Genomic DNA, 239,973 nt, shown 5'->3' with positions numbered 1-239,973 from the left:
CAACTCTACTACGCTATATTATGTTGGTGACAATGTGATTGAGCAGTTCTGTCAATGTAGAAACAATTTGAGAGGTCGTGGTACTTGTAAGGGGCCCTGCATCATTGGCCATCCATCAATCTGCTTTGTAAACCGTGATATTTTGTACTGAATATTTATATGACACAATTAAATATCTTTAAAATCAACCACTCGTTTCTCTTTATGAGGTTTTCTTCCAGAATATTTCACAGATTTGTGTGTCTCAAGGTGCAACGTGAGGCATTTTTTTAACCCGAGGCAGCTACTGTAGATGGTGATGCTGATGTCCTCTTTCTCCCGATAGCGAAGGCAGGAACAACTGTAATACACTCAAGTAAGAAAAAAGCTAGAGCGATTACACTAATGCTACAGATACACGCGATCTTGTTGCCTTTAACAAGGTCACTTCACTTGTCAGTAAGCTGTTCTCCTCAAAGCAACTTTGGTGTATGGGGAAATCGATAAAACACCAATGAGACGAAAGTCAGTCTGCTATCAGTTTGCGATTAAATGGGTTCAAGTCATTAATTACATGCAATCTGCTTGTGACAATACAGAGATTAACTCAGACAAATCAGTGAAAATCACAAATCTTTTCCTATTTGTTGCAAATCTGTTGTTGTCTACATACAAACTGACATTAATTGCTTTCAGAGTCTAACCAGACGACTCATGAGTCTGAACAAGAAACTCCTCCACAAATAGTGCTGAAGTTACTACAGGATGGTGATTTAACTGCAAAATGAGAGAGACTTGGGAAACTTCTGAAAACTTGCCCTCTTGTGAGATTTGAAGATTCACCTATGGTACCGATTTTAAATCGTGCAATCGTCTTCATAATGTTGGGGGTCAACGCTGACTGCCCGGCGGGGTGAATACAATATCCCATCAGCCTTTTACCATTGAGGTGTAAAAAATTAACATTCACTTTAATGTGGCTGTAGGCAGCAGAGTGATGTATAATATGTACTGTGCAATCATCATCAACACCGAAGACACCTGACATCTAAACACATTTTAAAGTATACACGATAAACATTTTTTAAATTACGTTACTCGACGCTATTACAATAATTTGATTTCTGTCATTTAAAACTTATTTGCCTTGTGTCTTAGATACAGCAGACGTTATTAATCCCACACTGGGGAAATTCACCTGTTACAGCAGAACAAGGGTCAGAAAGAAAAAGCGTATTGGAGAGTTTTAATAAACAATAAAAATATCATTTGTATTATTTGCACCTATTTGTTCCTTTTATCAATAAAACCTCAGTTGCCTTTGAGTTGTGAAGTACGGTGCTCCCGGTCTGACTTAAAATAGATTTGTAGTTGTTGGTCGTTAATGTGTAGCCATGACAACCGGCCTCATTCACAAATTGTGCATATGAACAAATTCAGAACAGCCTTAACCTTTAAGAATGAGAAAATGATTAATTTTTAGTTGTGTTTTCCATGAGCCAAAAATGCTCAGTAAGATAAATTATTGGCAGAAGTTCTTACTATTTACATAAAACATTCAAATCTCTCTAAAATCAGCTGCTGTGAGGTTTTCTCTTTCAGAATAACATTGTTTGACAGACAGCTGTGTGGCAGCTCTAGTGGACCACTTTCACTTTCTTCCCTCTAGTTATGAAGAAAAATGTAACTTTTATCTGAAATGTGACAGCAGCCACAGGCTAGTAAGCTAGACAGCTACCATCCTCACAGGTACATATTTATTATCTACAATAAATCTCAGTATAAAAGACCCGATTCTAGACGTCAGATAGTTATTAATATGACGGCTTTTGCTAAATAGCTGGATCCAGAGGCTACTGAGCTGAGGAAATTGTTAATTAGACAATCTATAATTAAGATCTGTTAGACAGCCAATCGGATTTAGAGAGAGGTTAAAAAGAGAGTAGAAGGGGGGGGGGGGGGGGGGAATCACATTTCGATTATTAGAGGATGAGTGGCAGATGTGAGACAGATGGTGACACTGTAGTGAGGGAGTATTAGAGGTTTAGAGATCAGAGTAGGAGGGATTACGATTAATACAAAAAAAATAAATAAGAAAATCTCACTTTTTGGACCAGAATCAGAAACTTTATTTACAATAGATGCTCTGATGGTTTATTTAACAGTTCTTACTCCATTTTAAAAAATGGGGGTTTTTTGCCATGTGCCAGTAACACGGTGAGGTCCTGCTGTGGCTTTGTTTTTAAAAAGGTTCCACTCTATATTTAACACACACACATAAGACAACATAAAGCCACCTTCGACAGAGCCGGAGTGATAAACAGCATAAAACATGAACGCATGAGGCTTCATTTCTAATTCCCTTTGCCCTACTTTTACTTTGAAAATACTGGCCACAAAGCTAGTTTCCCCCCAAATATTTGTGCTAACGGTCACTTTGACCCAGTTGATCCCTACCTAAAACCCATCTATCTTCCTTACTACATCTTCATGATCAACTAGTGGCACCTCCGTTTTGCTAGCTCTTGCCTGAACAGCTGCAACATCTGCAGAGAAGGCTCCCTAATGTGGACCCGGGTCCTGATTGGCTGTCCCAAAGAAGGCGCTGTCACTTCCTGTACTCTTCCGAGTCTTCGGTTTCCTTCTCCTGCCGCTCCCGCTCTCGTCTCATCTCCTTCAGCTCCTGCCTGTATTTCCGCTCGATGAAGCGCTTCTGATGAGCCATCTGTGGGAAGTTATCTGGTACAGGGAGAGGCAGAGCGGGAAACACAGGAGTCGACCAAGGAGAACAGATAAAGAGAGAGAAACACAGAAGCAGAGGTGTGAGGAGACAAGGTCAGTTTCCAACTGGGTGAGGACAGCAATTTAGTTCCCAAATTGCACTGACTATGGTTTTCATAGCATGTGTCATGCTGTCACTTAGGTCAAATGAGCGAAAATGTTGCAGGCTGTATTGAAATTAAATTGCCCTCATGTTGTTATTTCATTAATAATGATGAAGTAACAAGGAATTAGACAGGCCTTGTTTGGTTTCAGCACAATGACTGTGAGATCTGATAACATAATTACAAGCGAACATTTCGAAAATGAGATCTGTAATAAGATGGCATAGTGTGACAGCAGGAAGAAAAATATCAAACAAAAACAGATACAAGCTTAAAGGTATATAAGCAGCAGACAAAAGAAACTGTTAACGTTTTGAAATTGTGTCTATTTGAAACTTTCATATTAAACTGCTCGTTTAGAAACCTCTTTTAAAGCTGCTACTATTTGGCGTTCAACCAGCAAACTGCAGCTTTGGCTACATCAGCCATTAGTTTCTAAAGAGAAGTTCTGAGGCCTCGATTTGAGTTTTCTGCTCGCTGCCAACTTGGCTCGAGTCGTCTCCAAATGTGGTGAAACACACAGGGAGCCCAGGCTCAGGAAGTGGGAACCACAACAACTGAAGTGCTCAGGACTCGTGTCAATCAGAGACACACTCTGAACCGCTTTCTGTGAAAGTCTCCACCAAGACGCAAATTGGTTTCTGTTTCAAGATTTCCACATTTCTGTGTCACATATTTTCATTAAGAGCTGTGAAATGTGGGGGCGGCGTACTCGGGAGAATGTGCTTAAAAGGCTAACGGCAGCAAATACGGGATTACGGATATATCTGGCCCGAGTGACGGATACACAAAGGAATATTTTATTAAGTATTCTGCTGCATCAATTTTGCAATGACTAAGTGTTTACACCTTTTTTTAATTTAAACTTTTTAACCTTTAAGGGAAAGAAACACCTTTGAGATTAAAAATATCATTTGCAAGAGGTTCAACTTAGATTCAGGCTCGGAAGTTTTTAGACAAAGACGCTTTTTTTCTTTTTTGCCTTTATGCACCACCACAGTGGATTATAAAGGAAACAATTGAGCTGTCATTCAAGCGCAGACTCTCAGCTTTAACTCAAGGGCTCAAGGCTCTAAAGTAACTGAGAAGCACTTTTGTGGCCAGGTGAGGCCTGTTCCCTTGTTATTTCATGACAAACAAAGTAGATTAGAGATCTGGAGTTAATTCTAAGTGATGAACTTCAATGAACTCTCAATATGAGGTCCAAAGAGCTGCCAGTACAACTCAATGAAGCAACTCAAGGTGGCTGCAGTAAAGGCCTCATAGAACAGCGGTCCCCAACCCCCAGGCCACGGACTGGAGTCCTTTGGTACTGGGCCGCGAGAGTTGCGCCTCGGGTGTGAAATTTATGGTTTTCAGGGGTTTTAACAGTTTTTATTGTTATTTTTTTTTATTATTTTTATCGTTAACTCTGTTTCCCTGGGTCTTTTCACATGTTTTATGAATAAATCTTCTTTTTTGGTACTGGTTTTATTTTGGTGTATTTATCCGCGACACCTTAAAGGCCAGGCCGTGAAAATATTGGGATATCAGTGGGAGACTGTGGCACCCACGGTGTGGGACGGAGAGATTTCGCAGGTCTTTCCTCCCCACTGCTGTCAGACTCCATAATAAAGACTTTAACTGATCAAGCACACACATCCATACATATGCAATAATACTAAGTGCAATAATCCTTTCTGTCATCGTTGTATTTTTACTCAGTTGTATATAGTATTTGTATTTGTATTCTATTTTTATCTTATTGTATATTTATTTTATTTTATTCTACTGTATATAGTATTTTATTTTATTCTATTCTGTACAGTTGTGTACTGTATTTATTCTTATTGTATTCTAATTTTTGCCTCATAACTTTTGCACTGTCCACTTCCTGCTGTGACAAAACAAATTTCCCACGTGTGGGACTAATAAAGGTTATCTTATCTTATCTTATTGTCGGACACAACCGGTCCGTGGTGCAAAAAAGGTTGGGGACCGCTGTCATAGAGCATTTCAAGGAATGGACCTTCTGTCTAAAGAGAACATGGCAGCATGAACAAACCACAAGACTTCTGCAACAATCTTTGGACAGATGAGACCAAAGTTGAGGTATTTGGCTGTACTTTGGAGAAACCCAAACACAACATGTCAGCACAAACACGTAATACCAACTGTCAAGCACGGTGGTGGAGGGGTGAAGATTTGGGCTTGTTTTGCAGATCACACAACTAGGGATGGGTATCGAAAACCGGTTCTTGTTGAGAACCGGTTCCCACTGTTTCAATTCCTTGGAATCGTTTGCCATTTTTGCAAACGATTCCCTTATCGATTCCAGTCGCCCCGAATGACGTCACCACGTTGCGGAGCGTCATTTACCTGGCAGGAAACATGGCGCCTAAGCGGCTCAAACGCTCAAAAGTTTGATTATACTTTATGAGAACCGATGACAACAGGGCAACTTGCAAAGTAGATATTTCATTTAAGGGAGGAAACACTACGAATATGCAAAAGCATTTGCTCACAAAACACGCGATGACACGCGTTTTTAATTCCGCTCCGGACTCGTGACTCTCAACCCAGCAGCAGCGCTAACGTTTGCACGTCCTCTCCCGTTAATGCGGCAGGTAAATAATCAACTAACAGTGCATATTATGTTAGCGCAATCTGCCTTATTACAAGACCTGCCATTACTGTACATGTAGGTGACCATGATGAGAGAGACAGACAGAGTCTGGCTGGCGCTCGCTGGCAGTTCTCGCTGCAGTCTACCGGTAGCGTCTCCTTTCAGGCAGGATAGACTAATGTCACCCAGCAGTGTCTAAGTTTGTGGTCAAAGGCTTGCACCCATTTGCCACAGCAGATGCCCCCGATTTTTGGTAAGTGAATGTGTTTAATTGTGGGCAGGGACATTACTGGATATTCTTGTGTAATTGCCACAGAACAATTTATGTTATACTTTGTTATTGCTACAGAAGAATGTTGCAGCTTTAAGGCAGGGATGACTCCTGGAGTTGCTTTCTCACTGCATAAGCTTTATTTCACAATCAGATCGATTCGATAACAAAAACATACAGCAGCTCCTCTCCTACTCCTAGCCCTTCGCTGCGGTGGAAAAAAGAACGACTTCAATCCCCTTCAAGGAACATATGTACAAAATAGTTTTCCTGATACACCAATGGGGCGTTCAATGCCATCTTGTAAATATGAGTACTCTGGCAGAGTAACAGTTCAAATGAAAAATACACCAGAACAAACAAGCAAACAAAAAAAGAAGTGTGGGGTACCTTTGAACCAATGAACAAAGTATAACAATTTATACTTTTTAACATAACCCGACCCCGTCAATATGTGATATGTCTCACAAGAATATTTATTTTATTATTTTACATTTACAATTTTTTTTCCTGGGGACCCTGTGACACCCCATTGAAGAGCCATAGGCTGGATCTCTCAAGATCTCACTGTTGGGTTTGTAATGCCATGTTACTCCTAAATTTCTATCTTGTTCAAAGAGAAGATATAAAACAAAGCTCTGAGCTAATCGACCTTAGTGTTCTCCTTTAAAAAAAAAAAAAAAAAAGAATCGATAAGAGAATCGATAAAGAATCGAATCGTTAAACAGAATCGAAAATGGAATCGGAATCGTTAAAATCTTATCAATACCCATCCCTACACACAACCCAAGAATACAGCAGGCAATGGTGGATAGGAACTTTGTAGCAAAGGTTGTGTAAGTACTACGAAGATAACTGTATAAATAATGTTACAGAAATCACACAAGTAGAAGCAACTAGTTTTGCATGCCTCAGATACCCAGTTCATTTTTTTTCCACCCAGTGCTGAAAATGACACGAAAGACAGTCAAAATCGATTAAAATTCCTTCGGATTTGCAATCTTGGAGCTTTGGATGGTTGTGAAAGATGAAAAAGTTGTGGGAAAAACAACTGAAACATCAGTTACTTTAAAAAAAAAAAAAAGAATCAAAAACATGTCTTCGTGTTGGTTGGAATTTCACAAGAGCTGTAGGAACAATTCAAAATAAGAATCAAAGAATCAAGATGAGAATAAAGTAATTTAAAAGAAGAGAGGCCAATGTCAAGCTAGTGAGGCTAGCATCAAAATGTTAACTGCTAATGAACAAAAGTGATGCATTCCTTTTTTAAAGCTACTTACGTGAGCTTTTTCTCTTCATGTTTCAGACATTTGAGTAGATTTTTCAAAGGTGACAAAAAATGCCTGTTACAATTTCAGAAAGTGGCAGCTGACAGTTTATTTTGTCTGCTCAAGAAAGGTAATTAACTTCTTCTCAGAGTACTAACAAAAACTCACATTGGACAAACTGGAATGAGATCATATTGGCATACTTAGGAGAGATTATTTTACTTATTGTTAATACATTTTCCCTTCAGTTAAAATGATTTAAGCACATAACAGAGCAGTGACTCGTTTAAAAATATTGAAAACACCTTATTTGGTGCACCAGTGTCGTCTTGAAAGAAGCAACTTTCCTCAGTTTTCATGCCAAGCAGCACCGTTTGTAATTTTAATATTCACTGCTCAGGTAATTTCCCATTAAGTGTTTACATTACTGTGCCTGCCCACTGCAAACTTCAATTTAAAACAGCATGCATGACAGCTGCCCGGTGGTTTGTGTCTACTCGCTGAGACACACATTTGACTGTGCAGTTTTTCCAGTCACTGATCATGACCATGCAAACTCAGGAAAATTGGGCTTCCAATACCTTTTCCCTCAAACGTTTTAAAGATAGCCTGTGAGGGAAAACAGAGGAGCCACAATGGCCTGTACTTACAGGACATTAAAATAAGGTCCTCTGTGTGTTTTGTACAATTCTGCGAACTTTGCAAGTATCAGGTTATCATTTTTCATAAATTTGGATTCATACAAATGGATGACAAACTGCAGAGTTTTTTTTCCTTTAATGTAGCACTGATTTTACAAATCTTGAAGCTAGGCTAGGTTTGGGCTTGTCACCAATCACAGCTTAGCACCATCCCTCCAATCTCCTAATGTGGAATTTGCAGGTCTTGGAAATGGAGCCATTACCACTTGATGCCAGAGGACACCTTGTGCATAACAGGAAGACTTTGGTAGAATCTGTCATAACTAGGTATATTATGCCTCGGGATGAAAAGAAACAACAGTCCAAACTCACCCATAAGTGTTAAACTGGACAGAATGGATGTGTGACTTATGAAGGTCGCAGCATTTGATTTAGATCACTTTCACAATCCTCGAACCATTCAGTGAACCTTTATTCCCAACCACCAATCTCTAGGACTGAAGCCAACATGAAGTAACAAAAACAAAGCAGTCAGACTGGCTACAAAACCAAGTTAGTCTAACAGGCAGAATAAATGAACATAATTACCAGTAACCAGTAACCTCAGGCTCTGCATTTTTAAGCTTTAATTAAGGGTTTTGGCAGCTAAAACCATTTTGCTGGCTCCAAACCCCCCCAAAAATATGTTGGCCAGAAGCGAGAACTTACCTGTAATGAATGAACAAGCTAGCTCCCAAACCCCAAAACAACACGCTGTTTCAGAATGCAGAGTCTATAAGCAGTGGGAGATATTATGGAAGCTGTGTCCAACTTCTATTTATTTTTTTCTGCCAGTACCTCATGAATAAAAGGCATCCCATCCCAGGATATACGTGCTTTGTCATCTGGAGAGCACTCAGGATAACTTAGTATTGAGCTGTATTGATCTTGTCTCTAAAGGGGACAAGTGGACCCAAACCACGACCTTCCACAGCAACTAGATCCGCTCAATGTAAGAGTCAAGGGTTATGGTTTTCCTTTCATGTAAGACCGTACTTTCTTTATTCCATTTTTCAATCTACAAGTGAAAGACTTTCTACATTTCAAGGCCCAGGTGTATGAAGTTTTAATGAACCTCTTTTTTGCTAGTGTGTTGAGTTTAATCATACCTGGTCTACCAGGTCATCTAGGCCAGATTATGCCAACTGTTAGGACAACCACTGCGCCAAGTAAAATAGCCTCTGAACAAACAGAACAGAAAGAGGTCACAGGTTCATTTTAAGGCCAAACTGAATAGCCTGTTTAATAACTAACAGCCTCTCCAATGTAAAACCTGAATTGTTGATAGAAGCATTGGATTACTAATGCAATGAGGAGACGAAGAGTTTGAAGATGAAATATGTTTAAGGGGAAAAAAGGGAAGCAAAAACCCATTAATTTAATGCATTTCACTCTTTCCATTTCCAGAGACCACATTGCACAACATCATTTCTAAATGCTTTCTATAGTCTTTTCAGAACTCGTGAATAGGACTTGGTATTTATGCTGAGACACATTTAAGTCATGATAAACTTGAGCTGAAGGTTAAAGGAGATACAGTAAAAGGTTTAGATTATTCTTTTATTCATCAACCTGCATGTTGGAAATATGAGTTAATATAGAAACACTTTTAGCTATAAATATGACACTGGAAAGAACTGCAGGTATCTGGTGAAAATCTACTGTAGTTCTTAAGGTCTTTCTTGATGTCTGAGTAGTCTTATGGCGCATCAGAACAAATGTGAAGTGAAGTTTCATCTCATGGGTTTCTGGACCATTTTGAAATCCGCTATTATTAGCCCCTAACAGCCAATGGAAGAATTACTTCCTTCCAAAGTACAATCAATACTTGGAATTGGTTCACGGGAGGATATTTCCAGAACTTCTAAGGAAATCTTACAGTTTCCCTTACTTTTCTTCAAGTCCTCTATTTTGTTTTTCTCAAAGTTGAATATACACCTTCAGCTTCCTTTAAAGGGCGACAATAAGCTTGCAGATAGTGGGTGGTCTCAGTAAAATCCACAATCTACAGGAGAATCTCATCTGATATGCTATCACAACACTAAAGGTGAAATATATTGAACTTGCACTGATGCATATTCGGCTCCTTTTGCCCCAAGTCGATTTGTGCCTTTGAATAGAAAACTTTACTATGCTGCAGGTCTAAACACACCATTAACAAAACGACAGTTTTTCAAATTCTCACTGCTGGGTCTTCAAAAAACAAGAACTTCATATAAAATAATATTCTCCTAGCCTGTTTGCCCAAGATGGACACAAGAATCATCAACATCAAGCTACAATTCAGCCCTTTTACATGGTTCCTACTGCTTAAGATAATGCAAAAGACCTTTTAAAATTATGATAGTATGAAATCTCAAGACCAGCTTTAGAATAACAAACATGGAAGCAGAAACACATCAATTTCTTGATGGTTTATTTGATAGTTTGATAGGTCTCATCGCCTTGCGTCAGGCTCTTGTTAAACATTAAAACAACACGTCCCAAATGGTACAAGCTTGCTGATAAGGTTTACTTTGCTAGAGCTGCATGCAAACAACATACCTTTTACATTTTAATAGGTATTGGTTTCTGCCACTGATGCAAAATCTGGATTTAATAGCTAATTTTCATTGAATTTGCATGCTTGCTAGCAGAGACTGCATTTGCTCTGAAGGTCCCGACCACAAAACAAAATGAGCGTTTTGATTCTGCTGTTAGGATTTGCGTAATAAAGATGGAAGAGGTATTCATTGATTGGCTCGTGCTTTTTTAACTTAAGCAATTCAGCGATGTAATATCTTTGAAGGCTTTCTAAGCATCTGTAGGATTCTTGTCTTACCTCAGACCATGTTATTTAAAAATCCAGTGTGCTTCAGTACAGAGCCAAACAACAGAAAATACGGCAGTGTCTTAAATACTTAGGAGCTGTATCATGAGTAGATAATGTACATTATCCCCCAATAAATGTGAAAATTTAATTATTTCTATTGTCCAGACAGTGAACTCACAGCTGATAACATGGCGCCTTAGGGTTTTAGACAACTACTCGACTATCTGCTGTGGATTTGTGTTTTCTGCAAAGAGCTGCCGTCCTACTGCTGCAGACCCATGACCACGGCTGCAAAGATAAACCACAGGAGCACAAGTGAAAATGTTTCTCACATGTTGCTGGGACACATTAACCATCTGTGTTGCTTTTAACCTCTACTTTGGCGCTGATAAGCAGTAATTCGAAAACCATGAAAGGGTTTCACGTTGAAGAATGTCCCCTCTAATGTTGAAAAAAGAGAAGAGAAAAGGTGTTGTGCATTCAGATGTTTTGAAAGGATTTCCAGCCTCCTACATGTGAGGCTTAGGTTGCCTTTCAATTTAATTTAAATTCTTTGGAGAGTTGTTTAGGCATATGAAATATTTTAAAGATGTCACCTTGAGCTCTCTAGAAAAAAGTAGTTTTCTTTTTTCCTGTCAGTTTATGGAATAAAGCATAATTGGCCTTAGCCAGGGCTTCAGAACATCAAATTCTATAACTGATTGCCAGGAGGAATTAGCCATGAGCGAGTAAAGGCCATGCAGTGCTTTGGTCGTCCTCAACCAGTTCTTGTAATCAAAATTCAAGAACCTACTATGGCAGATGAGCCACTGCCAACCCCCCCCTGCAATTTCCATATAATATGTGTCCGGCTTGTGAATGGAAAAGGATAATGTATTCTTCCCCTTGCAACACTATAATTTGTCATTATGGCAACAGAGAGGAAAGCGTGTGATAACAGCAATATCCTATTAAAAAAAGAGAAGGAAAAAAATCCTGAAGAAAGAACACTGAGCAAAAAAAAAAAAAAAGCATGCTGAAAGAAACACACACATGCATGAACACACAGAAACACACAGTCTATTTCAATATGCTTTCGGTGAGTAAGCAACACTTGGTGAGCCTCGGAGAGAAAACTACATATTGCAGTTAAAATATGGAAATCAGCGGCATTTTTCCCTAGGAGATGACTTGAGAATAACCCACTCGAGAGGAAAAAAATAAATAAAAATTTGGCCATTTACATTGTTTAACATGCAGCACAAGAGCAATCGTCAAAGAATATGGTTGCTAAGGATACACAAGCCTTTTCATTTCGGCCTGTGTTGGGCATCACAAAAGCATATTGTGAATTCTCAGCCGTCCGGCGTTCTGAAGAAAAGCACCTTTGAGAAACGGTGCTCTTTGCATGCTGATCAGCTTTGGTTAAAGTGTTATTACATTCGCTCCGCACAGCTTTTTTGTTAATTGACAACATAGTAATTTCTCTCAAGGATGGAGGTTTGCAGTCTTGAGATTCAGGTGCAGAACTGGCAGTTGGGGGGCCTGCACAACAACGCGCTCTGTTGTGCCCACCAGCAGCAGTGCTGAGACGAGCAGCTGGATGTGGAATCTGTGATGAGAGATCAGCTCCCTCTTTTGTCCTTTCACTTCAGCATTCACTATTCAGCCAAAGTTTAAGGCTGTGAGACGACTTCACAATTGACAGAGCCGACTGAGCCCATCACCTGTACCGTTATCCTTGGCTTTAACTTTTACAGTTGAACACCATTAGACACCCAATATACTTACACAAAAATTATGATTCCATTAATGTTCATTGCATTGAACCCAACACATCACTAGATACGAGATCAGAAAAATGAGGAAAAATGAAAACCGTTTGGAATGAATCTACACATGTACTTTCGTTTTACTTAAATTGCATTGGAAAACACTATCTAACATCATTAAAATGCTGGTTAAGGTTAGCAATAAGGTTAGGGTTAGGGCTGGAATACATGGCTGGAACGTGCATTATAACGGGACCGTCATTCTACTGGATTTAATCCATAACCCGGTGCATAGTTATAAGAACCCAGCGTTCCTCAGGAATGCTGCGGGACTTGACAAATCGTCATTATATTATGCCTTGGGGAGTGAGAACGGGCTGCCTCAGAAAGCATCTGATGTAGTTCTGTTGGATTCATCGACCTTCAGCCTGCACTGGTTTGCAGCAGAGTGCAAACCAGTCAAGATAACAGTCAGCACCTGCGACTCTCGGTGCCTCCTCCGGACTGGTGGAGATAGGATTCCCCATGTGAGATAGTTTAAGGATCTTGGGATCTTTTAATGAGTGATGGGAAGGTAAAACAGTGAACTGCTCATGGTAAAAAGAGCTGGCCAAAAGGTGGAGCTTTCATATTAGCCATATATCTATATTCCAACTTCAACCAGATCTCTTGACCATAGGAGAATGACTGCAAGAGAAAGGTCATGAATATAAGCTGGCAAATGAGTTTGCTCTCAAGAAGCTGGGCTCATCCTTAGAGAACAGGTGAGGATGTTGGAGTAGAGCTGTTGCTCAAGGTGGCATCTGATTAGGAAGTCAACTGGGCGCCTCCTTTCGGAGGATCCCCGGTGTATAAGGACACCCTCGGGGTAGCCCCAGAACCTGATCGGGAGATAATATATCTTGTCTACCCCCGGAACATCTTGGAATCCCTCAGGAGGAAATGGAGTGTGTTGCTGGGTAGAAGGATGTCTGGAGGACCCTGTCATGGAATGATGGACGGATGCCTGTTTGCAACAGCACTTATCTACCCAGGATTTCTAAGGGAAATGCTGCAGAAAGAAGTCAACCGAGCTTCCTTTTGGGAAATTAACCCAGACTGTGTTCCTTCCTTTCTAGTAAAATGTGATTTCACTGGCCGAATATCAAAATTGAGAAAATTGAAACTCAAATGCGCTGACGCCCTATGATTCAATAAGACAGAAAACTACTGACTGAGACCATGTTTACTGACACCACAGACTAAGGGTGTCGAGGCAGTTTCTCCCTCTGCTGGTCATTAGAGAAAAATGCAGCTTTAAAGCACTTCTGCACTGGCTTCCTTTTTTAAATATAAACAGCTGGAGGTAGAATCTGTGATGAGAGATCAGCTCCCGTCTAAGAGCTCAAGAACATACACTGGTCTATCACCATTCAGCTCAGGCACAATAGACCGAGTCCATCACCTACAGCTCACACGCACAACATCAGTCAACAAGCCAATAGTGTGCCTGTATAGCGGTGCTGATGAAGGGATTTTCCCATCGTGCCAAAGGCCAAACAAAAGATTCAAGCCAGTGAATGGAGATCCTGCATACTGTACTTTACTTTGCCTCTTTCCATCCAGTGCTTTTATCAAGAGATTAAGGGTTTTAGAGAGAGCTAAAGAAAGAATGCAGCTCCCCTTCCAGCTACTAGGCAGATTGAGGCTCCTACTCTTATTTAACAGATACCGTATTGTTTGAGAAACAAGCAGCTGTGAGGAAGCTGGGAAAAAAAGCGAATGGGAGGGGCTGAGCCATAGAGAGATGGGAGACTTTAAACAGACACTGTACTATCTGTAAGGATGAATGATAAATGCTTAAGCCGTTTCCATGTATATTTGATGTCGCCTAAGACCTAACGGTGCATGGTGCATGGAGCCCCAGGGCCTCAGAAACACTGCACCACCGGCTCCTTCTTTCTCTCCTTCCTCACGTCGATTTCGTTCGCCTACCTGGCTGCTCTCAGCTCGATTTGTTTGCACTCATGTTTCTTCCAGTCTGGGCCTTGGTTAACATTTAATTCTACCTTGACAGACACAGGCAGGAGACTGTCAAAACGCGGGCCATCAAATAATGAAATGTGAATCAGCTGAGCCACCAGCGGATCAGCTACAGACAGCACACACACCAAATATTGGGGCCCGGTCTCTTTAATGAGCTCTGAGCTGTCTGACTGAACACAGCCATGTCTCTCACCTCTCTGACACCGCTGGAGCCGCGGATTCTGTCAGGCAGGAAAAGCTCTGCAGCAGAAACAAAAAGTTCAATCCTGCTCAAAGTGCTGCTGATACTCGAGGAGGCTTTAAATAAAACATGGAAATGAATCCTGACACGTTGCGTCGAGTTGTTTTCGATCCGAGAGTAACACAAGGTAGGACTGTTGTACACGAGGAGTAATGGTGTAAGCTAGTACTGCACTGAGGGCCAATAAGACAATCAATGACGAATTACATGACACCGGGGCTAATGTCCTTGATTAGTCTTGCTATGCGAACAAATGAAGCGAGGCTCTTGACAATCACATGAGAGACAATGCGGCTCCAATAGGAGTTGATGCGTCAGGCGGTTCTGCAGCAGATGAGCTCCAGTCTCATTATACAAGCTCATGGTCAGGAGACACACAAATCCTTCAAAGTGTGTTTGAACTAGGGCTGCTCGATTATGGCAAAAATGATAATCACGATTATTTTCACTGAAATTGAGATCACGATTATTTGACGATATTTATTTAACCCTTTAAGACCTACTATAGAACCAAGTCCACCAGAGCTTATATTATTTTTTTACATGCTGTAGTGCCATTTGTGGGAGCATTTCAAGTTGCTATACATCAATACAACTGTTATAGCCCATATTTTAATAATATGTATGCATTAAGTCCATAGTAATTACATAAATTGCAAAAAAGTGCAATAAACTACAAAAAAAATTGAAAATCGCTTTTGTTTTGTTTACATATATTTCTACTTGGAGAAATTTAAGAGGCTTATCCCTCAAAACTTTAAATACAATAAAGTTGCAAAAAATAGTTTACAACAACAGGAAATTTATTTTGAGTGTCTTCATAGTTTTATTTTGGAGATACAGCAATTTTTATATACTGCAGGAAAAACAAAAAACAATCCTATGATGCAAATTTGCAAAGAAAACAGCAGGTGCATCATTTCACTGTGGGAAGTGTTACGAACAGCTGATAGGAACGGCAAAGCGTGTTTCTGGAATATTATGTTTTTGTTCCTGCAAGCGCTTTTTATGCAATTTTTGCAAAGCTATATGTGGAACGAAACCGTGACCGAGGACAAGCTGATGGCATCAGATGTAAGTACAACTCCTCCGGTTTCATATGCAAAACAAATTATTGTGCTAGCTTAGCGGTTCAGGTTCTACAGGGATTTAAAAATAGTTACGCAAAACGGAGCGTGCTGCTCTGACCGGCTTTAAAGGGTTAACAATGACTTTAAAAAAATAATATAAAATAGTGTGCAACACCACTGAAGTTTTTTTTTTTTTAACTCTCTTTTCAACCAACGGCAGTCACTCTCTCCTCTCCAAATAACTTCTGCTTAGCTTTCCGAGCTTCCCTCGGGTCCTCTTAATCAGCGGTCTCCAACCTTTTTTGCGCCACGGACGGTTTATGCCCGACAATATTTTCACGGACCGGCCTTTAAGGTGTCGCGGATAAATTAGGGAGGGGCTAATAATCGGCTCAGTCATTTTTAATGATCGTTGAAAGCCCAGATCGTAATCGTGATTAAAATTCGATTAATTGAGCAGCCCTAGTTTGAACCCTGCTGACTGACCTTGCATATTTAGCTTAACAAAAAGATGTTCAACAATGGAATTAATGAATTTTCTCTATGATTTCCAATACCAAAGTGATTCCTTTAAGCCTGAACACTAAGTTATGAATAATAAGGAATGATCAGCACACTGTATTTCATTTGAAATAAATATGACCTTTAATTAATGAGGCTTATCTGTGAAAGATGGAAGCGATTGGACTAAAAACAGGCAACAGTTCACTGAAGTTTTTACAGGCAGGTTTAACTGCAAGGATTTTCATTATTCATGGTCTTTTAAAACCATTTCATCAACATTAGTTCTCACAACTCGTGTCTTAAACGACTACAATTAATTAAGAATACCTCCCTGTAACGCAGCTATTATCGACAGTGCTGTGCAAAAGTCTCGAGCCTGAGCTTCTTCTGCTTTGAGCAACAGTTCTTCAGGGTTTCTTTAGACATTGGCAGCTTTTTCACTTATTTTCAGTCCAGGCCTTGTACCTGACCACTTTCACAGGAATGTTTTTTGTGTACGCATAACAGCGAACTTAGCAAAGAACCCATTTTAAATTTTATCTTTAGGCACTTTGTTACTACCAGCCTGTCACAAAAACACAATTTGTTCCCATTTCTTTAGCTGAATCTCTGAAAAATACCAAAGATAACACAGTTTGACAGGCATAAAATAGTATTTTTGTACCAACAAGGTGATTCCTGAAGAGCTATTAGCTAAAAACTTGGCATATCGCAGCATCGTGTGCAGAGCGTCCCCCCAAAAAATTTGTAGAAACTTGACAAGTGGAGGACAAAAGAAGAAGCGGCAGGCATAAAAAAAACCCATCTACTGCAGATGAGCAGTAGCTGAAAGTCATGTCCTTAAGAAATGAGAAACGATTCAGAATGTACATCAGAATGTCACAAAGTCATTCTTAAGGAAAGGAAGCAGAGAGAAAAGACTGAGGTATGCCAAATTACACAAGAGCTGGAGTGAAAATCAGTGGAAACAGGTCTGATGGAGTGATGGTCTAATAACTAATAACTTTATTAGCAGCGCCCTCCTGAAATGCACCAACAACATTGAGAGTAACATCCTCCTCTCCGCCCCTTAATGCTCTCTGGTTACTATGGTAACGCGTAAATATTTCTTTCAAAATAAGACACGCAACTACAACACGGGAAAAGACCCAGGGAAACCGAGTTAGCGCTAAAAACCCTGAAAACCATAAATTTCACACCTGAGCCTCAACTCTTGCGCCCTGGTACCAAACGACTCACGGACCGGTACCGGGCCGTGGCCTGGGGGTCGGGGACCGCTTGGTTTGGGCCTGCGTTTCAGCCAGTGGTGTTGGGCTTTTGTCAAAACTAATGAAATTATGAGCACGACAAAGAACAATCAGATTTTGATCCACCGTTCAATAGCATATGGAAAGCATTTGATTGGCAACAGCTTTGTGTTTCGGCATGAAAAAGATCCCAAACACACTGATGATGCTGTAAAATCATGCTCAAACAGGAAAACACACAAATATTCCATGCCATTTTGCAAACAAAATATAAAGAGAGGTGGCTCAAGATCTCTGCAGAGTTCTGTAAATGTTCTTAAAAACTGCTCAGAGTAACATAACAGACAGGTCGGGTGTGAGCAGAGAGTACATCAAGCTGACGGCTGACTTGTAAATTAGTGGGTTTAAATGAAGTGACGGCGCAAAGTCAAACAAAGCTCTAGAACTGGAAGCTTTTTTTTGCGCCAAAGGAAGGAAGACTTGGAGAGATGATTTTAAATTACCTGACCTTTTAAAAGGCATTGCTAATCTAGTCACATGAAACAGCAATTTATGAGGGGGGAAATGTTCATTTACTAGGAATGAGCATCTATCAATCATGGTGACAGAGGTGTACACTGGGGAGAGGAAACGGGTGGAATTAAGGGAGGGAGGATGACACAGGAGAGATAAGGAGGGAGGGAGGCGAGGGAAAAAGGGAGCCAAAAGCAGAGGGAGAGAGGGAGGCTGAGAGAGCGGCTTTAAATAATAACACACTAATTCTAATGTTTCATAAAAAGCTAAAGCATGGGTGCGCAAACAGTATCAATCACAAGTGGCTGGAGGCCTCATTTAGAAGCCAAATGAAATCAAAGTTTGACCTTTCTGCCCTCTGCAAGTTCCACAGGCCTGTTCCAACAAAGCCATTTGTGTTCACCTCCAGCTAATTAGTTGAGTAAAGAACAAATTGTACATTTGATTAATGTGGTCACACAGATAGCAACTGAACCTGGTCCAAACATTACAACCAAACTCTTTCCACTCTCAGTTTAATGGAGGTTATTATGCCCACGTACGTATGCAGAGTATAGGAAGCAAATTGGAGGTGTTGGAAGAGGCTCGTGGATGTGTTTCTGAGAGCCGTGTAATTGTATTTTTTACTTAGCAGCGAATGAGACGTTACCTATTTTCCTTAAGTGGCGTTTGATGAAAAGACAATGACAAGATGGAAAACAGCCAAGGAGTGAAGCAGCACGTAGGGGGACGCGTCAGCTGCACTCCTTCAAATCTGAAGAGGAGCGCTGAGCATAAGAGAGCGGAGCAGAGTGTGCAGCCTCGCTCTCGTGGTCTCTAAAAAGCGCTTGAAAACAACATTTTTTTAAAAATGCAAACTTTGCGTGGCTCTCGAAACAAACTTGCCGCTGTCCCCCGGGGATGATCGACGTGGTCGAGGATGCTTAGCTTCCCCCGTCTTTGTTTTATTGCTTCTCCATCTCTGGCTAGGCCCCATGCCTGTGCTCTGGGCTAGCACTTCAAACAACCTAATGTCCTATATGTTGCAGCCAACCGGCTGGTCAGGCCACAGCTCTCTGCCAGCCATCTTGCATACTGTACAGCCAAAGCTAATATTCAACACTGAGGCAAAGCATGTGAAGGGCTTAAAGTGTGAAAACGTTTATGTGTGTGTGGCGAGGAGAGGTCTTTGTTGCCGAACAACTCACATTTTTCGAGCGCATCCATCGCAGCTCCCATTTCTGCCTGTTGGATGCTAGATTAGAAATTTTTTTTTTAAAGAAAAGGAGACAGAGAAAGAGAGAGAAAAAGGTCTTTAGCATATTTAAAATGTCCTTTTTTTTGAATTCCTGTCAAAAAAGAAGAAGAGAAAAATACCCCACAACCAATATTGAGAGGATTATCAAAAGTGCATTATATTTGTTTTCCAAGGAGCCCTTCTTCGCTAACAATCTCAGGTAACACGGTGCACGCATTTCCAAAAGGTAAGCCTATCGGCGGCTCTACGCTGGGCACTGTTTACTCCTGCAATTCACCATCCCCTCCTTATATATTATGTGGTGTGTGATCATAGCCCAGCAGTGGAGGTGGCTGGGAGCTTAAGTCATGTAAATACAAAAACAGTAAGCTGCCAAAGATTCTGTGGAAGGGACAAACTTATCGCCAGCTTAGTGCAAGAGAGAGCGGTTTCAAGTAGGGGGTCGTGGAGGGGATTTTCACATGTGTGTGTGTGTGGGGGGGAGGGCGAAAGATGTTTGATGGATTTAGGTTTCATTTCTCGCAGGCTCAGCTGCAGCTTTATCGTCAACCCCTCCAACCCTGAAAAGGCCTCGGCGCAGAGATTCACTTTCTTTACTTTACAAAAGCATGAATATGCGAACACACACAAAAGGTGTGGAACTCAACACTGAAGGGGGGGTTATAATAAAAATAAATAGATATGTGTGAACACAATAGCTCAGGTAGACCTAAACACAGCCCCAGCAGCAGCGCCGCCTCGTCAAGCTCTCCTCGGCAAAAAGTGATATTTCCATAACAGAATTTACATCGGATCAATAACGGATCGATTCAACTTTCATGCTGCATAATGTCTCTCGCAATAAAATACGCCAGCCAGAGCTTAATTGCTATAATAAACACCATCAATAAAGTGCAGCCATTATTCTGGAGCCCATTAGCGGTGCATTGAGAAGGAGAACGCCTTGTCTTGTTTGTGTCTTATTATATTGTACCATCTTACTCACCTTGGGCCTTTGCCACAGCCGATTCGCTCTCCTTTGAAATACACGGCGACGGTGTAAATGCGCGCGTGCGACGGCCCCACCGTCTGCAAGGTCCTGCAAAATTCAACAGAGGAAGGAGGGCAGAGTTTAGGAATAATAAGAAAAAGAGAAGCACAAGGACACTCGGGGACACAGTCCTTCAGAGAAATACAAAAAAAATTTTTTTGAATTGGAACAAATGTAATTCGACTAAAGAGCGCTCTTTGAGAAGACGCACAATCCATCTGAGGGACACATAAACAATTTTTAAAGCCTCCCAAAGTCCCCGCACTCATCTTCTGACACCTAGATCTGAAGAGGAGTGTGGGGAAATAAATAAATAAATAAGTGACACGTTGAGAGAGGAACTGAAATAAAAGAGTAACAACAGTCTTTGAGAGACCTGCGAGTCTTTGGCGCGCTAGAAGGGTAAACAATGAAAACGCTAAAGAGGGAGCGATGACAAGAGACTATCACTGAAGTAATTTACAGATGTACCTCATTTAAAAAAGAAGAAGAAGAAGAAGAAGAAGGAGCCAGATGTTGACTTTGTTTTATTTCTGCAGGGACATGTGTACAAGACAGTTGTTTGAAATGTTAACATTAGCATAAACATCTCAGACCCAAGCTGTGAGTCACCTAAATTATTCACAGACAATTTACTTATTTCAGGAGAGCAAATCCATTTTTAATGCAACGTGGTCACTTATGACACTTTATCAATAATTCAGCCCCCTTTCTCGCTTACAAATGAAGAAGCGCATAGCATGTGCCGAGCAAATAAGACTCCTGCGTGCGCTGCTTTAGCCAAATCTCGACGGGGAGAGCGTGTCACTTGGAATTATCGCGGCGCTAAAATAACACAAAAGGAGACGGAATAAAAGGGAAATCTACGGGGCCGTCGGGAAGTCGTTGGCGCTGCGTTCATGCTAAAAGCTACTTCCAGACTGGGGCCACTTTCTGTACAGTGCGAGATGGGTGTATATGTGCGCTCCCTGGTGTGTCGAGATGTACAGGAAAGTGATAGAGCGCGGGGTTGAGGTGTCGATCTGTCATCAGCCAGGCACATTCACCAGGGAACCTTTAGCAGGGGGCTCGGTACATTAACTCCTTTCCTTCTCCTTTTTTTCCCTGTCCTTTCCTGCCTCTTTTGGTAATTTAGTCTCTTTCTTTCCAACTCACACCCTAGTCTCACTCTGTGTTTCTCTACCCTTGACGCTTGTAAACAAATCCCGCAGACTTCGAAGACCGACAGCAAGACAGATTCGACGCCGAACAACTGCTCTATGAAATGCTATGAAAGTTGTATGAGTCTGGCTTATCGACCAACAGGGGTCAGGTCATCTCACGAGGTGGTCAAAGGAATGCTCAATATTACCGGCTGCTACTGTGTATACATCAAACATGGGGAAAGAAAGAAGTAATTACGCTCAAGGATGGAGGGGAAGCCTTCCATTCATCAGAGGCTGGGTTTTATGTAAGCTTGTGTCTCCTGTACATGTGGGGCTGTGTGAATTTTTGAAATTCAGGTCACCCAGGAGCTCTATTTGTTTCTCCTTCACGTTCTTGTGGGCAGTGGACTTGGGGAGGGAAGTGTTGATTGCGGTGTCAGAGCTGTGCTGTGTCAAAAAAAAAATTAAAAAAATCGCCATCCGCTGGGCAGATAGACGGAATAATAAACACGGGGGACTGGAAAGACGATTAAATAAATACAAGGGAAGAGAGACGGGGAGGAAAAGGGGACAGATTAGATGCTGAATTGTGGAGTTCATTGTACGCCGAACCGCTCCGTCTCCAACCACCCGTGAGCCTCGAGACGACCCCCCCTCTTTTTTTTTTTTTCTGAGAAAACTGTGTTTGCCAGCTTCCAGTGGTGACACAAACACTGCATCGTGGCAGCTCTCAAAAGCTTTCTGTCAAATGACACTTGCTCCTTGGCTTTTTTGTCAAATAAGAGATCGTTTTAGTTATCTTTTCTTTTCTCATCACAACAACAAAGACCTTTACACAGTTGTTCAAAATGTTTAGAGTCTGATGACGAGTAGTCTTGTAAATTATGTTTGTGCCAGTTCATTTCCCTGAATTTGTGCTGCAGCCCACGTGATGCCTGACCCTTCTGGACTGCAGAGTTGGGCTCACACTAAAGAGACTGATCAAGTGTACGGTGCAACCATGTGTATACACACTTAAATTAGATCTTTAATCTCAAAAATTGAATTTCTTACCATTGCTAATAAGATGTCATGTTCAAATTCAATATGTATTTTATGCTTAAAATGTTTAAGTGGCAGCACTTGAATGTATCTTAAGACTGCTTAAAAAAAAAAAAACTTGCAAAAATATAAATGGCTACTACATTAATCGAAATATGCAGCTATATAAAAAGTTAAAGGATTCATCACTGTATATAAGCCATAGAAGATTTGAAACTGCTCTGAAAAAATGAATGACCAAATAGCTTAAATAGCGTGAAGTAGTGTTTAATCAGTTAGAGCGGAGTTAAAGATGAAGATAAAAATCCTTGACCATGTGTGCCTACAATTCTAAGCATAAAGAAGCAATGACCAAAACAGTATTTACAAAAGAAAAGCACAAAAAAGGGAGAAAGGGTACCGTTGCTGCACTGCTTTCTGCTAGTCCTGCAGAAAGCTATGTTTAGACATAAATGTAAATTCGGCAAGTTAGCCACCCAGAATCCGCTCAGTAGTCTGCAAACAATTAAATTCGTTAGCAGGCAAGCTACGGTTAGCAAGCTGTGTGACTCTGTTGTGTTTTATAACATTTGCTGATAAAGACATTTTACAATGAATGGCTATTTAATGAGCACTTTGGTTGAATTAGCTGATATTATACTTTGCTAAGTTAGGTAGCTGCCTTTTTTCAGTATCCTGGTAGGTAATGTTAGCTTGCCTGTGAACCAGGCTGGATGCTAACAACCTAGCTTAACCAGATGTTAAGTTGAATGAATTCAAAGCTATTTTTAGCTGCTCCCTTATTCACAAGGAGTCCTCCACAGCAGGTAGCTCGGTACTGTTTGATTTGTGTCTCCCAGAATCACACTGAGGGACTTTTACTTGTTAGACAAATGTGCAAACCATGTTGAGTAGCTAGTTGGGCTAACTCCCAGGGGTTGGTTAGGTAATAAATCACTATTAGATAATTACTTCATTAGCTAAAGTTACAAAATAGCCAATATGAAATTCAAAACCATGTTTTAGGTATCTGAATTAGCTTTAGCTTGTTTTCTCAAGAGTTTTATTGTTTGTTTTTGTGCCCATGTGAAGTTTTTGATAAAGTTTTTGAAGTTCTAGGAGCTGTTTGATTCTTGACATTAGTAGAATTCTTAACTTTATTGATTCCGTACTGAATTGCCACTATGATGAAGCCTCGAGTTGAACAGTTGTCTCTGTTGTATGGTTTATGTCAATGAAGAGTGTGGCTTTCAGGTAAGAAACTTGCCTGATGGGGCCAAGAAATTACAACTGTTTAGTTTGTATTTAAATATAAACTAAGCACAAAAGACTAACCTCTAATCACACACTGGTACTTCTAGATAATGCCGAAAGAAATTTATGCAAGCCTCGGTAATATGGTGGCCTTACTTGTAGAGTGGGATATCAGGCTCCTTGCCCTCTGTTCTCAGGGTCAAACAACACTGCTGCAGCTGAGACTTGGGGTCGTTCCAGTCCTGGTTCAGAATGAACTCCTGCAACACACAAACAACACACACTTGAGACCAAACTATCTCTCTTCACCCACTCATTTCAAAGAATCAGAAACAATGAAAATGAACTGCAGTTACAACCGTTCTCCTTCACTCCTTCATGCTTTTATTTCATTCCTGCCATCTCCAAGCTTTTACCCCCTTTTGGACTTATTTGCGCTCTCTCTGACTGGCTCTCCATCTATGACTTGGCGGTGAGCACAAATCACAGGCTACTTAAGACAAAAGCCAATCCCCGGCCAGAAATAAAGAGCGTCTGGGAGTCTCCCAGGTGTGCGGCTCTGATACATTTCTCTTATCCAAGGGGGACTTCTAAAAGCCCTTCCATTAACAGGGAAGCAGCCTTGTCATAAAAAGGCAGACTTTGAATCCAGAACTGTCTGCTCCTATTAATTTTCTACAAAGAGTGCTTCTGCTTCTCTCTCGCTTTGCAGCTCCCTCGCAGCCCCTCCATCTCTACTGTTCTTGCTTTCGTGCTTTGCTTCCCCTTCTTCCTCCTTTCCGGTTTTCCTCTCTCCGGGGGGCATCCACACTCCTTTCGCTGAAGGCTGAGAAATTTGGCTGCAGCTTATAGCCTACCTCTTGTACATTTCGAGTGCGGTGATGCATTCACTCTCATGCAAACACCTTAACATGCATAATGGAGGGAAGAAGAAAAAAAACTGCGAACATAAGGAAAGGATTTATGTTCCCGGTTTTGCTTCTCTATTTCCATCTAAATTGGATGAAGCAGCACAGTTTGCAACACTGTGGTTTCCAGAGGGCTATGTAAGGAGACATGCTGGCTGTTTCACAACTTTTCTCTTGGAAGTGGAAATGAGGTGCTCTCTTGCAGCGACCATGACGCAAAGCTCAGCTCCTCTAGAGCTGGGGATTCTCCCTGGAGAGGCACACCAAGACAGCAATTAGCATGGCATATCAGACCGCTGCAGCAGCTTCACAAGGAGAGGTCCGCGCTGTGTGGGAAACTCGTACACGAGCACGCGTGTGTGTACGGACACCCGGTTTCAGTTTGTCTTTTCACTGCAGCAGCGGTAATAAAGGGAAAAACGGAGGTCTTCTATCTAAACTTAGACTTGAGCACTTAAGGATATAATGCCCGTCCCTTCCTAACGCGCATCTTGCCATTGAAGTTTTGACTGAAGCCTACTTATTCAGCTCTCGCAACACTCCAGAAGTGGATACCGTCAGCAACTTCAAGCACTTCTCGGATCAATAGAAAAACACAGACGACTAACATTAACAAGCCAATGCATGCATCCCAACGCCGTTGAGATTCCCATTAAAGATGACTAAAATAGCCACCCAAGCCGCCATTGTGAGAGGCATTCAAAAGCCAAGCACCACTTCAGGCCTCACGTCGATGTGCCATTAGGGCCCTGCCATTAGCTCCCCTCCTCATCATCTCCCCCCGGTTCGCTCGTTCCCCGTCTCTCTCTTAGGTGCTCGGCTCAGCAGCTCATTGATCAGGTGCGAGCGGTGAACAGCTATCAATAGGGACTCACCTTCAGTCGAGGGAAAAAGCAGACGTTCATGAATGTGTGCACGTACTCCAGGTCTTTATCAATGTAGAGAGCTGCGATGAAAGCTGCGAAAACAAAAGAGACAGAACGCCTTTTTAAACGAGAAAAAAAAAAAAGGAGGTGGGTGCTTTGCTTTGTTTAACAATCAGCTCCATTTCTGCTTCTGTAGTAAATAAAACATTAACAAAGACCAGAAGAGAGACCCGAGCAGCGGCCTCCCTCGGCGAGGGACGTGATGTTAACAATTGGAAAAGATGGCTCTGTAGCCGACTGTCCTTTTCTATCACACAGGAAATTGGAACTACAAGGGCCACACAGAGTTCAGAGAAACATGTCATATATAAGATAAAATTGTATGTCAAGCTGAATAAATAACTGGCGGCCTAACTGCTCTGAGAACAAAAAAAACCAAAAAACCGAAATGTAAGCAGAAGGTGCTGGGTGTCATCTTCATCTCATGGCTGTCCCTTTGTTTTCCCCTTCCATTAGATGCCACTGCATTCACTCATCCCTGTGACTAAGACAGTGGGACATGAGAGAGAAATAATAGGTAATATATTTCAGGAGGCCAGTGAGGGCCCGCTGTAGCTGCAGGGCACAACTGTTCATATACAGAAGAGCTGCACTCATCTCCAGCGCTGCCCCGCGTCCTCTTCCCGTGTCATCAACTCTGCTCCGCTGCAAACTTTTGAGGGATGATTTGAAAGGCAAATGATATGAAGCCCTGTGTTGTTTTGTGATTCATGCATTATGGTCTGTCTATTGAACGCTGGCCTGAAAAACATTAATGCTTTTTAGTCTTTTTTTCCTCATTTAATCTACCAAACTGGAATGGCTCATTTGCTATTCCCTTTGTATCACAGTTCCTGTCCCTGCCTGCTCCCCCTGTTGGCCTAATGTGGACCGCAAAAGGTCTCCTCCAATTCTCCGTTTCCATTCTCCTCTGCATGCAAATCCCTGCGCTCATGTTCAGCTTACACCTTCCTATAGTTCACCATGAACTTCCTTTAATTGCAGGATTGAAATCAAGTGAATGTTATCTCTAGCTTAATTTATCGGATTTGATGTACACCTAGGTGCTTGAGGGTTGAGGGACATTTATATGTGATAGGTAGGCAATGAAAAAAAACTCGAGATCTGCCAGAACAACCTGTTACAGCCCAATCAATACTGGAATTTATTAAGGGCCAAACCCTCGCAGATAAGCTGATCTGAACACCAGCTCACGTCAGCTTATAAAGTGTTTTATTTAAGCTCCTCAGGCCTGTCTGTGCAAGCCGCTCAGCAACCCCCCTTGAGTAGGGCTGTATCGGGTATCAACCATAATCAAATTTAGTGATCAATTTAATTAAAAATACAGTGAATCTGCCTCACTGTCGTTTTATTTGGCATCTTCATTTATAACTTGTATGACAGACATGTATATTTCTGACTGCTGGCTTGATTTTTAAACGAGAGCTTAATGTTAGTGCACTTGAAGAGGCCTTTGTTTATTTCATCTTCTTATCTCCGCCCCCCACTGGGCGCTATTGTGGGTGGAAAATTCTGCTGTGTGTGCGGAGATCATGACGCAAAGCGGAGAAGACAGGAATGAACTATTTAAAACACAGAAAACAGACTGGATGAGTTAGGAGAACTATAGGTCTGAAGTAAAGAAGTAAAGAGCCGTGCAGATGTTATATATCTGTTTGGACTGACATCCGTCCACTTATGTTAATTACTTACAATAAAGCCAAATCATTTATCGTACAGTATGTCAACATGTAAGTGTCTCATCATGCTGGAAGTGAGAAATAAACTCTTTTCCCTGCGTGTTGTGGAGTTTTTCCTGTGTTTGGGTCACACATTGTACATTACGGTGGGTGGATAATGGGTACATGTTAACCTCCTCTGCCTCCCACACAGGTGGTGCTATCGGTCATCAGCGATCGTCCAGAGGGACAATAGGATGATCAGACTGTGGAGCACAATGCCCAACTCACCCTCCACCCCAGGTTCTCTATTTGAAGAACCACATCTACTGTCATGAATGCTCTGCTAGGGCTGCTCAATTAATCGAATTTTAATCACGATTACGATCTGGGCTTTCAACGATCATTAAAAATGACTGAGCCGATTATTAGCCCCTCCCTCATTTATCCGCGACACCTTAAAGGCCGTCTGTGAAAATATTGTCGGGCATAAACCAGTCCGTGGCGCAAAAAAGGTTGGAGACCGCTGATTAAGAGGACCCGAGGGAAGCTCGGAAAGCTAAGCAGAAGTTATTTGGAGAGGAGAGTGACTGCCGTTGGTTGAAAAGAGAGTTAAAAAAAAAAAAAAAAAAAACTTCAGTGGTGTTGCACACTATTTTATATTATTTTTTTAAAGTTATTGTTAACCCTTTAAAGCCGGTCAGAGCAGCACGCTCCGTTTTGCGTAACTATTTTTAAATCCCTGTAGAACCTGAACCGTGTAAGCTAGCGCAATAATTTGTTTTGCATATGAAACCGGAGGAGTTGTACTTACATCTGATGCCATCAGCTTGTCCTCGGTCACGGTTTCGTTCCACATATAGCTTTGCAAAAATTGCATAAAAAGCGCTTGCATGAACAAAAACATAATATTCCAGAAACACGCTTTGCCGTTCCTATCAGCTGTTCGTAACACTTCCCACAGTGAAATGATGCACCTGCTGTTTTCTTTGCAAATTTGCATCATAGGATTGTTTTTTGTTTTTCCTGCAGTATATAAAAATTGCTGTATCTCCAAAATAAAACTATGAAGACACTCAAAATAAATTTCCTGTGGTGGGAAACTATTTTTTTGCAACTTTATTGTATTTAAAGTTTTGAGGGATAAGCCTCTTAAATTTCTCCAAGTAGAAATATATGTAAACAAAACAAAAGCGATTTTCAATTTTTTTGTAGTTTATTGCACTTTTTTGCAATTTATGTAATTACTATGGACTTAATGCATACATATTATTAAAATATGGGCTATAACAGTTGTATTGATGTATAGCAACTTGAAATGCTCCCACAAATGGCACTACAACATGTAAAAAAAAATATATATATAAGCTCTGGTGGACTTGGTTCTATGGTAGGTCTTAAAGGGTTAAATAAATATCGTCAAATAATCGTGATCTCAATTTCAGTGAAAATAATCGTGATTATCATTTTTGCCATAATCGAGCAGCCCTATGCTCTGCTCCTGTTTTCCATGGATGTCTGTGGAGGTCCCGTCCCCCAAAACAGCGCCGCACCACCAAATTTAAGTTGCTGCAGGTAGAATAACAATCCTCTTACTGTTTAATGATATGCACTTGTGCTACTATATCATACGAGTTTAGTATGTATATGTAGAAAATTACATTTTACATGTGAAAAAATAAATCTGTCAGCGTAATGCAGTGGGAGGAAAGTATCGAGCACCACAGAGAGACAGCTTCTTAATGGCCTCCAGCATATATTTCCCATACAGTAATGGCATGTCTCCAATAAGTTACTATGGGCTGATTTATTTGCCTAGTTGCTTGTTGGCTGTTTCCTGGTTGTGATGGAGAGCGGCCTAGAAAAGGGCCATGGATTTCTAATTCGCTTGTCAGAAAAGAGTCTCAAAAGCACCGGTGACACGGGCTGATCCCTGACAGGCTTCCCACCCACAAACTCTACCAGATGAGTTTGACAGAACAACAGAAGTACCACCCTGATGGACTGAACTCTCCTCACTGTGGCAGCACCCCTGTTTACACCTTAAAGAGCAGGTAAAATTAACATAGGTCCTTATCACCAGAGCCACAGTAACAAGACTAAAATGCACAAATATGACCAAAATCATGAAAAACAGGTGGTCCAACACTAATTATATTGTACTCGTACTCATTATAATTTATACATACTAAAATAGATTTGAATGACAGTGGCAGGTGCTGCCTATTCACTGCCAGCGCCCTGGGGCACATTATTTTTCACTTCTTTGTTATTTCTATTTTTCTGTTTAGCTAATCATTAAAAACAAACTCACTCTCTTTGTGTAAACAGCAAAGAGACAAAAGCACAAACCCACCACTTTTGAAGCACATATATTGGCTGTATTTTCAGCATTTTAATCTTTAGTTATGAGACACGCTGTCATGTGTGGTGTCAGTATCCATTTCCTGGTCATTTCCACATAGAATCCAGTTGCACATCGTGGGGATTAACTGCCCACTGCCACTGATAATAACCAGAAATACCAAAATGTCCATTAAAGCAGGAGCAGAAAAATCCAACTAGACAATTCACCGATTGTTTTATGCTTAGCTGTGGCCCCATAAACATTGCAGCGAACACAAAAATAGCTGCCATGGTAAGAAAACTATTATCTATAATACTGCAAGTAATATGGCTTGTTATGGATATGTATGAATGAAGTAGTGGGCCATATCTAAGAGACAGAAAGCCATCTCTCTAACAGACTGAAGAGCACAGTGATATTACAAACTCCATGTCTGGAAAAGACTTTATATTGGTGGTGCTATTTAAGCTGCTTTGCATCCCACCTATACCCCAGCAGCAGGCCAAGTGGGGTAATCCAGACATTCAGCAACAGTTTCCAGACTTTCCCAAGCCAGATGAAATATATCATATTTCCAGCGGGTTTGGGTCCTCCCAGAAATCCTCCAAAGCAGCAGTTCCCAACCTTTTTTGCACCACGGACCGGTTTATGTCTGACAATAGTCTCACGGACCGGACTTTAAGGTATCGCAAATAAATACAACAAAATAAAACCGGTACCCCCAAAAAAGAAGATTTATTCCTAACACATGGGAAAAGACCTAGGCAAACCGAGTTAACGATAAAAACAATAAAAACCATAAAAAATAATTTCCCCCAGGGATCAATAAAGTATTCTGATTCTGATTCTGAAATTTCACACCCGAGCTTCAACTCTCGGGGCCTGGTACCAGTCCATGGGTTGGGGACCGCTGCTCCAAAGGGAAGTGCACAGGAAGCATCCTAAGCAGAAGCTTGAGTCGCCTCAACTGACTCTTTTCAACAGAAAAGAGAAGTGCGTCTACTGTGACCTGCTATGGCAATGGTGTCCAATCCCAGGCCTCAAGGGCTGGTGTCCTACAGGCTTTAGATGTGTCCTTGATCCATCACAGCTGATTTAAATGGCTAAATTACCTCCTCAACATGTCTTGAAGTTCTCCAGACGTCTGGTAATGAACTAATCATTTGATTCAGGTGTGTGGACCCAGGGTGAGATCTAAAACCTGCAGGACACCGGCCCTCGAGGCCTGGAGTTGGCCAAGCCTGTTTGCTAAGCCTATTCCACCATTTTTCAGCAGAGAGTCATGCCCTCAGATTGCAGGTATACTGACTCTTATCATGGCTGCAAAAGATTCCAGTGCATTTAAAGGTTGAAGGCCAAGCTCTGATGAAGATAATGAAAAACAAAACGAAACAGGATTGGTTTTTTTTAGGTTCTCGAGATAGATGGACAGGATCAGCCCCCTCCTACCTAGGGCTGATCCTGTCTATGAATATCACAAACAGGATAGGATATAAGGGGGAGTCCTAGAGGAGTCTGACACTCACTGTAAATATGCTTGACTTTATGCCAGAAAGAGCTCTAACTTTGGTTATACAAGAACCTGATGGGCTATAAAAATGTAATTTTGGGAGTGCGGTCATAAACCTCGTCATGTAGACCTGGTGGTCAAGCTCCCATGACCCATCCAGACTGCAGTTCTGATGAATCCAGTGATATTGCATACATTTATTGTACTGCAAGTCACATACTGGTAAAAAACAAAAGTCTTATTAAGCCTGCAGAACCACAAGCCAATTAATAGCTCATTAATTATGAGAAAATCTAGCAGCTGCAGCAGGAAGATTAAAAAAAGCCCAAAATAAAAACTACAGCGGCACACAGGGAGCATTTTCCAGCCTCTTAAGCAGAGAAGTGACTTTGTTTGACATCCACCACAGAGCGAACAAAGAAATCAATAATGTTACACCATGCTGCCATCTTAAACTGCACATTCTGGAGAGACATACAAGAAAAGGAGTCGGGTCTATAAAAGTCTATAACGACGGTCTTTCTAGTCATTTTAGATTTGCAGAGATGAATCAAAGAGCTGGGAACCTACACTCCAACAAGTCGGCCAGAGTCTTGGTCCGCAGCGCGACTGGACGTTTGGTTTTGTCGTTGGTGATGGCGAACTCCTGCATTCCCAGCTCCTCGGCCACTTTGGCCTGCGTGCGGTTGTTTACCAGGGAGCTACGGAGGAGCTGCGGGCGAACAAACAGAGGATCGCATTTTAAAGTCCGCCTGTCAGAACACTGGAAACACCAGAGTAAGATCCACACTGCAGAAGTACACAGGAACATCAAAATGGAAGGGAAACATGAAATAATTCATCAAAGACAGACATGGTTACGCTGAATAAATGTTTCAGGGTGATTGCACGTTAGTCTGTTAAATATTGCATTGTGACTTGGAGCTGAGCGCCTTTACAACATGTTAGATTGGTTGAAGTACATTTAAGTCCCTAAAAGGAAAAACAAAAACACTTTAAATATAGCTACAAGATGTGGAAAAGAGCAAATGGAATGCAATATGACTGAATGTGTCTTGCTGTGATATGCCCTCCTTAACAGTACACACGCAATCACAATTGGAGCCACAGAAACACGCACTAGTTGAATGGGCACTTTTTCTTCCTCCCGATTTGAAATCCATTTCAGATGTACCCCGTCTTGACTCTTGGGCATTGCTGGAGCTTTCAGTCTCTAAACCAAAGCTCGCTGGATGCTTTTACAAAAATTACGTCATGAAATATCCATAAAAAATAAAATAAAAAAATAACTGCAGAGGTTCTTATTCAGTTTTTAGACCAGCTCGATCCTTGCAGCCTCCAGCAGTGGGGTCCTCTGAAGAGAAGTGCTGATGCTCGACTAAAAAGACGGCGCCGCAATGCTGTTTGACGCCATCGGAAAATGGACTTGCGTGTTCAAAGTGTGATCATTTGCTTTGTACCTGTGGTACAAGCCGTGCAGGTTCGCGCACACGCGACTTTATTTTTCAGACACTTGACAGCTTTTGCAAAAATGTGCCAACAAAGATGTGTTGCTGAAAACCACTGAACAGTTCCGTCTCATGACGATACCCATCACGAGGAGTACAGTAAACATACAGGCACAGCATGAGGGGGGGTGAGTGGAAGAGAGCTGTGGAAGCAAAAAGGTAAAAAAAAAAGAAAAAGAGGAAGATCACAGATTTATGAGAAGGGAAGAAGGTGGGGAAAGAAATATCACCCCTCAAATGATGTAAAAGGGAGGAGACGGTGGAATAAAGACCAAACACGGGTGTAAAAGAGGAAGATGTGAGAAGTACATGGCTGCAGGTGGAAAAAAAGCCTTAGGGGAGTGTTTTAAGTGATTTGATCTTACTGTTAAATGTCCTTCATGGTGGTCAGGAAAGTGGATGAAGAGATATTCTGTGGCTACCAGCTGCATGATGGAGTCTCCCAGGAACTCCATCCTCTGGTTGTGGCCCCTGGATAAGAAAAATAAAGGAACAGCGAGTGGGGTAAACAGAGGCGAGGCATGGAGAGAAAACACAAGGTTACCGAAGGATAATGTGGGGAATGAAACGATATGTGGGATGGGAGGAGGGTTAAAAAAAGGGGGAACAGGGAGCGTTTCACATGAGGTCATTCATGTACACATCAATGGGGCATGAAAGGCATCGCGCTCTCTCGACAAATCTACCGAGCTTTTAGTCTTTTAACAGAAACGGCAAAGTCGGCTGATGTACATTTCATGGGTGGCCTCTGGGAACAGCTGCACTGACAGGGTGTGTGACAAGTCGGAAGCAGCCTGAAGTAGCAGGCCCTTATGAAGAAATCCTTCAGCTTTGATTGCAATTCAAATTTAAAGGTACGAAGAAGAAAAAAGAAAGAAAAAAAAAATTCTGGTGCACCTGCAGGAGAGCCTGTCAAAATCCTAAGCCTACAAAAGGCAGCAACTGTGCGCGCAGCTTTAGAGAACATCTTTTAACCCTCCAACAATTCCTGGAAAAAGCTCATGGCAGCACTGTGATACTGTACATCAGCTCCCTGCCTTTCTCCACTACCAGTGAAAAGCAGGGAGGATACTGTAACTCCCCGCACAGTGTTAGACAGGGTAGGACGAGAGGGGTGTGAGGGGGGTACGCAACTGCTGTTGCTGCTGTAATGGTCATTAATTAAACAGAATTATAGATTAGCATTGCAGATGTGGGCTGGTGCCATGCCAGGCAGGCAGGAAGCGTCGGGTAGGGTGGGCGTGAGCTAGCGCCATGCAAGCAGGGAGGTATATTCAGCAGCAGAGCGCATATCCATCTATAGCTAAGAGCTCCACGCAGGAGGGGAAGTCTGAAGATGAGAGAGGAAGATACAGAGGGAGAAGATGAGGAGGTGGTTGACATCAAAGAGAGAAAAAGGCCAAAGTTTATTGTCCAATTTTTAGCGCTTCTGCCTTTTATGAGCTGCCGCCAAAGAGATCTGAGGTTAAAACAGAGCGAAACTGCAGTTAAAGCATATTAAGCAGAAATGTGTCCGTCTAGATTTTTGATTAAAGTCTTCATTTGTTTTTTCTTTGTTCTTTTGACCAATTGTTTATCTCGGGGCGGCTGTGGTTCAGCAGGCAGAGCTGGCCGCCTGCCAATCGGAAGGTCGGTGGCTCAATCCTCGGCTCCTCCAGAACATATATCAAAGTGTTCCTGGGCAAGATACCGAGTCTGTGTGTCTTTGTGTGTGCGCAAGATAGTTAGAAAGCACTCAAAGGCATGGAATAAAGTGCTGCGCGAAATCGGCTTTGAGTGCTCAGGTAGAGTAAAAGTGCACTATATAAGTACCGGCCCGTTTACCATTTACAATGAAAAATATACACTAGAACTGTTGAACTGGACCGACAGTTCTAAAACTCAATGCATCAGAAAAGTATTATCAAGTGTCATCCTTTTAAAAACGATCGTACAGTGTTGAAGTTTTCGCTAAGCCTTTACACCTGTGTAGTTGGCTTTGGGTGTAATTATAAAGTTATGTCCACAAAATAAGTGATGACTGTTGTGATATTTTGATACCACGGTAGCATTTACAGGATATTGCTTTGTAGTGAAAACTGTTACTCAATAAGGCCCATTTACTAGTTGTTTTTCTCTTTCTCTCTGACCCAAGAATTGATGTGTAAGACTCACAGGCTGGTACCCCAAGGTCGAAAATACCACAGAGACGAGACCACTTCCTTACTCCCATCCTCCCTTCTTTATCTCTTAGAAAAAGGCTCGTTAAAGGCCAGGTGGTTCGTTTCAGAATTCACTAATGAAAGAACTCTGTATTCTATGTCTAGGAGTGTATTTTGCTGGAATGATCATAAATTGTAGCTGAACTGATAAACTACACAAAGGATACTTCTTTGCTCACAAGGCAGGAAGACGTTTCCTTATTTGGTCTGTACCGGTTTGAACTGAGAACTTTCTGACACACGAACCTTTTTTTCCTCTATATAAGCTGTTTTGTACTGAATAAACCTTTGAGTTGATTTGGGAAGGCAACCTGAAGCAGTCTGTGTTTCCTTGTTCTCCCAAGCTACTCCCGGCGCTGTAACTAACCCAGCTGAACGGCATACTTGAGTGTTACTTTGAATAATTAGGAATCTAATAAAGAAAGGACAGAACTCTGCTTATCGGTGCTCGTGCCTTGGAGGGAAACCGGGACGGAGATTTTCTCTTCAATTTGGTGTCAAGAAGTGGGATTGGCTGACAGAAGGTAAATATGCGTTTTTCATATTTATATAAAGACCGTATTATACCTCTCTCAGTGATCGATCCATAAAAAAAACGGGATATGCTGACGAAGTTTCACTTAGTGATCCAGAGAGATACACTGACGACTTCCTCAGTCCCCGAATAAAGTAAATTAACCCTTGTGTGGTGTTGGTGGACCCGCTAGAGTTGTGGCTTTCCAAATTAACACTATCAAACAATTTTATGTTAAATTACTATGAATTAATGTGCTTCTCGTTTTTCTTTTATATAAAATGTTATGAATAAATCAGTTATAATCAAGTGGAAAGACACAACACATTTACACGTGAAAGAATAATTAATTGTTTAATTTTTCTTTAAAAAAAAAAAAAAAAAACGAAAGAAAAGAAAACTGAACACGGGTCTCACAGACCCGATTACCATACAAGGGTTAAAAGCAGTAAATTAAAAGCAGAAAGACACAGGAAGTTGCCTGTTGTTTTGCGAGAAGTTGCTCGTTAAGCGAGAAGTTGCTCGTTAAGCGAGAAGTTGCTCGTTAAGCGAGAAGTTGCTCGTTAAGCGAGAGTTGCTCACCCAAACAAAAATTGCTAGCAATAAATTTAAAGTAACCTCAGCTGTGCCGCAGCGAAATACTAACATAAATCCTTCAAGCGTGTAAACCCCTCTGGAAATCACTGAACATGGGTCAGAATAATTCAAAGACCACAGACAGGTCCGATAAAAAATCGAAATTAACTGTAAAACAAAATAATAAAATAAACTATAAAATCACAAATAACGGCTCAGTGCGCCTCCCACTTCCGGTTACGCGTAACCCACGTCCGCGAATCGGTGAAGACGTCCATGATCACGTATCCAGAACATGCGGAAGTGCTTATGTGACTGACTTTGTTTACAACTTACGGACTGTAAGTTCAATGCATTCTAATTTATTTCCGGAGCCCTATCCCGAACTTTTATCGCCAGAAACCAGGTCAGTAGAAATGTTGAATACCATTTGCGATAAGAAAAGTAGTCTGCTTAAAAAGTCCTGTAGAAAATACATGATAGAATGCCGCGACGTGATACATCAAATGTTACCACTATGGAAAAAGGGACCGGAACCAGGTGTAGATGCTTTAACATCAAATAAAACTAGTGCAGGCTCTAGCAAAGAACATAAACCTACCGCAGGAAAAGCTAGTCTTGCATGTTCAGCCGTTCAGCCTACAGCCCCACACCCTTACGATGAGACCGAATTAATAGTCGCTGTAGCAGCTGCACGCAAACAATGTCAGCATTCTGATCCAACCAGCTCAAAAGAAAGCGACGAAAAACCTGAATCATATGCAACGGATCTTAGCCATCTCTTTAAACAGGATCAGGAAAAACAATATATACGCCGCAAGGAAGAATTAGCAGAACATAGAAAAAGAGAAAAACTTTTGAAAGAAGAATGTGAGGAACTTATGAAAAACAATTTAGACGACTATGAAGAAAAACTTTTGCATCAGGCAGTGTCCACGATAGACACCCACATGAAACGCCACGATATCGTAGCTAGAGGTTTAGAGGTAGCTAAAGAAATACCTGTTACCCGAACTTTAATAAAGACTTATCTAAAAGGAAAAAAGGAAAAACAAAGCCGGAATGACAAAGGTCCTCACGCCAACACTCGCGGTAGTAAACAAACAGAACCAAAATCTAGTGACGTCAATGACACTTACCCCTTTATGATAATAGGAGATCAGTGTTGTATTCAGCCCCCTAAAATCTCAGAATTAGTGACAACTATTAAAGAGCTTCCCGATCCTCTTAAAAATCCTACAGCCTTTGTCTCTGCACTACAGAGAAGTACCAGATATCACCATTTGGGTGGTCCGGATTACAGGTACATATTGTGTCAATGCATTCCTGGAGTAACCGAGTCACAACTCATAAGAGAGATAGGTGAATTAGACCCAAAGCATGATAAAGCATCCACAACTGCAGAGTTTTTGTGGGTAAATAATGACAAAATCACCGATTTCTTTAAGAATCTAAAGAAATTCCTGCTAACAATGTCCAGAGACAAAATTGACTTAAATGCAGTAACTATGTGTAAACAGAAGCCTGATGAATCTATCCTAGTATTCATAAAACGCTTTATGCACTGTTGGACAAGCTAGAGGTGCAAATTTAGTTTTCCAGCAGCCGCAGACACCCAGAGCAAAAATGAATTTGTGTATTTCATTTAACATAAAGGGTGAAATGTTTGCTGACACTGATAACAGCTTATGTTTTCTCTGCCTTATGTACCATGGAGAAGGAACAGCCTCTGTGTCAGCTGGACCCTCAGCAGAGAATGAACTCAACATCCTTTTTGTCCGGTACTCTATGTCACACACTGTGCCAAAAAAACGTGTTCAGACGCCACTACCAGGTAATCCCATGACTGGGAGCCACACTTTTGTTTCTCTCACACTTTTCAACAACATGATAACTGCTCACACAAGTGAAGGTCAAACAGTGATTTTGTCACATAACTCAGACATAGGTTACGATAACTAAACCATGTCGACACATAGATCTACCTTATACCTTATATTGGCTTTATACCTAATCACGCACAGCTCATGAAAAACAACAAGCCAGTATATGTCAAGCAATGTCCCATTTCTGCCGAAAAAGCCGCAGCCCTAGATGTCATGATAGGAGATTTATTGACTACAGGAGTAATAAAGCCCACACTCCTGTCAATCCTGTGCCAAAGCCTAACAAACCTGGCGTATGGCGTTTCATACAAGACTTAAGGCAAATTAATGCAGTCAACATTCCTCTGCCACCTCTCGTTTCAGATGTTCACAGCATATTGACATGCATTGCATACACATTTTACCGTGGTGGATTTATGCTCCGCTCCTTTTTCTCAGTACCTGTGCATGAAGACACACAGCCGTTATTTGCATTCACACATAGAAATAAGCAGTACACTTGGACTCGTTTGCCCCAAGGCATGGTAGACAGCCCTGCTGCTTTCTCAATGGTGGTCCGTGCTACCCTGGACAGCTTCACTCCTCCAGGGCTGTACTGGATGACCTCCTCCTCTGTGCTGAAAGTGAAAAACTATGTCAAACTGCTACACACATGCTTCTCCAGCACCTCCAAAAGACTGGCCACAAAGCATCAGCAAAGAAAATGCAGTACTGTCAGACTTCTGTTCAATATTTGGGATTCACACTGTCTCACGGAAAACGTTCCATGACTGCAGACAGGGTCAAAGCTGTGACCTCTGTCCCTCGGCCCACTACACAGAAGGAAATGTTGTCCTTCCTGGGCATGGTGAACTATTGCAGACAGTGGATACCAGACTGTTCTTTTCATGACCACATTCTGCGTGACTGTTGTAAAAAAGACAAGCCTCCTCGAATACTGTGGTCCACAGAAATGACTGCCTCTTTCAATGCATTAAAGGGAGTGCTGACCTCCGCCACTCAAAGGTGCTGCCTGAATTGTTCAGGGAATGCCGGCCTGCCTGAGGGCAGTAGCAGCTTGCTCTATCATGATAAGGGACTGCGAGAAGCTCACACTCTCACATGACACTATTCTACACACCAATCACCAGGTCACGACCATTCTAGCAAACATAACTACACAACACATGACCGCACAACGTCGCTCAGGTTATGAAGCTACACTGACCTCCACAGCAAACCTCACCATAAAAGCGAGCAGCACACCCAATTCGCCAGCACATTTATTGATCCTATGCTGTGTTCTTCTGACCGACAGGATGGCTTTGACGATCATGACTGCATGACACGTATACAGGAATCCACAGCATCACGTCCAGATTTAGAGCAAACACCTATCCCAGACTCAGCCACGGTTTATGTGGACGGGTCCTGTTCAAGGCCGAATGACAACTCATTTCTTTGTGGCTATTCAGTGGTGACATTGCCTGACATCATACTAGAGGCTCACTCATTACCATTTCACTCAGCACAAAAAGCAGAGCTCATGGCTTTAATACGCGCCTGTGAGCTACATTTGGATAAGCGTGTGACAATTTACACAGACGGCCGCTATGCGTTTGGCGTTGTGCATGACTTTGGCACATTGTGGAGACAAAGAGGATTTAGATCTGCTGATGGAAAACCGATTGCTAATTCTGATCTTGTGCAAAGACTTTTGCAGGCTATACAGCTGCCATCGGCCGTTGCAGTTGTGAAAACGAAAGGACACAGTACAGCTGACACAGACGAAGCAACAGGTAATGCCTTAGCAGACGTGACAGCCAAGGCTGCAGCTGCATCACAGCTCCCACCTCCGCAGGAAGTATTATCTGTGCCCGTACAGCTGCCACTTGTTACACTCCCAGACTATTTAGACACAAATGTTGATTTAAAATTCATACAAGAGCAAGCCTCTGCATAGAATAATGACTGTACCTTAGATGACAGGGATGGCCTATACAAAATCTTGAGGGTTTGATTGCCCTCCCATCTTCCCTGCTGCCAGTCCTTGTCCGACATTTTCACGGTGTGGGTCATGTCGGACAAAGAGGGGTAATAGGGGCAATAAAATCAAGATTTGTAATTGAGAAAACATTGCATGCAGTAAAAAGCATATTAGCAACTTGTTTAACATGTGCACGAACTAATGTAGGAAAATCAAAAGCAAAACATCAGCATTTACCACAACCAGATTTTCCATTTCATACATTACAAATTGATTTTACACATATGCCAGCGCAAGGAAGCATCAAGTACTTACTGGTAATAGTGGATCAATTTAGTAAATGGGTAGAAGCTTATCCAACCTCAAAAGAAAATTGCAGAAGTAGTCTATCAAAAGTTGAGCAATGAAATAATACCCAGATTTGGAATACCTCACCAAATTAACAGTGATAGAGGACCTTCATTTACATCAGAAGTAATTCAAAAGTGTGCCAAAACCCTAGGAATAGACTGGAAATATCATGTGCCATACCACCCTCAGAGTTCAGGAGTTGTAGAAAGAATGAATAGGACCATAAAAAATCGCCTGACTAAAGCAATGATAGAAACAGGAATGACCTGGGTCAAATTACTTCCTCAAATCCTCTGCGAGATTAGAATGACTCCATCCGCAGCAACCAAATTATCTCCATTTGAAATAATCATGGGAAGACCGTTTCCAACACCATGGTCAGCCTCCAGAGGGGCACCGCTATTAGAAGGTGATGTAGATATTGCATTGTCCGACTATGTCTACAATCTGGTAGAAACACTGAATAATAACTATCAGAAAGTTTGTCTCTCTCAGCCTCTCCCCTCCACAGTTCCACCAGTGGAGACAAGGAGATGCGTGTTGGTGAAGCCGCTAAAACCAAGGACACTCTGGGAGGCCGCGCGTGTTCCAGCCCCCAGACTGTACTGGCAGTGACGAAGAACCAGCATCCTCACAGACGGACAACCTCAGTGGATTCATGCCAGCAGGGTTAAGACCAGCCCAATCGGACCATCTCAGGCGTCGGATCAAGCAGATGACATCTCCGGCGAGCCAACGCCCGGAACCAGAGCAAATAAACACACGGGTAGACGACATCTCCGGCGAGCCAGCGCCAGGATCCAATGTACATACACACACACAATCACTGATTAACACACAACGCCTGAAAGAACAACAACAAGGTACTCAAACATCCAGCAGGAACAGAAAGCCGGAAGTACCACATGATGTCTAACCTGATAAAGCTAGACTCATTCCATCCTGATCATGGAGAAAATGAAATGCCCATTGTCATCATACAGCGCTTATTCAATGTCTCTCGAACCTGGGACCAGGCCAGGAGACAACTGAAGAACTGTTTTTCTTATATATTTTCTTATATATTTAGGTTATCTATCATATCTATCGCATTAACCTTAGGATTTTTCTTTGCTATTTTGTATTGAAAACTGCAACCATGTTCACATTTCTGCAGGTTATATTTTGCTGACGATACCTCATGCTCTATTTTGCAAGACACCTACTTAATGCACTCCTCACGCTCCCTAAAATCAGTAAATGACAACATAGACGCCACTAATAAACCCTTTTATGCGCCTTCTAGAGCAGGAGTCAACTCCTGGTACGAAAATGCCAGAACAGCCACTCGTGATTTAGGAAACAGTAACTGTTATGTCTGTTCAAAGGCTAATCCAGAACAGGTAATAGTAGGATACCCCATATCCGGTTTCCCCCTCACTGAGGGACTAGAGGAAATCGGCGGAGATAATGCTCTCCTTAAAGACGCTTTACAGTTGACTCTGAGCCCTCTCGACTGCCTACTTAGACACGCACACACACCAACTAACCCTGAGACTCCATTAGGCGAATTATTGAAGTTATCTAATGACACCGCAGGGACCTGCGCCCAATGAAACGCCCCAAGAATAGGTTAAAGCCCTCACTGCCCTTAGGACAGATCCCTCTCCATTTTAATACTAGTATGATATGTCTGCGCAGACTAAAGTTAACTGGCCCAGACACACACATAGATTATACAAAGGATAACTATACATTTTTCTCTGACTCCCCAGGTGCACGCTGTAATGAGACATGGCTAGCTGTCTCTGTGGCTGAAGTTGTATCATATCTGGAGGAACACACACACAGTTCAAGTTCGAGCGCAGAATCGATCATTGTTCCCCCAGAGGGTGTCTTAAATGATACTGACTGGGGGGAGTTAGTTAAATCACACATGGTCACGCGCCTAACTAGAGCAATCCCACATGCTTATTGGATGTGCAATAATACTCTTAGATTAGCTCTACCTGTTAATTGGACCGGTACCTGTGGTCTAGTAACCGTTGATGTTTGTTGTACTTTCATTCCCAATAACACCGCCCCTAACGGTTCATTCACACAAGCTATGAATAAACTTGAAGCATTGCAGATAGAACTAATTGCCAATACAGGCCACGGTCAGTGGCTAGACAAGTGGCTACAGGACACGTTTGGAAAATGGAAGAAACTAATTGTAGCCTTTGTAACCGTTGCAGCATGTATTATTTGTTTTTGATGATTATTGTCTGTTGTGTGATACCATGTATACGCTCTCAGAATTTTTGATATTAAGCTTGCTCGAAGGACCAGTTACAGTTATGATTTGTCTTTATATTATGTTATTACATTCTGTCTTTATACTATGTTATCATTTCATGATAAAAGGAGGGAACTGTTGTGATATTTTGATACCACGGTAGCATTTACAGGATATTGCTTTGTAGTGAAAACTGTTACTCAATAAGGCCCATTTACTAGTTGTTTTTCTCTTTCTCTCTGACCCAAGAATTGATGTGTAAGACTCACAGGCTGGTACCCCAAGGTCGAAAATACCACAGAGACGAGACCACTTCCTTACTCCCATCCTCCCTTCTTTATCTCTTAGAAAAAGGCTCGTTAAAGGCCAGGTGGTTCGTTTCAGAATTCACTAATGAAAGAACTCTGTATTCTATGTCTAGGAGTGTATTTTGCTGGAATGATCATAAATTGTAGCTGAACTGATAAACTACACAAAGGATACTTCTTTGCTCACAAGGCAGGAAGACGTTTCCTTATTTGGTCTGTACCGGTTTGAACTGAGAACTTGCTGACACACGAACCTTTTTTTCCTCTATATAAGCTGTTTTGTACTGAATAAACCTTTGAGTTGATTTGGGAAGGCAACCTGAAGCAGTCTGTGTTTCCTTGTTCTCCCAAGCTACTCCCGGCGCTGTAACTAACCCAGCTGAACGGCATACTTGAGTGTTACTTTGAATAATTAGGAATCTAATAAAGAAAGGACAGAACTCTGCTTATCGGTGCTCGTGCCTTGGAGGGAAACCGGGACGGAGATTTTCTCTTCAACGACCACACGTGATTTCAATTTCTCCCCTTCAAGGTAGCCTTCCAGCATGGCTGTTAATTTCCAATCACACCCTGGAAGTTGTTTTGTCACCACATGCACTTGTGACTCAATATGTCTGGGATCTTATCCAGTGCGCCCAAACAATTTTAATTTCAGTTTGTGGATGTAAAAAAACAAAACAAAAAACCCTTTCAGTGCACTTGGTGCCAACAGTTCAGGTTTGTGGTTTTCTGGATGTTAAAGTAGAATTTTGGAACGATTCGGTCACGACTTCACGGTGCACAACCCCGTGAATGTCAAACAAAATGGTGAGCATGCTCTTGGTTGCACTCCAGACTTAATGCATTTCCTTTGAGCTTGAACACTGAAGGCTGCTGTTTGGTTATTGAGTTGTAGCCAGAAACCCAGATCTCAGCATCGCTGATGATCCTTGACATGAAAGTTTGGTCAGTTTAACAGAAAAGGCTCTCGGAGGCCTGTGGTGAATTTCAAGTAGTAAACAAACTACTTTCAGGAAGAGAGTTAATATTAGCAGCCATGCTGGAAGCACTCTACAGGTGCACAAGGAGAGAAACTCATCCAAACTTAAATCCACCCAAGTGGGTCTCTCCTAATGGCCCACCTAAGAATGAACGGCGACTGGGCCCGGACCTGCCTCGTAGAAACCCGTCTTGACAGATGACAAGTTCTAAAAACTGCTTTTGTGTCCACTGTGAAAGTTTTGTTGCTGCTCTTTTGTTTTAGCTGTTATGTGTATTGTTATTTCTTTTATTATTTGACTTGATGATGGCAGAAGCATAAGAAGTAGGAGTGCTAACTTCAAACTACAACACCAGCATAATGTTGCCGTCTTCACGTTTAATCGATTTTCCTCGTAACTCTTTATATTAATTTTACTTGTCACTCAAACTCCTCTTAAATATTTAGATGTTTAATACAAGAAAGAAGAAACCGATTTGAATTGTTGCGCACTCAAAGATCACAGAACAGTTGATACACCAAGAACTTTTTGATATCACTGTGTATTCGAGGCCCAGGACAGAGCTTCATTAGGAGTGAAGGGACACTGCCTAATGCAGACTCCACATTAAAAATAATCACAGAGCGTCTTAATGAAAAGGCTCTGCTTCATGAGAGCGTGGAGAACTGAGGTTGGGAAAAGCAGGGGGACAAGGGGAGGGGAACAAAGACCAGAGATCAGTCAGTTTTCATCCTGCACCTCAGCACTGTACATGTGCACACGTGTGGTAAAAGGCTCAAAATCTATCACGTATACCGTTTGAGAGCTGAGTAAAACCGGGGATGCCAGAAAGAATGTGGTGGATAGGAGACGATTGAAAAGGTGTAGTGTGAGCTAATTTCACATCCAATAGGAGGCAGAGCGGGAAGGCAAAGAGGGGAGTGACAGTGAGAGATGAAACGAAAAAAAGGCAAGAGATGGGGGGGAAAAAGAAGAGATAGAGTAGGTCAAAGAGGAATGCGTCGCCGTGTGAAGCGGCACAAAGAGCCATCCCTTATTCACTTCAACAGCAGAGGCACAATGCTCCAGTAAGGTGGGGGAAATTGAAGTAAAGTGTGGAGCCAAGGTCTTTATTCGCCTTTGACTTTGATCTAAAATACCTTTAACAGGCCCTCTGAAGAGGCGGCGACAGGCTGCCCGCTCCAAAAAGGGGCAAGTGCACCATTTTTAAAGCCTATTTTTCTCTTTTTAGGGAAATAATGTTCTTGTTTCATATGTGCATGCTTGTGTAAGCTTCAGATGTGTAATCGCCAACTACTTTTGACAAAGTTTTGCTTTAGTTGGGGGAAACTGGAGCGGTCACTTTGGACTCCGAACGTAAGGAAACAGTGATTTTAGGCAACCGGGGGAAAAAAAGGGGGGGAAACCATTTGCACCGCATGAAAAGAGCAGTTTTAATTTAAAATGACTCTCTGACAGAAAGAAATCTCAGGGTCTCCTCTAGCAAAGCTGCACTGAACAGAAAATGAAGCTGGAATTAGATTTATATAAAAGCTTAATTTACAAACTATTTAATAAACTATGTAATGTAACAGGCTGAAAGCTTGCATTATTTGAGCTCATCTTATTCAATCTCACGGTCAGGAAATTCTTTATAGGAGATCATGCAAGTGGAATTCTATTTGCTTAAAGAGTGGTCACTGCTCAATGTTATTTTCTAATTTCTATTTTCAAACTAAAGTAAACTGCAAATTCCTATTACGCGTTGGCTTACATCCATCACATACATACACAGTGAATGCTTAAACATAAACACTTCTCAAAGTATCTAAAGCCGAGAGGTTTTGTAAAACCCACATCAACATATACATAGGCTACGTTCACACTGCAGGTCTTAATGCTCAATTCCGATTTTTTGATCAAATCCGATTTTTTTGTCTGCTCGTTCACACTACAAATAAAATGCGACAGCAAACACGCTCTAGTGTGAACGCTCAAAGCAGCCCGCATGCGCAAAAGAAGACGTCACACACAACGCGCTCTGTTTAGACCCAGAGCAAACAGTATTGTTTGACTGATGGCCCTTAATATAAAGACTTCAGACTTCAATTTTTGATTTAAGTTATTTTGTTATTTACATAATAATGTAAATAACCTAACAATGATCCTTATTACTGTTTAAGAGAGGAGCGGTGCTTCAAAGGATAGCTGCAGATTTCTGTCAGAATCTGCAGATTATACAGTACAAATAAAATGTTCACATTTCTCCAACGATGTCTTCCCAACAGTTTCACTAACATCTACACTGGATGGCCAGGAAGCATTCGCGATGTCTTCTCGGGCGCTGATAATTGGCGTCTGTCTTGTGTCAGTGACGTAAAAGACTGATTTAATGCAACATGACCGTTCAAACAGCAGTCGCTTTCTAAAACATCGGATATGTATTGGATTCAGTACCACATACGAAAGTGACCCAGGTCGGATTTGAAAATATCGGATTTGTGCCGTTTGCACTGTCATACCATGATCGGATATGGGTCGCATAGGGTCAAAAAAAAATAAATCGGATTTGATGCGCTTTCGCCTCCAGTGTGAGCGTAGCCTTAGGTCCATAGTTTTTGGGTAAAGGCACAATTTGGGTGAAGTTGCCTCGGTGCACACCACCATTTTAACCCAGGCAATCAAGATGTGATTGAAGTGCCTCTTTAATGCAAGGAGCTCAAGGAAAGTATTGCAGAAATTACAGCCAATTTTAGACACACTCCCCATTTTTCTTAAGGCTGAAAAGCACCTGGACACTTCACTGACGACCACTTTTATGGTCATGCAAGGCCTTTTCAACTTTTTCCATTAAAAATCAAGCAGATTAAAGATTTGCAGTTCGTTTGGTAGTTTCTAACTGGAAATCTAAAATATGATGTCTAAAGAGACGAGGCCTTAATTAGACTGAAAAAACAAAGTAAACTTATGAGAGAGGCGGCAAAAACAACAGGAGCGGTTAAATCAGCAATCTGATGAAGGGCTGAAGAGAACGAAGGTACTGGCCAGCTCAGCAACACCAGTGCCTTTGACTTAAACCGGCACTGGTCGAAGAAAAAAGTAGAAATATTTAAGTATGAGAGAGATGAGGACTTATTTCAGTTAATTCAATCATTTTTTTTTAAAACGCCAAAGAGCTCACAGCATTGTTTTGGGAGGGGAAAACCCCTCATAGACGTGTTGTTAGCCACTGGATGAGGCAAGTGACGTCAAACGTCACGCTACAAACCTTAACACAAGTCCTGAAAGAATATTCGACAAAGTTCGGAGACCTTTTAGAGCTCATGGACTCATGACTCATGGATAACATTCAGTGTTTGGCTGGTTATTCTGAGAGTTTCTTCTCTGTTTTCTTTTTGTGTTTTCTTTCTAGTTTACTGCTGATATTAATGCTTTTAAGATGATAACAAAGCTTTTGTTGAACAAGGTGTTCTGGATTCAGACTGCTCTAAACAGTCAGCTTTGTTTACTCCTGGGTCCGTGTGCCCTCGATGAGATCCATGAAATGGTCATCTCTGGCGCACAGCTCCGGCTGTGAGCACAGCAACCCGAATCTTTTGTTTATAAAGGGCAGCCAATCAAAACTAAGCTAGTCTAACGGGCGGGCAGACAGGAGCTGCACCAGCTTGCTTCAGAGAGTTGATGAATCGAGTTCTTGAATCAAGGCCCAGCATAAGATGAAGGATTATTTTTAATAAAATATTGTAAATTGCATTTGTGAATCATGCAAAGCTGTCCAAGTCCAACAATAAAACTGTGAAACTGGAAATGAGCATAACAGGCCCCCTTTATTAGATAATCTGCAGTGATTAGAGGTCCGAGAATAAAGCGGCAAAGAAGCTTCTCTGTACTTTATACATTTCTCTGCTTTTCACAGCAGCCTGAATCACAAATATTTCATTCACTAATTTCCTTTAACTTTCAATTTTAACCTAAAACTACCGTATAAAATATAAATGCACATATAAATGTTTCAAATGCCTTCTTTTCAAAGCTGTATAGTGAAACGTGCTCTCATTGAACAAACACTGAACATGAAGAAAAAGCCAGACCCCGTTTCATCCTTTTTCCCTAACAGTGAGATTCTTGCAACACACCCAGCTCTTCCGCTGTGAGAGGAGACAGGAAGCTCATCGCCTGGGGGCCGCAGCTCTCCATTACTGCTGTCTGATGCTAGCCTCCGGTCTCCGCCGCATCAAGACACCATCAGCTCCCACCCCTGCATCTTGCACTGTCTTCTCCTTCTAGGTCAGCTTGTCCTGGGTCACTCCCGTCTCCTCATCTTCGGCCTACCTTTTCGCGTGACCCTCCTTTCCATTTTCTGACCTTATTCTTGTCTCTATCACGACAGCCTGACCCACTTTGGTATAACCTTTGGTCCTTATAGGCAGCCATTGCTCAGTTCCAGCTTTCAAGTCAGTCGGCTCTATTTAGGTCAACATGCCTTTGGCTACTAATGAGCTACTGAACATAAATTACCCTGAAAATATATTAATTTGCTCGTTTTTGCTCCAGGAAAAGCAACAATACAATTCAGTGAAATAAAAAATACATTTGTTTAAAATTGCCACCCCTGCATTTTTTATTTATTTATTTGTTTTTAAACGTGAGGTCACCAAATTGGAAAATATAATTGGGATCAACCTTGAGTTGGAAAGTCCTTAAAGTGAAGCTCAGTAGGAGACAAACCTCTGGACCTCTAATCAACTTTGACCCTGACTGGAGAGATATTTGACATTTAAGTGATGGATTAGAACATGCACAGCAGTGTGTGTGTGTGCGTGGATGTAATCCACACATGCACACTCACAAACGCACACAGAGCAATGTCCTAGTCCAAATCTAAGCAAGCAATTACAGAGTGCAGCCTGCCAATAAGATATCAGAGGTGTGCTGCCAAGGCTAATTTGCTTTAGCTGTCAAACTCACTAGTGTGTTGTTTGGTGGAGCTCAGAAGTGAGTTAAGCTTCAGTTGCAAATAACCCTCTCATAGTCTGAATCAGAAACACCTCAAATTGGAGTGAACGGTCTCATTAGCGGAAACATTTTGCTATGAAAATTGCAATCTTTTCAGCCTTTCATGTGACGAGTAAACGAGCGCAGCTACACAATAACGACGAGTTTGTTTCGGGCAGACCCGGCCGCTCTCTTCCCGATCAATTTTTAAGTCGTCCTTGTAGAAGTTTGTAACTTTACTGACTATTGAACAGATGTCAAAACAGAAGCGGAAAAAAATTCCAGTGTTCCAATGTCAGTGATAAATCACAGCAGCACTGCAGAGAAACACTGTAATTAATAGAAAAAGGGGAAAAAAGCAAACTTACACCTTAGAGTTAGTATATGTTTTATTGTATGTAGTTTAATGCTCATGTTTAGATCAATATGTTGTGTTTGAAACCTGCAACATTCATAGAGTTAAATAATCTTTACCGTTTAAGCCATTTTAACCTCTTTTTTTTTTTTTTTTTAAATGCAACTTTCTTCTGATTGGCTGCCACTAAGCTTGAACAGCAGGTAGGTGGGACTGTTGTGTTTAAAGTCAGGTCTGTGTGCCTGAAACATGGAGCATGGGCAAATAGTTCAAAAATGACACTAAGTTCTCACATATCTCAAAGGAAACTGTCACGAGGTTACGGAAAGGAAGGAAGGAGAATTTTTGACAACTCAGGAAAAGAGAAACTCAGTTATCAGAGAATCCAACTGTTCTCACATTAATCCCCTTACCAGTGTGTCCAGCAGACAGCCTACAAAGTAATCTGTTCTTATTCTTTCTAGCTCGAGAGATGATCCAACATAACTCCTTTCCTTTAAGATTCCCATGACCAAAGTCAAATTCCCTCCATCCATAACTTATCCAGGAGAATTCACCCAGCTTTTACGACTGCCACGCAGACACTTCCGGATCACTTCACCCAGTTAGGAACCTTCCAAAGCGAAATTGACTATTAGACTGCAAAGCCAATTCAGAAGTGTGCCTTAAGCCTGCATTCTCTGAACCTAATCTCCACCTGCAGAAGATTCTGTTAACTAGTCCACAGTGGAGAGCAGGAGCAGGACGACTGACACCAGCTGCAGTGCTGGAGTTGAAGTGCATCCAACCATGGGACGAGATCCTCTCTAAGGAAGCAGCTGAATGATCTAGAAGACTGCTACAGTAACAACCTGGCAAAAGAACCAGGCGACAGGGCACTGGATCTCAAACTGTGGGGCGGTGCAGCCACTCTCAAAAAATCATAATCATGATTATTTTGGTTAAATGTCCTATTATACAACTTTTTTTCCCCCAACTGAATACTTCAGTTAAAAAAATCTAATTAAATGAAATAAAAAAGGTAGAGGTGGTGGAGCGTGGAAAGTTAGGGTTTAATCAGGGAGTGTGTTTGACTTTAAAGCCTCATATAAAGTCTCATAAAAGCAACCTCAAGTCCCAACCGGCCTGCCTCCATCACGAGATGTCGGTTTAATGCAAACGGGCGGCAACAGCAGCCTCGGTTTAAGCGACATAAAACCCAGGCTGAGTAACGCTGTCACATGTTACTGAAAGCCTGAGAGACGCTGAGCGATCCAGAGACACAAACAGCTTCGGTCAATTTTTTCAGTGTTTTCACAGAATCAGGAAATCCAGAGTCTGAGGAAAAACGCATCGCTGTACAGGAAACCCAAGGGAAAAAAAAAAAACAACTTTTTCCAGATTATTTTGTTTTCATTTATACTGGAAGCGAAATTGAAATTAGAATCTATTTGCCCAGCTGGAGAAGGAGCAAAGGACAAGGTGTCCCTTAGTTTCTCAGATTCAGCCCTCAATTGTGTGGAGTAAACATATTACTTTCTGAAAAAGGGTCTTTTGTGTAACAGTGTTATACATATATAAATATATATGACAAAGTAAATACGGACAAGCAAAAAGCTTTAAATGAGAATCCAGGAGTTCACAGGGTGGACAGTGAAATAAGACATGAATCAAATCTCCTTTTTCCCATGTGACAGCAGGGTTATGGCCTCACAGGTACCACAGACTACAAACACGAGGACTTCACAGTCCCCTGGGCCTCACTCTTGGCTGTGAAACCCTCGGATTAGGCTTTGTGCCAACAAACAAACCAAAAAAAAGAGCCATCTTTCACTAAGGTACTTTGAACATGACATTCAAGACATCATTTGTTACAGAAGCAGCTTTACCGACGGCGAGAACATGTATAAGCTGCAGGGGGTAAACATAATGATGATGTGGGAGGAGGCGGCTGCCGCATTCACAACAGATACAACAATTTAAAATGCTCAACATATAAAACTCCCAGCATTTCAGATTATATTATACATTATAATGCATCATGCCTCATCACCTCTGAAGGGAGCGGCAGATAAAAGTCTGGCTATTTCTGCAGCATCCCTGCAAATTGCATCTGGCCTGCTAGCGCCACACTTTGCATTTTAATTGGCCGTAACTCTATTATCCACAAACAAACAGCGGAGGTACTTACAGGGTGAGGTGGTTAAAGCCCACGGTCCTTAAGGTGAAGGCTCTGGCCAGCAGCCGCACATGTGTGAACAAAACTCCGATAGACTCCTCGAATTGGGTCAGTTTTTGGAGGACCGGCGACGTCTCAATCAGCTGCCTGTCTGTCTGCGGCTCCTGTACCTGGAAAAGGACAAAGATCGCAACAAAGGAGGTTTGCTGACGAGATATGGGGCCCTGAAAGAGCTCTGGTCATTATAGATATAACGAAAACAGACAGAATGCCAGCACTCGCTGAAATCTGTTGTTCCTGTTTAGGATGATGGCTGTGGCAACAATAAACAAGACGTCTATTTATCAGTGAGTTCCAGCACTTGGTCTGTTTTGACCCTTCCAAGGCTACGTACGTGTGCCAGATCACTTTTCAATATTTGTACCCGACACACTCCTACTCATCTTTTATAGATCTGAGACTAGCCAGAGCCAACATTTAGTGAGTAGCAATTTTTCAGTGTTTACTTTTTGGCGAGTCCTTAGACCAGGTAAAGAGAGAGCTTAGTGCTAGAGCGCACGGTGATTATGCTAAATTACAGACTGCTTCCAGGGTGCTAACAGTTTGGGAAAGACCCTCCTTTGCTTCTACATAATAACATATCCTCAAACACAAAACCAGTCTGTGTGTTTTTGTTGTTTTTCTTTCAGTGTTTTGATTGAAGAGGAAGAACCTGAATCCCCTGCACACACCCCTGACCTAAACTCTGTCAGTGCTGCACCTCACTGTTGCTCTAGCAAACGGGAAATTCTCTCGCACTGACATCACTCAGAGTTAGGGTGACTGTGTTTAATGTGAACGTCCACCACTGTAACAGGATATACACTCAGCAGCCAACCAGGTTCAACTCCTGTCTTCTAACGCCGCTAACGTGGTCTGATATGATTATCGTCGTCGAGAGGGTAGGGTTGGGGTTTTGCCCGCAGTGCACCCTGCTTCATAAGATCACGAAGCTGAAATCATCTCAAACTGGTTTCTTGAACACAACGATGTATTCAAATGCCCTCCACAGTCACCGGAGCTTAATCCAGGAGTGCACCACCTGTGGGATGTGGTGGAGCAGGCGTATGACATCATGGATGGAAATGACTCTGGTTAAATCTAATATCAGGCAAAAAACCTGATATTAGGAAGGTGTCCCTAACAAAGTGGCCAGTGAGTGTATTTGACAGAAAAAACAAGCGGTAAAGCTCTATTGGCAGTTTTGTATTCAACTTGTTTTTAAGTAGAAATAATGTTCAGTATTTTTAGTGTTATTACATTTTTTGAGTAATGTTTTGTGTTTTGTTGTACTTTATTTATATTTTTGCTTATTTTTATCCAGCACTTTCTTACCTTTTCAGTTACTTATGTATTATATTTATCTTTTTTTACAAGGTATTTTATTACCACTGTTGACCTGTTTTAATTTTTGATACTTCATTTACTCCATTTAAATCCTAATTTTGACGCACTGTATTCATTTTATTGAGCTGTTCTTTATTTAACTCAATTCATTTTGGGTTATTTTTAACGTTTTGGCTAATGTACTGCAGGAATTTCCCAACTTCTGGGCATAAATACGTAAAGAAATAAATATGAAATTTTCTGAATAAAATTTGATACGTAGTTATGAATAATGTGCTCGCGTTTGATGCGCCTAATCGCTTTTCGCTGTTAAATCTACTCTTTTGCCCTTGCATATACGTTTTGTAATTCATTTTAAAAATGTGCTCTTTGCTTTGGGATATCTCACAGCCCTGAATATGTATCTAGTAACAGCCAGCAAGACCACTTCAAGGATGCTTGAATAACACACCAAAGAGAAACTTGCTCAATGAAGTCGTTCTGCATAAGAGTGTCAGATAAATTCAGTAAATGAGATGAACCTCTGCAGTATGCGCTGCTTTAGGGCCTGTTTAGAGTGTGTGTTTTTCCTCCGACTCAAAACAAACTCAGATGATCTGGAGCAGATGGAATCTCTTAGTCATTAAGTTTTAAGTCAAACAGCTCCCTTTCCCCACCACTCTCTGTAAATCTGATGATTCCCACAGTCAATTAATATCTCTGGTGACTCAGTGGTACTGTAAATGCGCTGGCTTGTTATGTGAGCCTACTTGTGACTGTGATGAGACTTGAAAGAGCGGTTTTCAGTTGTGTAAATCGCTATAGATTATGCTTTTAACATTAGCTCCAGGGCTTGGTGAGTTCAGAGGTAGATGGGTCCACGGCTCTCTTTAGCTACAGCATTTCCTCTCGTCTGTGCTCATTACAAAGAACATATGAAGAAAGAAGAGGAAGAAATGATATGCAAAGAAAATGTGTACACGCATGTTTGTTAAATCAACAGATATCCTTATGGGTGCATTAATTAGGCTGCTAGAATGAACTAATTGGTCTCTGCGTGGTGCAACTGTTAGCTTGACCAAGACATCTTTTCCACAGAAAACAGAAACATTGAGACGTGGACACTCAAAGGGAACGCATGCACATTCACTTGACCTTGTTAGTTTGCTCTATTTTACACTACGAAGTACCCTGAAAATAAGAATAAAGAATACACGCAAGGCTCTCAGAGGCAAGATAGCCACTTTCTTCATTTTCCAGCACTTTCTTTTGTCTGCGTTTTCGTGATGGAATGACAAGTAAACAGCGCTCTCAAAGTCTCCCATGTCGAGCCGCTGCACAGAGCAGAGATGTATTTTTAAACTCAGTATTTTAATTGGAGTGCTGCCGGTAATGTCATGGTTCCATCTTCCAGTGTGTCCTAAGAAACATTTCACTCCTGCCTTTTTTGCTCGTTCTGTTAATTAACGAAAGGCGTGTAAATGTCATGCATCGCAACTAACGACATCTGACGAGTTCAGCACTCATAGGCGCGAGCTTATCCTTCAGGGGAAATGGCCAGCAGCAAGGCTTCAAACGAAGTGAAGAGGAGATAGAAAAAAAGAAGAATCAACAGCAGTTTTGAAAAAAGATGGGGGAAAAAAAAACATGTTTGAAATGGCTTCAAAGCATCACTTTCAGCTCAGTCCAGACAGAAAGCAGAATCAGAGCCCAGGTCTTCTGAGGCCAAAAAAAATAAATAAAATAAAATAAAAATCCAGACTCTCATGTATCTCCTCAATAAACTAAAGGAGGAATTTGGCAATCCAAACTCAGTGTAAATGATGTTCTGGTAAATTATTCTGGAGAGCTGGAGGTGATGATGTGCTGGTGTGAATCAAGGAAAAAGGAAGGAGCGCAGAGTGATCTGCAGTATTCTGTAGGGTGAGGCTGCTGCAGGGTAGTGTATGCGTCTATGACAAAGATCTGTGTACGCACAATTACACACACCACCTCCAGCTGCCATCACCGTCGCCTCAAACCTCATTAAGGTAGCTTCTCTCATCTCTGCCCTGTCATCCCTCTCTTGGTCGGGGGGGAGGCTGGCACACCTTGTTACCTTTCAACAGCAGATTTAGGCAATAGAGGCTCAGTTAGAAGCAGAGAGCACGAACATGTCTGTGTAGATACTCAGTCACTCAGGTCATGACGGTCGTGTGCTTCGGTCAAAGGCGACAGGACTTCTTTTAGGTTCTTGAAGACATTTTAACTTTCATCCAAGAGGCTTCATCAGTGCTGATGAGAAGTTAATTTAACCCCTAGTGGGGCTGTCACCTCAGAGGTGGCACCAACACGCCTGGACTGGCCTACGACACCAAAATAGATTTAAATCTCAAGGGACGTCCTGGTTAAATAAAGGTTTAATTAAACCTTTATTTAAAGACCCAAAAATATATTTAAAAAATCCAAATAAAAGTCATTAAACTCGTATTTCTTGGCAGCATTTTTTAAGCAATGGCCGTGAATTTCTCATCCATGCTTCCTTCCTTTTCTCATGGCCTGCTTTCAAATATTGGTCTTCTGTTAGGCTCAAAATTAGCTTGTTTTCTCCCCTTCTTCTTTCACTCGAGCCATAGTCCATGTCTCAGGGTAAAAAACATTTATCAACTCCATTATCGCAGCCCAAGCATTTATTTATTTAAATCAATGTTTTTCCAAAGAAAATGCTTTGGAAATGAGGCCTCACAGCAGGAGCGTTCTCCAGATAGGTTAATGCTATCTATGTCAGCACAGGTCACTCTTGCAAAGATGTGCCTTTTCTTCGGCTTCTGATTCTGACACTTCTTTTCCAGTTTCTTCTGATGGAAATTCTCCTACTTTCTGCCTTTAGGAGTGCATACCTTTCTCTTAGAATATCCCTCGTTTCTCCATGATCCACTTCAAGGTCTACAGACCAATCGGCAACCTCCAATCGCTAGGGAACAATGAGTATTTCCCAACAGCTTGGCTGGAGGTTCCTGGCCATGTCTAGGTGAGATTGCTGCGGTCACATGTTGTTTGTATTGAACTGCGTAACTGGAGCTTGAGCGGCTGCTTCACAGTTCCTGCCAGCAACCTGCAACAACCGCTCGTCAACATTTGTCCCTGGGGAGCACTCTTTGATGGGGGTTGTCAACAGGTCTCTCGGCATGGGCGATTGTAGCTTTAAATGCACGCGGTGATATAAACTTTTCCTCAGGGTGAGAACTTTCCGCACATATTTGAGAATGAGGCCTAATCTTCCAATTCCAAGATTATATGCTTAAATACATAAACAATTAAAGGGTAAATACAGCTTAGATCACATCACGGTTCAGGGTGCTTTCAAGCTACCGAGAGGCTGACACAATTTAGTCAGGTCTTATCCCACTGGCAGAGGACCACCCAGAGGAAACCTCTGCAATGCACAGTGTGTGGTAATGAGGCTGTATGACTACTCAAGCACACTGTGGAGGAACCAACCGAACCACAGAGCCATAGCAGGACTGACCCAAGAGCTCCACCCTGCCCACATTAACTGCTGCCACCGCCTGTGCAGCTCACCAGGAAAACAGGCTGCTGGGTACACAGTGGGTTTAGTCTGAGCACTGAACAAGATCAACAAAAAACATCCAGGCTCTCTGTGGATCTTGGGGATAACAAATACAGGGTTGAGGAGGCTAAGATATATAAAAAAAAAAACCCAAACATATGTTGTAGGTAAACAAAAAAGCACAATGTTATTTTTTGGGGGGGCAAAAGCAGGATGTGTAAAAATGTACATACGCAGCAAGATGAAGAGAATAAAGCGCTTAAAGACGACTCGGCATACACACAAAGAAACACTTTCTCCTCGCAAACACATCAGAGATGTGATTCGGGACTGTAATCCTGTTATGGCATCTTTGATCTCTTCTTCCAAATCCTAATTTCAAACAAACACTGTTGACATGTTTAATGTTTCTGGGCAGATCATGCAAAGCAAAGAGCAGCAGAACGGAGAGAGACTGAAGAGACGGATGATGGAGAAAGGATGAGGAGGGGGGGAAACGGGGGGGATGATGTGGCAAAGAGAAAAGGCAAGAGAGACTGAGTAAGTGAAAAAGCGGATTAGGGTCTCGACCAAAATGGAGAGCATCGAGACAAGGGAACAGAACAATAGAAACTAGTGGAAGGCTACCGGGAGCCTTGTGACAGCCATAAAGAGCTCAGTCAGCCTCAGGCAAAATACCCAACAGCTTGCCCACCTCTGTTACCGACACACACGAGAAGAAGAAGAAAAATAACACGCACATTTAGACGAGAAAACTTCAAAGATTCGCGAAGGCTTTTGTGTCTTGGGGGTGAGGTGAGTTTTAATGAGAGGTACCCAGACAAAATAAACATCAATAATAAAACATATCTCTCCTAACCTGCAGGGGGTGTGGTGGGTAGTTGAGCCAGACCTCCCGCAGATCCTGTGAAGACAAACAGAGAAGGGAACAGAGATGAAGAGTCAGGGGGAAGAAATTAGCGCATTTCCCCTTGGCATGAGGGTCATCCTGTTAATGAATATAATTCATTAACACTACAAATAAACACAGCGAATCATTAAAAGTAGCAAAAGAACCCAAAATGAATATTCAAAAATAGCGCATTTTTTATAGATGAAGGGTTATTTCGGCTTCAGATTGGTTGGTTTTGAACATTACAAAAGCTTCCCGGGCACAATATACTACCTCTCACACTGCTTTCCTTCACTGTGAATAGGAACCCAACCTTCAAACGATTTTTCTGCAACTACTTCTTTTGTTGCATTTTACCATGCATTTTCTGTAGCACTTGAACTTGAATATTTTTAAGCCTATGTGCACACGTGTATGTGTGGACTCTGTTAAGAGAAACAGAGTGTTGTAAACCACCTGATTTGGACAGATGTACAGAAAATGAGTCAGAGAGTGAGTTGTGTGCCTAACGAGGAAGAGACTCCCTCTGAAACGTGACGCTGACAAATCAGTTCACACGTAGGAACTATTAGCGCTATTAGCATTATTAAGAGTAACCTCCAATGAAGTCAACGCAAAGTGGCAAAAACAGACAGTTCCTCTAGTGGCCACTAGAGGCTCTCTCCAAATGTGAGTCAACACACACATTAAAAAGACACATTTACAACCTGCTACAAAATACAGTTTAAAGGTTCAATAACCCACCTTGTAAGAGCTCTGGGGATAATTATTTTTATTACTCATTTTTAGTCATTAAACTGGAGTGCTTCACTGTGTGTGTTTTGTGTGCGTTGTTGGAGCCTTTTGGAGTGTTTTAATGGACTACGTGAGTAATATTATCGCCTTCTATCTGGTGCAGATCAACCTAGAAGTTCTTGCTTCAGTTTTGGTGAAATTCTAGAGCTTTATTAGTGTTCTCCTTCAGCGGACTCAAACTTTTTTTGCGCCACGGACCGGTTTAATGTCAGACAATATTTTCATGGACCGGCCTTCAAGGTGTCGCGGATAAATACAACAAAATAAAGTGATAGGAGCAAGACAAAAACTGTGGTATTTGGTAAATATAATAATAATAAATGTGAATTCACTGTGTAATTCTGTAACTTTATTAGCAGCGTCCTCCGGAAATGCACCAACAACATTGAGAGTAACATCCTCCTCTCTGCCCCTTAACGCTCTCTGGTCGCTATGGTAACGTGGAAACATTTCTTTCAAAATAAGACACACAACTATAACAAGGGGAAAAGACCCAGGGAAACAGAGTTAACGATAAAAACCATGAAAACCTCAAGATTTCACACCTGAGCCTCAACTCTCACGGCCCGGCTGGTACCAAACGGTCCGTGGCCCGGGGGTTGGGACCGCTGTTCTACTTAATTAGTAATTAGCCTATATGTGTGACTGTGTGATCCACCCTTGCAATTTATGAAAGGCAGCTAATGTCCACTGATAAATTAGCACTTTAGTCTTTCATCCATATAAAGCAACATCTGACTCTAAAACAATTAAAAATCACCAAATGCTAACACTGAAGCTTCAAAATGTGGAGCCCAAAACCAATGGGTGTTGTCACAGAGGCTAATGGCACTAAAAAGATATTCATATGCGTTACTGGAACGTAATTATTGATGCGTCTTTGTCACCGATTATTAATTATGTATGTCACTTTAATAATGCAACAGGAGACGAGTTTAATTACCTAAACACTGGTGGGTAGTTTTATCTCAATAACACACCATAGCAGACTACGAAAGTTTAATTTTAAACTTAACTGTAAAACAATAAGCAAGTAAAGCTTAAAAATAATGCATTGAGCAGCTTACGTCTCAACTTTTGTGCATATTTTGAGATGACAAGATAATGTGTACTAAGCATAGAAATGACAGGTCCTGTGAAAATGTACCATTTGACTTTCTCTTTTAGCCTTGACAGCTCACTCCGCTGACATCCAAAGATTGTGTTGTAGTTTCTCAACATTAAAATTAAATGTAACGCTCGACGATGATGCGTTGATAAGGCGGTGACTCTAGTAGCGCACCACACAAGGCTCTATGTAGGAAACTCCTTGTCCAAGTGCTTTCAGGTGCCATCAGTGAGCGATGGTGAAAGAAAATAGATAATTTTCAGGCCCAGAAGTCTGCATATCGACCTTACACAGTCAAGTAAGGTGGTGCTTGTAAAAAGGTGGGTTGTGATGTGGATTTGAGCAGAAGGTGAGGGGTGTTTGCGGGTGGAGTATTGGTGGGATTTAGCTTTTAGAGGAGCGTTTCCTCTGGAGACGCACACTAGCAGCGCTGGACTTTTGCCCGCCCTGCCTGTGGAGAGAAATATGTGCAAGATCAACATGTTTCCTCAACCCTACTCTGAGGTAACCACACAAGATCGAATAGTAGAGAGACCAAGGCTGAAATATACACAGTACAAAGAGAGAGAGAGAGAGAATAAGTCGTGGCTCTCAAGTTGTTGCCAAGGACAACGCCAGCCGGAGGCAGTTTTAGGCCTAGAGTCTAATGTTGGGTGAGTCATAGTGGTGATAGAGATGTGGAGAGGGCCTCTAAAGTACAGTATCACTCAGGTGTTTAAAAGGTTCAAGGAGATAAACCTTTAAAATGCGGTGATGGCCCACGGGGGATGGGGGGGTGGGGTTGTGTGTGGTCAGCAGCATCGAATGGGCGCCTCATCTTCTCAACGCACCCAGCTGGCAACCCATCGCCTTGAGCAGCCGATGAAAAATTCATGAAAAGTGGTCAATACGTTTGAGTAAATGCTTCCTTTTGGTTGCTTGTCCTTTTTTTCTTAGCCTGCAAGCTGGGTGGAGGAGCACTAAGTACACAGCGCCTATCAAGTCGACACTGAGCTTGCTTCCGGATGCACGCGTCGTCGGTTGTTAAAAGAACGTCGATAGCGCCGGCTAATGGATTGATTGCTTTCACACTTCTTTTGCAGGTGCACAATTTGCTTTAAAACACATAAAAGTGATTCACCTAGGCCGACGCATTTAAAGCGGCATAGGGGAAATGAGAATGAAAAGGACAAGAAGGGAGAACATGACACTTGAAATAAATAAATACATACATAAAAACAAAGGGAGAAGTGAAGTACACGAGTCGGTTCGGCTTAAGATCGAGGCTTATGATTAAAATCCATCCACAAGGCGCTCGCGATCCGCCCACATGCTGTATATAGACCCGAACAGCTAATGTTTCAATTACAGCCATTCCAAAGACAAGTCAGACAATGATTAAGCCAGCATCGAGTGGGGATTTAAGAATAACAACAACATTTTCCCCCCCCTACACACAAACACACTCTCTCTCCCAGTGTAAGGAAGGTATAATTACTAGGGGCACAAATCATCATGTACAGCAGCTGAATCACAACCATTTGGAGGATATAACTGCTGCTACAAACAGAAGGGGGAAAACACATGCAAACATGTTTATTCGAATGTCACTGACCCACCTGTAATGACATTTGAAAATAGAAGCAAAATAAAGGGCAATTTGGAAAAAATGCCTCTGATCTTCCTTTTGTTGGACTCAGCTTTAACCCAGTTTTCCCCAACCACGGTAACCCGCCTCTGCATCACCACCTGGATTCAACTAAGCAAACAGGCAAGCTCCATCATACGGTGATTATGTTTTAGCTAGTAGCAGGTTATTTACCACAAGAGGTCTCCCAGCGGGAGGCAACTTGTCTCCAAAGATTCGTGGTCTGACTGATGGCAATTGCATTGTGGTTAAAATCTCTTATAAAAGCAAGTCATTTTGTCATTTTGATTTAAAAATTGTGAAATTTTTGCATTTCTGGTCGGACTTTGAATGTAAGTACTTACATTTCTCTTTGATGTGAATTTCTGTATATGTAGACAGAAACAGACAGCAAACAAACAATATATCACTAACCAGCTTGACCCCAAAATCAATTTGAAGGGAGCAACTGATTAGCAGTTGCAAACCCGGTCCCTGCCTTAGAAGCAACGATTTCCTGGGCTATGAAACTGCAACTTCATTGCACATAGTTGAAGTAATTTTGGCCACGCCACGGTCTCCAACCACTATTTTCCCCAATGTGACTGTAGCATAACTGATAAATGGTATGCCGAATGTAATTGCTATAGAGTAAACGGCAAGCTGAGAGTAGGTCAGATCCTGTCTAAAATGAGTTCAACTGAATGCCATGAGAGGCGGTCTGATGAAGCAGCTTTTGAAACCATCTCTCAGGGATTTGGGGGTATGTCAAATGAAATTGGGAACCAATGCTTTAACCCACAGGGGAGTCGAGGCACAACCTCATTCTTGCACATACTCCGGCCTCACAAGCCAACCGTGAAGACTCAGCGTCACATCCCCCTTTACCCACACACACTCAAGCACACACAACCCCTGGGATTGTTGGCTGTCCATGATTGGGACATAATGGTGCTCTTCTCTGACAAGGTCCAGTGCTCGCTGACAAATTGGTCTCTAGCTACAGGCTGCCAATCAATCCATCAAAAGTAGTAGTGCAGCGGAGAGATCAATAAGAGATAGCGCCGTTGATCAATACTGATATAAAAGCAGCCCAAAGTCCAGAACAAAGGCTTCTGTCAGTGAGTGGTCAAGGTGATCTTCTAAATATGTGAACTAACGTCGATTCTTTTGGTGAAGTGTACCACGCAATTTATATTTGAGGTTAAGAGCACACCTTTTACAGTTCCTCTGAGTGTAGGCAGAACAGTGTATGTGAATAGAAAATGGCCCGTGAATGAGTGAATGCATTCATTCTCCAGGCTATTAGCAAAGCAAGGACACAGTAGAAGCATACACATTCTCATTCAAACACTGGCAATATTATGCTTAACTGGACAAACGGTTCAAATTGCACAACGAATGGAGAGGGACACTAGGGTGTCAAACAGGTAAAGAGAGCCAGAGTGAAAAGATAAATGAAGCGCACGCTTGTGGTTCATATAACCTTTGTGTTTCTTCTTTTACAAAGAAACAAACAACAAAATAGCTTGAATTTAAATTATAGGTACAAAGGAACTGTTGCTGTAAGACACTGAGGTGGCCTTAACATGGAGCGAGTTGGTCACCTGTATGATCATATAAACCCAGCACACTCTACTGGTACACAAAGAGATAGAAAAGCACCCACAGGGGAAAAAAACCACTCAGAATGAGTCACATTTAAAAATCCACTAATAAACCTAATTTACTTTTTGCAAAAACACTCATTTTGGAATACATGCCAACAAAGCGGGGGAAAGGCTTGAAAAACTCAAACTGTTTTCCATCACTGCTTGAGTGTGTTGAAGTTGAGCTTCCCTAAAACCCTTTTTGGCACTGCACCCAGAAATGAGTAAAGTAAGAAGACTGTGGCAATGCCATGTCACCACAAGTTATTAATCTCTGCGCCACAGCGGCTGTCTTTGTTGTCACAGCAACCTTTTCTCAAATTTGGCTTTTGAGTGTGTGGTGGCTTCTGTGGTGGTGTTACTAAAAACCCAACAGATTAGCTGATGGGCCACTAGTGAGATAATTTTGGTGATTTTTGTTCCTTAAAAATAGTTTGTTGAAGCAGCTAGTTATAAATATCTAAAGAAAAGTTTCATTAGTTAGTACCAGACTGGACCTCTTTTGCATTCAGAACTGCCCTAGTTCATGATGGCACAGATTCAGCAAGGTCGTAGAAACATTCCTCAGAGATTTAGCTTCATTAGCATGGCAGTGTGACAAAGTGGCTAGGACAGAATTCATTTGCCATTTGTCACTTGCGTATATTGTTATTCTGTCTTCTGTTATTTTACAGTCAGCCATAATGCTTTAATTTAGACAGTGCTGGTGTAACTTCTCTTAACACACAATATCCCGGGTTTTGTTTGTGGTAGCAGTAGTTACATTCTTTACATCCATGCATGTGTTTTAAAGCAAACACTACTAACCATCAGATCATCTGAATTTTCTTCTGTTTACAGGCACATGTCTAGTAAATTATGTTTCTTTATGTTGCTTTGGTTATACTTACCATGGTGTCCATGTTGTGCATTCAGGTCCTGTATGTGAGACGGGTGTATGGGAAGGGCCGCCCACTACTTCCTGTTTATATAGGGTCATGAGGTCAATGATTGGATCACTGGGTGTAACCAAATGGAGGGTTTTCATTTTGTATAGTATTGTTTGTTTTCTTTAAAGTAGCCTTTTGAGTTATATTGTATGCAGTGTTTTACTTTACAAACCATTTAGTTGAGTAAATGAGTTTGTCAGTTTCATGCATGACTTTATTCCTGTTCTTTGTTTAGAATTGTATTATTTGGTTTGACCTATTTTGTTCAATGGTAGGGACTAACGAGGTCAGGTGTGGGCAAAGTCTTGTATAAAGCCAGTGGGATTTTTGCATGCCTGATTGATTGTTTTATGGTAAAAGGGAGATGCTAGCAATAAAGTATGCTTAAAAAGAACTTCAATTGTCTGCTAATGCTATTTACTTATCACCTTCCTTGCTGCTTAAGTTATGCTACATCACAGGCAGCATAAAAAAAATGTATCAGCTGTAAATCCATAATGACATCCCGTTCCATTGTTCAAGAAACCAGCTTGGAATGATTGGGAGCTTTGTGACGTGGTGAGTCATCCAACAGAAGATGGGTACACTCGGGTTATAAAGGGATGGTTATACTCAGCAGCAATACCAAGGAAGGCTGTGGTTGTTTAAATTACATTCAGATGGTACTAAGGCAGTGGTCCCCAATCCCCGGGCCACGGAGTCGTGAGTTGTTTGGTACCGGGCCACGAGAGTCGATGATTGAGTGTGAAATTTATGGTTTTCAGGGTTTTTATCACTATTTTTTAAAATCCTTTTTATCGTTAACTCGGTTTCCCTGGGTTTGTTCCCGTGTGTTATGAATAAATCTTTTTTTTTTTTTGGTACCGCTACTCATTTTATTTTGTTGTATTTATCCGCGACACCTTACAGGCCGGTCCGTGAAAATATTGTTGGACATAAACCGGTTCGTGGCACAAAACAAAAAGGTTGGGGACCGCTGTACTAAGGGATCTAAGGTGTGCCAAGACAATAAACACCATACCATTACACTACCACCAGGCCCTTTACTGCTGTGGCTCATCTGCTCAAGGTTCAAAGATTCTGCATTACTTGGATGCAACCGGTAGTCACTTGAGTCACTATACCAGGGGTCTGCAACCTTTCACACCCAAAGAGCCATTTGGACCCGGTTTCCACGCAAATGAAAACCCTGGGAGCCGCAAATACTTTTTGACATCTAAAATGAAGATAACACTGTATATATTGTTTTTTACCTTTATGCTTTGTGTGAACAACTAAAGTGTGTTGCTTATGAAATCCATGAAGTGCTACAGAGAAAATTACATTTTATTTATGTAATTAACACATTTTGAACTCTTAAATATAACAAAAGGAACGACACCCAGCTGAAGTAAAATGATCCATGTAGCAAACAAATACTGTTGTGAGCCGCCACCCTTATATCGCCTTTGGGCTTTTGGAGCCTTGACCTGACTTTTAAAAGATAATTGGAAAAAAGCACTATGCTGCTAAAAAATAAAAAAAGTAGATATTTGCAATATTCTGCCTAAGTATGTATTTTACCTGGTTAATGTGTGTGGCGGGGCGTGGTCTGCAGCGCCGCTGCAGGGGAGGCGGACGCACCTGAGCGGCACCCGCAACCTCACCGCCTTAACGTCTGTGCTATCTATGCTGTTTTGTTGGTGTGTGTCGGGCTGTGAGCTGAAAAGCTACAGCCGGCTGTATGCGTACAGCAACCGTGTGTGAAAAGTGGTCAATAAAGGGATGCTGAAAAGCGTGTTCATGGAAACATCGTCGGGTCTGCCGTGGTATGTTTACAATGGGACTTCTGCTCCTGAACCTCTGTGCACAGCGTCTGCAACTCGGGGCTGTACGAAGTCACTTTCAACTTTACACAGGACTGTAAGCTGTCATCTGTGAGGCGTGAGCGGTGTTTGTTTTTAACATAGTTTATGGTGGAGAATAGCTGCTGACATAATGTGGATCCGAAGGTCCATAATTGGCCTACCTGGGGTTGAAAGTCTCGGTAAATGCACGCCGTTTTGGCGGGTATACCGGCTTCCGCGAGTGTGACGTTTATTTTGAGCGATGAAAAAAATGATAAAATATAATTATATTTTTATATTTCAATATCACAATAATCTAACAATTTAGAACTACAAGTTTAAAAAGAACTAACATAAATAAAATACACTTCAGCTAAATACTTCTAATTTATTTTCCCAAACCACGCGGAGCCCACTATACGGACTAAAGAGCCGCAGGTTGCCGACCCCTGGCCTTTCCATCAGGATGACACAGCTGACACAATCAAGACTGATGACTGATGTTCGGAATGTAATTGCTAAACAGTTAATGCAGTAGTCCAGATCCAGTCTAAAAGGAGTTTAAATGAACACTTTGAACATGGCTGTTGGTAGTGATGATGGGCATTCTGAGCCCATCTCAGAGGTTTAGGGATAATGTCAGAATAGGCAACATTTGTGGGGGGGGAGAGACAGTAAATAAACCTGATTCTGTGTTATTTTTCCTCTATTGATATCAAAGTGTGGTGAAGAGTTGAAAAATTCAGATGGTTTTCATTCTCTGCCTGAGTGTGTTGAAATCAAGCTGCTCTAAAACCCTTTTTGGCACTGCACCCAGAAATGAGAAAAGAAAGGTGGTGGCTAAGCCATATCACCAAAAGTTATTATCTCCGCGCCACAGTGGCTCACTTTGTTGTCACAGCAACCTTTTCTTAAATTTGGCCTTTGAGTGTATGTGTGCATGCTTGTGTGGTGGTATTAATAAAATCCAACAGATTAGCCGATGGGCAACTAGTGAGATCATTATGGTGATTGCTCCTCAAAAGAGGTACTTCCCTCAGGACATGGCATCAACATCTTTTCCCAGCAATATTGCACTGCTGTTGAGTCCAGGTTGGGAGCAATCGAGCAGCTCCCCCTGAAGAAGATGCTTCCTGCCTCTCTGCTGATGCTTTAATAACCTCCACAGTAATGTCATTAGCAAATTAGCATCTATTGTTTCCTCCGGGCTTCTGTGTGCAATGAAGCTAGATTCCATCCTCGGCAAGAGCTCCGCTGTTTGGGAACCAGAGCCAGCAAAGGTGACGTGTTGAGAGAAAAACAAGGAGACGGAAATAACTGTTGCGCTCCAGCCATGAATGCCATACCAATTAGGGAATAACAGAGAGGGTGAAAAAAAACTGAGGATACGGTTTGTCTGACTAGGTCTTGAGGTGGAAATTACATGCATGCTTTGTTTTAGGTAGTCGGCTCTGAATTTTACCTCCGGAGTTGTGGAGCTTTTGTTTTGACTTGTCATAAGAGCGCGGGGAAACATCTGTGGGGGTAATGACATCCTGGGGTGTGAGTGGGGGGAAAGAATGGAAAGGAAAGAGAGAAAATAAAAGGGAGCGAGAGAGAGTCACCAGGCAGCATCCTTTTGTTACACAAGGAGTGCATGTGACTGATCACCCATGTGTGAATGGAATACAACACCAGCAAAAAGGGTGCGATAGAAAAAAAAAAAAAAGTAGAGTCCTTCCGTTTTGCACTGCATCCCTTAGTTTAGTAATATAATGTGTGAAGACCCATTTTGACGTGTTAAGCTAGAAATACAGAAGGATTCGAGTGGTTCTGCAGACTCTCCTGCCTGTCCATCTCGCCGGTCTGCCCCTCCAATTCCCCGCCCGCATACCCATCATACCACCCGGCTGGTGTTTGGCTTTCTGGTCTGTGTCCATCTGTCTCCTCTCAGCTTTGTATAACAGAGCTGCCATCAGGAGGATTCATTCAGCAGGGGGTGGGGATGGGAGTGGGGGTTGTCAAGCCATACTATTTCAATCCTCAGTCTGCATGTCTGAAAACTTTCAAACTAAAGTCGAACTTCCCTCAACTTTTACTGGGAATTTTAGTTGCATGCAAACTAATCAATATGTTTATGTTGTTGTTTTTCATGGATACAAATTGCTACGCTTTTTTTGCGCCATAAACCTTTAAGTATAGTATTTCCACAGGAAGTATGTTTTGTGCCTGCACTGTGTATTTTGTCCAAATAAAGAGAGAACATGTCACCATAGAAACCAAGAAAACAGAGCATTAAAAGAAGTGGTGGCAACGGTTGTATTTGAACCCAAAAGCATCTTGTTTTTATTTTCTTCTCTAACCGTGAGTTGGCAGATTAGAGGTTGTAACCATTTCAACTGGCATGGCAGAAAAATGGGTTTCATCTTACTGTAGAGATGAACTTATTGATCGCATTTAATTGCAAATATATTACTAGCGCCAATATTATGTAAAGCATTTCACAAACCATGATCACATCCAACACTAAACCCCATGGGGAATATGTTTATCAACAGACGCCTGGTACTTTTACCTGTCAGTATAGCACAAATTGTAGGGTTGTGTGTACTCTACTCTATCTTCTAGTGGCAAGAAGTTGTATTTCTAAAGCTAATTTTTGCTCTTTCAAACACCAGAATTATACTCACTTGTTGACCTACGTGTGGATAGCTGCAGACACTGGTCGATACAAGTAGATTTTACATTTTTCAAATGGATATATAAATAGCTAGTCCATTGCAATAAATGTCTTGCAGATGAGTCTAAAGCAGCTGTATAAAGTTGGCAGGAAGATGCCCATTTACATGTATCTAAGGAGGGTTTCCCAAATCTCCTGGTGGATACTGACGTGGTACCAGGCCAGATTAGATATATCGCTAGCATGGCCTATGTCCACCCTACAGACGGGCGGGGCTGAGATAGATTTTGGTCGCCCGACTGGAGATATCGCTAGCTCCGGGACGTCGGACTAGCGATTTTGCGAGTCCTGAATGTGATTAATACATAAGTAAAAGAAATTCCTATACACTCTTCACACAATGGTCTGCTACAACACCTACATTACTGATGCACCAAAGATCCTGAAATACTGGAACACCTTCACTTGGGGTAATAACCTCTCCCTAATCCAGATAAAACAGGCCACATCTTTTTCTGGCCGACAACCACATGTTTGGACCTGAAGGTGGTGGATTCAGACTCTGATAACAACATTTAGGAGAGCCTTGCATACTCGGGATACTCAAAATGATAACACTGGAGAGAGTTTAGTGTTGTCAGTGCAATGACATAAGAATTCAACTTGGTAACAACTTTTTAGAAGTTGTAAAGTTCACTTGCTAAAAACAGCCACAATATGGTGCTTTCTTCCTTGTACTGACTGTGTACAGCTCTCCAGACAGTAATGGAGCTTATTATGATGTATAACCAGCAGAAAGACCTGACAGTGTAAAGCTGTTCAGTGCTGTACAGGCACCAATGTGGAAGAGCCGATTCCTCTGTCCGAGAAGAACCAACAAACTATCCACAGAGCCCATGCTAGGTAAGCTAGCTGCATGTTGGTAGTTCTTCTGTTCTGTTCTACTGACATTACCATATACCACTCATTACTGTTTGAGAACCCTCCTTCATCTTAATGCTTCATTTATGTCTCCAACCTTGCTTATTACCCAGTCTAAAGCAAAAATAATCCTAGCTTGCTGATCTTGTCAACAACCATACTAAAACCCAGTCACAAAACTTCCCAGATGTGTAACGATCAAAAAGAAAGATGAGTACAAAGATGTATGAGGTCCAAGCAGCTGGTAAGACCACACGGAAAGATAATGTGCAATTTACATTGTACCTGAACATCATTTAAGGGTCATAGTGTTTATCTGAAAATGACAGATTTTTTTATATTCCCACTGAACTTTCAAGGTTATGCACGCAGCGTAGGAAAATCATCTTTGTGCATTTTATACTAGAAGAAAGTGACTTATAACTTTATTATTCTTATACTGACCACGCTAACTCACTTTTTGCTCATCTCCAGGAGAATCAAACATCTGAAGGGAAACTTTTAAAAAGACCAAAGAATATAGAACACACATCCCAATTTGGCCACCGTTATAGCCTCCTGTTAGAGTTTAGAATGGATTTTAAGATCTTGCTCATTAGTGAAGTGTTGAATGGTTTAGCTTCTGTGTAGTCCTTTCAGCCTCTCTGAGCTTGAATGTCCTTATTCCTCCATTAATCTTAGATCCTCTGATACAGTTCTTTGTAGTTCTTATCTTTATTAGCAAGATCAAATAGAGAATATAGATAGAGCACAATTTAAGCTATAACTATTCTGCACCTCACGTTATAATCACTGTCCACTTTGTTTGCCTTTGTTGCACAAATAGAAGGATGATCACACTGATAATTCTTTCACAAGCACAGTCAATGTTCCTCTCCCTGTGTGATACAACAAATACCAAACATAGTGTCCAAGGCCATCACTATATATGGACCAGCAGTTTTTCTCTGTAGCCCTATTTATACATCTGCATTTGGCCTCAGTCAGAAACCCTTGTGTGAATGCTTGGGTCGCTAGCAGATTGCCCCGCTTACTTGTAGTTGGCATGGGAGAAACCAAATTGTTTGCAACCCTACGTCAATTACTGCCAAGAAGCAATGAAACTTGAAAAAGTACAATGCAAACCAGAAATGGACGATGCTCACCTTCAAAATAAAAGTAGCAACTTAACATCATAACTACCATCTTTCAGAACATGCACTTTACACTATCACTCGGCAAGCAGTTGGCAAGTGTTTGCCAACGTTTCCATCTTCCACGCAAGCTACATGTGACGGCAGCAACGTGTTGGGGCCAAGGTTTTCACAGGAGGTTTTCAGTAAAGTTTATATTTCTTTACTGACTGATTAGAAACTTCCAACATTTCCCATCTGGCTGGGGATTACACATTTTTCCTAATCGACAGATGGTTGCCAGGGGGTTGGTGTCTGGTCTCTAGGCCTATGCGATTGGGGCTTTTGTACACATGTTTGTGTTTTTAAATCAGCCTTTATATCTAATGTACCCTATCCTCAGTCTGTTCCAACAAACATTCGACTGCTATTCATAAAAAGGATGTAAGAATACTTGCGTTATAGTGGTTTTTTATCCACATCCACGGACTCAAAAATATGTTTTTAAAGGGGAATGTCTTGTTCTAACAAATAAAAACCTCTGCATGAAGACAGATGAAAAGCTTGATAACTCCTGTTGATTTTCATGGCTGCAGGATGACAGCAAAACAGAACCAAGGACATTTTCAGCTTTGCAGGCAGACACAAATACTCAATAGGCAGCCTTACAGTGGAAGAAACTCACTGTAAAATTCGGCCAACTGAAGGGGGGAAGAAAAAAGAATCAAGGCCAGCTGTTCAATCAATTAAAGTGAAAAAAAAAAACTTAGTAAAAAGGTAGAGTTTGGCACAGAACACTGAATAATTGATCTCGAACCCTTAAGACAATTATGATATGTATTCACTTGATGATCATCTTCTCTGGTAACTTTTGTGGTGTGAGGTTTTAAAAGATTCAGCCCTGAAGTCTCTGATCTGGTTTCTCAAAGACTACAGGACTTGTTTGATAGAGTTCTTTGTGTCATACAGTGTGTGGGAGTCACCGACTGATTCTCAGCAAACAACCTCAATAGCCAATTAGAAGCAAGCCTGCTGCTACTTACTAGACTAGCTGCAAGTTATTTGATTGATTCAGAACATCTCTAGCCAAGATAAATGCAAAATACTGATTCATTTATTAATTATGCATGCCTGCTGAGCTCATCCACACGTACACACTTACAAACAATAGCAGGTGTCCTGCTCAGGAGTGGCGATCTGCAATATTCAACATCCTCAAGTTAATTTTTCAAACTACATGAGCTGTTTTTCCTGCTATGGATTAATCCACATCTCATTTTTTCCTCAGTTATATTGTTTCATCTTTGTGCATATCAGCGTACACACAAAAAGCAGCTAGTCAAAAGTACAACAGGATAAAGCGAGATTTTGTGAGATCTCAGGTTCTGGTGCTGGCAAGGCCTCAATAATATGCAATGTGTGGTATGTTGCCAAAACATGCTGTGTGTGGGTTTGAGAGAATAAAAGAGACGTCTTACACAGATCGAAATAAGAAAATCTTGTCTGCCGCTCAGCTCTGTGATTCAAAGAGAGATGCGCATACCCTTGCAAATACGCTTCCTGTGCAGCAAACCACAGTGTGGCAAAGGGCAGACACCAAATCAGAGTCAGTTACCTCAGAGTTGAAAAGCAGCCTCCCAAAGAGCTGCCGGGCCTCGTCCAAGCCTCCTTCCAAATACACGGCCCCTGAAATGAAAAACAGGAAATAAGAAACTTACTTTATTTAGAGGTGTGTGCAAACAATGTAGCTGTGCTGCAATTTGTGAACCTTACTTTGTACAACATGTGAAATGTTATTTAACATTAGTGTGAAAAAGCACGTCCTTCCACCAGTGCGGTGTAAAAAACTTCTACCAAATCTGAGGCAATATCAGAGTTCTTTGCTAATGGAAAACTTAAAATTAATTGAACTCCGCAATGAGTTATAATTGCTTTTTTAAAAGTAGGAGTGCATTTTTATTGCTTTTTCATGGTGAAATGACCTCAGGGTTCCAGTGCACATCCACCTCCCCCTTGTCAGAGAGCAGGATGAGAAGGACGAGGAGGAGGGAGGCAGAGATGGTTGCATCACCACTCCGAGATGTAACCAGCTAAGGTCAAAGAAACCTTGAATTTCTGTCATGCTGGGCCTGCCTCACATGCTTAGGCATGAACACGGACAGCATTTATAAAATGGTCTTAGCCAAGGTGACTAATTTGTTTGTGGATCCGAATTGAGAATTCTTTGCTTTTGTGAAACAGGACATGAAAAGCAAGAAATCTACCAAACTGTCAAACACGAGGACATGGCTTACACTAAACCCTGATCTTTTCTTAGCACTCAAAGCGCTTTACACAACTTGTGCATTCACCCATTCACACAAACACATTTTCAAAGTGCTTTCCAACTAACATTCACACACACTCATACTCCGATGGATGCATAGGAGAGCCAAGTATCTCCTAGTAGTATCTTGCCCTAGGATATTTGGCATGCAGACCAGGAATCGAACCACCAACCTTCCGATCAGTGCTCTACCGCCTGAGCTACAGCCAACCCCAACTACTGGTGGGTAGGGAAAATGTACATTCCCCAACTGGTTGGCGAGTGATTGCTGGAAGTTTGTAGGTAAAACTGTTTTAAAGAGATATTTGGTCTTGCACCAGAAACCTCCAGATTTCAACTGGTGCAGTTGCTTGCAGTTTCCATGGAAGATGCTGATTTGTCTTCAACATTCGGCAACTGCTGATCAAGCTGGAGTGAAAATGAAAAATGTGGCACAAACCAGAAACAGAGATTGTCCGCCTTCAAAAGAAAACATATCTTTTGAAACACGCTGGTCGCACCAGTAACGGACCACCTTTATTCTGAAAGTGAAATGTCACTATTTCGAGATTGTATTGCACTACCGTTCAGCAACCAGTTGGAAAGGTGCAAACTTTGCCAACTACAGGCGACTATTTTAGCAACAGCCAGCAACCTCTGCAACCACCCACCAACCGATTAGAAGATGCACATTTTTCCCAACAACTGGTGATTGTCAGGCAGTTACTGAGTCCACTTTTTCCCATGAACTTGCAGCAACCAGAGGTCTCACCCCCTACTGGCCATTGTGAAGAATGCAGCTTTAAAAGAGACAGGTCACCCCAAAATAAAAAGAACTTTTTTTCCTTCTGGTCTGTGTTTAGACTGTTTCGTGAGTTGCCACTTTTTAGACATTTTGGCTTTCAAATGACTTGCCTTCTCTTCAATATAGTGGAGCAGCATAGCACTTGTCTTTTGTTATTCGAAGAGCTTTGAAAAACCTAGCAAGAATGTCTCACTTCAGAAATAAGTGACTTCGTCAACGCTCACAAACCTTGTTTGAGCAATTTCAAGTAATCACAGTGCAAAAAGTATGCATCGGTTTGTGACTGAAGGCCCACAGTTGTGACACAAAAGAAAAATGAATGATCCAAATTAATGGCTAAAAGTTTACACTGCTTGGCAGCTGTCATCTACTAATAGTAAGTTTGGCAGATTGATCCCCAGCAAAGTGTCCTTGGGCAAGACAATGAATCCCGAATTCCTTTCCATCCGTTCATACATGATCCATCCATCATTCACGTAGAAATGCAGAAGTGCTTTGAGTGCTCAGTAAGAGCAGGAAAGGGTTATCTATTTGCCTCTTACTTCAGCAGACTTCAGAAAGCAACATAAAATTGCTCAATGAAGTTTTTGTGGGTTTTTTTTTCTTTTCTTAGAGTGACTGAGTCATTATTCCTGAAAGTGGACATTCCTGCTGAGTTTTTCAAATGCATTTTTGGTCTTTTAAGCACCCCAAGGTGGGTGTCATTTAGTTCCATTATATGTAATATAAGGCAGACAGACGATATCTTCAAAACTGGGCAACTCACACCAAAACAATTCTGATGAATAAACAGCACTTCATGCCACAAGAGAAATATGTTCATTTGATTTTGGAGTGAGCACTCTTTTTAAAGCAGTGCTGTGTACTTCTTGGGCTGTGAATAGACCCGACAAACACATACAGACATATGTACTTCATCTTCGAACCCCCCCACGGACAACGTGGACAAAAGTATAATATCTTTTTGTCACTCGCCCACAATCTTGGACATGAGTGTTGGTGCAGATGTCCGCTGAATCAAACCTGAATTGCGAGGGGGGGATAAAAACATAATATTCTGCACAACATGTGCATACGCCAACACACAAAAGGAACAGGACAAAGGAAGAAATTTGGTTGAAGATTGGTCCCAAAATGAGGAGATCTGCTGCCACAGCAAGCAAAGAACAAGACAAGTATTCCAAATTTCTCCCTCTATGGGAATGATACGCCACTTCTTCGGCTCATTCTGCTGCAGCAGTCAGCTTCTTTTCACAAGTCAACTCCCCTTTGTTGTTTTGCTCCTCTACTGTTTCTACTAAAATCAGTGGAACTATCATGGTGCCTTTAAGCTGCATACAACTTCAAACCATCACACTTAGGGTGGCTCATTCAATTTAGAAAGCAATAACCACCTGGCAAATTGGGTATACAATCGTGCAGCGGTTTTTATTATGTGCATAAATGAGCCAGTGGAAATGGGGCGCGGTGCGGTCGCAAGACTAAATGCGCAAACTGCTTTCATGGACGACATCAAAAACATATGAGGGATTCATCATCTGGGGAGGGGAAACTGCTTTCAGATGGCTAACAGGCCATTTACACACATACACACACAAACAGTGAAGATGCTGCCTACATAACCAAACCATAAAGAAATACAAACAAACCACCTAGCACACAAACAATCACAAATGGACTCCCACTCTATGTGCTTTTCATGCTCTTTACTTCTAAACAGAATGGGAAATTACTACCAGCCATTGCCCAAATGTTCGTAAAATTTGATTAAGCCTGCCAACTTTGTCTCACCCAGCAGCCACTTTGGCAAGTAAAACACTCAATCATTTAGACACCCTTTACTAATACAAAAATCTAGTTGAGTGCTAAACTAATGAAAGGAGCTTGTGAATTCTGGAAGACAGCAGCCACAGTGGCTATTAGACAAAAACTCGTTTCTCGCCATGCTTTGGACCGTCCTAGATGTGAAACAGAATATGCCTATAAATCAGTATCTGTAAATCTATAGCCTCTTTAAAGTCAGCACAGCAAGACATTAAAGCCCTTGCAGATGTGTATCACTGGGAAAGCCCTCTGTAATCTTGGCACGACGAAGGCGAGCGTCTCACTGAGGCCGACCGCGACAGGCTCTAGAGACAGGAGTGGTTCGCCTACAGGATGTTTTCCACTAAGCAGCAGCGCTGAGATTTGTGGTTTTACCATAATGCAGACCTCAGTTCTAGATGCTGCTACAAAGCAGATGTTACCTCTGGAAACCAGCTGTGAGAGTGCAAGAACTCCCTCTCAAGTCCAACTTCTCAATGTCTTTCAACTACTACTCATAACGCATTCATGTGTGCGAGCACCGATGCTACGGGGAGAGTGGGTGTGGCCGGGAGGCAGCTTTCTTCATGTTCTGATGACACTGCAGATTTGGAAAGTTCCCCAAATGGAGGCTTTAAAGTTGTTGAAATTCAAAGTTTTTTGCTTCTTATAAGATTTTCAAAACTTTTTCCAAGTGGAAGGAGAATGTAGGGGTAAGCGGTTAGAAACCAGGAGAGCCTCAAGGGATTTAAAAAGGTATTAAAAATCTCAAAGCAACACCTTTGGTGTCAATCAAAGGGCCCAGTGGATGAAGAAACCAAGATATGCAGTTAAGTCTAGCGAGAACACACTTGACAAGGAGGCTGTCCATGCAAAGAGTGTGCCCCAAAGCAATCCAATCAAACACGCAACTTGCCGCAATCATTAAACGGAGATGTGTGCTTCTCAGGCCACCCCGTCAGCCTGCAAACTTGAAGCTGACGCCCTGAAGACACACGGCCCACAAAAACACCCGAACAGCTCGACTGGTAATTAAATGCTAGCATCTCTCTACAGCTCATCTTGCAGTAACATCATGCCCTGGCCAAATCACTCTGCAGTCTCCGGGCTCCAGTGCATTCAACACTCAGTTGTCAGTTCTGCCTGAGAATCCAGTGCGAAATGCAGGAGGTCTACAACTATTAAACATCTCACAATAGCCATGAAAGTCATAGCAAGCGTGCCCAAAGGACATTATGATTCACTTAGCTTCACAATAATAATAACACAGACGTAAGACCGAAGTTCAGCAGCATTTTACATGAATCTGAATAGAATATGAAAGTGCTATTTTCCTCCAAATCCCTTGTTAAATGTATCGAGTTTAAGCCTTTATGTTCAGATAACCAACCTGAGAAATGACTCACTATTTAAGACCTCAAAGTTCAGTTCACTAAAACGTCTTTTTCCCCAACCTGGATCACCTGTTTGCTATGTTGATAAATGACTACATAACTTATTTATTGCTCTTTATAGCCTTTGTCTTGATTTGTTAGCCTGGTTTAATTAAGAAATGTGCTTTCAAAATAAAAGTGAACAAAAGATGTAATAAAACGATGTAATAAAAGCTGAATCGTATATAAAACAGACAAATACATTCAGATCTATTCTTCTATGAGACTCCAACTGCAAGCTCTACCAGTAGGACAAGGCGTTTACAAGCCAGCCAACATGCATTACCTCTCCAGTCCTGGATATGCCCCAGAGTGTTTTCCTGGTTGAACATGCCTGAAACACCCCACCTTCGAGGGGTCCAGGAAGCATCCAAGTCATGCGCCATTTAAACTCACTCTTTTCCAGAGGAGTGGTACCTCTACTCAGAAGCCCTCATGAATGACCAACCTCTTTATCCCATCTGAGGAAAAGCTACAGACACCTTTGGGAGGAAGCTCATTTCCGCTGCTTGAATCTGTGATCTCATTCTTTCGGTTACTAGCCACAGCTTATGGCCATAGGTGAGGCTAGGAAAGTAGATCGACCAGTAAATCAACAGTTTCACCTTCACGCTCAGCTTCCTTTTTAACACTACAGACCGCTACGGCGTCTGCAGCACCAATCCCCCTGGCATTCTCCCACTCCAGTCTTTCCCCACTCATGAACCTTGATACGGGATACTTGAACTCCTCCACTTGGACCAGTAACTCCTCCCCAGCCCAGAGAAGGCAATCAAATCTTTTCTGGGTGAGAACCATGACCTCACCCAGTGTGAATTCTCATCCCAGTAGCTTTGCACTCAGCTGTAAATTGCCTCAGTGCGAGCTGGAGGTCGCCTCTCAATGCAGCAATAACGACTACATCATCAGTAAAAAGCACAGGCATGATCCCCAAGACCACCAAACAGGAAACCTTTCACCCCTTGGCTCTGCCAAGAAATACTGTCCATAAAAGTCAAGTCAAGTCAACTCAAAGTCTCCTGTAGCACATTTTAAACAACATCAGCTGGCCAAAGTCCTGTATAGGACATACAAAATATAAACTAAGTGTTGTCACTAAATCAATATTAAATATACACTAAAAACTGCCAAATAAACAAAGTAAATAAAAACAGAATTGGCGGCAAAGGCCTAAATCCTATTCCCATCAGGAACAAGCCCCCATAGCACTGAGAGACTACTAAAGACTGAAAGGCCAAACTCCTACGCACCCCAAAGTATATCTGAGAGAATAAAAAACACTCCAGTCTTCAACAACCAGGATGAAGAGGACTCTGAGCCTCCTGAATTTGAGGCATTCCCTTCACCAGCATCCTGGCATAGAGTATAATCCCTCTGAAATTGAAGCACACCTTCCAGTCTTGCGTCTGAAAATGGGGGGATCAGCACCCATTTTGCCAGTCCAGAGGCACCATCCTCAAACTCCATGCAGAGGAATGCCAAACAGGACGGTGCCACGACATGCAGGGCCACGATGAACTTAGGCCAAGTCTGCTGGAGGTTCACTAAGGGCTTTTTTATAACCATCTCTGTCCTGATACCTGATATACCGACTATGATACTTTAAATTAAAAAAAGTCATATTTTATAATGATTGTCCTTTTTTTTTTTTTATTAAAAAGGACCAAAAATGCTTTTTTTTCTTGCCCTTTACTTCATGTACCAAGTTTGAATCCAGTGCTGTGCAGAGGATATCAGTCATGGCCAGAGAAGGCCAGCGTCTAATGAATCTCCACATTGTCACAAGTCTAATTCAGACAGCCGTGCTGACTGTACACCGTTATGTTTAGGAATGGGATTGCAATGTCTGTGGGCTTTCAGTGACCAATAAAAACCCAGAGTCAGGGGCATATGAAACACCAGTGGCTGACAGACACATTAATAACCTAGAATGAATTATTCAAAAACGCTCAGGCTCTAATCCATCAAATAATATATTAAGCTCCCTCTCAGCTCAATGGGGGATGAAGCAGCAGACGGACAGGGAAAGCAACACATTAAAGGCAAAAAAATAAACAAAAGCAAATCATAAAAATAGAATTTTTCAGCGCGGCGGTGACAAAGGCAGTCGAAGTGCATTATAACATCAGTTTCAAAAATGAGGCTCGAGCGAGGGGTGAGATGGAGAGACAAAAGAGGGCGCGCATGAAACCAACTCCACCGCTGCTACCATCGCGATTAACAAAAGGAGCAGTTCTCACTCAATGAATACACCGGGCGCATTGTGTATGAATCTGATATTCAGCAAGTGAGAGATAATCCTTTCTCTGCGTTCTTTTAATAGGAAGAGCTTAGAGAGGGGGCCTCACAAAGGTTCACCATCTGTATCCCCCATGGCTGCTGGCAGCGTATAATCCACAGATCAACTGTACAAGGAAATTAGGGCCATAAAACAGAGTGGGGCCTCTTTTCTTCTTCTCGCAATTCTTTTCAAACAGTTTGGTAGGAAGGAAGCGGCGAGGCTTATCAGCGAAGAGGACCTGAGAGGGAAACGGGAGGGCAACAGGCGTGCAGAGTTTCTATGAATAAGCAGTGGGAGAAAGTGGTTTCTAAAGACGAAGAGGTAAAGTGGGCAAGAGCAAAAGTACTGAAGGAGAGGGTGAGAGCGAATGGTTGGGGGCGGTGGTGGGGGGGGCGTTGTACAGAATGGGAGGTGCGCAGGCCAAAAGAGCCCAAATGAGAATGGCCCACTCCGGCAGAAGTTAATGACGAGGGATCAGAAAAGCAAGATTTCCATTCAACACTTTGAATTATTCAGGGTTGCAGGGCAGCTATTTGCATTGCAGATGCCTTTGCTTTCCATTCCTCCACTGCTCTCCCTCCATTCGTCCTCTCTCCAGCTCTCTCCCTTCCCTTTCTCTCTCTGTCTCGAGCAAGAGAATGGCCCTGCCTCAGGGTTAGGAGATAGACACATTCTCAGCTCCGCGGAGAGAAAGCTTTGCCCATGCAAAGCAGGAGATTATCTGCCATTTCCAACACAGCCCAGGTTCAATGGTCACTGTGGCAGAGAAACAAATAAAACAAAGGTCAGAAAACATGCATAGTAAGCCGTTAAAGCTATCTGCCAGGGCCCTGGAAATATTATGAGCATGTCATATTCCATCAGAGCTTTCAAAAGGAGCGTGCGTGGAAAGAGGCCCATTTGAATTCGACGCATGAGCGCGCCGACGGGGAAAGAAAAAAAAAATGTTAAAAAGGGAGGGAAAAAATAAAAATAAAAAAAAAACATTATGGCAACTTCAGACAACGAGGCAGCGACACATCTGCAAGTGCACGTCTGTTGATGTGGCGCCTGCTGCTTTTGAGAAAGTGGTGGTTTGACGTCTCTGTCAGAGGGAGCGGCGTGCGCAAGGATGAAATGACAGTGCTCGCGTGCCCCTCGTACCATCCTACGGCACGTGCGAGCGATCAGAGTTTGTCTTGTAAGGAGAAAGAAGTGCTCTGTTCAGTGAGGGAGAGAGAGTGCTGTGGGGCTGCAGGGTGAGGATGGAAGAGGAGGAGGAAGAGGAGGAGAGGGGGAGATGACAGAGTGACAGCATGACTCATCATCTTCGTGGCACATCTTTCACCTAATAACACCCAAACTCTAGATCGTAGAGGGAGGGGGGCAGAGAAAGATGGAGAAACGCAAAAGGATATAAAGACTAAGTCAGAGACGGGGGAGGGTGGAGACAGATCGACGGCTCGACAACAAGGTCTTAAAGGAGGCGTTTGAGTAAGAAGAAAAAAAAAAAAAAAAACCTGAAATGAAGATGACAAAAGCCTCGGTGAAAGAAGAGGAGCAACATCAGACGGCATTCTCGATGCAAACGACTTTGAAAGCCTCGTTTTTTGTGGTTTTTTTGCGTACGTGTGCATGTTGCGCCCCTCAGCGAGTGTGTCTGCGGTGAGCGGGAAGACGAGAGAGGGGTGGGCGATATTTTTGAGTTAGCAACCCAAAAACCCATCACCACAGGGTGCTCTCTGACAGCAAGTTTTCTCACCGGTTCCTTTACAGCACGAACCCTGTTTATTCATCACTTTTCTAAAGATGAAACTGGAGGACAGAAGGTGGGGGGAGAGGCTGAGAGAGACGGGAGGCATCCGGTGTCGCGGCCCTGCTGCCTTGCTCGGATGTGCGCGGCGATGAGGCGGCGACAGCCACGGGACAGAATAGATTATGACTTTGTCTCTGCCGATAATGAAGCTGTTACAAGCACGGAGCCGCGGGCCCAGCGAAGAGGCCGCGGCGCTAGTCAGCACTTTCCCCCCGTCGCTCTCCTGTTTTCCGTGAGAGGGAGGGAAGCGAAGAAGATCTCTTTAAAGTCACCCACTTTCTGTATCTATCATCAGGGGAGCGCAGAGATGGCTGAACTGGTTCAATCAAGATGGTGATAAGATGGGGAAAGCTGCCGACTCTGCAGCTCTCCAGGAGTGAGGCTTAGCTTAGCGCTGCCCATGGGGTAGGATGAAGAGAGAGAGAGGGAGACGGGTCCCCACCAAGAGATTTTTTATTATATGTGTGTGGTTTCCAGCACAGGGTCCTAATCACTGCACAAACCCTATAAACGGAGCAGCTGGAGAGACGAATGGCGAGCTTGTGTATGTGTTTGGTGCGGGCAAAGGAGAGCAGCTCTCTGGGGATAGCATGTCCAGCCAGAGGTCAAACCGCATCTCCAGAGATCAATAAAAGCTGCGTAATGTTTCCAGAGCCTAATGGGAGATCCACTGCAGCTATTTATACCGTTTAACACGCACAAAAAACAAAAGAGGAAATACATTATTATGAAAAGGTTCAGTTTCATTCAAAGCATTTGAATTAAACACATTTATGCATTAAAGCGTTTTCAGTATGCACTGATGCAAAGTCCACTAAAACTCGACTATTAAATCCCCCTACTAATGCGTGTGTTGTGTTTACACAGGCGGAGAGAAAGTATTTGTTTTCCGTATATGGAAATCTACCCTTTTAGGAATAGATTTACATATTTAGTTGACTCGAAATGCATTCCTCTGTTTTGTTCTCCTGCCCGACCATCATCCCCCCTTCTCTCTTGATCTCAGGGGAATCTCACCCATCAGAGCCTCAAAGCAGTTGGCCATGGCGTGCCGCAAGTCCGACTCCCTGCACAGATCCGGTCCGTGAGCGTAGAGCATGAAGCGATCCAGCTCCAGTTTCTGCAAATGAACAAATGCATTCACGTTAGCTCGCTGTCAACAGCACCTCACTAATAACCACGTAAAAAATGATGACCTGTTTCGTTTCTTTTTTTCTTTTTTTTTTTGCATTCCGCACTTTCACAGGCTTTTATGTAAGAGTCCAAAAACTCAGGGGAAATGAAAAAGATTGCATGCCCTTGCTGGAAAAGGTTCTACTTCATGGCACTGACAGATGTGCTCATGTGCTGTCCAGCTGTGGCATGAAGCACTAAGCCGGCACAGGAGGAGAATGTTCACACGTGTGCATACAGGCAGACGCACGCTCACACGCACGCTAGATAATCCCAAGATAAAACGTGAAATCGCACTGTGGTGACCTTCATTCACTCTGAAAAGTAGTTCTTTTAGTAGGCGCTACTTTCTTTACAAAAGCATACATCGTTTCTGAGTCAGGGCGTAGATTCACTGCAGAAGTCTAAATAAGCTCAATGTATAAAGTGCAAAAACAAAGTGATATGTTTTCTGGTCTCTGGTTGGCTGTACTGCTTAAACTAATGAAAATGTACTCGCACGTACCGAGTCTGCTGGACGGTTACAGTGTGAATGGAGTTTTTACTACCAAACTTCAGCTATCACAGTAGCGTTTCCTGGGAGTCATGGATGGACAGACTGAGGCCTCACATTGGCATAAGTGGTTCTTTGGCTTAATCATCTTAGAACATCAAGATCATCTTAAAGCTACACTTATCAAAAGACATGAGCATGGCTACACTTAAGCCAATGTGGAACTGCCAAAAACCTTACTTTGGAGCCATTTGCGGCTCCACAAACTCCACAGACCCCCGACATGTTCAAGATATGAGCTTCTCAAGCCAATTAATGTCCAGTTTTTACCCACAATAACCAAGAAGTATCAGTAAAATGTCAAGTTTTTTAGTGTTGTATAATTAACACATAATCAAAACAATTTAAAAATGTATATTTTCATCAAATGTGGAAGTGCAAAACAATACAGTTCCTCTAATGTCCTCTTGAGGCTTCAAAAGCGATCAATCCCCATAGACGCCATGTTAAAAGGTCTAACTTTATATATGCTTTTTACAAAGCATGCTTACATTCTAGTATACCTTATAGTTTTGGTCTCAAATGGCTTTTTTAAACAAGTGCATGCAGGATGAATTTTCTTTTATAACTCATCCATTTGGATGAGTTATAAAAGTTTAAAATTACAGCAGTGGTCACTTTCCTTGACATGCAGATGCTACCACAGGTAAGGCTTAACCTTAGTTAATTTAAGTCACTGGTCTGAGCCACTGGATCACTGTTTGGTATTAATGGCCTTTAAAGCGGTTATCAAACAGAGAGCGATGGTTGAAGTGCTGTTAATTATCTTCCAGGAATTCTGTGCTCCAATTTTAGTTGGCAATTTATCGGTATTTCCCCTGGTACTAATTAGCAGATATCTCCGTGTATGTGACAAACCCGGGACAGTCTGTTTGCAGCTTGATAACAAAGTTTGCTAGCATTGACCTGATGATATCCGCACTTCTGTTGTGTTTTCTTAACCCTCTGGGCTTGTTCAAAATCACTACCCCTTTCAACTTGTTCGTGGCCAAAAGTGGCCACCAAAAGATTAGGTCTATGTAATTTTTATTATTTTTATGTTTTTTTGCCATTTTTTCTGCATAAAACTTTTAACTAACTTCAATTCTTTTCATAAATATAAAATAGTTATTACTTTTTAAATTTTTAACCCTTTAAACACCAGTTTGTTTGTCCACTTTTAAAACACGTCTTAAAACTCATTTTTACTCTTTGGCTTATGACACAGTCTGACCCTGATTTTATTGTTTTAATCTAATGTGCTGATTTTATTGTTTTAAATGTTTTTTTTTTTTTATATATATATATATATATATATATATATATATATATATATATATATATATATATATATATATATATATATATATATATATATATATTACTTATCTTATATTATTATTACTATTTTTGGTATGTTAGTGGCCAGAAAGGCCATTTAATGACCAAATAACCACTGAAATGACCAATGAAATGATCAAAATGTATATTCCAGTGTGTGCTTCTGTGTGCATCCTCATTAGCAGCAAGATGTGCTAACCACAGTAGAGTGGTTTTTGTAGGCACACTTTCTACACCTGGTGCGAGGGGCTGCTGTTCCAATCCTGGAGGTGCTCCTTTTGCACCTGTATCTCATTTTGTTGGTGGGGTGTGGGTTCAGAGTACTGTATCTTGAGATCAATGGCAGAAGTGGCTGAGAATTAAGGAGAAGGGTGTCTTGCAGTTGTTGAGGTCACCAGCATGTGTCCCAGCTCTCCCAGGATCACTCTTCATTTGTAGATTGTAGAGGACTCCCCCACTTCAGTGAAGTTGTTTCTGGCGGGACAAAGGCATCATCATCACCTCTGCCAAGGTGCCCGAAGGAAAGACGTTGTCCTCAGAGCTCCTCCGTCAGTTGGAGTCTGAACCCCATGCCTTTTTTTACTTCCTGATAACTTCCAGTGTTGTCATCCAACATGCTATGTATTGCTTTATTCTGGTGTAGGCTTTATCTCCACTTCATCTACAATCCTCCAATCCTCACACCTTTGCCTCCCGTGCAGGTTTGTAAGGGTGCACAGCAGCTAAAAGATCTCCTTTGTTATAACAAAGTCAAAAGTAGATCTCAGGCTGCTAATGCAGGAAACTGCATACAGGGTGAGCCCTGGTTTGACACCAGTGGGTACTGGATTGTAGAGCAGTCTCTCTTCAGTGGTGGGACCCACATGGTTTTCCTTTCATGAGGGATCCACTCAGTCACCGGCTCCTCGGTCTCAGAAAATGCTCCTATGTTCTTTTCCATCAGCTGCTCGGCCTCCATGCCCCCCAACCCCAATCCTCCCCCAAAGAAGAGGATTCAGGCACTGGCTAGTACTCATCATCAGTGGTGATGCAGTCAGCCTCTTTGGAGATTGTCCCCTCATCTTCTGGAGAGGAGGTTTCTTCATCTTGGGCAGATGTCTTTTCTTCAAGGACAGATGACTGCTGCCGTCCTTGCTCTCTGACCAGATCATACAGACAGTGCTTGAAGCAGTGATGACCTTCTTGCCATATAGCCAGAATAAATGATCTGGAAGCTGTTAGGCTTACTTACAGCAGTAGCTCTGTCTGCACCTGCATAAACTCCAGGACACGTTTACAAACAGTGTTTGTTGTTGTTTGAGCTCCAGCTGCAGGTTTGAACTCTGCAAAATGTCCTGTGATTGGGTTTTTTTTTTGTTTTTGTTTCTAGAGTTTATATTTTTGGTATGGTATCTTTTTATGAAAAATACAAGAGTAAAAGTGCTTTTAACATGTGCTTCAAAGCGAAGTTTGACTGGGAACCTCAAAGCTCAATAGCCTGCATCCACAGAAATGCACTGCAGCCTATATAATGTTTGATGCGTCATTATTTATTCCAGTCTATCTTGCAAATACATGTTTGTGCTGCAATGTCATGCACAAACATAAACTATTAGATCCTTAAGATCAAACCTATGTCAAAATTGTTTCATTATTTTGGTCCATTGGAGTGTGGTAGGCCATCGAAAGCCGCTACTAGAAACTAGGAATATTACATGAAATCGCTTGCTTGGCCAAAAATGGGTAAATGATAAAAAAACACTAAAAACTATAACTTTCATGTGTTGACTTTAGAATGAAAGCAATTTTACCTAAATCGCATGATATAGTACTGTCAGTAACAAGGAATCAACAAAGGTGGTTATAATGGGTTTCAATTGGCCAAAAATGGCCACGATAGAGTCAAGAGGAACAATTTGGTGTATAGTGAATATTATTGATATTATTAAGGAGCTGATGTTGAAAATGAAAAAATCTGACAAAAATACACACCTTTGTGAAGTTTCATTCCATTTGCATTAACAGAACAAAAATGAAGTAGCCACAAATGGCCAGGATAGAACCCAGAGGGTTAATTAAATGTTCACATCTGTTTTCTTTTGGTTGGTAGTAAAAAATAAGCAAAAACTCAGAACTTCACTAACAGGTGACTGCATGCAGTAATTTCTAACTAAATGCAGTTACTGTTAAAATCTGTTAAAAAGGGTTTGGTTGATTAAAGCGATCCATGCTTACATCACTGATGCAGGCCCGTAAAGTTGTAAAATTTCAAATGTGTACTAATAAACATCAAACAGAGTTTTTCGGTCTAACAACAAAGCACATCGCAGATAATAATCTGCATAGGTTGCAATTCAGTGCTGTGATGTGTGAGACTGTGGGTCAGGCAAACTTTCTGCAAACTATTTCTATGAACCAAGTCGAAAGTAGCCCAACTTGACTCTTCTGGCAGCGCACTACAGACAACAAAAAACAGTCAGGGTGCTATTTAATTACGGCTGATAACTGTTGGTGGTATCCCACCCCCGGTGATTGCACACACAAATTAAATCACAATTCATAAATACTCCAACTCAGAGGGAACCCGCTCTGACTTTTAAGCCTTCCAAGTGAAGTGGCGGATTGTGCGTTGCTCGCTCAAGATATTTTTTGAAAGATAATTGCGAGTGTTCTTGAGCAGACGGCTTTAGAGGAGCCTGGTAAACAATTTGGCAACGTTGAACACTGTATCACACTCACTTTACCGCGAGCGGCAAATTGAAACAAGCCAAACTGCTACACAGCACTAATGCAGATTCGGGCGGCTGCATCTTTGTATTCAGCAGGGAGCAACATGAAAGATTGAAGTTTTTAATTGCTTTCTCCACATCACGGGACGATTATTGTTGTGTTCTTTACAAACGTGCCAGTGAGTACAGCTTGGCTCTACGACGCTGCCAGCAAGAGAGCGAAGGAGGGAAGCAAGGGGGCCTAGCGATAACAGGAACTGGAGAGTGTTTCAGGGAGACCTCTAGGGGCCCATAGGGACCCCAGCCGCACTCGTCTAGTCCTCCAAAACAGCAACCTTTTAACTCCAATTACAAACCTGAGGGGGCAAAAATGGGGTAGTAATGGCATCGAGACAAAATTACTCTTTTCCCCAGTGCCTGCTTAGAAAGGAGCAAAGTCATAACAGCAAGACAGAAAACAATAAGACTGTCTCCAACATGTTCTCCTGCCAGATCTGACACCTTACACCACTTTGACCTGCAGAGGAAGGTAATGAGTTGGAGGAGGTGGGGGAGGTTTACCTTGGCTAGCATGGCCAAATGCTGGTTCTGTACGATGGCCGTTCTGTAGGTGGCCAGGCCACCCTCCTCTAAACTGGGAAAAAGGTAGTACAGGTGAACACTGTGGAAAGAGAAATCAAACACAAAATAGTTCAAGTTAGCCTTTTTATGATTTTTCAAATCAGAATTTCTCATCCGAACATGTTAAAGGATAGAAAAATATGACCAAGTATAATCGAATAAAAGTTATTGCTCAGCCCAACAGACACGAGAATCAGTGATGAAGAAAAATAAGCCAATAACTGTCCAAAATAAGGATGACAAACATACAATCTACACGCCAAAAGCAGCCCACCAAAGATGGCTTTGCAAATGTGAAAACTGGGCATCGTTTTGGACTCTAGCTTGAGTTGCGAGTTGCTAAAAATACCAGAAAACCGTGTTAACGTGGTGTCTTTTAAGGATTCACTGTTACATGGGCCAAGTACGGGTGTTCGCTGGCTCTATTATTCAGTCCAGTCTCATAGCAAAATGTGAAATAGTCACAAAAGAGCAATCTATTTTTCCCCACTGACAACAATTGCCAATTTTTTCTGTGTCAGCGAGAGCACAAGTTTGTAATATTTGTGATATGCTTAGGTAGGAATTATTTTTTATTTCTTTTATTTATAACGATAAAGAAAAGAAAAAGCTTTAAAAGACTAAACTGCGATCTTTTCCTGAACCTAACTCAGAGGTTTCTAACGCCTAAACCTCACCAAGTCATTGTTAATGCCCGAGCTCAACCGAGCGCCATATGTTGAATGAATATTTAAAAATTATACAAATGATGTGTGAAAATCTGCGTATGACTCAAACTGGTGTGAGCAGTGAAATGACTCCACCATCAACCCCTCCTGTCTCAAAGTGGAAAATTTTCATTTATGAACATGGACGAGAATCGGTACATAGAAGGGTGGACACAGAAATAACTGCCTGTTGGCGAATGACATGACATTTACAGCTGGTAGTGGCTAGTGTTTGTCAGTTATTTCATTAGGTCTACATTAGAAAGAAGGTTTGGTGAGGAAAAGCGGAATAAACAATGACATAATGACAAAATACAACAACCTATATTTTCAACTGGCCAAACTGGTATAGTCTGGTATGTCTAATTCCCTTTAAATGTCACGTTTTTGGATTTTCTTCCCTTTCTTTCTTGCCGATTCTTTTCTGAGCCAAATGTCTGAATCATCATGAGTTTTGCATATTTGTTACTGACAAAGAAATATGCATGGCTTGACACACCACCCCGAAGTGAAGCGGTTAAGTGAAGGAGCTGTGCCAACACATTTCTTTGACTGATGACAGCAGGCTGACTGAATTGCCTTTTTCCCCCCCATAAAATATCTCAGGAAGTTCATCCATTATTTTGTAAATGAAGGATTTGATAAATGTGACATTTTCTGGATGTACTTTTTCAGACTAAAGTAGTGTATTTTTTTTAGCTTGTTATATAGGACTTGAGATCAAATTGGGCTGTTCTTGGCCCATGAACTAAAGAGAGTTTGACAGCCCTGGTCTGTCCAAAAAGTTTAATGCCATTTCACGCTGCCTCATCCTGCATTTTCAAAACTCTTCAAGACCGACTAATTAATTTTCCCGACATATCCAGCCTTTCCAGGTCTGCGCTGGAACCCAGAAAATGGCGGCGGACGCTTGAGTGGTTCCACAGCTGGGTTCCGCGCTAGCAGGTTCCATTTTCATTACGGTCCGGCGTCTCCCTAACTGCGGCGTGTCATTTGATTTCATTTGAATTAAAACAGGCAATTTAATTCAGTCATTTCTAATCAATGCAAAGAGAGGAAAGCAGGTGGCGTTCTGTTTTTCCAAATTCACGAGAGGTCCATTTGTCAGGGTATTGTGATCTTAGTGTGGAAACAAAACACTTAGAATTAATAAAACCCACTTAGTGTAATGGAAAATAATGAGACCAGAGACTCTTGGTTTGCTAGCCAAAGTGTCAGTCACACAACCCGACTGAGTGGACTCCACAGCAATTTTCAGGTAGGAAAACACGCTGTATTTATATCTCTGCTTATTAATAGCCTCCACCAACTGTGGCACTTTCCAGACACCAACTGTGAAGCTCATCTGCAGTCTGTTCCTCGTGTGCTTTTCTTTACGTGTGCTGCTGTACTTTCTGGCCCAAAAATAAAGAAACCAAATCAATGCGCCCAGCCGTGCCTCGGTGTTTCTTAACACAACTACAAACATGACTTCACAAGCATTTATCTTTAATAATTTTTACTCATTTAAACACCTGGACTTAAAAAAGTCCTTCTGATGAAATATTTACTTACAAATATTGCACGTGGCCTTATTTTCTTTACATCAGCTGCTGACCCTTGTAAAAAAAATAATCTCGCTGCTCCCCTCTACTCAACACTAACTCCCACCCAGCGTTTGGAGCTATTCAAATGTGCAAAATATTCTGTTGGCTGAACAGCAGAGACGCAGATAGCCTCCAAGGGCAGTGCATGCTGGAGGTGCACGAGGCAGTTGGCCGGATCTGCTGTAGCCATTTAACTGGACAAGAGGCTGATAAATAATTCAGAGGGCCAGAGCGTAGGCCAAGCATGTCTCGTCAGACGCTAACAATCAAAGAAGAAGGCAGAAGAAGAGGAGGGGGGTGAGAAGGAGAGAAAGTGGCAAAACATGCCCGGAGATACCAAGAGAAACAGAGGCTAACCACCTTCTTTGTAACACAGTTCCTGGTGCATAAGGAGCTGAAGCGGTATCCTTTGTAACCCAGTGTCAGCTCCTATTAAGGTTTAATCCTGTTCCTGGATGTTATGGAAGTGTTAGCATTGAGGCTTACAAATGAAATTCTGGTAGGAGAAGTTATGCTGGTGGGCAAATGGAAATCTGATAAAAATCTATTCTCCCTTTTCTATGTGCATGTATGCGTGTGAAGGGTACACCTCGCGGAAAGAGAAAAGCCCTTTTCTTATATGTTACAGCATTTATGCTCGGAGACGGGGGAGGAGGATGTGGTGGAACAGTGGGAAAGTACAGTTAGTGGCACACTAACGGACTTCACCGCGATGGATTTCAAGTCAAATGATTGAAATGTGATTGAAGTGAAGACTTTCGGCCTGTCATTCAAGGGTTTTTACAAAAGTACCTCATTAACTGTTTATTAATTAGTGTATTTTCTGCACTATAAGGCAAACTACGAAGCCGCACCACCTGATGGATTGTCGGAGCATTAGGGCTGCCGTAGTCAGGAGCCTCACCGAGTAATCGGGGTCCCAAATTTCATCCTCTTCATGTCCCAAAGTCAAATGAACACTGCAGCATCACTGAAGAGTTAAAAACTGTCTAAATTCTTTCATCCTTAATAAAATGATCAGCGTTGCTCCTTTACCAGGAGTAAAAATTAAGTTTAACATCCAGGCATCCTTTAAAACAGAATTTATTAAACTTAACAGAGTTAGAAGTTAGCAGGAAGTTAGCTCGCCAGTTTCGCTAGTTACCTAAACATGATATAGCATGTTCTGACTGAGAGACTTCTGAAAAAAATAAAACGTACAGCTCTGCCATCACTTCCAACATAAATGAAGACAAGAAACTAAACAGCAGTGGCTTTTGTAGGGTTACTGAAGTTGGACTAGCTGGTATATAATGATGTGCTACGTGATCGCTAGTGACACAGCTATGTTAGCATAACATAAACAGTGAAGCTGCAGGATGAACGCTAACTTTTTTACACTCAAAAGTTAGCATGAGGGTTCCTGATGGTTATGGACTTCAGTCAGGAGCACAACTGAGATAATCCATCCACAATACGAGGTTAGTCATTAATATACTGCAACAACATGGGAATAGAGCAGCTGCGAGAGAATTCAACATTAATGAATAAATGGTACGGAAGTGGAGGAAGCAAGAAGAATGAGTTGAGTAAAGTTTGACTTATCTGACTGTTTTGCGCCTTATGGTCCGAAAAATACGGTATAGCCTTTTTTTATACATAGTTCCCAATTTTCAGAGATTCAATAGTAATTAGGCAAGTTGACATAATTTATACTATCATTAATATAAGGATAAGTACACTCTGGGTCATCATTTATCCCACTAGCACTAGTTCCACTCGCACCACATGCCCATGCCATAAAACTGTGATCGGCCTCGGATTATCCTCCTCACACCGGTACAAGTTAATTTTAGTCTCCTCTGTCCAAACAGCTTTTTTCAGAACAGTTTCTTGAGGGTAGCCAGTGGTTCATGCCATGCTGTAAACCCTTTCTATTTCTATGCATGGAGGCATCTCTTGATTGTAGACCTTGACACGAATACACCTGCCTCCTTGTGTTTCATTCCACATTTCAGACCGCATTGTTGATTTGGTCGCTCCTCAAGTTTTTATTACCTCTCCAACAGCCCGCCCACCCACCATAACGATGTCCTCCCTCCCTCGCTCTGACGTCCGTTTGGACCACACCTGGAATCAACCCGAGAACTTTTATCTGTTTAATCTGTCGTGAAATAATAAAGAGATGTTTTTCAATTATGTCCAATAACTTCTGAGCCTCTGAAAGCAGAGAACTATATATAAAAATGGGTGTACTTCCTAAACTGTTAATGAACCCCTTGAATCAAAGCTTAAAGTCTGCACTTCAATCACATCTTGATTGTTTGATTTCAAACACTGTGGCGGTGTGGAGAGGCAAATTGCCAAAACACACACAAAAATAGTGCCAGTGTCTAAAAACTATAGCTACTGATAATCTCTGCACTTTTCTCACGTTTCCTCTCAGAGGAGGAGGAAGTGGTGGAACACTGAGGAGGTAGGTGGGCTATCTCGCTAAGTAATGTATGAGATTAGTAGTAGCTATATATATATATATATATATATAATGAGCAGTGTGTGCTGTGCTTAGGTAAGTGCCGGACAGCAGCGCCCGCACTCACCTGGCAGTCAATAACACAGTCAGCATTCCAGACAGCAATTCCAGACAGCTAATTGCAAGCTGTCATGGAGAATTTCAGCCTATTAAAATAGGTTGAGGGCGGCGTGAGAGGTAACGAGGAGGAGGAGGTGGTGGGAGGGGTGGGGTTTACATCCCAGTTCCAATTACCAGTAAATCACTGTCTTGAATGAGTTGAAAGTATGGAGAAAAGCGTGGCTGTGACAGACGAGGATAGATGTAGACAACGAGAAAGAGGGAGAAATGGAGTGAGAAGGTGAGAAAGGAAAAAAAAGACAAAGGCCGATAGTGTTCTCGTCGGCTTCAATTAGCGCAGGTGTCTATCAGAGGCTCGCAGGCGCTTTCTCACCTGGTGAGGAACTCGACAACAGCATCACCGAGGAACTCCAGTCTCTCGTTGTGATTGATCCTAGAGATGGGGAGGAGACGAAAGGAAAGGCGGAGATGTTAGGACATTAGAAGAGGTAGCAGGAGAGATGGGCTTCTCACACATGCACGCACACTCTCTCACACACACACACACGCACACACACACACACACACACCTGCTCACCTGCTAAATCCCTTGCTTTCACAGTTAAAGTTAATTTTCTTGTCAGCAGGCCTGCCGGGTATATTAATCACAAGAATCGTCCCTTTGATTGCTCCTGTGGTCAGTGATAGCATGAACAGATATGTGCCCGCAGGCAGCCTACCTGGAAGGGGAGGGGTCATCCTGTCCCAGACGAGACATGATGTTAATCAATGTGTTGATTCCTGCGAAAAAAAATTAAAAAATCCCCGGGATGGTAGGGTTAGAGTTGCCTGATAAAAACGACTGGTCATTTTTAGAGTAGGAAAACATTGAAATAAAGACCTTTTTTCCTCATGTACATGTGGTGGACCTTCCTGTCGCCATATTTGGGCTGGCGGATGCCGCAGTTGGACAGCGAGTTGCGGGCGTGGTCGGGATTCATGCCAAAGTTGAGGTGATGGCTGGGGTGAGTTAAGGCCAGCTGAAAGAGAGGAAACGTTCGTCGATTAACAAACGGGGATATTTTGAACACTTTGTATACCCACAGGAAGTTGTGTCACACTTTGAAAATCTGACTGGGATGTTATCTGAAATACTTCTACGTAGTTTGTGTCAGGAGGTCCTCCGTTTTGGATAAAAAATACCTGTAGTGCGTCTGAATTTGGACAATTATGCATATTATTAGTTCCTTGTGACCATTTCAATGGTCTCACAGGGTGATGATCATTGTTTAATACAAAGACAAGTGTTGAGCAGTCTCTCCATTTCAGAGCTAAAATTTCCACACTCTGCATTTTGACCGTCACAAGGAATCCATGCAGTACTTCATGAAGTTGTACCCGATTGCGTGAATGCTCTTAGAAGCATGTTACAGTTTGGCATCTGTGAGTGTGCTTGGGTGCAAGTCACGTGAATTTCGTCACCAGACAACGATCGCAAGGCTCTGAGCGGGCATCGACAAGCCGGCTGCTTTTTAATGATCGCACAGATTTATCTGCAGAGGTGCCAGCCTACAACGCAGGACCTACGCAGGCACCTTTTAGTCGGACTTATCAAAGACTTAAACAAAGAGTAAAGTGACTGACTACTCATCCGTGGTGTCTCCAGCTGTCTGTGTCCACAACTAGAATATAATAGCCGCTTTACAATTCCCTCGTCTCTGAGTCTGCTAGGGTCCAAGTGACATAAATTTCATCATCAGACAGCAAGCGTGAGGCTCTGCCGTTTTTTTGTGACTGGCAGACTCGTCCACAGAGACTTTGCATTACAATACACCAACTACGCTGCGCCCATCAGACAGACTTCAAAGGAGAATAACAGGAATGACTGCTGACCTGAGGTCTACAGCTGTCTGTGTTAAAATAGCAAGTCTTCTACGGTAGTAGCAATTTGAAACATATTTGTTTGATGTAAGCAGTGGTTCTGACTGTATAGAGCAGACAGACAGAACATGTGATGTCCATTCACTGGCTGTGATATGTCACCAGACTGTTACCTAAGCAATCCTCACATGCACGCTATCAGGCATCACACGGGGGAGCTGCTCGTTAAAGGCCATTTAATGTCTGATCTTTTGAGTCCTGTTTGGTCTAGAACAGTTTAGGCTGCAGTGCATGAGTAAAAACAGCTTTCTTTGCAACCAGGAAGGTCACCTATATATATGAGATGGAGTCTGCATTACTGCCGACTAAGGTAGTAATTTCTAAAAGGCCAAACGCTACAGTGGAAAGCGTTGAAGCACTGACCCATGCTGGCTGTTTAAACACAAGCCCTTGTGTGGCTACAACTTATATGCAGTAATCATTCAAGTACATATAGTTTTAATCAATCAAATAATAGAGAACGAGGCGTTGTTTCTTTTTTCTGCTTAAAATTAGATCCCGGCCAGCAGACACCAGCAGGTCATAAAAACAAATCAAGGCCAAAATCAAGATCAAACTTCCAAATAAACAGCTCTAAATAGGAAGACCGCGCTCAATACGCAATCGCATGGAAAAACAGTTTAAATGAGGGAGCCACACTCCATGAAGAGGATCTCAGACAAGCTGCCAGAGGCAAGCACCAGCAAAGAAAGGAGAGAGTCCCGTATTCGAGCACCTCACATCAATGCCCACACTGCGAGAACATTAACGGTTCCAGAATTGGCCTCTTCAGCCAATTAAAGACCTAAAATAAGAACTACCCAAGAGGCGCACCATACTTGAGTTGTGAGTGTGCACCGATTACAGTATTCATCTGCATCCAGTGGCAAACATCCACTTATTGCTAATAGAATCAATGAGGTTGGAGGGATTTGGATTTTAATTAAATATTTTGACAGATAGCTTATCAACTATTGTTAAAAAAAATAGAAGATAAGAACTGAAAGAATTAAGGCAATATACTCTAAAAGACTCAAACACTGCAACGCAAAAGAACTCCATAGTTGGACCAATGCTTTTATTCGGTATTGTGATTATAATGGTTGATGCAACAGGTCAGAGCCATTCACTTAATCCTCATCCTCCGCTGCAGGCTATTATCCTGTCCTTTAACAAAATGGAGGAAACCATGAGCTCCAAACAACTCCATCTGAAAGAGTCTTTGATTCAGTGTCCCAGATGGCAAAATGGTGAATAAAGCTAAGGCCATTTGCCAAATACAGCAAATGGATCACAGTAACATTACCAAGACAACGAGTGTGAGGTCACCTTTTGGCTCGTCACCAAAGTGAGACAGAAAAAAACAGCAATTCTGCAAAGTAGTTTTGGATCAGAATACTTGGGCGGCTTTCAAATGAATCTGAGCAAATTGCACGTTTCTTCTCATTTCATTCCAACTTGATTGTTTAAGAAAGTTAAAATCTATTAAAAAAAAAAACCACGCACAAACAGAACATCAAATATTTTTCATGACTCTTTTTCACAGCGCCAAACACTAAAATAAAAGCCACTAATTTTCCAAGGAGTTTAATTTACCTAACTTTTACAAAATATTCCAGTTGTAGTCAAATGCAAAGTTCCTGGTATATGCATTGCTCGAGTGTTTGGGCTGCTTAGGTCATGAGACTTTTTTTTCAGTGATGCTATTTGCATTCTTAATGCATTTGTTGCTATTTTGCATTAGTGACTATATATATTGACATCTGAGCTGCCACTTGGGAGCAGAATAAAGGAATACGGGAAAAACAATTGACCTCCAGGTCAGTGTAGAACCGCCAAAAGCTGCAGTTCCTCTAGTGGCCTCTTGAGGTTGGTTCCAAAAGTCAGTCAATCCCAAAAGACTCCCAAGTTAAAAGTCCAACTTTACAGGATCTCTATTAATCATATCGTCTGGCATACCAGCTGTATGGTTTATGACAGGGGTCGGCAACCTTGGGCACGCGTGCCACAGCCGGCATGCGAAGGGTTAACTGATGGCACGACACGCAGTGAATTAATCTAAGAAGGTGCATTAAAAAAAAATAAAAAAATAAAAAATGGCCGGGCCAGAGGTGCACAGTGCAAATTAGCTCACATAGACACATTAGTTGTGCCACTTCTTAATGACGGTATCTTAGCTAACAACCCAAACTACCAGATTCAACTTGTAATTGGCTAAAAATAACTTAGCCTACCGGTGAGAGGGACGTTGCTAGCTGGCAGTTTTAAAATGCAAGCGATGTTGAAATTTCCACATTCCGACACTTCAAATACTTCAGGAGCTGTCCGCTCAGCGCAGCATCAGCACCACTGAAATAAACGGATACATCCGTAGACTTGAGACAGAACTCACAATGCGTTTTGTGGACTTTCAGGTTTATGGACCAATGTTTTCTTTTATGATCAAACCAGAAAGCTTTAATGAGCAGTTGGGTTTGCATTAAACTGGATGGACACAGAGGACATCGAAATGCAGCTGATAGAACTGAAAAGCTCGACACTATGGGGGTCAAAGTTTGGAGAACTACTAACGCAGCTGGAATCCACAGCTGTGCGTGTTCATGGAGCTGCATTTTCACCTGCTGGACATCACTACCTGACAAGTTTAACTGTCTTCAGAACATTGCAGAGGCCTTATTGACAGTATTTGGCTCTACATATCTGTGTGAGCAGATTTTCTCTCACATGAGTGTCCTCAGGTAGCCGTCTGAATGCTGGACACTCGGAGACCTGTGTATCTGAGTGGGAGACCAGAGATCACATTAACATGTGTATCCCTGTATTAACAAATATGCCCTACTGGCCCAGTTTATTTTTCTTATCATTGTTGTGAGGAGACCATAAATAGCATTTGCATTTGCTGTTATGGAGTTCTTGTTATGAATAAAAAGTGTCTTTTTTGTTTCAAAATAGCTGATAGCTGCTAACATCTGCGAACAAATATACAGTGGCTTGCAAAAGTATTCGGCCCCCTTGAACTTTTCCACATTTTGTCACATTACAGCCACAAACATGAATCAATTTTATTGGAGTTACACGTGAAAGACCAACACAAAGTGGTGTACACGTGAGAAGTGGAACGAAAATCATACATGATTCCAAACATTTTTTACAAATAAATAACTGAAAAGTGGGGTGTGCGTAATTATTCGGCCCCCTTTGGTCTGAGTGCAGTCAGTTGCCCATAGACTGCCTGATGAGTGCTAATGACTCAACAGAGTGCACCTGTGTGTAATCTAATGTCAGTACAAATACAGCTGCTATGTGACGGCCTCAGAGGTTGTCTAAGAGAATATTGGGAGCAACAACACCATGAAGTCCAAAGAACACACCAGACAGGTCAGGGATAAAGTTATTGAGAAATTTAAAGCAGGCTTAGACTACAAAAAGATTTACCAAGCCTTGAACATCCCACCGAGCACTGTTCAAGCAATCATTCAGAAATGGAAGGAGTATGGCACAACTGTAAACCTACCAAGACAAGGCCGTCCACCTAAACTCACAGGCCGAACAAGGAGAGCGCTGATCAGAAACGCAGCCAAGAGGCCCATGGTGACCCTGGACGAGCTGCAGAGATCTACAGCTCAGGTGGGGGAATCTGTCCATAGGACAACTATTAGTCGTGCACTGCACAAAGTTGGCCTTTATGGAAGAGTGGCAAGAAGAAAGCCTGTTAACAGAAAACCATAAGAAGTCCCGTTTGCAGTTTGCCACAAGCCATGTGGGGGACACAGCAAACATGTGGAAGAAGGTGCTCTGGTCAGATGAGACCAAAATGGAACTTTTTGGCCAAAATGCAAAACGCTATGTGTGGCAGAAAACTAACACTGCACATCACTCTGAACACACCATCCCCACTGTCAAATATGGTGGTGGCAGCATCATGCTCTGGGGGTGCTTCTCTTCAGCAGGGACAGGGAAGCTGGTCAGAGTTGATGGGAAGATGGATGGAGCCAAATACAGGACAATCTTGGAAGAAAACCTCTTGGAGTCTGCAAAAGATTTGAGACTGGGGCGGAGGTTCACCTTCCAGCAGGACAATGACCCTGAACATAAAGCCAGGGCAACAATGGAATGGTTTAAAACAAAACATATCCATGTGTTAGAATGGCCCAGTCAAAGTCCAGATCTAAATCCAATCGAGAATCTGTGGCAAGATCTGAAAACTGCTGCTCACAAACGCTGTCCATCTAATCTGACTGAGCTGGAGCTGCTTTGCAAAGAAGAGTGGGCAAATATTTCAGTCTCTAGATGTGCAAAGCTGGTAGAGACAGACCCTAAAAGACTGGCAGCTGTAACTGCAGCAAAAGGTGGTTCTACAAAGTATTGACTCAGGGGGCTGAATAGTTACGCACACCCCACTTTTCAGTTATTTATTTGTGAAAAATGTTTGGAATCATGTATGATTTTCGTTCCACGTCTCACGTGTACACCACTTTGTGTTGGTCTTTCACGTGGAATTCCAATAACATTGATTCATGTTTGTGGCTGTAATGTGACAAAATGTGGAAAAGTTCAAGGGGGGCGAATACTTTTGCAAGCCACTGTAATTCTATAAAGTTGTTCTATATAGTGTGTAACTGTTCATATAGAGCGTTATTAAATTTATTGCTAATGCAATCATATGGCACATTGACTTCTGAGGAAATTTTAGATGGCACTCATCATCAGAAAGGTTGCCTACCCCTGGTTTATGAAGTAGGTGAGAAGTCTTGAACAAAGCTCAAAGAAGTCCAGTCAGTTTCACAAACTTCACAAATAGGTCAAGTTTTGTTTTTTGTTGTTTGTTTTTTTTAACTCATCCATTTGGATTTTAGGAGGACTTAAAGGTTAGGGAAATGGCCAATTTGACTCCCAGATGGACCGACCTTGGCAGATGCAGCCAGCAACTGTCTGCTAGGCCTCAACTCAGTTATCCCAAGTTAATGAACTATACCATTTGTATGCAGTTTGGAGCATTATATTTGAGCTGGTAAATAGTGTGGCTTGCGTTGTGGAACAGCCCATGTAAGAAGTTCTCCAAAGTTGTCAAATTTCTACTGTTAAGACCTCAATTTTCTTTATATACACTCTGCTTGCTCAAAAGAAAGTAGTAGTAGTATTCAAGAGCTACAATGTACAAACACTAACAAAAGCTGCCCTTTGGCATTCGTAAGTGCTTCTTGTGTCCTTCTTTGCTTTTTACTGTCTTATGTGTCTTTTCCACTTTGTTTGTAACCACAGATTTAAAAAGACAGACATCAAAGTCATAGATGAGATCAATTGCCATTCCTGTTTTAGGCTTCTACTAAAGTAGAATGATGTTTCCAGTTCATTGGAAATATGGATAAAATCCTACTGTATCCTAAAGGGCTCACATTTATTTAGAAGACAATGAATCAAGTTAGTTCTAAATAAAATAAATAATTGTTGTTTCCACAAAAAGAAAAAATTAAATTTCATTTATACAACATGAAATGAACAATTTCAATAAAGCTACTTTTGGTTTCTTCCTTATTCACAAGGTGCCGCCACAGCTCCACATGCTTGATTTGGCAGATTCTTTATGACAGCTAAAATCCAGGGGAATTTGTCTTCCCCAGAAAAGAAGCAGCTGGTTTTGGCCATCTATCACCTCTACTGGATGGCTGCAAATGCATGAAATCCAAACGGTGCACACCATAAAGTGGCCCGGGTTGCTGTGAAAACTATTGTACTGCAATCAAGAGTTCTCAAAATAATAAAACATTGAACTGTATCTGGACCATTTCTGTTAAAAAAACATAATGAAAATTGAGGAAGATGGTTCAACATTTCTGGGCTAGAGCTCCACAGGACTCCATTTATTCTAGACTCTCTCTTTAGTATTTATAAATTCTTTGCAGACAACAACGCAATACCACAAATACGCTTTTACAAAGGGCAAGTGCAGCGCACAGTGAGCAGCAAAAGCCAAACTGACAGCATTTAGACATCAACAACATGACCAAAACCTCCCGAGGCCTGGTGTAAAATCTCCACAGAGTCTGATTTCCATTTACCATCCTGGACTTAGACTGACTAATTGACTAATTACCAACTGTAACACCAGAAAAGCAGCCTAATAATGCTGGATGGAGGAGAAAGAGGGGAGGTAGCTCTACTTAGGTGAGCTGCTAAGAGAGAAAAAGGATTCCTCTTCTTTCTCACAGAGAAAGTTGTTTGCATGAAAATTAATGACTAAAACTTTCAAACCTGTAAAGAGAGCCAAAAGTGGGAATTTAAAGTAAAGCAACCCTGAAGGAAACGCATTAGTTGACATTCAGCTTTGTTTGAAAAAAAGGACAAAAACCGCTGTGCCTAGAAAGACTGCCGCAGCTGAACATCTCAAACTCGCTGAGGGAAGAAAAAGGGAAAAGATAGGGCTCAGTAGGATATGTCAAGCCTTTATCAATCTTACATTAGGAGAATGTTAATCTCAGCCCAGAAAAAATAAAAAGACTCCAACTACTCTTTCCCCTGGGCTTGCTTTTCAAAATGCTTGTCTCCTTTCAGCCAACTTCAAATCAATTTCAAGCTCCAATGAGATATATATGTAAAACGTTAACAGAGAGGTTTCAATATTTATAGTTGCTCAAGAGGCCTTCAGCTTTGTAGCCCTGAACACAGAAACGACAAATTCAACAGCATCTGTTATTTTTTTCTTCCCTGGTTAAAAGTAACAGCATTCTGAGGGAGGTGGGTAAAAAAAAAAGTCAGTTATTTGACATGACACAAACAGAAATCAAGCAATTCTCAGCACCGCGTTGACACTTTGATGAGAAAAAAATAAAAATATAAGTAAAAACAACCCACCACGTCTACATCCAATCTCACCTCCCCAATTGTGTGATGTCAAACACCAGTCAATGACTGCCTACTACACAGCCTGAACTACGGTGCTGGGCCCTCTAAAGAAAAAAAAGTATGAAACAAAATACACGAGTAAACACTGCAGATCCCTCACTGCTAAGAACAACAACCAACAGCAGTGATTCTGTGGACAGGATTGACGTCTGCAACTGTTCCTGTCAAGATAATGACTCCGTTAAGTATTGGAGTGATTCGGATTTAGCGATCGCTGCCTCGGCTGCTGCTCGACCGCCTTTGGCTAAACGGAAATAAACATCATCGCTCAGCTGAGAGCAGAGGACCTGACTGGAAAGGGTGCTGCTCGTGCACCCGCGTGCAGGGAAAACCGATGGGCCGATCTGCCTGCTTGGCAAACACAATGATGTAATTACTCTGTACAGCTTTATTTAAAATAGTGCATGGATAAAAACCAGGCTTTAAAGGTTAAAGAAAAAAACAGCGAAAAAAAAGGGGTTGAGGATATAAAACAGAGTTACCATTACGTTGATGGATGTTCACGACACAAGTCAAAGCTTGAGCAAAGAGATTCTGTCCATCAGAAATCCTTAATACATAATCCAGTTTGTGGCGTTTTAAAGATTTGACAGCCATAACGAGGCAACAGCTTTGGTTGTATGCTTTGGATATTTGTGAAGAACAAAAGAGAATATTGGAGATCTGTTCTGAATGATGGCCGTTTAGCCACATGATGACAGCTTGGCTTTCAGTTCTTTGAGAATATAACCGTGCTCGTTATCACGTCCTTCACATAATGAAACACTTAGCGAATCGCCTTTCATTCATTTCTTATGGAAATATTGGTGAGAACAGGTTAACTCTTGTGTGGAAATAATCTTTTAGGAGGCACAGATGAATATTATAAAATAGGCACATTTGTTATGGAAATATCAAGAAGCGAGAGGAACACACGTTTCATAGTTTTCCCTCCTCCTACACACAATCACATCAAACCATTCTCCATCCAGTGTTTCCCCATCAGCGGCTGCTGAATGCTTCATGGAAAAGGTGTGCCTTCACTAACACTTAAAAACAGTCACACTTGACCCATGTCTGAGATCGCCAGGAAGGTTATTTCGGAGTTATGGTGCAATGGCGGCAAAAAGGAAAGTTGGACCGCCCCTTTTTGTACAAGCTTCGATTGTGGTGGGAGAGAAAGAGACGCAGCCCTTAAGGATCATGAAGGAGAATATGGATGCAGCATATCTATCACTTATGCAGGCGCAAAGCCATGCAGAGTCATGTGATTTTTGTCCCACTCAACAATGTGACTGAAGCATTCTGGGCTCGTTGTAAATTAGACTTGACTAACTGCACTGCATCACAATACTGATACAGTCTTTTACCAACATGCCATAAGGGTTTAAATCTATAAAGATTTTGTCTCTGAACAACTTCGCTCACTAAGTAGAAGCTCATTAATTTCTAAAAATGTAGGATCAGGCTTGAACAGAGTTATGTTTGATTCGTTATTTTTGCAAGGGATTACAAAGACATAGACGCATGTTGAAACAGCTTAGGTTTTACTGATTTCTTTGATTTGGAAGCTCCCACAGACCCCGCGGCTCTTTGAGGACTTAGCCTTCAATTGGTGTTGTATTTAAATCTGTTTGTTAAGTAATTAATGCGTTTGATTCAATTAATTCCAATCTGGTTGTTGGTGTTACCCCCGTTTTCATCCTGCTGAGTGAGAACTCCAACGCTGGCATCTTCCTCGCCTCCATACAGCTGGCCAATCACAGAATGGAGTGGGAGTGAATATCGGATGGATTGTTAGAAAGGTACAGAAATGGTTCGATACAACCCTTCTCCAATTTAACCCCGGGCATGTGTGGGAGAAGGAGGTTTCCAGAGCGAGCCTTCCAACAAGCAGTTCTGATGAACCACAGCGGGGCACACCACATGGAGACTGCAAGAACTGTAAGAAATCCACTTGGGCTCCTTGTATTTTCTCAGACAACTTTATGAGAGGGGAGTGGGCAATATTAGGCAAGTTTAAGAGTTAACAGTTCTTTCAGTCTCTTCACTAATACATAATGCAAACTATATCCATTGCAAACCACCTTTGCACTGCAAGCGGTGCTCTCCATCACAGTGAATCGAAGAATGTAAACATCAGGCAGGCGCAGTAGTCTTCAAGATGAATCATTCGTACAATATATCTGTCTCGTGTTGTGGTAGTTGTATCAATCAGTCAAATCAGACAAACTAGAAATATAAAACTATAGCCTTACGTACTGGTTCAGATTAAGCGGCTGAAAAATGAAGCAAACTGGCTATAGTTTTTCCCTCAAAGTGAGTCAATCGCAATCGACTCACGGTGTCTGAACGTACCCAGCTTCACAGCACAAATAAACACGTTTACAGCCAGTTTTTTTTTTTTAAAAACAGAACAGATATTTTCTTACACAACAAGTCTGAGTGGGATGTATTTTAAATAACCCATTGACCTAGATAACTGAGTTAAGGGCGTGGTCACATTGATTGACAGGTGTCTTGACAAATGGAGCTGAAAGATATCTCTTAGGCCTCGTCCACTGCTCTGAGTAATTAAAATGGACCTCTTCCATGTGTGGGTGATTTTGATCCATTTCCAAGCATTTTTAAAGTTATTTGACTAATTTTATGGTTTGCTATTTGACACAAAGCATTTGAGTAGTGTGTACTTTGGTTCTGGTGAGTGAAAATCTAGTATTTTACTAGCCTGTTGGTTATATATACCTACATACATATATATGGATTGTCTGAGTAAAGATTTAGTTTGCCAAACTTTGGTATAGTCTGTCTAAAACATTTCTTTAAATTAATTCTTTAAAACAAAATAAAAATAAAATATCCCTAAAAATTGATTTGTTAAGGTTTCTGAAAAACCTAAAAATATTTATGCAGTCTTGAGATTCTTTTTCGGGCATTTCAACCATGAGAAACCCACAATCATGTGACCTGAATAGCTCTCACAGCGATGGGTTGGGGCAATATCTTACAGAGGTTTCACACTTTGGGTCCAGGTATGTTAACGACCCATTCCTTTATGTCACACCTTGGCTTTTGACTGCGATGACTCGCGTGATTAATTGTGGGTCAACGACCATCAGGACTACCTTCAAATGGGCCAACCCCCAGTAGGGATTAAATACCCGTACCTTTTCACCAATTTGAAATGAAGACGTCTTGGATGAGAGGTGAAACATCTTTACAACCTGATAGAAGTCTCCAGTTGCTTTTTTTTAAAGCACTCAAGACTACAATGTCTTGGATGACTGAAAACCTAAGCTTGAGTGTGAAATTCTAGTATGTATTTTATAACTTTGATTGCACTGAGCTAACCAAATCTGCTAGCTAGTTAGCTGAAAATGTAAGCACTCGGGACTTTCTAAAATGATCATACATTGGGCTCCAAAAGCAGCAAAAATGCTAAATTTTTACCTTCACAACAGTACTTCACAAAGAAATAGGTGATGTCAAGCTGACTACACCTATTCTCAAGCCTTAGCCAATAACAGCAATCAACCCTTTCAATTCCAATATTAAAAAACATCTGGTGCCAAACACCCAACCTGGCGGCCATATTGGATTGTCAGAATTCGGAAAGGTCTTGTACACATGGGTCCAATTCACGCTACATTTTAGCTACTGTTAACAGTTAGTTCCATATTGTAGTTCATGTGTTCAGCAACCACAAAAGTCCTGGCAATAAATAAATACTGTATCATTCTAATATCCAGCATACAGTACATAGCACTAGCAATATTTTATTTTATAAAATGAAAAACTCAGGTATTCAACCTGAAACAAAAGAAAACATTCAAAGCATGTGAAACGGTATTCCCCAACTGAATCAAATGGACACCTCAATCACATGGATGGTAATGTGTCGCCATGAAAACAAATAAAATACCCCAGTACACAGAGTCACAGTCGTATTCACAGGGGCACACAAACAAAAGCATGCAATATCAGAGGCAGGGCTGTGGACTTGTACAGTTAAATTATTGAGATGCTCTGTGATGCCTCTCATTCTGTCAGCATGGGTCAAAAGCAAGGAACGAGGATGAAGCAACAGGGGGCTGGGTGGGATTATGAGGGTCTGTTGGATGTGGGGATGCGGGAGCATGTGGCGACCATGAACACGTGTCTCTCCAACCCTGCCCCGCCCCTCCTAAGTTTTAAATGTTAAATGTTTAACGGGGAGTCTCTCAGAAGAGGAGCTTCAAAGGGCCCAGGCTCCACTGCAGTCGGGCGGGGGGGAAGTGCAGAGTGCAGAGGCTCCCGCTCTCAGGCTGGGTTTTTGTCAGTTGCCTCATGCCGGGATCACATTGCCTTTCTCTACTGCATAAGCAGGTATGTTGCTGCACAGAGAATCAAAAGATGTTTCATGGCTTCGCCGACTGAGTTTACTATGGTGAATGTACATCAGCAACATTTATTCTCCTTACAATTTGGATTTACAGATAAGCGTTCATTAAACATTATAGAGAATGAGCTGAAAACAAGCATCGATTGCACCCAGCTCTTCTCAGATGATAAGCCGCTTTCATCTCTTATGAAAAAAGGGAAATAAATTCTCATTCCTTTAACAGGAGTACAGCTCATTACTCTACATAGATGGAACAAGAAAAGCCATTCACAAATACATATTCAACTGCTCCAAACCCAGACAGACCACTGAAGTCTGGCTCCTCATTGGAGAAATACTCACTATAGCCTTCAACATGAGGATTTAAAGACTGTAGGCAAGTATATATGATGACCTGTGAGTCAGTCTAGTCTATATTTAAAGATCCTGAAAAGCATTTTCATGAAGCACTTCTGTTTTTGTTTCGGATTTGAAGTGTGAAATGTAATCAATATTTATAGTATTATTCCAGGGTTTTCTTCCCATGCTGGTGCTGTGCATAGAAATGAGCCTAATAAAGTGTGTTAAGTTGGTATAATTCTACATGTCAGGCTGGCTCAAGGACTTAAGGAGTGAAACAAATATGTAAAATTAATGAGATGAAATGCAGATAAAACAAAAATAACTATATTAATAATAATAATAATAATAATAATAATAATAATCACTGTCAGCCCAAAAACCAGGAAGTGGTGATACATTTGTTGATCCATATACAGTGCAACCACGTCATGCGCACGCTTTTCTTGGTGCGAAAAGAACAAACTCGCCAGTTTGAGATTATTTTTGTTTTATGCCACAAACCAAGCTGGTAGACCCAAATGAAGCAGTCAGGTGAAGGACACCTTGCACCTCTACATGAAGAAACAGGTGAGGATGAACAGATGCTTTTAAATTATCACCTCCAATGTGTGGTAGCGTCAGTTCACGGTAGAACCGCTGAGGGGGTCCTTTTGATCCCTTGGCTTTTTTAAAAATCATGTAACCACATCTCATATTTCACAACTTTTCCTAAAGTAGGTGGTTTAATTTAAGTTTTTAGAAAGATAATATGTGATGTGGGGGATAAAAAGATAAAGAATTCATGATTACTTATACCTAGAATCACTGAGGACGTCATTTTGACGCCACAGAAAATGATGTAAAACAACAAATGTGGTATTGCTTAGCAACACAAATTTTAATATGACGCCTGCTGTAACGTGAGACACAGCTAGATAGCTGTGATTGATAAATAAATACATAGGGCACTGTAGTTAGGTAAAAGATGATTAATAACTGCAGGGCTGATGGGATGTTGGCCTGGGTCAGAGGGAAAAGTGTGGCGTACCGGGCGGGTTGCAGGCTGTCAGAGCAGTGGGGGAACCGTAGCTGAACTGAACAGAGTGTGGAGAACCAATCTGAGCAAATACAGAGTGAAATCCTGAGCAAATTAGCCAAATCTGATGGTTATAGGGCCTCAGGAGGAGAGCTGAGGGGCTAAAGTGCAGGCAGATTAGGATGGTCTGATAAACTTTAACATTAATAAATCTATTAAAACGTGTTTCTTATTCTATTTTAGTTGTTTTTTTCAGTATCTTTTTTAGGGCATCTAACTACGGAGCCCTGCAAGGGACATTGGAGAAAAAAATAAATAAAGATGAACTTTTGCGAGATCTTCGCAGGTCGCATTTGAAGGCCGAGTCGGTGTATCCTTCGTGGCCCAACTGTTACGGCCCTATCAGGGCCTCCTCCTGAAGGTGCTTGTGTGGGCGTGTCCTACAATCTCTTCTGCCTGAGGTGCCACCTTTCTCTTTTACACAGCTGACTCGCATCAGTAATTAAAAGTATTTAAGCCCAGGGAAAGGTGAGCTCTGGGCCAGAGTGCCATGTGTTTTTGCTGTTTGCAGCTAGTGAGCTGCGTGTCTGTGTTTGCAGCTAGTGAGCTGCCCTCTCTTTTTGACTTATGTTTTACTTTACTGACCAACGCTTGAGTTTTGTTTGTTTCCTTAAATGGTGATAGCAGCTTGTCCGTCTCTTTTAGTTGAACATTAATAGAAACTTTAATAAAATTCTTTAATTTAACCATTTTGACTCTTTTTTCTGACCCGGACACATTTTGTTATACTCCCCCACCCCCTCATCACCTAGACCCCTTTTAGGGGAACGTAACACCAACCTATCCCAGAATTCATAGCACGGCCCAGCCAACTATAGTTTCCAACAATGGCAGCAGCTACTTAGTTTTAATATTACTCTTTCTGCATCACAAAATAAACTTCTAACATATTTTCAGGCGTGAATGTAGCTGTGTAAAGTTCAAATATCTGCTCGGCTTATCAAGACATCACATATTTGCAAAAGTGCTGTTACGTCTGTTACCCACCAGCTCGAAGCTGACCGGGAGGTCGAGGCCACTAGAGGCTCACTAGAACCGCACTCCCGGCGCATCGTGCCTCGACCTCCCGGCGCATCGTGCCTCGACCTCCCGGCCAGCTTCGAGCTGGCGGCCTCCGAAGGATGCGGCCTATTTTGCGAGATCTCACAAAGGTTCATCTTCATGTTTTCCCCTCCAATGTTCCTCGTGGGGCTCCGTATCTAACACCACTTCATCCAACATTCAATTTTACATTTTTTTGTAATCCTTCTACAATAATTAAATCGTTTAGATGTATAAGCTGCTGTTTTTGTTTAGTGAATGCTACTATATATTTTAAGATCTAAATCACTTGTAAAAGTACTTATTTTGTAAAATATTTCACATATATTTATAAATGAACAACTCAGCTTCTGTAAGAAATTACTTGTTTGTCATTGCTCTTGTTGTAATGCAGGGTCAAAACAAGCAACAAGCAAAGCTGGTGCTTTGGCATGCATTACGCAAGACTGACCAAACAATCCACAACAATTTGTTAGTCGTACTGAGGAGAAGCTCTAGCAGTCTGTGTGTACACCCTCCACTGCAGCTGAATCACAGACAGTGTTAAAGATGGATGGACTGTGGCTTCTGGGTCTGAAAAGTGAAGCCAATGCAGAAGAAACGCCTTAAACCTGCATTTTTTTTTTTTCATGGCCACCAAGGGATGAAAATTTCTCAGGTTGTATAGAAGTTTATGAGAAAACAGCACTCGGCTCCTTTGCTCTGTGACCTCAGTAAAAACTTAGCTGATGGTTTTTTGATCGCAGTGACTAGTCTCAGGTTATATTGATGATAATATTTAAACAACTGGCCACCCTGGATAATACAGGATTATCCAGGGTATGCTGACTGAGCGCAGTTTCATAGCCAGATCTTCTCTTTTGCTCATCACATGGTTACAACTTGCAATGCAACCAGTTCGCTTCCTTGTGTGTTGGTGTTTGTTCCATTCTCCTTGAAACAAACAATATGGTAGCCACTGTGCCAAAACTTTTATACCTATGCGTTCGACACAACTAAGGATAAATTATATTCAAAGCACACAAACCTTCTATCAAAGTACAATTCATTTGTAATGCAATCAAAGGGTGGGAGCTGATTCTCCTCATGTTAAATGAGCGGAATGTCACAGGAAAACATTTATCTCATTAAATGTGATCATCCCATCCGAGTGGAGGCAAATGAGAAGTGACGGCGGATCTGAAACCCGCTCTGACTCGGAGCGGGGCTGTTTGAGCAGGCACCGCTGCACTCCTGCAGCCGTTCTGTCTGAATCTATCTGGGCGCAGAGTGTGTGTGAGTGCTGTGGGACATTAGGCGCTGCTGTGTGTGTGCTGTAGATGAGGAAAGTGTTTTAAGCCCAGCAATGATGGCTCCCTACTTGGGTCATTTCAGTCCCAGTAGTGGCGAACTGCTGACAGCCCTGGCTTTGTCCACACACAGATACACAGCGATGCCACTGTATTACCACCTCAATGGCAAGAATTGCAATGCAGGCAGGCAACAGGCGCTGCAGAAGCCTGTAGTGCGCGCTGCCTGTGAGCTGTTATGTATAAATGATTGTTTTTCTTTCCATCTGTGCGTCTTCTACGGGAGATGAAGGAGTTGAAGGAGAAAGGGGGAGGGACAGATCAATTAACATATCCCTAGAGAGACCAACCATTGAAGCTCAAATGGACATCTTCACGATGAAAGAGGCCGCAGCTTGTCAGCTACCGGCTGGCCTCGCAAGCCAGTGTTTCCTTTTTAGCGCTTGTAATGACAGGTCGTCATTATGCAAACGACAAAAAGGCCAATCATTGATCGATATGTGCAAAAACCACACACAAATGCTCTCAGACCACTGAGCAGTCTGGCACACAGACACACAGAGCCCTGAGCGAATCTTAATGCATCCTTCCCCTTTTTAACTATGTATAGGCTACAACACATTGATTTCTAATGTATCAGGTTATGACAGCTCTTCAATATTGCTGGAGGCAGCCGTGGAGCTCACTCTGAGAGCACACAGCTTGAGGCTGTGGACCTGACAGGGGAGAGCTGGTATTACGGAGGAGGCTGTCGTTGTCCTGACTACTGTCACTGCAACTCACAGCAGACCTGGGCTGCTCACTGCAGAGATATGACTCAGGCCAGTGTGTGTGTTACCTTAGCCGACTCCTGAGCCCCTGTTTCCACCTGAACTATCCCTGCAGAGGTGGATCGGGCACAGTAATGAGGGGAAACGCTGCCTCCCTGGATCTCTGTGCATAACAAGCTCCTGCACAGAATGTTTACTTTTTTATCGGCCTATCTAACCTGTAGACTGTGCACCGCCTGAAAGCACTGCACGGATTCGCCTAATGTTATCTATCTTGTTAGTTATCATCTATGCCAGCCTTTAAGTAAGCTTGGGACAGGCCTTCACAGTCACATCAAACAGTCATGACAGATTCTTACCTGAAGGAGGCAGCGCTCCTTGAAGACATAGGCGATGAGCTTATCCAGATGCATGAGACACTGGTGGTAGCGGATATGATGGGTGAGAACGGGGAGCATCATGGCGTGCTGTGGAGGACAGAGAGAATTGACAAGCAGGGTAAGAAAGGAAGACAGGAGAGGAAGAAAAAAATAGAAAATCTCAAGTAACAGGAAGAGGCAGAGAACAAGGATCATGGCGTATATGAAAGAAAAGTGAAGGGAGCGTGTTTTGAGAGCAAGTGTGATGAAGAGATTGGGAGAAAGAATGGGAGAGGGTTGATGGAGGGAACGGGGAGGGAGAAATCAATCAGCCAGTCATTATTTATTAAGTGGTGCTCTGCAACAGAGAGATGAAATAATCAAAAACCCAATTGCTGTAGAGCGAGAGGGAATGACAGAGATGGGGGAAATTCACATTTGGACAGGACAGTCAAAATCGAAGCCCATTCTGACATGTTGACACACTTACATTGGAACAAACGCTGACAGCCCCCGCTGACCCTCACATATGAAAAGAAAAAAGTTTGAGTGCAACAAAGTAAAAGAAAAGTCAAGGGCAGGGCAGGGTTGGAGGATGAGCTGCGAGTGAGGGGAATGTGACAAGAAAAGTGGGAGTTAAAGCGAAACAGTCGGTGGTCGGATACTGAGCTCGGCAGTCTGCAGAGCCAATCTGCGGAATCATTAGCCGAGGCTTATCAAGTCTTCCCCTCGGAGTGACTGAGAAACTGTAACAAAGGCTGGTGTACACACATTAACCCCGTGCCACCACATGAGAGAGGAAGGAGCCGTGCATGTTTTAATTAGTGCTACTGGGGAGGGTGAGCCCGAGGCCCGGCGGCTACAAGCGGTGCTGCCACGTAGCCCTGGGGCCATCACAGGGGCCGTGGTGACACAGTCCCCGGGCCTTGTTAAGCAGCCAATTAAACAAAGCCGGGGCCCGGTCATGTCTGCTGCTCCTGACCTGTTCTTACGACTGCCTGAGTGACTGAGTATGTCTCTGTGTTCACAAAGGCAGGGTGGGGGCTTGTTAGAGAGTTGATACGCCACTAATTAAAAGGTGAGAAATTCCTAATTTACTGTCACGGGTGACGTTTGGGTATTTTGGACACCTTCCAACCAGGCCAGCAGCCTGAATTCACTTTTTCTTTGATTTAAGTATTACAAGCACGACTCCACACCAAGGCTTTACTCTGGGAAGCCAGTCAGGTTTATTATCTTCCACCCAAGCATATTTGGCACCTCATTTTAGCGATAAAAAAAAAGTTATATAATTATGCGTTGGAGAGATTTATACCACCTATTATCGATTTACAAAAGGATAACTCCATGCTAGACATGCTCTTTTCCAGCTTTTGTTTCTACTTTAGCGTCTTGGACTACAGCTCTCGCTTTTGTGATCTGCTGTTTGCGCAATCCAATCAGAACCTACGGTGGGTGGAGAAATGCAGATCTGAAGGACTACCATCAGAAGCTACAGTGCAAGACGGCAGAGCTGGAGCTGGTTGGGTGGAGACTAACCCAGCTTTCACAGTGCATGAGCCTAGGTAGACCCTGGAAGAGTCGCCATCACGGGACTAACACAGAGTCAGCAACCCTATCGTGCATCTCTTTGGACTGTGTGAGGAAGCCAGAGCACCCACTCAAGGGCTAAATTCAAACCCAGCACATTTTGGCTTTTCTCTGACGGATGCATCACGACCAATTTGCGTTTCACCGTCTTGCCCAAAGACGCTTCAACATGTGGTCTGGAGGAGCTGAGTAACCAACTAGTCTTCTGATTAGCAGATGACCCCCTCTACCTCCTGAATCACAGCCGGTAGAGCTACTTAATTAATCATTAAATAACAATTTTGTTAAATTAACAGCAACTTGGCTAGTGAGGCAGAAAGCAGAGAGAATACATTGAGAATTATGAATTGAACAGCGTGTCTTGGCATGTACAGGGAGAACACTGCAAACCGGGACTGCTGTGAGGCGACAGCGCTAACCGCTGTCTAACCACCTATGCTTCCTGTTTCTTTTCGTTGATAGGCTCATTTATTTTGATGCACATTGAGCCATGTGTGATGTGAGTGAAAGGCCTCTGGTTTACAGTGCTTCCACAGATTTTATTAGGCTGTATATATTGTGCAACGTAAACTACTGCAGAAATTCACCTTTGCAGGCGAGCTTTATTACCTACCCCTAACACAGCTGATACAGTTGTATTTCTCCATGCTTTGCCTTAGTTATATAATTTATAAGTAGGTGGATTAATATATATATATATACACTAAGTAATTGCTGCAGAAAACATAGACCCGCCCACACTTATTCTCTCCACTGTAGAAAAAGAAAAACAGACTTCCCTTTGAAATGTTTTTGACTGTCTGACTGAACATAAATGTGATCAGGGAGCCAAAAAGAACAGAAAACAAAAGAGTGAGAAAAAAGGCAGTGAATAAAAAAAAAAATAAAAAAAAAATATGAACATAAAATAAAATTGTGATGAATAAATAAGTCCCATCTCTGCCCCCGATGTGCAGCCCGGTCCTTGACAGAGCCTTTCAAGTGAAACAACCTTGGTGTTGCCGAACGATGTTTGTAACAAGGGGGTTGATTTTGCTTCGGAAAAAAAAAAAAAAAAAAAAAAAAAGACGAAGTCTGCTTTTAAAATCGAGAAACTATGGGTCAGTTTTGCAGCTATCTATTGTCTGTGTCACATGTTGTGTAGACTGTACCGCTGCAGTTCGGACTGAAATTATTCATGAAGCAATTAGTCGTAGCGGTACAGCTTGAAGCAAATATAATTGGACAGCAATTATGGATCGGATTCTTCTTTGCTAGACCTTGCTGTAAGAGAGGCCTGGCTTGCACAGCTAGAACATTCTGTCATTCCTCTCCAAATGTGAGCAGCAGCATCAGCTGTAGGATACTTTCACTGCACTACATTGATAGTGGGTGTGCCGAGAGAATAATACGTGCTACGCTGATGCCAATTATCTTTTCAGTAAGAAGTTTAAGACAAAAAAGATCCTAGAATAGACAATAAATAAAAAATGCACTCAAACAGACTTAGCTATATCATTACACTGACTATCAATGTAGTGCATGAGCACACGAAGCGCTCTGTTTCAGTGGGCACAGCGCGCTGCTTACACATTCAGGGTTATGGTTCAAGTCTCATTAGTTCTGCCCGTTTGAAATCGCGTGCACACATCCAAGTGCAAGTTGAACATGCTGCTCCGCTTCCTAGAAAATGAGCTACAGTTACGATAAAAATAAGAATCCATCCTAAATATATTTTTTTGCTGTTAAAAGTGCATGAAATGCCGAGTGACAGTCAAGTGGCATATAAATAAGCTGTCCAGTCGGAGTCGTTACTTAATGAAAGGTATGGCTACCGCTGCGGCTCTGTGGGAGTACGCTTTGCCTACACAGATTTTGACACTTGAATGGAGAAGTGACGCAATGTGTGGAAAGAAGAGAAGGGTGTGTGGCTGTGGCTGTGCAGTGGACGTGTCCGTCTGAGTGGAGCCACTGCAATATGTGCATGTGTCCAACTTCTAGTGACTATGTTTGCTTTTTGGTTTTAAATACAAATTCAGTTTTATTTATACACAGCCAATGCACAACAGCAGCTGCTTTAAGTGGCTTCACGTTGCAGGGTAAATAACAAGGAGTCGGCGACAGTGAGAAGGAAGAACTCCCTTTTAACAGGAAGAGACCTCGTGTTTAACTAAACTCAGGGAGGGGCAGCCAACTGCCACGAGCATACAAAGCGAGCATTTAACTTTGTACCCTGAAACTATTGCACTTACATTGTTAACAGATATAACGTAGACAAGATTTAGACAAACGTTAGCTAAACTGTAGCTAAACTCAGAAGGTGGCACTAAAAAACATGTAATTACAGAGGAAAACAGTCCATAGAGACGAAAACAATGCAAAGTAGAATCCCACGTTAAAATACTCTGCCTATAGAGCAGGCATAAAACAGTGCCTGCTACAAAAAAAATGATTTGGGTCCACTCTAACCTGTACCATGTAGCGTCACAGATCTATTTGCCATTTCTGATCATGTTAATCCGATTATTTGACAGATTGTATGACTTGGTGTGTGGCTAGTTGTACTAAGAAACCATCCAAGAAGGATGCACACCAGTTTTGATGGATAAATGTTGCGTATTTCCTTTGCATATTAACTGAAGCTAGTGCCAGTAGCTGTATCTGTATAGTCTGTGAATGCACCTTGCTAACCAACCCTAATAGTATTAACTGATAACTTCGCAGTTCTCCTTCTCTTCCATGTCTAAGTACAGTCATTAATATGTTTTTGCCTATAAACCCGCCCTCCCTGCTATTAAAGCTGTCTATAGTACAGTCAAAACTCCAAGAATACTAAAGCATTATTGTCTATTTAATTTGACAATGATGGGTAGGATTTAGCTGCCTTGCTTTTCCGTGTCAGTCAGCAACAAGTGTTATAAGTAGCTGTGGTTTGATTCCTGGTTCCACCAGTCTGCAGATCCTTGGGCAACAAACCAAATCTCAAATGGACCCTGATGCATCCATCAGTGCGTGAGTGTGCATTTATTTGATAGGTACAAAGTGTTTAAAGGCACAGAATAAAGCACTGTATGGGTGATTGTGGCTTCCAGTAAAAGGGATTCTAATGCTTGAGAAAAGCGCTATATAAAAACCAGTCCACTTACAAAGTTGATTCTTTCATTCTTGAATGAAAATGCTCCACACTCTGTGCTTTCAGCTTCTTGAATTTGGGGATTTTTTTGAATTTAAGGTAAATGGGGTTTTTTCTCTTTACTATAGAATAAAAAAAAAAAAAAAAAAAAAGTCTGTAATTGAAATAATCTTTATTTAGTATTCTATTCAGTCTTGTTAGAAATATATATATATAAATCTTTGTTTTAAAAGATTGTTTATACTTGTCTCTCTGGAGTGCATTAAAGGATGTTTTGAATCTCTTTACTTTTAAAAGCACCAGGGTGTTATGCTTCATTGTTATGTAACTGTGAAACAATGTGTACATTCGTTTGTTCGATCCATGGAATCGGCGCTGTATGTGCATGCATACAATTGAGTGGCGTTACCTGACAGACGTCGGAGCGGATGCCAGTCTTCCAGAAGCCCTGACTGCTGAGCTCCACTGTGACCTCTCGGCGCATCGTGTTCTTCTGACGGATCTTCTGAAGAGCTTCCTGCCAAACAACCAGCCAGTCAATTATTGATCCACTGGAGCACAGCCTACGGGGACAGCTCCCATCCTCAAAACCTCACCCCACCCTCGCTCCCCCCTTTCTTTGACTCTTGCTTTTCCAACAGATAGGCTAGCACATGTAATAATCTGAAACCTCCATGGCAGGATACACATATAGCATAGCAGCAGACAGCAGCAAGAAGAAAAGTGACAGCTTTGCTGGTTCTAGCTAATTGAGGCGCTGCCATAGGTCAGCATGGCTGTGGGGAGTGGTGGTTGTGGTGCTCCTGGGTGAAAGCTGATGATGAGGCTTCAGTCGCTGCAACCAAGAGCTGAGGCACCTGCCTGCCCATTAGGCCCACCACACCAGAGCCTAGAGGTACCTCCATCAGCAACACCAGGAATCATTACAGACACACAAACAGACAAACATGTCAGCCCTACAGCAGATTCAGCAGAGTAAAAGGAGAGTTTGAGTCTGAGATAAGAGGTCCTACAAATAACAACCAAGATGGAAGACGTATTGACAGACAGCACCTCCTAAATGTGCGTGCGCATGCATGTGTTTCATTCAGCGGAGACGCTATCGACTCTGTCTGAGTTAGCCGTGATCTGCCTAAAATGGAACGCCAGGAATTTTCGACTCGCAGAGGAAATAAGAACAACAAAGGCATGAATAAATAATGCCATCCTACTTTGAACTGTGCATCAAAGTGAACACCGTCACCCACGCGCACAAGTGCATGTGCAACCACACACACACACACACACTTTCCATGGACAGCCAACCACTGTATATGGAAAGCAGTAATCACAGAGAAGTGCGAATGATATGTAAATGCTTCATTTTTGCAGGACGAAAATTTGAGCGAGAAGCACAAAAAGTAAATAATTAACCAGTGTGGGAAGGAGATGAGACGTAACTTTCTGCTGGTCAAAGAGACGAGTCATGGCACATTTGACTTTTATCATCATACTCTTCTGCTGTGAAGAGTGTTTGTGTTTTTGGAACAGGCTGAGGTCAAACACCAAAGACACTGTCTGAAATTCAATGACTGTGGAAGGCAAGTGCACATCCGTAGCTTGTGTGCACCATTTACTTTAGTTTTTGCTGGTTCATTTAGGGCCCTGTAGCTTATTCCTACCATATTGTTTCCAGTACAAAGCAGGAAGATTAAAGCTTTTGCAATTTTAGGTCATCCAGCATATGATTTGCTAGAGCTGATGCCCTAATTTCCATAAGATGTGCAGGAATGCTGATAATGAATACCAGTGATTCTTTATTAAACTTTGCTGTGCTACCTTCTTTAGTCCAGACCACTACAGTAATTACCCCACGTTTATGGTCTTGTTGTGTTCCACCTGTGGGTATGCGGAGCAAGAAGCCAGATGAGGTGGGGGGGGGAGAAGGAAGACTGCCCAATACAGAACAGAGCACAGCAGATACTATTGAGTCAAAAATAACATGACTAGCAGTAGCAAAGGGTTAAGGGTGGGTTGCAAGCTGGTTTGCAGAGACATCATAATGCTATGGTAATGAGATCAGCTGATGTGCCACCATCACAGGCTGAATTTTGCAGTCTAACCTAATGTTACGTTCGATGATTGGTGCCTGTTCTTCTGGGTAAAATCTCTGTTTCTACAGAGGTTCAATGTACTTAACCCATAATCCAAATAATCCAAACAAGATATAATCTAAAGGGTGATTTACTGTCTGAAACGGTGTGTTTAGAGCAGTCTGATGCCTGAGCTTTTGGCTCACAGGGATTACTTTGACATGCACTGACCTCTTTATTTGAAACCTCAGTCATGTTTAATTTTAGCATCCACCAATGTAGCAATATATATATGCATGACAGAAAATAAGGCAAAAACATAGCAGGTCCATTTTAAAGAACCAAAAGAATAAAGTAAAGAGAGCCACAGTCTGAAAACTGGGTAGAGACATCCTTAAGAGCACATCCCTGTCGATGCTGAAACGTACTGAGGAAAGAGAGCGTTAAGTTCTTGTGTGGCCGAGCTGAAGCTCAGACTCGAAACCAACAGAAAAATCTGTGGAGTGAGTTTAAGATAGCTTTGCGAAGATGCTGCAAAAGAAGAATCGGAGCAAATCCCCAAATCCACATACGCCGAGCTGATAGAGAAGACTCGAAGCTGAATCCACTGTCAAAGCACTGACTCGGGGCTGAATACTTATTCAAATTAGAGATATGAGATAATAAAGTAGCACAGTTCTGTATTTCATTTTCTTTCATTTCTAATACAGAGACAAATAATATCTTATAACACACTTCACCTATTCGCTCTATGTTGGGAACAATTTTAACCAAAAACTTTATTTATATTGCAAACAATCACTGCAAAAAAATACCAGAGGCGTGAGCCAGGGTGTGTAGGCCAGTTTTTGCCACACCTCTGCTCTCCCCGGAGCTCTGCAGACTTCAGGGGGAGTGCGGAAGTATCAAAGGGCCCGTCTGAGGCGCACAACACCTCTGACAGGGTGCTTCTTAAAATGCCTATCAGATGAGCAGACATTTAGTCTGTCAGTGAACGACCATTTACAGAGGAAGCTTCAGTGTTCCCTCGGGCATTAAGTAAATAGCGGTGCCACACTGCCACTGCAGTGAGGAGACACTGACATGGCTAATGCTGCTGGAGGAGCATGATGGATCCACTGTTTGGGTTCACTAATTGCTCCAGTGCAGGTTGACAGTGGGATTGTCAGGGCCTGTTAGCCGGGGAGCTTTGCCGAGCTACCTGGGAAACGAGCTAATTGAGCTCCGAGTTCTCGCTCATTATTGGTCCAGAGTGTATCAAACAGTCCAAAGGAAGAGGCTGGATCTGCAGCACACTCAAAGAATTAGAGGAGAAGCTGTGTCTGCTGTAGAGAAGTTGTGAGAAGGATGCAGTGTGGCAAGGTGCTTGTTCTCGGCTTGCCCAGGCCCCACACACTCTCACACAGCACCACCACCCCATGAATCCCCGTGGCTACACGGTTATTACTTCACTAAACCTAAACCTTTTCCACTCCTGCTCCCAGGTGGAGGTTTGACCTTCACAGTCAACTCGAGAGCGCAGTTACAGGCGTTTTATTTTGAGCAGTAAAAATCAACTAAATTATGCATTAAAGGGTGGCGTCGCATTTTTCACATCTGTCATAAAACAATATTCAGGTGCACCGATAATACCTCGACTCGTGAGACTCAGACTGCAGAAAAGTTGAATTTTAGCCCAGAACACAGGAAGTGCATTAGGATGGGACGCTTCAATGGTCTGTATGCACAGAGGCATGCTAGAGCCCAGGTGATCTGGTCACCTGACTGAATTAAATAAAACAAATGTGAGTCGTCAAAATAAAGACAAAGGAGTTAAAACAGATAAAGTGGAAGAGAAGGTGCGAAGAGTGAGAAAGGTAGTAATATAGTGCAAACTTTTAATGTTGCTCTGTTCTTCAGTGCACCATCGTTCGACAGTGCAAAACTTTAGCAACATAAGAAAAAATATCAGAAACTATGAAAAAGGTTGAAATGGCCAAAATAATAGTTTAACAATAAAAAATGACTAAATATCCTCGCGTTGGCTGGACAATTGGACTGTTTAATCAGCGGTAAAGTTACGCTTTAAGTAAAAGCAACCACTTTAAGTCTGATATTCACACACAAAAAAATAACATAATTTGAAAAACTCCAGGTATTAATGTGTAGAAAATTACCTCTGCTACAAAAAAAAAAAGCATTAAATGCAACAAAGTGTGGCTACGTTTTCTTAACAACAACAACAAAAAAAAAAAAAAACTAACAAAAAGAATCAAATATTGCTGCCTTTGTAAGTTTTGAACATCTCACTTTTGTTGAGTGAAATAGCATCTTTGTTACCGCAATAACGGCGAGTACTGGCAGGGAGTTTCCGATAAGCAGCTTTTGAATCAGTGCGCACAGCAGGAATAATAGCAATGGTAATAGTTTTGTTTTTGTAATTAATATCTGCGAATCTCTTACTTCTGCAGAGAGAGTAAGAGCGCCAGTGTTGCAGCAGCACCTTTCATATCTCCAGGACACGCGCTTCCACTGAAAGCGCCTTCTACTGATAAATTATGAGTGTGAGAAAAGAAACAAAAAAATACATATCAAAGGCGGTTTTGTTTTCTTTCACCCACCTCTCTCTGTGTCATCTTCTGCTTGTCGATCTGCCTGACCTTGGGGCTGTTGGCCAGCAGGTGGCGTAGTTTCACGTAGCTCTTCCACAGCTTCTGATACCTGCGGACGGTAAATAAGGAGGTGACATGCTGACAAGTCCACCCTCTCTCTTTCACTCTCTGTTTCCATCCTTTGCAACAACACATCAATATTTCATTTGAAGCTTGCCTGATATCAAACATAATTTAACAGCAGCCAGCAGCCACTGTTGCATCAGCTGCTTGTGTGTGAGGGGCAGTGGACACAGAAGAGTCAGTGTTTCAGATGTCCACTGTTTGAGCTGTGGGCAGAAGTTCACACACACACACACACACACACACACAGATACTCACAATTTTCTGCTCACGTCGTAAAAAAGAACGAAAAAAAAAAAGGGAACAGACGTGACACTGGCTCGAGTTATCTCGCAACCTCATTCTCATTTTCTATAAAACTCTATTGTCTTTCTTCTCATTTGCATCTGAAAAGAGGCACGGAGTTATCGGCAAGGTGACATGTAGCCATGATACCAACCACCTCCCCCCTCTCTCTCGCTTCCTCTCTCCCTCTCTTTTCAATCAGACCCCCTGATTGATGCACCAAGGGCCGGGTGTGACCGTTCTGCTCCCATTCAGGAGACTTTCTCCTCATTTACCCAGAGTTATTCAATTATGATTGGTGGGATGGAGGGGCTTGGGGGACAGGATGGCGCGCTGACAGGGAGAGTGGCATAAAATGACAGAAGGAGTGAGGGAGAGAGAGGAGGAAGGAAGGAAGGGTGGAGGATGAGGAGGGAGGTGGTGGTGATGGGGTGGGGGGTATACTGTGGAACAGAAGAATTATAGAGCTTTAATAGCGGGGACTTCATTAGAGACTGAGACGAGGGAATGAGGCGGCTTTACCGCCCCGATTATCAGCTCACCAGCACCTCCGCACAGAAGCCCCGCTCGGACGAGAGACGGAGAGGAAGAAAGGGAGAGCGAGATGGAGAGAGAGAGAGAGAGTCTATCCAGCCTGGGAGGCCCCCTCGTCCCCAATCCGCTCCAATGACCTTTCCACAGATCTGCTGTGTGCTCTCAGGGTAGCGCTGCCGCGGCTCTCGCCATTCCCTGCACATGCTTTCATTAGCATATGCTGCCTCTTTCTTTCTCTTCAACCGCCCCCTCCCCTTCCTCCCCCATCTCCAGCCCTTTTCAAATGTAGACCACTGCTGGCTTCATCTATCTGTTACAGTAATGGCGCTTTGGCATTCAAACACAGCTTTCCGGCTTCAAAATTCCACAGTGGAATTTTAAGAACAGTGTGGAAAAATCTGGGAAGTGAAAAGTGACTTTTATGTTTACTTTGCTCTTTCATATACCCACTACAATGATGAAGTACAATACTTGTAATATTGGCCTAACACCACCGTCTCTGTATCTGGGTGCTGCATGGTGGAGCAGCTGTCCACACCCCTTTTACGAAGGCCCAGAGTGGGACGACTGTCTCTTCTGGTTTGTAAATACGCTCCAGAGCGCTTTAAGGTGCAGATAAGACACAACGATAGGGACGCATTGATCAGATATTAGTCCGATCCTTACTCAATAAACCATCCACACAAACTGATCCATTTAACTGTGTTTGCCTCTTTGTTTCCAGGACTGCAGCAGCTAGTAGGAGCACTATATAGGAGGAAGTTAGCAGCACAGCAGCAGCAGTTTGGAGGGATTTTACACCTGATACACCAACAGATTTATTTATACATTTTGGGTTTTTTTAACTGTTTTTAAGGAGTTTGACATGACTGAAAAGCTGAGATAAGACAAAGCTTTATTCAGTCAGAAAGACTTAGGGTAGAAGCTAGAGGGACACTTGGCTAAGGGTGCACAGATGATTGTAAACAGTTTAAGTTTATTATTTTACTTCACATGCTGACGTTCGTGTGTGTGTGAGGTGATGGAGAAAAAGGAGAAAGCAGCATGACTACAGCTTACAGCTGGATGCAGTAGCTTTATGATTCTCTTCTCTCGATCTTGTCAAACGCGCTGGTCTGCAGGTTTTTATACATGTTATTTGTTTGGTCATAATTTCTTATATTTCGGAAGTTCCACATCAGGTTACGGTTAGGTTAGAGTCAAGAATAGTTTCCGACTACGTTGTAACGTAGATTTTCCGCTGAAGTATAATTCATCCATTAGTAACTTTTCCTTCTTTAGCCAAACAACCTGTTATAGGTGACTATGTGCTAAACCAAAATAATCTAAATTCATAGAAAAATAACAAAACTATTTACAGAAACATGAAAACAATTTAAAAAATGTATTATTTTAGCCTGGTTTTCACATGCTGCATCTCATTTCAACTTTTGCGTTAAACCGATTGTCTTTTCAAGCCGTTCTGCCCGCACTTACAGTATCTCAGTCCGATTTTTTTCCCTCCATGCATCAGTAAGTCTACAAACTAACCCTGTCGCTGAAGAGCTTCTTTGAAAAGCGAGAAAGAGCCAAAGATGAGACACCAGAAGAGTGTCAGAGTGCCAACAAAAAGAAAGCTGCATTTAAAAGAAAAGATCAACAATCTTACTGAAATCAATGGTTCATCTCAACAGGTGATTCAAATGCTCTGTAAAATAAGTGGCAACCAGACAGCTAATGAAGCCATGAAACAAGCTCAAGGCTCCCAATGCATGAAGCTGCTCCATGGTTAAATCAAAAAAAATAAAAGTAGACAATTTTAATCCATTAAACATCGTAAATATTAAAACTTTTAATGGGGGAAAATATAAGTTTTATATATTTGTGTTTAAAAAAGGTCATTTATTGTAAAGAAAGTGTATAAATTCCTTTATTTCTTTACGTTTCTGTTGCTTTAGTCTTTACATTGCACTCTTTGCCTTTTCAGACCAAAGACTTGACTCCCAGTCATCTGAGAAAAATGAGAAGCCTTCAGCATTACAGGACCTGACAGCATCAAATCAACTTCATTTTGCTTTCCTCATCAAACACTGTGCACCGTTTTATTTCCATTCTCCTTAAACGTTTGGAAAACCCATTTAAAAATAAAGACAGCCGCTTTTGCGTTCTGTGAAATGTAACTGCAGTGAGCTACGCAGGCACGGATAAGAAAAATGATGCATGGAAACACTGTGTCAGTACGGTGTCACTGTCAGTGTCAGGAGAAAACGGCCCAATCACGGCTCGGTATGCAAATTATGAGCTCAGCTTCAGGCTCATGAGTGACAAGAGACTCTGCCACTCTGAAGCCGTACATCAGCGAGGCATGAACGTGACGGCGTTCGGTTCAAACTCGAGCCACGCTGGCAGCGTTGTAGTTATTCAGCGAGACCGACATGAGAACCCGACAGCACGTTTGAGGGCTTTTCTGAAAGAGGGCTTCCGCCTCCTCTGCATAGTTTTTTACCCCTTCTCCCCCGTGTGTGTCACTCCTGCTTTTCTATACATCTCCTGACCTCTGTCATGCCATCACTCCTGCCTCATTGGTCGAGCTGGGGTAGCTCGAGTGGCAGCCCCCGAGCGCACGTGTCCAGCGGTCGGCGCGGAGGGAAGACGACAACACAGCATCTTCAGTCTCCCGAGTTAATATATGCTGCTGCTGTGTCCAAGACTCCCTCTCTGTGGCATTGCTGCAGCCGCAATCAACACCGACTCCTGCCCTCGCTACACGCATCATTAGCAGTGGTAGGAAATCCTTTCCGCTGGTCTCTTACTACTCGTTTCTGCATCGGCTAATGATGTCCCAATCCATCCATAAATTTGTCGTTGTCTGCCGCTTTGAGAAGTTTGACATGGCAGCAGGGTGCACGGGGATGAAAGTGCTCAGTGGACAGACTGCTAAAACGTGGCAGCAGGGGAGAGGGGACATTAGTCAGAGGGAAGAAGCAAACTAGTTCTGCCTAAATGGATTCCCTAATGATCATCCTCTTGTTTGCATCTTCATCACCACCATTTTCCTCCCGCACCTCCCCCTGACTGTTACGCTTTAAACCAGACATTTGAGTTAAAAAAGAAAGCCACAGGTTTAAATTTAGCATCAGAGTGCAGGAGTTGTGTGCCGACTTTTGATTAGCGATGTTGTCGCATCTCTTTGAACACCTCAGAGACTGCCGCTCACATGATCTAATACACTGCTTTTGTTAATTATGCAGCGGCACAGTACAGTATTCCCTACTGCAAGCCCTCCGGTGCGTGTATGTTGCATTACTATTCACGAGACAAACCGCGCCAGCTCCCGCCGCGGAGGCACCCAGCGGAAACCCGGGACCCGTGACGACGCATGTAAAAATGTCACGCCGCTCGTTTTCTCTTCCTCTTCCTCCCCTTCAGCTAGCGCCACTCCTCTTCGACATACGCTGCTCTCGTCTTTCCTTGACGTGCAACGCCGCCGGTTCTTCTCTCGCCACCGAACGAACGAGGAGCGGTGGGAACGAGGGGGCCGGTGAGCAGCGGGGGAAGATATTTATCTGTGCATGTCGGCGGCCTTACTGGGGGTCTCCAGCGTAGCTTAACTGCGCGGGCCGTATCCCAAAATGAACGATGATGGGGAAAGTGATGACGTCTGGGTTGAACTGCTCCCTGTCCAGTTGGTCGATGCGCACCGAGCTCGGTTTCTGCGGGGGGGGAGAAAAACAAAGAAGTCAGCACAGCGAGGAGAAACATATTTACATAGCTACCGGGCAACCATCAATCAGTCACCTGCTGCCAGCATGTGAAATAAAAAATAATCCACCCAACAAGGGTCATCTGTCACAGGCGCATAATGAGATGAGGCCCAGATTGTGCTCGTAGCGTGAGCGCAACAATGATAAAGCGATGCCGGGGATGGCGAGCTAACTTCTGACGCTCTTATCGGGGAGGAGATTGACAGGCAACATGTCCTCGGCCGACTCCCAAATCACAGTTAGCCTGTCAGGCGTGTGGTGGGATCAGAGGAAGGGGCCGCGGCATAAGGAGCGCTGATCTGCATGGCAGATGGCTGGAGGCCTGCGCTCACCTTGACATTAGCCGCGTCCGCCCGTCGCCGCCTGCATGCAAACTTTGATTAGAGAGCGAGAGGTCGGCAGGCAACTTTGATTGTGCCGTTAAAGCGACATAATCAGGTTTGATTGGCGGCGTGATTGCCCTTTTTACAATCCCGACAAATACACTGTAAATGCTAATTCACAGATCTTAGGCCATTTAGTGTCCTCAGCTCCACCACCTATGCTTTAATTCACCGTAACAGATTGAAAGGTGATGGCGTCAGGGGAGCCTTGCGTGATTGGCATCGGATGCTTTCACTCGGAGCAGCATGTGACCTTGGTGTAACGCAGCAGGTGAGGGCTTTTCACAGAGCGAGAGTACGGACGGGCTGACCTACACCACTTAGCCCTGAAAGGACATTTTTATTGATTAGGGAGCGCTGTATGGTTTACACTTAAATACCTGCAAGAAAACACTTGTGTTTGCTATCAATTATGTGACTGACGGAAATGAGAATGCCGCTGGTTTGGTTTAATTAATCTATTGATAAAAATGCCTGGTTACAGTGTATTTTTCCAACTTAATTGCAATGTTAGCTGCAGTTTAAACTGTGTGTATAATGAGCCACTTTATTGCCATCTGCTATTTGCTGTGCTTGTTCTCTACTACATTTAGTAAACTTTCCCACTTCTGTTTTTTTTATAATTGATTGAGCCATTTTGTTCTATTTAAGTATTTTTAAAGCTGCTTTTATTTCATTGAACACTTTTCTTTTATTATACTCCATTTTACTGCGCTGTTACTTTATTTTGGATTTAACAGAAACTTCCCACCTCAGATTTATCTGAAAGAAGTCGAGGGGAAAGATTCACTTCCTTAAAGTAATTATGCATGACGACTTAAGCTAGGTCGTTCCTGTTTTTCAGGATAAATATCTGATTATATGGCTCTGTGAATGTGGTCTCACAGCTCATTGGCTGCTACACTCATAAGAGTATTTCAAAAATTCATACTGGGGAAAACGAGAGAGAAACATCACAAATTTTGAGCATAACATTAACACAATCTTGCTCTTTCTAAAAAAGTTCACGTGGAGCTGGCACATGGTGTCATTCCTGGGGAATATCACAGTGAAGTTTCCATATTATACACTTAATATCTGCAAAATCATTCAGCAGATTTGGACTGTTTTAAAAGAAAAAAAAGTTAGGTCCTTGTTTATGAGAAGCTGTAAATCAAATATCAGTCCCCTGCCTGCAAAAATGTGGTTTCTGCAGGCCTTTAAATTTGCTGTCAGAGATCAAATTTAAAGCATCCATCATTCTCTGTTAAGCTGACACTGCTGAGAGTCCGTATTCATAGAGCCACAGTACCAGGTATTTACCCTAAAACATTCGAATGACCGAGTGCAAGTAGTTTTCGAGATAATGAAATTGAAAATGGCTCCTAAAAAGATGCGACTGCCATGCCTTGAAAAGCATTTTGGAGAAAACTAATAACAGCAGGAGCCTGAAATTGTGCGTAACAGGGAATTTTTTTTAAGATAAATCTGAGATGTTCAGGTGGGAGGCATTTCATAAACTGACATAATGTGTGTTTTGGCTGCTGTTACAAAACATCTGGGATAATAAGGCCTTCAGCTTCTCTTTCCTCCCTCTCCTCCTTGCTACAGAGTGGCGGGCCTAAATTGACCCTTGCCAGGCCTCACAGCGGGAGATTAAAAAGAAATAAATCCAGAAGCAACAGCCTGAAGAAAGTGCAAGTGTAAAAAACAAAGGGTATTATGAGTTCATATGTTTTGCCTGCTCAGCTGATTGGCTGCACATGTTAACTAAACCAGAGTGCCAAGTTATTCATGGCTGCATCTCAACAAGGTTAAACTTGATTCGATGTACCACTGCTGGTAGAGCCTTCGTCATTTTATCTTTAACCTGGAAGTGGGAAATAAACACCCTGAGGTGAGTTCACGCCCGTCACCCACCGAGCACGTGCACAGCTGCTAGCGCTACACTGACTGAACTCTCATCCCCGACCAATCGCAGCCGCCGGGCATGACAACTTTCCTGTTGGAAACTCTGCCCTGGACTCGGGGAACTTGTGATTGGCATGTTTAAAATATTAATTTTCCAGCATGTTTTACAGACAACACACAGGAATGGCAGTGATTTAATCAAAGCTTAAGGCGCTGGGCTTAGAGCTGTAAATATTTTAAAACCATGCTTGGTCAGAGAGAATGAAGTGGCTGTAATCAGCCATCCAAACAATCACCAATATTGGAAAAAGCTTCCTGGGAGTGTTGTGATCCATTGCTTTGACCCTTGCCTCTGATAACTCTGTTTTCTTCAAAAAGGGTAAAGCTCCAGACACGACCTCCTTAATACACTTCGTTTGACTGGCGGTCTAATCGTTTAAGTTGAGCGCAGCAATGGAAGACCATTATACACCCACGGTATGGAAAGCCTGACAGCAACAATTCAGTTCTGCCAGGAACAGCAGTTGACTCAATAACTCACCCACACCAAAGGTTACACAATCACATTCACTGCTCATATGCAACATCCTTGCTAGCAAGGACATCTTCACCTTTACCCAGACACAATTTCTGTACCTCCTTCATAATGTGGGCCACACGAGAAGGTTAACCAACTTTGACTGCGACATAAAAACCTTCCTGCCGTAATAGTGCCGATGACAACAAACGCCCTGGGCATAAAAGGTGAGGCTGCTCGTGTCACAGGCTAACAGGAGCAGCCTCATTCCTGCAGTGTCTGAGGGGACGTGCAAACGTCCTTGAAACGTCAGACAAAGCCACCTCGGTGTCGTAACAAAGAAGCCGAGGGCCTCACCATGCCCGGGTTGGTGACGATCATGCCCTTGCACTCCTCGGCGTACTTCTGCCACGCCAGCTCCTCCCACTGCAGCATATCTGCAATCTCCTCCTCAGGGACCAGGGGCTTGCTGCTGCGTAGTAGGTAGAGCAGCACCTGATGCATTGACAGCACCTCCTTCCCGCCATCTGAGACATTTCATAAACACAAAGAAGAAATAAATTAATAAAGCCACGTATGCATAGAAGCTGAAGACAGAGTTCAACAGATATTTATAGTTAATGGGGGAAAAAAAGGAAAATGTAAAAGCCTCACTGCAGTTATAGGAGGTTAACTGTTTCTCCGAGCATCCATGTGTTGTTGTATAAAAAAAAAATAAAAATCAAGAATGCTGTTGGAGAATATTCTCTGTTTTATACATCTAACCCGCCTCACCTCTGCCAACTCTCAGTTTCTCAGCCAATATTCAGCGAAAACATACTGTGAAAATGTCCCCGTGCATTACAATGGCACTGTTCAGGAAGTGCACAGGTGAGCTGATGCAAGGTCGGACGGCGCGCGATACGTGAAGGCACATAATGACACGCTTATAATAACAGTCCGCCCTGAATTACAAGATCAGAAATAAGCTGAGAGGCACCGCACACACACATATGCATGTGCAGAGAAATACAGCTGAACACATGCGTGCAATCACGCAGGTCAAACAGAGGCAGTTTAATAGACACTCATGCAAAATTGATTGACCTCCATTTCAGATGGACACAAACCAAAAAAAAAAAATCCACTGTCCTCTCAGTCCGGGATGCATTAGGACTAATGCACACCCGGCGACTCTAAATTCCAAACACACCGTCATCGTGCTCTCACTGTAACTCCCCTGTTTGCTCTCTGCCTCTTTCCCCTTTACAGATCACATCAGAAACACTGGATTGGGTCTTCTGGCGCTTTTGTAAAAGAGACAGATAAGTGTTTGTAGCCGACTAAATTGGGAGAACTGGGAGAGAAATTGTTTTTTGATGGAGAGAAAGTAGGTGGGCACGGCTGTCATGACAAACGCCACGGTAATATCATAGTGCACCAGCACCATCATGTGCATCAAAGATGAATACCAGGCAGACACGCAGAGGCTCAGGCACTAACTCCATCTGCCATTTTACCAAGAACGAACCACAACTATCACCATGAGTGTAAAAGCTTTGAGTGGATATCGCTGGAGGAGAGTTTTTTGGTTTTAGGCAACGTGAGACAGCTTAAGAATTACAGACCACAAGAGGGAGACAAATGGCAAAAAAAGATGGTTCTGTGACGAGTCCTACCGGGCAGAAATCTGACAAAACGTGGCATGAAATGGAACCGTGGGCATCCAGAGACCTCCCCGTCAGACTCCGGATCTGGAAAAAAGACATTTATTAATGACACAGTCTTACGTGCTTTTCACTCATTATTAAGAGTCTAACTTTATGAAATTGAAATGAAGACCCCAATTATTTAAAATAAGAGTTATTAATAAGAATTCAAGCTTTTCCTTCATATCATGGATGTGACTCTAAATGTGAATTACTATGTTTAATATTTAAAATGTTCTCTGTATGTGTAATGACTGCAAAGGTTAAACTCATATAGGATTAGGTGTTGGTCGCCAATGCTCTCTGCCCCCATCTTATCTCCTCATTATCGCTCTGACAGGTATAATATAAATGCATGATCTGTGCACATTGTTATCAAAAATGCAGTGCTGTTGTAATAATGGGGAAAATTACATTGTTTTAAACACCTTTCAACACAGTTCTCAACAGATTTTAACCAAGGAGAGAAGAAAGCATAACTTTATTACTAAGCAACAAAAAAGATCCATTATTTAGTTTTATGAGCCTTGTTATCCAACTATATATGCATCCGAGAAAACATTACAGCAAGTAAGTTTATAACAGAATGCAGTTCCTCAAATGGCCACTGGGGGCTGACACTAAAAGTGAGTCCCGTGGTAAAATATATTTCACAGTTTTCTTTTTTTTGTTTGTTTTTTTGTTGTTTTTGTTGTTGTTTTTTTTAACTTACCTGTCAAAGATTATTACTTTTAAAATTTTAAAATTAGAAATTTGCCCATAGTGATTGACAGGTGTCTCAGCAACGTTATAATAGTGGATTAAAGCTAACCTTAAAACTAGACGAGTCATCGTAAAACTTTGTAGTTTACTGAAAAATAGTCTAACAAATGAGTTTGTACGTACAAAACTAATTAAAATCACATTAAAAAGATTTAGTTTTAGGCAGTTTTGACAAATATGCCATAATCTGCCTGATGAGGCTTTGGTGCATCCATCCTGAAGAATTTTAGTAAATATATATATATTTTCATCTGTAACAAGAAAAAGCGTAATTAGAAAAACTGGAGTTCCAAATATCGACCTCTTGCCGATGGTGTCTGTTCCCCTTTGGATCATTTTTAACGCAGCTACCGACCAAATGATGGGGCTTGAAGCACTCATCTGAGAAAGGTGTGCTCCACTTTGGGCGAGTGAAACACTGAGAGGCGGTCTGTTGCAGCAGCTCATGATGTTGTTTTTAATGACTTCAACATAAGGTTGATTTTCCTTGCTCACTGTTTTTTAGGCAAGATCGAAACAGCCACCTTTTGTCTTGCAGTGAAGTTTTAAAAGCCTACCAGTGTTTTAAAATTGGATTACACTTTTGGGAATAGCCAATCTCTATCAGCTGATCGCACTGACAGTTCTACCACCAGGAGGGAGGCTTGTAATCCCAGAGAAGCTATGAAGGAAATGACCGCCTTTCACAGCTGTTCCACGGAGGTATCGGGACAATAACACGGAACGAGCTCGTTGGGCTGATTAAGTGTAGGCGTGTAGATGAAACACTCACGCTTCCTGGGACCACAGTGTACCTGGCTTCACACGTAACGTTATTCTGAGCAGTAAGAAGAAATACAGACGGACTGCAGTGGTTGTGGTTTAAACGTCGATGTAATCGCAGACATGTTGCTGTGAAGAAATGCTTCTGTGGACTAACTATCGAACTGCTAGCTGTGTGAATGCATCCATTATAGTGGCTGAGGGAATTGCTCCGTTTCAATCCAGTTTACATGAACACAGTTTGGAATTCTCCATCAGTGGATACAAGCATCACCCAAATGGTAATAGATCCTTAGCAGCCTCTGCACCACTTACTGGAGATGCTCAACATTTTCTATTACATCTATTGCGTGCAAGCATTGTGGTATCTATAACAGACACCACAATACTTCTATTAATTTTAAATTTAAGCTCATACTAGATCTGATTTATCGAGCTCTTCGCTTTCTTGTATTTTCCATTTAGCTGAACAAGTTCTTTAGTGTACGATTTCAACTTTCCAGAGCTGTTTTGTTCAGTGAGTCAGAATTTGTTTTATTGAGCCAAGCTGGCTGCTTTAACAAAGTGCATTCCCACCTTTTAACTCTTAATGCAGGTTTGTATGTGTGAGTTTGTGTGAATGCAGTTTGCTAAAAAACCTTGCAAGCATCAGCACCCTCTCATCTAAATATGGTCACTTATGTCGAAGAAAAAAACCCCAAAAAACAAGACAAATTGAGGCTTTTAAAAAAACAAAACTATTATATACAAAAAATATTTCCATAAAAATAAGGGATGGCATTCAATAAGATGCCCATTTTGGTATTTCTGTAGCGTCCAAGCTGCAATTTGAGATAATTTCCTCTCATTTTGTGACCCATGCGTAAGAGATGCTGGTAGGACACGCTGCAATTTACAAGCGACAATCACCGATAAAGCTGGGAGTTTCTGTGATCTGTGTGTAATTGCGAGCCCTCGCTTTGGGAATCGTACCTGTCAGGTTCCAGTCATAAAGCTCAAGAATATCCCGGAACAAGTAGGAGGCAAACAGCTCCAGGCCTCGGACGCAGTAGTTCTGTACACGAGAGACAGCAGAGGTTTGTTATCAGCGCCACGTGAATATACAGTAGCAGCATGCAGCCACAAAGACTACCCCATAATGTAGATATGATTGATAACTAAATCCAGTTCTGAGACTTTATCACATAAGCCACCTTATTGATACAATCACCCTCAGCGGGTCAAAAGGAAGCTCTTTTTCCTCTTCTAAAAGGATTAGCACCTTCACTCATCCGAGCACTGAGGTGCAAGAGTTACACGGGGCTCAGCGGCGCTCAGTCTCAGCCGTTTGAGATAAAAACAAAAGGGGTGAGAAAGGGGAGAAAAAGAGCTGGCAGATAAAGTGGGGTTTTACTGACCTCCGGTGCCATCTCCTCTATGAAGTGAATGGTGTAATCTATGTTGAAGCGGATCACACGGCACAATGGAATCTGTGATGATGAAAGGAGCAAAGGACGAGAAGAAGAAAGGACAGACCGACTCATTACCATGGCGTTAGGCAGAGGTCACAGCTTTGCAAGGAAACTCATTAAAACCTTGTTTTTGGGGTGTTTTTTTGTCTTCAGTGGAGCTAGCTCACATCTGTTGGAATATTTGGAAACCACATGGAAAAAAACAAGCAACTCAAACACACATGTACAAGTGCTCTCCCCCCACTCACACAGGCGTGAGCACCTGACTCTTGAAAATTAACTAACTGAAATCATGCTAAATAGATAAGCCTGCTCTTCTGTGTTTAATCTCCCTAGTTACACGGTCTTTGTTGTTCGAGCGCAGGGGTCCATTTTAAGAGATTAACCTGGGAGCTACTTTCATTCTTGCCCATCCCAGCAGCCAACTAGCAGGGGGCTAATATCAGCAGACTCTGCGCTTCCTAATCCCCGCACTGCCACGAAGAGTTTACCCCAGCTTTTAACAAGGGCCGCGTAAATTATCCAGTTCAAATCATGCCTAATCCTCTGGGTTCTTTTCAAGCTAGAGGGGATATTGACAGAGTGCTCTAGTATTCAAACGTGCAGGAAAAACACACACATGCGTAGAGAGGGGAGGGAAATATTCCAGAAACGGCGTTTGGTGATCCCCTCGGCTGATTTCTCTCTTCTTTAAAACTTCCACTTTGGGGGACGGCGAGAAAGAGAGGCTCCTCTCAAATCACAGCCACTCTAGTGTTTGACAGTCACTGATGGGCCTTCAAAAGTGAGCAAGAGGACTCTGTGACAAGGTCAGCCCTGGGAGAGAGGAGCACTTTGTCCACGCGACAAAGAAGTCGACCCGAAGCCAAGAGTCGATTTGAAGTTATTTCTGACAAGAGTGGAGCTAAAAGGAGGAGGGATGGTCCACTTAAATGCTGAAAATACGAAAAAATGATGTGTTGCCTCAACAGACACGTAGAAGGTTGAGAGTGTCCCATCACAGGCAATCTAGATCTGACTGAGCTGCACAACTGATCGTGGGCCTGGGCTTTTTAAACCGCAGGCTTTCGAGCAGGCAGGCTCACACGTAAGAGGGAAAAGGGAATAAAAAAAATAAAAAATAAGAAAAATGTATTAAGAAGGGTACTCTATCAGTTTGCTATTGCAAACTTCTGCAGCTCCACCCATATAAATCAAAACTAATGCCTGATTTTAATTTGGCTGATGTCCCCTTGAACAAAGTCTCCTTGTGTGGCGCTGACATGCTTCCAGGGTTTCCTGCTATTTTTAAATCGCTTTCTGGAAGCTCCATTGTGACTGCTTGCACAATGATGTGCGCTGGATCTCTTCAAATGTATTAAAGCAGTGACCTTTCAACTGCTTTAATACATCATTTTGTTTTGTGAAAGAAGGCAAAACCCTGCATGCAGCCACATCAGGTGTGCAAGGTGGGGAAATGAGGGAAGATTGAGATGGTGTGGGGAAAAAAAAACCCCGTTGTATTTTCATGTACCGTTACACGATGGCACAAACTCAGGTGCTATTTTTCCCCAAATCCATTATGTGTTTTTGTTTTCTAACTGCATGGACTTCAGTGACTGGACTTTATATACAGAGATTACACATGTGGTTCCTTTTCCTCTTGTTGTTTTCGACCTCATGTAGCTGCAAGGTAACTGATGTGCAAGATTTATGTATATGTGAATACCTCTTGCAACCCTAAGGTTAATGAGCAGGATCCTAGTAATGAGTTTCCAAAAAAAAGCCCTAAAATATCACCAATGAAAGAAACAATCCACAAAAAACACTTTAGCATTTAGGTTTGTGTATCCTGTTTCTACCAGACAACCTTTTGGCCTTTAAGTCATTAGTGAAGCTGCACATATCTATGAATAACACACTATATCAAGCATTTGTGCAGAAAAAGACTCCCCCGAGGTGAAATGTCAATGAGGAAGTCGTAACCAACCCAGTACACTTATACTTCACCTTTGTGATGCTTAACATGACACTTACAAACAAAATAGAGTAAACCCAGTGTGACACTCGCCTCCGAAAAGCTCAACGCAAAAGGAACTGCCGACTCCGAACAAGTAAATAAATAAAAATAGAAACTATAAAACACAACAGCATAACTGAGAAAAATGACTTTACACTGACACCCACTGTTACTGTCAAAAACCTGAGAGTGCTGTGGTGGAAAATTCATGGCTTACCGCCCGAGCTGCTAACAATTCAAAGCAGGCTTACGTTAGTGAGAGGAGTGTGGGAGAAGAGAGAGAAGCCTTCAAACAGGTACTCGTGGTCATCGTACTCAATCACTGTCGGCCTGTCGGTCTGGAACAGAAAAGAACAAGAACAGTCTCACGAGCATGCAAACACAGCGCTGCAGTTTAGGTAGAGTGCTGTGAATATAAACAATCAGAACAATGTGTTAGCATGTATTCAACCTAGTTGTTTATTTTAAGTTATACCAGGAAGTTGGTGGGAGGTGACACAGTGATCCTGTAGTGGAACAGTTTGCCAGCGTTGTTGTTCATTGGACGGCACCGTTTCACAGGCTGGAAAAGATTTTAAAAAGTCAATATTTGACAACGAGGTGTTCCTCTGTGCTCGACATTTATGAGCGAATTTAAGTAAATGTAAGAGGTACAAATCATGAATGAACTGAAACTCCCTTTTTTCCTTTATAGACTCATAGGACAGCAACTTTAACGGTGATGCGAACATCAAAGTGTCAAAAAATGCAGTTCCTCAAATGGCCACTTGAGGCTGGCTAACAATAACAACAACAACAATAACAACAATTCTTTATGCAGCGGTTCCCAACCCCTGGGCCATGGACCGGTACCGGTCTGTGAGTTATTTGGTACCGGGCCGCGAGGCTCGTGTGTGAAATATATGGTTTTCAGGGTTTTTATGGTTAACTCTGTTACCCTGGGTCTTTTCCTGTGTTATAGTTGTGTGTTTTATTTTGAAAGAAATATTTACACGTCACCATAGCGACCAGAGAGCATTAAGGGGCAGAGAGGAGGATGTTACTCTCATTGTTGTTGGCGCATTTCAGGAGAACGCTGCTAATAAAGTTACACAATTACACAGTGAATTTGTATTTATTATTATATTTACAAAATACCACAGTTTTTGTCTTGGCCGCATCATTTTACTTTGTTGTATTTACACCTTAAATATTGTCTGACAAACCGGTCCATGGCGCAAAAAAGTTTGGGGACCGCTGCTTTAATGAATACAACACTGACCAAAACAGCGATTAGCCACAGTGGCTAATTCCATCTTTTCAGTCTACTTTTAAAGTATTTTAATTCCAATCTGTCATTCACCTTCTTGGTCCTTTATAATCAAGCCAAAAAACATTCAATTTATACCGATTTAGAGCGAAAAAGGCATCAAAATGTTCTAATTATGAAGGTTAAACTGCAACATATTTTCCAGTTTTCTTGAGAAATTACTTAAGCATATACAGTGGATTGTTCTGCTAATGGACTCTTTATAGGATTTCACTCATTAGCTGGTTGAGCCGACTGGAAAAAAAAAAAGGGGGGGGGGGGGCATTGCTGTTCCCTTCTGCAGATGAATGCAGTCACGCAGAGGCATCTTGTTGAGTGCAGAAGTAAGTGAAGAGCAAAGCATGTTTGCAGAGGTTATTATGAAGACAAACTGCTGGTATGAGTGATGAGTAAAAGCTTAATTGGCATCCTATAATGAGCATAATTATAAAGTCAATACACATTAGAAACTTATTAAAACAAATAATTGACTAACAACTTCCAGGTCAACAAAGAGCAACAAGAAATTAACGCACTAATTAACTCAAGGCAGATTTTTAAGACAGAAAATATTACTAAAAAAAAAAAAAATCAATCAATCAATCAATCAAATATACATCCCCAAACAAGTGAGTATGGAGCAGACATTTACCCGCCTTTGTCTGGAGGATGATGCACATTTACCACTATTTAACGTACCTATCATTGGTTAATAAAGTCATTAAGGATTCATTAAACAATCCCAGAGTTTGATCATTTCCTACTGGGCATAAAGGCAAAAGAAACTGAACGACTGAGCTTTTTGTAGATAAAATGCATTTTACTTGTTAGATGAGCACGCGGCTGGTGGGAGTTATAGTTCCAAAACACAGCAAAGTAAGAAAGTGAGTCATAAAAGAAAATCTATCTCAGTGTGTGGAAAAATAGCCGATGAATCACTCGGACGCAACTCCCCAGTCAAATTTTCCTGAAATGCAATATCCTTTTGTTCTTTAAGATGCTTCTGTCTCACTTATCGCGCCTTTAACACAATAGAAGATGGCCTCTGTATAGAAAATGCTTTTAGCCTGACTAAAATAATGCCCTTGCCCCCGCGTGGCACAACTTCAAGGTTATGAAAGGGTGATTTATTCATGGCGTGTCATACCTCTTCCCCCGGGTAGATGCTGTGGCGGATCCCTGTACGTCTGGCCTTGGCACTGCACTTACACAGGGGACCATCATTCATCTGGACAGAAAGAAAATACGTAAATCAGACAGAACGGCTTCACTTGCCATGTATAACACAGGGGCTGCTCAACATTTTACATCTCTAAACTGCAGACTCCTGACCTTTATTTCTTTGCTGCAGTTTGAAGTTTTGACTTTTTAAACTTCACTTTGTGACACTGTCTCCGCAATACATATCCTCACAATAAAACTGCTGGCCTATAACTTTATTACACACCGTCTTTCCATCAAGTGGAAATGACATTTATTCAAAGCAGAAAGAGGAAGCGTGCAACTGACATAGAGACGAGACAACAATACCCAGAATACCTAAAATGTGAAAGTCGGCTGTCCTGTCACCGCAACCAAAAAGCCAATAAAGACCCAAACCAGGAAACCTGTGAACCAACCACGTTCCATTGACACGAGGGTCACGGCAGTTTCAAGTGGTTGGTGGCAGACTTATTCACACATCAGTAATTTCCCTTGCAGTAAAGATGTAGCTAGGTGTATTCAAAACATGAATTAGCGTGGCATTGTTCAGTGCTCTGGTGCCTGGATTGAGCCACTAATGAAGCTGTAGGATTGTGTTACTCTTTCTGTGGATACTAGAAGTCCAACCTGCAGGTGGAAAAGCAGATTGTTAGATTTGGCTGGTGAGTCTATATATCTGTTTTTTTATGTCCCACTGAAATATTTATGTAGACAGCAGCTTCAAAATAAATGCCCAGAGGCTCTGCTGGCTGCTGAGTTTGAAGACTTCTTTATAGAAGGACTTTGGTTGTATGTGCTGTTAGTGGTTTCAGATATTTACAAAAAGACTTTAGAAGCCAACAGGGAAGAAATGGAGTCCTTACTGTAGCTACACTAGATATTTATGGCCACAACAATCAACTCTTACATTCTGCTTTTTTCAAATGTTTTTTGCAGTCTTATCGAGTTTGAAGTCTGTTGTGGAGTTAAGTAATGTGCAGATTATCCTCAGTTCCAACAGCATAGCTGGTACGGTTTCTTTCTTCTTTATTGGATTATTTAAAGTCAGTATTTATTTTACCTATGTGGATCTAACACAGATGAATACTGGACTGCAATGATCATATGGATGCCCTACAGCCTTTTTGACAAGCTTTTTTCTACTCGTTCTTCTTCTACTCTTTAATTACAGAGCCATGCTGTTGTAATACACGTGGCAGAAATAAGTCAGGCTTTACTGGAGAGCATTTTATCTACTGTCTTAAAACTAGTATATACTCTCACAGTATGAGAAAGTTACAAGCAGTAGAGCATAACTGTTCTACTGCTTGTTAAGCAAACACCTAATGAGCCAGTGACATGGCAGCAACTCAGTGCACTTAGGCATTGAGACATGGTCAAGATCCTCCGGTGAAGTTCAAACCAGCCACCGGAATGAGGAAGAAAAGGCAGGCTGGTCCAAGTATTTCAAAAACTGTGCATCTACTGGGATTTACCTACACGACCACCTACAGTGTTTACAGGGAATGGTCTCAACGGACTAACTATCCACTGAGCAGCAGCTCAGTGAGTTGACAAGAGTACATCAGTAACTTAAATAACGCCTCCTTTTAACCAACGTTTTCAGAAGAGCACATGTCGAACCTTGAAGCAGATGGGCTACAGTAGCAGAAGCCCACACCAGGTGCCCCGCTCCTGTCAGCGACGAACAGGAAACTAAGGCTACAATTCATACAGACTAATCAAAGTTAGACAACAGAAGACTGTAAAAACGCTGTCTAGCCTGATGAATCTCAATTTCTGCTGCGACATTTGGACGGTTCTAAATTGAATGAAACAGGAAAGCATGGATCCATCTTCCCTTGTTTCAGTTCAGGGTGGTGGTGGTGGTGTACTAGTGTGTGGGATATTTTCTTGGTATCCCATGATGACCACAGTGTACCCACCTTCTTATGGCTGCTTTCAGCAACATAATGTGTCATGTCACAAAGCTGAGATCCTCTCAAACTGGTTTCTTGAAAACAACAGTGTACTCAAATGCCCTCCACAGTCACCAGATCTCCATCTAATAGAGCTGTGGTGGAATGGGGGTTTCACATCACGCATGTGCCACCAAAAACTCTGCAGCAACTGTGTGATGCCATCATGTAAATATAGATCAAAATCTGAGGAATGTTTTGAGCACCTTGTTGAATTTATGCCACAAAGAATTTAAAGACTTCTACAAGCAAAACGGGTCCAGCCTGTGTGGAACTGCGAGTGCATGTGTCAGGAAAATGTGTTGTTGGAGACACCTAGTGTTACCGCACCATAAAAACAGTGGTTTGGCAGGTGTTTGACATGCTTCGATGTCTGGTCGAAACACACATAAAAGTATGTCACTGAGATCAATGAAGGCCAAGATCAAAACCAGGTGGAGTCTGACCTCTGAGTATTGTGATGATGGCTCATGGATTGGATATTCAATCTTTTTATATAAATAAATACCAGTTAAATGGAGGAAAAACACCAATAATAACTTAGTAATTCACACATTTAGTAACTAAAATATGGAAGTGTGATGTTAAAACTAAATTACTGTTATTTCCTAAAAAATATAATATATTATTTATGTTGTCTGATGAATTTATTTCGTTAAGTGAGACATACATAAACGTATGTGTAGACTTAGTTAAATCTGACAGATTAAAAAAAAACTGAGATTGCAAAGTCATATTTTGCTGATGCAAAATTCTGCTTGAGGTTTTAATTCAGGATTACTTGAGTGCTTTTCTTATAATGTCTCTGGTCTAACGCAAAGTGAGGTCTCTGCAGTTTTCCTGCTTTTATTCACAATGCAGGGCCAGTATCAAGTCAATTTCACATTGCACAGCAGGAGCCAGCACATCAGATTACATCTAAGCGCTGGAAATAGTCTGTTTGGTTTTGGAGAGGGTTCTTCCTGGGTAGAGAGTACAGGGGGGCAGGAGAGTTAACATCATCAGTTATCACATAGGCATAAATCACAAGGACTTTGATCTAGAGAGCTGGCAGGTTAAGGACCATTTAATGTCTGTTCTGGCTGCAGGGGACATCTGCATTCTCACTTGTTTCTCTGCGGGGTGATGTCTTTGAAAGTTCTGGGCTGTAGTGCACGTGTAAAAAAAATGTTATTTGATTGATTTACTTTAACTTTTAAAATCATTGATTCAAAAATGAATATAAAGTCAGCTGTTGTCAAAAAACCAAATGTTTTGGTTAAAGGTTTCAGCCTGTCTGTGCAGCTGCCTTATCGTTCTCACATCGACAGTATGTCTTCCAGTATTTCAGGAATGCTTTCAGATTGAGATATTCCGTATGATTTAATACTTTGTCGGGCATGAATTCAAGAGGTATACACAGAAGATAGAACAATCTATCCTCGGCATCCTTTTGTTAAGACACACTAACCTCCCCGGGGTCATTGTACCAGAGCTCCTCGTGCAGCCGGTCGGGGTGAGCTTTCTTCCTTTTGATCTCAGCGATGACATCAAAAACCTCTGAGTCAGAGCTGCTGGAGCAGGTGGTTCCTTCGCCTTCTGACTCACAGTCTGAGTCGCTGCTGCTGTCATCTGAAACCACAGTGCAAGAAGGTCTTTAATCATGTGAATGCTACGCGGCTAACGATTAAAACTAATTCGGCGAGCCGGAGCTGGTCGAGTGGTTAAGCTCCTCTGCTCAGCTGTGCCCTCGCAAAGTATTACACTCACAAGGCAGAGTCAAAGTAAAGTAATCTGTCAAAATGCTTTAAAACTGCGCACTCGGGCTCTGCCAACTCTTGAGGAGGAATACTCACCCTGGCTGTGTAGATGACACAGCAAACCTTAAGATCTGTTACCCAATTTGCACTTGCTTAATCTTTCATTATGCAAACAAATAGAGTTTAGCATGACTAACAGCTAACTGTGGTGGTTTCGTTGTCTAAACACTGTTGTTCATAACAATTTCCAATTTTCATGCCAGTTGCAGTCTTTAATGCATCCGTGAGATTAAAAGCAGGGTGCACTTGCCAAAGTTGACATCTGGCACTTGTGTTTTCTCTCCTCCTCTCTCACTTGTCATTCTCCCTCACCGAAAACAAACCTCAAACCAAAATGAGGATTATAATTACCATTCTGCTGAATGGTTTGTGGCCCTTAGCTAAGCAGAGTCTTTAATTCTTATCAGCACTTTAACTCGAGTGTTTGATTGTGAAGTCGGCGCCCAGAGCAGCATATTTAGCAAATTGGATCTCCCTGAGTGAGATTTATATTATTGCGCTGGTGAAATAGACAATCGGGCTGACAGCCCTGCAGATAAAATCAGAAACATAACAATCTCTGTCTCGCCCCAATGCACTGCTGAGAAGATAGCAAGCTTTTTTTCCCCATATCAATAAAAAAGGTTGTCAACAGATGTTTTAGCTGATGGCTTTTATTTGGTAACACAAGTATGTGCAGGCCAAGGGTTTATTTAAAGACGATCATACATACATACAGTCACAACAGCAGATATTAAACATTGCCAGTTACAAATGATGAGGGCAGTGTATGTAAAATTCTCTGTCTTAGATGGCTCTAAACACTCAGTTTCAGCAAGTTTTTTTATACTCTTGGCCCTATATGATGTCATTTAGATAGGAAATTCCTTATATGGCCATCTCAGGTAAATAAGCCCCGCCTACTTGCTGTTCAAATCTTCCTCTGACAAAGGGCAGCCAATCAGAACAAAATGTGGAGCTTGAAATGAGCATAATAGATCTCCTTTACAGAATTAAGTTTAAAGACTGAGGTTAAAGCTAAAATATAAAAATAGCACAACTAACCTGGGTCCTCGTCCAGTTTGGTCTTGGGCGGCTCCCATTTGGGTCGAGCAGCCTTGGCTCGCTCCTGTCTGTTTCCCAGCTCTTCCTCAAAGCGCTCGTACAGATCACGCAGTTTACTCGTTCCCACCACTGTAGAGTCTCCCTGAAATACAGCAGTTCAAATGCAACAAGCCAAGTTTGTTCAACTGCTGAAAGTTAAATGGAAAAGTTGTAGACTGAGAAAGGATTCCAGGATCTTTTAGTCAAACTAACATTTTAATATTTAATGGATATTTCAGTCAGAGCCACTTTAGTCGAAAGAAAATTATAATTTCCTCCTGTGCTCATTGATTATTATTATTATTTATAGTGCAGTATGCCTCATGTAGCTCCCACTCTTAAGTGAAGCCTAAGATAATGCATCTCTAATTAACCCTCAAGCAACCGAATCTAAAAGAACTGAGGTTGGAGTGGTGGTCATACAAGTATTCCTGTATATTTTATACTGATACACTGACTGTTTATACTGTAAACTATTTATACAGCGCTAAATCACAACATCAGTCGCCTCAAGTCGCTTTATATTGTAAGGTAGGTCCTACAATAATACATACAGAGAAAAACCCATCATATGACCCCCTATGAGCAAGCACTTTGGTGACAGTGGGCAAAACCAGGCTCAGGGAGGGGTGGACATCTGCCGCAACCGGTTGGGGTGATATCTTTCCATTAAATATTATACCAATGGGCCAGTTCATATGAAATGCTGTCTGGTGGTCTCTGGATCATTTGCCCTGTTTTGTAGATGATGTGGTTCTATTGGCATCATTGTGAGTAGACCTCCACTTCATACTGTAACAGACTGTAGCCAAGTGTAGAGCAGACGGGATGAGAATTAGGACCTCCAAGTCTGAGATCATGGTTCTCAACTGGAAAAGTGTGGAACTGCTGCCCCAAGTTGAGGTATTGGTTTGTTGTATTGAAAAGAGAGCAGGCCGTGAAAGCTATCGGTTAAAATTCTACATTTTACTCTCGCCTATAGCCAAGAGCTTTAGATAGAGACCAAAAGAATGAGATTATGGGAATAAGCGGTGGACACGAGCTTCCTCCATATGTGTCTGCTCCTGCCATAGAGACAGGCTGAAGGGCTTGAAGTAGAACTGCTAGTGCTCCACATTGAAAGGAGCCAGTTTGGCCATTTGATGTAAACGCCCACTGAGGACCTCCCAGTGTAGGTGTTTTGGGGCAGACCCAGGACACACTGGAGAATCACATCTCTATGCTTGCTTAAAAATGCCGCAATATTGCCCAGAAAAGATGGAGGAGGTGGCTGGGAAGAAGAAGGCCTGGGCATCTTACTCAGACTCCTGCCCCCACAACCCAAACCCTCAGAAACAGCAGAAAATGGATGGATGTGCAGATGGATGTAAAGTTGTAGGAGAACAATGACAACTGATGGAAGGAAACCTTTTTATTATTAAAAATATAATAAAATCACATAGAAATATCAGACTATTCTGTCAGTTGAATTTTAGACTGTGCACTCTATACAAGACATGCTGACAGGATGCACCAGCTGATGAAGGTTGGCATTGAGATGAGATGAGCTGGTCTGGTGGGATTGTAGCTGAGCTTGATTTTGTGGGCTGCCAGAACTAAAACTATGTTTACTTTTGTGTGTTTTTTTTTATGCTTTCACTGGAGACGGTTCTGAGCAAAGAGGAAATGAGGACTGAGCCAGAGGGGATGACATGCAACAAAGAACCCCAGCTGGACTCTAATCAGGAGGATTCTGGGATTACACGGTCAGTCTCAAACCCACAGGCCTCCAGGATGCACACTGACTTTTTAAAACTTAAGCACAACTATATTTGAGTTTCTTTAATATACTCACACTAACAGTCTATTGATCAAGACAAAATGTGAAGTTAGGTGGTATAACAATGTCACAAACAAAACTGCAAAACATACTTATGCCTTTAAAAGAGAAAATGATCTGCTTTCCAATAGAAATGTATCTTAAATTATTACAAAGCTTGGACCACTGTGAAGTGTAATCACAGTGTAAGTGCAGTTCTACACACATCTGGCACAGCTACAGTAATTGACACCCAAAGGTAACATCCTCTCTGTCATAACAGAGACACAGGAGAGCTAAATCTGTTTGTGAAGGATGCTTACAAGTAAAGTTGGGTTCCCGCTTGACATTTAATATCACTTCAGTTTTCCTTTAAGGACAGGTCAAGTGTCTGCCAGAATGTGTAATATGTGGGGAGAGAAAGGAGCTGAGGACACCAAGCATTAGAGACTACGGATAAAGGTCAGCGAGGAGAGAGGAGAAAAAGTAGGTGTCAGTATCTACAAGATCCAAAGACTTCAGAAAAGCATTTGAGAAGGATTTGCTAAAAGAAGAAAAAGTGGCAATAAGATGTTATTTGAGTGTCAGCTTAACTGACTGACTGAAAAACATACTGCTACAAAGCCACCAATCCAAAAAATATCACAAGTAAATATACGAAGTAAAAATACATAAAGATCTATGGTACTTTATTTACTCACAACACATGTAAGTGCATAACTACAGATATGCACGCTTTTGTTAGGTGTTCATAAATGTTCTGCTATGTTGGGTCTTCAAGAGGATATGGAATGTATCGATATATGCAGGGGTGCACATAAGTGGTCCGCAGGTGAGCATTCGCTGTCAAAATAAAAGACGCGCACCAGATAAGTTGCAACAAGCGTTAGCGTACATATGAAAGGCACTGTTTACCCTCGTGTATGCTGTGAACAAACGTCCAGGGAAGCCGGCCTTCTTAAAGACACTGGGTGGGGTGCTGGAAAGTGCTGCAACTGGGGACTACCTTTTTCTACTGGGAACAGTATGAACCAGAGGGAAACGGCTTGCTCGGTCTGAACATGAGGAGGTGGCCAGTGGGGAGAAGGGCTGAGCTTATCTGCTTAGACCCTATGGTCCAACCAACAGAAAATAGACAGATGGATGGTGTGGCAATGATGACAGAATAAAATGGGTATTTAATAGTTTTGGTGTTGATAAGCTTATTGAACTGGTTTCTAAAGCTTAGAAAGGACAGCAGGTCAAATTATTTCTTAAGTATTTATAATTTATGGTACTCCTTTTGCTCTGGTTTCTTGTTATTAGTCTGTTGCAAGCCTACTTGGGGTGGGCACATCTTTCAAAAGCTATTCTTTAACACCACTGCAAACAAAATTAGTGTAATGGCAGAAAGAAGATTCACAAAGTTTCCTTTTAAGAATGTAATATAACCACTGAACTACTGTCCCCTTGTTCAGGCAAGAAAGACAAATATATTGTTAGAGTTACAAATCAGGAATTTAGCAAATGTTAGCTTTATGAAAAAAGAAAGATAACAGTACCACTTGGTCCATGGGGTCATTGGAATAGTAGTTCTCTGCGTGGGTGCACCGAATCCAGGCAGGTTTCAGCAGGTCTTCCTCTTCTTTCTCGTCATCGCCCTTCTCCTTCACTTTTTCTCGCTCCCTGTCCCGTTCCCTCTCTCTCTCCCGCTCTCGGTCTCTGTCGCTGAAGGCTTCATCAGAGTCTCTGCTCCTTATGGCGGAGAAGCTGCGCTCTCTGCTCAGCCCCGAGGAGCTCTCTGACCTCCTGTCCCTCTCCTCCTCCCAGCGACCACGTTTCCTGTCTCTGCTCGTTGACCGGCTACATACGAAAAGGAAAAGTCAACATGAGACATGAGGATAAATCTGAGTTGAGGTCTCATGTTTACACTTGCTCATTATATCAAAGAAAATATATTAATACTAGAAAACGGCAAGAAATTAATAAGTTAAACTGTTTGTATGATACTACTTTCCTTTGCTTGAAAAATGACCTCTGTCTAAATAGAGCCACTGCTCAAGAAACCAGTTTTTTCTGCCACAGAGGTTTTTTGACATGATTCATTACCAGTATGGTGCCTTCAGGTTTTGATCTTAGGTATCATGACTTTGATTTAAAGTAGATATCCATGAATCTTTACTGAGGTCTGTCTCTTTTCCTCCTGCTTGACAGCTCCATCTTCAACATCCTTTGTCCAGTACATCCACTTTCCCTCCTCTGCACAAGTCCAAACCCTGTGAGCCTCCAAACCGCTCAACCCGAGCGGTCCCTCTGATACACTCATTTCTAATCCTGTCTATTCTGGTCACTCCCAATGATAATCTGAGCATCTTCAGCTCTGCTCTCTGTCTTTTTGTCATCTTGTAAAACTCCCCTTTACTTTTGCTGCCATCCTTCTGTTGCAAATCACCTCTATCCACTCAGCCCTTCCTTCACCTCTCTTGTGCACAGTCTCTTGCTTTGAAATCTTAGGTAGGGCTGTTCGATATAACGATATGTATCAGATGACGATATAAAAACGTCTATCGTTTCCTATTACGCAATCATTTGTTTTGTGGTGTCGCAAAATAAACTGTTTACGGCAATATTTTTTCATCGTTTTAAAGGTCACTGTAGTGACTATATTAATTTCTTAAAGTTCTCTCTTTATCTTATATTTAATATAACCACACTACGGACGGACAAGCGCCTGTTTTTATGCGTTGTGGTTAGCAACAACGAGGGTAACACCATGGGTGTCTGCTTGTTTATTTTCTACATAAACCTTTCACAATAAAGCTCAAGATCCTGTTGAGACTTTTCAAAATAAAGTGAATCACGTGAAAGAGTATGCAGAGTGTTTACGGATGAGAAGCAAAAAAAGAGCCGCCATGGCACATTTTAAAAATGTGAAACATGTTTTCAAATCAATAAACACCTTCAGGACACTCTCAAACAGTGCTGGAGTAATAAAACGTTTGTTGCAGTCAAAACAGGAAGTAAAGCAATGGCAGAGATTTTTTTCTATGATTCAAGGAAAGAAAAAGCATAATTTCTTCTCTCTATATAATCTGAAAACATCTTCTGTACTGATGTGTGAAATGCTGGTTAAAAAACAACTATGAACGCTTTTCTTTCAAAACCAAGGATTTTTCTTTGTGACCTTAAACTTTGTCTATTACAGATTTAAAAGGTTTATCGATGAGTACTATTTCACAACAGCTGCATTAAGCCAAACAAAGCAACACGTGTACCTTCGAGGCCTCTTTCTGTGCCTGTCGGGTGACTGGGATCTCCGACTGTCTCTGTGCCGATACCGCTCTCTGTGAACAGACAGAGCAGTTAAAAGGAAATCATTTCACTGATTGATTTCATTTGGCAGAGCGTCGTCTGTGTACCTGCTGCGATCCCTGCTCCTGTGTCTGGGGGGAGTCCGGCCTCTGTCGTATTCAGACCTATACCGCCCACCCTCTTGCCTGCTGCGCCTGTCTGGACTTCTCCCGCGGTCCTTCCTCTCTCCAGGAAATTCCATTTTGTGCCTGTCGCCGTGGCCTCCATAGCCAAAGCACTTCCGCCTGTGATCATCGTGCCGATACCCTCTTTCTGGGGACCTCCTGCTGTCCATGGGCTTCTCGTACTTGTACTGCCCCCCATGCCTGATGCTGTGGTCTGCTTGAAACTGGGTGTTGCTTTGGGTGTAGCTGGAGCTGAAGGTAGGAGGAGGGAATGGAGGGTGAGGAGGATGGGGGTAGTTCATGGAGTACGGAGCGTGGTAGTTCATTGATTGAGAGGCCATGGGGGGAGGCATTGGGGGGTGTGGTAGCGGCGGTGGGGGCACAGGAGGCATCATGTAAGGGTGGTAGGCATTTTGAGCAGACACCTGCGCCCTTGGAGCGGGACCACCTGCGGAGCCGGGTAAGGGAGGAGGTGGAAAGTTAGGTGGCGGTTCAGGGAAGCCTTGTCGGGTGGGGGGCTTCGAGAAAGGTGGGCGCACTGGGCACTGGTTAAGAGAATTGGAAGTTTGGGATTGAACTGGTGGTGGATACTGCATGAAGTCAGGGTGTGGAGGCATGTAGGGGGCAGTCTGCGAATCGTAACGGTAGGAAGGAACTGGAGGCTGGGGAGGGGGCGGCCTTATGTTGGTGGGTCTGTAGTTCTGGTTGGCACCGTGCTGGCCAGGAGGCACTCCTCCCCGGGGACCCCCACGATCCTGATGGAAAGACATGGCTGTGGACAAAAGAAGACAATCGGGTCAACACAACTGACATCCACCTGCGAATGAGACACATCTGAAAATCAATCGACTGACATGAAAGCTTTAGTTTCCACTCACAGGTTTCAGCCTCTAAAGCCTAACCTGTCGCTGGCGTCAGACAGGTTGTTTCAAACATGTGTAACTCCTGAACTATTTGCTCAATTGAAATAATTCCAGTGGTTCCTGAAAGCAGCGACTCTGCACTTTTATTAGTAGTAGTATCGTATCCCTGCCTGGGATTAGTGTAACGACCCCGAAGATCACTGAAAAAGCACAGAGTTGATGCTTTCGGGAACCATTGGACTTTTTCAAATTTAAGTATTCAAAAAAAACATTTGTTCCGCCCAAAATAAACATCAGACCAGAAAATCAGACTTTTATTGGCCACTAGTATTGGCTCACAAAGTGTAGTGACGGCCAGAAGTTTCGGCACAACATTTGTGTTGCATACTTTGACAAGTCAGTTTTTTATTTTGATTATTTAGATTTATTTCTTTTTTTTAGATCTCTTTGATAAAGTGAAAAACAGTCATTAGTATTGTCATTAGTTTTAAATACTTTGATTGGCAAATAAATCAGATTTGTTTAAAGAACAGGACTAGCCCCAGATTCTCGATCAGATTACAGTATGGAGAGTTTCATGGTCATGGACCCAAAATGGTAAATTCATGATCTCCAAGCCCTCATCAATTTAGCCTAGTGACATGGAGCACCAAACTGCTTCTGGATCAATGGAAGAAGATGTTTTTCTTAAAGACAGTTTTAGTCAGTCTTTACTCACCATGGGCGGAAAAGCAGAAGCCCAAAAAAACTTTCAAGTTCAAGCATTGATAAGGCAGGAAATGCCATCAGTCAGGATTTGGCTCATAAGCTGATATCCAACATGCCACAGAGAAATCCAGAAGTTATGAAGAAGGTGGTTCAACAGTTTACATTTTTTTTGCATCAATTTGATTTTGTTGCCAATAAAAGTCACTGAAACATATGAAACGCGTGTTTTTGTTCTTTCCCAAATCACAGAAACATGCAAAAAAGAATCCAAATAAAAACTGAAGTGACACAAACAAAAAACTGTGCACTGCCAAAATTTCCGTGCACGACTGTAATTTATTTACTGCATAAGCTGCTAAACTATAAGAACGCCAACGTATAAGTAGAGTTATATTTTATATTATAAATCTATATTACAAAATCATTTGTGTCTAAAACTATAATTAATTTAGTGCACCAGTTCTTCTTTACACTTCCCTCTAAATGCTGCAAGTCTCTCAGCTAGAAAGAGCGAGGGTGGCTGATGTCAGGCTGCAGATGGACGTTAAAAAGAAATTCTTTCCATTTAAAGTTCCCAAACAGCTCGATTGCTGTAATTATTTTATTAGTATTAATTATTATTATTATTATTATTGTTATTATCATTATTATTAATGTGATGCATCCTGTAAGAGCAAACTACTCATTGGGGAGGGTCTCTTTTGGCCAGTTTGCTTCACAGGAAAGATAATACTGGTAAAAACAAATAAGATATTACCTCGCTATTTTTTCATGGTATCGTGATCCTCGTGTTACGTATTATTTCATTAATAAATATCGCTTCCGTTCATTAATATTCTTAGAAGGTTTTTTTCCTGCTTATTGGAGAGAGTTAGGAAAGAGTTCGAGCCCAGCCTAATGCTGCCTGGAAATAAGGACGGGTTCGCAGTTTCTTTAATATTGTGATGATTCATTTAACACTAGTATTGGATCAGCAATCAGAAAAGCTTAGTAAAGGTTGGGTCGGTGCATCAAATACACTGTCACACAATGGTTGTTTTTAAATTGCCCTTTCTCTACATGAACAATCTCGCTCAAGCTCAATCTCTGGACGGACAAACGAAAGTCGTAGATTTGTGACCAGCACTTTATTCCCCTAATGTGTTAATCGACGCAAATGCGTATATTGAAATCTAATATTGTTGTACATATACGGAACTCTGAGCTTGATATAATGATTTTGAAACTTAAAATAGCGTTAGCGTCTTATAAAAAGCCAAATAAAGGCTAAGAGATAGTAAAGGTTTTCACAGCTGAGCACCGTTAAACGAGCTGCTTGCAATTACGAACTCCACCTAACCAATACAAACATAAAACGCAGAAAATAACCAGCAGCAGCCGGCGTAACGTAAAGGTTAAAGGAGAAGCGAATACTCTAATTTAAGAGCATTATTATCCTATGCTAAGGTTGGATAGACGGTAATGTTAGCAAGTTAGCAGCAACAGCATCATGTCAGGATGTATGAAGTTACCTTCAAATCGAGGAGGGCTAACAACAAAAGTGTGTCATTCCTGTTGGTCAAAAAAATCCAGAAATTCTAAATGTTGGTACTATATTGTTATTATTATATTTTAAATATTTGTTAGTAGAAGCTATGCAATACGGCTAGCTACCTGGTCACGCTTTCGAGGTGCCCGTGTTTCAGGTCGGGACGTTTAAGGAGACGGACACAGATGAACCAATCGAATTCATGGATTTGGGGTTGTCCAATAGAACTTTATAGTTTTGGTGGGTTCCTAACGGCGTCGTGGTAGCACACAAATAAATTAATGAATAAATACGTTTTTCGCATTTTAGAACCATTTCGAGACTTAGACTTGGTCTGTCTGTGGCTTTTAAAATTAACATTTATGCTTGCGACACAAAATGAGATTACTTTTAGGAAACGTGTGTGGTGCGTAATTTAAACCTGAACTATGTCTGCTAGACCCAGTCTTGCCTTTAAATAGGCACAAAGTCTAGGCCATCATTTTTAGCTCATGGCCCACATACAGCCTACTAAATATATATACCATTTAAACATTGATCATGAACAGAAAATACACCCACATCACTAAGTACACATTGCTACTAACTAATGAGAACTGGTTTAATTCTTCATGGCATTGATTCAACAAAGTTCTGAAAACATTTCTCAGAGATTTTGGTCCATAGCATCACACAGTTGCTTCAGATTTACCAGCTACACATCCGTGATCTATTCACACCAAGTCCCAAAAGTGCTCTATTGGATTGAGACCATTTGGGTACAGTGAACTCATTGTCCTTGTTCAAGAAACCAGTTTGATATTATTTGAGTTTTGTGACACGATAAGTTATCCTACAGGAAGCAGCCATCACAAAATGGCTACACTGCGGTCATACAGGGATGGACATGGTCAGCATCATTACTCATAGAATGCTCAGCTAGGTTTACAGTGTGCCAAGATATTATCCCCATACACTACCAGCAGTAGCATGAACTGTTGATACAAGGCAGGAATGATCAGTGTTTTTATGATGTTTATGTCAAAGTCAGATCTGAATCACAAGACAACTTTTTTTTGTTTCCAATCTCCTGCTGTTCAGTTTTGGTAAGCCTGATGTTGTGTATTCAGAGGTGCTCTTCTGCCTAGCTTCATTGTAAGAAGTGGTTATTTGAGTTACTGTTGGCTTCCTGTCATCTAGAAACTGGTCATAATGAAATCTGGCATCAACAAGGCATTTTCAATCAGAGAACACCCACTCACTGGACATTTTCTCTTTCTTGGACCATTTTCTTTGATGATTTCTCTGAAATACTCAGACCAGCCTGCCTGATTATTATAAAAGATTTGAATGTTTCCCAAGATAAGCCAAAAACGAAATTATTATTATGTTGCTTTGATAGGTGCCTTCAGCTCATCTCTATTTTGATGTTTCTCATCTTCCTCTTGACTATGCTTCTCATATTATCTGTGGAGATCAGGTCGGGAGAGTTGGCTGGCCAGTAAAGGGCAGTAAAACCATGAGCAGTAAAATATTTGGTAGTAGGTTTGGGTCGGTGGGAGGGTGCTAAGTCCTGCTGGAAAAACAAAATCTTCATGAAGCCTGCCAGCAATGGGAAGTGCTCTAAAATCCTCTAGTAGACAAGTTGACTTTGGACTTGATTAAAAAGGGTGAACCAACTGCCACCAACACCAGCTGATGATGAGGATCCCCAGACCATCACCTTCAAACACATTGGATCCATTCTCTGGCTTCCAACTCTTCCTCCAGAGTCATGGACCTTGATTTTCAGTCTTTAGAGATGCACTAGTACATGTAAACAGGGACAGGTTGGTGTATTTTGTAATTTTTATGGGGGCTTTAACTTGTGAACATGATTACTGGTAAATGCAGGCTGATGCTCTCTTTATAGATGTTTCTTTAATGTGCTCCATGTTTCATGGTGCTTCATCTTGTTTCTACTGTACATCAGGAAAGGATGTATGTGTCTTTGCTTTCTTTGGCTACTAAATGTGACCCCGATTCTGATCCTGTTTACCACAGCTTCTTTTTTGTGAAATAAAGAAAGCAGGGCCATCTTTACATTTATTCCCATGTACTTTTGCTTTAACTCCCCTAGAGGGCAGCAGAGGGTTTCTTTCCCCCCCTGAAATTTCATTGCAATAACTTCGGGAAACATTACCATGGAAACCTGTTTTCTTTCCAGAATGAATGACTGAGTCTGCAGTGTATCATCGTACATTTATTTCTTACGGTCAGTCTGTTCTTCTACACTTAAAGAACCTGAGGGACAATCTGGCCTCAGCCAGTTGAACTTCTCGTGTATTGTTCTGAGAGAAGCCTCTTAAACTGGTGCTCTGTATTGATCTCAGTGTGTCTCTGGAGATGTTGGGCTGAATACAAGGGTCACAGCCTACTTGTTAACCTCCCTGCGCAATAACGTTGCTGTGACCTCTGCTGTGATTTTATGGACAGCCTGTTGCTATGTGAATTAATGTGAAAGAACAAGGTGAAGGTGTACAAACCCACACAGCTTGTTAAGAGGAAACACGCACATTCTGCTCTGACCACTAATCACCTAGCATGGGGGATCCAATGTAAAAAAACAACTCAAGAATGCTGGTTGGACAGACAGGTAAATATTTTCTTTACTTCTGAAATACTAGAAAAAATGTGAAAAACCATCCTCCAAACTTCCACAAGTCCACAGGGCAAAGCCAGGATTATTACTTTGTATTTTTAAAATGATTATAATATAACAGCACCGAATCAGTCGTGGAAATAGTAGCATCTCAGTATTTAATCAGTTCAGCTTCAGCTCTGAGCCAGAGAGACCTCATCTCTCAAAATCCAGTGATGATGTCCGCCTCGCCAGTGCTCTCATGGCAAAAAGGGAGCAAATATCTGCAGCCAGGTTACTCAAATCTGCTGAAACCTGAAACTGAAACAAGTTTTAAAGATGTATTAAAAATTCCCCTCATTTTGGGTTGCATGTGTGCACATGTGTGCACATGCTTTTAGAAATATAGCAGTAGCTGCTACTAGTATGCAAATACACCTGCAGATTGCCAGTGTCTAAACTGTTTGCACAACACAAACACCTATAAAGTAACAGGAATACACAGTATAAAAGATGGACGTAGCTGCCGCGATGTCACCCGATGGCTTCAGACAGTGCATTTCAAAATATTAGAATTTTGGTCAACTTTTTTTTCTAGACAGAACCTTATGAATGAAAACTTCATTATTAAACTATTTGATGGTATAAATGGATAGGAGTGACAGATGGGTTCAAGGTGGAGGTGGGATTACATCAGGGAGCGACTCTGAGCCCCTTCTTGTTTGCAGTGATGATGGATAGGGTGACAGATGAGGTCAGGCAGGAGTCTCTGTGGAGTATGATGTTTCCAGACAACACTGTGATTTGTAGTGAGAGTAGGGAGCAGGTGGAAGAATGAAAGTCAGTAAGAGAGAATACATGTATGTGAATGAGAGGAAGACAGTGAAGAGGAGGAGGGGTAGAGAAAGTGGAAGAGTTTAAATACCAGAGGTCAACCATTCAAAACAACGGACTGTGCAGAAGTAACATGAAGAAGAGAGTGCAGGGAGGGTGGAGACGAGTGTCAGAAGTAGTTTTTCAACAGAAGTGAAAGGGATAAGAAATATTTGTCAGATGGTAGTGAGACCTGCTGTGATGGATGGTTTGGAGACAGTGGCAATGACAAAAGGACAGGAGGCTGGGCTGGAGATGCTAGTGCTAAGATATGAACTAATAAAATAGAATTTCACTCACCAAAACTGAAGCCTAGACTTGACTGTCTGACTGCAATTATCACAAAAAAATGGCCCAAAAAGCTAAAAAAAATCTAAGCTAAAAATCATCATACGTTCATATTGTCGAGTGGATTGTCCTTCAAGCGACCTCACGTAACCTCACCATACGTGGCAGAGATGAAAGAGACAGAGACATTAAAGGGAGAGGAGGACATTTTCACCAGCCTTCTTGGTTTTCCTCTGAGGTGTCTGATGGTCAGCAGAGCTCCATTCAGATTCACTTCAGGCTGCCTCAGGCGGCATTAATATTCTCTGCCTTTCTCCAGCTTCACTCTCCTTTCTTTAAAATACAAAAGCAGATTTTCTTCATCTGCAGGAAGCTGCAACACAACCACCCTGTCTGACATGTTTTCATACATATTTTTCACTCATAAAATCACAGAAAAAGGGGATTTTGCATTTGCTGCTAGACTGTGTGGGATGCCTTCTCCTCAGGTAAACTTTGTTTTTACTAATTTACACAGTTTTACTACACACACACACACACACACACACACACACACACACACACACACACACACACACACACACACACACACACACATACACTCACATATATATTTCGAAATACTTAAAGCCTCTGTTTCATAAGCCTAATACTCTTCACTGGCCTGCAGGGATCCAAAGTATCACATAAAATATGAGGAAACCACAATCCGAGCGCCTCCAAGTCTGAGGCCAGCTTGCATTTAAGAACTTCAAGGTCTTGAGCACAAGTGTGGAAAGAGTGGAGTGAACAGAGCCTGAAAGCAAAGCTGTAGATTTACCACTCCATCTACATTCATACCTGTGGTTATGAGCTTTGGGTAGTGATGGAAATGAGCTTCATTCAAAAGACAGCTGAACTCTCCCTTAGAGATTACGTACTCACACAATCGGGAGGGGCTCAGAGTACAGCCGCTGCTCTTCCACATTGAAAGGAGCCAGTTGAGGTGGTTTGGGCAATTGCTTTAAGCCTCCTGGGTTCCTCCTAACTGAGGTGTTGTGTGCATGTCTAAGTGGGAGGAGACCCAGACCCAGGAGATGGAGAATTACATTCCTTGGATGATTAGAGAAGAAGCTCTGGGCATCTATGCTTTGACTGCTGGTCACTGCTGGTAATTTATCACATTATTTATGGTAACACAAGCTTTATTGCGCTTTAATAGAAGAGGGAGTTTGCCCATCATTTGACTTTTTCAAAGACTGCACAAAATGTACCAATAGCATTCCCTACTTCTGTCAAGAGGAACAGGAAATGGGGAGAAACTGTGAATATAAATGGTTATTTTGACAAAAGCAACACTGCTACTAAAAATAAGGCAGAGTGGATTACAGGCAGAAACACTAAACGTTTAAATCCATGTTAACATATTTATTCACATGTATCATTAGCCAGAGGGCCTTGGATGTTTTGTGAGTAGCCTGGGACCTTAAAAGAAGAAAAGCCAGAATAAATGTGAATATGGAAGTTTTTCAAATAGAAAAGCAACAATGAATCTAGACAAAGAAGTGCCACTCAGAGCCATCAATGATTTTTCTAAATTCCAGTACAAAAAGCAGCACTGCCGGTTGTTGTCTGTCTCCTGAAGCACAGAAGTCAAAACTTTCCAATAGTTTTGTTGTTGATGTGGCAGGGGGGATTAATGGAGCACTCTGCACCTGCCATACATGAATACAAAAGTCAGAACAGCTGTTAGTGGATGAACCTCTTGCTGCTGTGGACTTTGGAGACACTTTGCAGGTGCAAAGAAAGGAAATAACAGTGTGTGGTTTAATTCACTGTTATCACTGAGCATATGTTTATGCATAGGCAAACATCGGAAGGTAAACAGTGTTAAGTCTCAGCCTTTGCCCTTACTTAGCCTAATACTACGTTAATATTTTTGCCCATATTTCAATAGTCTAAGTTAGAAATCAGACAGCTTGTGTGGTGGCTGGCAGTGCTTCCTAAAATAACAAATACAAGATTTATGATTGAAACAATACACCAAAAGTGAGATGAAGTTTACTTGGCAGTTGCTGATTGATTCCTGTCTAAACTGTCTAAACTGTCTAAACTGTTTAGATGAGTGGGACATGAGAGAGAGGAGGACAGAGCAGAGGAAATGAGTGTGCCGGATGATACTTCAAAAGAGCTGCTGCAGAAGTGAAGAACTGGACATCCTTTCAGATTAAAAGGAGCTCTTATAACATAATAGAAGCAGAGACTTTGAGACTAGGGTTGGTATTTTTTTTAAATTAAAGAATGGGCAACATCCAATCAACATGCAGACTCTTATTTATTCTAAGGGGCTCAAGTCCTGCTGCAGAAAATAGAAATTATGCAGTCAAATTATAGCTCAGTTGGTTTCTACTCACAGAAGTGCTTCACACAGCACAGAGACTTTCATATTAACTTGAACATGTAATTGTACTGTGCAATATTAAAAGAATAGGAAGGAGACCAAAAACACCACCCGAGGAATTGCACGACAGAAAAGCAAAGCTTAATTACTCTACAAATTGATAGTAAGGTGCACAGACTCATTACTGTTGAGAGGTGAAATTAAATTAACTCTACTTTCAAATTCACTTTTCATTTTCTAAAATTTGCTAAAAACAATCAAATGACAGGACTGGAGCTGCTAAGGAGCACAAAAAAATCTTAGTGAATAGTCAAAAAAATCTCAATAGTTAAAATAAGAAGCCCAACAAAAGTATGAAACTTGGTGGAGAGCACTTATGAAGGGCCAAGAATCTGGTCAGCAGCCCCCTGGCAACCTCCATGTATTTTTCTTGATGAATTGGCGAGTAGTTCCTGGTGCTTGCTGGCTGCAAAGAGAGCGATGTGGTCCCTTGTAGTTTAGATGGAAGATACGACTCTACAAACACTCACTCACCTACTGCTTAGATGGGCTGAAACATTAAAAAGTGCAATGCAACTCTGGATAACATCTTTCGTACAAACCACAGGTGATGATGGCAGGCTGCTAATGGCCAGTTGCACGGATGTTTTTGGTGCAGTACCTTTGACCAGTGTCACCTAGGAACAATAAACAACCTTCTGCAACCAGTACGGGAGTATACATTTTTCCTCTTCCAACCGGTGCTTAACAGAGATCATTGTCTAGTCGCCAGGCCTATGTAAAGAGGGCTTTAGCAGCGGATTTCATAGCATCTGCTAGCAACCTCCAGCAGCCACCTGGAAATGGTTAAGGATTTTTTCCTAGCTACCAGTGGATACCGGTGGTCAGCAACCAGTCTCTACATCTTTGTGACTGGTGCCTAAGCTGAAGAGTGAGCTTCAGTGCAGTCCTCCCTGCAGACAAAATGATGTCTTCTGTGTTGCCTTCACCAGCTTGCATAATAGGTGTGCTAGATTTTCTGCATACATGAGTCTGCTAGGGTCCACTTGGATGCTAGTGATGTAAATGTTATCATCACATGATAATGTGAGTATCTGTGTGTCTGTCTGTGGATGGGGGCACGTGTGTACGTGTGCCCTTTTGGTGGATTGCAAAGAAGTCTTAATAGAAATACCAGTTTTCCACATCTGCAGTGGAACGCAGGATTTATGCACCGAATGTTTCCTCCTATACCCTCTTCTCGAAGAGGGGAAGAGCAAGACTAAAGGATCAAGCTTTGGCCTTTATGGTTCCTAAGATGAAAATTTATATCAGTCTGGACCATCTGTGAAAATATGTTTGACTTTAATCTTAAATGGCTCTTGAGAAGATTTGGCAGTGTTGTGTTATAGCTTTACAGCAAGAAGGTCCTGGGTTAAAATCTACTGGCTTGGGTCCTTCTGTGTGGGGTTTGGATTTTGCATGTACTCCATGTTCCTCTCATAATGCGAACGCTGTGGGTTAGGTTAACTGGCAATTCTAAATTGTCCATGAGCGCAAGTGGTTGTCTGTCTCTCTGTGTCATCCCTGCAATAAACTGGCAACCTGTCTCGGGTCTTCCCCTGCATCTCTACCCATGATAGCTGGGATAGAGTCGAGCCCACCTGTGACCCTGAATTTAATAAGTGGAAGAAAATGGATGGCTGGATCGCTCCAGAGCAGGTCATGTGTATGGCATAGTGATTTAACCAGGTTAATCCCCCGACATTGAAAATCTGTCTTTTGGTGTGTGCTCCATATTAATAAAACATATTTTTCGTAAGCCTTCTCAGCCAGTTTTGAATCCTGAATCTGTTTGTTTTTCTGTAGTGAAGCGTAACACCCACAAGATTGCACCGAATTAAAGTACCAAACAAAAGATGAATCAGTGCAATTAAGCAGAGACTGACAACCTTGGTTTGACGTATTAAAACATCATCTCTGCAGAGCGAGACTGTGCTTTACCTCTTTCAAAAAAGAAGGGAAAAAGACTCATTTCAGCTGAAAAGGCCAAAGAGAAAATATGTTGTTTGGGTGACACACTGGAGAGTAATGCATCTGTGGGAAGACTGAAGTATTGAAATAAACGCATCATCAGGAGGGTTTAATGGACAGGTTCAAATATTAAAAACTCACCTGATTAAAAGCTAGTTCATCTGTGTCACCTGTAGGTTTTGAGTGTACTTAACTCCAAGAGGGTGGAAATACTGAGCGTAGTATCTGCAGTTTTATGTTAGTTATTACATTTACAGCAGCTGCAGGAATCATCTCTCCTGAGGAGTGCTATATGAGCCAAAATGCTGTATGGGCTGAGCCACACGGTCTTTGTGGGTAAAAACTATACATATTTTAAAAAAATCACCTTTCAATCTACAGTAATCGTCACAATGAACGCTCATTACAGATATTTCAGTCGTGCACACTGTAATATTGTGTTGAGCGCGTTGATTCAAAAGCCTTTTGTTGTTTCAAGGTTCAAATATGAAAGAATGAAAGTCTGCAGAGTTTTTATGAAGTGCTTAATCATCGGCTTTGACATGACTGCAATCACTGGAATGAGGATAGACAAGGCTGAGTCCTTGCTTCTTCACGATGAACATAAAGAGTAACTCTAGTTTCTCTCTTATTTCTTATTACTCGTGGCACAGATTGTGTAATGTGCTGGAAACACCATTGGTCTATATTGACATGATAACATCACACATTTGGTGCAAATTTGTCAGCTGCACACGACGGGTTATCCTGTTTTAAACAGCTGTCAGTACACTGAAAAAAAGGGATTGGCCAGCTCTTGGATTTACGTAAGCATCTTGCGTGTATTTAACACAATTGCCTCATGCTTTAAAGTTAAGTGTAACTAGTGTAGAAACTACATGATATGCAGAGAGGCTAGATTAAATTGTTCATATCATGTTCAAGTGAAGTAAGTCAATAATATATCAATGTTAAATCCCACGACACTGCACGGGTTTCAGACTCGCGCTCTTTAGATCGTGGTTTCAGGAAGGCATCCATCTCTGTCAAGCAGCCACCTCTACTGTTTTTTAGTATACCAAAAAAAGTAAGTTGAGTGGTTGTTACATTAAAAAAGTCTAACTTGTAATTTGAACACAATAATTTCATGTTTCTATGAACGTAATTAAATCATGAAGAATCTGTACGAAATTCAACAACTTAATTTGTTCTTGTTGAGACGACCTGATACAATCTAGTACGAGTGGTTAGTTGCTGAACTCATGAAATTCACAAGATCGCACAAGATTTCAAACTGCAGGAAAATCACTGGAGTTAAAAGAGGCAGACAACTACACACACACCACGTGCATGCTATTGCTATTTATTGTGTATTATTACAAAAACAAAACAATTCTGCATCAAATACAGGAAATCATAGCTTTCCTACATTTCCTAGATTGTTGGCATGGTGGTTAGTGCTGTTGCTTCACAGTAAGAAGGTCCTGTGTTCAAATCCACATTCTGGCTAGTTTGCAGGTTTCTCTCTGGTTATTCTGGTTTCCTCCCGCAGTTAAAAGTCATGCAGTTATTAGAGTTAGGGTTAACTGGTGATTCTAAATTACCTGTGAGTGTAAATGGTTGTTTGTTTCTATGTGATAGACTGGTCAGCTGTCCAGGGTGTACCGTGCCTTGTAACCTATCACTTCAGGGTTATTTCCCAGCCCTCCTGCAACCAGGATAAAGATAGAAGGATGGTAGTTGTTGAAGACCCATTAAATTTTTATGGTAACCAGGATCTAGACTTTGTTGAACATTATGTAATATGAAGACAGCATGTAGTATTTAAGTGACCAAGTAGTATTGGGGTAAAAGTTATTGAATACTGTTGAAATAAAATGACAAAATTGTGAAGGATTAAAATATTCCAAGAACTCAACTTACTTCATCTGAACATGTTTCAATCGCGTTTTATGAACATAAAATGCACAGGTTTACTGAATATGAAAAAGTTGTGTTGATTTAACTCAGTTGTTTAAGTTTCTGCCAAAGCAAAACATTTGTGTGCAACCAATGTCCATTATTGAATCAAGTAAATCCAACATGGCCTGTTTTTCAGTGTAGATGGGTAGACTAGGGTTATAAGGGTATGGTTAGCAAAAATATTGCTGTTTAAATGATGCTCAGTTGGTACTAAAGTGCAAGAAAATAACCCAATTAAACCATCACCACCAGCCAATGATACCTGGGAGGATGGACACATGCACTTCTGTTCCGATAATCTAAATGTTGCAGCAGAATCATCAGAGCTACGTTTTTCCAATCGTCTATTGTCTGATTTTGGTGAGTCTGAAACTATGAGTACAATTAATTTTCCTGTTCTTTGCTGACAGCAGTGGTATTTGGGGAGATCTTCTGCTGCAATTCATCTGCTTCGAGGTTTGATGCATTGTGCATCCAGAAATGCTTTCCTGCATGCCTTAGTTATAACAAGTGTTTATTTGAGTTACTGATGCCTTCCTGTCAGCTGTCTAACCATTCTCCTCTGACCTCAACAAGACATTTTCATCCAGAGAATTTATTTCTGATGCTGCCAATAGTCAGTCTAACTACAAACACCTTTACAGCTAAAAGTGTAAGTTGGAGTAATGACACTGCAAAATTAAAAACATATTAGCAAAGCTAGAAGAGACTGATGTATTAACTTATATAAAATAATGCAATCAGAAAGATACCTCCTGATGATATTCAGTATGGGTACTTGCCCTCTGGTTTCATAATTGTGGTGATTTGCAGCAGAACTCATGGCCAGATGTTATTATTTGAATTTTTATCGTAGCCAATAGATTATAGAACCAACCAGGCCTACAAGCAGAATGACTCAGATTCTTCACTTACTTAACTCAACCTGAGAGAGACGAGCTTGAGCTGTCTGTTTTGCTTTGTGTTGCTCTGAAGGCTTCAGGGCAACAAATCAAAGTGTGCCTAAAAGAGGCTTGAGCAGTGTGCTGGAAAACAGTGAATTATCTGGGTCTAAATGTAGACAAGTGGAAACTGAGCTTCTGACAATGACTGCTGCTCTGCCAAAGTGGCTGGTGGGGTAAATACCGACTGAGCAAAGCTAAGGATTTTTCAGCATCTGGGTCGTTGTGATTTGGAACAAAATAAGGCAGACCTAATTTTCTGCTGACTGCACAGGGTATTGATTTGTTGTTCAAATAGCAAGACTGTTTATTTAATTCCTCATAGAGGATTTTCAGTACTGCTATTCATTCAGTGTGACATGGCAGTCTATGATATGATGTTGTGGAGAGGAAAATGTGGTGTAAACTTGTGTATATTTCAAGCTGAGGGGGAAGCTGTGGATCTAAACTGCTGCAGTCCTCACCCGTGCAAAAACACATTTAAAACAGTACCCATCAGTGTTATCCATCTTACTTCAGCAGTAATTTTGCAGGACTGAAAAATAAGATCAGAAAACACCTGCAGTACCTGGAATGGCCACTTGGGGTTAAGTGTGAAAATGGGTCAGCCCAAAATAAAGAGCTAAATTTTACAGCAGAAATAAACATATTTACCGCCTGCAATACAAAAAGTTTTGGATCTCTGTAGCCAGTTTTCTCCAGATAACAACTCTAAGAAGGGTAAACGTTCAACTCACCAATTTACATTTTATTTTATTTATACTATTTATACTCGACTGTTAAGGGGAGCAGCATATTGCCATAGGCTTGATTCAATTCTTTGACAAAGTATGCCTTGTAATTGAATACATGAAAGTTTAAAAACGACCTTTAGCAGGAATAACTGTAACTAAGAGTAACTGTTTTCTGTATGACTTTATCAGTGTCTCACATTGTTGTGGAGAAAATTTGGCACAATTTTATTTACAGTGTCATTTCAGTTCATTGAGTTTTGTGGGCTTTCATTAAAACATAACTCATTTAAAGTCTCACCACAGTATTTCAGTCAGGCTGAGGTCTGGACTTTTGACTGGATTCTTTTGTTTTTCAGAGAGAAGACGTATAAGCACTTAGAAAAGCACTCCATTTAACATGCTAACTGCGTCTGACATGAGGCTCTTGGGATTTTTGCAGTTTCTCTGAGCACTGCACTGTCTGATCTTGGTGTCAGTTTGCTGGGATGTCCACTTCTGACGCTGTGTTAACACATATCTGAATACTCCAGACCACCAACTGCCAAAACGTCTGCATTTATAGAGGTACACACACTGATGATCAGGTAATCAAGTGCATTTAATTAGCAGCATCTTACCCAGTGAAAGCAGTAATGGTTTAGTTATTGTAGTTATCTTGGTCAAGTCACTGAAGCTACTAATGTCCAGCCTAATCACTATGGCACATCCCAACCCCAAATTCATCTTGAATCAAATCCCAAACCAAACCATTTACAAATTTAAAATTCAGGCATCATTCAGCAGTCCCATTACACTTTTCTTTCCTGTGCAAAAACACTTTTAAAGCAGTCAGAAGCATTACTCATCTCCACATGATTTTAGCTCAGCTGCATCTGAGGTGTCACTAAAAGGCTTTGTTTTTTTTTCTTTTTAGCATTTGAACACACAGTGGAACACAAAAAAGAAACAAAAAAGAAGATTGCATAAAAACATCCCTCTTGCACAAATATGGACCGCATACTGTGCACGAAGTCGTGTCCTGTTTCCCTTTATCAGGCTAGATTCAACTATGCGCTCCACTTGTAAAGTGCAAAATATAAAACTGGATTCACAATGTAATTTGTTTTCTGGAGAGACAATCTTTTAAATTCTTAACAGCCTACCGCAGTCTTCTTTGAATATATGGTAAAAATAGTCCCCTGTTTTTGTTGCATCTTCAACAAACTACTTCAGATCTATCAGTTATAAACAAGTCAAATAATATGATAAAAGTTTTTGTGCATTATATTTATTTATTTATATTTATTTATCTATTTTTAAGATGAAAAAATCCATCTGATTTATCTTCAGATGAAATTAATAAAAAGAAATTAAAAAATTTCTTTGCATATGTTTGTTTCAATTTTTTGTCATACAGTGGGGCAAAAAAGTATTTAGTCAGCCACTGATTGTGCAAGTTCCCCCACCTAAAATGATGACAGAGGTCAGTAATTTGCACCAGAGGTACACTTCAACTGTGAGAGACAGAATGTGAAAAAAAAATCCATGAATCCACATGGTAGGATTTGTAAAGAATTTATTCGTAAATCAGGGTGGAAAATAAGTATTTGGTCAATAACAAAAATACAACTCAATACTTTGTAACATAACCTTTGTTGGCAATAACAGAGGTCAAACGTTTACTATAGGTCTTTACCAGGTTTGCACACACAGTAGCTGGTATTTTGGCCCATTCCTCCATGCAGATCTTCTCGAGAGCAGTGATGTTTTGGGGCTGTCGCCGAGCAACACGGACTTTCAACTCCCGCCACAGATTTTCTATGGGGTTGAGGTCTGGAGACTGGCTAGGCCACTCCAGGACTTTCAAATGCTTCTTACGGAGCCACTCCTTTGTTGCCCGGGCGGTGTGTTTTGGATCATTGTCATGTTGGAAGACCCAGCCTCGTTTCATCTTCAAAGTTCTCACTGATGGAAGAAGGTTTCGGCTCAAAATCTCACGATACATGGCCCCATTCATTCTGTCCTTAACACGGATCAGTCGTCCTGTCCCCTTGGCAGAAAAACAGCCCCATAGCATGATGTTTCCACCCCCATGCTTCACAGTAGGTATGGTGTTCTTGGGATGCAACTCAGTATTCGTCTTCCTCCAAACACGACGAGTTGAGTTTATACCAAAAAGTTCTACTTTGGTTTCATCTGACCACATGACATTCTCCCAATCCTCTGCTGTATCATCCATGTGCTCTCTGGCAAACTTCAGACGGGCCTGGACATGCACTGGCTTCAGCAGCGGAACACGTCTGGCACTGCGGGATTTGATTCCCTGCCGTTGTAGTGTGTTACTGATGGTGACCTTTGTTACTTTGGTCCCAGCTCTCTGCAGGTCATTCACCAGGTCCCCCCGTGTGGTTCTGGGATCTTTGCTCACCGTTCTCATGATCATTTTGACCCCACGGGATGAGATCTTGCGTGGAGCCCCAGATCGAGGGAGATTATCAGTGGTCTTGTATGTCTTCCATTTTCTGATGATTGCTCCCACAGTTGATTTTTTCACACCAAGCTGCTTGCCTATTGTAGATTCACTCTTTCCAGTCTGGTGCAGGTCTACAATACTTTTCCTGGTGTCCTTCGAAAGCTCTTTGGTCTTGGCCATGGCGGAGTTTGGAGTCTGACTGTTTGAGGCTGTGGACAGGTGTCTTTTATACAGATGATGAGTTCAAACAGGTGCCATTCATACAGGTAACGAGTGGGGGACAGAAAAGCTTCTTACAGAGGACGTTACAGGTCTGTGAGAGCCAGAGATTTTCCTTGTTTGAGGTGACCAAATACTTATTTTCCACCCTAATTTACGAATAAATTCTTTACAAATCCTACCATGTGAATTCATGGATTTTTTTTTCACATTCTGTCTCTCACAGTTGAAGTGTACCTCTAGTGCAAATTACTGACCTCTGTCATCATTTTAAGTGGGGGAACTTGCACAATCGGTGGCTGACTAAATACTTTTTTGCCCCACTGTATTTGCTACATCTTGGATTTTTGTTTGTAATTTACTCCTTAAAATTTGCAATTTATTTAGCTTTTTCCTCCCACAGTCCAAAGACATGCAGTTAGTGGGATCAGGTGATTTTAAACTGCTCATATGTGTGAATGGTTGTCGGTCTCGCTGTGCTAGCCCTGAAAACGAAGCACCCCAGTGAGGTGATGTGGTACTATAAGGTCATTAAGATAAGATGAGGCCTGGTTATTCAAGACCTTGTATGTGAGGAGCAGAATTTTAAATTCAATTGTGGTTTTAACAAGAAGCCAATGAAGAAAAGCCAGTACAGCAGAAATTTGCTCGCTCTTTCTAGTTCTTGTTAGTACTCTTCCTGCAGCATTTTGGACCAACTGATGGCTTAACTCTACTTAATTCTTTCTCAGGACTGCATAGAGTTGGGTAAAAATGTTGTTTTCCACAAGAATGCTCAATTTACAGGCATTTATCCACATGCTTGCTATAGCTTCATAACTGTAGTTATAATCAGAGCTTACAAAACTGACCTAGGGTTTTCTGGAGGAGCAAAGTCTCATTAAGTCTTCCACTAGTTCCTTCCCTTTGACTTTATGCAAATGAGTGCTGCTTGTTTATCTAAAGCATATCTTTATCTTAAATAATGGCTCGAATGTTCTTCAAGCGAACGAGGTAGTGAAAAAGCAAAGAGCTGTAATGTGATGCCTGAGTCATTAAAATCTAGTCCACCAATTTAGAATGAGCCAGGCTTTTTAAGTGTGGTAATTTCTATCACACTTTGCTTTTTAACTCACTTTCAGATTTTAATGGATCCACAACATCTGAGTAAGAGGCTATAAAGTCTGACCTAACGGCTCAGCTCACAAGTTATCTCTGGCCTGTTTATGATGTGAAACAGAGCACTGGGATCATTTTAAATGGCAATGAGGTATCAATTATAGACATGGGGATTAAATGAATAATTCCCATATTCTTATTATTTACGGTTAAAACTAGGTAAATACTTAAGTTCATAGGAGAATTCTAGAAAAAAGTAATTGATATTCTTTCTGGTGACAGCTTATTATGTTCAAAGTCACTGGCCTGTAAAATACAAAGTGATTATCGGGCTATGACGAAAACCAACAAAAGTTCCTTCCTTGATGGAAAAAAAAAACTGATAATGCCGCTTTCTTCAGAAGCATGTTCCTCATTAGTTTACATTTACCATCTCAGCCACTGTGGAGGACAGAGACTGCACATACATAGAAACAGATAATTATTAAAGGCAGCCTGCAGAGAATGAAGCACATTTTTCATTTGGTAAAATATGATATATTTCATTGTAGTGCTGGGAAGAGGAAATAAATTTCATTGAAAAATAGGGAACGAGGAGTTTATTTTGATGTACTCAGCTTAAGTACTGAGGCGTAGGTTGTTGCTGTGATTATGTGTGATTAGAAGTATTCAGAAAAATTCAACCAGAGTTAATGTATGAGTTTTTTCCCCCCTGTCCATTTTACTAGAAAAACAAAATATGCAGGATTCAATTATGTTATTGGGGTTACTGAGGCAGCAGCAGGTACAAAGGTACTGCAGGGGCAGCTGTGGTTTGTTTTACTGTTTCATCCAGTCCATGGGTCAAAGTATTATAGGCCAGGATACTGAACCCCCCAGATTTACCCTTTGTGTATCATTGGGGGTGTGATAGTGAACTCCCTGCTTTTACACAATGAAAAATATGTTTGAACCACCAGGGGAAGGAAGCTTGTACTGGAAAAGGTTTTAAATAAAAAACAAAACAAACAATAAAAAAAAATCTGAAAACATATAGATGTAAAAAGAAATGAATGTTTATAAGGAAAACATGTAAAAAGTTGCAGTCAAAATGAAGAGAAAATACCGAAAACTAGCTCTGAAGTCCAAAGAGATATGTTATTACCTTTAAAGAAATGGAGACATAACTGTATTTTTTGATTGAGATCATGATTTGGGCTAAAATGCCAACCAATGTCCATTATTGAATCAAGTAAATCCAACATGGCCTGTTTTTCAGTGTAGATGGGTAGACTAGGGTTATAAGGGTATGGTTAGCAAAAATATTGCTGTTTAAATGATGCTCAGTTGGTACTAAAGTGCAAGAAAATAACCCAATTAAACCATCACCACCAGCCAATGATACCTGGGAGGATGGACACATGCACTTCTGTTCCGATAATCTAAATGTTGCAGCAGAATCATCAGAGCTACGTTTTTCCAATCGTCTATTGTCTGATTTTGGTGAGTCTGAAACTATGAGTACAATTAATTTTCCTGTTCTTTGCTGACAGCAGTGGTATTTGGGGAGATCTTCTGCTGCAATTCATCTGCTTCGAGGTTTGATGCATTGTGCATCCAGAAATGCTTTCCTGCATGCCTTAGTTATAACAAGTGTTTATTTGAGTTACTGATGCCTTCCTGTCAGCTTTCTAACCATTCTCCTCTGACCTCAACAAGACATTTTCATCCAGAGAATTTATTTCTGATGCTGCCAATAGTCAGTCTAACTACAAACACCTTTACAGCTAAAAGTGTAAGTTGGAGTAATGACACTGCAAAATTAAAAACATATTAGCAAAGCTAGAAGAGACTGATGTATTAACTTATATAAAATAATGCAATCAGAAAGATACCTCCTGATGATATTCAGTATGGGTACTTGCCCTCTGGTTTCATAATTGTGGTGATTTGCAGCAGAACTCATGGCCAGATGTTATTATTTGAATTTTTATCGTAGCCAATAGATTATAGAACCAACCAGGCCTACAAGCAGAATGACTCAGATTCTTCACTTACTTAACTCAACCTGAGAGAGACGAGCTTGAGCTGTCTGTTTTGCTTTGTGTTGCTCTGAAGGCTTCAGGGCAACAAATCAAAGTGTGCCTAAAAGAGGCTTGAGCAGTGTGCTGGAAAACAGTGAATTATCTGGGTCTAAATGTAGACAAGTGGAAACTGAGCTTCTGACAATGACTGCTGCTCTGCCAAAGTGGCTGGTGGGGTAAATACCGACTGAGCAAAGCTAAGGATTTTTCAGCATCTGGGTCGTTGTGATTTGGAACAAAATAAGGCAGACCTAATTTTCTGCTGACTGCACAGGGTATTGATTTGTTGTTCAAATAGCAAGACTGTTTATTTAATTCCTCATAGAGGATTTTCAGTACTGCACATTTTTCATTTGGTAAAATATGATATATTTCATTGTAGTGCTGGGAAGAGGAAATAAATTTCATTGAAAAATAGGGAACGAGGAGTTTATTTTGATGTACTCAGCTTAAGTACTGAGGCGTAGGTTGTTGCTGTGATTATGTGTGATTAGAAGTATTCAGAAAAATTCAACCAGAGTTAATGTATGAGTTTTTTTCCCCCCTGTCCATTTTACTAGAAAAACAAAATATGCAGGATTCAATTATGTTATTGGGGTTACTGAGGCAGCAGCAGGTACAAAGGTACTGCAGGGGCAGCTGTGGTTTGTTTTACTGTTTCATCCAGTCCATGGGTCAAAGTATTATAGGCCAGAATACTGAACCCCCCAGATTTACCCTTTGTGTATCATTGGGGGTGTGATAGTGAACTCCCTGCTTTTACACAATGAAAAATATGTTTGAACCACCAGGGGAAGGAAGCTTGTACTGGAAAAGGTTTTAAATAAAAAACAAAACAAACAATAAAAAAAAATCTGAAAACATATAGATGTAAAAAGAAATGAATGTTTATAAGGAAAACATGTAAAAAGTTGCAGTCAAAATGAAGAGAAAATACCGAAAACTAGCTCTGAAGTCCAAAGAGATATGTTATTACCTTTAAAGAAATGGAGACATAACTGTATTTTTTGATTGAGATCATGATTTGGGCTAAAATGCCTTCTTTTAATTTTAAAAGACACACATTTCTAAAGGAAGCAGTGCTGAACAAACAGCAATCTCTATTGCTCTCAAATTGTGCCTCATATGGGACACTTTCACCTTCTAAAAGACCAAAATGGATTAAATAATGCACCAATCATTCATAAGTAAGCAAATAAGCCAGCAGATTACCACCTACCTGCAACAATAACCTTTCCACCATTTTGGATATGTGACCATGTTGGATTAAGTGAATAATGCCCCAGTCACACAGGCCTGGAACCCAGTCCGCAACCACCAGTTATGAGGTGGAAAATAAAGGATCTGATGAGCTGTGAAAAGTCACAGGCCAATAGACTGTCCAGTGACGCCTTGGTAACCACCTGTTGCCAGGGAAAAATGTACATTTCCCAAGTAGTTGCCAAAAACCTCATTGTGATTACTTTGTTCACTTGCATATTGGTTGTAGTTTGAATGGAATCGATGGAATTGCGTCTCCAAGCTGTAGTTTATTGGGAAAGCCTGATACAAACCGGAACAGTTGCACCTTTTCAAACGTATTGGCAGGAGCTTTTACTTTGAAGGGGAACTTTGAATCACACTTTTTGAAGTTTTAATACCACTTGGCTAGCAGTTAGCAAGTATTTACAGATAACTGTGAAAGAATAAAGCAATACACTAGCAACAAACGCAAAGCAGCTTCTTTGCAACTGATTCCACCCGACAAACCTAAAGGATGGATACACATTTTTCTCTAGCAACTTGTGGTTGAACCATGTCCAAAGAACTCATGGCAAACAATTCTAGGCATTGTGCTCATGATGACACATGAGAAGCATCAATATTGGATATAGACCAGGAAAAGCATTTAAGCAGCATTCCCTCGTTTAGCAGCATCATCATCACAGAAACAAGCATGTGCAATCACAGTATGCAACAGCAATACCAAACTGGTCAACACACAACCAAAAACTCTGATCTCCACCTCCCTGGCTTCAGCATCAAATCCAGTGTCATGATGGATGTTTATTCAGGTGTTCACTCCGCCATAGCATATCATAAACAGCTGAATAAGCGTCAGGACTGGTAGTAGAGATAGGCAGGTGTCACTGTACATAGCTTTGTGGATGTGATAGATTAGATTCTTGCCACTGTGACCTGGACACAGATGAAACAGCTTTTTCAACAAGTCTAAGAAAATGTATGCACAGTGCATAAAGAATTATGGCTGTCAGTGCCAATAGTAAGTTATAATTACCTACTGGCTGTATCTGTTGAAGCAATAACAGACAAAGGCCATTAAATGGGTTGAAAACATTTGAACCGGAAAGCCTTTTGTTAAAAAGGTAAAACAGGCTCACAATTATCCCTTAAGAGATTACATTAATTGAAAATGCACATTATGTTCAGTTACTGATTTCCTTTCTATTTAATGTGAAATTTGAAGGGTACTTGACTGTATTCATTTTAAAAATGAGTGCATTTCCCAGCTGAATGTAGGGAACAGATGAGATTCTCTTCTAGGAGACAGCATGTGCCACAAAAACCAGCACAATTACACATCCTTATTCAACATTTTTAGAAATTGAATCTGACTTGTAAATTAATCTCTGCATTTTGTACCAGGAATTTCATATTATTTATTCATCTATAAATCGACAGTTTTTAACCCTGTCTATCTCAGTAGCTGATATCTTTGACCACATTTCCTTAAAAGAGTCAAATTCAAAAAGATTTGCCGTTGCCTGAGATTTGTTTGCTGATGTTCTTCCCTTACTGTAACAGATCACTGATTGCAAAACCAATTGCATGAAGCCACATCTGAACAAAGCAGGCAGATGTATTACACTTCACTTTTGTCTGAACACATGAGCATTAGTTTTGTGTACAAGAACCCATACTGCGTCACTCCCTTAAACTCTCATCTGCAGAAATCACACTGCAGATGGCTGATGCTATATCAAAAGCAGAAGCTTTGATAGGTTAATTAAGAGAAACCACTTAGCTCTAAATGCGAGCTAAGAAGGAGCTGAGATAAATCGTAACAAACAGGCTCGACCGATGGGCAAAGGAAGGACCGCGTGATGTCTTTAATCAACACTCCAGGTTGTTTCTCTATATTCTGATATGAGAAGAGTCATCTGAGTTTTTTCCATCCTTTCTTGGTCAAATTTGGACAGAAAACAACTAGATGGAAATTATGTTTTTGTGTCAGCACCAATTAGTAGATATATGTATCTGCATCCAAACAACATCATCGCAATAATCTATGTGTATATAACAGTAAATACTAAATATTGAATATTATTGTGCAGCAAGTATGATCGACAGCGCACAGTGTGCTTTGAGGTAGCAGCCAAAAAGGGTGTAGTTTGTGTTTGTGAGCACCCGTGTGTACATCTGTGAACATGAGCGCGCTTGTATTCAAAAGGTTCCTTCATTTAACAAACTGCTAGAGGGTGTGGGGAGGTCCGTCCTCCAGGGCATGAAGCAGGCATGGAGGAGAGCCAGGCTCCAGACATCCAGAGACCCCCAGAACACAGGAGACCAAGGAAGACCAACGGAGGGGCAACTCGTTTTTTTTTTTATGTTGAACTGAGAACCATCACGGAAATGGTGATTTTTATGCATTGGCTTCCATCTGCAGCGAGCTATTCTTGCATTTAAGTCTCTTACTAACATTGCATAATTTATCTTGAATTTTCAACAAACTTTTTCACTTCTTGCTGTCCTGCAAATCATTTAATTCTGCACTCCAAGGATCATGTGAAAAATACCGAGTCAGTGTCTGCTCTAAAGTAAAAAATAATCTTACCTTAAGATTAGGAGCTCTCCATAACAGGCTGCTTATCTGCAGTGTTGGGTAAGTTACTTTAAATTAGTAACTTAGTTACATTACTAGTTACTTCCATCAAAAGTAACTCAGTTACTTCAAGTTACTCGTTACTTTTAAAGTAACTAGTTACTAGGGAAAGTAACTTTGGTTTTACTCAGACTTCTCTTGTTAATGTGTTGCTAACTTGATACCCAGCAAGAGTGCCAGTCTTCTAGCTTGCTTACTTGCCACAAGTGCACTGTGTCACCTACCAAAGGAAAAGATAATGTGCATATTTCCACGAGAGAAATCCCACGCCTGGACCGTCGTTGACCGCCGCCATGATTCTAGCCTACGTCACAGCGTCATGTGCGCTTTTTACATCCAACACAAAAACTGCAGTCGTGGTGCTTTCGATTGTACTCAGAACTCAGAAATTCTGCCTTCTGAATAGGAAGATGTTGGTAACACCAGACTGCAGATGAGCTGCATACAGAGCTGGACTGGGACAAAAAATTGGCCCGGGCATTTTGACCAGAGACCGGCCCACCATTATAGCAAATATCATAAAGCCTTTGAATGCAAATAAACACTGTTGTGACAGTGATGTACACTGTCTTGATGGTATATATGCATCAATCTATCAATCGTTTGTTGTAAGACTCAGATAATTATTTATTAAAAGCGAGACATTTGAAATGAGAATAAGAAAGTATTTCTTTGTGCCCCCCTTGCCCTGTTAATGCCCTACCTGCCCCCCTGGCAACACTTTGCTAGATCCGCCCCTGCACAGTTACCAGCTGTCAGCTACTTAGAAAAGGATCCTGGTGTTATTTGTCTCTCAGAAACAGTTCATAACTTCCCTTCAACTCATTCATGTCACCTAAAAGGTAAACCTGTTTCTCCATCACCTGTTCAGCTCTGATGATTCAGTAAGGACATCTCCTGGTTTCATCTTCATGTTTCCCACTCACCACATATACAAACCGACATCCTGACCAGCAGGTTTACAGCTGTGGCTCCAGCAAACATCAGCTGATACTAGAAATTAATACTAAATAAATTCTAACAGCAGCTGATCAAGCTTAAACGTGCTGCTGTTGTTTACCGCGACATCCGCTGGTTTCCTCTTTCTGGCGCAAAGTGGGCGATAAATAAACAAGAGAGAAAAGCCGATCAGCTGATCATTGATCAGTTTCATGATTGAAGTAGAAACAGGAGAGGGAGGGGGGAGAATGAGAGGAGAAGAGGCAGCTGTGCAGCAAAGACACAGAATAACTCCAGCTTTGTGTCTTTTTCATTGTAGCTGAATTACGGGACAAACTGTTCCTTTTCACCTCAATACGAAACCCGTAATAATTTCTCTGAATACGAAACGATTCCGTTTTTTACGGGACGGTTGGAAACTCTAATAATTAACCATATGAACAAAATAAAGTTCAACATCAGTAACATAGCACCCACCCAGCTGTATAGAAACCCCGTCATGCTAGCTAGCACGCAGTACGAAAAAGTCAGCATAACGAAAATAAACTCCAAATAAACTTGGTTTATATCTGACCCAGAGAGACTGCAGGTCATAACGTCTTACCTGAAGTTCAGTTCACCTGACACTCGGACGGGCGGCCGCTTCGGGTCTCTCCTCCTCCTGCGTCCCCTTCCTCTCATCCACCTGCTGGCCTCCACCACTTGCTAATGTTGTTGAATCTGTGGAAGCTCCGCGATAGCCACCACACGAAGTAACGAATAACGAGCCTATCTAAATCCCAGTAACGAGTAACGCGTTCCTGGTTTTGGCATAATAACTAGTTACTGTGCTCGTTACCACAATAATAACGTAGTTACTGTAACGCGTTACTTAATAACGCGTTAGTCCCAACACTGCTTATCTGTACCTCGGGGTTGAAGCATTAAAGCTTATTAAGGTAACACACCTTAAATGAAGTATATTGTGTGTAATGCAGGTGCTAGTTTTTTGCAAAGAGAAATAACTGAAACTATTACAAAATGAGCTCTTTTTGGTTTTGTTACACAGAATTTTAATATTCTTTTTGTTTTAAACTGTTATCATAACTCTGAGTCTACTATGAAGTAAATGACACGGCAGTAAAAATGAGCAGCTCTTTCTGTGTAGTAAAACAGTAGGTTATCATCCTCTTATGTCTATTTTTCATTTTAATCTTGTGAGTAATATGGTGCCATTGTGACTTGATGGCTATATTTGACCCTACTTTAACTGTTCCATCTGTTTGTGCCACAAATATTACATTTAATAACATAATATTAATGTAATATTAAATATTCAAGCCCCCAAGTTTATTTAATGGGAGGAACAGAAATCACCAATTAAAATGAGTTAAATATTTCACACATTGATGTGCGAAACAGTCTCTGACCAACAACAACAGCAACAAGTCATGCATTTAAAATTCAAACACATTTTCACAGCACTCCATTAATCGTACGCCCTCGCACAAATCTGAGCACTCAAAACATAAAATTAATGAACGAATGGTAAAATCAAGTGAATAACAGCCAGGAGGATCAAGAGCATCAGGTCATCAAAAACGGCTGATCATTTTGTCCGTATGCTCAGTTCTGTTTCTTTCTCCCTCACTCTTTCGATGAGCAAATCTTTACTTACAAATCAAGTTCAGCCCCTGCTTGTTTCTTAAGCGTCATGGGGAAGAGCAGCAGAAAGCTACATCAGGTAGCACCTCTGTCACAGGAAACTGAAGTTGCAATTACAACACAATTATCAAAGTTAAAAAAAGAGGTATTTGTAGAAGTAGTACTCTTGTTTGAGCAGGACTCCTGGCAATCAATGACTCCAATAGGCTGGCTGAGAAGGTGGAGCATTAATCAAATGTTTTGTGAGTGGAGTCCTGGATACAGAAAATCTTTTCATAGCACAGTACTTAATTAGTGTGTCAAATGTCCAAACCTTCCTCTTAAAGGATGCACAGCTGTTGTTAATTTCATTTGCAATATGACAATTTTAATGTTGTTCGAAAGCTTGATTAGCTGATGTTAACCAGTTTGGGTTTCTGTAAGTAGCAAAGTTAATGTAAAAAAAGAAAAAGAAAAGGATAATGCTCAGCTATCATGTTTCTGTAAGACATGGAAATAATTATACTGCAAGTATCCAGTAATTTATGATACAAAGTTGTTGAGAATGGAAAAAGGAAGTGCTAAAGAAGTGTTTAAGTTTTAAATTTGACTTCCCTGTAGTCAGGAACATTGAAAGAAACAGTAAAATTGCTAAAATTGATCCAGTGGATAAAACATAATTGACATAATTATGTCAATTTCCTGAAAATGTGGCTATTTTGAGAATCCATGAGGTGTAATGGGATATTTTTTCTTTTTATGAATGACCATAGAGCAACAAAAACACACTGGTGCTTGCATCCACTTTTGAAAGACTTTTTGTTGTGCATGTGTCAGATACATGCGAGACATGAGAACTGTAAAGCATGAATCTAGAAGTGTGAAACCATTTTCACATTTGGCATGAACTAACTCCAGTAATCATCAGGTTTCATCAACAGTAAAGATCTAAAGGACAGGTGACTAAATGTATGAAGATATTTGAACCTGTACGTCTCCAACAAGTCTTTTTTTTTATTGCCTCCCACTCAGTAAAGTCAGTAACAAAGCTTCAGCCCACCTCCGTATAACTGAAGGACAGCTTAACAGAGCTGAGACGTCTGAGAAATGTCTGCAACCAAAACAAAACTTAACAGAGCACCTGGTAAAAATGTCACTGAGGCATTTTTCTCATGTATATGATTCTTACAAGTTTAGGGTTAACAGTTTTGTTTTCCTGACATTTACAAGTAGAAAGGTTAAGAACATCCATTAGCTCCACTGAATCTCCACTACTATCATTATTGCCCATTTAAGACACTTTAAATATGATAGCACGTTCGGGTCTTTCTACAGTATGGATTTATTCTCTACGTCTCTTGTTAAAGTATAGCAGATTTCTCCCTGTTCTTTATTGAATTCACGTATGTTTATTTGTATTGTTTTTTGCATATTAAATTAAGGAGATCTAATTAGCCAATCATATGAGAGCATGTGAAATTCAAAGAAAACCTCACAATGGAGAAGAAATGTGATTTGAGGGACTTTAAACAAGGAGTAAAACTATTTTGGCAAGTTAGTTTCTGATAAGCAGTCAAGCCTTGTGCACATGATTTTCATACAAATTACCGTGGAAATAATACCAATTTGTGCTTGTTTACGTCGCGTTAAGAAGGGGGACTTTCCATTGAGCTGAGTGCTGGGGTTACTGGACCTGAAAGAAATATATTTTACTTAATTAACAGTCTGTGACTGACTGCTGGAGCAGAGTTGAAATGTGCTCTGCTCCAAGCCTGATAAAGCACTCAATGATTTTGCAGTCTGAGTATTCATAAGTGTATAAATAAGTGACTGTGTTGGACAGTTTTGGAGGAGTACAACTGTCAAAACATTAGTAATACTTTCCTAATTTTATATTTATTTATTTTTACTATAGGAAATTTACATAATATAAAGACTGATTGCTGTTGATGTTCAAGGTAAGTTTTAGGAATCTGTGCGTTTCAACCCAAAGTATGAGCCCAAAACAAAAAGCAAATGAAGGTGCAAAAACAAAACTCCCACAAACAAAACATCTTTTATTAATGTCTTCTTTTACTGAAAAAATATATAATAAAGAAAAAGCTTCTAGCCTCCATTGTTAATTTGACATGAACATAGCCTTCAAAATACTGGCCCCATACAGAGTTCAGTGACTCATAGGCGAGAGGAGCTCATCTTGAGACAACAGACAGATACGAAGCTTTATGACAGGACACTGTTTGAGATAAAAGGAAAAGGATCACTTTGCCTCCACTTTTGTATGTTTTGATAGAATTTTTTCTCAAATGTCACTGAACAAGCACCGTTTACCTTGGTATGGACTGCATAAAAGCATTCAGTGACCTCCCTGATCGATGGCGACACTGTCATTCTGGAAGAGACCACCTGACTCAAGATAGAAATTTTAATCAGATGATGAGAAATTACTGAAAGAAAGAATCAGCAGTAACCATTACTCGAGCCCAAAGGAGTCCAGTTTGCTTTTTCTTTGGATAAGCAAATGTACCTGCCTGAAACTCAGGAAAGCTTTAACCATATTTGGTCTGTCAGCTCAAGCAGGATGGGTAATGCTTCCTGTCAGATTGTTGCTGCTAAATAAATCAGAAATCACAAACAGGACCGTGCAGGTAGAACAAATTCATGCCATAAAGGAAATGTTTATTTTGAGGCGAACCGGAATTGCGTTCTTGATAAGTAATAAGCTCTCCACTGAAAAGTACAAATTGCTACTAAACAAAACAAAAAAGACCCCACTGGCCTGCTGTGTGACTAATCAGAAAAATATAGAGGTCTGAAAGACACATAAGCAAAAATTGGAAAAACATCATTTAAAAGTAACAAACATCCTTTCATTCATTGTTCCATTTCTACGGACCACATAGTCTAACATCATTTCTGAAGGTTCTTTAAAGTCTTTTTTCTTCAGAAAATACCAGTTAATAAAGGCTGATATTTACTCTGAGACAGCAATAAATCACGATCAACCTTAGCTGAAGGTTAAAAGACAGTGGAGCTGCAAAACAGCACAGTTTAAACTATTAAATTCTTTCAAGTTCTCTTTTATTAAACTGGGTATAAACCACGCATCCAGCAGAAGAAAACTAGTAGATATCGAAGTGTTAAACTAAAGGAAAAATACACAATCCTCAGTTCACGGGGGTTAAGCACTTGTATAAATCCCGCGACAATGATATCCTGAAGTAAAACACATATCTTGTTTTGCATTGTATTCCTGGTTCACTCACACTTATCGCAAGTCATTTTTATTGATTTCAGCTCAGCTTTTTCGGGAAATTTCAATTTACTTCAATTCATTAAATTATCCTAGAGTGCAATTTTTATCAACAATGTGCCGGGTGCATTAGGAATTGTAATTGTAAACAGTTCAGGCTGCTTATCCTGTTATTTTCTCACGAACACCATCAAAAATAATTTACTCTCTTCACCCATCGGACAAAAATGCACACATTAATTAGTGTGTTCTGTCAAATTGCATTACATGATGCATTTAGATAAGTGGTTAATGCGATTTGACAATCAAAATGCCATAATGTGTCAAGTGAAAACAATCCTCATAAACATGGCTTAGACAGCCATTTATACTAAACCAGGAAATATTTATCATTAGATGTACATTATTGCTGTCATAGGGAAATTCATTTAACCCTTTAAGTATTAGAAGCAGCAGGCAGCCACCCTGAAGAATCTATGGACCAACTTCAGCTCAGTAGCAGGAGAATTAACCCAGTGTGTTTTAATGGCATCTGGAAAAGTGCACATTGTGGGTAAGGAATGAGTTGCTGCCCCAAATGGTGGAGTTTGAATGTCTCTGGGTCTTGTTCACAAGTGAGGGATGAAGGGAGCAGGAAACTGACACGTGGATTCATGATCTGCTTGTCTGCTATAGACAGAGCTTAGAGCAAAGGTCTTTAGACATCGCGAAAGAGCTTCATCGTCCAGGAGGGACTCAGTAGGCTCAGTCCTCAACATCAAAACAAGCCAATTGAGTTAACTCAAGCACCTGACCCCAGGACAGATTTGTCAAGGCCAAGTCACTGATGTGCAAAGGCTGGACCACTCATGTGGCTTTTCAGTTTTGGATGACACTTTATTGAACAGAGGGATTACTAAGGTGAAGGTGCAGCTGAGAGAAAGAACAGGAGCCACTGCAAGAGAGGGAGGTGCTGTTCATGGAGCTCAGGTAGAAGGAGTGTATGATCGCACTAGTGAGAGATGGCGGTTTGCTTTATGTGTGCAGGCAAAGCAGCGGTATAGATGGAGAGGTGGTTCACCAGGTGAGTGAATGAGAAATGAAATGATTGGAACAGGATGTCCAACATTTTCTTTCTTCTTCTAGAGCAGAGATATGGTGGGAGGGCAGGCAGGTGAGATTCCTGACTTACTCCAGGAGGTGAGGACATGGAAAATGTAGGGAAATGTAAAACACCAGGAAAGACGGCTGAAACTAATCAGGCAAAACAAGACAAGAGCAGCAAAACTATGGAGGAGACTTAACTAGACACGGGGAATAGAGGGAAGGTAGGTCAGCTGAAGTTCAGAGAATAAACTAAAACTAATAACTGCAATCATGGATTACAAAAGGAGGTGTAACTAAAACTAAGAAAACCTGAGGGTCACAGAAAATACAGCAAGATCTAAAAATTACAATGATAGGAATGATCAACAAGCTGCAGAAAACATACAATAATAACAACAACTAAAACGTCAGACTCAAAAAAGCTGGGTCAAAGACCCAGGATCATGCCAGGCTTCCAACACTTAAATGAACACCATGGAGAAAAACTGAAAATGTGTGCTCTGCCAACAAAATGTAAAACAAAAAACAAGTGCTTCCTAAATCATTGCCTGAAGAAATGGATGCATGTGCCAAACACAGCTGTTCCCTTTGCCGTGCTGCTTGACATTTCCTGGAAACAGTCTTTTAAAAGGCAAATGTGCAGAAAAACTGAAATATATCTGGCACAGGAAAAGGTGACGAGTCTGTCCAGTGCAAGTGTTGCAGGGCTGTGTGTGTTTCCATCCACCTCATAAGACACATTGAAATCACCATTCCATTTTGCCAAAGTTCTGCATCCTGTAAACACAGTGAGAGAAAAAGACTTAGGAAAATGATCAACTTATTGAAATGAAGACCTCGACGGCCGGTGTCCTGCAGGTTTTATATGTGTCCTTGATCCAACACAGCTGATCGGGTGTGGTGACCCAGGGTGATATCTAACACCTGCAGGACACCGGCCCGTGAGGCCTGGAGTTCCTCACCCCTGCACTACAAGAAGACAAGCCGTTATTGTTGTTGATGTAATCAACTAGAGAAATAGTTCCACCATAAGCCTTTAATAGCTTTTAAAACTCAGTTTGTGCAGAATAAAGGACCTTTAAATATATTCTGTGCCTTGTCCTGAGCTCATTTGGCCAGACAGCAAGCGCAAAGGTCACAGGGGAGAGAATTTTAATTATTTGCTTCGAGCTTCACATCATCAAGTGCAATGAATGGCGTGAAAGCCTTAATATTTTGCTTCTAAGCACTTAGGCCAGGTTTAAAAATAATGTACAAAAATTGTAAGTGGATAATCATGACTAGTAATTGTGATCTCAGTGCTGATTGAAATAATTGTGATAATCATTCTAGTTATAATTGTGCAGGCCTAGTTTAGAGTTAGTTCCACTTGGTGCTGAATGATATGTGTTACAATTTTATGTAATTTTCCAAATGATAAGAGGACAGTGAACAAAACCTCTTGTAAACGGTTTCGCCTGCTGAAAAGTAAAACACTGAGTAGACAGCATATGTTAGCTAAGCTTTCTATTGTTGTTCCTTCCTTAAGACAAACAAAGTCATGAATGGATATTAAAAGAATTCATTCAAGTCACTGAACATCACGATGTTTGTAGGGCTTTAATATCTTCAGTGATTTCTTCCTTTTTTTGTTGTTTTAGATTCAGATGAACTAACGAATGAAAGAACTTTAGAACAGAGCACAGAGAGAGAGCAGGCACAGAGTGCTAATGTGGTATTGAATCTCTGAAATGGTGAGTTGCAATGCAAATATGTGAGTGGACATCTTCACGAATGAGTGACTCGCCGCTAAAGCAGTGTTGATGCACACTGTCCACTCACAATTTATTTAAATAATAATTGTATAATTTAGGAATATTTTTGCCTTTACTTTTTTTTGTCCTTGATTTCATGACTCTCTGGTTTCTTCACCGGCTTTTACAAAACACAAATTCTAAAGGAGCCAGTGTTTTTGGTGCAAGGGCATTTATTCAATATCTGCCCGTTTTCCTTTAGTATTTGCCAGTTTGCTCCTATTCATTCAGCAAATGAATAACTGAATTGGCCAGAAACATTAAATGGAAGCTGTGTCGACAGGCCCATGCAAATTGCACTTGGGGTGAAAATAGTAAATGGTCTGTATTTGTATAGCGCTTTACTTGGTCCTAAGGACCCCAAAGCGCTTTACACTATACACAGTCATCCACCCATTCAAAAACACATTCACACACACGTGATGGCAGCTACATTGTAGCCACAGCCGCCCTGGGGCGCACTGACAGAGGTGAGGCTGCCGGACACTGGCGCCACCGGCAGGCAATGGGTGAAGTGTCTTGCCCAAGGACACAACGACCGAGACTGTCGGAGCCGGGGCTCGAACCGGCAACCTTCCGATTACAAGACGAACGCCCAACTCTTGAGCCACGATCACAGAAAGAAAAGGGCATGTCAAAGTTATACACACACTTGACAGCTTGCGCAGGAAGCTTAAAAGTAATGAGAAATCAAAACCTTATGCCAAATGTGTCATTAACAATATTGCTTGCCTGCAGTCAACCCGTAGTGTGGAGAAAAGAAACGAAGAAAGAAAAGTTTTGAAATTCATTGCAAGCTGAGACCGTTTATTTCCCATTATGAAGAAATCACAAGCTAAGACAAAGTGTTTTCAGCTGTTTATTTCTTCAAACACAGCTTAAAGTAGTAGGAAAAGATGCATATGCAATGGGTATGTGAGGATTGTCAAGAAAAGTTGAAAAACCTGAAAGAGCTTCACAAAGAGTGGAGGCCAGTGTCAGTGTCAGCGTGCACAGATGCCCTAAAGATAACTGTTGCAGTCTTATTATAAAGGCAGTCGTCAACCACAGACACCAGAAGAACTGAAACGTGCTCAGCTGGAAAAAGTCCTCTTTTTCCAGCTTTTTTTGCTTTTCATTTAGGAGTCAAGGTCCCAGAGTCTGGACGAAAATGTAGAACGACAGAACTGCACTAACCAACTCCAAATACTGAGTGTATGAAAGCACATACTTTTCAGAAGTTGAGCATTCCTGTATTGTTGATCGATGTGGGATATGGGATACAACCAATAAACATCAAAATCTTAATAGAAAAAGGCTTCAAATATTTTGCTTCATGTGATCAACATAAGGGTAGAAAGTCTGAAATATTGTAAATATACATCACAATCATGTTTGTTTCGAGGGAGCGAGGGAACACGAGACAGCACACGTGAAAGCACAACACGACAACGACGCGACACAGGAGACACGATAGACTCGGGCAGAAAACGGGGATGACACAGGGATAACAAAACAAGGGCTGGGAGTAATATTAACTTGACATGAAAACCAAGGACTAAACTACATGACAAAACTAACCCTTTACAAAGAAATCAGAAAAACTTCACAAACTCAAAATGCTGGGTCGAATGACCCAGAACCATAACAGAAGGCAGAAATACCCACAAATGGTGGCTCACTTACCATCTTTTATGGAGCTGTTGGTGTTTTCTCTCAATTAACATCATCTAACGAGTACATCGAAGTTGTCATAATGTGATAAAAGTACTGAACTTCAGTGCGCTTGCTGTAAAAGAGCAGCTCTGTTTGCTAATGGAGTCTGAGGTTCTGCTGAAAGGCCTGGAAAGTGACTGTTTAACGATTTCTGGATCCACTTTTGAGGTCAAGATATAACAAGCCACACTATGCATGAAAACAAACTCTCCTTAGAACACATATGCATCAACACTACAATGAGCGGGTGGAGGGAGGTTTGGAGTCTTCTCCCACCCCCATTCTCTGCGGCCTGCTGGAGCGGGAGGGCTAGTAGGAGGAGTTGGCCGTCCGACTGCGGTCTGGGGTGTGGGGCCTCCCTGCTGCTGCGGAGTCGGGGTGGTCTGCCTCTCCCCACCGCAGGGAAAAGGGTAACACCACCTGGGTCTGGGTGCAATTCCCCCCTCCAGGGGCAAGGGTACCTAGACCCGGTTTGTAGAGTACGCTTGGGGAGTGTGATTGTGTGTACAGCGTCTCTTTATGTCTGTCTCCACGTTGGTTGAGTGTGGAGTGAGTGCATATGAGAGCATGAGGGTGGGAATGGATGTTTGTGTCTGTGTGTGCCTGTATGTCTGTGTCTATATGTCAGGTTGGGTATCAGACGCCTCCTCTCTGGGGACACCTCAGGCCCTCCAAGGTTTGGAGGCCTATCTCCACCCACCACCACTTCCCCTGCCGGTGGCGGACTCCCTCAGGTGTCGGTGTGTTGGTGGTTCTTTGTGTCTGGGGGTGGGCGTCCGGGTACACACCGGCTCACTCCTTGGCGGCCGCTTGTCGGGGCCTGGGGCCTGGGGCTCGCTCGGGCCCCTTTGGAGGTGGGGTGCCCCCGGCCTCTCGGCCTGGGGCTCGGTCACTCAGGCACAGCTGGGGGCCGGCGGAGCTCACGGGCGCGTCACTGCAACTCCCCCTGACTTCTGCTCCGTGGCTGCTGGGCGAGCCCTCATCTGGGACTCTCCTCAGCTCTTACTGGAACAGTGGCGCGGCTGCCCCTCTGTTGGTCTTCCATGGTCTCTTGTGTTCTGGGGGCCTCTGGATGTCTGGAGTTTTGATCTCCTCCATACCCGCTTCACACCCTGGAGGACGGGGCTGTGGCCCCCCCACACTCCCTAGCAGATCATTACATGGAGAAACCTTTGGAATGCAAGCATGCTGATCCACACAGGTATGCACACATGGGTATTCACAGACGCGGACTAAAGCTTTCTTGGCTGCTGCCTCAAAGCACACTGTGCGCTGTCTATCTTGCGTGCTGCACAATATCGTTTATTATTTAGTAAATATTGATATCTATGACTAGCTAGTTTATTGTGATGGTGCTTTGTTTTCTCTATTATTATGTTGCTCTTTGTTGTTTGCTGTCTCCTCTGTTTGTTTTTTTTGTTTGTTTTTTTTTTTCTCCATACAGGTGACCCAGGAGTTCTTTTTTTTTTCTCTCTCTCTTCCCCCCCCCTCTCACCGTCTCTTCTCCCCTTTGGTTTTCTTTCTTTCTCTCCCCCTCTTTCTCTCATTCATTCCCCCTGTCCTATTTATTTAAAAAAAAAAAAAAAAAAAGACAAAGGATGAACTGAAGCTCTGCCATCACGTAATGTCGCATACTGCTGTTTCTGATGTCATTTAGAAAAAAAAAAAAAAAAAAAAAAGAAAAAAAAGAAAAAGAAAACAAACTCTCATTTACAATTTAAAGCAGACTACACTCATAAGTTAATTTGCACTATAAAGGCACTATCACTTAATTCATAAATATGTAACCAACACTCATGTGACTTAGGACCTTAAGGGCAAGTAGCACTCAAAGTGTATAAAAGCTTTTGCCGTCACTAACAGGTGACGGAAACAGTAAATGTGCTGAATTTAGCTCCTTTTTCTGATTAATTATCCACACAACATTCAGTACTTAATGTGGGTCTTACAGTCAGGAAGCAATCCACTTAGCACTCACACAAACACATTATGACGTTAGAATAATGAAGACCAAGTCTCTGAGTTTTGGTTTGAAAGCAAAGAATAAAAACCAATATGCTTTTTAATGAATGAGTAAGGCAGTTTGTCAAAAAGAGTGGGTTATCACACTGTGGCCAAATGTACATGGATAATTCGTGCTGCTAAAAGGCTGTGCTACTTTTATTATCACACAGCTTGCTCAATCTACGAGCTGGGGGGAGTTTTTATGCAACATTTTTAACTTAAATTCAAAAATTACAAGGTAGGAGAATGTTTTTTCTTTACTAGAAGAAAGGTTTCTTTTTGCCATTATGCCAAAGAAATTGTCCATCTTGCACATGTTCATTATTGTCGAAATTAGGAACTTGCTGAAAAATTAATCCATGAACTCATTACTTCTAAGCTTATTGTAACTATAAGATGTCACAATAGCTCTGAAAAACCATGTGAGCAACAGCAAAACATCCTTTTCCCCATGTTAGCTTCTCTTTAAAGATTCCCAGTCAAAATACAATGTAGCATTTAATATAATTCCCATCAAATAAAAGTCCTGAATGATCCTCTTTCATGGTCATGTACTTTTGGCCTGACAGATTCAGCGCTTCCTGTTCAACCTCTCAAGCTCTTATTCATTCTAGTAATTTGGATATGCTAAGGTGCAAAGCTAAAATATTAGAAATGCTATGTGTCAGTGTCCAGAATCACATATTGTTGGAGTTGGTTACTAAAACATTGCAGTCTTGCTAATTGGAGTAGTTCATATTATGTATTAAAAATTGTATACCGTAATATAATACTGTGAATTGATATGTCTGGAAGTTCCTTATTAAAATTGTTTATGCCTTAAAAAAGATTTCAGAAAAATTCAGGCTTATTTAAAGCAGAAGAAAGAACCGCACTGCTTTTCATCTCTTTTTTCAGAGTAAATTAATGACTGTTAGTAAGAGTTCAAAGAAAGGCCTGCAGTTTCTTCGTCTCGCTGTCAACAAAGATGACTCCTCAGTCTCCTCACTGAAGTCATCAGTATATAACCCCCTCCCTCCCCAGAGGCAGGAACATATCGACCCTCCCGACTGATCAACAGCACTAAGAGAAAACAGTGTGGACACTTGGCACAGCAGGGTTTCATGGGGCTTGTTGCATCAAAGCTCCCAAAATAGGACATTTCATCACATCACAGCTCACCCGATAACCTTGCAATGCCCGCACACGCAATCGCCCGAACCTAAAGCTACCGAGAAATGCAGGAAACTGCACACATATAGTATTAAACATGAAACTTAATGTCAAATGGAAAAAAGGATTAATCTTTGCACCTTTTGACACCAGTTCTGTTATACATAAAAATGCACCTGTATGCAGTGGATGAATTCATAAACTGCAGGTTAAAGGTCTACTTAGGAGGAAGACATGGGAGTCAGTCAAAATCTCTCATGTCTGGATTTCTTCCCTTTAAATAAACAGGTCTAATTCTAATTTAACACTGTGTTCATCAGTGAGAGTGATGCAATCAGTAGACCTGTGCACCTGTGTTTGAAATGGCAAAGCTAACAAACCGTGGCAGTGTGCACAATGAGCTGAAAACACACAGAACAACAGGACGCTATGTACTACAGCATGTTTTTTTGGCTTTAATGGAACTGTAATTTACAAACCACACAACAAACTTCAGCAAAAACAACCTAATTAATATCATGAGATACACATAATTACAACCATACATGAGCATTGGGTTCTTGGAAAATGTATTCACAGTTAGAAAAGTCCAACTATATGTCTTTGATGGCATTGTGAACTAAACAGGACAGACATTTCCTTGTTGAAGTCACTTCTCGCGGGGACAGTTGGTATCACTGATTCTAAGACTGTGAGAATGTCCTCAGAACATTTCTATTTGTTTTGCCATTTTCAATAAACTCATGTAGTAATGTTTTGCAAGTTGATGAATGCTCTCTTTATATTTCTATAGAGACATTTAAGAGTACTTTCTAAAGTTTGACTTACACGAGCCACTTTGATCCAAAATCACTGTCGTCTTCAGCCACGGTCCAGTGTGGAAGCACAAGCATGCCTGTAGAATTCAGCAAAGGTAGGACAGTGACCTTTCCAGATTAGTCTAAACCCTGGGGTGCATCCATAACAGTGACACTGCACAGAGAGCACATCCATATTTTACTCTATTGCTGTGTCAGACCAGTAACTCCATACTGTGTCAGATGGCTGACATTTTGAAATAAACTCTGCTGCATTCAGATTTGAAGAGGTGGTCTTTATCTTGCTCAGTCAAAGCAAATTTAGTATGCTGTTGTTATTTTACCAGGAACACACAATCTTGTTTTTGGTGATCGGTTTTAAAGTCCAGTGGACAGAATGGTATATTGAGTGAACCATGAGGCTACAAGTGAAGTCTGAGAATCACCAGACAAACAATTTATCCTACATGAAACATAAATATCGAGTGGTAGCCCAAAGTCTAGGCATGAGGGATTCTAAATTGGTATTTGGTGTAGATTGAGTGTTAATGGTGTGTCTCTGTTGAGCTTTCCCCAAGTCTTAGGTGTGATAGGTGCCTTTGCTTGATGGAGGAGTGACAACAAGAAATAATAAGAAAGATATTAATACTGGGAACTTTTTTTCATTGTGAGGGTGATCTCACTGACTGTCCTGCCATGCTCTCACTGGATGTGACTTTTAATTTACAAAGAAGCCACCGTACAAATCGTGAGTTCATGTTTTGTGTCACCGACATTACCAGAATTCCTCAATGGGTACATCTAATGGGGAACGTCCTTCAGTGTTTCCGTCATTCTGTGTTTCCGTCATTCTGTGTTGAAGACACCAGTGATGGGTCGCTAAGGCCTCACAAAGATGCAATTCACTTTTTATGTAGCAAAAATTATATAGTCATCCATATCCCTTGTGGTTTCCTAATTGTGTAGCAACTGAAGTAACAGTCCGTAACTGCCCACATGGTTCTAAATTGTCTTGCCAATTAGACTGTGGCTAGGAACACTTTTTGTCTGGACGAGGCTTACAGACAAAGTTTCTGAATACATTAGAAATTGGACTGGAGTTGTCAGGAGAGTTTTACGGCCGATGGTGGGTACGCAAAGCCCATAAACTCTCACACATATGTGTTTGGGTTTAGGCAACAGCTGTTTGGTTAAGGTTAGATGTGATATAATGTAATGTACTTTTACTTTTCCAGTCTCACTGCCGACTCGAAGCGCTTTTAACTTTTGTTCATACTTTTGACTCCGTTCTAGAAATGTAAAGCACTCTGTCCAAATCATTTTTTTAATTTAGATGTTAACAAACAAAACACTCTCCAAGCAAAACTAGCTTTTTTTTCTCTGTAAAACAATCCGACCACAACAGAATTAATGATGCTGTAGTCTGGTAGGAAATTATTTTGGAACGAAAATAAAAATGTCAGTAAACAGCTTTCTAATACACCATTATCAGCCCATTTTCCACTTGCCAAATTTCCTTGTCACATTAATAGAAAACATAATCCACTTGCAATTATCCTTCCTTAAAAACACATTTGCTGTTGTAAATTACTTTTATGTAGACCGAATTTTTATTCAGGTTCGAGCATCAAAGTCCGGCTAGAATCTGCAGCCTCTTTATTAGGTACAGCAACTTGCCATTAATACAAATGATCTAACTAGCTGATCACACAGCAGCAACCAGATGCATTTAAGAACGTAGACATGGTGAAGTTCAAAATGAGCATCAAGATGTAAAAAGGTGTTCAAAATGATCTTGCCAAAAGACAGGCTGGTCTGAGTATTTCAGAAACTGAGGAACTTCTGAGATTTTCCCACACATCCATCTTAAGGGTTTACAGAGGATGGTCTGAAAAATAGAAAATATCCAGTGAGCAGCAGTTCTCTGGGAGAAAATGAGTCATCGGTGTGAGACGTCAGAGGAGAATGGCCAGAGTGTTTCAAGGTGATGGCAACAGTAAGTCAAATAGCCACTCATTGCAACCAAGGTACACAGAAGAGCATCTCTGACAGGCTGAAAATTGGAGAACATGATGCTATTTCTGTCAGCTAAGGACAGGAAACCGAAACTCCAATCCACATAGACTCACCGGAGTTAGACAAGAGAAGATAATGAGTCTCTATTTCTGCTCCAACATCTATCACACCTTGTATCAGTTCAGGGTGGTAGAGTTGCTTGTGTCCTGGTGTGGTGGATATTTTCCTGCCACACTTTGAGCCCCTTAGTACAAACGGAGGATCATTTAAACTGGGTAGCCTACCTGAGTACTGTTGCTGATCATGTCCATCCCTCTATGACCACAGTGTACCCATCTAGTAGTGGCTGCTTCATAAAGGATGACATTCCATATCGCAAAACTCAAATAATCTCAGGCAGGTTCCTTGAACACAACAGTGAGATTATTGTACTGAAATGGCTCCACAGTCACCAGATCTTTATCCACCGGAGCACCTTTGGGAGATTGTGGAACAAACAGATGTGCAGCTGATACTTCTGCAGCAACTCTGTGATGCTATCACATCAATATGGACCAAAATCTCTGAGCAATGTTTCCAGCACCTCGACTCTACTGCACAAAGATTTTGAACAGAAGGCAAAAGGAGTCCAACCTGATACTAGGAAGTTGTTATTAAAGAGAGTGCATAATACTGCAAGCAGTAGTTTCCTAAAATAAAATGTCTGCATATAACAACATGCTGTATTGCTATCGCCCTGAGAGCCAGCCATCCTCTTTTTCACTGCAGACTCTTTAAAGTAATCAAAGTGTTTCATGATGTAAGCTGCTGAAGGAGTTATCTGTGATTGACGTCTTATCGCTGCTGGTGTTCTTGGAGTTATTGGTGATTGTTTAAACAGTATCCAACAGAGCACACACGCTCCTGTTCATTTGAAAGAATCGATAAGGCCATTAAGTTCACTAAGTTCAGTTACAACTCTGTTCAGGATGTGAAGATCAATACTGATGGAGGAGATTGAGACGTTCCTGTGTGGAGGATTTCAAAAGGAAGTGTCAGTTTAAAATGAAGAAGGCACATAAACAGCACATTGCATAATTAACTACTTTTGATATAACTTTAATATCACACTAAATTGTTGATAATTTTCTAAAATAACCTTTTGAAAAACACTTGAGAATAATAGCTTGATATTTCATGAAAAGAAAATGATTCAGTCACTCAGTCTTCTCTCTTTCTTTGCAGTTGATGAGAACAGCATTGTTCATTCGAGGAGGCATCAGTTCCTCTCGGGTCAGAAACCGAGATTAGAAGCTATCGTCAAGGCTGGCAGGATGTGTGTTTTTTGTTTTTTTTTTATTTTTGGAAAAATAGCGTGCACTGTCTGAAAAATGAAAATGTAATAGGAGGTTCAAGAGGTCCCAGATTTCTTTTCAGAAATATATCAGCATTATTGGACTGAAACCAGTAATGAGAATAAGGTAATTTTACATGTCTGTCTAAATGCAAAATTTGGTTTCACTATAATGAGTTCACAGGTATCGTCTTCAACTTTTAAGCTACCTTTAATCAGATCATTTGAAATGATTATAGGCTTATCTTCATTCAGCTTCACAGCACGCTTATGTTAGATATCTGAGTCTCTCTTACAGCCAGGAAACTCAGAATCTATTAACCTTTATAAGATTAGCATGACCGAACCTGTAAGACAAGACTGGATTTTAAGCAAGCGGGTCAAGTACGTAGCAGAACATTGAGTTTCTTTTTTTTTTTTTACAAGTAACCCAAATGAAGATCTAAGGAAAGATGCAAGAAATAGAGGATAGAAAACAAATTGTAATCTGAATCTATCTATCTGAATCATCTTTTGATAGAGAGAGTAATAAATGCAGGATGTTGAAAAGTCAGGATGACAAACAATGTAATTAAAATGGATAAAAAGAGGTGCCAGAGGAGCAAACAAAGGCTAACTAGACTGAGAAAGTACAGTAGAGATGAAGCAACAAGCAGAGAGCAGTACCAAGCAGAAACTAGGAAAACGGCTGAGTAAACAACGAGACAGTTGATAAATGGACTGGTCTGCTTTTCTCTAATTAAGCATTCAAAGAGCTTTTATGCAACTTGCCTCATTCACTCATTCATACACTCACTTTTTTCTATTCTTTTCCTATGTAAGTGCTTTCTATCTAATATTCACACACATTTATGCTCAGATGCATTGGCGAGGAACTTGGCCAAGGATATTTGCAAAACTAAAACCAACATGAAATGAACCAACTAATACTGAAATAAGGAGACATAGAAACATGGGTTGTTGGTGAACTGTCAGATTTGCTTAGGAAGGTTCCTAAATGAGGGAAGTGACCTAGAATTATCTGTGTGGCAGCCATAATAAGAGCTAAGGAAGGATGATTCGATGGTTTATATATAACCTCCTTTAGCAGGAGAAAATTCCAGCCCCTAATTCATAACAACGAATTATCGACCTACCATTCATGAAAACATCAACAAAACTGGCAGAGTAATGCACATCAGGTAAAGGCTAATTAAATAAGTGGACCTGCAATTTCATGCCACAGCCTGCTCATACACTTTTAAACAGGAGGCTGGTAAACCCTCAGGTGAACTCTGAACATCAGTGCTGAGACAAAATCTCCTTTTTATCAAGCTTTTGCTTTCAATCTATGAAGATTTATATAAGCCCTCTAAATCAAGACTATGAATCGTGGTAACTGATCAAATTACGCTGACTACTGACTTAATCAGTAGTCAGCGTAACCATGACTACTGATTAAGAGACAAACATTACACCAAGTCTTTTTATCCATTGTCAGTACCTGCACCAATCCCTTAGTACATCTGCCAAAGAAGTTATGTGTTTGGTTCAGTTTGTTATTTAGGAGAATAAGGCACACGTGTGCATTGACTCTGAATTGAAATGAGTAAATCTAGGACAGCAACCTTCTTATGACTAAGTAAAAAAGGTGATTGGCTGGTGATTCCATTGATTTCCTTTTGCGACTGATTGTAAATGGCGACTAACGGCTCAGAGGTTGAGGGCGTTGGACACTGAAGTCCTTCAGTACTTTCAGGTGAATGCGCAGATTGGTGTGCTGCGGTGTGGTGACCGAGTTAGACTGCAATCACCGTCAGAAAGGCTGGTGAAGGTTTACAAATAATTGCTGTGTAAGTTACGTGTTAGAATCAGTTGGAGTCAGTATTTGTCAGTAAGTGCAACTCGATGTGGGGACTCAGCTCAGCTGGCTGCATTCTAGTTTTAATCAACTGACCTGAGCGTATTCATACATCATTTTGTAGTTAAATTGCTGTCCCTAAACAACTGGTAATTATTTTTGGAGGGATTTCTGAATTTCCTATGAGTAAAAAAAACCAATGACTCTAACCAGGTTCCTAGTGTGAGAAGTTGATATGAGCTTTTGCTTAAGTTGAATTTCGGTATATGCACACTGCAAGAGATTTATGATGTTTGCCACGGTCACAGATTGCATGTAATGGCCAGCTTGATCATATTTAATCACAAATTCATCACAGACTGACTGTCTTATTGCTGTTTTATTACTGTCTTGACACACCAAGGTTGCTTTGAGGACAGCAATTTACTACAGGTTGCTGCAAACCTCATTCCTGTCTACATAGCAATAATTTCAAAGGCAACGGAATCGGAATTTCACTGATCAAATTTACAGTAACTGTGTTTGTGCTGCAGTCTCCAGCCACTGCTCTCCATAAACAAAATTGATGTTGATCTGATTTTTGTGACGAGATCCTTAGCATGCTGAAGCTATTTTTCGTTTTTCCACTGGCAATTGGATGATTATGATTATGGTTTGAAGAAATTCTTTAGTGTAGAATTTTCAGACCAGTGCATGACTTAATGAGATTTCCAGCCATAGTTGTTACTGAAATACACTCTCCTCCTCCACCTGTATCTTACTGAAAGGGAGCAAATGAGGCTTTTCTGGTAAATTTGTTAATCAGGCTAACAGATCCACGTTTTTACAACATTGATACCAAAAGGTATCAAAAAAGTACCATTTGTTCAGTAAAATATCCCCTGTAACTGAGATGTTAAGACTTTATTGCTGTTAAGGTTTAATACAGGGGACTCAAGCACGGGACTCCTGAATCAGCTGAACACAAGGATTTATTTACAGAGTTCACCAGGTGTATATACAGAGAGTGCCGGGCAGTGCTATATACAACAATGTGAGGGACGGGGCAAATCCAAGGGGGGAATCACTCGCTCTCCAACTCTCCACATACACGACTGCATTTCCTTTCTTCACACTTGACACACAGATTCACATGATATTCACAAAAGACACTTGACTTATCTTGAGCTGTAGCTTGACTCTCACTGACGCATGCTAGACAACGATCCAGCGAAGACCAGCAGTCACCTCCTGGCTTAAATGCCGTTCACCTTGATGGGCATCAGGTGTGTTCTTTTCCGTGGGCGTGGGCCGAGGGCGTGAACCCACAATGAGTTCCGCCCCGGCGACAGAGAGGAGGAGAGAGAGAGCGCGAGAGAGGGCAAAGAAAGAAAAAGGCCGATCAGCGTCTCGCCGATCCCCAAGGCCGTGACAATTGCTACAGTTACATGAGTAACAACAAGCCTGGGGGTGTAAACCAAAGGGTCACAAGATCAGGGTTTTTCCTGCCTCAGAAGTGCAATTTTTGTCTTCTTCTGGTTCCTACTAAAACATCTTTAGGGGGCTGCGATGCACCAAATAATTTTTTTTAAACTTGTGCATACACTAGTGTTTCAGAATAACATCACTGCAACATATTTGAGTACTTATGCAGATTCAGATAGTTTTTCTTTTAATTTCTGGTCAACTGAGCATTAAAGGTACACTGATGAAATAAAATTAATAAAGCTAAGCCAAACACACTAAATATTTTGATCTGACTCAGCAAAATAATATAAATCTACTGACCTGATATAATTGATAACAAAAACAGCAGCTTGTAAAGAGAACCCAGTCATTTTATTGCCCTCGTTACCCATGAGGAGAATCATTTATTGTACAAGGGGCACATTTTGAAACCAAACTTTATTATTTTACTGGACATAACTTCTAGCCATCTATTGTATATACCGAAAATAAGCTTCAAAACAAAGTTGTCAGACAGGACAGGATTTATGTGTTTTGTGATACTCCAGAGCTGAGGCCCAATTCCAATCCAGCCCTTTCGCTTTCTCACCGGGTAAGTTGTGCAACTCTGACTCATGCTTGTGCTGTTAACAGTCGTTTAGAAAGCTTGGGTGTCCTTGCTGCAGTGGGAAACTTGCTGTGAAAAGGAATTAATTTTTTTTTTTTAAATCACCTATTCTGTTTGAATTTCAATCAAAATGTTCCCACTCTTTCCTTTATTGGTCATAACTAAGACAGACCTGAAATAAGCAGAGCGAAGTTGTTTTTCTGTGTTTTAGAAAACAGGTGCTGTACGTTCATTGTGTGGCTAGTAACCGTTTATTGGTGCAGACTCTGCATTGGAGGGCTTTACAAGCCTCCTCCACTTTAGCTGGTTAGGAACAGCACTTGATGTGTGGTGAACTCCTCATGTGAAAACAGAGAGAAACTGTGAAAAGGTGTGGGACCAAATTACAACTGGGCCCTACATACAGCAAAGCAAACCCTCATCTGAAACTCAAAGGGTAAAAGGAAAAGAGGCCGAACGAGGAAAAAGCTGGCAGATATAAACAGAATGGCACTAGCTTGGACACAGCTTGGACTAATGACCCAGTATCAAAATGCATTGAAGGCTCTCATCTGTAAACCAATGGGGGCCACAGATGGCTAAAAAATGTGGCAGGCATCAAAGGTTTTCTTATATAAATAAGCTGTTTCCATTGCAATGTACTGTAGATTTATGTTTGTCACAGGTGACTGCTTCATCAAAATCTTGAAACAAGACACTTTTTGATGATGTCCTGAGCTTGTTAGCTAACTTTTTAATTTAGCTGCTGTTTGTCTCTCTCATTGATATCATCTTTGGGAAAGCTTGCATCTTAAGTTCACTTAAGTGGCAGTAGCTCAATACAAAGCCCATGATGATCAGTGGTAGCTCTACTTGACAACAATTGCTTTTAGGTCGTATATTAGAGTTCAGTATTTCAACAGAAACCATAGTCTTGAAATCTTGAGAGATTAAAATATTTTAAAAAATGCAAAAAAAAAATTCTGTTACATAAACTGTTTAATTACTCTAAACTGAAATACTGCATTTCTTCATCTCCACAGGTCTCTAAGGCAATACACTTATTTGAGTTGGGGAATGACCGTGACAACATGTTCTGATCTCGGGGCATTAAATCCTATTTGAGATGCTGCTGGCATCTCACAGTTACGCACGAGCTGTCCCTGGACATTAGTGCCTTGACGTACTGGCTGCAGGAATATTGGACGCCTAGAGATAGGAGTCTTCTCTGCAAGAACGACAAACTCAAATTTGGAGGTGGTCACAAGTTAGTCAGCCGGGAAGCCTTGGCTCGTTTTGCTTTGCTTTCACTGGATTAATCATTTTGGAGGTTAAGTTTAGGCATCAGAAACTACTTTGTTAGGTCAAGGAAACATATACCTCTGCATGTTTTGTCACACAAAATGTGATGAGGAGAATGACGCCCATTTTACTTTTTGATATAAATACTTAAATGCCAAAAGACACTTTCTGCATATCTGCAAGATGCCAACAGCTCTGACAAAACAAGAATTTTTGACACCTCAGGAATGATGAGGAGCAGAGCCAACTGTGGAGAGGAGCTGGTTTGGGTTTATCCAAAGCTACATTTTTTCTGCAGCAGCTTGATAGTGAGGACACACAGAGAGGCAAACATCAGCTTCATTGAAATTTTATCTGTGTGCCTCAAGCCCAACCCCCACCTACAGCCCAAACTTATACATTTGTTTGGCTCCTAAGGCAGTCAGCATGGCTGACTTGTTTTCATGTTTCTTTCATCAGTGCATAATAAGTAAGGAGTCTATGCAAATTCTGTTGTTCAAAACTTCTCTTTGTTGGCTGCGCTAACACACCCACATGAATTAGAGCATGTCATAAATAAATATAGTTTTTGCAGTGCTGAACACAATCAATGTACAAATAAGTTTGAGCATTTTTAAAATCATATCATCTTAATCTGTGTATCATGATGCGCGCTGGAAGCTTCAACGATGCTTATTTCATCCTTTGTTTTGAGCATCATGTGCTTCAGTGACAAAACTGTCCGTATTTACTGTTTGCAGAGACAAACCAAAGCAAATCAGTGCTCTAGTGATTCAATGCCTTCCTATTAAACATTTCGTTTTACAGAAGTTTGTTGATAATCAGCAGTGTAGGCAGCCGTGCATGACTACTCTGGAAAAACAGGAAAAGAATGCAAACAGGGGAGGATGATCAGCATGCCAGCAGCGTAGACAAGAGAGCAGCACAAGGGGGGAACTCACATGTCAGTCCCTGTCAAGAAGAAGAGGAGGGATCTTGTGCCTGGTGACCTCTGGGATAGAGGTCAGACTCCTCCAGATTTGCTGTGAATTCTGAGCACGGCAGTCATGCAGAGAAACAGAAGCTCAGCAGAATGCAATCAGGTTACCTACTGAGGACAGGCTCACATTATTTGCTCCTCATCTGTTCAGACAGGGAAAGTAGAAGGTGATAACATATTGGCTGATGATGCTAAAGTAAATATTGACTAAACTTTGCAGGCACTATCTACTGCCAGAATGACTTGGCGCAGCAGTTGAAGGAGGTTATTATATTTTCACTAAATATAATAACTTGTCATCCTTTGAGCATTTCCGAGCCCATTCTGAGGAAATTTAGTTTCCTCTGAGAAAAGTGTTTTGTTGGCGCTTGATTTTGGGGTTCCATCTCAACGATATTAATATTAATATCACTCTTTCTCCTCCATTTGCTTTAATTACACAGATGTAAAATGCCAGATGGGAGATAAAAGCTTGCGAATCTTCTCTTTTTCTTGTAACACAGCTATGCACAAACAGAAAGTCTGTGATTCAGCAACTACAGATTTGATCAGACTGCATCCCTTCTGACCTACTTTGATAAACCACCAAATGATATGAGTAAAACGAATAAATAAACAGAAAACCAAGCTTATTCGTTTTAGTATGCCTGGCTTTGTCAAAAAGAAGCAGAAAAATAACAAGGTTTTCTCATTTCAGACTGTCACATAATGCCACCCCGGATCTGTCAAGGCACCAAAGCTCTGTATTATGAAGCAAGCTCAGCACATCCAGCACACCTAATTTCCTTATCTGGCTTGACTTAACCTAACACTGACATTCAGGCTAAGCGGTCACAAAAAGTGGTTATCAACTTAATAAGTCAGGCTTTTTCAGTCTGACATCTGACCAATCACAAACGTGGGCACGTCCACTGGCAGCACAGCAGCTCAGTTTAGGGAGGAAGATAAAATCACAAAGTCTTCAGATGCTCTTAAATAACTTTAGCACCTCGGACGAGCTTTGCATAGAGGTCCAAGGACTCTTCAAGGAATGGTGAGACTATCTTTTGAAAAACTGATCAATGGGTGTACCTACTGAACTCTAATTTCAGCTCTAACTTTGCAGCAGGTCTCTGCTGTCACAAGTTTATCAGTCAGAAGACCGTCCTTTCCTTTTGACTTTTCCTTTTATTTCCCCTTTGCCATTCACAGATTTTTGGATTTCAACTTGATTTTTTCTTTTGCTTTCACTCATTCATTATGTTTAAGCAATAAATATGTTAGTGTTGGTTAGAGTTTAAAGAACAATCTCAGTTTGGATTGGAATTTGTCCCTTCCCTCCAGTAACCATGTAGAGTGGCTTGCAAAAGTATTCGCCCCCCTTGAACTTTCCCACATTTTGTCACATTACAGCCACAAACATGAATCAATTTGATTGGAATTCCACGTGAAAGACCAACACAAAGTGGTGTACACGTGAGAAGTGGAACGAAAATCATACATGATTCCAAACATTTTTTACAAATAAATAACTGCAAAGTGGGGTGTGCGTAATTATTCAGCCCCCTTTGGTCTGAGTGCAGTCAGTTGCACATAGACGTTGCCTGATGAGTGCTAATGACTCAACAGAGTGCACCTGTGTGTAATCTAATGTCAGTACAAATAAGGCTGCTCTGTGACGGCCTCAGAGGTTGTCTAAGAGAATATTGGGAGCAACAACACTGTGAAGTCCAAAGAACACACCAGACAGGTCAGGGATAAAGTTATTGAGAAATTTAAAGCAGGCTTAGGCTACAAAAAGATTTCCCAAGCCTTGAACAGTGATGGTGGGCTCCCACTTCAGGTCCTGGGTGATGGTGGTACCCAGGAAGCGGAATGAGTCCACAGAGGTGATGGGGGTGTCAGTCAGGATGATGGGGGGAGTGGGGCTGTGTGCTTCCTGAAGTCCACAATAATCTCCACTGTCTTCTGGGCATTCAGCACCAGGTTGTTGTGGCTGCACCAGGACACCAGACGTTCAACCTCCCTCCTGTAGGCAGACTCATCCCCGTCCGAGATGAGTCCAATAACGGTGGTGTCATCTGCAAACTTGATTAGCTTGACAGACTGGTGGGTGGAGGTGCAGCAGTTGGTATACAGGGAGAAGAGCAGAGGAGAAAGAACACAGCCCTGAGGGGAGCCGGTGCTGATGGTCCGGGAGTCCGAGACATTCTTTCCCAGCCTCACATGCTGCTTCCTGTCCGTCAGGAAGTCAGTGATCCACCGGCAGATGGGATCAGGCACATTCATCTGGGAAAGCTTTCCTTGGAGATAGTCTGGAAGGATGGTGTTGAAGGCAGAGCTGAAGTCCACAAACAGGATCCTGGCGTAGGTTCCTGGGGAGTCCAGATGCTGCAGGATGAAGTGAAGGGCCATGTTGATGGCGTCATCTACAGACCTGTATTATGATGATTGTTGCACTCACTGTAGAGCTCAATACAGAACAAATAACAAAATCTACATATATAACCATAAATGGCTTAAAAGTATTTATGACACAAACTTCATTGTAATAAACTCTTTGATATTCATACTTTGTTCTGATGGGACATCGATTACGTATGAAAACAATGTCGACATCTGTCCATCAACAGTTTAAGTTTTCCATTACTCCCAACTAATTTTTATCCAGGACAGAATGATGCCATTTCCATCATGTTTGCTGGGACTTTGCACATAACACAAACCACCTTCTATGAAAACAAAAAACATTATTCTTTTACCCAGAGAATGAAAATGACCTTAAAACCCTTTCAAAAATGTCATTTTATCCTGACATTACATGTGATTTTCTTTCATGTACTATCTCACGCAGTGTGCATTTTGTCTGTGGTCTCTCTGTGCTCTGCTTTTTCTCCTCTCATCTCTTTCCCCTTAAACCCCAACCAGGCACAGCAGATGGGCGCACCTTCCTCAGTCTGGTTCTGTTGGAAGTCTCTTTCTGTTAAAAGAGACTTCTTGCTTCTCACCATATCAATTGCTTACTCATACGGGGTAGCTCTCTTGCTTCTATCAGAGGTGTTGCTTTAATGAATGAACTACATGAGACCTCCGAGTCTTAGAACAGCTTTAAATTGCTAAAATCAAACATTTTCCTTTGCAGGGAAAATGACATTTGCTTTCAACTTGTTTTCCATCTGGTGACTGATATCTTTTCCTTAAATGGCCTTGGGCTATTTTTTGTACCCTTCTTTTCAATCACAAAATGCTGACTACCACACAGCTTGCAGCAGTGATTTCCTACTACTCTTTTCCACACCTGCATCCCGTTGCTGTAACATTCACTGTATGTTGGTTCATGGTCCTTTCCCTCTTTCTCAGGACCAAACATAAGCTAGCAAACAAGGACAGAGATACACAAAAGTTTTCAAATTCCCAAACTTTTCATGCTTTCATTTAGACAAACACACAAAGGCTCCTGATAGGGCTGCATCTCAGACTTCGATACCTCTTTACTACTTTACTTCATACATACAAGATGTATATAAATACTATCAAAGACTTACACTTCTCTTTCCACATACATGGCTCACTTGGCTTTTGTAGCTGCATGTGTCTATGTAAACATCTAATTTACCTGGTACATGATGATCTTAGACAGCCTCCTGCACCCTGCCTTGATTCACAGGAATTATTCATATTGTATGAATTCGTTTGGTGATTATTATGGAAATGAGCGGGTTGAGAAGACAGTTGGAAGACAAAAGAAAATCCCAGATAAAGCGCTCAGGACAGACCGTATTAATATCAAACACTGCTACCTGCAGAGATGAAGTTATTAATTATGATATCATGTTTTATGTAAAAATGTAAGAATTGTTTTGCTGTTATTGTCACCTTTCCAAAAAGCTGATACAAAACTAACTTCATATTGTGTCACAGGCCTAAATGCATTTTTCCCCCCTGATTTTGACTAAAAAAACAAAACAAAACAGACCATAAAATGTTTAAAAATGATCAGATTTCATGAGCAGGTAGTCAAAACATATTGCTGTCAATCCAAAATGTTTGTTTATTAACTCTGTTCTAATTCTCACACACATTTACAATTCAGTTTGATTTCAAGCCAATTTTATTTATATAGCGCCAAATCACAACATCAGTCACCTCAAGATGCTTTGTAATATAGCATACACAGATACACACACCTTATGAAGGGATATTTGTGGTGAATGATGTCAAAGGTAATTCTCAGTTGAAATGTTTTTAGTAAAATAAATGCCACAAAGTATACAGTGTAAAATTTGTGTCTGATGTAACTAATACTGTTTAGATCTTTATCACTTTCCCTTTGTCTGCTTTTGGTACGGTTTCCTACAGCTTGGAACAGAGTCAGAGGACATAGGCGCAACAGAGGAGGGAGATGAGGATCAGTCCACTATGGGAATTGAAGAAGATGTCCTTATGTCTTCAAACACCACTAGCCCAGTTTCAGTGAGCCAGGAAGAGGAAAACACCTCAAACAGTCCACCAATCTCAGAGTCCACAGGTCGGCTTGTTAAAAGACCTAGAGTGCAAAAACATGCACCAAAATCAACAGAGCACAGCACTGAGATGACCAAACTTTCCCTGCTTCAGCAGGTCCAGCAAACGCTATCAGCATCTAATGCAGATTCTGAGGAGCTGTTTGGCCAACAAGTAGCCTCAGAGTTGAGAAACATAAAGGACAGAGCTCTACAGAGCTGCGACTCAAGAGAAACATCATGAACACGATTTATGACACGCAGGAGGCTGAGCAGGGAGGCCACCATTCTCAATTTGCAGGTTCGCAGGTTAGGCCACCTTGGTATCCCACCCAACCTCATCAGGTCCAGCCCCCCCCAGACTGCCAGGCCCCATCAACCCAGCCAATGTCCTTTCTGAAAATGCTCAACTCTGAGTAACTTAAATAATACATTTCAAACAGTTATATCTAAGAATATTTTTGAGTTTACTAGTTCAACTTTACTAGTTCCTGCTGTAAACACAGTCCATTGAAATTACAGCTTCATTCAAATGTTTTAAATGTTCCAACAGTTAATTCAAATTGTACATTAGAATTTTCTTGGTGACACTATTACTATGTGTCTTTCGTACCTCAATTTTGTGGAGTGTTGCAGAACTATTTGCACAATTTGATGGAAGATATTTTTGTATTTATGTAATAAAGCAAACCATTTTTGCAATTTCCCAGAGGTAGATTTATTGTTGTCAGTATTTACAAAGGGATTTTTTTTTTTTTTTTAGTAAATTTTGGAAAGTAAACAAGGCAATTTAAACAAAAAAACAAACAAACAAAAAAAAAACCTTCTGTCTTCCTACACCATGTCTTCTTGCCATGAAACACTCCCTCCAGGTGAGACAAAGTACTCGCAAAGGACATCTCGTTGTTTCTTTGCTTCCACTGAGGGGTTCCGTGCAAGGCCCATTGAAACTGACTGAAGCTCTCCCTCCCTTCGCCATGCACCTTCGACCAGCTGGTGGTTGGCATCCTCAGAATCCACATAGCCAGGTGGTACATAGGCGTCAGATCTGTGGTCCCGGAGATAGTTGTGCAGACAAAGACACGCAAAGATAATGGTGACAACCTTGTCTGGGTCCAGGCAAATTGTTGTTCTGAACACTCTGAAGCGATTCACCAAAATTCCGAAAGCGTTCTCCACAACGCGACGTGCTCTGGACAGACGGTAGTTGTATATTCTCTGATCGGTGTTAAGGTTTCGAAATGGATATGGTTTCATGAGATCTGGTCGGAGGGGATACAGTAAGCATCATCTCCAATTAGCATGTGTGGCATTATAGCATCAGTGCCTGGCAGGGTATCAGCAGGGGGAAAGTTCAGCGTGCCTGTGTCCCTTGCTTCTTTCAGGTCTGAATGGGCAAACACTCCTGCATCAGAGACCCTACCTTGTGTCCCTGCGCTTGCATACACAAACTTGTAATTGGCATCAACAACAGCCATAAGAATGATGGAAAACCTGGACTTGTAGTTAAAATACATGCTGCCACTCTTGGGAGGGGGTTGGATGAAGATGTGTTTACCATCTATAGCTCCCAGGCAGTGTGGAAATTGCCACTTGTTTGCAAAGTCTCTGGCAATGGCCTTCCACTCAGACTCGGCTGATGGTGTCTGTGAAAGACAAGTAGAAAGTGATACAGCAAAAGAATATCTGGTGAATTCATGATTTCCTTTCTTAACCACACATTCAAGGCACTGTCACACTATGAGTTCACTTTACTTTTTTATATACACGTGTAACAAAGACTGAACAAATACATTTGTGACTCAGAATTGTTTTTGGTGAAAACTTGCTGTATTAACTGACAATGTGCAAGTCAATCTTTCAATAGTGTGAGCATGGGTAATGTATTTTCTGTCAAAATTACCTTCAAGTAATCTTCATGCAGTGCACAGGTAAGAGCTGTGCATGTTTCCATGACAATCCTGCTCAGTGTGGTGCTTCCAATCCTATACTGGAAACTTAATGAGTTGAAGGTTTCACCTGTCAAATAGAACAAAGTGTCTTAAATAGTGTCAGGTGGATAGTGGACATGGATGCAGCTTCGTAGAGTGACAGATTTTAGGTGACAGATGTAGAATATAATGCAGTAGTAGCAGCTTATGTAGTATGAATTTTCATGTCCACACACTTGCCTGTTGCCAAAAATCGTTGGGTAACTGAAAGCCTTTCCCTGGGGCTGATGGCCTTCCTGAGGTGTGTATCCTTCTTGATGATAGCAGGACTAACCCTCTCCAGTAGATAGTTAAAGTCCTCTGCAGACATTCTGAGAAGGTCCCGAAAACCCCTCATATCATCTACCTGTTTACACAGAACAAAGTCAAAGTCAAGAACACACACAATAACAAAGCGACATAATAGTGGTTGAATGTTATTGATAATTAAAGAGTCGGACTGATATTTAACCAATGTTGTATAAAGATGTCCTAAAAATCACTTTGGTAGATGTTCAAGTCATTCACTAGAATGCTACTCAAGTAAAATGTAAAAGTACTGTAGTTAATGGCCAGTAATCCAATTAAATAAAATACTAATAGGCTAAAATTAAATGTTGCCTACTGAAAGTAGAAGCATCAGATGTCTTCAAACATTTACCCATCATCATGCAGATAAAGTCCTGTAGGTAAGTGCAATTTAGCTGTTGCTGCTTACCTCCAGTTCTCGTTGTAGAATTGACAGACCGTACTGCCCACGTTTTCCTAGCCATTTCCTTGTCCATACACGCAGTCGCTTTTTATTTTTAGATCTTTCTGCACACAGAATGGCACACATTGCTAAGGCAGTGCGTTTCTCTTTGGTGAGCATTTTCAAATTTCCCGGATTACAGTCTCCCCAGTTCCGGATTCTTCTTCTTCTTATTGTTTATTGGCGGTTGACTTCCGGGTTTTTCTTCCGGAAACAACAACACAACGTGTTGTGCATGTACGTACAGTGTGAGCACTCAGGTCGCATCAGAGCATCGGGCCGTATAGTGTGAGACCCTGCATCGTGACCTATGAACTTCTAACCCCTGCGAGTCAATCGTACAGTTTGAGCAGGAGCTGAATCGCGCGACTGAAAAAAATCGCACAGTGTCTGCCCAGCATTAGACAAGTTAGACATCCAGTCACACCTGGGAAAGGTCCCCTACCCCAACTCCAGGTAAGTGGTAAAGAAAATGCCTCTTTGAATGGACGGATGGATGTCCACTGATGGTGAGTTTTTTATTTTTATTTTTAAAGGGAGAACAGCATGTATTCAGAGACTAATGCTTCTCCAAAAGATCACTTCACCTATTTTATATAATAAAAAGTATCTTCGGGTTTTGTAACACAGTAGAAATCTTTTGAGGTGAATTAAAAATCCTGCAATATAGCATATGAGGAGGGAGGAGGTCAGGGTAGCTGGAGGACGAACAAAAGCTTTAGCACTTTAAACCCACAGTTAATGGTGCGTATATTGTACTTGAGGTAAGTTGTTTCTTCACACCAGTGGTCACTTTTTCAGTGGACAATGAACTAGACCTTTCTGCCAAAGTCTTGTGTTTTCATTGCAAACTTAGTCCAATTTGTTCCAGTCATGTAGGCTCCTTTCAAGACCTAAATGGTAAATGGGCTGCATTCATGTTGTGCTTTTATTCAGCGTTCTCTTCAGTTATATCTGTCATTGACCTATTCAGACATAGACAAAGGTCTATGGGAGACGGCACTGGCATGACCATCTGCACTGTCTTTGCTGTGTTTTACTTCAAGGACACCAACACGTGGATGGGAAGAACATGAATCACTAATTAGTTACTGAAAGAAGTGTATACTTCTTCCCACTCCCTTTCAACATGTAAATTAATCAGAATGTTTTTTGTATGTAATTTGTATAGTATATATTTTTTCTCTCATTTCTTTTCTAAATGTACTTGTATATTGTTCACATGTTGAAATAAATTACCAATCAATCAATCAATCAATCAATCAATCAATCAAAGACTCTTAAATCTCTTAAGACTATGTAACTATAATAAATACTATCATAACAAAACTTGACTTTAAGGGATCCATTTCCACTTCCACATACGGCAAGCTGTGAAAATAAAATGTAACGTTACATTTAATCGTCACTCAGTTACACTAATACTGAATTCTCACTGCATAGCCAGGCAGCAGCAGAAGCAGTGGGCATTAGCATCAACCGTCAGCTTGCAGCATTAGTGGCAGTTCATGCCCACGAATCTCATGAGGCGTTCCGGAAATCAGCTGGGACACACTCTTTAAACTATCTTATAAATAACACTGATTCCCCTTTGGCTTTCATTAAATGGAGGTTGTGAAGTCTGTGCTCCAAAGCAGTGAAAATTATCCATTCTGAATTCAGTCACTAACTTCATTACATGTGCAACATGTACCTTTATTATCCGTCATTTATTCTCCGACAGTGCGGCTGAGTGTGTGCAGCTTTTTCATCTTCCCGTTGCCGTTAGAGATCCAAACTAATGACCACAGTCTGACCACTAGTCATGTCTCAGTGTGAGTCCAAGTCAAAGAGGGTCTATTGTTTTACACCCACTTAGACCAGAGGTTCAGGAGCAAGGTTTAAATGACTCAGGCGTTCTGAGATACTGAGGTGTGCTAGACAATCTACAGCCAGTTGTACTGTGTCGAGAGACTGCAAGGTTATGCCTCCTTCAGTTCAATAGTTCAATTAATTCACCCTCAATTAGGCTTATGTGTGGGCAATGGAAAAAAAAGCATCTACATTAGAGCTCCAATGCATGATCATTTTACATGGCAACAGGTAACTAAAGAGCACAGCCTCTATTTTAATCCAGTGGACTGAGAAACACGAATGCACATCAGTGTAGGCCAGGCAATTTGTCTTTAAAAAACAGGACACAGGAAATGAGTCATTTTAACCAGCATTATCTGATCCATCATCTTTTAGTGAACTTGAATATGCTTTAGTAGATTAAAAAAATCCCACCACATACATTTTAACTGCATTTTTGTATGTTTTCAGTGAAAAACAGCAAATAAAATTAGACACCAACAAACTAGATCTTCACTGATGGATTCCATACATGTATTAAGGTCAGTGATTCATTTTTTTTAGTGACTCTTATTGTCCATTATATTTAAAACATTCACACGAGTCATATCATGACTCACATAGGAGTCATATATACTAGTGGGTAGACTGCATTAACCAATCAGCTGTAATGAGACATAGGCCAAATGCTGAGGGCAGCAAATGAACATGAGAATACTGAACCAGCAGGTAAGACAGTCTTGCTTATGGTAGAGATGGACCGATCCGATATTACGTATCGGTATCGGTCCGATACTGACCTAAATTACTGGATCGGATATCGGAGAAAAATAAAAAATGTAATCCGATCCATTAAATATCACGAAAGCACCTCACAAAACTTGCAACACGCCGTAACTCACCTCAGAACGTTAGCACGTCGGAGCAGTATGCATCACGTGATAGAGCGGCTGTGGCATGCGGGACCTGTCGGTGGTCTGGATAGTGTGATATTATTCTGTTATCATATGTTACCTTATATATGTAATCAAAAGTAGTTGAAGTATGATACTGCTGTAGATCATATTATACCCTTTAACATAGAGTGTGTGATCAGTATGTAGTCTTAGTTTGCATTATACTTTTGACCTAAAAGAGTGTGAAAATCATTAGATCTATTGGATTGACCTGTATTACTCGACACTGTTGAATGTGTTACACTGTTTCTTGACATTTCATACTGCTGAATCATGAAGAGAATGTTGTGTGCAGAGGACCTTGTGCCGATAATAGAAGAGACAGACCACATTCCACACCCCCACCTTACAGAAAGCAGAGAAAGCCAGGGAGCCGAGGTCATAACTTAGGCGCTGTAACAGAGAAAGAATGTGATGTTTTGGCTTTTACGACTAGATGGGGGCCACTAGAGACTATAAAAAGCTGAGCAACCCGTCACCATTTTGAGACATGTGCCTGACCCTCTGGTAGCATCTCTCCCGTCCGGACGTTGTAATGCTCTGACTGTTGAATTGTATGGAAATAAATGATTGTTGATTGAGCATTGATACACCGAGTATTGTCCTTCCTTCAGCCCAAAGATTCAAAGAATTGGGAGATTTCAACAATAGCATGTGGAGCTTCGCTAGCAACCCGGCATTTCATCTCCGACAAAGTTATCCCCGAGAGAAGTAAAGCAAGTGTATAAGTCCATCTCTGAATGTTTGTAAAGCATTCCTGCGTTAAGCTTAACGAGCGACTGCCTCTCGCTCTCCGGCTGCTACTTCAATCATGAAACTGCTTAAATCAGCTGATCGGCTTTTCTGTCGGGAGTCCGTCTCTCTTGTTTGTTTTTGGCCCACTTTGCACCAGAAAGAGGAAACCAGCGGCTGAACAACAGCAGAACGTTTAAGCTTGATAAGCTGTTGTTAGAATTTATTTAATCTTACTTTCTACTCGAGGATCTTTTTCTACGTAGCTGACGGCTGGTAACTGTGCAGGGGCGGATCTTGCAAAGTTTAGCCAGGGGGGCCGATAGGGCATGAACAGGGAAAAGGGCGCACAAAGACATACTTTTCTTTCTTATTCTCATTTAAAATGTCTAGCTTTTAATAAATAATTATCTGACACCCAAAGTTTTAATTTGATGTAAAATGAATAGAAGTCAATTACTGTATATAGTGACTATTAAGTCTAATATATATACCCTAGTAAGCTATAGTACTCTTTACTTTGGGAAGGTACCATCTGTGCAGTCTGCAATTTTGTTGAAGAAAGATGTTGAATCTATTTAATATTTCTTGAAAAATAATTGATTTCTGTGCATTTTTTTTCGCACTGCATCAAATTAAGGTTGATTACGTCGATTAAGCATCATGAGGTGGAGCGTGAGGGGTGGTTCCCTATTTTTTATTTATTTATTTTTGTTGTTGCTGGGAGTTGGAACCCTATTAGTTAGGTTGCTTAATATTTACACTAAGTACTCTTTAAAATACCAGAATAGGGAGGATGGTGTAGGTTTAAGTTTATTAGATTGATCAGTATTGCTGAACTATGAAATATTTTTTTTGTATACAGGTATAACAGAATAGCTTTAGTGTAGTTGTTGTTTTAAACTTGAGTATGAACTTGCAGACTTGCAAAATGCAGCAAGATATTTTAAAAAACAGTTTTGTTGATTAAAAAACACTATATCGGATTCATATCGGTATCGGCAGATATCCAAATTTATGATATCGGTATCGGTATCGGACATAAAAAAGTGGTATCGTGCCATCTCTAGCTTATGGATCAGTGTATTAGTTAGACCAGTGAACAGAGAGAGAACAACGGAAGCCAGAGATTCAGGGAGCACTGAAATAAAAGAAAAAGGAGAGCAAATTACTGTGAAACTTGCTCAGAAAGCAGCTGAAGTGCAGCAAAAGCGGACTACAGAAGAAGACAATGTAGAGCAAATTGTCCAAACTCAAAGTCAAACTATGATGGAAATACACAGGAAAATAACAGAGGTGCAGAGAAGGAGAGTTCAGGGAAAGCTCAAGAAACAAAAACAACTGCAAATGAAACAGAGGACACAGAAGGTAGTCAAATGTTGATAGAAGATTCCTTTAAAGTTTCTGTCAAAAAGAAAAAAAATCAGAGTGTCACTAGCACTCAAATTGAAAATGATGTCACAGATAAAATAGAGATGAAAGCTCAGGAAAGAATCAAACAGAATCTGATAGTGATAGAGGAAGAGGATGAAGGTGAAGAGGAAGGCTGGACTGAAAATAAACCGGCCAGTTAGACCTATATATCTTCTGTTAAACAGCAGAAGAAAAGTTATAACCCCATTTTCTGAAGGTCATGAACAACAAGAAAAATGTACAAATATAGGATTTCTTTCCAGAAAAGAAATTGTTTCTGTTGTATGTGAGATCACTGTTGAGCTATAGTGTCCTGGCACTGCTTTGTTATTAGATGCAAACTTTAAGACAGCTTTAAGATTTTTCTGGAGAGTGTTTAAATCTAGGAAAGATGATTTTCTGTCTTTATGGCAGTGGTGGCAAAACTTAAATCAAACAATTTTGTCAGCAGTACACTGTCACTGTCTCTTTGGTTTTAGCCAAATCTATGAGAAATTTGGAGACTGAAATAGTGGAGCTGCAGGTGTCTGCAAATTCCACAGGAAACTGAGGTTGGTTTGAGAACCTCAAATCTAAATAAGCCAGGTTGGCTTAAAAAAGGCGGTGCTTTTTTTGCCGAAAGAAGAAGGTGGACAAGGACAAGTTCACCGAGAGAGCAGAACTGCAGCTTTCAGATTGCAGTTTATTCAGAAGTACTTGATGGGAGGGGAAGATGATGTTTTCTGGAAAACAGTAACTAGCGTTATTTTAAGATTAGTAGGAGAGTTGGAAATGGATGCTTCAGTGTTTTTATTAAGCTGTAATTTAATATGTTCTTATGAAATGCTAATGTTTTATAAAGACCTTTTTAAAGCTTGAACCACTTTCAGTGGGAAAAGACTGGAACCAACTTCTTCATTGTTTTGGCTTCTAGAGACCGCTTGAGACAAAAGTTCTTAAATTGAGACAAATTGTGGAGGTGGCTGGACCAGACCTTCAAAACACAGAAACAGCATCTTTGACTGGTTTGAAATCAAGCTGCATGCATTTTGAGGAGTATTCTGGACTTTCGGCATAAAAGATTAGCTTTAGTCAAAAAGAAGATGCTCTGAGATTATAGTTGTGGATTAGAGATTCCTGATGAATGAGATCCTTTTCCAGGAATGGGATTGAATATTGAGTTTACAGGCTTGATACCAATGACTGTATAAAACATGGACGACGCGACAGCTCCCCAAAAATGAAGCCAAAACGTCTCTATCGCCCCCTGGTGTCTGGTTGCAGTATAGGTCATAAACCCCGCCTCCTCCATGTTAGCGATCAGACTAAAAGATTTCCAAAGATTCTTTCTTTTGTTATCAATAGTTCTCATCATGCTGATTGATGTCCAAGGGGTCTCCTCTCCCATAAGTTTGATTCTAATTCCTACCGCAGTGATGTTAGATTGGGGTGAAACGTCATCATAAGAGCTTTGACTGGCAGCTGCAATCACGGAGAAACTTGCGTATCTCTGTTCGGGACAGTGTTGCCAACTTAGCGACTTTGTCGCTATATTTAGCGAGTTTTCAGACCCCTTAGCGACTTTTTTTCTAAAAAAAAAGTCGCTAAAAAAGACGTGAAAGCGCGTATCGCTTTTACTCTCAACAAGCAGCGGGTGCTGTAACACAGTCAGTTCTTCTTTTACTCTTATGCTGTTTTGTGGATCACAAGGTTTAAAACTACTTATAAACACACACACACAAAGTAACTCCACCAGAGTGCCTATTTCAGGTCACTTTTGCCGGTCCAAGCCCGGGTAAAGGAGCAGGGTTGGAATTGTGACATTAAAAAAAACAATTGCTAAAAGAAATTTAATTTGTAGTTCTAAATAAACTCTAAATGCATTTAGGACGTTTTTTACTCACTTTATGTCTCTTCCACGATGTTATTTCTCTCTCCAACAACATAGGTTACAATTAGATTAGCATGACCAATTATGCAAATTAGGCGATGACGTCATTTAGCGACTTCTAGCGACTTTTAGGACAACCAATAGTGATTTTCCTTACTGAGGAGTTGGCAACACTGGTTCGGGAATAGCAGATAGAGCGTAGGCTCTGAGAGGAGGGCCAGCGTTTACGCTACGAAAACACGACCGAGTGTTTTAACCTGACAGCCTGAGGTGTTCTTCCGTAAACTGGACTACCCGGCAGAAGGACCCGAGGCCCCGCTGCATGTTTAAAATGCCCAACTATTTTCCGTCCCACTGCTATAGCATCAGCTATGCTCCTCTGTGCTAATAAGCGTGGGTAAACTCTTTGTACTCGTTGTTGTGTTGGGATTTTAGGTGCTTGATTAAATTGCTTGTGTTAAATGCGCTACCTTTAGAGCCTCCTCTGGACAATTTCGCTGAGCACAATTTGCAGTCCGCCTTTGTTTTCGGGTCTTCGTTCACTTTGAAATAGTTCCACACAGCTGATATGTCTCGCCTCGCTTTCTCCCCGCTCTGAGCTGCAGCCGGGGCCTGGGGGCGGGCACTCGGCGCCTGTGATTAACCCCTTACATGCCGCTCAAACATAGAAAGGTCTCAGACCGTGGTATCGGTCCTCGGTATCGGGGGACGTTTAACGAGTACTTTAGAAAATGTGGTATCGAGGCCGATACCCGATACCGGTATCGGTGCATCCCTAATGGCTAGTATTGCCAATACCAATACTGATACATTTAACTTTTAATAAGCAGCTTATGTATCAAAAAGCAGTGTGTAATTATTTATGAGATGAAGCATCATGAATTTGCATTGAATTCTAAATTTTAACAACCACTAAGTCACTGTGATTTTTAATTTCCACAATAATTAGTTAGCACAACAAAACACACCATTCAGCTTTTCATGTATTTGAAACTGTTTTTTTTGTTTGTTTGTTTTTTTAAACATGAAATGTATATGTGCCTGTTTCTAAAGCACTCTGGGTCAACTTCTGTTGTTTAAATGTCCTATGGGATATAAATAAAATAGATATGATAGTCAACACAAAAAGGTTCAGATATTTTTCAGAGTGCATGTCTGAGGTGTATCTATTTATTTCCTAAAAACAACTAATTGAAGACATTCAGTGGGCTACATGCTGCTGAACTTAGAAGGCAGAAACAAAGGATCAATCCTATCACGATACTCTCGCTCTGATACCATTTCCAGCGTTGGTATTAATACTGTCAATATCTGGATGGATCTGCTCACCTTTAGTATTTTCCTCATCATCCTATGTGGACATATTGTCTTAGTCTCAATCTGCTCTTTTTGTTCTCCCTCATGGTTGGTTCTCTCTTCATTGTGTGAATGAGAATTAGTTGAGCTGTTATTATTTTGTGCTTTGGTAAAGGCTACGCAATAAAGCTGCTTCTAAGTTTACCTCTTGTTTCCCAAGTCTGGCGTTTTAGGTCCAATTCCTGCCTGCTGCACAGCCGACCTTGACCTATTCTGGTTGGTTAAAAAAATGGAAGTGTACTGTGAATCTACTCGCTAGTGGGACGGCTGGTCCATTGTCAGTTTTAATGACCTTTTCTCATCGTGGTGCAAAATACAACACCAGACTATCAGATACCAAACCACTGATGAGATGGGAGTAACCAGTACCTCTCACTAATGTTATAATCCAGTGCATCAGGGCACAGACTGCTGTGTTAACTAATAGTTCTCTTGGTTTTCTTTTGTTTTTCTTTTGACATTGGGTGACTTTTCACTCATTTTCAGTGAAATGTTTATTTTAGGTTACTCATAAGTCACTTAACACTGACCTATGAGTAATTCAAAGGCAGCTAATTCAAGGGATGAACCAGCGTTTTGTCTACACTCAGACAACTTAGTGAAGACCCATTTTTAAATTGTATCTTTGGCATTTTGTTAGTAGCATCCTGTCATGAAAACACATCATTTGTTTCCTTGTTTTTGGTTGAATCTATGAAAAATGCCAACGGTAACACAGTTTAAAAGGTATAATCGTATTTAAGTAATTCCCAAGTAGCTCAGTAAACTGAAAATTAACCTAATGCTAACATATCTCAGCATGCCTCAGATAGTTGATTCTGTCCATCTCACAATGAACAGAATTGAGGAAGTTCAAGGAAATGGAAGAAAAGAACACTATATGAAAGTCATGTCTTTAAGAAACAGGTAAAAATCCAACAGAGCTGACACCGAACCTGAGAGATTCATCTGGCCCTTCAGCTGATCTGTTCACTGATGCCTCATCAGAATTAGCCTAAGTGGAAGGGTGGCTGTGAAGACCGGAGATGGAAAAAGGTTCAAGTATGCCAAATTACACAAGGATGGCAACAGGTCTCATCTTTGGATCTAGTGTGCTCAGTGTAATTTTTTTAAAAGTGTTACTTTTGTCATTTAAACAAGTGGACGGCCTGGTGCATCTGGGTTTTGTTTTTTGTTTGTTTTTTTGAGAGGATGAAGAGAATTAAACTTTTCTACAGTGTGTTGGTGGCTCCTTATATTTTGTGGCCTGTGATGTAATTGCACTTTTTGTTGATTTACATGTTTAATGACCTCCATTAGGTTTGAGCCCGTCTCAGATCCAAAAGTATGTTTGCATTCTTACTCGCATTGTGCTACAAATTGATGAATGGAATTTTTTCTGTAGTTTTCACTGATAAATATAAGAGCAAATTAAAATTTGGTGATATTTTTGTGACAGTTTGTGGAAGCATAAGAAACTTCTTAAGATATTTTTGTCATTTATACTGATGCCTATTGACTGAGTGCGCAAAATTAATAGATGGAATCAATATAAAAAATAAATAAATGAATACAAAGATCAAAGGTAAGGTTTAACTTGACTTAAAAAGAATATATTTTAAAATGTTTAATTGTATTTGTATAAATAAATAAAAGCTAATCACTGTAATAACAACAATTAACTTTACTGAATAAATACTAAATTTCTATCAATAAATATGGAATAGATTATTTATTACAAACAAATGCAGATTCATAACTGATCAAACAACCAGATAATCCCCTGTGAGCAAGTGACTGGCAACAACGGATAGAAAGAACTCCTTTTTAACAGGAAGAAATCTCTGACAGAACCAGGATCAGGGAAGGGCAGGTATCTGCTTGTAACTGGTTGAGGAGATGCAAAGAAAGAGAAGAGAGAAGATGACAGCACTGAGAGTTACATAGTGGAGGAGAACCTCTGTGCATCCTGCACTCTGAGCCTGCAAAGCTTAAGGGATGGTCACTACCTGACAAGTTTAACTGTCTTCAGAACATTGCAGAGGCCTTATTGACAGTATTTGGCTCTACATATCTGTGTGAGCAGATTTTCTCTCACATGAGTGTCCTCAGTTAGCGGTCTGCATGCTGGACACTCGTAGGCCTGTGTCTCTGAGTGGGAGACCAAAGATCACATTAACATGTCCATCCCTGTATTAACAAACATGCCATATTGGCCCAGTTTATTTTTCTTATCATTGTTTTGAGGAGACCATAAATAGCATTTACATTTTCTGTTGTACAGTTCATTTGCTGTTATGGAGTTCTTGTTACTGATAAAAAAAAAGTGTATTTTTTGTTTCAAAATAGCTGATCTGCTCTATGCCAACATCTGCGAACAAATATAATTCTATAAAGTTGGTCTATGTAGTGTGTAACTGTTGATATAGAGCGTTATTAAATTTATTGCTAATGCAATCATATGGCACGTTGACTTCTAAGGAAATTTTAGATGGCACTTATCATCAGAAACGTTGCTGACTCCTGGGTTAGACCTTCATATTAAATTTTTCTTTTTTAAACTTTTTTAAGAACGCATTTTAACATTGGACTCAAAAATAAATAAATCCCCCCTAACAAAAAAAGGCACTTCAAGTGCCAAATTGCTTTATATTTCTTCACTTAAATATACGGCCGCAAGTAGGGCTGACATGGGCCCCAGGTTTGATGTGTTCTGCAGTAAACTGGACAAACCAACATAAGGATGGAAGCCACTGTGGGACATTTTCAGTAAGTTGAGCATGTGTTTTATAAGTTGACACATGAATTAATGTACTTTAATAGAAAATGGAAAGGTGATACAACCTCAAAAACGTGGTTGCCTCTAGATTTAAAAAGAGAAACAAGGTGAGTAGTTACACTATAAAGAATAAATGCACAATTTAAAAAACAAAATTTATAGGTAGGTATATCGACTTCTTATTAAATTATATGAATTATTATGGATTTGTCTGCCACAGTGTTTTTCTTTAAACTACTTAGGAGCAGTTTTACTGGCAGTTGGTGATGTCACTGAAAGGCAAGGTTCTGTTGCCATAGTCTGAGTTTATTTTGAAAGCTCACTTACGGAACTCGCTTAAACAGCTTAGAAAAGACAAGCGCACACATTTGAAGAAGTATTTCCTCATTACGGTGACATTTTCCCTTTTAAAAGGTCTCAAAAATTAACATGAAAAAGGAAACGAGAAAAAATACAAATTCAGGAGATAAGAAAGATCCAGGAGATCAAAGTAAGTAAACAAATACATCAAATCTGGGTAAAATCCCTCAAATAACAGAATCTACTTTTCTAAAAATGTTGACAGTCTGTGTATAAAATGAAACATTTGAATCCTACCCATATGGAAAAGATATATATAAATCTTATAAAGTTTGTATCTGTCTTGTGTGAAACTTGTATGTTTTGGATACTTACTAAAACAATATATGAAAGTAATGAGAAAGTGGCCACTTTCATGAGTAAATCATATAAGCCTGATATGATTCACTGTATGAAGTAGGCCACATCTTATGCAAGTCTTTTATAAATTTGTACTATTTCTTTTCCATATGGGTATGTTTGACTGAAAATAGCATAATTACAACACATCTAATCAAAGAAAGGTTAATGGGGCACTTTGTCTTTTGGTAAAATAATGTGACAAGTTTATTCTTGGACTCAGCAGTAAAAACAGATCAACAAGTGTCATGAAGATCTAAGTCTTAGTAGACCTAGTATGGACTGGTGTTGCTCTGTTTTTTATCAAAAGGATAAACTTGTTATTATAATTTAACCAATACTCCCTTAAATGGCATCAAAATCCTTCCAGTCCTGATGTCGAGCACTCTTTTTCACTACTGTGTTGTTGTTGTTTATAGACTCTAAGAGCAGGATGGCTAAAAGAAAGGCCAGTCCTGAAAAGAAGACCCCCGTAAAAAGAAGGAGGGTCACTGAGCAGGCTGCTCCTTCCACCAGCTCAGATACACATCGGGTCAAAGCAGTGACGCGTAAGGCCCAGCAAGATGGAGCGGGCACAACCAGTCCACCAAAGAAGATTAAACTTGCTGAGCCTACGAGTGGAGACAGGGAGCAAGCGTCTTCCTCCGTGGACGCTGGTAAAGGTAGGCTAATTAGTTGAGTGAGGGGTAGATTAAGTGCACAGCTGGTTGCTCGGTTTAAGATATTAGTGTTTGGGAGATACTTTTCTGTTGTACAGTTCATTTGCTGTTATGGAGTTCTTGTTACTGATAAAAAAAAGTATATTTTTTGTTTCAAAATAGCTGATCTGCTCTATGCCAACATCTGTGAACAAATATAATTCTATAAAGTTGGTCTATATAGTGTGTAACTGTTGATATAGAGCGTTATTAAATTTATTGCTAATGCAATCATATGGCACGTTGACTTCTAAGGAAATTTTAGATGGCACTTATCATCAGAAACGTTGCTGACTCCTGGGTTAGACCTTCATATTAAATTTTTTCTTTTTAAAACTTTTTTAAGAACGCATTTTAACATTGGACTCAAAAATAAATAAATCCCCCCTAACAAAAAAGGCACTTCAAGTGCCAAATTGCTTTATATTTCTTCACTTAAATATACGGCCGCAAGTAGGGCTGACATGGGCCCCAAGTTTGATGTGTTCTGCCGTAAACTGGACAAACCAACATAAGGATGGAAGCCACTGTGGGACATTTTCAGTAAGTTGAGCATGTGTTTTATAAGTTCATCAGTAAATTAACACCAATAGCTAGTTAACCCATAGCTACTCACACAACAACGGGGTATTGGGTAACTATGATGTTGTTATTTTAGAAAACAAAGTACACATGAATTAATGTACTTTAATAGAAAATGGAAAGGTGATACAACCTCAAAAACGTGGTTGCCTCTAGATTTAAAAAGAGAAACAAGGTCGAGTAGTTACACTATATAAAGAATAAATGCACAATTTAAAAAACAAAATTTATAGGTAGGTATATCGACTTTAATTAAATTATATGAATTATTATGGATTTGTCTGCCACAGTGTTTTTCTTTAAACTACTTAGGAGCAGTTTTACTGGCAGTTGGTGATGTCACTGAAAGGCAAGGTTCTGTTGCCATAGTCTGAGTTTATTTTGAAAGCTCACTTACGGAACTCGCTTAAACAGCTTAGAAAAGACAAGCGCACACATTTGAAGAAGTATTTCCTCATTACGGTGACATTTTCCCTTTTAAAAGGTCTCAAAAATTAACATGAAAAAGGAAACGAGAAAAAATACAAATTCAGGAGATAAGAAAGATCCAGGAGATCAAAGTAAGTAAACAAATACATCAAATCTGGGTAAAATCCCTCAAATAACAGAATCTACTTTTCTAAAAATGTTGACAGTCTGTGTATAAAATGAAACATTTGAATCCTACCCATATGGAAAAGATATATATAAATCTTATAAAGTTTGTATCTGTCTTGTGTGAAACTTGTATGTTTTGGATACTTACTAAAACAATATATGAAAGTAATGAGAAAGTGGCCACTTTCATGAGTAAATCATATAAGCCTGATATGATTCACTGTATGAAGTAGGCCACATCTTATGCAAGTCTTTTATAAATTTGTACTATTTCTTTTCCATATGGGTATGTTTGACTGAAAATAGCATAATTACAACACATCTAATCAAAGAAAGGTTAATGGGGCACTTTGTCTTTTGGTAAAATAATGTGACAAGTTTATTCTTGGACTCAGCAGTAAAAACAGATCAACAAGTGTCATGAAGATCTAAGTCTTAGTAGACCTAGTATGGACTGGTGTTGCTCTGTTTTTTATCAAAAGGATAAACTTGTTATTATAATTTAACCAATACTCCCTAAAATGGCATCAAAATCCTTCCAGTCCTGATGTCGAGCACTCTTTTTCACTACTGTGTTGTTGTTGTTTATAGACTCTAAGAGCAGGATGGCTAAAAGAAAGGCCAGTCCTGAAAAGAAGACCCCCGTAAAAAGAAGGAGGGTCACTGAGCAGGCTGCTCCTTCCACCAGCTCAGATACACATCGGGTCAAAGCAGTGAAGCGTAAGGCCCAGCAAGATGGAGCGGGCACAACCAGTCCACCAAAGAAGATTAAACTTGCTGAGCCTACGAGTGGAGACAGGGAGCAAGCGTCTTCCTCCGTGGACGCTGGTAAAGGTAGGCTAATTAGTTGAGTGAGGGGTAGATTAAGTGCACAGCTGGTTGCTCGGTTTAAGATATTAGTGTTTGGGAGATATTTGTGTGTATGATCTAATACGCTGATGCGCTTTTGGTGTTTTCCACATCTGCAGACTGCAATCAAAACACAAAAAGGTGCACAAAAAATGGCAGAAGGAAGTCTGCGGGAGACAGCAAAGAGTCACCCAAGAAAAAGAAAAAGGACAAAACCAAAAACGTCGTCCAAAATTCAGTAGTCGACCAGCAACGTAAGTAGCAAGCAGCTTGGCTTTTATACTCAGGTGAAGAGCAAAATGAACATTTAGGGTACAGCAGAGAGTAATTTGTGTCACAGCTGTAGTAAAACAACATTTGTGTCTTTTCAGGGGAATACCAAGCCAGATATGTGCAGGAGCACCATCTAGGAAAGGGCGGCTTTGGAGCAGTGTTTGCTGGCTACAGGATAACAGATCATTTCCCAGTAAGTGTTCAGATGGTGGGAGTAAGACAGGCAGTAATGCAGATAACGGATAATATCGTCAGCTGAGCATTAAAGGTGCCGTTTTACACCTTTAATGATGTCATACTGAGGAAATGCTCACCAATGCTCTGTGTCTTTTAGGTAGCCATCAAACACATTCCCAAGGACAAAATCCCCATCCAAGTGACGGTAAGTGTGCAACACTTGAACTGTTTTTACATTCCTGGACTGAGTGCAGCGTTCACCTGTGAAACGTCTGTTCCTCATCATCCACTTTGTTGTAATATATCAGGATGAAAACGGGAAGGAAGTCTCAGTGGAAGTGGCCATTTTGCTGAAGCTTGCAGCTGAAGCAGATGGATCAGTGGGAACGTCGGCTCCTGTGTCTCTGTTGGACTGGTTTGACTTTGGCACAGAGCTGATCCTGGTGCAGGAGAGACCTGTCCCCGCTGTGGACCTGTTTGAATACATAAGAGAAAATGGAGGATGTTTACCAGAAGGAAAGGCCAAGGTAAGTTGACTGGAAGAGCCTTAGACTGTACAGCATTCAATCAAAGCATAGAGTATCAGAGAAGCATCAACCTGTTGACTCATTACTGTCTTTTTCATCTTTTCCAGGTCATTCTGAAGCAACTGGTTGATGCAGCAAAGGACCTGGAGGAGAAACAAATCTTTCACCGGGACATCAAGAGTGACAACATTCTGATTGAGACCGGCTCAGATGTGCCTCGAGTTCGTATCATTGACTTCGGACTGAGCTGCTTTGCTACGGAGCGATCGCGGTTCCGCTTCTTCTATGGTAACATATTCAGCTCCTGCTCTTCACAGATGTAGCAATTTGTGCCTTTTGTTTTAGAAGAAATTGTAATTGTGTCTGTTTATTAGGTACACCTATCCACAGCCCTCCCGAATGTTACTGGGGCAAAAAATACAGGCCTGGACCCACCACGGTGTGGCAAATGGGAGTGGTGCTGTACGAAGCGCTTCATGTGGGGGACTTTAATATCATGACCTTCATCGAAAACGAACTGAAATTCAACGAGCATCTGTCCCCACGTAAGAAAACATCACACTTCAAGATTCACTGATGGCTTGGATCATTGGAACCATCATCTTCATCTTCTCTCTCCTTTCTTTCTTTCCAGACTGCCGGAATTTCTTGGATGCGTGTTTAACCGAAGTCCCGGAGAAGCGCCCAACGCTGGGGGACCTCCAGCGCCACCCCTGGCTCAGATAAACCCATCTCTCACACACACACACACATTTCATATCTTATCATATAAGTGTGATACATGGCCTAACTTTCTTTTTTTTGTCTTTCTTTCATTTTTTTTGTTTTTTTAACAGGAAAAGATTGTTTTTTGGTTTTTTTTGGCCGATTCTAAATTTTGCTATCCTGAAATTCCTGTAACCCCCCCAGCCATCCCAGGAAAGGGGATCTCTCTTTGAATTGGCTTTCCCGAGGTTTCTTCCCATCATTCTGGCCCCCCGGGGAGTTTTTCCTCGTCTTCATAGAGAGCTTGGGCTGGGTCAGGAGCTTCATCAAAATTGGCATTATTTGATTAGGTTAATGTAATAAAACACGCTGATGTAATCAAAATTAGTAAAGATCAAAAGATTTAACTTAAACTTCCATTAAAACTTGTTTAACTCAACTTTGCTGAGAATACTCTTTCATTACCATGTCAAGGATTGTTTTTTTACTCATGATGCATTTTGACAAGTAAGAAAACTGAAAACTAAATCAGGTTAAAGTATGCACAACGAAAGTCACACTGTCACTGCTCTGAAGACTTGCATCTGTTGCCCTAACCTCTAACGGTGTGTTCACACCGAACGCGATGTACGCAAATAGAGCGTCAGGTTTAAATGTAAAGTCAATGGAAAAGCGCGATGACACGCGATTACGGGTCCCGCGAAAATTCGGAAGCAGATTTGCGTCGCGAAAACGCCAAAACTTTTTGACTCGCGAATAAAACCACGCGCGTGAGTTTTTGTGTTGCATTTTGTGCATACGCGCGTTTCGCGTCAACCGCTCGAGTTGGGAAAATCGCACCGCGACAACCAATCAGGAGCCTGGTGACGTGGCTGTGACCTAGGTCAAAGGGGCAGATCCAGCCAAAGCCCTTCATACTTTGAGGGAAGGCTAATCAATGCCGTAGCAAACAACCCAGAGCTGTACGACACCAGCTGCTTTCTGTACCGAGACAGGAATATAAAGGACCGAGATAGGAGGAAGATATGTGAAGAGATCGGGCAACCTGGTAAGTTCATTCATTTCTCTTTTGAAAGTTTTCACTGACCCGGGGAAGCCGCACAAAAGCTAGCAAGCCACTGCTATTTTCCCATTTTCCCAGCCATATTTTTTAATATCCATCTATACTCAATGTGAATTCGATAAATTTAATAAATTTGTTTGACTGATCACCTAATGTGTGACAAAAGAATCCACTGTGATGCTAATGACCGTCTGCGCTCTCTTACCTGTCTGTAAAAGTTGGCCTTGTCTCTCTCACTCTGCCTTCTCTCACTCGTTTCCCGGTCCAGTGATGCCTCTCTCCTCTGTTGCAGAAGTTCCAGCCCGTGCTCTTCCTGTGTTCCGCGTGCCCGACTGTTTCTCTGCCCCCTGGTTTCCCACGGCACCTGTGCAGAGTTTCTGTTAATGACCGTGCTCCTGTTTAAGTTGATTCCTCTCATGAATAAATCTTGTAAATATTTCAAGTGATTGAGTCTGCTCTTAGGTCCAACTGCACTCTCATTTCCAGTTTGTGACATGGGCTTTTCTTCCTTTCTTTCCTTTGCATTATTGTCAGGTCTTTACCTTACAATATAAAGTGCCTTGAGGCAAACATTGTTGTGATTTTGGCGCTACATTAATAAAAGTGACTTGAAATTGAATAAGTGCAAGAAGACACAGCTGAGCTCAATCTAAATAATAGAGCAAATGAAAATAAAACTAAAGGCAAAGTACAAGAGACAAAAAACTGAAAACAGAAACTGAACTAATTACACACAGAGACAAGAGACTAACACTCAACTAGTCATAGAAACACAGGGGAGGTTACAGCTAATCAAAACACACCGATTAAAGTATCAAATTCAAAGAATTCTTCCCCTCAACCACAACCGCTCACAGCAGATGGCTGCCCCTCTCTGAGCAAGACATGTCCTTCAATGCACATATTAAACAAATATGTAGGACTGCTTTCTTCCATTTGGGCAGCATCTCTAAAATTAGAAATATCCTGTCTCAGATTGACGCTGAACTAGTTCATGCATTTATTACTTCTAGGCTGGACTACTGTAATTCATTACTATCAGGAAGTCCTAGAAACTCCCTGAAAAGCCTTCAGTTATCCAAAATGCTGCAGCAAGAGTCCTGACAGGGACTAGAAAGAGAGAGCAGATTTCTCCTGTATTGGCTTCCCTGCATTGGCTCCCTGTTAAATCTAGAATTGAATTCAAAATCCTGCTCCTCACATTCAAGGTCTTAAATAATCAGCCCTTATCTTATCTTAATGACCTTGTAGTACCATATCACCCTATTAGAACACTTTGCTCTCGCTCTGCAGGCTTACTTGTTGTTCCTAGAGTATTTAAAAGTAGAATGGGAGGCAGAGCCTTCAGTTTCCAGGCCCCTCTTCTGTGGAACCAGCTTCCAGTTTGGATTCGGGAGAAAGACACTATCTCTACTTTCAAGATTAGGCTTAAAACTTTCCTTTTTGCTAAAGCATATAGTTAGGGCTGGACCAGGTGACCCTGAATCCTCCCTTTGTTATGCTGCAATAGACATAGGCTGCTGGGGATTCCCATGATGCATTGAGTTTTTCTTTCTAGTCACCTTTCTCACACACTATGTGTTAATGTGATATAATTTGAAGCATGTGCGGTAACGATATATATCGTGATATATTCTTTTCTTCTGCATAACGTATTTTTCACACTATAAAGCACACTTAAAATCCTTTAATTTTCTCAAAAATCGAGAGTGTGCCTTAATGTATGAATTCTGGTTGTGCTTACTGACCTCGAACCGATTTGGGCGTGCAGAAATCTGTTAAAAAATGTTTTAGTACACCGCACTGCTTGATGGATTGTCAGAGAATTACGGCTGCCGTAGTAGGAGCTTCGCAGAATACTCTGGATCCAAAACTCCGTCCATTTCAGGTCCCAAAGTCAAACGAACACTGAGAGAAAACGGTCTAAATTCTTTAATCCTTAATAAAATCATCAGCGTTGCTGCTTTACCAGGTGTAACAATTAAGTTTAACATCCAGGCATCCATGAAAACAGAAGTTATTAAATTTAACGGAGTTAGAAGTTAGCTCGCTAGTTTCCACCTAAACATGACATACCATGTTCTGACTGAGAGATTTTTGAAACTAATTAAAACGTACAGCTCTGCTACCACTTCCGACATAAATTTAGACAGAAAACTAAACAGCAGTGGCGTTTGTATGGTTACTGAAGTTCGACTACCTGGAATATAATGTTGTGCTACGTGATTGCTAGCGACACAGCTATGTTAGCATAACATTAGCACAGTGAAGCTGGAGGATGAACGCCAACTTTTTTTTCCCACTCGATAAAGGTTAACGTGAGGGATTCTGGTGGTCAGGGACAAATGCAATCGCATAGCAGGATGCTATACACGGGGCAAACTTAAGCCAGGATAACAACTGAGATCATTCATCCACAATACGAGGTTAGTTATTAATATACTGCAACAACATGGGAATAGAGCAACTGCGAGAGAATTCAACATTAATGTATCAATGTTACAGAAATGGAGTAAGCGCAGTTTTTTGCTTTCCCCATATTTCAAAAGTGCTTCATCTCTTTGCTATGACTGTGAGCATAATTTGCAGATGATAATGGTTGTAGCCACTGCGATGCTTTCGACCAAAACAGGCGCAGCTTGATGACATCATCAACATCCGCTATCGCGATAGGGCGGGCGAAGCTCTCATAGGAAGAGACAGCCAATGCTTACTGCGCACGAGACACAAGGTCGTAACCATTGACTGTAGAAAACATGGACGACGCGACACCGCCTCCTACCATTGTGCAAAAATGAAGCCAAAATACCCTGCTTATGGAGGCTGCCATCTTGCAAATTTGGAGCCAGAGTCTGCGCAGTAGTGACTTGAGGTGGAGCGACTGTGTAACGCTCCCGCCCACACACCCGCTGGATGTGACCGCAAACACGCCCCCCTACACTTTTTACGTAGCCCGGCTGGTCCAGTTTTTTTGCTGGTTTACCGCGACTGACGACTCGTTTAATTAAGGTAAATACAACCATGTCACTATTATAAAAAAGACACACAGCTTATCATCTTATAGTTCTAAAATCACTCTGTTGTTAATTCGTTAGTTAGATTAGCCGCTAGCATATGCACTGTGTTGGAGGCTTGTTGCTAGCTAGTTAGCGATGCTACACACCTGCTACTCTTAGTCTTCAACACTTATGTTTTTTTAATCCATTTTTAGACAGCGATGAGATCAGCTGCACACTCTACAGAGGCCCAGAGTTACTGTTAATATCAAAAATATAATGCTGTCCTTTGAGATTTTAAACATAAGACTGTGAGTGTAATGGATCTAAAACTGTTTAAATCTTCAGAGCCCTCTACAGCCTGGTAACATGGAGACTTTAAAAATATCAGCAGAACGTTTCAGTAGTGTAGTCTAATTTGTTCTTTTCATTTAATAATAGAGTCCATATTATATCAACAGCTACATTCACCCTGGAGAGAAACTAGTGAGGGAGACCATCAGGACCAAGCTGGTTTTCTGGGTCCAGAGGTTTGGAGAAACTTCTTCCCTTTCTTTCATCACAGCTGTCCTGTGCCATAAGTTCTGTTGACCCACTGAAAGAGGCATCATTTAAGAAACACCAGGAAGACTGAAGTTCATGGCATTGATCAAGCAGGACTCATGATCTTCACCAGCAGCTCCCTCACAGGGAAATCTTCAGCACTCCTCCGTAGGCCCGCCCCAGGAGATGGATAAACCCAGCATTTCATCAACACTGTGATGGAGACCTTTGGTTTGTGTAATGTTATAAATACTCAGATACTCCCCAGAGGCTCCAGACTTTTACATAAAGATATTATATTCAGTCCTGTAGAAAGTTATATATTTAGAAATATATGATCCTCTCTGGTTACTCTGGTATGAATAACTCTGAATCACTTTATGGTAAATAACCCACTATCTGCAAAAAACTGTGAAAGAATTCCAGATGACAAGTTTGTAGTTCAACATACAAGTGACGACCTTTGACCTTCATCAGGTTTTATTTAATTGTGTCAGAGAAACTCAAACGTGCTCTTCATGCAGCTGAGTACATCAAGTGTTTAAAACGGAAGCTGTGCAGGTCTGAGATCAGCAGCTTTGTGAAACACCAAACTGAGGTCCTTTTAATGCTGATATTAGATTAGATAGAACTTTATTAATCCCTCGGGTGGGTTCCTCTGGGAAATTCGATTTCCAAAAAAGCACAGCACCGACAGAAGTTACAGAGTTACAGAATATTTTATTTTTATATATATATATATATATATATATATATATATATATATATATATATAGAGACAATATAAATAAAATATACGAAGGGGATAAATAGAATAAATAGGAATAAAAATAAAAATACAAGTGAATTGCACATTTCAAGTATTGAGTCTATTGCACCGTTGACTATTTACAAAAGTATTGCACAAAAGGTATTGCACAGTGAGGTGAAGAGGCACTACAGCTTAGTTGTTCCCCCCTCCTTTGTCCTCCTGTTTCCCCTCCAGGGAGGAGTTAAACAGTCTGATGGCGTGTGGGACAAAGGAGTTTTTAAGTCTGTTAGTTCTTGTCTTTGGGAGAAGCAACCTGTCACTGAACAGACTCTTCTGGTTGTTAATGGCCGTGTGCAGAGGATGTCTGGCATTGTCCATAATGTCCATCAGTTTCTTTAATGTCCTTTTCTCTGCCACTGTCACCAGAGTGTCCAGCTATATAGTGACACAGTTACATGAGTGATTAATCCTTTTGGTTTTTTTGTCTTTAACTTTATCAATAAAACAGCTGCAGCTTTCACTACAGCACGTGTGGTACTTTAACCTTTGTACTGTTTTCATCAGTTCATTTTGCAGTTAACATGTGAACATGTTGGATGATCGGTCTGCTGTCACTGGGTGGTGCTGAGGTCTGAATCTGAGGGCAGCTCCTATAATCACAAAGACAACAGAACCATCAAACTCAGATATAAATTTTATCCCTCAATATTGAAATAAAGCTGATTCTTCTGTCCTCACACACTCAGGATCTGAAGTTCTTCTCTTACATTTTTTTCAGTATTACAGTACACTACAGTACTTTAATCCATAGTTCCTGATTAATGAGGAGTTACTGAAGTACAAGCTTTTAAAAAAAAGTTACGGTCTTTACAGATGTGGCAAGAGACTGAAAACATGCTGTTGTTTGCACATATTTAATATTCAGCTCTGCACAGGAGCTGAAGCAGGATGCAGCCTGTTGCTTTTACAGTATAATACTTGTAATAAAAGTACAGTAACAGTAATTAGTGACTGAGCAGCCCGGAGCGTTTCTCTTGATTTCTTTAGTCGGTGTAAATTCATTCACCTGCACAGATTAGCTAAACGAACCCTGACAGCCGAGTGCTCATTTTAGCTAGCTAGGTCTCAGGACCGAGCTAAGGACGGTAGTTACGGATTAGCTTACAAACACGTTTAACTTACCGAAAAAGTGCAGAGGGGCCTCGGGTCCTTCTGTCGGGTAGTCCAGTTTACTGAAGAACGCCTCAGGCTGTCAGGTTAAAACACCCGGTCGTGTTTTCGTAGCGTAAACGCTGGGCGTCCTCTCAGAGCCTACGCTCTATCTGCTATTCGCGAACAGAGATACGCAAGTTTCTCCGTGACTGCAGCTGTCAGTCAAAGCTCTTATGATGACGTTTCACCCCAATTTAACATCACCGCGGTAGGAATTAGAATCAAACTTATGGGAAAGGAGACCCCTTGAACATCAATCAGCGTGATGAGAACTATTGAAAACAAAAGAAAGAATCTTTGGAAAAAAATTATCTAAGGAGAATTAATTTATTTTAGTCTGACCCCAGTCCCATCCGCTAACATGGAGGAGGCGGGGTTTATGACCTATACTGCAGCCAGACACCAGGGAGCGATAGAGACGCTTTGGCTTCATTTTTGGGGAGCTGTCGCGTCGTCCATGTTTTCTACAGTCAATGCTTGATCCCCTGCTCATGAATCAAAAAGACTCAGATTTTCACGTGCTGATTGGAAAACTGTTGCATAAAATGTATGCTCAAGGGTTAAATGAAAGGCAGTTGAGTGGAAGGACAGATATTTGTGTGAGGAGACAAGTTAAAAGTCAAGGAATGTCAAAAACCTATATGGAGGGTCTTTTATAAACCCTTGCTGAATAAGAGGTCAGGTAACCCATATGGAAAAGAAATAGTAAAAACTTATATGTGATTACTCATGAAAGTGGCCACTTTCATGAGTAAATCATATAAGGCTTACATGATTTGCTCATGAAAGTGGCCACTTTGTCATTACTTTCATACATTGTTTTAGTAAGTATCCAAAACATACAAGTTTCATTATATAATTTTTCAAGGGATCTTATATCTGTTTTCACTCTTATATGCTTTTCATACAAGTTTCACACAAGACAGATACAAACTTTATAAGATTTATATATATCTTTTCCATATGGGAATGTACAATGGAGGAATTTGCATAGGGGCATTGCTGTTAATAGTTTTGTGCCCAAGGTTAAAAAAGATGCAAGTGAATGATGTCCCTTTTATCCAGAGATATAATTTTTTTTAATGTTTCTTGAATGTAAATGGCTTGAACCACTGTGTATTATGTTAAAACATGTCTTTGAAAAGTGTGGAGTGGCTTAGTGTCCATTGGCATTTTTGTTTGGTGCCAGTTATACCCCCCCCCCCCCCCCCCCCCCACACACACACACACACACAAAATAAATAAATAAATAAATAAATAAAATTATTGCACTGATTTAGGTTTAAGGGGTCACTTCTATCATATGTTTTTTTTTATAATTTAACATGATTCTGCAAAATTGGGGTGTAACATGTTGACTCAAATCTTTGATAGACAGTTGCAGTTGCAGCGAAATTTGTGTATCTGATTGCAGCTAGAGTAGGGACACTGGGAGGAGATCCAGTGTGTACTTTCCATAGGTAAGGTGGGAAGTCCTTAGCTTTCAGGGGAGAAAGCTGGTGTATTTTCCTTTTAGAAATCATTACTTATTTCCAGAGGGTCACCAAGTTTTCCCTAAATCCAGTTTCTGGAACAGGGTTCACAATGTAGAAATGACCCTGATTTAACATCAACTGTTGCGATGTTGCCATGCCTCTGTTTTTCTGTATAAGCATATTTCAGCTTTTAATAAAGGTCAGTGATTGCAGGTTATTTTGGTTTTAACCTTGTTTGTCTGCAGAGTATGCCCTGTGTATGCAATTACCGGTTCAATCCAAACACCCAGCTTGTTTTTAAGGGTAATTAGTCTCAGTGCTGTTAAATAACATATTGATGGACTGTGTTGATGCAGCATGTTCTCACACATTTTTTTTGGGTCTACAATGATGAACTGTCCCTAAAAATGAAAATAAACAGTTTTTGTTTCGAGTTTGGTAACTTGACACCTTTTTATAAAACAAAGATCTGAAACCATTCCAGTTTTAGCACTTCGCTGCTTTAAATGACATTCGTCCACGTAGACCTATTTGCAAATCTGAGTGTCTTTGAAAACCCCACCTGGTGAAGTAAACACTGAATCAGTGGCATTTATTAGCATACAAATTACCACCTGTGAATCTGTTCAGGTTGGAATTCCCAAATGTTTAGTCCCAACAATACGACTGCATTGATTCAAACAACTTACATTTAATCTTGCTAAAAAGAAACGTTTGCATTCGTTTCACATACATGCAAAACCAAAAAGGATAAACACACAGTAATGGCAGCAATCATTTATCTTGAAGAATTGTTCTTTCAAATGAAACAGAAGGAAACATGAAAATAAATAAATAAATAAAAAGGTTAATGTTAATTGTTTTGTGGTTAAAAACTGGTTCTGAAGCACATTAGTCATGAATTCCATAAAGTCATCTAAATGTGTGTGAGGTCCATTACTTACCTCTTGATTTACGGCTGTTTTGTTTTCTGATTATTTCTAGATTTCACTGATACTGTTTCATTCATATTCAGGTCCTCGCCGAGCTTTTGCAGCACAGATCTGAGACATTGCCACAAAGTTACAAATAAAGGACTCAAAAATATTTCAACCACGGATATTGCTCTTATTTGTGTTTTTGTGTTTCTGAATTATTCATTGATTTTATACCTGTATAAATCCAGATATTTGTAAAATAAAATTGGTGTTGGATTGGGTTGAATTTGCATAGAATAAAAAACACTTAATATTAACCTATGGTTACGTTTGCATGCCCTTGATACACTGAATCATACATGAAAAATCAGGTTCACATGTGTTGACATCTGAATGTACCTGTACCCACTGAGTAATTTTCTTGTTTAGAGGTCAAAAAGATGACTAAATGTTACAAAACCATCAGTGCTTAAATTGATCTTGTTTGAAAAGCTCAACAGAAAAATGTCTATTTTTCTTTTTAATATGACTTGCGTTTATAGTATTAAAAATAAACAAACATGCATATCTATGCACATCCACTGGCCACTTTGGTAGGTGCAGCTTTTGATCTGAAATATTTAATCAGCCACGTGGCATTAATGCATGTAAGCATGTAGACATGGTCAAGACAACCTACTGAATTCCAAAACAAGCATCAGAACTGGGAGGAGAGGTGATTTAAGTTAAGCTGTTAGTGCCACATGAACTGGAGCAAATATTTCAGAAACCACTGATCGACAGAGATTTTCTCACATAAAAAGTAGGCCCTCAAAAAAGAAAATATGACGTTTGTTGGTAGAGTGCTTCAAGCTGAATTCAAAAGTAACACAAACCACTACTTGTTAGATCCAAGGAATGCAGAAGAGCACCTCTGAACACACGTCATCTTAAATCTTGAAGCAGATGAACTACAGCAGCAGAAGACCACACTGGTTTCCACTCGCTACAGTGAAGAACAGGAAAGCGAGGCTACAGTTCATGTGGACTACCCAAACTGGACAACAGAAGAGTGCTAAATGTTGCCTGGTCTTGTGAGTCTTGAGTTCTGCTGCCACATTTGGATGGTGGTGTCAAAATTTGGCCTAAACAACATGAAAGAATGGATCTATCCTGCCCTGTATCAACAGTTCAGATTGCTGCTGATAGTTTTGGAGATATTGTCTTGGCACAGCTTGGTAAATGGACTTCTTATATACCTTATACACCTTATATATCTTATACACCCTTTTACTCTCCCAGAGCACTCAAAGCACTTTATAGAAAATGCCTCATTCGCCCATTCACACTTTTTTCTATGCTTTCGTGCTTTTTATCTAACGTTGACACGCATTCATACTCTGATGGATGCATCAGAAAGCAACTTGGGGTTAGTATCTTGCCCAAGGGTATTTAGCCTGCAGACTGGAGCAGCCAGGGATCAAACCTTTTAAACATTATATGGCCCGCTCTCTCTCCTGAACTATAACAGTTTGGGTACCAACTGGGCATTGTTTAAAAACCACAGCCTACCAGAGTATAGTTGTTAATCAGCCTGTTCCTTTTTGACAACAACATACTGTCTAGAGACGGGTTTCTGTATGTTGAAAGCAAAAGAACCAGGGTCATGCAGTTTAACCGAATCAATATCTCTCCTTCTCTTGGGATAATAAATGTATTGGTTGGGTGATGCACTCAATACTAATATGAATGGAGTTGGCTCAATAGAAGCAAAATCAATTGGTCCCTCAAATCAATACTTATCTTGATTTGGAAGAATGCACGTATAGTCAAAAATCCTGGGAATGTGATTGGGTTTATTCTTATTCAAGATAATTTATGAAAAGGAAAGTGGCAGATTACATAACACAACTTTTCTGAGACTAATCACAAATACCTCAGTATATTCTCTATTCTACAAATCCTTAAAGTTCTCCTTGTATCTGTGTGCTCAGAAAGTGAAATGAAAGGAAATTTTCTCATTTTGAATTTATATAGTCAAGACACCTCGCTTTCTCCAGCATTATTTTAAATAATGATCTCAGACTTCATTTTAATCTCAAGATCTATCTCAACAGTGCACTTATGTTTGATTAATAAACCACTCTGACCATAAGAAAAACTTATTTGAGCAGCAAATAACTCATTCACTAGTGATATAAATATTAAACAAGCTTAAATTCAAAACATCTGCCTTGTGATTTCTTCCCAAATATACTATTAAAGATTGAGTGAAGAATAGCCAGGCACCACTAGTGTTACTTTCATGATGCTAAGATTAAAGCAATTGCAGAGCAGACTGAAGCAAGACCAACACTATTTTAGGTATTTATAGACTAAATAGCAGGCCTACAAAGTCAAACATGCATCATGGGATTGTGCCGTCCCTGAAGAATGAGGTGAGCAAGAAAGATAAAAGTTCAGTTTCAAAATTAAATCCCAAGCTACAATATAACTCCTTCATAATGGGCAGCAAAATCTAATAATTTGTTTAGACTTTGCGTGGATACGTAGCTGTTTCCATGCCAAAGAAACTACAGTTTGTATTGATTGTAAGTTAGTTTTTTCAATTAGATCTCAGATGTAAATACAAAGACCAAGGGATGGGATATTAATAGTGCAATCCTGTCAGTGTAAGCAAGGAAGGCAGTGCTTGCCCAGTGAACTCTGACAACTGACATCAAAATCAAAGTGCAAGCATTCTCTCACCTTTTATCGATTTGTGATGTCACCATTTGGTCTGTGGACCACTGTTTTAAAGGATGGAGTTAAGCTTTTTTCCAGTCATCATCTTCATTTTTTTCAAATTTGACATGATCATAATTGTATAAGGCAGTTAGTGATGATTAGTTAACAACCAACGCTACTCCTGAGCAGCGAGCTTGGTAAGCAATGTGTGACATTAGATTGGGATTCAAAAATAAAAAGAAAGAGACTGAAAACTAGATGAAGGTACCCAAGAAACTGAACAGCGAACTTCTTAGAACAGCAAAGACAAAACAGCACCCACCTGTCACTCAAACTGGCATACCTAAGAATAATTTAATGATTGAGTAAAAGAGCAAACATTTTTATTCACTTTCATGTCATTTATACTTCATATCTCAGCTCTCACAGTGGGCACCTGTTTTGTACTGTCAGTCAATCCCTCCAAACTTTAGCCTACCTCCTTGTTAAACCACAATAGCCTGTTTTTTCCCCTCCGTATCAAAATATGTCAAAATGTCTACACATCAAATACTAGAATTGAAGTATTAAAGGCACCTGACAGATTTTCATCTTGTCCAGCCTTGGCCAAAAGCGTTGTTGGCTGTCAAATCAGCCGTCTTAAATCGAAACAGACTAGACAGATAAAGGTTTGTTAGATTCGCCTCCTCTTTATGCATTCTTCTACACTCACAGTACAAAGCTGTGTTTTTACATATGTCTACTTTTATAGCATTTTCATCATCAAGGCAGTTTTGAGAGGTCATAGGAGCACCTATGTAGGACCTAGTTACATTTTCCTAGGGCTGCTCGATTATGGCAAAAATGATAATCACGATTATTTTCACTGAAATTGAGATCACGATTATTTGACGATATTTATTTAACCCTTTAAGACCTACTATAGAACCAAGTCCACCAGAGCTTATATTATTTTTTTACATGCTGTAGTGCCATTTGTGGGAGCATTTCAAGTTGCTATACATCAATACAACTGTTATAGCCCATATTTTAATAATATGTATGCATTAAGTCCATAGTAATTACATAAATTGCAAAAAAGTGCAATAAACTACAAAAAAAATTGAAAATCGCTTTTGTTTTGTTTACATATATTTCTACTTGGAGAAATTTAAGAGGTTTATCCCTCAAAACTTTAAATACAATAAAGTTGCAAAAAATAGTTTACAACAACAGGAAATTTATTTTGAGTGTCTTCATAGTTTTATTTTGGAGATACAGCAATTTTTATATACTGCAGGAAAAACAAAAAACAATCCTATGATGCAAATTTGCAAAGAAAACAGCATGTGCATCATTTCACTGTGGGAAGTGTTACGAACAGCTGACAGGAACGGCAAAGCGTGTTTCTGGAATATTATGTTTTTGTTCCTGCAAGCGCTTTTTATGCAATTTTTGCAAAGCTATATGTGGAACGAAACCGTGACCGAGGACAAGCTGATGGCATCAGATGTAAGTACAACTCCTCCGGTTTCATATGCAAAACAAATTATTGCGCTAGCTTACGCGGTTCAGGTTCTACAGGGATTTAAAAATAGTTACGCAAAACGGAGCGTGCTGCTCTGACCGGCTTTAAAGGGTTAACAATGACTTTAAAAAATAATATAAAATAGTGTGCAACACCACTGAAGTTTTTTTGTTTTTTAACTCTCTTTTCAACCAACGGCAGTCACTCTCCAAATAACTTCTGCTTAGCTTTCCGAGCTTCCCTCGGGTCCTCTTAATCAGCGGTCTCCAACCTTTTTTGCGCCACGGACCGGTTTATGCCCGACAATATTTTCACGGACCGGCCTTTAAGGTGTCGCGGATAAATGAGGGAGGGGCTAATAATCGGCTCAGTCATTTTTAATGATCGTTGAAAGCCCAGATCGTAATCGTGATTAAAATTCGATTAATTGAGCAGCCCTACATTTTCCTCCACACGTTTTAAATGGAGGAAAAGAACAAATGAAGCCACTCAGTTTTTTCTTATGTGTTGTTATGGCGACTCCCATCTATTAGCTCCCCACTCTCATTATCACACAGATGCACCAGGGGGATGAATAAATGCAGTTACGCAATATAAAATCATGACGATAAGATTTTAAATGAATACATACTGGATACACTGAGTAATCATCACATGATGCTTTTCTTTTTAACTGGAGAGTGTTTTGTACTTTCTGAGCTAATGTGGGTCCTTGTATGGAAGGCTGATTACAGTCATAGAGGATGTTAATTTCACTGTCCACTCTTTTTTGTAATATTAAGAATTACATATCATTTTTTTCTATTTCTGTTGAACAATTACGGTTTTCATTTTCAAGGACGCCACACATTTTTAACACTTCAATTTAGTGCATTAATTGAGCTTAACAGAGGAAACCTGATGTGGAAATAAATTCCAGCATTATTTGCTGTGACTGGGGATGGCAAGAGGAGAGTCAACATGGACTAATTTGATGCAAGCAGCTCTGTGCACAAATCCCCAGGAGGCCTGGATGATAAGCACTGACAGAGCCACTAAGAGCCTGAGGCGAAGCAGTTCTAAAGGCCACACGGATGGAGAAAATGAAGGGGGTGGATGGGAATAAAAGAGTATTATCTACTTGTAATCAAATGTGAAGAATGGTTTAACAGTAAAAAAGAAATCTACACTGAAAATTCTGCCGTTATCTGCTGACTCACAGTATGGAGTGTGTACATGATGCATGGGAGGCAACCGGTGATGCTGTCTGGGTGAATTACTCTCTCAAGCATCGTAAAATACAACTGAAACCTGGACTCTGCTTCTCACTGCAGTCTACGGTTAACCAGAGAAATGGAGCATTACTCTAGGTTTGGTGAATTTTGAAAAGTTTCTTTAGAACACAATAGAATGCAAATTGATGAAAACACAGGGAATTTATGGATTAAACGACAACTGCTTAACTCCACAACTGTATTTATCACTGTAGGTGTGATCTCAACAGTAAGAAGGACTAGCATGCAGTCCAGGCAGGTAGGAGAATTTTAGGCTGATTGATTTAAAATCAAAGGCAAAGCAGATGCTTACAGGCAGATTGTTGGTGCAGGTAAAAGAACCCATCAGAAGGCTTTACAGGCTCAAACTGTAAAGGTTTTGTGTGCTCTCAGAATCAGCTTTCTGTGCCAACTTTCATTTGTTTGTCCTCAAAGACAAATCAGGTGCTACTCATAAACTGAAACTTTGGTTTTAGCCACAGATTCTATGACAAATAGTGTCCTTGATTTTGTCTGTATCAGTTAAACTGTCTCTCCCTTGAAATACTGGTTTTCCATCTAAAAAGCTGAAATGAGTATTTCACTCTCAAAATATGCACACCCCATTGTTTCTATTGTTATTCAGCCATTTTTGAACACAGCACCTGAGTGTTCTCCCTGGTTCTTCTCTTGTATCCTGGCTGTGACACTTCGATGGCAAATGTCCAAAGCTATGTCTACATAGAAAGCAAAGGGTGAGTACTACATTAGCATACCAGCAGCAGCAAAAGCAACAGTCCCCGGTGAGTCTACACAGGAAGCATTCAAGCTCACAATAACTATAATTACACGGCTACAAAACAAGAAACTAGCATTAACAGTTTGTGGTGGGAAACTCATTCAAGGTGCAAGGCTAATGGAAAATTGCCACATGCTGAAAATGTCAGAGATTCTGTATAAAATCTAAATGTTTACATGTGAGATAATAAAAAATTATCTATTCTGAGGTCAGATTTATAGTTGTCTATATATTTAGCATTCTGTTATTACTTGGATTATATTTGTTTGCCTGTTTTTCTTTCAGACATATGCACAGGTCGTCTAAAATGTCCACCAAAAAGAAATGGGAGAAGCATAAATCACAGGAGACTGTGGTTTTTGTCACATTGGAGAAGATTGCATCTTGCACTTTGCTTTGCTCTGTTTGGATAGTTTAGGGAAAGATTGCAGTTCAGGTTAAAGCATTGGTTTGTAAAGTTTCCACTTGTCAGTATGGCAGTGTTTTTGTTGGTGATGGCCAGGAAGAGGTAGATGGGCATTTCTGGTTCGACTGCTGAGGGAATAGGAAAAAACCCATAAAGCAATATAAACATCGACTAATAGTCAATTTGTGTGCCTTCATAGAGCATTGTGAAGGCTTACCTGTTACACCTGCCTTAGGAAAATGATCTCAAACATAGGCTGTGTACATATTTGTGGTGCCATGGGAATGAGAACAGACTGGAACATCAAGCCCAGTGGCGTGTCTAGAAAAGTTTTGATGGGGGGGCCAGGTAGGGGTACAGATTTGGAGAAGGGTGGCAGATGTAATTGGCAGATAATGTTAAAAATAAATCTACCAACCATTAACCATAATTCAATAACCCTATAAACCTAATGACTGAATGCGCTTTTAACTCTGATTAGAATGAGGTTTTAACCACTACGGTGCAAAGTTTTTAGATACTGCGTTGATAAAGTACAAGAGATACAATCAGTGCTTTGTCAGTGTTTACTCAGCATTCAAGGACAGCAATATTTGCATAGTATTTTTACTGACATATAGTGCACATATGTTTTGGACAAAAACATTTTTGAATATTAAAATACGAACATTTTTAGCCGATGCAAATGCAAAACTTTATCTGCCTATTAAAAAAAGAAGATAATCTTCTCACAAACTGGTGTTTGATTTTGAAACAGGAAAAAAGTGGGGAAACAAATGAAAAGACTAACATTTGAATGAAACCTGAAAGCAATGATGATGAAATACAGTCAGCTGGCATGGGGACACTGCCAGTATTGACCTGCAGGGCTGGACTGGGACAAACAAATCGGGCATTTTGACTACAGACCGGCCCACCAGGTATTAAAGCCATAAAGCCTTTGAATGAAAACAGACGCTGTTGTGACAGTGATGTACACTGTCTTGTTGGTATATGTATGATTTCTATACATTTTACGTCAGATAAAAACTTTGTTCGCAAGATTCAGATAATTATTTAATAAAAGCTAGATATTTTAAATGAGAATAAGAAAGAAAAGTATTTCTTTGTGCCCCCCTCTCCCTGTTAATGCCCTACCTGGCCCACTGGCATAACTTTGCTAGACCCGCCCCTGCACAGTTACCAGCTGTCAGCTACTTAGAAAAGGATCCTGGTGTTATTTGTCTCTCAGAACCTGTTTCTCCATCACCTGTTCAGCTCTGATGATTCAGTAAGGACATCTCCTGGTTTCATCTTCATGTTTCCCTCTCACCACATATCCAAACCGATATCATGACCAGCAGCTTTTACAGCTGTGGCTCCAGCAAACATCAGCTGATACTAGAAATTAATATTAAATAAATTCTAGTATCAGCTGATCAAGCTTAAACATGCTGCTGTTGTTTAGCGCGACATCCGCTGATTTCCTCTTTCTGGCGCAAAGTGGGTGATAAATAAACAAGAGAGAAAAGCTGATCAGCTGATCATTGATCAGTTTCATGATTGAAGTAGAAACAGGAGAGGGAGGGGAGAGAATGAGAGAAGAAGAGGCAGCTGCAGCGTAAAGACACAGAATAACTCCAGCTTTGTGTCTTTTTTCATTATAGCGAAAGTACGGGACAAACTGCGTCTCTTCTCAGCTCAATACCAAACGCGTAATATTTTCTCTGAATGAGGGACCATTCCATTTTTAAGGAGCCGTTGGCAACTCTACTAACTAAACTTATGAATAAAATAAAGTTCACTATCAGTAACATCAAAGCACCCACCCAGCTGTATAGAAACTCCGTCATGCTAGCTAGTACGCAGTACGAATTACTGTAACTGACTGTAAAAAGTCAGCACAATGAAAATAAACTATCCCTAAACTTGGTTTATATCTGACCCAGATAGACTGCAGGTCATAGCTTCTTACCTGAAGTTCAGTTCACCTGACACTCAGACCGGCGGCCGCTTCGGGTCTCTCCTCCTGCTTCCCCTTTCCTCATCTACCTGCTGGCCTCTGTGGAAGCTCCGCCATAGCCACCACCAAACAACTGAGTTATTTTTACAGCATCTGGACAATCCACCACCTCTCATTGTTCATGCCGTTACTACAAAAAAAAAAAAAAGTCATTAGCCCACCGGTATGCCCGATGGCCAGTCCAGCTATGTTAACCTGCAACCAGATCTGCAGCTCCATACAGCAATGTTACGACTTATTATATCTTATAACTCATAACTCTTATGCTAGCTCCCCCCAGTAGCCTACTGTCTGAAATATTCGAGGGTAGAGCTGGGCGATAGAACGATAACGATATGTATCGCGATATAACTTTTACTCGATAGAGAAATTAAGCTATCGCGATAGACCTCGCCGCTCTTGTCCTCAAAAAAAAAAAAAAAAAAAAAGGTCAGCCAATCCAAATTAAGTAGCGCAGAGCCGAACCAATCACAGCCGCAGCGTCACGTCGCGTGACTTGTTACGTACAGCACAAGTGCCAAGCCGCAGTGTGTTTGTTTGGGAAGCAGCCAGCGGGTAATGGAGCCAGCGCGTAATGGAGGAAATGAGTGTGCCGACTAGAAAAATCAACCGAGCGTGACCGAAGAGAAAACAGATGATGGTTCCAATGCCGGAGAGATTGTCAAACGGAAGAGCCATAGAAGTTCCGTAGTGTGAAGGTATTTCGGCTATTTCAAGTCTGACAAAAAACAGAGTAGCGTGCACTGTAAATTGTGCCGAAAGCAAGTCTGGAAATACAATAAACTGGTGCATGCGTCACACTGCGCCACGTTATTGTTTCGGTGAAATGAATTTCTACAATACTGTTACTGTTAATTCTACTCTCTGCAGTGTTTAAATGCTTACATATACACACAGTTACTGTCCGTCCACACATACGACTCGGTTCTGCTTCTATGCCCCAGCTTTGTTTACTTTTTCCCACCGAGGCTTCTAGACTTCTGATTGGCCAACATTTAGGCACGGTTAGGAATCTAGCGCCACCTGCTGCTTTGGCATGTTCATAGCAGCGTTTTCCTTCATTTCTGCCTTTATGTGTGGACGGGATTATTTTTTAAAACGAAAATGGAAAATCTCCGTTTTCAAAAATACCCGTGTACGTGTGGACGTAGCCTCAGTCTCTGACTGGAAGCGCTAATTCGTCATTCGGCTTTTGTCAGACTAAAGTAACTGTTAAAACTGTTTGAAAAGCTAAGCTATACAACAAGGAGAGATTGAGAATTTCCTTTTAGTTCTCAGTTTATTTGATATTGACAAAAGTTAGTCAGTTTTGTCTGTTCTTCTGTAAAACAAACTAAGATTTATTTTTAGAATTAATATTTTGTTTCTAAGTGGAATTGACAATTTAGTCTGTTTTGTTTGTTCTATTTTGAAACTTAAACGCTTTAGTGGCTGCCTTTTGTGTAGTTTGCAATATTTGCCTTTATTTATCTGAAAAAGTCTCATGTTCCTTAAGTACATCTACCCTGTTGAACTTATTATGGGAAATAAATATTTAAATAAAAACAAGCTGCTGATTATTTCACATTTTACTTGTGAGCAACGGCACATTTAAATCTTACAAATATAGTTATTTGGCTTATATTGTGATAGATATCGTTATCGCCTGAAATGAAAAAAACATATCGTGATATGAAAAAATCTCATATCGCCCAGCTCTATTCGAGGGTTGCAATAATTCTTTAAGAGTTATTTTTTCCTTGGTATTTTAATTTCACCGAAGTTTACTAAACTCAACAAACTTAATATTACTTACAGGGACATTTATTCTCTCCTCATTTTCTTTCGCTGAAAATTTGTTTTCTGCCGTGCTCTCCTACCTTTGCTAACGTCATGCTCATAGTGCAGAACCCGATGCTGCATTCATGTACACTTGGATATCTGAGCTTCACTGTGAAAACATAATCGTACATTTCATATTTCATTGAGTTTTAGCTTCGGGGTAGCACCCCCCCCAACCCGCTGGACACGCCACTGATCAAGCCAAAAATATACAGCATTGGAAGCAACAATTACTTGCATACAAATATTACAGCATTTTCTGAAGCAATATCTCAGAGGACAGTGCTGCTCTTTGCCCAACTTTAATGAGAAGTCTGTTCATTTTTCAGTCAGCCATCTGTTTTCTTCCTGTGTCACGAGCACTAAAGTCTTTCAGGGCCAAATGCACGGATGGAAAATTTTGTCTTGTTGTGCAACATGGAATAAATCAACCACTTAACAATTTAAGTAAAAATCCTTCCTGTCTTTGCTGAAAGTTCCAATGCACAAAGCCTGAGGATACACATCATGTAAACTATTTTAAGACACCAAAATACAATAACGGCTTCTTATTTTATTTAATAAGAATATGTATTAAAAAATCATTTTTTCCCTGTTTTTGTTTTATTTTTCTTTGAGTTTTTTTTTATTAAAGCAGCACTGAAAGACAAAGTGCAAAGTATATTTTTTAGTAAAAGGAAAGCAGAAACATTTTGCTCATCCAGAACAAAACAAAGGTAATGCCAATCTAGCCTCAAACGACTTTGTAAAAACAAGTGTTCTTCGTAAAATTGTAAGAACAGGTGTCCTTAATCTCAAGAGCTGCTTAAAGTAAAGCTGAATGGAGAAACATCTTTATGAAGGCTGTAAGCAAGTCATCAATGTGTGCTTTGTGTTGTGTTCTCATATCTGTCTGCACTTATCAGCTCTTCCTGCTGTTCTGTTTTTTTGCTTACCCATAAATCTGTAACATCAATCTAGTAATCTTCTTGCTGCTCTTTGTCTGTTCTGTTTAAAAGTTACTGTTATTCTGTCATTCAGAAGGGATGTTTCAATGATTTTTAAAATGGCAAGGGTTGATGAGAGGTTTAGGATTGGAAATCAGAACTTCTGTTACAATGAAAAATGAAATAAAAGCTCTTGAAATGTGGTTAAAAACTCATTGGGCCATGCTGATTTAAATGTGCAGAGACCTTCAGCTTCCATAAAATTGTATTAAGAGACGTCACTGCCCCATAATTATATGGCCGATTCAATATTTAATACTGAGTTAACTGAGCTAATATAATATAATCTGGTTACAACAGTAAATATGTTTAATTTTACTGAGTGGTAGAAATAAATCCCAATGTCTCACATATCCTTTGTTCAGAGTTTGCAAAGTAAATGAACTTGGCAATGGTAGACAGGAGACCAAACCACTATGAGATACATGAGGGGGTCATGAGTCTATCTAAACCCGCAATGCCAAATATAAGTCCCGGGGGCACAACAGGATTCCCGCTGGAAGGCTTTGGAAAACTTCCTTTTGAGAAGGACCTTCCCTATGACCACTCATGCTAAACCAATAAAATTAAGTAATATTTAACCAATTAAATGACAAAAAAGTACATGATTTTCAACATCTATAGAAATGTTGATTAAAAAAAAAATAGAACAGTCTGCTCCTTAAGCATGAAGAAACCACAGGAGGAGGAGCGTCCCAAACAGAATCTAATTCTCTGTACTTCCAGTGACCTTTTAATAGTTATAGTTTGTTAGTCAGCTGCAGGCGGTGTAAACACTTCAGTTCCAATTACGCTGGGTCTTTTCGATAGTCAGCACCAATCTGAGCTCCTCATCTAACTCTAATATCTGATGATTATATTCATGAACTTGTTTTTTCAATTAGTACTCACTGCTTGTATCCACAGGTGAGGGCAGGAACAGTGATTAGTAAATCCTTTGGGCTTAGATGTCTTTTCACCTCAACAGACTGGTACACCATTGTTTTTAGCGCAGATGCTGCATCAATCTGTCTTTCAATCTGCTGCTCCACACATGAACATGACAAGATACTCAAACCTCCTCTTGGGACATTTCATTCCCAATCTGAAGCTGTCAATTTCCCTCCATTCTGGATGAGAAGTATGACCTCGGACTTGGAGGTTCTCGTTCCCACCCTGGAAACTTGTAAGTCACTCGCAAACCACTCTAGCTGAAGTTGGAAATCAGCACCATCAGGAAGACATTAACTGCAAAATGGCCAGTCCTTGAGTCCAATCCTCACGGGTAAAAAACGAAACACCAGTATGTGAGAGTGAAGAGGAGAGAGACGAGCTATTTTCTGCTACTTTATTCCAACTTCACGTAACAGCCTGTTGTGATTAATGAGTCACATGTGCTAACTCAAGTGCAACTAGAAAAATTTGCATTTCCTGCGAAAATGCAGTGTGGATGCCTTAACGGCTGAAGATATCTGCTGAAAAAAGCTGAAAAAGTTGAAACAAAAAAAAAAAAAAGATGCCCTGAGCAGGATTCGAACCTGGCCCTCCTGGTCAAAGGGCAGCTATTTAGCTCACTGAGCAAAACACTTTCTCACCAAGAAAAGGTGGAGAGATTGACAATTGTGCTGAAATGAGCAGAAGCTACTGAGAATTGTGCTGATAACAGGTGGAAAGGCGGAAAATTTTTCAGAAGAGGTGAATAAGCAGAATTTGGGCAAAAATAAAGGGGTGAAAATTCTGCTGAAAAGAGTTCAATCAGCAGAATTTCTGCTGAAAAGAGGTGAATGAGCAGAATTCTGCTGAAAAGAGTTTTTTTCTGAAAACAGCAGAAAAAACTGAAAATTTTGCTGAAAAGAGTTGAATGAGCAGAATTCTGCTGAAAAGAGGTTTTTGCTGAAAAAGAGCTGAAAAAGTTTGGATTTGTGCTGAAAAGGGGTTAAAAAAACTGAAAATTTTGCTGAAAAGGGGTGAAAAAGATGAAATTTGTGTTGAAAAGAGTTAAAAAAAAGTTTAACTGTTAAGTGAAAGAAATGTTGCCATAAGCTGGATTTGAACCCAGGCCTCCCAGTCTGAGAACGGATGCTTATCTCACTGAGCTAAAACACAGCTCAGCCCATCATGCAAAATCAGTGACCACATTGATAATGTGTTCCATTCATTTCAATGGTCAAAAGTCATAACACACATCAGCAGAAATAACAGAATTTTTTAAAGTTTAAACATAGTATTTCTGCTAAAACTTAGTATTTATACTAAATAATATTTTTTTCGTGCCAAATCATAGCATTTGTGCTGGAACACAGAAAGTTCTGCCAAATCATACAATTTGTACTAAAACATTATTTATGATTAAGCAGAAACACTGGGACTTGGTAGAAATACTATGATTTACATGAAATACTTTGACTTAGCAGAAGTACTACAATCTAGGAAAAAAGTACTACAGCATAGCAGAAATTCTATCATTGAGCAGAATTACTAGGATTTAGAAGAAATACTAAGATTTGGCACAAACACTGATGTGGCTCAAGAACCTTTATTGTGCAGTTATACTATGATTTGGAAGAAATACTATACTTTGGCACAAATACTATGATTTGGAAGAAATACTATGTTTTAGCACAAATACTATGATTTGGCTCAAATACTATAACTATCCTCGGTCAGAAGGAGAGGCTGACATCCAGGGATTAGATTACCACAGGTGGAGTTTATTGCGGTCAGATGGATGGTACAGGGAGGTATGGCATACAGTAGGAGGATGTGGAGAGGTGATATGGTGTGGTTTCTATGATTAAGAACAGGG

The 239,973-nt window shown here is 41.1% G+C and overlaps 2 protein-coding genes across 2 annotated transcripts; one reads left to right on the top strand and one right to left on the bottom strand.

Moving 5' to 3' along the window:
• Positions 1-2,098: 2,098 nt before the first annotated feature.
• Positions 2,099-148,372, bottom strand: drosha (drosha ribonuclease III). Its single transcript, XM_085362786.1, has 33 exons — positions 148,343-148,372; positions 148,201-148,240; positions 145,062-145,890; positions 144,918-144,986; positions 143,205-143,505; positions 139,827-139,968; positions 138,434-138,594; positions 134,970-135,050; positions 133,010-133,096; positions 132,786-132,872; positions 130,482-130,553; positions 130,057-130,138; positions 127,531-127,605; positions 126,230-126,399; positions 122,907-123,031; positions 118,407-118,506; positions 114,144-114,251; positions 109,033-109,140; positions 91,875-92,013; positions 91,714-91,774; positions 91,368-91,427; positions 86,070-86,169; positions 80,772-80,874; positions 70,948-71,018; positions 56,695-56,739; positions 50,933-51,090; positions 32,760-32,865; positions 31,457-31,598; positions 25,321-25,403; positions 23,694-23,797; positions 20,074-20,166; positions 19,039-19,085; positions 2,099-2,718 (listed from the first exon to the last, which is right to left on the bottom strand). Exons 3-33 carry the CDS (start codon positions 145,886-145,888, stop codon positions 2,588-2,590), a joined length of 4,038 nt encoding a protein of 1,345 aa, XP_085218912.1. The 5' UTR covers positions 145,889-145,890; positions 148,201-148,240; positions 148,343-148,372; the 3' UTR covers positions 2,099-2,587.
• A 63,722-nt stretch (positions 148,373-212,094) lies between these two features.
• Positions 212,095-216,793, top strand: LOC146625367 (serine/threonine-protein kinase pim-2-like). Its single transcript, XM_085362025.1, has 10 exons — positions 212,095-212,155; positions 212,784-213,026; positions 214,833-215,075; positions 215,210-215,344; positions 215,462-215,556; positions 215,698-215,745; positions 215,849-216,067; positions 216,175-216,355; positions 216,442-216,612; positions 216,702-216,793. Exons 1-10 carry the CDS (start codon positions 212,095-212,097, stop codon positions 216,791-216,793), a joined length of 1,488 nt encoding a protein of 495 aa, XP_085218151.1.
• Positions 216,794-239,973: the final 23,180 nt, after the last annotated feature.

Source organism: Diplotaxodon limnothrissa, linkage group LG9 (assembly GCF_057381915.1).
Source record: "Diplotaxodon limnothrissa isolate DT_005_m linkage group LG9, D_limnothrissa_male_GT1.1, whole genome shotgun sequence".
In the NCBI taxonomy this organism is placed as follows: Eukaryota; Metazoa; Chordata; class Actinopteri; order Cichliformes; family Cichlidae; genus Diplotaxodon; species Diplotaxodon limnothrissa.
This window is presented reverse-complemented; position numbering and strand designations above follow the sequence as displayed.

Excerpts from the sequence above, each read along its gene's own strand:
- drosha (XM_085362786.1), bottom strand. The coding sequence starts at position 145,888 with ATGTCTTTCCATCAGGATCGTGGGGGTCCCCGGGGAGGAGTGCCTCCT. Across the intron at positions 80,875-86,069 it reads ATTTGGCCATGCTAGCCAAG|AAACTGGAGCTGGATCGCTT; the intron begins GTAAACCTCCCC and ends GTTCATTTGCAG. Across the intron at positions 56,740-70,947 it reads GGCTGCTTTTCAACTCTGAG|GATCTGCGGGAGGTCTGGCT; the intron begins GTAACTGACTCT and ends TTGTCTTCACAG.
- LOC146625367 (XM_085362025.1), top strand. The coding sequence starts at position 212,095 with ATGAAAAAGGAAACGAGAAAAAATACAAATTCAGGAGATAAGAAAGAT. Across the intron at positions 216,356-216,441 it reads GCGGTTCCGCTTCTTCTATG|GTACACCTATCCACAGCCCT; the intron begins GTAACATATTCA and ends TCTGTTTATTAG. Across the intron at positions 216,613-216,701 it reads CAACGAGCATCTGTCCCCAC|ACTGCCGGAATTTCTTGGAT; the intron begins GTAAGAAAACAT and ends CTTTCTTTCCAG.